Source organism: Lagenorhynchus albirostris, chromosome 8, assembly GCF_949774975.1.
Source record: "Lagenorhynchus albirostris chromosome 8, mLagAlb1.1, whole genome shotgun sequence".
Lineage (NCBI taxonomy): Eukaryota > Metazoa > Chordata > Mammalia > Artiodactyla > Delphinidae > Lagenorhynchus > Lagenorhynchus albirostris.
The window spans coordinates 33184993-33473350 of NC_083102.1; the positions used below are offsets into that span (position 1 = coordinate 33184993).

Genomic DNA, 288358 nt, shown 5'->3' on the forward strand with positions numbered 1-288358 from the left:
AAGTTTAATAACATGTATACATACAAGAGACCCAGAAAATCTAACCCACCAAAAATTCTCACCTTAAATACCACCTTCAGCTAAAGACAAAAGAGGATATTGAGGGAAGTGGTTTGGGACCTCAAAGGGGAAGAAGGCACTTGACATGGAGATGGAAAAACAAATGTTTGGTAAACAGATATTGCTAGGCCATGCAGAGACACAGAGAGAAATTTTAACAAACAGACTTTGCTAGTTTCCTCCCTGTCTACGCACCTAGTTCATACTATAGTTTTCTATGGTGACAGCTCCCTTCCTGGAGCAGGTCCCCGTCTACATTCCTTAGGCAGTTAGGGGGAAGGTCAGAGTTTCTTCCTGAGTCTTTTGGCCTTGATTGTTGTCATCACGAAATAATCCACATGCCAAAGAGACATTTTGGGGTGGCAAATTTTGCTACAACTCCTTCCCACTATATGTGTCCCTGAAGGTCCAGCTATGATTCCAGTTCAATCCCTTACATGGGTATTTAGCCTGAAAGCTGTGTGGTATAAGGTAATTTCCTACTCATCCAGACCCCTCAGGTAAGCTCACTTCATCTACTTTCCACCCCACATGGGAACTTCTGGATCACTTCTCTGTTACTCAGGAGGCAAGGGGATGATGCAGGAATGCCCAGCCCCATGTACCTAGACCCTTTTCTCTGGCCCTGCTAATGTAGGGTTCCCCACGGTGTAAACTGGAGTATCAGCTCAGTTGCTCTCAGATTCATTCTCAACTTATTTGGAATTTCTATAAACCACTGGGTTGAGGCCCTTTTCAGGTACTTGCAGCTTCCTTACCCTGGACTTGTCTCATCTGACTTTCTCTGCTTACTCCCTGCATCTCTCATCCCATCTCCTATCCTCACCCCCAACATTCTCTTTCCCAATCGTTCATTTGAAACTGATAGGCGGACATGAGCTCCAGGATATTATGTGCTATCCTAATTCTTCTCTACTCATACCTTATAAAAAATTATATATTCAGACCTCTAAGCTTGATATGCAAAGGCAAACTTCAGATTTAGATTTTAGAACATTCTTTACTCTCTCAACAAAGCCTGACTTTCAAGAGTATTCTCTTGCTGTGGACTCAAAAATTGAAGCTTCGAGCTTCAAAGAGAAACAATGACCTCTTTGTTCCAGGCTTTTATCACGTTCTTTTTCTAGGACATTGAACTCTGTGCCTTAGCCTTAGTGGTAGAAGGAATGGCTTTTAAAAGAAGGAGAAAAATAGGATTAATACAAGGGAAAATACAATGTGAGGTTTTTCAAAATGCTTTTATTTTCAAAAATTTATTTATTTATTTCTTAGAACATACTGAGGAAGGAAATACTCCACATGAGCAAGGCTCTGAGAAACCCTTGATATTATAGGTCCCTACTGCAGTGCTGAAGAGATGGGCAAAGTCACAGAAGAAGATCTGTTTGCAGTCGTTGCTGCTGCTGTTACATGGGGAATGGCAAGGCCTGGATTGCATTGTTTTGCTTTTGCATCACATTCAGATAGAAGATGTGGATGGGGGTTAAGGGGGAAGGATGTGTAGCTAATTCTTGCTTTTGTTAAAATCACAGAATAAATACAATTTTAAACTGGGATGTAAATAAAACTTAGTGATATATATTAACAATAATAATTCTTATTTGCATAGTACTTGACAAAATATTTTTGTTTCATTATATCATATAGAACCTTCCAAACCTTTCATTTAGGAGTTGTAAGTCCTACTTCAGAGATGAGAAACAGAATCCAGGGGATATTAAGTAACTTCTTTCACGTGTGTAGATAATCAATGCCAGCTAATGAATGGTGTTAATCCATATATAGTTGTTGATGTTGTTGTTGTTTAAATCATACCATAATACCTCTGCTGATAAAAGATATCATAATAATAATAGCCTTATCTCTTTTCTGCATAACAACCCTTCACCTGTTTGAAGGTCTTTATTATGTGTCTCTGTCAGATCTCTCTTAGTTTTCGTAACAAAAAGGGTAAAGAAAGCTGATAGGGAGGGAATAACCAAAGTGGGTGGAAGAGGAAGGAAGGAAAGAAGAATATGAGTATGTAGAATATGAGTATCAAAGGAAGAATATGAGTATGTAGAACCAGTAAGCTGAGTCCAGAGGTCCCACTCTGAAGGCATTTTAACTTCACTTAGAGTCTTCTCTCTTGATTTTTCCCTCCACTAAATCATGCCAAATAGAATCTTAGACTCATAGAATTGGGAGTAAAATTGCAAATGTTGAACTATTCAATGCTGGAATTCTATAATACATAGTAGTGTGATAGTAAATGTTTAGCCACCAGGTCTTGGGGGAAAACAAAGGCCCTTGTTTTCAGTGTTTGCTGATATTTTTGGTGTAAATACTACCCTGATGGCCAGTCTCAACCTACTGAAATGATGTCAGTGAACATGGAGTTTGGAAGAGTTGCTAGCAATTATCTCTTGTGAGCCGGTACAAGACAACTTTAACAAACCATTCGTAGGTTGATTGGAACCCTAAAATGCTACCTAGCCTTAGCTTTGAATAGTACTGCGTCCAACATTACCATTCCACTGTTTGGTAGTTCCAATTATTATTGTTCTTTTCCTGATAATGCTTCTAAAATTACCTTTGGTCCACTTTGGCCTTAGTCTTCCCTGTTTATTACCGTCTTAAACCTTCCCTTCTCCAGGATGTGTATTTTTTGCTAATTAAATCATATATATATGTGATATTTTTCACATGCCAAACCATTCTGATAACCCTGCCTTGGTAATAATAACCCTGCCATTGTTAATGTTCCTTTACAAATTTGATGTTTATAACTGACCACATAACACAGCTCAGTAGGACTCTCATCCCCTTTTAGATAGATATTTCTAGCATAGATTAAGTCTATGTTGTTTTTCTTTTCTTTCTTTTTAACTAATTAATTAATTTTTTAGCACCCACATGACTTAATTGGTTACTTTTGAGCTTGTGACCAACTACCAAAAATCCCCTTGGTCTTTTTCATGAGAATGGCTATTTTTACATATCTTCCCAATCAACCAAACTAGAGAATGTTATCACAAAATGATCTACTTGCAGATCATCTAGTCCAAGTTCCTCACATTAGAGATGAGGGAACTAGAGATCACAGGGGTTAATTAATTGAAATAAGATTGCACGCCTTGTTGGTGACAAAGTCAGGTCTAGACCAGATCGTATGGCTGCTATAATTTCCTTGTATTCTATTATTTCCTCTTACTCTTAGAACACCATCAGATAAGAAAAGCAAGTTCTGTTAACTCCATTTTAAACATGATAATATTTAGAGTCAGGAATACCAAGTAATTTGCTAAGGCTACATGGGCAATAAATGGCAGCTGATTTTTTGAGCCTGAGTATAAGGCTGTTATAGTTTATATTTTTGGTTATGGCCCCTTACATTCACTAGACTGTGAGATAATTTTTAATTTTGGCTATGTAATCCAGGGTTTTAACCATTCTTCCATCTTCCCATCTTTTATAAGTGTAATAAGCATAGGTCTCTGTCAGCCAGGGTCCCGACAGAAAACAGAAGCCGACTCAGATGGTTCAAAAGAGTTTAACAAAGGTATTGTATTAGTTTCCCAGGGCTACCATAACAAATTACCACAAACTCAGTGGCTTAAAGCAAAAGTTAAGGAGGCCAAAAGTCCAAAATCAAGGTGTTGGCAGATTTGGTTCCTTCTAGAGCCTCTGAAGGGAAAAAACTGTCCATGCTTCTCTCCTAGCTTCTAGTGTCTGCCAGCAATCCTTGACATTCATTGGCTTCAAAAGGTATCTTCACATAGCCTCTTCTTTGTGTATCTTTTTGTGTCCTCTCCTCTTTATATAAGGTCATTGGATTTAAGGCTCACCCTAAGTCCAGGATGATTTTATCTCAAGATCTTTAACTACATCTGCAAAAAGCCTGTGTCCAAATAAGATCACATTCTGAGGTTCTGGGTAGACATGAATTTTTTTTTTTTTTTCCTTCGTTGCAGAGCACAGGCTCCAGACACGCAGACTCAGTGGCCGTGGCTCACGGGCCCAGCCGCTCCACGGCATGTGAGATCTTCCTGGACCGGGGCACGAACCCGTGTCCCCTGCATCGGCAGGCGGACCCTCAACCACTGCACCACCAGGGAAGCCCAGACATGAATTTTTGAGCAACACTATTCAACACACTACAGGTACCATGTATGAAATTGTGGGTGGAATAAGGAAACAGGCAAGATGTAAAAATGCTTACCAACCCTAAGCTTGAAGGGACAAGAAGATGTATTGTGCCCCAGGGTCCCACTGAGGTGGACCAGTGAAGGAGGGGCCCACGACAGTAATTCTAGCTGTAGAGATATGAGTGCCCTGCCAGGACATTGGTTTCAGAACAGGTAGAGAAGAGGAAGGAAATATGCCAACCACTTTCTCTTCTCAGTTGCCACTCTTCTTCAGATGATTCCCGTTAGCCACATCCAACCAGAAGCCAGGTGTATAAGTTTCCTATTACTGCTGTAAAAATTACTACAAACTTCATGGCTTAAACCAATTCAAATTTATTATCTTATAATTCTGGAGGCCAGAAGTCATACAGAGGTCTCACTGGGTTAAAAGCAAGGTATCAGCAGGGCTTGTTCCATTCTGGAGGCTCTAGTGGAGGATCCATTTCCTTGCTTTTTCCAGCTTCTAGATGCCATCCACATTCTTTAGCTCATGGCTCCCTTCCTCTATCTTAAAGCCAGCAACGGCAGATTGAGTCCTCATATCCCATCACTCTGACCTCTTTTGCTATATAAGTCAACATATTCACAAGATCCAGGGATTAGGATGTGGACGTCTTTGGGAGGAGCCATTCTTCTGCCTGCAGTATCAGTTGACAGTCTTTAGGATTTAGCCTCCTGGGTAGGGTTGGATACAAGTCATGTGGCAATGAAGCTTATACAATTAGGAGGTACTCTACGAGAAAAATAATTCAAAATTATCTTAAGCACAATGCTTGGAAGGGGCAATACCTGAGGGGCCCTGAAGAGGAAGCTTCATTAGCTCAACAATAAATCAGCCTCTGCTCCTGGGCACAGAACATGGCAAAGCAGGGCAGAGAATAACCTGGGGTGGGGCAAATGGGCAAGAGTCAGAAGAGCATGCCTTAAACATTCCTCCAAATAGCTGATTAAAAGTTTGACTTGTGTGGAATCTGCTGCATTCTACTAGTGCCTCTACTTCAGAGTGATATCAACCTTCTTCAGTCAGCCATAAGTCAGCTGATTTTTGATCATCTTGTTCATGAGGATAGCATAAGAGATGGCCAACAGCTTAGGAAACTGATTTATACCATGCCTTCATAGAAGCCATTTTTTACTCTTACTGCATTTAGGCAAATGTATAGTAATGGTATTGGGGTTGGTGTATTGATACTCAATACTATTCCTTAGCCTTTTAAGCCTTTTAAGGCAGTGTAGATTTCATGGGCAACTTTCCCTCCAGTCTTCCCCTCAAATGACCTGTAACAAGTTGTCCACTCAATCCACAAAAGGTTCAACAGAACCTTAGGTTTTATAATAAGCAGTTCAGTCTTATTGTGTCACCCATGCAAGTTCCATCTAGCCATAGTCTATTCAACTCTAAATTTGCTTCTCTCTTGTGACTATGTAGTGTATTTGATACAGCATTTTTCTTCTAGATCCCCTAAGTTCTAGGACTTTACAGTGCAGTCATATGAGAGTGAGTCAGCAGTTTAATTCCAATATCTGTCTCGCCACTGCCCAGGGACTTTCTAACAAGAACCAAGACAGTTATTAGTTTTATTTTCACCCAAGTAGAATAAAGAGGAACTACATTAACAAGAATAGAGAAGTGAAGAATACCAATTGCCCATGTCTTAATAGTAAAAAAATAAAATAAAAATAAAAAAGGAGAAAGGGAGTAAATTCCACTGTAGATTTTACTTTATGAAAATAGAGTGACTTCCTGAAGAAAGTGTGGTTTTCAGGGTATTTTCTTGTTTTATTTATTTCCACAAGTAAGATGAATTCTCTGATTGCCATAATTGAACCAAACTTCCAAATGGGAATTGCACTGAAAATAGAAAAAGGAAGAGAACTAATTGCACTTACAGACTGTAGAGGTTAGTGCATATAACCTAATGATGGACATTCTGGATAATGTTCTTCTTTCAATTTAGGTCCATTGAATGAACAAGTCACAAATAACCATAATGAAGTTAGGTGTTGGTTCAGTCTCTTATATCTATCAGCCAAGGTCTTTATTTGATATTAATATCTTAAAAAGAGAAATTTCTAACTCTGTAGTGAACATTTCTTAGATTTTTTTCTCCAGATACTTAAACAAAATATGAAAGGAAATAACAATGGAGTAAAAATCAAAGGAAATTCAGGGAAAGGAAACTTTTAAAATGAAAGTGATGGTTATTTCAAGTGCTGGCACTTTCCAGAAGCTCATTGTCTGACTTAAATAGTCCATGGAGCACAACTTAATCTTTGATTCAACAGCAGTGCCAACACAAAATGCTACTTTAACATGTCCTATGCAAATGTGACATAAATACTGAAAGACCTCAAATGACCTTCTGGCTCGGTCACTTACTACCTGTGTGATCTTGGGTAAGATACTTAAATTTTTTAACCATCTATTTCTAAGATTTAAAACGGGGATCATGTTATTTTCCTTAAGGTGCTGTAAGAATTACAGGTAATATGTGTAAAATGCCTATCGCCACTGTAGGCAATTATGGTACAGTATTACTCATATTACAAATTGCATAGAAGTTTTTAATTAGTTTATGTGACTCTTTTTTTGTATATTTAATTTTAAATAAGATTCAAGATTTTAAAATAATCTCTAGCTGGGGACTTATATGCATCTGTTTGTTAATGGGAGAGATAATTTTGGGTGAAATAGATAGCATACATCTTTCTCAATCTTTCTCAGTCAAAGGGGCTTTCCTTTAAGGATATGGTCTGCAGATGTTTATTAAAATGCATCTCTTCTTTAGTAGAAGAAATAGAGAGCTCAATTATAGCTAAGTTTTACATGGTATATTCTATAATTCTTAGTCTTCAGACTCCTGGGCCACAAATAATTGTTACACTACTTTATGGAAGAACAAAACTATTTTCAGCAATATTTTGTGTAATTACAAAGGATATAAATACTTAAGGAAAACAAGTACATGAACATGGAATTTTTATAGTGAATGATAGCAAGGAAAGTCACTCACTGATTTTCCAGATATTTCCGAATAAGTTAAAAGCTTTCATAGAACTGTATTTTAGTTTCTTCATCTATAAAATGGGAGAAAACCCCATAAATCTCTTCCTCTCAAATCTCACATGTGTAACACTTTGTCAAGTTCCCTATGGCAGAGTCTCCTAGATGTCACCAAGATGCATTCTCCCCTTCTTTATTAAAAGAAATTCTGAGTTTCAGCAGGGGGCGTGGCTGCTTGGCTAGGCATTATGTTTCCCAGTTTCCCTCACAGACTTATTTCTGACCAAAGGGATGGGAGAGAAAGTGATGTGTGCCAATAGAAGATGAAGGAAATGGGACAGGAACATTGGCCCAGAGATGGAAACCCCCTGTTGAGAGTGGCAGATCACTTATACCAGTCCTGAGACGTTTTATCTCTGTACAATTATATGAACACAAAATAAACTACCTTGTTTAAGGTACTGTATTTTAGGTGCCTATTGAAGCTTAGCCTATGCCCTCCTAATTCGACTCACCAGAGGAACATAGCACTGTCCCAGAGAAAAAGTAGGCAGTTTCTAGATAAACATTGTAGTGGGGTCTTTACCACACTGAGTGTACACTCCTGACTGTTGGTAGTGGCAGTCAGAAAAGTCAGAGTTTTTCTTTTATAATTAATTAATTAATTAGTGGCTGTGTTGGGTCTTTGTTGCCGCAGGTGGGCTTTCTCTAGTTGCGGCGCGCGGGGGGCTATTTTTCCTTGCAGCGCGCGGGCTTCTCATTGTGGTGGCTTCTCTGGTTGCTGAGCATAGGCTCTAGGTGTGGGCTTCAGTAGTTGTGGCACATGGACTCAGTAGTTGTGGCTCATGGGCTCTAGAGCACAGCCTCAGTAGTTGTGGCACACGGGCTCAGTTGATCCACAGCATGTGGGATCTTCCCGGACCAGGGCTCGAACCTGTGTCCCCTGCATTGGCAGGCGGATTCTTTTTTTTTGCGGTACACAGGCCTCTCACTGTTGTGGCCTCTCCCGTTGCGGAGCACAGGCTCCGGACGCGCAGGCTCAGCAGCCATGGCTCACGGGCCTAGCAGCTCCGCGGCATGTGGGATCTTCCCGTACCGGGGCACAAACCCATGTCCCCTTCATCGGCAGGTGGACTCTCAACCACTGCGCCACCAGGGAAGCCCCAGAAATGTCAGAGTTCTTTAAAATTTCTCGAGATTCTAACTGAGCAGTGATCCATAGTTCTGAGCTATGAAAACATTAGTAGTCTCAGAAGTTCTCAGTAGTTATTGGAGCTGGCTCCTGGCTGCATTGACTTCAAGATGTAGACTCACATCAGCCTTAACTCTTCTTCTTTGCTTCCGGACTGCCCTGTGGCTTCTTTGGCATGCACAACCCACATTATGCCTCTCTACCTTCTTCCTGTTTCCCTGGGGCCTGACCCCCAACCAACCTGAGCAACTGACTTTGGAACTGTCCTTTGGAACTGCCAGGGAATATAGGTCCCTGTTTGGCTTCTCTGGCAGTAAATGCTGGGCTATAGCTTAAGGGTATCACTTTTTTTTTTTTTTTTTGCGGTACGCGGGCCTCTCACTGTTGTGGCCTCTCCCGTTGCAGAGCACAGGCTCCGGACGTGCAGGCTCAGCAGCCGTGGCTCACGGGTCCAGCCGCTCCGCGGCATGTGGGATCCTCCCGGACCGGGGCACGAACCCGTGTCCCCTGCATCGGCAGGCGGACTCTCAACCACTGCGCCACCAGGGAAGCCCTAAGGGGGTCACTTTTCGATTGGCTCACATTTCTCTGAAGTTTAGGAAAATGCCTTCTATAGAGAGTTTGAGATTTGTAAACCCAGACACTGGTAATAATTTTGCTGGTTGTATGTAACAAAGGGAAATGTTCTTGCAATAATAGAAACCAGTAACTATTGAATATTTTGCAAAATGATGTGCCACAGTAATTCCATGATATCTCATGGTTTGTTTTACCCCCCCTGTTAGTTATAAGTGTCATAGAAAATTCAATTGATTTAGAGGTTCATCTTAGACTTCTAGACTGATGTGTCTGTTGTCCTTCATAAGCCTACATTGCCTCTTGCTAGCTGTTCTTTCTAAATAACTTGTCTGATGTCTCCAGTAATAATAGGTCCACAGGTCATTTTTTTTTTTTTAAGCCATATGTGTTGCCTCCATGTTCTTCTGTCTATCTGGATTGTCTTGATTCCTAATCTTCCCATTGAAGGTCACTTTTTGAAAATAACCAACCTTTAGCAAATACAATCTCTCCTCCTCCTCCTCTACTTCTTCTCTGTCTTCTTTTACACAGACTCTGTTCCTGTGCATCTCTCTCTTTTTTAAAAAAATTTTATTGGAGTGTAGTTGATTTACAATGTTGTGTTAGTTTCAGGTGTACAGCAAAGTGAATCAGTTATACATATACATATATCCACTCTTTTTTTAGATTCTTTTCCTATATAGGCCATTACAGACTATTGAGTAGAGTTCCCTATGTTAAAAAGTAGGTCCTTATTTGTTATCTATTTTATATATTGTAGTGTGTATATGTCAATCCTAATCTCCCAATTTACACCCCCACCCCCTGCTTAACCCCTGGTAACCATAATTTTTTTTTTTTATATCTGTAACTCTGTTTCCATTTAGTAGGTAAGTTCATTTGTCCCCTCTTTTTAGATTCCACATATAAACATTATCATATGATATTTATCTTTCTCTGACTGACTTACTTCACCCAGTATGACAATCTCTAGTTCCATCCATGTCACTGTAAATGGCATTATTTCATTCTTTTTTTATGGCTGAGTAATATTCCATTGTATATATGTACCACATCTTCTTTATCCATTCCTCTGTTGATGGATATTTAGGTTGCTTCCATGTCTTAGCTATTGTAAATCGTGCTGCTGTGAACATTGGGGTGCATGTATCTTTTCGAATTATGGTTTTCTCCAGATATATGCCTAGGAGTGGGATTGCTAGATCATATGGTAGCTCTATTTTTAGTTTTTTAAGGAACCTCCGTACTGTTCTCCATAGTGGCTGCACCAATTTACATTCCCACCAACAGTGTAGGAGGGTGCCCTTTTCTCCACACCCTCTCCGGCATTTACTGTTTGTAGATTTTTTAATGATGGTGTGAGGTGATACCTCATTGTAGTTTTGATTTGCATTTCTCTAATAATTTGTGATGTTGAGCATCTTTTTTTTAGCCATCTGTATGTCTTTGGAGAAATGTCTATTTAGATCTTCCACCCATTTTTTGATTGGGTTATTTGTTTTTTTGATATTGAGCTGCATGAGCTGTTCGTATATTTTGGAGATTAATCCCTTGTCAATTCCTTTGTTTGCAAATATGTTCTCGAATTCTGAGGGTTGTCTTTCCGTTTTGTTTATGGTTTCCTTTGCTGTGCAAAAGCTTTTTAGTTTAATTAGGCCCCATTTGTTTATTTTTGTTTTTATTTTCATTACTCTAGGAGGTGGACTGAAAAAGATCTTGCTGTGATTTATGTCAAAGAATGTTCTGCCTATGTTTTCCTCTAAGAGTTTTATAGTATCTGGCCTTACATTTAGGTCTTTAATCCATTTTGAGTTTATTTTTGTGTATGGTGTTAGGGAGTATTCTAATTTCATTAGTTTCTGTGTAGCTGTCCAGTTTTCCCAGCACCGCTTATTGAAGAGATTGTCTTTTCTCCACTGTATATTCTTGCCTCCTTTGTCATAGATTAGGTGATCATAGGTGTGTGGGTTTATCTCTGGACTTTCTATCCTGTTCCGTTGATCTAATATTTCTGTTTTTGTGCCAGTACCATACTGTTTGGATACAGAAATCTCTTGTGCGTCTCTTAAAGCAAAGCCCTTCTTTCTTCCTTCACCATGTCAAGAGGCTATTCCTGACATACATATAACCCTGCATATCAACACATTCCTTGGCTCTCTCGTTTGACTCTTGCCATAGTAACATAGCTCTGAGAATGGCTTCAGAAAGGAAATCTGATCCATGTATATATTATATAATCTATAAATATATTTATATGAATTTATATTAATATATGAATTTATATTAATATATAAATTATATATATATATATATATCAAACTACTTGGAGCCAGTTGTCTCACCTGGACTATTTCAATAACCATCCAACTTATCTTCCTGCTTCCATAGTTGGCCTCCTACAATCCATTCTCCACGAAGCAGCCTTGATGATCCTTTGAAAATGTAAGCCAAATCATGTTCTACTCTGCTTAAAACTTTCCAGTGCTTTCTATCTCATTCAGAAAATTTTCATCGCCTTCATCACTGCCTACAAGAGACTTGGTTCCTCCTCTATGTCTTTGATCGCATCCTTTGTATTCATCTTCTTCTCAAGGTGCCTCAATCTAAATGGCTTTCATGCTGTTCTTCAAATACACTAAGAACATTCCTGCCTCAGGGCCCTTGCATGTGCTGCACCCACTGCCTGGAAAACTGTGCCCTCCAGTATCCACATGGTTCACAGTCCTTCATTGAATTCTCTGCTCAAGTGTCAACTTAACAAGGAGGTTTTTCCTGAACATTTATCAAAATCACCCTTGCCTCCTTCTTTTCCCACATACAGCCTCTGCTTGTCACTGTCTGTTTTCCTCCATCGCAGCAGAAAATTTGCCTAATTTGCTTAATTATCCACTCCTCCAATGCATAGAACAATACCTGACATGGTAAATCATTAATAAGTATTTAACACATTAAAATAATTAAACACTTGGCTAGTGAAAAGTATTACCTGAAAGAGATGTTCTCAATTAGTCTATAAATCAGCATTAGACATTGATTAAAGGCTTAAATAATTGTTGGAGTAGAATTTGCCTTTAATTACTAATATTTATTTAGTATCCATTGTGATATAAAATATTTTACTTGGTGATAGGGCATTTAGAGAAGAATAGAATATATTTCTATCCTTTAGTAAGGGCAACACATAAAACTTGTATATTATTTTATTTGTTACTCAACTTTGTTATATAAACACAGAAACTATTATTGTACCCATTTTACAAATGGGAAACTTAAGTTTAGAGAGCTTAAATGACTTGTCCAAAGTAATGCAACAAGTTAGTGAGAGGTTCAAGCTTTGCTACTAATTAGTTTGCATTACTTTGGACAACTATCCAAATCTCCAAGCGTTGTCCTCTTTCCATATGATTAGTCTGCACATTCATTGTAGAGGCAAGATAGCTCACAGGAGGGAGTGGAGGCTTGTTCTTATAGACACAAGTATTTAAAGGTACACTACTTTTGAAAATAGAGTAATTATAATTTCATCCCCTGAGCCAGTTAAAATTGGTTAGGTTAGGGCTTCCCTGGTGGTGCAGTGGTTAAGAATCCGCCTGCCGGGGCTTCCCTGGTGGCGCAGTGGTTGAGAGTCCGCCTGCCGATGCAGGGGACACGGGTTCGTGCCCCGGTCCAGGAGGATCCCACATGCCGCGGAGCGGCTGGGCCCGTGAGCCATGGCTGCTGAGCCTGCGCGTCCGGAGTCTGTGCTCTGCAACGGGAGAGGCCACAACAGTGAGAGGCCCGAGTACCACAAAAAAAAAAAAAAAAAAAAAAAATTGGTTAGGTTAGACACATAACTTCCAGATATCAGTAGTTAATAAAATAGTTTATTTTTCATTTGTGTTACAAGCCCAATGTAGGTGATCGGAGGGTTTTGTCTACCAGAGTCAAACCCAGGGGCCCTGGGTTGATGGAAGCTCTTTGAACACTTGCTTCCATGATCACCAAGGCAGCCAGAAAGGAGGGCTGTAGAGCCAAGCACCAGCAAGAAATGTTTCAAACCCTCTTATTTCACTGGCCAAAAGTTAGTTCCATGGTCACTCCTAACTTCAAGTGAGTCAGAAGTATAGGAGAATGGAATATGAATGAAAATGGTGAACATTAAATGATTACCACACCCACCCATTGACAAATACTCATACAGATACACAGATGTATGTATGTTATTTTTCTTTTCTTTCTTTTTTTTTTTCTGGAAACATAACTCACTTGTTCTTCCAAATCTTTGACTGAAGCAAACCCAGTGTTTCCTACTTGAGTTTATTTGTTAACTTTTCCAGAAGACAACTTGTAAAATCCAGAGAAACTACAGCCAGACAATGATGACAGAGGAACAATTTATCTTTTCCTAGGAGCCTTCACCTAACAGTGGCAATATTGTCCTCTTTTTACACATTGAAATTTCTGCTTACTTCTCAGTTTTTATATTAATCACTTCTAACTTTTATTTGTATATAGAGCATTGTTGATAAAATAATAAAATATTTGATAGGGGGAAAAAAGAATTGGGTTGTTCTTTGTAATTACAAATTATTAAAATCATGGTTAGTTAAATATTACTCATTCTCTTCAAAACTATAGTCAGGAATATGAGAAATGAATGTAATGCCAAAAAGAGGAACTAAATCATGCTTTATATAGCTTGGCCTCCCTTAGAAGTAGAACAGGTAGAGAAGTAGGAGTCAACAGTACAGTACATAGAAAGCAAATGGAGAGACTGACTCTTACAGATTATGTTCCTGAGACATTACAAAGGTAATTTTTTTCTCCAAATTATTTAATTAGAACTATAAAATTACATATATCTAGGGGTTTAAAAGCACAAAACTATAAATTTCAACTTAATTTGAAATGTTTACATATTAAAAACATTTAGATCTTAACTTACATTTTGCTCTATAAATTAGAAATAGATAAAATTTTAGTGCTATTTTTAAAATTATTGGTAACGGGCTTCCCTGGTGGTGCCGTGGTTGAGAGTCCGCCTGCCAATGCAGGGGACACGGGTTTGCGCCCCGGTCCGGGAAGATCCCACATGCTGCAGAGCAGCTGGGCCCGTGAGCCACGGCTGCTGAGCCTGCGCGTCCGGAGCCTGTGCCCCGCAATGGGAGAGGCCACAACAGTGAGAGGCCCGCGTACCACAAAAAAAAAAAAAAAAAAAAAAAAATTATTGGTAACATTTGATTATAATGCTTCAGTGATGAATTTAATAGAAGAAAAAGGAAATGATGAGTTGAGTAACTGATATGTGAGATTTCTAAATAGTTTTCTCTTTTGGCTGTGCAAAAATGGTTTCAAATTTTGCCAAAGTTTATAGAGAATTGGCATGAGTATGTTTATCTCATTTTATGCAATATATATGTTTACAAAGAACTGGTTGATATAATTATTATCTATAATGTAAGGAATATAATCTATCTATCATCTCTCAATCATCTATCTAATTTAAAGAAAGAGCACCAGACAAGAAAGTTATTCTATAGGGTATATTTTTGATAAAGAAGTATGCATTATAAATCTGAAACTTTGAAAATTATATATCCTTAAAGTGAGGCATAAATAGATTTGAATTTCATAATTTAATGGGTGATATTTATTTCTCATTATTCACTGCAGTAAATACACTTGTAACTTAGTGTTCATTTCATTTAACACATTGAATCCTAATTCAGATAGCCCTTAAATGGAGAGAAATGAGTTATTTAAAAATAAAAGCAGTTAAAATAAATTCTGTGGATTAGATATATGAATGACATGAAATACAGATTGTTCATATTCGTATTTATAATGATAGATTTTATAATAAATAAATTAGCACATTTTATAATCTTTTAAGATAAAAAAGTAAAGAATATTTGATTATACCTTTTTGTCACTTCATATTTTTAATATAAGCAAACATCAAAAATAGAAGCAAGTACAGTTAAGCAAAGGCCCTCTTCAAATAATAATGTTAATGAAGAATTGTGAAATACTATAAGACCAAATTTACATTGTTATAATATGACATAAGTACTATGTTTTTACAGTTGTATGAGATCATAAAAGAAAGGAAAAACAACTGTTTATCCATTATTGTTTAAGCAAGGCCAACACAGGACTTCATAAAATATTTTTATAGCTCAGAACTTCATTCTCAACTCTACACTTACCATCTCATTTTTTGTTTTCCCTCTGTTTCCTGGTTTCTCTTCCCCCCCAACACTGTTCATTCCCTACTAAATGTATTTTGTCATCACATATTATTTGTAATAACTAATCCATTTCACTTATAGCATATGTTTTCCTTACTATGTTATTCCGCATGCACTGAATATAGTATGCATTGTATGCATACTGTCAAGTAAAATTCAATTTGTAATGTTATTTTACTTGCTCATATATTCTGAACTAAACATCTAGGATCTTCTCTACTGTCATAAAGGAAGTTAATGAGAGAAAAAGGAAGAAAATGGGAAAAGCAAGCCAAGGAAGAAAAAAGAAGAGAATGGAGAGAGAAAAGACAGGGGAAGGAGGGAGAGAGTGAGAGAGAAAGAAAGGTTTCTTAAGAAATATAAGCAGCACTAAGCTAGTTCTTTTCATGTGTTTGTGAATCTTCTGCATGTGAAAGGAAGGTGTTCTGAGATAGGACATTTTTAGGGAATATGATAAAGAAGAACACAATTTAAAAACAGAACATGAGAAAGTATAGGAAAGATCATCTGAGACATGTTAGAGGCCTAATATATGATATCAAAACTCTTGCTATGATTGGAAGTCCCCAAATTACTTTCTAAGTGAATTGCAGATACTTCAGAATAAAGTTTAGTACACACAAAAGCAGAGATGAAGAGAGAGTGCCAATAAGTCCAACTTAAGCTAAGTCTTCCATATGGTCTAAAATGTGTATGTGTAGCAGAATTACTTGGTCATAGGATGTGAATATGACAAAATATTTTAATGAACTTTTAGTCCAAAACCTTCATTTTGGAGATGAGGAGATGGAGGCCTAAATATCTTTTCCAGTTACAAACAAGGAGCCAATAGGAGACCTGCCTAGATTTCATAGCCTGTATTCTTTTCCCATTAAATTGAGGCCTATTAACATTACTATGGAAAATGTCAGATTTGTGGGCTACACTCAGGAACTGTAAAAGTAAGCCCTTGAGAAACCAAGCAGAAATTCTAGAGACTCACAAGAGAGAGCTACAAAATACATGTGACCCATTTATTTGTGGCCAAACTGTTTGAGAGACTCAAGGCTGAGGATGGGTGCAGTTATGGGGAAGCCCACATGAAATAAAATATTTCTCTAGTTTTTAATATCTTGTTTTCCCATGTTTCAAATGTATTTTGCTAGTTGGGCATTGATTGTAATCTTAGAAGTAGGACTGAACATAATAACTCTTTGCGTTAGCCTTCTGAGGTAGACTCTGGCAGGCTTGTTGTAGGTTCAATGGCACAGTAAGAAGTACAACATGGAACTATGTCAAGTGTATATCAGGGAAGTGCCTTTTGTAGAATAGTCCTTCTTTGATATCTTAAATAATGTGATATTTGATCATCTGATGTCCCTTCACCTGGCTAACTTCTATTCATACTCTAGTTCTTAGTTTAAATATTAATTCTTAAAGGAAACTGCCTCTGATTCCCCAGTATAGATTAGATCTCCCATTACATATATTCAGTGGGCTATGTACTTGGCATTTATCAATATGATACGTGTATCAGTCAGGAAAACAGAAATCATACTAGATCTTTCAAGGAAAGTGAATTTAATAGAACGAATTAGTTATACAATTGGCAAAATAGTTGATTTCATACTCTGGGTTCTTTTCATACTGGACTGGGGTCAATTAACAATGATATGGAAGATGTCAGATTTGTGGGCTATACTTTGGAACTATAAAAACAAGGTGAGGTAACCCAGATTGGGAGTGTGTTTATGACTTCTTAGGGTGCCTATCAGAGTGCTAGAATTGCCAAAGGGGACAATTTAGCATGGGCTACTATACCTGAGTTAGGGAAATCAGAGCTAAGGATGGGACCCCAGAAGGGTCACAGCCATTTTCATGGACACCACCACAAAGCAAAGAGAGAGGAATAAATGCCCAATAGAGAGGAAGACCCATGACTTTTCCCCTCCTGTCACCTTCCAATATTATATCAATTCCTCTCATCAGCCAAACTTAACTGGAAGTCAGTTAGCAAGGAAATATGGGAAATATACTTTCTGGGGGTCTCTGGCCCCCTGTATATACGGCACAGAACATGGAAGAAAGTGATTGACCTCAGACAAATAATTAATGTTAGTATACTAAACAAGTATATGTTAATTAATGCTATTATGAGGGTAATGCCAATCTTTCCAGGCAGTCTCTAATTTCCATGGATCAAGAATGTATCTGCCTTATTCACTAATATATTCCCAACACATTTCATAGTGCCTGACTCATAAGAGATTTTGAATAAATAAAAAAATATATGGATGAATATTATTATTGCCACTATACTTTCAAGAGTCATGATCTCCACTGAGAGTCATGTGCTCCTTCCAGTGCCAGTGTGAATAGGAGCTCTGTGATATACCAAGAGATAGTAAAGTCTGCATCTGAAGAAAGTGGGGGATAGAGATGAGAACGAGGAAGGAAAGGAAGGGCTTTAATAAGTGACAGAGTTTCATAGCTTATAAAGTTTTCTTCAGCCTCAGTCTTAACTGCATTATCCATCTCTCCCTCACACCTTGGAGGCCACTCTAGTACATGTATCAACTGGGAAGATTTTTGTCAAAAGTGGGAAGACAGGCATCATATGAAGAATGGCCACTGTAGCTCAATACTCTTAACTAAAGTTAAATGATGATATTCCTAATGTCTGCTGCCTGACAATGTTTAGTGAACACTGTGTTCTTTACCGTTATGCTAGGGCAGGATAACTCTTCTCTCCTTATGGTTTTATCTAATCCTCTGCTTCAAGGGTTGGGCCACATACAAAAGCTTTCAAAACGTAGGGACGCTTTTTTATTTCCCTTTTCCTTCTGTGACTCCAATTACATGTATATTAGCCTGCTTGAAGTTGTCTCATAGCTCACTGATAGCCGCTTAATTTTTTCAGCCTTCTTCTGTTAGTTTAATTTTGAATAGTTTCTACTATTATGTCTTTAAGTTCACTGATCTTTTCTTCGGTGTTATCGAATCTGCTTTTAATCCTATCCAGTGTTTCTTTGTTTTTTTTTTACTTCATTATAAATTTTATTTGGTTTGCTAACCAGTAATGGAAGAGAGAGCTTTTTTTTTTCCTTTGCCTAACTATTGCTAATCACTATGGGTAAAGTGAATGATCAGAGGTAGAATGCAAAACACAAAATAAGTAACTACAACTATAGCATCAAAGAAATAGAAAATAGCCAGATTAACAATCATCTTTGTTGCTTAATTTGCTCAAAGGGTAAGGAATATCAAGGCTATTTGTCCAGCCTGTTGGTGTTTCCTGGTTGCAATGTACTCCAGTTCCCAGGCTAAGATTTATATTATCCAGAGTAAACTTTATTTTCGACATTATATTTTCCTTTTCTAGAATTTAGAGTTAGATCTTTTGTAGTATCTTTCATGTCTCTCCTTAAAAGGCTCATTCTTTCCTCTACCTTCTTGAAAATACGGAGTATGGTTATAGTAGTTGTTTTAATGTACTTTTTATTGTTGCTGTCATTTGTGTCATTCATTGGTCAGTTTTTACTGAATTAGTGTTTTCCATATTGTTCTTCATATTTTCCTACTTCTTTGTATGTCTGGTAATTTTTGATTGGATACCAAGCATTGTGAGTATTGGCACTTTTAGTACTTTTTTTTTTTTAATTTTATTTATTTATTTATGGCTGCTGGGTCTTCTTTTCTGTGCGTGGGCTTTCTCTAGTTGCGGCGAGTGGGGGCCACTCTTCATCATGGTGCACGGGCCTCTCACTGTCACGGCCTCTCTTGTTGCAGAGCACAAGCTCCAGACACGCAGGCTCAGTAGTTGTGGCTCACGGGCCTAGTTGCTCCGCGGCGTGTGGGATCTTCCCAGACCAGGGCTCGAACCCATGTCCCCTGCATTGGCAGGCAGACTCTCAACCACTGCGCCACCGGGGAAGCCCAGCACTTTTAGTACTTTTTAGAAATATTTTTGAGCTTTGCTCTGGGATGAAGTTAATTTGCTTGGAAACATTTTGATTCTTTCACAAGTAGCTTTAATTTTTGCCAAATGGAATCGAAGCAGTCTTTAGTCTAAGGCTAATTTTCTGCCTTAGTAAGGCAGTACCTTTCTGAGTACTCTTCTTGAGGTACGCCCTGTGTATTTTCTACCCCCTGGCTCTTGGGAACATAAACCATTCCCAGCTTTGTGTGATCTCTAGAAATTATTCCTACTACTTCTTTCCGGTAGCTTGTTGCCCAGCCAAAAGGTAGTTTGCTTATGCACGTGCTCTGATCAGTACTCAGCTGAAGTCTGTAGGGGAACCCTCTGTGGATCTCAGGAGCTACCTCTCTTTGTAACTCTCTCTGTTGTGGTACTCTGCCCTGCAAATTCTAATTGCCTTTGCCTCCCCAGATTCTTGTCTTTGTCTCCTCAATTCAGAGAGAACTCTGGGCTCTGCTTGGATTCTCTCTCCCTGTGGTGTGGTTTGGAAACTCTCTCCAGGAAGTAAGCTGAAGCAATCATAGAGTTTAAGTAGTTTATTTTCCTTCTCTCAGGGACCACTGCTCTCTGCTGCCAGTTGTTCAATGTCTGAAAATCATTGTTTCATATATTTTGTTAGACTTTTTAGTTGTTTAAGATACAAGCATAAATCTGGTCCTTGTTCCTCTTTCTTGACTAGCAATGGAAGTTCTTGACATTTTTCCCAAACTAAGGCTGATGAGCACATTGCTCTTAAATGCTATTTTTTAAATTCAAAGTTTAATCCAGGTATACTTACAGAGATCTGAGTATTACTCTGCACCGTCACTTCAAAAGGTTTTAATACTTTGATAAAATGACCAGAGAGATCTACATTTATGTTTAAATTATCCTATTTCCTACATTGGGAAATAATTAAAAATTTTTCCAGGAATTTAATCTTTGCTGAAGTCCAAGGTGCTTACTGAATTAGAATGGATATCTCAGTGAAAAAAATGTTAAAATCCAGTGAAACAAATCAATTCAGATTTTGTTATTATCTTATGAACCAATTAAATTGATGACTTTATGTTATCTTACACTACAGATGTTCATTCACTATTTCATCCATCAAAAATGCAAATCTTCCAATTATGAAAATTTGTATAATGATATAAAGAGTTAAGTACATTTGTCCTGCTGAATAAAAGAAAATTCCATTGTAACAAGTTTTCATTCTTGTTGAAAAAAAAACAAACCCTGTTAAGATAAGGAGAAAAATTCAACTGGAGAGTAAAAATTTCAAAAGCTAATATCAAATGAAAATGTTCTGTGTTCAGATTAATGTTAGAAAAAATCTATTTTGAATTTAACTGAGATTAATCAATCAGTCTTTCAAAAGAGATTCAGACTTTGTCACACATTTATTCATTTTCATGTGCTAATGATGGAGTATATGCTACACACAACTTGCTAAAAATCTACTGCTTTATTTTCAAAGGAAATCAATGAAAATATTGTAGTGTGAATAAAATTATGTTTAGAAGTTACAATTTTAAAACCTCAAATGTTGGTTTTATACTTTTTATTATACTCCCTTAAAAGAGATGCATACCAAAATTAATGTTTATCAAATTAAGCTTTGAGCCAAGACAAAACCATACATCACAAGGGCTTTATTTCTATATGAACAAATATAATTTGAGTTTGAATCAAACTCACATGTCTTCCAATCACCCTTACTCTACCTCTGAATGCTAATATAAGAACACAAAAACTCTTCTCATGAATTTTTAAATGTTAGTTTCACTTCCAGTTAACACACTATTAAAATAGTATTCCCCTAACTATACACTCTGCAAGAAAGAAATGTGACAGCAATAAAAATGCAAACATATTCTTTAAACATGTAGATGCCAGGGTAGTTGTTGTTGTTGTTATTGTTTTAATATCCTTAACCATTTGTATATCACCATGTGACTGTGGTGGTTTAGTTTTTGAGCAGGAGGGTGAGCTGTGGATTTTTTTTTCTTTAAGGCCATTTAATCATAGTTCTAGTGACTCCACAATAAAATTTAAAGACAAGGAAGCCCATAATCATTGTATTCAATATTGTAATAGAGGTCCCAGGAGATATAATACAATTTATTCCCTGACTTCTAATTTAAAAACAGATTTAATTCTTCTTATTATAAAAATAATTCATGCATATCATTGAAAATCTTGAAAGTAGAAATTGGTAATTGGGAAGTCATAATTCCACTGCCCAAAGAAGAGAGCGTTAACTGAAGTAAGGTCTTCTATTAACATTAAAAAATTTTAAGTAAGAGACAGAGATTAGGTAAACTGTAAAATTAAAAAGGTATAACAAAAAAGAAATTTTAGATTGTGTGAAAAATGTTTCGGTCTTTTGGAATGTGAAATTATTTGGATTTTAAAAGTCAACAGAAACTAACATCTAAAGCCCAGAATTAATTTACTAGGTGGGGAATCCAGATAGGGAGGAGGAAGTTTTTTGGGTTAGTCTGATTTCCATCTGGTTGCACATTGGCTGTTGTAAAGGAATTACAGTATGGATGCCCCATTACTTAGAGGCAATGCAAAATACTTGAGGAGTTAGTGGTGAACTGCTGAGTTCAGTACCTCTTAATGTCTTTTTTCCAGTTCTTTATTGTCCCAAGGCTGAAAAGTTGTATGAATTTTTGTTTTGTTTAGCTGGATGTAGAATGTGGGAATCGGGAGAATGAGAGAAAAGTGTGAATTTTTCTGCTGAAATTTGAAGATATCACCAAATATAACAGCAAATGTATTATTATTTAGAAATAACTCAAAAAGCCTCTGTTCATCACTGCAACTTGAGAAATGATGGTGCTTGAACTTGTATATACACATACACCAGTCATACCCTCTCCTTACTTGTGTGTTATTCTTACACAGTATAATAGTTAAACATTGATTATTTGTAATCCTCAAAATTAGATATTGTTATTGATTTATTTAGATGCTTATTTAGATTTGACTGCTTTTTTAACTACTTCTGTGCTCACCATTCATTTTAGCCCCTCAGACCTTCCTTCTCAGATCATTTTCTTCCTAATTCCTTTAGTGAGGGTATGTTGGTAAGAAACTCTTTCAATTTTTATTTATCTTAAAAATGTCTTTATTTCATCCTCATTCTGAAAATATTATTGAAAGCCTTTTTTTTGGGGGGGTCTTCTCTTCTCTCCTCCAACGCTCCCTCCTCCAGTTGATGATCTTGCAAGATCTGATCCATGTGATGGAAGGAAAACCAAAAGAGGTACTGGCAAGTCAAATGTGTGGTGTGGCAAGTCAAGAAAATATATTAAAGAGTAGTGATTGTTTTTGTCAAATGCTACTGATAGTAGAGTATAATGGAAATTGGGAATTTAGTGCTGGATTTAGCCATGTAACCTTGAAGTAAGCACTTTGGTGGTGAGGCACAAACCTGATTGGATAGTTGGAAAAGATAATTGAGAGAAATGGAAATAGGCCTTGAATAGTAGTTATTTCAAGGACCCTTCCTGCAAAGGGAACAGGGAAATATTGTGGTAGCTAACCATGCAAATAAGGGTGAAAAAAACTTTTTAGAAATATTTGGAAGAAAGAAGATCATGCTATATGCTGATGTGAATGTCCAGTAGAAGAGAAACAAGTGATTGTGCAGAAGAGAAGGGAAGAATTGCTGGAGGAGTCAGCAAAAGGATATGGGGTCTAGTACCCAGTGGGTCATGGTGAGTTCACCTGAAGTTTCAGCCAGGACTGTCCTACACTTTCACTGATATGTCTAAGTATGGATTTCTTTCCATTCATTCTCATTGGGACTTACTGAGGTTCTTAAATATGAGGATTTAGTATCTTTCATCATATCAGGAAAGATCTCAGCCATTATTGTTTCAAATATTTCTTCTGCATCTTTTCTCTCATTCATCTCTGGAACTCCAATTAGCAGACACGTTGGAATCTTTCTATTTCCATGTCTCTTAACTTTTATATTTTCCATTCTTTTGACTCTTTGTGCTCCATTTTGAATATTTTATCCATATATGTCTCAGAATTCACAAAATTTCTCTTCACTTTTGTCTAATCTGTTGTTTAATCTAAACTTTGAGTTCTTAATTCTAGTTATTACATTTCTTCATTTCCAACAATTTAATTTTATTCTTTCCTCAGATCTCTCCAATCAGCTCCCATAATTTCTTCTTCCTCAGTTGTAGTTGATAATGGTCTCTTTTATTTATTTAACAGTAACAAGTAAACTCATTTTATAGGCTTCTTCTGATCATTATAAGATTAACCATCTTTGAGAGTCTTGTTTGGCAGTTTCTTGATTTGTATCTTAACTCTCATTTATAGTTGTTTGATCCTTTAGTGTTTGGTGACTTTTCACTGTGAGTTAATCTTGAAGCATTAACTGTGAGACTTCTTTGAGGTGTGTTAAAGTGAGTTTGTCTATGTAAGACTTGTGTTTGCTTTTGTCAGGAACCTGTGTTTACTACCAACCCTGGATCACTTTAATCGACATTTCCAGACATGGGTATTTTGGACCATAGATAGAGCCTGAATTCTTGCTTTAGACACCTGAGACTGAGGCTTGTGGTTAGGAAGGGAAGACCATTAAATTTCACCACTCAGAGGTAAAGCTGCAGCATGCAAGTGTCTCTACAGGCTCTACAAGCAGAGCAGTTTCTTTCAGGCACTGACCATGATGTCCTTTCTTCAGGGGTTCTGGCTTTGGTGGATTTTCTTTGATCAACTTAGGTCCCGGACCTTTGTCTCTCTTGCCGCAACTGTGAGCCTTTTAAATTTTGACTGCTCGTTTGTCAGGGATGGCAAACAGTCCTGGGCAAACTCCTGCTCTGGGTTTTACTTCTTCTGGATTTGCAGGTTTTTGTGTTTCTGGTGGTTGAGGGATTTCTTGATTGTCTTCTCTTGCTCAGACAGGTATTAAAGTGATTTCTAAAAATGCTATTCAGCTGTATTAGGTATACTACACTGGTAGGTGTTTCCACTTAATTTCTTGTCCTTCATAGTTGCTACAAACAGAATTCAAATTTTTTCATTTCCTGTCAGTGTTTTACCTTTGTCTGTGATTTTAAATTTTCTTTCTCCATATCCTACTTTGAATTTGAAAATGTAAAGAAATTGATGATGACCAATTTTTATCATGTACCATACTTGAGTCTTAAAATATTACTATTTCAACTGTCACAGAAATTATGGTATTTCAATTTGTAAGCAACCTGAGAAGTTTTGCCTGCTCTAGAATTATCTTGTTTTAGTGGGTGTCATGGGTATTTCTGAGACAATGTTACTGAGGAATTCAGGTCCATTCGTGTGTGGACCTAAATGAATCCAAAATAACTTGATATCCTGCAAGTATTTCTGAAACTGAAACTACTTGAGACCTGATTGATTATAGCTCCTGCATCCCTTAACAAATCGAAACTTCATTTTTGACTTTGCAGTCTTGGTACTTGGTTGGAAATACTCTGCTTCTCAGAATTGCCTGTAATCCTTGAGCTTAGAGTGTTTGCTGGATGTGAGTCTAGCAATTATGATATTCTACATATATGCAGAAAAGGAAGTGGCCTCTGTGGTGTGATTTTTTTAGGTGCTGCCAGGCCCCTCCTGACTAAATGATTTCCTCCTATTTTTAACTGTGGTTCAGAGGTGACAGTTTTAGCCACTTTACATCATACAGCAAAAGCAGAAGTCACTATCTTCAGATAGTTTGGGGAAAGAGCAGGATTTCTAGATATCAGCCTGTTCTCTCCTTAGCATGGATTTGACTCTAAGATGAAGTAAATGCCACTTCCCAAGGTTGAGAGCCTAGGGGGAAGAGATTTAGGACGGGTGAATTTCTAGGGAAAGAAGAGGAATCAGTTTTATCTTGTTTGGACAATTTACTGTTGTGAAAGAATAAGCATACAGAATTTCCTGAGATCAGGGAAAAAGGGGGTAATTATTAGTAGTATACTGTTTTATTTGTATTTATTTTTACTTTTTTTGCCACAGTTGGCCAGGATTGCATTTTCCCCTAGCAATACAATTTGTATTAGTCAAAAAAGTTCTCCAGAAAAACAGCGTGTGTGTGTGTGTGTGTGTGTGTGTGTGTGTGTATCAATCTTGAGTCTTCATGAGTTGATGTTGAGTCTTGGAGTCTGAAATCTGCAGAGCCAACCAGCAGATGGGAAACTCAGGCAGGGTTCCTATGTTGCAATCTGGAGGCAAAATTGCTTCTTCTATGGGAAACCTGTCTTTTCCCTTAAGACCTTCAACTGATTAGATGAGGTCCACCTACATTATGGAGGCACGCTGCTTTACTAAAGTTTACCAGTTTAAATACTAATCACATCTAAAAAAATACCTTCATAGCAGCATCTAGTTTGGTGTCTGACCAAACAACTGGGCACCACAGCCTAGCCAAGTTGGCATAAGAAATTAATCATCACATAATCCTATAAAATTTTAGTGGACTGCTTGCCAATTTCATTTAGCATGATTGCATTCACTATATCCTCATAACTTTTTTGTCATGCCAAATTTAGTAATACCCAGATGAGTGATATTGATGGAGTTTTTGTGCTAAGACACTCTACCCTTTCCGAGTACCTGAGTATCAGTGAATCAGGAACTAGTTAAAAAGGGCTTGCAGATACCCTTCCAGGCAGAGGAAGGGTATCTGCAAGCACATCATCTCTAGTCTTCTCTGGGCCTCTTTCTCCCCATAATCCTGTACTAAACTTTATAATTAGAGGCATTGTGATACGTTTGTAGAAAGAGTAGAGACAGCACAGAGGATAGGTTTCCTCAGTTTTCTCACTCTTCCCAGATCCCATACCAATGGTCAGGATGTTGCAGTTCCATAATAGAACATCAGTAATATACACATCAAGGAGTGATGTGCATAATTCAGTTTGGCAAGACATCTATTCATTTCTTGATTTAGGCTTCAGCAATTTCAGTTCATTAAACATATTTTCTCTATCTGCATCCAGATGGGAACTCTGGACTGTTTTCCTCTTTTATGTTGTACTTCATTGATTATCACAAAGAGTAGGTATCACATTTTAAAATTCTCACTCTAAACAAAGAATTCTCCTAAAACATTGTCATCTTTGGGGCAATATCATTCGAATTCCCAGAGACTATAGGTAGGATTTTAACTAACTGCTTCAGCATCACGTAACATAGACAGTAGGATTTTCATACCGAAATAAAAATTTCACCCCACGTATTCTCTACTCAGCTAGCTCTGCATTTTCTCTGAAGGTCTATTATGGCAACCTCTCTGTATTGATTAGGGGAGTCTTGTCTTCTGTAGCAAAAAGACCTCATGATATGGTGGTGCAAATGAGATAGAAGTTCACTCCTCTCTTGTGCTGGTCAGTCAGGCAGGTGGTGTGGGCACAGTGGCAGAACATTTTCTCCTGAAGGTCAACCAGGTACATTGGTTGGTGCGTTGGCTTTGTCATCCCAATTGTGTTTCTGTTTCTGGTCCAAGACAGTTGTTCCAGTGGTCACCATTTTCCAGTCAGTGAGAAAAGAGGAAAATTCAGGGTAGGCAGCTTGCCTAAAGGAGATAACCATAAACTTGCATGCATCAATTTCACATACATACTATTAGACAGAACACAGTCATATGGTCACACCTAGCTGCAAAAGTAGTTGGGAAGTGGAAGCTTGAATACCGGGCTACAATCAGTGGTCTGTGCTACACTTACACCTGGCATTAAATTGTTTATTATTGCTAGCTAAGAGTTTTTGTAAATTATAATAATAGAAACATGCTTGAGTTGGCTTAAACAAAAATGGAGAATGTATTATGAAGATACAGGGAACTCAAAAGAGTGAGAATTCAGCTGGACCTCAGGAAGAGACTGGAAAGAGGAACTGAAAATTGTCAGGACCCTCCCATGTCCGTATCTCTGCTTCTTTCTGCAGTTCTGATTCATTCTGTCTCCATAACCTGGCTTTTTGTGATTGTCAGGCCACATAAGGAAAAGAGCATCTACAGAGCCCCGGAGTTAACCTGCGACAATTCCAGCTGCATGCAGAACTCATTTGGCTTCTCTGAATCCCAATTCCAGGTTTCTAGGAGGGGGAATTTGGTCCAGCTAGGGTCAGGTATCTACCTCTGTCCACTTAATTTTGGCAAAGGGGTATCAAATAATGCAATTGTAGCTGGTAGAACCCAACAATGTGTGGGAATGCGTTCTGAAAAATAAGGTGGGGCTCCCTAGAATGTATCTACAATGCCAACCTTATCAGTCTTCTTAGAAATCCAGCACTTCAAAGAGGACCCTTATCTTTTGTGCCCAGCTCTTCCAGTTTACTGATAAAGTGAGTGTTCCTAGGGACAAGCAGAATTCATAGCAAATCCTCATCAGTTGGGAGTTTTGAAGAAAATGAAGAATTCCTTCAGAAGATGTATATTTTTCTCACTGCATGGACAATGCTTGCATCACAGAAAATAGTGCTTGAGAAAAAAGAGCAGCTCTGACAGCTGTCAGCTGGTAGCTGGCCTGATCCTAACAGCTAAGGTATGGTGTTCCGCTTATCCTAAACAGCACCAGCATCTGCTGAGGTTACTCTGAGGTTATGCTAGAATGAGACAAAAACCAAACCCTGTGCCAGCCACAAAAATGACCAAACGACTCCCTCTAATGGCTGACATGAGTGGCTGCATTTGTTTACCAATTACAGTTTTAGACAATCTGTGTTTTCCTTGATTCCTGGAAAATTACTGGTACCCAACCACTGAATTACCCCCAATTCCTGATAACATCCAATCTAAAGCCAAGGATGCTTCTTTGAACCTTTCTTAAAAATCGCCTAATACAAGCCCACCCCTCTGACCAGCTCCCTGTAACATCCTTGAACTGAGGTGCTCCCTAATTCCTCATGAAATGTGGTCTCCGGGGCTGCAGCAAGTAATCAGTGTAACTTTGTTTGACCTCAGCGGTACTTCCATAGTCCTTGGTTGGTGATGCTTCTCTAAGGCGTCTGACTGAAAGAAAACCAACAAAATGAAACACTCTAAGCACACATGTACATACACACAGAGACTGTTTTTGTCCCTTTGATCTTCTGTCCAGATGGACTGAGCATGTTTTCAGGCTGGTGAGTTGGTTTGTTTGGAAGATTATTAGATATCTATTTTAAATCAATTGACTCAATAGTTTGTTATGAGGGAGTGTGTTACAGAAACTTCATTCTTTACTTAGCTTTTAAAAATTATTAAACATTTGGACAGATACCCATGAAAGACTATTTATTATTTGTGACATTAAGACAATGATGAGCATATAATAGCTTGAACGGCTCCAGCTCCTTTACGGAGTTCCAGATATTTAAAATTTCTCAAGCAATTTAAGTTTGAAAATGGCAATTAGCCTTTTAATTTTTACTTTTACTAGTTGCATCCTTGCTGATATATCCCTCCTGTGAATTCCTGGAACAACTTCTGCAGCACTTACTTACTTACCCTGCATTATTAATTAACATGTAATATGTATGCTTCTGTTTATGTACTTGTGTAATTTGTTGATTGTAAATTTCAGAGAGTATTGACCATGTAAGAGGGTTTCTCCCAAGTCTCCCACAGGGCTTGATACTTTTATACAGAGTAGTTGTTTTATTAACAAGTGGCTGGTATCTGGAAGGTGGGGAAATTCGGTGCCAGTCTGGAAAGGACTAGATGGGGCAAGTGCCTTGAGGGCATAGATTGTGTCATATTCAACTTTATGAAGCTGCTCTATAAATATTTGTAAAATGATGAAAAGACTGCAATGGTATGACCTCTAGAGTGTGGAGAGTCTGGTGAGGGTCACAGTTGGGAAGGGAGAAATTGAAGATAGTTTCCACCTGATATATCATTTGCCGCTAAGTCTGGGTGTGTGGACTACAATATCCCTTTAAGTAATACATTTAAAATAGTTACGGCCATTCATATGCTATAAGGCACTGCCAATATATCATTGCTTTAGTTTATATTGCACATAACTTATTTTATTATTATTTGTTTTAAGGATATAATATTGATACCTTGAAATATGAAGATGTCCTCAGCAGAAATTTAGGATATTTACTCTAGGCTATCTCAAAGATGTTTGGGACATAAAATATCTCCTCATGGGATGGAGTCACTAAAAAAAGGCATATTTATTGAAATATGTTATTTATTCTGTGGAATACTAAACAAAATACAGATGAAATTGGCTCTACCCTGGGGAGAAGAATGTGAAATTGTAGTATCTAAACAAAGAGTAGGTTCTTTTCCTGTCGAAACCACACTTTTCTTTCATTTATCTCTTTTTTCACCAAGCTTGATCTCTCAGATTTGCCTCTTTTTCTATGTTGAAAAACCAATCATCTGGTCTTGGCTCTTATTATCAAAACCACAGGTTGTGTTAATAACCAAGTAATGCATTTTCTGACAATCCTTCACCTCTTATGGTAAACTTCCTCTCCTGCCTCGACAGCCAAATCTGCTGTGACTATATTTCTAGAACATTCCTTCTATTGCCTCACATCCCAACATAAAACAGTATAATGGCTCCCCTCTGCTTTTTAAACTGGTGGACCTTTTTCTCTTGAACCTCTACAATCCAGCCTACTGGAGGTTATGCCCATTTCTGTTCAAGCGCCTCTGGATGCCTGGTCCAGCTGGCTTCTGTCTGTCTTCTGCTTATGCAATGGTCATTTTTGTATCTGTGTCCTTTCACTTGATGATTTCTCACCTGGTTTCTCCTTTTGCCTCCTTTTTTTCTCCCAGGTCCCTGAATCCTTTAAAACTTTGTTCAAGCTCCCACTCCTCTCTAACCCCTTCTTTTCCAGGACACAAATATAATCTCCTGTGAATTACATTGGTAATTCTTGCCAGGATCCCATAGTTTATCACTAAATTGTTTTCTAGTTGCTTCTTATGATTGGATCGACATTCCTAACCTTGATAATTAACTAGATGAATCCAAGGCTCATTGGTTTAAACTCTTTTTTTTGACGTTACCTCCATTCTTGGAATGCGTTGTAAATACTAACAATAAAATGTTAGAGAGATGAAAGGTGAGCTTTAATCAAAAAAAGCACTATCAAGAAGTGGCTCCCGAATGGAGAAGGTTTGTTGAAAGGCTGGGGACGGGTTGGGAAGCGGTGAGGATTGCGCACTGTTCCGACACAGTGCGGGATGGAGTGCTGGGCAGTGAATGGAGCTGTCAGCTCTGGTTAGACTTGGCCATTGTTCCTGGGAAGCCCGTGTTAGCTCTGAGTAAGAGATAATTCATCAGAATGCTCTTGTACTTTTTCTCTCTTTTGCTCTGGGGCAGAAACTGTTCTACTTCACAGGCTGAACTTTTTACCTCTTGCCCTGTGAGGCAGAAACACGCTGCCTGAGTGCTTCCATTTTGAGACACCTTGTAGGAATCCTTATTGAATTGCTTTAGAAGAGTAGATTCCCAGCCCTCTAGTGCAGCCATCTGCCACAGTAACCCCAGAGGGTGTTATTTTTCACTCAGAGGCAGAAGCCTCCTGTAATATGGGCTCACTGGGCTCTTGAGGGGAAAAAAAGACAGCATTTTGCAAGCCTAGTTCTAATTGAATATCCCCACGTTGCAATTATTATTGTATTTCAGTCTTGTAGCCTTTGTTATAGAGGTTTTTGTGTGAGTTAGGAGGGGACGCTTTGGGTGACTGTTCAGGCTTTTACTTTTCTTCTTTAATTTATTAAAGTTCAAATTAAACAAGGCTCCTGCTGTCACCAAAGTTTTCTGAACTATTTTGTGTAAATGTTATTCACCCTTTGAAACCAATACAATTAAAAGTTGTGTTAAGAGTCGTTCTTTTCAAGGCTCTGAACTTTTTCTCTAAGGATTTTGAACTTGCTTCAGGTCTTTGATTTCTTCAACGCGCTTCAGAAAAGAAGATACACATGTTCTTTAATTGCTTCTTACATTAGCAAAGTTATACTCTGTCTCTTAGACAAAAATCTTTAAATGATTGCATTTCTCTGTAGATTAGAAGCTTGCTAATTTTCAGGATGAAATGAACTCAGGAAAAAAAATCATTTGACAAGGTATCTCAGAAACTCACTTCAAAAAGAAACAGTAGATGCAGATTCTAACAAGGCCCCATCTGAGATCAGAGCTTCTGTATGACGTACTGGGGACATCTAGTGGACGAAAGACAGAATGGAACGTAAAACTACCCTCAAGCAGGATCCTCACTTTCAAATAACATACTTTAAAAAAAATCAGAAGAAATTTCCCTCCTATACTAACATCAGTATGCTTTCTCTGAAGATAAGATGTCGGGTTCATTTTAAACCTGCTTTTAACTTTGTATGTTATTTTGAACTCTTTATGACTATAATGGCTTATCTTTCTTGATTAACTTAGTATAGTTTATTGTGGCAGTATCAGATGTTAATTTAATACAACCTATATGTAGAAGGAGATATCTTACAATCAACCACGGAGAGGTAGATTTACATAAAACAGATAAATGTTGTATTTGGCTAGTTACGTAATCTTGGGAAAGCCTGTCTGAATCTCTTTTCTTTCACATTTATGGTTTTCTTCTGGTTTAGAAATCTGGAATACTATTTGTATAATATTATTTTTGTTTTCTATACTATTTGATACGGTTCAAGGGTTTTTCACAACTATCATCTAAATTGATTCTTAATAAAAATGTCCTGGCTATTTAGTTCAAATTTTATTCATTGATGCTCAGGAAGGTGAGGTGACTTGTGAACTGAAGAAAGAATCCAGGTTTCTTGGCACTCATTCTGGCACCCTTCTAGGGGCTATCACTGTTGGTACAGTGCCGGTAAACTTCTTAATGTTTGGGGGAACCCAGCTAAACTGTCAACAACTAGTCACTATCAGCTAGCGTCTACCATTACCATATCCCTTACATACATCATTTCTAATCATCTTAATAACCTTGCAGAAAAGGATTGTTTAAACCCAGTTTAAAGTTGAGAAAGTTAAGGCTCAAAGAAGTGAAATAATTTGCTCAAGCTCATCAGAGGGTCTTGTGACAGGACCTATGTTCACACCCAGGTCTCTGACTTTGTTACACTAAACTGAAAAGCATCCCTTAACCAAGCCAGGGAACCCAAGAAAGCTGGTGCTGGGTGTGTTTATTTCCCCTGAGGATTTAGAAGCACGTGGGTAGGTATCCCCAAAGTCTCAAACTAGACCTCTGGACACAAAAACACAGGCACATAAATACAACTTAGAGTTGAATAGCTCAGAAGATCTCTTAAAAATCATTTTAAGAGACAAATTAAAGCAGCGTGGTGAGTCTTTTACTGAAAGGAAAAGATCAAGAAAATTTATGACAATTGCTGGTCACTACGAGGTCTATATTAATGAAAAAATTATATTTAAGATATGATAGAGACACAACAGGACATGTAAATATATTTTAAGATTAGTCAAAGACAAATTTATGGAAGAAACAATTCTAAACAGCAAAATTGATTAAATTTGAAGGAATAGTTCCTGAAATTAACAATTTTTACACATTCTTCGTTGCCATCAAAATGTATAATGCAATGAAAAATATTCATTAGGAAGCAATTTAGAATAGAGAAAAGGATCAATTAAGTAGATGTGATGACTTAAAAAGTCACATAATTTATTTTGCTAACATTGATTTGATTAATTTTACTTGGAAAAAAATTTTTTAAATGTGGCTAAAATGAAATATTGGTCATATCATTAGAAACAATACCTTTTTGGTATTTATTTTTCTACAAATGTTTAATTTTACAAATAAATCGAGAAATTATTTGGATAAATTGCATATTTATATAAAACAGTGCTCAAGAATCACCTGGTTTTTGGGGGCTTCCCTGGTGGCGCAGTGGTTAAGAATCCACCTGCCAGTGCAGGGGACACGGAGTCGAGCCCTGGTCTGGGAAGACCCCACATGCCGCAGAGCAGCTAAGCCCGTGCGCCACAACTACTGAGCTCGCGTGCCACAACTACTAAAGCCTGCACGCCTAGAGCCTGTGCTCCCCATCAAGAGAAGCCACCTCAATGAGGAGCCTGCACACCTCAACATAGAGTAGGCCCCGCTCATGGCAACTAGAGAAAGCCTGCGCGCAACAAGGAAGACCCAATGCAGCCAAAAATGCATAAATAAATTTATAAGAAAAAATAAAAGATCAACTGGTTTTTGAAAACTTGAAAGTCAATGAGTTACTATTTTAAATAATATTAATATTTAAATTTCTATTGAGTTTGAAAACATACTATGATTCATTAATGGTGAAATATTTACGTTATTATCTTTGCTCCTTTTAAGAGAAATTCATTATGTTCAGTAATTACATCTTGAAAGAGCAAATCTTCCATGGTGATGAAATAATTCACTTATTAGTATATAATTATAGATTTCACCTTAACTAGATCTGTAATCCTTGAAGTATGTCCTGTTTACAGCTATACCATTGGCTTGATGAAATTTACCAAAATTTAATCAGTTGTTAGCATTTAGCCATATGTGAGTTTTATGTAACTCCAATTAATATAAATTAATATACATTTTAAAACAATACTTTTGAATCATTAAGCTGTTGGAATTGTTTTCATTAATAAGTTCAAAATATTACTGCTTAAAAGTCATATCCATTAACAATGTCTTATTATTATGGTTTCCCCTACCCCTTCTTTTTTCCTGAGTAAATTAAATGCATGGGTTAAAACCAGTTTCCTACGTAATGCATACAATAATCTCAACACCTTCTTGGTAGTATAAAGGAATATATAGAAAAGATTCATATCACTGAACCAAAGAAACTGCAGGGGTATGCAAAATAAACAAATGAGTCACATACATACTAATAAGCTTTAAGTAAAGCCTTCTTTTATTCACGGTAAGGAACCAATCTGTCTTTGCAGAGAACCCTAAAAACTAATTTTCTAAAGCTATACTTTTTTCACATAGTTTTAGTGATCAGGCACATTATAGAAAGGTAGTAACTAAATAAATATCATTTTAGTTTAATTAGATTAAAAATTAGAAATGCAAATTCTCCTTGTACTATATCTACAAGCCCTCATCTCTGTTTTTATGGTAATACCCTTTTAATGGTTTAAGCCTATGAAGAAAAAACACTGAAGATTTTTAACTAGCTGCTTTGCAGGGGGCAGAAAGGAGCAAAGAAGATTTAGTGGTGAAAAGAGCAAATAAATAGGTGCTCCAAGATTAAAAAGAGGGTAGAAGTGCATGCTGAGCTGTTGAAAGACCTCTCTGTGTTTAAAGAAAAATATTGTTTGGTGCTTTCACCAGTGCATGATCAAAATAAGAGGTACAAATTAGTTCATGGCTGCTGAAGCTACAAAACATCATGCAGAGCGCTGTCTTTGGGAACGTTTTAATGAGGAGAAGAGGTCATCAGACTGTGACATTGCTTTTCAGAATTCTTCAAGAACAACACAGACTTCCTGTTCCAAATGTGGTAGAGAATAAAACAACCTTAGTAGTAATCGTACAACTTTTGAACCATGTTCCTTGGAAATGCCGTACAGTGCTCATTTTGTAGCTTTAGTTAGCCATCTCAAAGGAAACGCTTCCGTATTTTCCATGTGCCCTTATTTCAAAAGTACAGTGAAACGGTGGAGCTTTAACATGGATTATATTTATAAAATAAAGTTTTATTCAGGCTTCTAAAGAGATTTTAATGTTTTCATTGCTCCAGGTGAAATGGTACACGGTGGCTCTGTTCATTAACATTTAGCATCAGCAAAAAATCAAGGATTACCACATACAGCATAAAAGGAGGGATAGTATGACTTTGAAATTAAATTCACTACAGTCTTAGTTTTGCCGCATTTCAAAACGTGGTTTTAAAATGTATAAGTTGTTAATGACATTCTAGGTCAAATATTCATAGTCCAATATCAGTCTTACAGAGACTGGCATTATTCAAATGTTGTAATGTATTTGAACAGAAGCTGAAGAGGTTTTCCTAATGCTTAATAAATAAGATATTTAGTTTGGTTTCAAAGACCACTATTATAACAATGTTTAATACTTCACATATAGGTTGGTGCATTTTTGCCACTCCACTGTGAAGCTAAAATATACCTTTTGTTTTCCATTAGTATGGTCACATTTATTAGATTTGTATAGATAGAAAAAATATTTATGTCCATATATTTAACTCAGATATCAAAATAAAAGATGCAAAAACAGGACTTCTAATTTTTCATATAGTAATGCTTATAATCTTATTAATTTCAAAGTTGTCGAATAATATTTTTTTCTCCAAAATAAGGGATTCACAGATAATCACATTTCCTCTTGATGTGTAAAATTAATTGTCAAATGTGTGAAAATAATGTCAGAGACCTAAAGAGAAGAGTTTGAACTGGAGTTGAGAGGGAAGACAGGTCATTTCTGTATGCAGTAATATTTCTGATAAACTTAGAAGTAAGAGGTGATTCAATTTGTGTACAATTAATTGATTGAGAGGGAGCATTTTTTTCCTTCCTCTTTCTTTATCTTCTTTTCTTTTTTCTTTTTAGCATAGAACAGAAGTCAAGCATAGACTCCCTGCTTAACGTGTGATAAAGGATAAAAGCTGTAATTCTAGTTTTACAGCTTTTCAAGTATTTAATGAAAGTTTCTGAACTTACATAGATCATTTACTTGACTCAGTCTTTTATATTAATTTTATTTCTTTTAATGTATGTAGTCTTTTTCTTAAATATTCTTATTTATAAACCAGACACATTTACATTGACATCCTTAGCATGCAGAAGTTTTCTACAAAGACTAGTGAGGTAGTTATTTTTATCTTAAGCTTTTAGTCTGGTTTGCCTGGCCTACTACTATCTTTTGACTTGATTTGCAGGCTGTTCCTGTCAATGATTACATGTTAGGAGCTTGTGTCAATCTGGGTTTTTTTTTGTTTGTTTTTTGCATTATTATCTTTCATGACCTATTCTCTTTTATCTACTCTATGAATTTAATGGTGCTCTACTTCATCAACATTGTTTTAATTCTTAAAGATGTCTTAGGCATCTAATAAGCTGCTATACATTAGACTTCAATTAGCATTTATTACAATAGCATAGGTTAAGCCCTGAAAAATAATGCAAAAAAATGAAAAATAGATAAGAGGTAGAAATCTAAAATTTTCTTTTAATTATTTCAAAATACAATTCAGTCAAGAAAGAAAAGGCTGAATTTTCTGGAAATCAACAAGGGTGGCATGAAGAATCTTTAATGTAAATGATTAAGTTATGTTATAGTTTCCAAAACACATTTATCAGTAAAGAAACTTTCTAATTAAGAAAGGAATTATTTTTTGTTTGCTAAGTAAGAAATGTTTTCACTTTTTGTTACCAGGAATCTTAACATAAGGCATTGTGATTTAAACAAATATTAAATTACTATTTATCACTATATAAATAACTATATAACTTTTGAGAATCAACAGAAACAAAAATATTATAAGCACTTTAAAGATTTACGATAGCTTTTATTGCATACATTTATTTCTTTTTAAGTTACTGTAATAATGGCCTTCTTCATCTCCTAATCTATAAGAAAACCATTTTGAAGAAAAATAAAAAGTAACTGGCAAAGCTTTCAAATTGACATTGTTCTGTACCAGAGCTGTGTTATAACCATCCTTTGGGCCCTCTGCTGAAAAAGTAGAATCAAGTCTCAAATAGTGCCTTTTTAATTATATTCTCTAGTATTATAGATGTAGGACCGTACTGTATCATACCTCTGTGAATGTAAAATATCTTGTGCCTGCTTTATGATATGTAGTAGTGACCGTGCTTTATCAGATCTGTTTTTAATGACGTTATTCTAGAATGTTTTCTTTCCAGATAATAATTGAGAAGCTAATTAAAAAAAAAAAAATGGTGCCAGGTACCACAACAGTAACAGAATTTGCTGTTTTCTGAGGTTTTGTTTTTAACCTTTTTTTTTTAATGGAGTGCGCTGGATGTCTCTATAATTTTGTTCTGATGACCGCAGAACCTGGAAAAGCTGTTGCTGCTATTGATGCATAACATACTGCTATTGCTCTTTTTATATAAATAAATAAATCTATCTATCTATATATAATATATATATAATTTGAATTTTTGGAAACTTTAGCTGGCTGTCAACTTTGGAGAAGTATCCCAGTTGTACCGTATTGGGTTGGCATTGTACAGAAATCAACAGCCATATTGGTCTAGAAACATTAAACATAATTTTTTCCATTTGTACAGGGGTAATGCACTGTATTAAATATGTAAGGTCTTATCTACATGGCTTTGATTACAGAAACTAATAGAGTATTCTCTAAATAAAAAAAAAATAAAATTGTTCTGGAAAAAGGACAAATAAGAAATGAGATAAAAGCAAAAATAAAAGTGATTTCAAAGTGTTACCTATTATATTGCTTACATTTTTACATAAATATTTATTATATAAACATTCACAATAAAATGAAAAGATATTTTGCCATTAGAAAAAAGAATTCTCACATTTTTTCAGCTACTAATGTTCTATAGTTTGTTGAAATGTTGAGTAAATGCTATAGTTCTCAAAGAGTGTTCCATAATCTCCAGGGAGTCTCTTAAGACACTTTCAGGAGGCTCACAATGTCAAAATTATTTTTATATTAATTTTAAGATGTTATTTGCCATTTTCACAGTCTTGGTATTTGCGCTGATGGTGCAAGAGCAATAATGAGTGAAATTTCTGGTGTCTTTTCAAGAATCAAGGCAGTGGTACCAAACTGCTAGTAATTACTGGCTTCTTCACTGCCATTTACTGACAGTTAAAGAAAAATACTGCCAGTTTTACTTAAGAATGTCTTGGATGAGGCAGTAAATATTATTAACTTTATCAAATTTTGACCCTTGAGCACATTCAGTTTTTTAAGAGCTGTACTTATCGATGACATTCCAAGTAACTCCTGGATAATAACTTCGATCTGTTCTGCATTTGTATTTTCCATTCAATGTAGACCTAAATGGCCAAGTATTTCATCTGATGCCCAAAGAAGCAGAAGTTTGTTTAAATCCTTGAGAAAACACAGAGAAATGATATATTTGAGCAGTGTTGTATAGATAAAACTAAGGGATACAGCTTATGGTTGATTGAAGGGATTTACATGAGTAATTTTTTTTTTTTTTGCGGTACGCGGGCCTCTCACTGTTGTGGCCTCTCCCGTTGCGGAGCACAGGCTCCGAACGCTCAGGCTCAGCGGCCATGGCTCACGGGCCCAGCCGCCCCGCGGCATGCGGGATCCTCCGGGACCGGGGCACGAACCCGAGTCCCCTGCATCGGCAGGTGGATTCTTAACCACTGCGCCACCAAGGAAGTCCCTCCCTCTATTTATTTTAGAGTATTCTTTCTATGAGGTAATATTTTACCTGCATTTAGTAAAAATAATATAAAATAATATGATTACACTTGTTTTTACAATAGGTACAATGTTGTTAGACTGGTAAATAAGAAATCTATTCTACATATATATTTTCATGATATCTTTGTGGCCAAAGTGAAGATATATGTACTGAATGATGATATTGTTAATTCATTTTAACTGATTAACAGACCAGTCTTGATTAGTGGATCCATATTACCCAAGAAAAAAGTCTGTAGTGGCTGATCTTTGTGCCCTGTCCTTTGTTTTTAACCTTTCCAAGATATTTATAAATTATTTGCATGAGGGTTTGGATGACTTACTGATGGCATATTGACCCCACTTACAGATGGTCTGAAAGCACAGCCATATCTGTTTATCATCTATTGCATATTTAAAAATTAGTTGTAAATAAACTTACTTAAAAAATTTGCTGTACATAAACTTACTTAAAAAATTTGCTGTATATAAACAGTACTATAAATGAGATCATGGGTGTTAATGTACTGGGTACAAATTTGTATTAATACACACTGATGTAAATTCTACTAAAGGAAAAGGAAAGTTTGGCCATACAATTATGTCATATAGTTAAATTAGTGTTCATAATACATTTTGGGAAAGTTTGATCTAGGCAAGGCTTGGCAAAAGGAAAGATAAAGGGACATCTTTGAGAAATAATGTACAGAGTAGAGACAGTAGGACTGGAGACACATAGTTTAGCTCTAAATGAACAATTTTACAAATGATATGTCTGATGTGCCTGTGGTACATAAGTGGAGCTGTCCACTAGTTGGTTGCAAATATGGACTATGGAGTCATAGTTATCACTGGTGTGAAATTATATTATGAAATATATATTGTATCTATAACTATTTGCTCTTCACTACAAACCTGTGACTGAGTTACTATTCTCATTTTATATATTTATTCATTCACTCATTTATTTATGTAACAAATAATTATTAAGTGCCTACATCTGCCAATAACTCTTTTAAGTGTTGGGATGCAGCAGTTAACAAAACATGCAAAACCCCTGTCTTTCTGAAACTTCATTCTAAGATGAGGGAAAATAAAAAGAAATTTAAAGAAAGATTAACTAACCTAAGCTAGTAAGTGGTAGAGTCCAAATTTAAACCCAGGTCATCGTTATTTTAAAATCTCAATTTGTTGATCTTTTCAATATAAATCAACCATATGATGTCACAGGAGAGACAGACAGAAGGTGGGGGGTGGGGGGGAAAGAGAGAAAAAAGGAAATTACAAAACGCTAATAGTGGTTATATGAATAGATATGGCACACAGAATGAGGAAATGTACATTTCCACCACAATTAAATTGGTCATCTTATGTCTGGGGTGTTATATTCCATTTTTGGCACTTTAATAATTCTTATGAAGTGAATTTTTCAGAAGAGATACTATGATAAACTATACTATATGAGGAAATGGATAAACTTTGCATAAAGTCAAAAGACTTTTCTTAGCCTTGGTGGTTGTATTATAACTATGAAGGATTGTTAAGTGATAGAGATTTGATTGGTCTGAAACCAATAAGGTTGCCCAATCACAACAATTAGGGTTAGAGTTAGGGTTAGGGTTGCATGACAGTTTTCAAGCACTTTGTGGAAATCTTTTATTATATGAAATATGAGATGGACAACTTCTAAGTCCCCTTCTAACATGTGGAATATTAGATGGATAACATAGAAATTTATGATTCTATTCTAGAATTCAAATATATTATTGCTTCTGCATGGTTTTCCATTACTTTTAAATTAATGAGGTTTTTCTATAAATTGAAATATAGACTATATAGACTTTTCATAACAAAACTTTTTACAATCCCTCCTTTTGTTTCTTTCTTAAAAATTTGATAAAATCTCTACTGACTAATGTTTCCTGTCCTAGTCTTTTGTGTTTAGAGATTCATCACTTTTTAATTTTCCTTTAATCATTTGGCATCTTAGAAAGGAATGTAAACAACGATGTGATAAATTTGGAATGAATATCTGGACAGTTTACATATTTTTTAAACTCTTTTTAAACTCAGAATTCTGACCACTTGTCCCTTATAAGTCTCTTCACTGGATTTTCACCAAGTCTTAAATATAGAGCATTAGTTTTTCTTGTAGGTTACCATATTATCAATTTCACTTCCTTCTCTCTGCATTTGATAGAACTCCTTCCATTTGCTTACATATTTGTCATGCTGTACTAGTTGGCAACGGTGAAAGAGACAGGTTAGGTTTCAGTGCTCATGGAATTCATAGTCTAGCTAATGAATGCATAAGAAAACAAAATGCCAGCATTCTGTGATAGGGCAATATTAGTGAAACTACAGGGAACTAACAAAAGAAAATAACAGCCCTGACCTACACTTGATTAGTCTGAGGAGACTTCTAGTGGATAGGGCTTCAAATTAGTAAGTGAGCAGAAAGGAATTTGTCAAGCAAGTGTGTGTGTGTGTGTGTGTGTGTGTGTGTGTGTTCTTGCATTTGTGGTAGTAGGAATATGGTGATATAAACAAGAATGCAGAAAAAAATATTGAATCATTAACATCATAGTGTGAGGGCAAGGAGAACACTGGGAATTGAAGGTGTTAGACAACCACCATTGAAGGGAAAAAGTACATCAGGAAAAGACATCTGGGGGAATGACAATAACTTTCTTCTTCTTCTCAGTTTGGTTAAGAATTGGCTTCAGAAATTATAAATATGTAAAAATATTAGGAACCACAAAGCTAACAAGAAAAACACCATACAAAGAGGGTTGTGTTCTAGATCTTGTTCTTTCACCACTTTATTGGTTAGTCTTGGGAATCAATTATATTACTTTCACTACACAAATTACATTTGATGTTCTCTGTATGCTTAGTAAAATATGCTGTGCCAATGTAAAGGCAACATATGAGAAAGAAAATGTAAATTTGTGCTTGTTTCCCTTATATCTCTCAGTAACAACTCTTACCTCATGTTATACAGGTTGCCTTCTCAAGCCCAGTCACCTACATACCTGTATTATTCTTTACTCACTTGCCTTTAAATAACATTTTGGTTTTTTTGGTTGAACTAGTCTTTTTTACCTATTTTAATATTTGTATAGTCTTTGGGTTTATAAGGCCTTTCAAAATATAAAACCAAAGCCAGGAAAAGATAAGAAGATGAACTACTAGAAAAGAGGTAACTCAAAAAGGATATATAGCTTTTTAAAAACACAAACTAAACATGCTCTGAAGCAAAATTCAAATGGCCGATAAAACTGAAGCTGTGAACATACTAGTTTGAAGTCACATTCCCCATATTCAGGAAGTTAAACCAACTTAAATACGTACCCAGCAGAACATCTTATATAGAGCAGAAATATTTAAAGCTAGTAGAGAGAAAAGAATGATTACCTTAAAAGGGACGAGAATTAGAATAATTGAAGATTTCTCATCAGCAGCAATAGAGGCCATAAGATAATGGAGTAGTGGAGGGAAAATAATTATAATGTAAAATTTTATACCTAGCTAAACTATTACTCTAGGGTTGGAGCCCCAGCTTTTATTTTTTGAATCCTAATCTCCTTTTTCTTGGTATACTTCCACAATTGGCTAAAGTACGTTATTCAGTAGTGGTCAGAAGAGTATGTAAGGAAATGAAATTTCATGATCTCACGTGTTTGTAAGATTTTTTTTGACCCTGACACCTAGGCCTAAGAACTAACTTGGTAAAGATTTCTAGACCAAAAGTCATTTTCCCTCAGATTTTGAAGGAATCATACCTCCATTGTGTTCTAGCTTCCTAGGTTACTGATACCAATTCCATCTGCCCATCTGGAGTTCTAACTCTTTTTCACTGAAATTTCTTGATAGTGTGACTTTGTCATTCCTTTGATAAATTCACAAGGGCCTTTTCAATCTGGAAGTTGATGAGCTTCAGTTCTAGGGAATTTTATTTATTAATTCTTTGATCATTTTACCTACCCCTCTTTTTTCTTTCTAGAATTCCTAGTTGTTTACCTAGTGTAAACAACTAAGAATTCTTATTTTTTTCCTCTCCTATATCCATCACTCCTTTATTTTTGCATTTTGGATAGTCTCATATTTATTTAGTTAGTTGAAATTGATTTTTTCTGTTTTTAGTGCATCCTGATTTTTATTTCATAAAATATATAATATATTATGTATTATATATTTTATAAAATATATAATATATAAAATATATTCTTTTATCACTCTGAGGCTAATTTCAAGCTTTATTTATTTTTTTCTTTTACCCCCCCCCATATACATTGTCTCATTTACTTTAAGTTTTTTTCCTGTGATGCTCTTATTGGGAAATACTTTTGTACACTTGGTTTAATTTCTCTAAAGAATGAATTTCCCACCTCCTACCATGTTGGAAGAGGACTAAATGCAGAGCGGGGACATGGAGAGCTAACTGCTTCTACTCACCCTTTCTTATGAGCTTCCTATTTTCATTAATAGGTTTCTGTGGTATCAAATTAGCTCTTCTTGCTGCTTTTTGTACAAGGTCTGAGATTTCAGTTTTTTCAGTTCTTTTATACTCACTCTGGTTGTTTTCCAAATCTACAACTTTAATCTCTGATCTCAATTGTCCTACATTGTAATTCCCATCTGGATATTTCATTCTGAAAGGCACTTCAAGCTGAAAACTATGTCTGAATGAAGTCATCAACTCTCCATAGATACTAACCTTACCTTCTTTGCTAGATTAAAGTCAAATTCTTAAGCTTGGAATTGACTGTCTTCTATATTCCTGTTCCAATCTAGCTTTCCAATATAATTTCTCAGTGTTTCATTTCACATTTTCTGTATATCCCAGTAAAAAAATTAATGTTCTCATATTCATCTGTGCCTTTGCACATGATAAAAATCTCTGCCTGGAATGCTTTCTCTAATACTTCCCAACCCTGCATATTTAAACCATACCTGTACAATAAGATGAATCACAAATTCTGCCTCTTCTATCAAGTACTCTCTTGCCCTATTTAATGTACCTGCCATACATTTCTTGTTAGACATATTGCTTTTGAGGGTCAGTTGTGTAATTGATTTACTTCTTATTCCCAAATGACTAATATAACATCTTGCTAATTGTGAGCCTTTAATATTTGTTGAGGTATGAAAATATAGACTATCTGCATAATACGTGGTATACTTACTTAAAAGTTACCATGGAAGTTTTTACTATCTGTTAAATTTTAAATTGTATAGGCCTTCTTGCCCCAGTAAGAAACTTGAGAGCAGGGTCTCTGGCATTTATATTCTTTGTTTCTCTCTACAGTATCTTGCACAAGGCCTTGCATATGTATCACTCTTTTGTGGTGAAATAGAAGTATATATACAGCATATAAGTAATTGTCCTTTTTTAATCCCTTTGAAAATGTCAAATTAAGGAATTGGGGAGGGGGAGATTTACATAGGAGAGACATTTTTTTCTCTCTCTCCTCAAGATAGAATCAGCTGCTACCCCTTAAAATAGTCTAATTATTTTACTGGAAGCCTCGTTATAAAACTACTTGCAGTTGCACTAGAAATAGAATTCTGGTGTCACTTAATGAGATTTTTCAAGTTCACATTACTTATTCTGCAGACTTCATTTGAGTAGATTATTTAATATTTTATTTGTTTTATTATTCACATTTTGGGGGTAAAATATTTCTGTTCACATTCGAAGTTGTTTGAATTGTATGCCAGAGTTTGAGTGCAGAGAACTTTCTCCTGGTCCTGTTATTTCCAAGTGTGCAGCTGCCTAATCTGTCTGTAATTCATATCCCTGGAGGAGATTTTCTGCTGCTACCCAAGAATTAAAACGTTGTCTTACCTTAGAATGCAAGTTAACATTTCATTACCTTTTAAATAACAATTTCTTTTTCTTCTGTGTTTCTCTTCTTTTTATCTGTGAAGTGAGCTCCTCTCACTGGCTGCACCCAAAGCAACTATATTCTACTGCAAACTTCCATGATTAAATTGTTCTACATATTTTGAAATATTAGTTTAAATGTATCCTGGCATTATTTTTTCAATTTAAATTTCTAATTTATTATTGTATGAATATACTGATTTAATATTCTGGCAGCTGACTTACTATGTGCATCTATGATTACTTTTTTTTTAACATCTTTATTGGAGTATAATTGCTTTACAATGGTGTGTTAGTTTCTGCTTTAGAACAAAGTGAATCAGTTATACATATACATATGTTCCCATATCTCTTCCCTCTTGCGTCTCCCTCCCTCCCACCCTCCCTATCCCACCCCCCTAGGTGGTCACAAACCACCTAGCTGATCTCCCTGTGCTATGCGGCTGCTTCCCACTAGCTATCTACCTTACGTTTGGTAGTGTATATATGTCCATGCCTCTCTCTCGCTTTGTCACAGTTTACCCTTCCCCCTCCCCATATCCTCAAGTCCATGCTCTAGTAGGTCTGTGTCTTTATCCTGGCATTTTGAGGGATACTTTTCTGTTTGTCACTGCTATTTTACATGATAAAGGAGGATAGAATTAACATTTTTCAATTCATAGGGTATAATTCCGGCAACCTTTCCCCATTCTATTCTCCCTCCTCTTCCCTTGTTCCCCACTACCGGACCACCAAAAGCACTTTAATTACAGGAATTCTTCTCTATCCCTTTCTAAATAAATCATTTATTTATTGCATTCTATGTTATGTTTAATACCATGCTGAGGTTTGTGGGAGATACAGACATGTTTAAGTTACAGAACGGGGCTTCCCTGGTGGCACAGTGGTTAAGAATCCCCCTGCCAATGCAGGGAACACCAGTTTGAGCCCTGCTCCAGGAAGATCTCACATGCCGCGGAGCAACAAAACGTGTACGCCACAACTACTGAGCCTGCACTCTACAGCCCAAGAGCCAAAACTACTGAGCCCACACGCCACAACTACTGAAGCCCGCGCACCTACAGCCCATGTTGTTCAACAAGAGAAACCACCTCAATGAGAAGCCCGCACACTGCAACGAGGAGTAGCCCCTGCTTGCCACAACTAGAGAAAGCCTATGCCCAGCAACGAACACCCAACGCAGCCAAAAAAAAAAAGAAGCTATGGAACGTTCTTTGCAGACATAATACACATAAAGCAATTAGAAAATAATTAAATAGTAAACAGTGGTAATAACCATGAATGTAGGAAGTTAGAGAAGAAAGAAGTGAGCTTGGCAGGGGTAGTAGGTGAAAACTAATAGAAAAGGTGGCGTTTGAGTTGGATCTGAGTACTCAGCGATAGGTAAAAGCGTGGTTGTGTCTGAGATTTGGAGGTTGTGAAGCAACAGTGAGGAAAGTAGCCTAAGGGGCAGGCAATACATTTACTAAGTGGAGTGTGGGGTTATGTGGGTTAGACCAAGCTTGTTAAAGATTACAACAGGATTCACTTAAAGATTCAAGCTTTTGATAGGGAAGTGGTATGACAAAAGTGATGTTTAAGGAAACTGACCTCATATAAGACTCATAGGGGCTTATGGCATAAAATGAAAGAAGAGGAACTCAAAATGTGACAAAGTAGACAGCTAATTGTAAAGATTAAAATAAAGATAACTGTAAACAGAAGGATTTAGAGACTATTTAGAATTATAAACTAGAAGAGACGAAGTATGAAAGGAAAACGGGAGGTTGGAGTCCAAGAGACAAAAGGAGCTTCAATGTTATGTTACATTCTTGTAACAAACCCCAACATTTTTGAATTTCAATGCACTTTGTTCAAGTGCAATTATCCTGCTGGGGCCACTAGGTGGTGATCTTTGTTAGTTGGTAACTCGTGATTCCTTAATGATATGAGTTCAACAGTTACAAGAAAACCAATATTTTTGTTTCGAACAATTCCCGATGTACAACATTGAAACCTATGGATATACATCTATAAATGATTTTCCTTCTCCTTTATTCTTTTATGTCTGTGCTCTCAGGTAATGAGATAGGAAGGAAATAAATATTTAGGTCTCAGTCCTCATACCTGTTTGGCTTTAACACTATTCCTGGCATTTACCACTCCTGATCACTGCTGTATGGGAGAGTGAAACAGGAAAAAGCATCCTTTATCTAACTGACCTTTATTGGTATCATCTCCTAGGGCTTTCCTACTGTAAAGCCAATGTGGCCACAGTGTGGTGAATGAGGACAAGGGTATAGACGGCTTGGTTGGTGGATGGTTCCTATGCCATCACCTTGTTTTACTGATTCCCAGCCCTCATTATGTCAACTTAACTCTAGAGTCTCATCTTTGCCCCTAGAGGGACCCCCACCGTGATGGAGTTTATAAGCTAGGCCACAAGGTACTTACTCCAAGTTGAAGAAAGTCTGCTACCTGGCAGATGGAAAGGGAGACAACTTGTCAAGGGGCCTGGCACATAGCAGGCACTACCAATGCTTGTTAAATGAGTGATGGAATGATGAATGAATGAATAAGCATCAGTAATGCAGTGGAGGGAAGAGATGGTCTTGGTCCCAGAATGCTGAATGAATGTTTCCACGAAATCTTTTTATGTGCGTGTTGTACTCTTTAGTACTGTTGGTGCAGGTGTGTATCGATTACCTGTTCCTTTGTACCCCATGGATGTACAGCTCAACAACTATGGCTAACATTGATCTGTGGGGAAATGCTTTCTGAGCTCCAAACATTTAACTTACTAATGAACTTTTGTTAACCTGTGACTTTATTCGAAGTTATTATTAAATTAACTAATAGCACAGTTCATAAAAGTCACTTTTGAAGTGCTTAGTCACAGCAACATGTAATTAACAGTAAAGGCTTAAAGTGCAAACAGGGGTCTTATCTATCTAAACACTTTTTTAATGCCAAGCTTCCTGATGATCTTTAATAAACCCTAGCAATTGTAACAACAATTACAACTTCAGTGGCTTCAGTAAGTCTGAAGGCTCCTCCTAAATTTATTTCCAACATTTCCCAGTAGAGAAGAAATTCTGGGCACCTTGCTATAGCCATACATCTGTTACCTGTTCTGAAAATTAGGTTGTCAATTTTCTCTTTAGTAGAAGAAAGGAAGGTTATTTCCTTTCCTCCCAATAGCTAAATTTAAATGAATTTTTTATTTTACTGATTTATTCTTGACTGCTTTTTCCTTTCCATTTGACCTTTTGGGCCAATCAGGGCTTTTAGCCAAGAATCAAAGGAATCTGAGTCCTGGCTTAGGCAAATCCCAGACTCATTTCGTTTACCTTATTTCCCTGCTTTATCTCTGTCTGGCAGAGGTAATCATCACATAATATTAATCATTTGGAACTCTGACCCCTGAAATAAGTGAGTCTGTAGCACAAAGTTTCTTGGTAGCAAGTCAATACATTTATGCTATACTACATTTTAAAATAGTAATTTACTTTTATTTATTTATAAAATTCCTATAATATAAAATTCACCATTTTAAACTGTACAATTCAGTGACTTACAGTACATTCACAATAATGTGCAACTATCACCACTATCTAATTCCAAAACATTTTTGTCACCCCCAAAAGAAACCCTATACCCATTAAGCAGGCTCCCCATTCCTCCTTCTCTCCAGCCCCTGACAACTACTAATCTGCTTTTTCTCTCTATGGATTTGCGTCTTCTGGACATTTCATATAAATGGAATCAAGCAATATGTGCCTTTTTTGTGTCTGGCTTCTTTCACTTAATATTTTCAAAGTTCATCCACGTTGTAACAGGTATCAGTACTTCATTCCCTTTTATGACTGAATAGTATTCCATTGTATGTATAAAACACATTTTGCTTATCCATTCATCCATTGATGGGCTTTTGGATTGTTTCCACTTTTTGGCTATTATGAACAATGCTGTTATTAACATTCATGTCCAAATTTTTGTTTGAACAGCTGTTTTCAGTTCTTTTGAGTATTTACCTAGGAGTGGAATTGCTGGGTCCTTTGGTAATTCTAGTTTTAACTTTAAGAAACCTCCTTTTATTTTATACATGCTAATATTGGTTATTCTTCAGAAAGTTATTAGATAGGATTTATTATGCACCAACAAATATTATTTTCACATGATGTCTTGGACTGGAATATTTATCCAATAGCTTTTGTCTCCATATACAATAGGAAGGTTTGAAAGACAGAGTAACTTAGATATTAAGGAAACATGAAATAGTATATTTCTTCAATGAAAATCACTGATGTATCCCTCTCCCCATCCTATGCTTTCATTCAACAAATATTCACTGTGTTCCAACTGTGCATCAAGAATGATTTTGAGAACTAAGAATACAGGCAAAAAGACAAAAAGATTTTTGTCCTAATGGAACTACATGTAGGAAGGAGAGGGAATTTTAGAGATGCATAAGAGCTATGAAGAAAATGATGAAGGAATTGGTATGGGGTCTCTATCATAGACTATAAAATCAGTACTTCTCAAATTTTAGTGTGCACGAGAATCACCTGGGGATGATATTAAACTACAGATTTGAATTCAGTAGGTCTTGGGTAGAGCATGAAATTCTGACTTCCCAACAAATTCCTAGGTGATGACCATGCTGCTTTAGGTGGGCAGAAAAGACCTTACAGTTTACTAAATGACTTTTAAGTGGCAACATGTATGTGGAATGTGCGTCAGGAGCCAGCCAAGTTAAAATCTAGGAGAAGAAATTTCCAGGAAGAGAAAACAGCCTTTGCAAAGGCTCCATGGGGAGAGTAGGCTTGGTGTATCTGAGGGAAAGTGACGCAGAGCAGCAATCCCATCTCTTTCCCTAACATTTAGGGGTTATACACAGAACAAGCTACAATTCCTTGACCCTCTGTTATTCCGGTGACAACCTATTCCCCACCAGCAAATGAACTAATTCATTCCTAGACCCAACTATGCCTTCATATCAGCTTCTTTTATCTTGTCCAATATATTTTTGCAAAAAATCCTCTTCTCTCATACCATTTATTATAGCTCTAATTTCTTTTTAACCTTTATTTTATTTGTATCTTGCCATTTTCATTTAACATTGTGAGCATTTTCAATGTAATTATTCTGAAACATGATTTTTTATGGATATATTGAAGTAAATTTAGAAGTTCCTGGATTTGTATAGCTTCCATTGTTTTAATTCTTTTCGGGGGAACTGTTATAAACAATGAGTATTATTGAATGAATATTGTTGTGTATAAATCTAATGGTGCATCTCCAATTAGTTTCCTAGAATGCATTTTTAGACATTTATTTATTTATAATAACTAGACTTTTGATAAACAAAGCTTAATTACTCTCTAGAAAAAAAGTTCTAATTTACATTTATACCATCAATGAACAGTCCTTATTTCACCCGCTTTCTCTAATATTAACTGGTAGTATAATCATTTATTTTTTAACTTTTATTGAGATACAATTTACATACTATAAAATTCATTCTCTTAAAGTGTTCAATTCAGTGGGTTTTAAAGTATATTCATAAGTTTGTGCACGTAATTAAGATTTTAAAAAATTCATTGTATTTAAACTCTTGTTATTTACAATTTTTTTGGTTGTTGTTGGTTTTTCTTAGGTTTTCTATATAGCTATTTGTATCATTTACAGATAATAATCATGTATCCTTTTAGTAGTCTTAACTCATTTCTCTTTCCTGACCTACTGTAGTGGGTGGATTTGTGTTTTTCTCAATTATTGCTAAGACTATTTTGCTGTATAATACAGGAGTTTGGAAGCATATATTTTGAAGTCAAACTGATATGAATTTAATATTCAACTTACTAAATATGTAGCATGGGACAAATTACTTGTGATTATTGAGTTTCAGTTTCTCCATTTGATAACAATAAAGAGCATTAATAAATAGGCGTATTGAAACTGTTGAAGGAGATAGTAGATACAAAGTGCTTAGCAAATTTTCAACGTATGGTGATATTGATATTTTTTTGTGTGTGAATTTCTGAAGATTGCTTCTGCCCAGGAAATAAAAATATGTGAGATGATACACAATAGAAGACTTGTGCTACTATTAAATTATGTTCATATAAACATAGTTGCTGTTGAACAGTTTCTTCTAGACATCCTTGAGCCAGATTATATCTACTTCTCCTACACTATTATTTTATTTTATTATGCTGCCTACCCGTAACCAGGATCCTATTTATGCCTGCTCAGAAATATAGCTGTTTATATCATTAAAAACCTGCAGAGAATCTGCATTCTCCCTGGATAACTCACAGAGATGCCTCACAGTCCTTATCACCATAAATTCTTAATCCCTAAATTAGATACCTCCTACTGTACTTTTGGACTTTTCTCTTTGGTATTGTAATCTTTCATAATATGCAACTATTAAATTTGTTTTTGTTAGAGAAGGACTGTTAGACTATACTAATCATGTCTAAATCCTTTAACTATACCTCATTTATTACTTTCAAAATAATGGGATAGACCTGAACAATTGTGTATAGGTGCAGGACTTATCTGGGGGGTAAAAGAGGCACCAGAATGCCTTGAAATTAATTTCTCCATTAGGAAACGATGCCAGCAGGCAGCCAAGTGATCAAAAGAAACTGTTGTAACTTTTTAAAAATGCAGACACAGTCTGTTGGTTATCTTTAATGTATAATTGAGCACAAACATTTTAGTGAAGAGCTTAATAACTCTGAATAATGCATATTATTTTGGAATTTGCAAATATTTTACAGTTCTGAATGTATTTGAAATGGAGGAAACACATAATTGAACAGAAAGTTTTAGTGTTCTTTACATGTTGAGGAATGTTTTTTCTTTGTTAGACTGACCATCAGCAGTGGTATGAAACAATGATTCAGAGGCAGAGATGTCTATTCTTGTCCCAAGTCAAGGCATTCACTGAAAAAATTGCTTCAGGCCATAACTTTGGCATGCCATGGGTTAAATAAAGGCCAACTCCAAGTAAAAAATAAAAATCAGTTGATCTTTTGGTGTTAAATGGACAAAATAGTTATCATTTTAGATTTTTTTAGTGCTCTTATAATTCAAGGATTTTGGATTTCTTTTTCCCTCAACTGAGAATTTTCAGGCCAGTGAGGTCCATAATGTATACGAGTGACTTGAGGCATTTTGAAGGGGAAGAGAATAAAATTTACCATATTTTAAAAATGTTCTTACCTATACTGGCTCTTGCCTGATGTTTAATAACTCAGTGATGTCGCTAGCCCATGGGGGCTGACAGTGGTTTTCATATTTAAATTAGGCAATAGTCTGGAGAACTAGGTTCTAACCCCATCTTTGGCACACTGTTTATTTTTGTAAAAGATATCTAAATACAGACGTGTAATTACTTTGCTAACTTATTTATCTTTGTTAGGGAGGTAGTTAAATGTTGTGGTTTATCAGTCAATGGGAGCTCAAGAGCATGTCCCTTTGTATTTTAATCTTGACCTCATCACATTCGTTAGACAAGGATAAAGGTGATACCTGCTCAACAGGGTGTTGAAAGGATTGCCTATGATGGTTTATATGATGTGACCATCACATAGTAAGAGCTCATTAAATGTCCACTTGTATTAGGGTTATTATTATCCGTGCTTTGTGTCTTCTGCAAAGAAAATATTATAAGCACCAAAAATCAAATAGAGGGCTATCCAATTATCTGGTCAATTCTGACACATACTAACAGCTGTATAATAAATGCTAGTGGGTGCTGTGTGATGAAGTGTCATACGGGTGGTGTAGACACTGGGCACATTCTGCTCCGTGGCTGGAGACTTTCTTGGATTACCTGTGTAATTCAGGTAATTCTCCAAAAGCAATCTCCCTTAGCCAGAGAGATTAGGTGAGAGGTAGGTAGACAACTTCTTAATAATTCCCAGGACAAATCAGACTTAATAGATTTTTACCATAATTAATTTATTTGTGGGTCCACGAGAGTGAGTAAAGTCTCTGCATATCTTTGCTGGAGACAATGACAAAGCACAGACTGTTCCAAAGTGGCTTATGCCTCAGATCAAATGAGAAGGGTCCCATCTTTTCCCCTTCTTTGGATTAAAAGAGGTTGGTTATTATTATATTTGTTTGCCTAGGCTGAAAGGAAAAGTAAAGTAAGTAATGTGGAATAAAATTCTCTTCTCTCCTTTTAAGAAAAGCCCCTGCTATCAGAATGCAAAATAAGTGATTTTTCCTATTAAAAACTGACTCTTTAGTGCAGAAAAAGTCTCCCTGTGACTAGTGATAAGTGATTGTGAAAATAAAGGCTTACTGCAGATCACACCAGACCAGCCAGAGAGCCTGGGAGCTGAAGAATCAGTAAATCCAATGGGAATCAGCCTGAAATTATGTCTATTTTTGTAACATGTGTTCTTATTTGTTCGTTCATAGAATAGGAGATTCTATTATTTTCAGAGTTGCAAGGGGCCTTACAGGCGGTACACACAGAAGATGTTCAGTAAATATTTGCTGAATAAATGCATGAATGTATTCTAATGTCCCTCTCATTGTTGAAATCCTTTCCATATTTTATATACTACAGAAAGTCACTTAGCTTGTGCTTGAACATTCCAACGGACTAAAAGCTTACAGTTCTGAGGCAGACTTTTCCATTGGTGGATTGCTCTAATTATTAGATCTTTCTCTCTTTTTTTTTTTAATGTAGACCATTTTTAAATTCTTTATTGAATTTGTTACAATATTGCTTCTGTTTTGTGTTTTGGTTTTTTCGAGGCATGTGCGATCTTAGCTCCCCAACCAGGGATCAAACCTGTACCCCCTGCATTGGAAGGCGAAGTCCCAACCACTGGACTGCCAGAGAAGTCCCTTTCACTTTTTTTGAGGCAGATTGTATCACCCTGTAATTTCTACCTTTAGGTTTTAGTTTGGTTTTATGGAGGAACATTAAAATAAATCTACTTCCCCTTTCACGTGAAAGCTCATCACATGTTTCAAGACAGCTATCATGTCCCCATAATTCTTTTCTTCTCCAAGCTAAACTATCATTGTCCAGATCATAGCATTTCCAATCCTTAATCACGCTTATTCTTCTTTTCCTGTTTTGGGTTGATTTTTGTTTCGGTCAATGCTTCTGATATATTTATTTATTTTATCATTTACCTTGTAATGAGTACATTTTGAATGAACAACTGTGCTATCTATTTTATATACATTATTTTATTTAATCCTTATAACAACTATATAAAATAGGGTTTTCCCAGAGAAAACACTGTATCAAGGCCACCCAGCTAAGAGGTATTATTTGGATTCATACTGCCTCTAAATAACCACCAAACCATCTGTGAGTAACTTATCCTTTCTGTACCTCAGTTTTCTCACCAGTGAAATGGGAATTATAATAATTCCTACCTCCTAGGGCTATCATACAGATTAAATGCGTTAATAATGTAAAGCATTTAGGAAAGCAGCTGGCCAATAAAAAGCATTATAAGTGTTTGTGAAACAAGCAAAACTAGCTTATGTTTTCATGGACCTTGCAGATGTAGTTAATTATCTTAAGACAGAGATATCATCCTGGATTATCAGAGTGAGCCCAATGTAATCACCACAGTACTTATAAGAGGGATGCAGAAGTCAGAGTCAGGGAGAAGGACAGGCGACCACAGAAGCAGAGATTGGAGTGCCCACTTTAAGGATGGAGGAAGGAGGCACAAGCTAAGGAATACGGGCAACTTCTAGAATCTGAATAAAGGAAGGAAATGGATTCTCCTCTAGAGCCTCCAGAAGGAACCAGCACTGCTGACACCTTGACTTTAGCCCAGGGAAACTGATTTCAGTGTCTGTCCTATAAGAGAAAAAAATTAAAATTGTGTTTTTTAAGCCACCAAAGTTTTGGTAATTATTTTACAGCATCGATAGGAACTAGTACAGTGAGTAATCAAAGCTGTCTGAAACCTGGCATCGAAAGAACTCAAGTATAAAGAACCCGAGTTACTTTCTATGATCAGTATCATAGGCACTGTGTTCTACTCAACGTCTAAGAAAATACATTTTACATACAGAAGGTTCCCCATTGCATGTAATGTTCCTAAAAGCCTTGAGATAGAGGTTTAATTAACAAAAAGCCACACTAACAATATTAGACCTGCCCTTCTTTGTCCCCTTTTCTTGGATATCACCAAAACTCATGGCAGTGTGAGCTTCTCTTCTCATGCCTTTGTCTTCATTCTCTGGCAAATGTCTTCCCTCCCTCCTTACTTTTGGTGTTTCCTTTGGATATTTGGGAGTGATATGCTCCAAATTCTCTTCCTAACTGGTGTCTTTCTTTTAGCCCCTCAAATGCCTGTAGTCATTCTTTGCACCTTTTGGTCTTAGCTGAGGGAGACTCTGGTGTTTCTTAAAGCTGTTGCATTTCTCGGATGCCACTATTATGAAGCTTCAATTGTTTCAGTGCTTCAACTGAAGCAATCCAGCCTTCACCCGGATCTTCGTGTGACACTGATTTGCATGCCTTGGGAGCCTACCTCTTCTTATCTTCCTGAAATTTGTCTGGGAATGTGCAGAAACCCTGCATCTCCTTTGGAACTCTCTCTTCTTTCTAAACCATGTAGGCTGTTGTCAGATATAAAGAGGAGAATTGCTGCTTTTAGAAAAACAAACCTCTCACCTCCCCTTTCTGCAAATTATCATAGGCTTACGTATACCTATTAATTCACCCCAAGTTTTCACCTTTGTTGTTTGTTTAGTTTTGTTTATGTTTTAGAGGCCACAAAAACACTGGACAGATTGAGACTTTGGTCAGCTGAAATGTCCAAATCTATTTTATATGAATTTATGATGAACCTGGATATTTCCCACTTCACATACTTTTATAATTTTGAACCCAAATGAAATATTGTGTATTTTGCACCTAAGTGAGATTGACCCATTATTCTAAGCTATAATGCTATTAATAATAATAGTAGTTTATTGAGTATCTATTATGTATCAAGTACTATTCGGAGTACTGTTAGTGGTTTAAATTATTAAATTGTTAATCGTGATTACTAAATTATACTGTTATAATAATAAATAATTATTAAGATAATAAGAATTTTATTTTTAAATGTTGTTTGTCTTTCAGTGAGTGTTATTTCTCCGACTTATCTTTTTCCTTATATTTGAGTAGCATCCATTCTGTGTATTTCTCTAAGTCTTGTTAAATGTGTTAAAAGTAACAGGTGAATGAAGGTCCTGTGTCCACCATTACAAATATTACTCAAGATCAATTTCCCATCTTCTGTTCATTTGTCTCCAAGAGCCCTAAAATATAGACATCCAAGGCCTGAGAGCTATTTTCAACGTATCAATAAGTGATTTTTTTGGAAAACATTAGATTTATGTTGAGTTATTAGTCAGCTCTCATTGGGAGTGACAGTTTTAACATCTTTGAACCTAACTCATAATTGAACTCACATAGATTGATTTTGTTAGTAAATGCATTACAAGAAACTTTGTGAAATGTTTTGCTGAAATTAAGAATTGCTGATGTCTTCCTGACAATCACCTTAGGAAGATATATCACTAATTTCATTTTGTAGAAGGGTATATTAGTTTAGTAGGGCTGTCATAACAAATTACCAAAAACTTGGTCACTTAAAACAATAGAAATTTATTCTCTCACAGTTCTGGAGACCAGAAGTCCAAAATCAAGGTGTCAGCAGGAGTGTTTCCTTCCTGGGAGTCAAGAGGGAGATTTCCATGCTTCTTTCCTGGCACAATTCCAGTCTCTGCCTCCATCATCACATGGTGTTCTTCCGGGTGTGTCTGTCTTCTCCGTGTCTCTTCTTCTCTTCCTTTCAGGTCACCAGACATGTAGACTAAGGGCTCACCCTCCTCCAGTATGACTTTATCTTAACTTGCAACTTAATTACATCTGCAAAGACAGTGTTTCAAAATAAGGTCATATTTACAGGTACCAGAGGTGAGGACTTCAACATATTTTTGAGGGGGACACAATTTATCCCACAGCAAATAAGAAAAAAGAGAAATCACTAAAGTAACCAGGGTACACATATAGAACATGAACCCAGAACTTTTGTTTTCATACAATGCTCTTTTGATTTTATGCAATACTATCTCCTACCGAATTCCACTTTATTTTTCACGACTTCCTAGACTATATGTTTAATAATCTGCTTTGAATTTCACGGGGGCTAAAAATCAAGCTCACTAGTTCTTGGTATCCAAATGTATCATTTCCCATTTTTAATAAGTTATTCTTATCATTAACTTAGGTTCCTCACATACTTTCCTTGTTCTAAGCTTACATAGTTGTTCTGGGCCTGGCCAGTTTAATTTATTTAGGTTGGTTTGCTGATCCCTTATTATCTTTCCTCCTATACTGGGCTTCAGTTTCATTTTAATAATGGCTCTGTATATTCGAGTTTAAAGCATAGTTCAGAGTTGAGTAGTTCTGCTCTTCTATATGTATATCCATTGTTTCTGGACTGTAAGTTTTCACAGAAATTGTTGATGTCTTCCTAGATCCACCTTCCCTTTACAATTCTTCTGCTGTCTTCCAGGAAAGGGTTGGTAGTTCAAAAGGGGACACAAATTGTCAACCACACAACTATATTTAATAAGTTAACCACCCAACGAATTAAATTATTCAATTCCTATTACGAGCCAGGGGCTGTGTGAGATGGGGGTTCTAAAAACATTAAAAAATGACATAAGAAATCTTGCCCTTGAAGAACTTGCAATCTAGTTTGAGAATCACAACAAAGTAGGCAATTGCAATAATATCCGGTAACTGCTACGAAAATCGTTGAGCAAAGATGTCCCTGTATACAAGAGGAGAGCCTTATCCAGCTTTGAAATAATTGTTGGTACCACATTTTGTAATTAGGTACATTTTCTGAAATATTGTTCCCTTATTGTTCCAGATTATTATCTGCTTTTTGAAGGCATATGCTTTTTAAAAATATATCTGCTGTGCTGAGGACTGGAGCTATCACACTGAGCATCCAATGTTTATTTTTGCCTTACAGTAATATGCAACATACTAATCAAATAAGAACAGTATTATTAGAGTTGAACAACATTAACCTCTTTTTTTTTTTTTTGCAGATTCATATTAATGATATAGTTCTCTAGAGAAAAATCAGAAAAGCAAAGGTTGGTATGATATCTTATGAATGCTTAAACCAGCCTTTATCTAAGAGGGGTTATTTAAAGATATGTTAGAGCATTAATTCTAAATTCCCTGGGCTACGTTTGTTTAATCCAGCCACTTCACATTATTACAATGTCTTGTGTGGTGAGAGATTTTATAGAGACTAGAAAGAAAAAATGTTTTTCCAGATACACATTCAGTTCCTCTAGCAGCTTCCTCGTTTTACTTTCATAGCTTTTTAAGAGGTGACTTCTAGGACAGCACTGCTCTTCAGTCTGTGATAGCTCAAGTCAGAAACATACTGAGGGAAATGCGGCATCTATTGTGGTCTGTTTTTCTATGTGACAGTTGTTCCTATTTTGTGTTTGTTTCTCCTTTAATGAGGATACAACTTTCATCCAGGGAGATGTATGGGTCACTTGTTAGTGCACTTAAATGCACTAAGGCACTCCAGCAGCTGGAAATTGTGACTTGTAGTTGAATTATTTTTGCACAGCGAATGGTTTTCCTTTTGACATATTTTAATATACTTGCACACTGAGAGCAAGAGTGGGTGAACAGAAAACAGGCTGTTTTATTAACCCAGCAGTCACCTTTGAGGTTTGTACATGTCCACTTTTTTTCTTGCCTTTGTACATAATCCCAAGAGACTGGTACCTGGCTTTGCTCAGAATAACAAAGTCAGGCACAAATCTCCAAACACAATTGTTAGCTGAATGCCAACTGTTTCTTCTCATCTTTTTTTTTTTTTTAACTTGAACATTAAGAATTGTATTATGGGTGAACCGTAACCATTAAAGAGTGAATTTGTTTTTCTATTTCAGATGCTTCCCCTATCATTTACTAGATTATTTTACAATATGTAATCTCAGGTGATAAAAGAAAATAATTCCTTGCATGTTTTTTGGAGAGCTTCTTTTTTTCAAATCATTAATAGTGAGAAGAAAAGTAGAAAAATATGTTACAAGCTTTAATTGGATTCCAATTTCAACTGAAAGGACAATTAGGAGAAAAGGAGAGGAGACTTCAACTCAGCCAGGAAGCCAGGACACAGCACACACAATTCCACATGCAATTTTCATACAAACCAATGTTTCAGAGACTTTTCCCAGTAAGACCAGAAATTTCTTCAAGTCAGTTACCATCCTTTCCCAAGGTACATATCTGTATACATAATAGCCATAATTTCTAAGTAAATATAATGGGTAATCACCTACTTTTTAATTCATACATTTTAAATGTACTCAAAAGTTAAAGACAAAGTAAGGATATAAATCCAGAACTTCCTCTCAATACCCAGCAAGTGGTTCATTTAACAGCATGTAAATATTAGGGCAACAAAACCTCCAAAGTACATAATTTTCTCTTTCCTATCATCATCATTATAATCAACGTCATCATTAAGATAATAATACGGCATTTTATACTATACAGAGAAGTTTCATATCATCTCCTTTGACTATCTAAACCAATCAGTGAGGTGTGCCATATGAGTAGGAAGATTATTAAGAATGATAAGCTTTCTAAAGTCATTCTAAGACTTTAAAACACAAGTAAGTGCTGGAGTGTAAAGAAAGGATGCCATCTTTCAGTTGGAATTCTGGATCTCTCGCTGACTCTATGATAATGGGTCTTTTAAAGCATTGCTTTGTTGAGTTGTTCAATGTGAGAGATAATATGCGAAAAAGTGGTTATGAACTTCATTGAAGATTACTTTTTTGTAGAGGGTCTGAGTGTGCAAACGTATTTTATTTTTTATTGGAGTATAATTGCTTTACAATGGTGTGTTAGTTTCTCCTTTATAACAAAGTGAGTCAGGTATACATATCCATATATCCCCATACCCCCTCCCTCTTGCGTCTCCCTCCCACCCTCCCTATCCCACCCTTCTGGGTGGTCACAAAGCACTGAGCTGATCTCCCTGTGCTATGCGGCTGTTTCCCACTAGCTATCTATTTTACATTTGGTAGTGTATATATGTCCATGCCACTCTCTCAATTCGTCCCAGCTTACCCTTCCCCCTCCCTGTGTCCTCAAGTCCATTCTCTATGTCTGCGTCTTTATTCCTGTCCTGTCCCTAGGTTCTTCAGAACCACTTTTTTTTTTTTTTTAGATTCCATATATATGTGTTAGCATACGGTATTTGTTTTTCTCTTTCTGACTTAACTTCACTCTGTATGGCAGACTCTAGGTCCATCCACCTCACTACAAATAACTCAATTTCGAGCAAATGTATTTTAGAGGGGATTTTTGCACTGGAGTAGGAGGTTAGAGTACCTAACTTTGAAGTCCACTGCAGTGAGTATATGACCGTAAGGCTATTGGCTTTTTTAAGGGAACACACTGAGTGAATGACAGAGGCAAGATAGGAAACCATTTCTTCTGACTCCCAGTAAACTTCTAGAGTTCAGTTTAATTTAATACTTTGAGCAGCTACTTTCAACCAAGTTCTTGAGCTATAATTATAGGGTACAAATATGAAAAAGAGAGACATTGCTATGTAGGTTTTATAATGTAGAAGGTAAATAAATAAATATCAATACAATGAAAGAAAGACTAAATACCATAGGTATGGTGTCTAGTAATTGTACGTAGGTTTGGTGAAGTCATGGAAGGCTTTATTATTATGGAGACATTTGAGTTGGGCCTAAAACTATCGTTATATTCATTCTCAGGGAATAGCTATATCAATCACATTTGCTTGTTTTTTATATTAAACCTATTCTTAAAAGTAAGACTATTTCATTAACCCCTAGTAAACTTTTGACCATGAATGCTTATTTGTTGTAAATTAAGCTCTTAAAATCATTCCTTCTTAAGGTAATGGAGATGTTTTGTTTATAATTATCTCTGACTATGTTACATTTTTCTTTTCAGTTCTTGTAACTTTCTTTATTAAAATATGTTTGATCAGGCATGCTTTTAATAGAAAAATCATGTAAGATTCTGAGTCCTGTAATCTTTGTCTTTTCAGGGTCATCTTCATCATTATCCTCACATCCTCACTTTCAGAAAAATAAATTTTTAGCACTTTTTAAGAAGTGCCATGGAAAGCCATTATGCTAATACTTTATAACATTATTCTTAATTTTTCAATAATCCAGTAGAGTAGCTGTAAGCCCTATTTTCCAGATAATATACTGAGGCTCAGAGATTTTAAGAAATTAGCTCAAAATTGCACAATGAAAAAAATGTTATTGTTCTATGACCATTACAGTGTTGGCAGTTATTATTTGTCCATCTGGTTGGGGTTTACCCACTTTCTCACTAGCTTTATTAGTGAAGACTCAGATGATGTTCAGTAAGAACAGCCCAGTTGGAAGTTGATTAAGTCAAAAAGAGAATTCGTTGACCCCTATTACTAGGAAGGATATCAGGGGTGACTGGAACCAGGACTTTGAATACCGTTAGGAAACTTCAAATATGGTTAAGAAGTGTCTATTTCTCATTTGTGCTTTTCTCTGCATATTGTCTTTGCTCTCAGACCAGGTCCTCCTTGTAGCACACTGTGTGGGCTTCATTCCCTTTAGGCCTGCATCCTCACAACATGTCACCTAGGAAAATGGGGGCTTATGTTACTTGGCTCTAGTGTGAAAAATTCCAGATAAAGATTTGCTGGGATCACATTTGGGATCCCAGCCTTTTTTTATTTTTTTCAATTTTATTTATTTTATTTTTGTCTGGGTCTTCGTTGCTGCACGCAAGCTTTCTGTAGCTGCGGTGATCGGGGGCCACTCTTCCTTGTGGTGCGAGGGCTTCTCATTGCAGTGGATTCTCTTGTTGCGGAGCATGGGCTCTAGGTGCATGGGCTTCAGTAGTTGTGGCTCGCGGGTTCTAGAGCGCAGGTTCAGTAGTTGTGGAGCACGAGCTTAGTTGCTCCGCGGCATGTGATCCCTTAGGCTGGTCATTAAGGTGATGGTGATGCTATGATCAGTTTTCATTAGTCAGGTATTCACTTTTGTGGCTGTAGGGAGAGATGGAAGGGATAGTATATTATTAGAATGAGGAGGGGGTGCTTTACAAACATGGCTCCAGAAATTACTATGAGCCAGGCAGTCATCCCAGTTTGTGGCTATTAACACAGGCCATACGTGTTCTCGTTGCATTAGTTAATTCTATACTGGTTAACAGCCTAACATTATATTTGTTAAATCACTTATTCAGGGTAGAGGGGCTTTGTCTAATTTTTTCCATTAGCTGAAGTCTGTCAAATTTGTTTGGAACGTTTGAAGCTGGTTTGACCTAAGAACCAGGCTTCCTGTTAGCTCCCCTTGCTAAGTCTGTGGCTAATGGGGTTCACGGTCTACCTCCAGCAAGGGTAGCATCAGTGGTCAATGCCCGTGGACCTTGGGGCTCAGTCACAGAGCCTGGGGCCTGCTGGAATATTTGTCATCATTTCTTATATGCTGTGGTGACTCAACACCATCATAAATGGAAAATGGAGCAAAAATCCCTCTTTTTATGTTTCTTCTTCTCTCTGACTCTCCACTGCATATACAAAAATGGTTTTGTCTCAGAACAGGGAATTAGAACCCTCATGTTTGTCATCTTGTCTCCCTTTGTCCTCTTACTATAATTTTTTTTTTTTTTTGGTGGAAATGTATACTTCTCATTGCTTGATCTGCCAAGAACTTCCTACATCTTCATTATTCCACTGTTGGCATTTGCCTTTACTTTTCTCTGGAGTCATAGGACAGGAGGGATGCAGGGAAAGGATTTGGCATACAAAAAAAGGAAAAATCCACAAGAGGTGTATATCAAGGATACTAACTCTGATGCAGAGGTAAAACTTAGAGAACAAGAGAAAAGAGTTAGAAACCAGAAATCCAGTTACAGAATCAGTTGCTAAATCTTCCATGCTTAGATAGCATTTTCTAGTTGTCCTTTGGATGTTCTAAATTTGTTAAATAACCTGTAGGATTTGTTCATTTCCTCCAGACATAGATTTCATTTACATCTATGCTGAGCAAACTTTTGAAGTTATCTATACCAAAAACCTTTTAAAACCCTTCTTTTTTTTTCTAATAAGACTCAGACTTAAAACAGAAATTATGTCAAGTGGCCTGTATATTACACCTAACATACTTTAAAAACCCCTCTGCCTCTAGTGTTGATGAAAGGGACAGAAATTACAGAAGCTGTGGAGCTGAAAACATAAAGTGAGAGCTATACACTGTCTATAAAAAGATTTTTTGATCAGAGTGAGGACATGTTTTCCACAAACATGTATTTCCTTTTTTTATAAAAATGAGGAATGCATGGTTGAACCTGAGCAAATGCAGCTACTACTAACTGATGATGAGTAATGGGTGAACTAAGATGGTAGCTGTGGCTTAAGCTGAGTTCATCCAAGTTACGATCAACTTCATAAGCAAGAGTCTCAAGAAGACAACTAATCCCCATGGTGTTGTCTGAATAAAACTTATTATACACCTGAGACTAGTAGCATCTAAAACCCTATGAAATATCTTTATAGCTCAAAAGCTTACTGATGGAGGAAAATGGCTCACTGAAGTCAAAGGGGACAAGGGTGGGAGTGACCTGTTTCTTTGGAAACCTCAAGTATAAGATAGTCTGGCACTATGATTCTTATTAATCAATACCTGCTTTTCAGGGCCTGTCTTGATTTTAGGTAATGAAGCAGAGAGAATTATACAACATTCTGGGTAATATATTGTGGCATACATAGAAGTTATAATATTAATCTTCTTCTTCACTATGATTGGCTTATAATTTTAACCTAATTTCCTTTTACTTATCTTGAAACATAGAAAATTGGTCACCTTTAACTTTATAATCTCCCTCCATGAATGTGAATACTGTTGTTCTTTTTCAACTTTTCCTTGTATGTCTCTTTCTGAGGCTTTTAATAGATTATTATGACTTCAAATTATTATGATTTCAAATTTCAAGGAATCTTCAAATTTCTCATAGCTACTTGAAAATGTATCATGGGGATTAACCAAAAATTTTTTCATCAGAATTTTAAAATAATGTGTGCTCAACCTATAACTTTGTTTTGCTAATTTTTAGTGGCAACACAGCTATCATCATTTTTTAAGTATGTAAACCCAGATATACAGATGCTAATTATTTCAGTAGCTTCCACTAGATAAATCATGATGTCTAGATGTGCTAACTAATCCTGAGGGTGAAATATCAAACATGAATAACTGAGAAAAGCAGGAACAGTATACATTTCCATTCTAAGTTACATTTTTGATATTAATATATAACTATATTAAGGAAAGGTCTTATCTCGGTGTTTTGTTAATCGTTTTAGCTCACTAGATTCAGCAGTTCCCAAACTCTCCTTGCTTTCCTTTTAACTTTCTAGACTTTAGATTCAAGGCACTGTCTTTCTACAACTTTTCTGAGACTTGTCCAGTTTGATTACACACTGTATAAGCAGCAGTTTTGGCAGAGAAACTTTTGGTGGCCTTATTAGAGAGAAAACTAACTTTCCATTTTCTGCCTCTTGGTTGGCTCTGAGTTGCAATAGTTTCCCTCTGCCAATAAAACACCTGTTCCTATTGCTGTTCTCCTTCCTTAGGGCTCCTGCTTTCCTTTGCATGCTGCATCTTCTTATCCCTCCCTCAGTGTTCCACCATGTTCCAGGCACTTGTTGTCACCATGTGCTCTTTTATTTTCTACACAGTCTCTCAGAGTATCTGAAAATACCTAACTTATCATGTTGGAGGGTTTTGCTCTTATATGTTTACTGGTTAGCTGTTTGGCTCAACTCCTGAAAATGTATGCTACATGGGAGAATACACCTTATCTGTTGTATAGAGCGAGATAGATCGAGCTCTGGGGACTAGAACAGAGTAGGTGCTTACAAAATACTTGTTTAATAAATCTTTTTCCTTAAAAGTGTTTTTGAGATTCTTTGCTTCTGATTTTTCACGTTATCCTCAGGCAGATTTATCCACTACCATGGGTTCAATAAAGTAAATCCTGCTTACCTAAAAATATTTGTCTTCAATTTGCAGCCCTCCTCTTAGCTACACATCCAAATATTCAACTGCTTCTATCTAGATGCCTCTTCAAACTTAATATGGCCTAAACTGGATTAGTAGTGTCTCCCAATGAATTCACACACACAAAACAACAAACAAAGACCCTGCTCCTTCTTCAGAGTTTCATATTTCATAACTGGAATATTTACCCATGCCCTTGCTCAAGCCTTAAAACAGAAATCATCCTACCATCCTCTCTCTCTTTCATCCCTGTTATTGCAAATTCCTGTCTGAGCCCCCCTCATAAATAGTTTTCAAATCTCCCCACTCCTCTACTGCTACAGCCACAACCCTAGTCAAGGTCATCATCATTTCTCATCTAATTACTACAATGCTCCACATTGGTGTCCTTATTCGCTGTCATGTTACCCTCCAATCTTTCCCCACTGTGTATTCCCAGGGATCTATGGTAATATAAATGTGACTGTGGTACCCTTCTCCCAAGCACACACCCCAACAAAAGCTTTTCAGTGGCTTCCCGTTCCCTTGAAGATAAAGTCCAAACTCTTTAAGTGGCCTCAGAATAGTGTATGATTGCTCCTTAGGCAATTTCCCTTACATTATACTTTTGTCAGCTGGACTATAGCTAAAAGAAAATTTTGAGCTATAGTCTCAAATAGGACCTTGTATCCTGTTTCTCCATATTAACAATTGTGGATGGGTTATTAAACTTTGAAAACAGATGAACATGGTAGGATTAATATCTTATGATAAAAATTATATTTCTTAAGATTAAATTACATACAAAGGGATATAGGCAAGCAAGGCTTAGAATTTTCCTTAAGAATCACCTTTGAATCTGCTCTAACACATGAACAAATGTTCTGTTGACTCACAGTTTCCAGACATTATTGAATGGCCAGATTATTTTTGTCCAAAAAATTCTCAAAGCACTTATTACTTGTGTCTAATTATACTCATAGAAATGTATCTGTAACATCCTCGAGCATTTTCTAATTCTGAGATATCAATTAATGCTTGTTAATAATTTACAATATATTCATTATTGTTCCCTGCCCCCAGACCCAAGCTTTTTTCTGGAGTCAATGCTATTTTAAAAGTAAAAATTCCTTTGCTGGTTCTTGTGAACAAAAACATTCCTCCTCTTTCTCCAACCCATTATTTGGATAGTCAATCAGGTCTGCTATGGAGGCAAATAGTTTAAATATTTTTAAAACTTTAATTCTTGAATTGTGAAAGCTACATGTATGTTAAACTTATTTAAAATGGTTACTTTCTGATTCTACCTTCATCTTCTTTTCTTCCATTACAGTTGGAGCATATTGCAATTGCCTTCTTTCTTCACTGTTATTAACTTTTCCCCTTTTATCAGAAAAAGGATCTTGCTTTCTTTGATTCTCTTATTGATATTTTAAAAGAACTTTTTTTCCTCTCTTGCTGTCTCTCTCAGGCAAGTCCCATCTCAGTTGTCCTTTGTCATTCATTGTCAGTCTTTGTGTCCCTCCTCTTATCCCAGCTTAGTTTTTTCCTTTTTCTTTTTTCGGGGGAGGGGTGGAAGTAGCGGGCACTGGTGTTGGGAGTCTCACATCAGTTTCAGGCCTAAAGCAAAATGCATTTATTTCAAATGGAAATTGCAGTTTATACCAAAAAGGCAAGGTTTCTTTACTTCAATAAATTGGAGCCTTATGTAACACACACTCATCTAAAGAAATTTGAGAATAGAACTTCTAAATAACTAATAACTGGAAAATTCTGATCTTGAGCTTTAGTTGCTGAAGATAAGGAAAGACATCTGCTTCAGTACCCCCATCTGGCTTTTACATATCTATTTCAGACTCAGTATGCTCTTGCTCTTTCTTTTATCTAAGCCCATCTGCTTGTATGGTGTGTTCCCACCCTAACATATTTTCAGACCCTTGCCATAGGGCAAAAGTGCCAAGCAATTATTCATTGAGATAGATAGTCCACATAATACTGTAAGTGACATCTGTTCTGTAGGAAATCCCTCCCTTGTGGCAGCAATGTCATATTGGCTGCTCATAGGAATATCGGAATTGACATACAGGAACAATTGAATGTTTCATCTTATCCTGAATTCTCACTCAGAAAGCATCCAATACCAGATGCTTTAGAGGGCCGTGTAACCCCTGGACTCTTTCTCTTGTTCTCTCTACACCTATGGTAATTGGCAATACTACACTATGGAGAAAATTTCTTCCTGACCCCAGCTGGTAACCAAATTATGCCCTAAAGCATGAAGATTGGCATATTTTAAAGTTTATTGTAGCTAATGGCGAAAAAGGAGATGTTTTTCATATTAATGTGCTTACTAGATTGACCTAAATAATAGCTTGAATAATAAATTCCACAAATTACTCAATAACTTATTTGGCAAAATTACAATGACAGATGAACATTTTAATCTTTTTAGTGTTGATCTCCACATTTGGCAATTGGTTCTTCTTCTTTAAACTATTTCAAAAGATGATAAGAAAAACAGTCCACAGTCCACAATTGTTCAAGACTTGAACTTTGTATAAAGGTATAATTGGTAAAACTTACATTAATTGGTTCTGAGTAAACTCTGAATTTGCTGGGTTTTGGCCATTTGATATTCTGAAGGCAGGCAGAATTTGAAGCCAAAATCATTATTGGCAAATTAAAAATACATTATGTAAGGTAGGTTCTGAATAAATTCACACAAAATTCAATTTCCCAAACCAGCTACATTGATGCTGTTACTCTCTTCAGTGATTCTCATAATACCATGAACAACTTCAAATTTTAAAAAGTTAGAGTGTATAATTATGAAGGGCTTTCAAAATTAGAGTTGAAATGAAAGTACTCAATTACATAATTGAGTCAACCCATTTACTTAAGTTTAAGTAAGATTTAAATATTTAGTAATAATAAGCTGTATCAGTTACGTGTTGTTGCGAAATCTACCACTGTGAAAATTAGTGCCTTAAAACAACTATTTTACCTCTTTATCGTCCTCTGGGTCAGCAATATGGGCAATTCATTTTAGTGGTTCCTTTGCTGCTAATTCTGCATACTATCTGGTGACTATCCTTGGGATTGATGGTCTAAGACAACCTCACTCAAAAGTCTGGTTGTTGGTGTTGGCTGTCTGCTGGACCATTTGTCTCTAGTAGGATAACTTGGCTTCATATGTAGCAGGGTTCTAAAAGCAGGAAGAGATGGGGCCAGCCTGAATGTGACATCATTTTGCATGATGTCTCATTGGCCAAGCCAACATGGCTAAGCCATAGTCAATGTAGGAAAAGACTACATAATGGAGTTAATACAAACAGGTGTGATTTTTTGGGGGGGGTACTCTAACTGTAATAATTTATCACATATTGCTATCCCAGGATTATCAGTTGGCAGAACCTTACCTTCCTGATTACTTAATACAGTGTAGCCATTACTATTGTGCAGAGTTCTGTAAGTCTGTAAGAAAACTGTGTAAATAACATAAAGATCAGTGAAGCTAATTCTTTATCCTTCTTTCTATACATTTTAAAGGTATAAGTCATTTGTCAGATATGTGATTTGCAAATATTTTCTTCAAGGCTGTAGTTTTTCTTTTTATCCTTTTAATAAGATCTTTCACAGGACAGAAAAATTTAATTTTGATAAAATCCAATTTACCAATTATTTCTTTTATGAATTGTGTTTTGGTGTTATGTTTAAGAACTCTTTTTATACATTGCTAGATTCAAAATGTTCATATTTTGTCAAGAATTTTTTGCACTTAAGTTCATGAAAAATATTAATCTGTAGTTTCCTTCCTTTCTTTCTCTCTTCTTCCCTCCTTTCTTTTCCTTCCTTCGTTCCTTCTTTCCTTCCTTCCTTCCTCCCTCCCTCCCTCCCTTCCTCCTTCTCTCTCTCTCTTTCTTTCTTCCTGTATTGTTTTTGTCTGACCTTGATATCAGGATAATCCAGACCTCATAAAAAGAGGTGGAAAATGTTAGTTTCTCTTCTATTATGTAGAAGAGATTATGTAGAGTTTGTCCCAATTCTTATTTATTGTTTGGTGGATTCCTCCACTGAAGCCATCTGGGTCTACAGAGATTATTTTTTGTAAGTTTTTAATTTAAATTTTTTAATTTAATTTTAATTTAAATTAAATTTCTTTAACAGTTATAGGGTGTTGAAACTGCCAGTTAAAATGATTTGTCTTCTTTTCCTTTCAGTTCTATTCATTCGTTTCATGTATTTTGATGCTCCATTGCTTGGTGCATACACATGTTGTATCACTATGTCTTCTTGGTGTAATGACCCTTGTAATATGCTTCTTTGTTGTTGGTAAGGTTTTGGTGGGGTTTGTTGTTGTTGCTTGTTTGTTTGTTTGATTTTTTTTTTCTCGGAAGTCTACTTTACATGATATTAATAGAGCTACTCTTTTTAAAATTAAGTTTTGTATGGTTTATCTTTTTTCTATCCTTCTAATCTGCTTATATCATTATGTTTGAAGGAACTTTCTTGTAGACATCATATAATTTAATCATTTTTAAATCCATCCCACTAATTACTGTCACTTAATTAATATATTTAGAACAGTTACAATTAATGAAATTGTTGATATATTAGGAGATAAATCTTCTATTTTATTATTTGTTTTCTATTTGTTCCCTCTGTTTCTCATCCTCTGTTTCCTTTTCCTTTCCTTCTTATGGATTACTTGAATGTTTTTTAGAGTTTCATTTTCTTTATTTACAGTTTTTTAAGTATATATCATTGTATAGCTTTTCAGTGTTGACTGTAGGTATTAAAGTATATACATATATATCTACCATCACAGTCTACATACACCACAGTCTACTAGTATTGACATTTTACAACTTTGAGTAAAGTGTAGAAAATTACTTCCATTTAGGTCCTTTTACCCTGCCCACTTTTAAAATGTAATTTTCTTAATAAGTTTTTCTACATACTTTGAGCATACATCAAACAGCACTATAATTTTTGCTTAAACCATCAAATATGATTTTAAAAACTCATGAAGAAAGAACTCATAAAACTCAACAGTAAAAACAAATGACCCAATTAAAAACTGGGCAAAAAAATCTGAACAGGGACCTCACCAAAGAAGATACAGAGATGTCAATTAAAAGTGCTCAATGAATATTGAGCATATCGATACTGAGCATATGAGAAGTGCTCAATATCATATGTTATTAGGTAATTTGAAATTAAAACAATAATGGAATACCACTACACATATATTAGAATGACCAAAAACTGAAACACTGACAATTCCAAATACTAGTGAGGATGTGGAGCAACAGGAACTTTTATTTATTGCTGGTAGGAATGCAAAATGGCTCAGCCCCTTGGGAAGACAGGTGATTTTTTAACAAAACTAAATATTCTCTCTCTCTCAGATTTTCTACATAGACAATTATATCATCTGAACAAAGTTTTATTTCTTCCTTTCCAACCTGTATATTTTAACTTCCTTTCATATCTTACTGAATTTTCTAGGACTTCTAGAAGGTGCTGTAAAGCATATTTGAAAGGGGACATCCTTGGTTTGTTCATGATCTTAGTGAGAAATCTTCAAGTTTAGTTGATATTAGTTGTAGGTTTTGTGTAGTTTTTCTTTTATCAAGTTAAGGAAGTTCTTCTTTATTCCTAGTTTGCTGAAAGATTTATCATGAATGGGTGTTGTATTTTGTCAAATGCCTTTTTGCATCCATTGATATGATTATGTGATTTTTCTTCTTCAGCTTTGAAGTGATGGATTACATTAATTGATTAATTGATTTTCAAATGTTGAACCAGCTTTGTGTACCTGGGTTAAATCCCACTTGGTCATGGTGTATAATTATTTTTATGCATTGTTGGATTCAATTTGCTAATATTTTGTTGAAATTGTTTTCATTTATGTTCATAAGAGATATTTGTCTGTAGTAGTTACCTTTTCGTGTCTTTGTCTGGGTAAAGCTGGCCTCATACAATGAGTTAAGAAATATTCCCTCTGCTTCTGTCTTTTGGATGAGATTGTAAGAATTGGTATAATTTTTTCATTAAATATTTGGTAGAATTCACCAATGAGCCCATGTGAGCCTTGTGCTTTCTGTTTTGGAAGATTGTTAATTATTGATTCAATTCATTTAATAGATGTAGGCCTATTCAGATTGTCTATCTCTTCTTGTGTGAGTTTTGTCAAATTGTATCAAGAAATTGGTCCATTTAATCTAGGTTATCAAATTTGTGGGCATAGAATTGTTTATAATATATATTTATTATATTTTTATGTCCATGGGCTCTTTAGTGATGTCCATCTTTCATTTCTGATATTGATCATTTGTGTCTTTCTCTTTTTCTTAGTCTCACTAGAAGCTTATTGCTTTTATTGGTATTTTCAAACAACCAATATTTTCAAAGCTTTTGGTTTTGTTGATTTCCTACTTTCAGTTTCATTGATTTCTGCTCTAATTTATTATTTATTTTCTTTTGGTTACTTTGCATTTAATTTGCTCTTCTTTTTCAAATTTCCTAATGTGGAATCTTAGATTATTGATTTTAGATATTTTTTCTTTTTTAGCCTGCTCATTCAATGCTATATATTTCCCTCTAAGCACTTCTTTCACTGCATCCCGTAAATTTTGATAAGCTGTATTTTTGTTTGCATTTAGTTTAAAATATTTCTTAATTGCTCTTGAATTTTCCTCTTTGATTCATGTATTATTTAGAAGTATGTTATTTAATCTCCAAGTATTTTGAGATTTCGTGCTATCTTTCTTTTATTGATTTCTAGTTTAAATTCACTGTGATATGAGAAAATACAGTGTATGATTTCTATACTTTTAAACTTGTTAAGATGTGTTTTATGGCCCGGAATATTGGTGACTGTTCCATGTAAACTTGAGAAAAATGTACATTCTACTATTGTCAAATGGAGTACCTATAGATGTCAATTATATCCAGTCAATGGTTAGTACTGTTGAGTTCAGCTATGTCCTTAGTGATTTTCTGCCTGCTGGATCTTTCCACTTCTGATGCAGGGATGTTAAAGTCTGCAACTATAATAGTGGATTCATCTATTTCTCCTTGAAATTCTAGCAGTTTTGCCTCATATGTTCTATAGTTAGATGCATACATGTTAAAGATTGATTCACTTTGTTGTACAACAGAAACTAACACAGTATTGTGAAGCAATTATACTCCAATAACGATCTATTAAAAAAGAAAACAGATTGTTATGTCTTGGAGAATTGACTCCTTTCTCATTATGTAATGCCTCTCTTTGTCGCTGATAACTTTCCTTGACTGAAGTTCACTCTGTTGAAAATTAATATAGCTACTCCCACTTTCTGTTGATTAGTGCGAGTATGGTATATATTTCTCCATTCATTTACTTTGAATTTATATATTATATAGTATATAGCTATATAAGTATAATCTTTATATTTAAAGTGAGTTTCTTATAGACAACATAGAGTTGGGTCTTGTTTTTTAGCCACTTTGACAATCTCTGTCTTTTAATTGATGCATATAAACCATTGATGCCCAAAGTAATTACTGATATAGTTGGATTAATATCTACCATATTTGTTATTGTTTTCTCTTTGTTGTCCTTGTTTTTTATTTTTGTTTTTGCCTTCTACTCTTTTTCTACCTTTGTGGTTTTCAAGAGCATTTTATATGATTCTATTTTATTTCCTTTTTTAGCATATCCATTATACTTTTTAAAACTTTTTTAGTGTGTGACCTAGAGTTTGCAATATACATTTACAAGTAATCCAAGTTCATTTTCAAAAAACACTATATCACTTCACAGTAGCGTAAGTACCTTATAATAACAAAATAATTCTAATTCCTCTCATTCTTTGTATTGTTGCTGTCACCCATTTCACTTACACATAAGCATACAATAAGTATACAAAATTTAATATATTGTTATTATTTTGAATAAACTGTTTTCTATTAGATCAATTAAAAATAAGAAAAGCAAAAGCTTTTATTTTACTTTCACTTAATTCTTCTCTGATGCTCTTTCTTTATGTAGATCTGAGTTTCTGACCTATATCATTTTCCTTCTCTCTTAAGAACTTCTTTTAACATTTCTTGCAAGGTAGGTCTACTGGCAACAAATTCCCTCAATTTTTGCTTGACTGAAAAATCTTTATTTCTCCTTCACTTTAAAGGATAATTTCAGAGAGTACAGGGTTCTAGGTTGGGTTTTTTTTTTCTCTCAACACTTTGAATTTCTTTCTTTTTTTTTTTTTGCGGTATGCGGGCCTCTCACTTTTGTGGTCTGTCCCATTGCGGAGCACAGCTCTGGACGCGCAGGATCAGCGGCCATGGCTCACAGACCCAGCCGCTACGTAGCATGTGGGATCTTCCCAGACCGGGGCATGAACCCACGTCCCCTGCATAGGCAGGCGGACTCTCAACCACTGCACCACCAGGGAAGCCCAACACTTTGAATATTTCACTCCAGTTTTTGCTTGTGTGTTTTCTAAGGAGAAGTTGACGTAAATCTTGTTTTTGCTCCTTTGTAGGTAAGGTGTTTCTATCCTATGGCTTCTTTCAAGATTTTTCTTTGTCTTTGATTTTCTAAATTTTGAACATGATATGCCTAGGGGTAGTATTTTAAACATTTATTCTACTTGATATTCTTTAACCTTCTTGGATACATGGTTTGGTGTCTGACATTAATTTGGGGAACTTCTCAGTCATTACTGCTGCAAATACTTCTCCTGTTCCTCTTTCTCTTCCTTCTCCTTCTGGTATTCCCATTACATGTATGTTATACCTTTTGTAGTTGTCCCATGAGTATTGAATATTCTGTTCTGGTTTTTTCAGTCTTTGCTTTCCTTTTCATCTTTGGAAGTTTCTACTGTCATATCCTTAAATGCAGAGATTCTTTCCTCAGTTATGTCCCATATGCTAATGAGCCTATCAAAGTCTTTCTTCATTTCTGCTACAGTGTTTTTGATTTCTGACATTTCTTTTTTAGAATTTCTACCTCTCTGTTTACATTATCCATCTGTTCTTACATGTTGCCTACTTTTTTCTACTAAAGCCCTTAGCATGTTAATTGCAGGATTTTTGTGTTTTTTTTTAATTCCTGGCCTTATAATTCCAACATCCCTGCCATATTTTATTCTGACTCTGACACCTGTTTAATCTCCTCAAACTGTGTTTTTCACCTTTTAGTACGCCTCATAAATATTTTTTATTGTTGAAAAGTGGACATGATGTATTTCATGAAAGAATCTGCCTTAAGAGGTCTTTAGCAATATAGTGGTAAACTGTGGGAGTTAAGGGACAAATTTTAAAATCTGTGATTAGGTCCCAGTCTTTTGGTGAGCTTAGGTCTCTGGACTGTGAACTTCACACCTTCTTAATCTCCACTTCCACGTACTCTAGGTGGGACAGGATGGCTAGGTGGGGCTGAAGTTGTATATTTCCTTCTCTCAGGAGGTTAGGATCTGGTAAAATAGTTTCTTCTGAGGGAAGTTCTTGTTAAGAATAACAGAATGCTCCAGTGTATTTTAAAATGGCCACTATCCCCCTACCTTTGCCAGAAGCAGGAGGGAATTTGTCTCTGATTATTCATTATGAGAACCTGGTAGAGCTCCTGGAGGTAAGACACATGAAAGTGGGAGGTCCCTATAGGTCTGTGTACCCTTAGAGCTTTTAACTCGCAGTCTTATACTCCCTGAGCTTCCAGCAATTCATCAATTACAGTTTAGGTTTTTCTACCATACTACTGGTTCCCAAGGAGATTTCTGCTTATGGATTTCTGCTTGAGTAAGTTGTGATTCTCTGTATCTGCCTGTCTCTCTCTTCAATTTGAGGGGCAAGAGTTTGCCCTGTGAGAGGTCTTTTTGACAGATCTAAGAAGAGTTGTTTATTTTTCAGTTTGTTCAGCTTTTCACTTGCTTTTAGGAAGGAGTGGCTACTTCTAAGCTTCTTACATTTGGACCAGAAACCAGAAGTCACACACTTTTGTTTTGTTTGTGCCATTGGTATAGTGGCATTAGTGAAGTGTTTTTCATCTCAATAAAACAGAAACAATTCACAGAGAAAATAGGTTTTGAGGTGAGCTAAGGCAACAAAGTTTTGAAAGTTCAGTGGTTTTATGCTTAAATATTAAACTGCATTTTGAAAAGGTCAACCTATAAAAGGAATATTAAACAACCAACTTTGTATTATAAATTCTGTAAATCTTGGTTACAATTTAATGATATCTTTGCAAGTGGGTATTACACCTGTTAATTAAAGTTGAAAAAATAACCAGCATCCTTATTATTAGTATCTATAAGTAGCAATTCATCTGCTGGGTATCCCAGGCATATATATTTAGAGCACAATGTGCTACATAAAATCAATAATAGTTTAATTAGCATCTGATGGGAGTGAGCAATTTAACTTCAATTTACAGCATAAAGCTTTGGTGTGGTGAGCTCATTCTATAGTACTGGTGCTATTATAATAACGAACAGTAAATCAACCACTGAATAAAAAATAAGAATAGAGGAAAACAGTCCACAAGTTTGGTAATCTGTAAAGCTACTACATCCCAATAAAAATGTATTCTAATTTTTAATTTCAAAATACATTTGTCATTACATGGTAGTGCTTATGGGAAGCTAAAACCTGAAGTCTAGTCTAGTCCTAGGCATAATGAGAAAAGAGTAATCACATTAACAGCAGTTGGTCTTACCCATCTGACTTCAAACCAATTCTGATTTTTATAAAATTGTCCAGGTTACCAGATGTTGGGGAAAATTCTCTGTAGTGTTTATATCTCATACTCAGGAATCAAGATTATTTATGTCCTTTTTTACCTCCTTGATGTATTTAAACCTACCTCATACATTATTTTGTTGGTCTCCAAACTGTCTCAGTGGTTTTTAAATGTATTCTTTATCCTTTTAAATAGCTCTTGTGGTGTTTGTTTTTGTAAGCTCACCTCACTTTTATAATAAATACTGTCAACTTGTACAGTTTGGAAAAAAACGGAAAATGGGGGAGACCTTCAAGACGGTGGAGGAGTAAGACGTGGAGATCACCTTCCTCCCCACAAATACATCAGAAATACTTCTACATGTGGAGCATCTCCCGCAGAACACCTACTGAACACTGGCAGAAGACCTCAGACTTCCCAAAAGGCAAGAAACTCCCCACGTACCTGGGTAGGGCAAAAGAAAAAACAGAGATAAAAGAATAGTAACAGGACCTGCACCAGTGGGAGGGAGCTGTGAAGGAGGAAAGGTTTCCACACACTAGGAAGCCCCTTCGCAGGCGGAGACTGCAGGTGGTGGAGGGGGAAAGGTTCGGAGCTGTGGAGGAGAGCACAGCAACAGGGATGCGGGGGGTAAAGCGGAGAGATTCCTGCACAGAGGATCGGTGCTGACCAGCACTCACCAGTCCGAAGGCTTGTCTGCTCACCCGCCGGGGCGGGTGGGCACTGAGAGCTGAGGCTCGGGCTTCGGAGGTCGGATCCCAGGGAGAGGACTGGGGGTGGCTGCATGAACACAGCCTGCAGGGGGTTAGTGCGCCACAACTAGCCGGGAGGGAGTCTGGGAAAAAGTCTGGAGCTGCCGAAGAGGCAAGAGACCATTGTTTCGGTTGCGCGAGGAGAGGGGATTCAGAGCACCGCCTAAACGAGCTCCAGAGACTGGCGCGAGCCGCGGCTACCAGCGCGGACCCCACAGATGGGCATGAGACACTAAGGCTGCTGCTGCCGCCACCAAGAAGCCTGTGTGCGAGCACAGGTCACTATCCACACCTCCCCTCCCGGTAGCCTGTGCAACCTGCCACTGACAGGGTCCTGCAATCCAGGGACAACTTCCCCGGGAGAACACACTGAGTGCAATCAGCTGCTCCTTTAACCCCGTCCTGTCTGGGCGGGAACAGACACCCTCAGGTGACCTACACGCAGAGGCAGGGCCAAATCCAAAGCTGAACCTCAGGAGCTGTGTGAACAAAGAAGCGAAAGGGAAATCTCTCCCAGCAGCCTCAGAAGCAGCGAATTAAATCTCCACAATCAATTTGATGTACCCTGTATCTGTGGAATACCTGAATAGACAACGAATCATCCCAAAATTTAGGTGGTGCTCTTTGTGTGATTTTGTCTGTATAGCTTTGCTTTTACCATATGTCCTAGGGTACTGTCTGTCGGTTTCTTTTTTTTTTTTTAATATAGTTTTTGGCACTTGTTACCATTGGTGGATTTCTTTTTGGTTTGGCTGCTCTCTTCTTTCTCTCTTTTATTTAAATTACTTTTTATTTTTAATAATTTTCTTTATTTTTTATTTTAATAACTTTATTTTATTTTATTACTTTTTCTTTCTTTCTTCTTTTCTCACTTTTCTTCCAAGCCATGTGGCTGACAGGGTCTTGGTGCTCCAGCCGGCTATCAGGCCTGTGCCTCTGAGGTGGGAGAGCCGAGTTCAGGACACTGGTCCACCAGAGAGCTCCCAGCTCCATGTAATATCAAATGGTGAAAGCTCTCCCAGAGATCTCCATCTCAAGGCTAAAACCCAGCTACACTCAATGACCAGCAAACTACAGTGCTGGCCACCCTATGCAAAACAACTAGCCAGACAGGAACACAACCCCACCCATTAGCAGAGAGACTGCCAAAATCATAATAAGGTCATAGACACCCCAAAGCACACCTGATGCGGTGCTGCCCACCAGAAAGACAAAATCCAGCCTCATCTATCAGAACTCAGGCACCAGTCCCCTCCACTAGGAAGTCTACACCACCCACTGAAACAACCTTAGCCACTAGGGGCAGACACCCAAAAAAATGGGAATTATGAACCTGTAGCCTGTGAAAAGGAGACCCCCAAACACAGTAAGTTAAGCAAAATGAGAAGACAGAGAAACACATAGCAGTTGAAGGAGCAAAGTAAAAACTCATCAGACCAAACAAATGAAGAGGAAATAGGCAGTCTACCTGAAAAGGAATTCAGAGTAATGATAGTAAAGATGATCCAAAATCTTGGAAATAGAATGGAGAAAATACAAGAAACGTTTAACAAGGACATAGAAGAACTAAAGAGCAAACTAACAATGATGAACAACATAATAAATGAAATTAAAAATTCTCTAGAAGGAATCAATAGCAGAATAACTGAGGCAGAAGAACAGATAAGTGATCTGGAAGATAAAGTAGTGGAAATGACTACTGCAGAGCAGAATAGAGAAAAAAGAATGAAAAGAATTGAGGACAGTCTCAGAGACCTCTGGGACACATTAAACACACCAACATTCAAATTATAGGGGTCCCAGAAGAAGAAGAGAAAAGGAAAGGGACTGAGAAAATATTTGAAGAGATTATAGTTGAAAACTTCCCTAACATGGGAAAGGAAATAGTCAAGTCTAGGAAGCACAGAGAGTCCCATACAGGATAAATCCAAGGAGAAACATGCCAAGACATATATTAATCAAACTATCAAAAATTAAATACAAAGAAAAAATAAAAGCACCAAGGGAAAAACAACAAATAACATTCAAGGGAATCCCCATAAGGTTAACAGCTGATTTTTCAGCAGAAACTCTGCAAGCCAGAAGAGAGTGGCAGGGCATATTTAAAGTGATTAAAGGGAAAAACCTTCATCCAAGATTACTCTACCCAGCAAGGAACTCATTCAGATTTCATGGAGAAATTAAAACCTTTACAGACAAGCAAAAATTAAGAGCATTCAGCACCACGAATTGAGCTTTACAACAAATGCTAAAGGAACTTCTCTAGGCAAGAAACACAAGAGAAGGAAAAGACCTACAATAACGAACCCAAAACAATTAAGAAAATGGGAATAGGAGCATACATATCGACAATTACCTTAAATATGAATGGATTAAATGCTCCAACCAAAAGACACAGGCTTGCTGAATGGATACAAGAAATGAGACCCATATATATTCTGTCTACAAGAGACCCACTTCAGACCGAGAGACACATACAGACTGAAAGTGAGGGGATTGAAAAAGATATTCCATGCAAATGGAAATCAAAAGAAAGCTGGAGTAGCAATTCTCATATCAGACAAAATAGACTTTAAAATAAAGACTATTACAAGAGACAAAGAAGGACACTACACAAAGATCAAGGGATCAATCCAAGAAGAAGATATAACAATTGTAAATATTTATGCACCCAACATAGGAACACCTCAATACATAAGGCAACTGCTAACAGCCATCAAAGGGGAAATCGACAGTAACACAATCATAATAGGGGACTTTAACACCCCACTTTCACCAATGGACAGATCATCCAAAATGAAAATAAATAAGGAAACACAAGCTTTAAATGATACATTAAACAAGATGGACTTAATTGATATTTATAGGACATTCCATCCAAAAACAACAGAATACACTTTCTACTCAAGTGCTCATAGATTTTCCAGGAAAAATCATATTATGTGTCACAAATAAAGCCTTGGTAAATTTAAGAAAATTGAAATTGTATTAAATATCTTTTCCGACCACAACGCTATGAGTCTAGATATCAATTACAGGAAAAAATGTGTAAAAAATACAAACACATGGAGACCAAACAATACACTACTAAATAACCAAGAGATCACTGAAGAAATCAAAAGATACCTAGAAACAAATGACTATGAAAACACGATGATCCAAAGCCTATGAGATGCAGCAAAAGCAGTTCTAAGAGGGAAGTTTATAGCAATACGATCCTACCTTAAATAACAAGAAATATCTCAGATAAACAACCTAAACTTACACCTAATGCAATTAGAGAGAAAAGAACAAAAAAACCCCAAAGTTAGCATAAGGAAAGATGTCATAAAGATCAGATCAGAAATAAATGAAAAAGAAATGAAGGAAATGATAGCAAGATCAATAAATCTAAAAGCTGGTTCTTTGAGAAGATAAAAGAAATCGATAAACCATTAGCCAGACTCATCAAGAAAAAAAGGGAGAAGACTCAAATCAATAGAATTAGAAATGAAAAAGGAGAGGTAACAACTGACACTGTAGAAATACAAGGGATCATGAGAGATTACTACAAGCAACTCTATACCAATAAAATGGACAATCTGGAAGAAATGGACAAATTCGTAGAAAGGCACAACCTTCTGAGACTGAATCAGGAACAAATAGAAAATAAGAACAGACAAATCACAAGCACTGAAATTGAGACTGTGATTAAAAATCTTCCAACAAGCAAAAGCCCAGGACCAGATGGCTTCACAGGTGAATTCTATCAAACATTTAGAGAAGAGTTAATACCCATCCTTCTCAAATTCTTCCAAAATATAGCAGAGAGAGGAACACTACCAAACTCATTCTACAAGGCCACCATCACCCTAATACCAAGACCAGACAAAGATGTCACAAAGAAGGAAAACTACAGGCCAATATCACTGATGAACATAAATGCAAAAATCCTCAACAAAAACTAGCAAGCAGAATCCAACAGCACATTTAAAGGATCATATGCCATGATCAAGTGGGTTTTATCCCAGAAATGCAAGGATTCTTCAATATATGCACATCAATCAATCTGATAAACCCTATTAACAAATTGAAGGAGAAAAACCATATGATGATTTCAATAGATGGAGAAAAAGCTTTTGACAAAATTCAACACCCATTTATGATAAAAACCCTCCAGAAAGTAGGCATAGTGGAAACTTACCTCAACATAATAAAGGCCATATATGACAAACCCACAGCCAACATCATTCTCAATGGTGCAAAACTGAAAGCATTTCCACTAAGATCAGGAATAAGACAAGGTTGCCCACTCTCGCCACTATTAGTCAACATAGTTTTGGAAGTTTTAGCCACAGCAATCAGAGAAGAAAAAGAAATAAAAGGAATCCAAATCAGAAAAGAAGAGGTAAAACTCTCACTGTTTGCAGATGACATGATACTATACATAGAGAATCCTAATTATGCTACCAGAAAGCTACTAGAGCTAATCAATCAATTTGGTAAAGTAGCAGTATACGAAATTAAGGCACAGAAATCTCTTGCATTCCTATACACTAATGATGAAAAATCTGGAAGAGAAATTAAGGAAACACTCCCATTTACCACTTGACAAAAAGAATAAAATACCTGGGAATAAAGGTACTTAAGGAGACAAAAGACCTGTATGCAAAAAACTATAAGACATTGATGAAAGAAATTAAAGATGATACAAATAGATGGAGAGATATACCATGCTCCTGGATTGGAAGAATCAACATTGTGAAAATGACTCTACTACCCAAAGCAATCTACAGATTCAATGCAATCCCTATCAAACTGCCAATGGCATGTTTCCCAGAACTAGAACAAACATTTTCACAATTTGTAATGAATCACAAAAGACCGCAAATAGCCAAAGCAATCTTGAGAAAGAAAAACAGAGCTGGAGGAATCAGGCTCCCTGACTTCAGACTATACTACAGAGCTACAATAATCAAGACAGTATGGTACTGGCACAAAAACAGAAATATAGATCAATGGAACAGGATAGAAAGCCCAGAGATAAACCTATGCACATATGGTCACCTTATTTTTGATAAAGGAGGCAAGGATATACAATGGCGAAAAGACAACCTCTTCAATAAGTGGTGCTGGGAAAACAGGACTGCTACATGTAAAAGATTGAAATTAGAACACTCCCTAACACCACAGACAAAAATAAACTCAAAATGGATTAAAGACCTAAATGTAAGGCCAGACACTATAAAACTCTCAGAGGAAAACATAGGCAGAACACTCTATGAAATAAATCACAGCAAGATCCTTTTTGCCCCACCTCCTAGAGTAATGGAAATAAAAACAAAAATAAAGAAATGGGACCTAACGAAATGTAAAAGCTTTTGCACAGCAAAGGAAACCATAATCAAGACGAAAAGACAACCCTCAGAATGGGAGAAAATATTTGCAAATGAAGCAACTGACAAAGGATTAATCTTCAAAATTTACAAGCAGCTCATGCAGCTCAATATCAAAAAAACAAACAACCCAATCCAAAAATGGGCAGAAGACCTAAATAGACGTTTCTCCTAAGAAGATATACAGATTTCCAACAAACACATGAAAGGATGCCCAACATCACTAATCATTAGAGAAATGCAAATCTAAACTACAATGAGATATCATCTCACACCAGTCAGAATGGCCATCATCAAGAAATCTACAAACACTAAATGCTGGACAAGGTGTGGAGAAAAGGGAACCCTCTTGCACTGTTGGTGGGAATGTAAATTGATACAGCCACTATGGAGAATAGTATGGAGGTTCCTTAAGAAACTAAAAATAGAACTAGCATACTACCCAGCAATCCCACTACTGGGCATATACTCGGATAAAAGCATAATTCAAAAAGTCATTTACCACAATGTTCATTGCAGTTCTATTTACAATAGCCAGGACTTGGAAGCAACCTAAGTGTCTATCGACAGATGAATGGATAAGGAAGATGTGGCGCATATATACAATGGAATATTACTCAGCCATGAAAAGAAACGAAATTGGGTTATTTGTAGTGAGGTGGATGGATCTAGGGTCTGTCATACAGAGTGAAGTAAGTCAGAAAGAGAAAAACAAATACCGTATGCTAACACATATATATGGAATCTAAAAAAAAAAATGGTTCTGTAGAACCTAGGGACAGGACAGGAATAAAGACGCAGATGTAGAGAATGGACTTGAGGATGCAGAGAGGGGGAAGGGTAAGCTGGGACGAATTGAGAGAGCGGCATGGACATACATATGTCCATATATACTACCAAATGTAAAGTAGATAGCTAGTGGGAAGCAGCCGCATAGCACAGGGAGATCAGCTCAGTGCTTTGTGACCACCCAGAGGGGTGGGAGGGAGACGCAAGAGGGAGGGGGTATGGGGATATATGGATATGTATAGCTGATTCACTTTGTTATAAAGCAGAAACTAACACACCATTGTAAAGCAATTATACTCCAATAAAGACGTTAAAAAAAAACAAACGGAAAATGAAACAAAACAACAAAACCCTTTGTTTTACAACTACCTTAAAAAATGTGGAATCTCAGGAAGATGAGATAAGTGAACGTAAGTAAGTTTCTGATATTAATTTTTTTTCTGGGTCAGGTTATGTCTATAACAAACTTTTAGAGCTTGCATTTTTTCCTTACATATACCAACCTATGCATGTATTTTCCAACATCAGCTTAGATCTTGTTTCACTATTAGAGCTTCAGAAATCAATGAAGTTATGAGTCGGGAAAAAGGTAGGGTTTTTTTTTTAAATAGAAAGTGAGAGATTATTTTAGGTATAAACAGATGTGAGGGAAAAGCGTGTAAAACATGAAATCACAAAGAGAATATGCATTTGGTATGTGCAAAATGACAAAGCAACAAAATTAAACAAACAAAAAGAAGCAAAGAACAAAAGTGCACCTGCTCTAAAACCACATAGCAGGGTAAGTCATGTATTAGATTGTAGACTAGGTAAATTTAACCTTCAGAATTCAAAGCCTCAAATTCTGCATTCTTTATTTTTTTGCTAGAGCCCTTTTTTGCTTATTTTGTTTCCTTGTGCCTTTATGTTATCTCTTCCTCACACGTATGTTCTTGAGAAATTTTCTTTTGCTTTAAAAAACAAAAATGAAGCCTCTTGTATGAACTGTAACTGTAGATTTTTCTTTTACTTTCCATTTTTTAAGCATGTATTTTCTATAGACCACACTGCAGGGTTCAGGTATCCTCTTACCATGGTTTCATGGATGTCACGTATTGTCTCTTACTAGGAAATTATTCCTGAGGACAAGGCCCAAGTTTACTGCTTTCTTTGAAACTTCAAAGTATTCATCTGCTGATGTATTAACTCAATAGGTACTCAGTAAATTTAATTGGTTGAATAAATGAGCCAATGAAAGGGATGCAAATTCTTTTACCTTCGTTAAGAATGGTTAATCTATTCTTGCTTAGGATCTGTTTAAATTGCTATAAGGGCATTTGGTGGGGCTGTTTGTTAATCTAACTTGCTTTTTGTTTGTTCAACCTATGGAAGTTGGCTGATTAGCTAATAATGATCATACTTTGCAATATACTTTTTGGACACAGGATTAGAGATCCAGTTTGGCAATTACTCAGTGACTATTCAAGTGACCTATATTTTTTACATTAAAAACATATGACTAAAGAGAGCAGTAGTGACCATCATGGAAATCTGCCTTGTTTACTTGGTGGAGATGGCCCAATTCAAATTAATTAAAGTTATTAATGTTGTGAGTTTCTCCTTTAGCCTTAGCCATTATTTTAAGTCAGAAGAATACTACCAAGCAAGAGTGTATATTGAGCAAAACTTTAATTAATACACACACACACACACACACACACATAACACACACACTAATCTTCCTTTTTAAAGTTTGGTTTTAAAACTTTACCATAATGGAAAACAATACTTTAGCTAAAAAGCAAAATGCTAAAATATCTTATTATGCTTATTTTGCCTCAGGTAACATATTTACTTTAAAATTCATGGGATACATGAAAGATGTATTTGGCAAGATTTTTGTCTATTAAAATCTGCAGTTCCAAGGCAGTGTTTTAATCCTATTAAAGCTAATTGAATGGATTCTACAGGCTTTGTCAGTAAGGTGAAGTTCAAGTTGTAACTAGTATTAAAGGAAGAAAAATGTAAGAAACAAATAGTAACGTGTAACTTCTGCCATTTATTCTTTCCACTTGAACCTAGGGCAACGTGCAAGAGTGCTTTCTGAATTCACAGGGCAGTTCGTTGGAGACACTGGATGAGATCTGATCTCTGAAAGGACAATTAGTAGGTAAAAAAGGCCCCTGTGTTTGGAAGTTTAAATTATGTCTTTATGGGTCCAGTAGCTCTACTGGAGACAAAGGTCTGACAGTGTTTCCATTAAAATACCACTTTCCAGAGCAAACACTGTCAGTGTAAAAATTTGCTCCAGGCTAAAGTTGGCATCAAGATTCTAGCCTAGAAGCTATTTTGTTTCAGAAATTCATTTGGGCCAGTTTAGCTTAATGGTTAAAGGGGATAAATATATGTGTCCAATTGCTTTTTATTTTAGTGAAGTTATGAAATATCTTTTATCAATGCCATGTGCAACTGGACAGTTTTTTTCTATACAACTAAACAGACTGGTTTATAAAAAGAACAGTTTGGAATGAAGCACATTTTCAGTCTTGGATGATTTTGTATATTGGGCTAAAGGATTAGTGTTCTTGTTTATTTTTATTTTTATTTAAAAAAATTCATGTTGAAGGTGTTTCTCCATTTAGAATGCAACTCAGTCAATTTTGACATCCATTTTGAAGCTAAATATCTTTGAGTCTGTGTTCTTTTTCTCCCATGGAAAGATTTTGTATACAAATAATACTGATTTTTAATAGCAGAAACATTACCAATGTTTATGGATTGCTTATATTAAGAATCTCATGTTAGTGATGACCTAACTGAGGGAAAAACAAATTGGGGGAAAATACAATCCTAAACTTTTATGTGAAAGGCAGGACGATTAATTTATTTCACCATTTACACAGTATTTATTTTTATTTAGGATCTTACATTATTTAATAGGTTTTACAGCAACTGGAAGCTTTGTATAGTCTAACCTGTAAGATTTTAGAAAGACCAGTTTTCATGCTAACAGTATTTCCCACTGTATTACTCCATGTTCTTCACACAATTCTGATCTATATAACGAATTTTTCTGGAGGATTTTTTTATGCATAAAGTCTTGCAAAAAAGAGTATTTTCTGTGTATTCTCTTTTAAGTCCACAATTCAGATCTCTAGAATAGCCTCTGATCTTTTAACATCACATGACTATTGGTAAAACATTTTTGAGCATCTGCAAATTATGTATGTCTTATTATATTTTAAAATGTATACTGGTAATATTATACTAATATACGTCAGATAAAAATAGTTTTATCTTTGAGGAAAAAAAGCAGTAGTAAAAATTCTAGTGCTTTCTCCTTCCACCCCAGTGATAAGACCTCACCTTGAAGACAAGCACCCTTGATATCTGGAAGAAGTCATATTGGTCCTCTGAGGTTTGGAACTTCTTCCCAGAGGGCTAGATTTATGTAATCCAAACCTTGACATGAGTATTCCTTGAAATTTCCAGGGATACTGGCTAGTAGAATAGGGAGAAGGACTTACCCTCTTCATTTTAAAATCAGCTTCTTCGTACATTCTTATCTGTGTGCATCCTTCCACCATAGCTAGTGCTTGACATCTACCTAAATCAAGGCCCAGCTTCAATAATCCTCCTTCAGAGATACTTTGCTTAGTCTTTTTCACCCTCAATGGGAATTAATATCTCTTCTCCTAAATCATCATTTTAATCTCTATTTTAAGAGTAATCAAAGCTGCCTTCTATCAGTTTAAAAAAATATATATCTATATTCCTCAGTTCACTTGATTATTTTTTAACCTATAAGGCTAGTGTATATTTCATCATTATATCCTCATCAATGTCAGTGATTGTGATTTGTACCTGATGGTGGTTCAATAAAAACTTTTGGCTAACCTCTTGCTCAGGCTACTACAAAAACTTTTAAGTGGTCTCCTTGCTTAAGAGGCCACCCTCTGCCATCATCTTGCATATTGTGACACATAACATTCCTGAATTAGAGGTCCAGTTGTGTCATTCTTCTACTAAAAAGTTTCATTGGCTACTCTTCCAAATAAGTGTTTACTCTTCATCTTTGTATTGTAGGTTTTAAATAGTCTGGCCCATTCCTACCTTTCCAATGTTACTTCTTTACTACTTTTTGTGTACCATATTTTTAGGACCAGGTATGATACTCACTATTCATCACATATGCTTCAGGCTTCTCTGTGATAAATACTATAGAGTAATTATAGGTTCAGAGGATAGAGATCATTTCCAGTTACTATAGATTTAAGCAAATACATGCCAAAATCATAATGAAATATTGATCTGATGATAATGCACTGTAGTGTGGTAAATTTATAGTTGGCTAGACATCTACAACAAAGAGATTAATAATGGAAGGAAGTAAGCAACTTTTCCAAGTTTGTACAATCATTAGGTGAAAGAACTGAGACTTGGACCCAAGGCTGACTGTGTCCAGAATCCTTTTACATAACTAATACATTTCCCTCTCTGTCTCTCCCATTTTCTCCCACCCTTCTCACTCCCATCTCTCTGTCTGTTTCTATTACATACATATATACATATAATATATATATGTTTCTTTATTCATATTTTAGGTGAAAATACTAAAGGCATACATATTTCAATTATCTTGAACAATTGGCTAAGATGAAAAGTAACTAATACAAATGTTAAACTTGTCCCTTAATTTTTTTAAATCAACACTGAAAGTACAAAATTGTGTAGATACTTTAATATTAAATTATGTGAAAAAGAAAGTGGTTTTAGCTGACCACAAAAAAAAAAAATAACCAAGATTTATCTAAACCTTCCTGTGTACTAGGGAATTTTCTAAGATTTTTTATATATTGTTTCAATTGATCTTTTCAACAAGCTCAGTAAGTGGATACTGGTCTGATTTCCACTTTACATATAAAGAAACTGAGGAACACAGATGTTCACTATTCTACCTCATTCTTTAGTTTTCCAGTGCCCAGTTTTGGAGATGTATCAGTGATTAAGGCAGCTACTTTCATCAGAGAGCTGGCAGTCTATTTGGAAAGACAGAGGAAAAAGGGAGAATTACAGGACAGTATGAAAAGTTCCATAATGGGTCAGCCCACAGTTCTATAGAGATAGCTATGGGTGAAGGTGAGAGTGGTTATCCAACCCAGGTTTTGAGAACACGAGAGAAAGCTTCCCACATAAATTTATCCCAAAGTTAAAATCTGGTAAATGAGAGATAGATAGCCTGGAGCAGTAGAGGGTGAGGAAATAGTGCTCCTGGCAGAAGGATCAGCAGGTACAAAAGCTCTGAGGTGAGAGAAATCATGAAGAACTTGACAATAAAGTCATATAAAGCATCATGAAGGAATAAATATAGTATCTCAGAGACTGGATTTAAGGGAATTGTGATAGCAAGTATTTTTTGAAGGACTGTTGTAGAAAGAAAATAATCTTCTTCCACATTTTTCCAAAGGAAGAATGAGAAACAGAAGTTAAGATGTTAATTACCATGTTAGAATGTGGTGATTTACAGTTTAAGATTAAAAATAAACACTTAAGCTATTAGATTGATCCAACAGCAGAATGGGTTTGAGATCTCTGTTACTGGAGGCATTTAATAGCAGTCTGAAAAATTTTCCTTTTTCATGAATAATCAAAGGTTATATTTTTCTTTCTCTCACTGGGAAGGAACTTAGAATGTTCTCAAAGATACTTTCTACCTCACCCACCCCTGAAAACATTACTAGATTGGAAAGTGTGCTGTTTAGAAAAGGACAATGGAATGTAGCACTCTAAGTTGCTGACTACAGAATCTATAGAAAAGGGGATATATCTGATAATACTTGAAGTTCAGTTTGTAAGCAGTCTTACAGTTCATGGATCAAAGCCCTATGTACTTTGGAGAAATAGTGAAAGAATATAAAATTATGGTCTTTATTGTATACAATTTCAGTTTAGATATGAAGAGTAGGATATATTACAGACAACACTAGTCAATATTTTTTAGGATTCTAGACATTCTATTTTGATAGGGTATTTGTTTTGGAGGGTCCTAACATTAATGCAATTTTAATTTTTAAAATTTTCATCTGAAATAGTCCCTTAAAAGAGAAATAATTTCATGTGAAATATGAAATGGTTTAGTACAATATTTAAACACCATTTTAGGTTCTGAAGAACCTAGGGGCAGGACAGGAATAAAGACGCAGACATAGAGAATGGACTTGAGGACACGAGGAGGGGGAAGGGTAAGTTGGGAAGAAGTGAGGGAGTAGCATTGACATATATACACTACCAAATGTAAAATAGATAGCTAGTGAGAAGCAGCTGCACGGCACAGGGAGATCAGCTCGGTGCTTTGTGTCCACCTAGAGGGGTGGGATAGGGAGGGTGGGAGGGAGACGCAAGAGGGAGGGGATATGGGGATATATGGATACGTATAGCTGATTCACTTTGTTATACAGCAGAAACAAACACACCATTGTAAAGCAATTATACTCCAATAAGGATGTTAAAAAAAATTAAACACCATTTTAAATATAGTTTATGTTGAATAGATGTATTTTAAGAACAGTTTTATTGATATAAAATTGAGGACCCAGGGGTGTGAGTTGGAGGTATGGAAATTTATAACATTGGCTGAGATGCCTTCTCTTCTTTGACCTCTAACTGATTATGGATCATGTACCAGAGTTTTGCCATAAAACTCCCAGTGATGGTTCAAATAGTGGCAGATTAAGCCAGATAGTTAATGAATTTACCAATGGAAAATAGCTCAAATATTATTGTTGCTGCTCTAAGGATGTCACTTCACCTCTTTTACAGCATTTGGCAGATTCAGAACTATCTCACTCATACATCCAGAGGGGATATATCAGAAGAATACCTTGTGAGATATGAGGAAGCAAATGTGGAGGCATAAATTACATAACTAAACAGTTTCCAATCTATATCAGTTCAAGCAGTTTACTAGTAGCTTATAAATAGGGGAGGGAAGTTTAAAATCATGAGTTGGCAGTACATTCTGCTTTCTCTCTTTCCTATGGAATGCTGAATTATCATTCTTCTAGAATCTGATTCCTAAAAATAAAATGCAATGTTCGTGAAGTATTGATATTGTCACCCTGCATTTGCTAACACTTCATTGCAGGACAATGAATTTATTGTGTCTTATAGAATTACAACTTGGGAAAAAGTGGGGAGGGTAATCGTAAAGAAACATTCAAGATCTTAAAAAATGAGGACAAGAGCAATTGAATGGTCATTTGGAGTTGGCCTTTTTTCAATTTCCCTGGTCCTAAATGTGGCATCATTATTTTAGGATAGTACCCATAACATGACTAGCCAGAAATAGAGAGAGGAAAAATATTTAGTTTGACAAACTGCGCCAGGGGAGATGAAGGGGTTTGGAATGAAGCAAATAAGTTCTTTGAATTCTGCAGGGGGCAAGAGGGAGTTAAGGGGGTGCTAACATCAATCTAGAGCGCCCCTCTTTACTTCAAATGTGGAACTTTGAGTTAGATGAAAATCATTAGAATGAAACTACATTTTAAAACTATCATTTACCTTTCATTTATATTAAGAAAAAAGAGCTTAATACCTTAATTAATCATGAGTGAAAGAAGTTAAATTTAAAAGAGAATAATTGGCATTCTAAAAATTAGAAATAGGCAAGTCACAGACTCTGAAAAATGTATTTTTGCAGATGTTATGTAAGAGTCAATTAATTCATGGAACTATTTTTGCCATCCTAGTGTTAGTGTTACAGCATCTTATGAAAGAGAGGTTAAAATGATACATTTAATAACTTTGGAATCATGGTTGGTTATTTTTGTGTTAGCTTTATTAAAAGGTCAATCTGAAAAGTTCTGTCATTGATAGGACTGTGAATGAACTAACCAAACACATTTAATACAGGGTTGCAGCTAAAGGTGACATCTATGTAACTCTGAATGAATGATTGGTATAACTTCACTGGCACTAATCATTTCATTTTGGCTTCATCTTGGGCTTGTATTATTCTTGTGACATTTAATAAAATCTATAAACCAACTTAAAAAGCTTATTCAACAATTATGTACTTTGGGCTTTTAAACGTATTTTATTTAAGCCAAGAAGTTATTGGCCTCTTCTTTTGACACAATTGCTTTGTGGAGTGTAGGATTCTATCATCTGTTTAATGGAGATTAACAATTGGAATCTATGTGGTCAAATTAGTTCTGTAAATTAGAGTCAAGTAAGTTTTATGGGTATATGCAAAGAACGCTCTCCATCACAGAAGTAATTAGAAGATTTATGGAATTCCTACTTAAAAACTGATCTCTGGCTTCGCTTCTCTTTTAGTTTAAAAACCCATTAATGTATTCTTCTCAGCAGTATAAAAAATAATCACATCATATGCATTGTTCCTTAAATAAGTTCTTTTCATAGTCTAGAACACCCTGCATGATCTGGTTCCTATTTTCCTAATCTAGCCCCCAGTCATTCTTTTCCCTCTCACTATACTGCAAATTGGCTTAACAGTTTTTCAGACTTAGCTTGCTCACCTCTAATGGGGAGCTTTTGCATATACTATTCCATCTGCCCTGCTCTTTGCATGCAGGGCCCCTTTTCATTCTTCAGGTTAATGGTTCTGTTTGTCAATGGGCCTCCTTCTTCAAGGCAGCTTCTGTTTGTTACTATTTATGTTAGCATTTGCTTATCTGTTGAAATTTTGACAACTCCATTAACCTAAAGTTCTGTGAGAGTAGACACTCTTTTAAACTCATTCACCCTTTGTCCACAGCAGCCAGCAAATGCTAGATATGTAGTAGCTGCTTAATTAATTGCTATTCAATGAAAACACAACTGCAATAACTGAAAATACATTGAGTACTTAATTAGTGCATAGCTCTGAAATAGATGCTTTCAAACAATTGCCAGATACTATTGAAACTGTTACATGAAAAGCAATGGATTCTTGAAGGTTTTGAAAAAATATAAAGACGTATAAGGCATACTCAGGAAGCACTACAAGGCAGGATTATTTACTTTTGGAATTATATTTCAGAATTATAATAATGGTCAAATATTGAAAATTTACAGAAACTGTGTAGACTCACCACAGGTGATTTCTTTAAATATCCTGATAATAATTGGGATTAGTTCATATATTACGGGGACCTCAATACGACATGTAAAAACTAAATCTCAGTTCAGATCTTGGCTGACAAATGTGCAAAAAGTCATTTTTATTAGAATGGGCTGTGACTCAGTGTAGGAAGGTGGAATAAATAATTTAATATTGCTGAATGTTCAGCAATTTGTTAAAGAATTTTTATGTTATAAATAATGTATTTATGACAATTAGTACAGAAGAAAATTTAATTGTGTCATTAGAAGTTTATGAAAGATTATATCATGAAATAAGTTTTAATCAAATCTTAAAGTTGCTTGGTTTATTCTGTAGGTAACCCAGTGAAAATATTTTAGGCAAAGCTCGAAAAGATGCTGGAAGGCCAAGCAAAAATGCCAAGAATTGGGTTAATTGGCATAATACAAGGTGGCTGGGCACAGTTGGGGAAAGTGTCAGAGTAGGGAGAATCCCTACCAAGAAAGACTGTTTGTGCAATTAGCTCTCTGAACTTTAACCCTTCCAGAATAATTAATGAGTAACAGAGGGGATCAAGACAAAGACACAAAGTGATATGGTGGGTGCTAGCAAGTAATACATCAAAGAATGCTTGTAATTGGCCCTGTGGCTTTCATTCTTTGCCCTATTTCTTTCAATCCATTGACTCAAAATAATGGGTTCAGGTTCATTATCAACAGGTTTTTAGCTGTAAGAGTACAGCATTACAACAAAGCTTGGATTGTGGCAGTGTTGATGGCTAAGTAAGAAGTTGTAGTTGGTAACTACACTTTGAGGAGGGAAAATAACAGATTCCTTCTAAATGAATCAACAGCTTTTACGCACATATTCAGAATCTTGAAAGCCTTAAATTCTCCAACTCTACAATGCTGGAATATGATTGGTGTGGGCAGGTATGTGTATTTCTATTTGAATGATTGATGTTTGAGGCTGTGGTGAAAGGTTTATCATCCCTATATTATTTTAAATGAAACTGAATTATTGGTATATGACACACAAAGACACCAAGGGTTTTGTCACTCTAAGCCTGTAACTGTAGATTATTTCTTATATAAGTTTGCAGAAATTTTGATTTCCTTTAATTATTTACTTTAGATCATAATGGGAGAAAATTTGGACATTTCTAATACAAGTGGTCTGATTTCTTTTAATTTAGTGAGCTAAACTTAATAAGAACTTATATTGTATACAAGATATGTATATAGTTTCAAGATTTATGCTTTGTTATTTTATTTAATTTTGTGTGATCATTATGTAAGGCAGGGTAAATTTTATTTTTGTACTTCAATACTTAAAAATATCTTTATTAATCACTCTAAAGTCTTTAAAAATTAGCATTGCAGTTATTAATTTATATTACCATACCAGTACAGGTAATTTCAGTTGTAGAAATTAGATATCATTATGCAATTACAGATATCAGAATCTAAAACTAATTAATGCATCTAATGTTTATCATTTAAAATTTCAAATATTTTCATGGTGCTTAATATTATCATTTTATCTAACTAAAAATTTAGCTGTATATTTTGAACTAGAATTTTATTAAAAGCTTCTGTATTTTCAGCTATTATATTGTCTTTCTCAAAAGGATATCATTTACTGGTAAACAAGCCATCTATTTGTTGTTAATGTTGCAATCAAATTTCTGTCAAACTTTAAATACATATTGGAGTCAAATACTGAATATTAGATTGACTGAGTTAGACATTTAGCTTCGGGATTCTCATTCATTAGACATCTATTAAAATGTATTGAAAATGATTGATGGAGATGAGATTCACTAGATATATATGTATGTATATGTATATGTATTTTTATATGTTATATATGTAATTTTATTGTGAGATAATAAAATTATCTCACAATAATGAAATTATACTAATTACCTAGCATGTATCTGCTGAGACTACAATTTGCCAACAAAATATTTATGACATTATCACTAGTTCATATGAACATATCATTGGAAATCATTATGCTTATGATCATGATTCACTCTAACAAATCTATGAATTTACAAATTTAGCTTTTACATTTCCTGGTGGACAGTGTTTCACTTAGCATAGTTTCTTTTGTTTTAGATCATAATGGTACATTAGATTTTAAAAGAGGAAGATACTCATTTTTAAAAATCAGTAACAGAAAGAACTTTTTCATTTGGTTAATAAATGATTCATTAATACATAATATTGGCCAAGTATTTCCTATAGTGAGTTAAAATTTCCTTGGACTTAAAAGTTTAGAGTTTTAAAGACTCCTTAGAGACCATTCTTTGACTTTAGTTTATCAAGTTAATCTAGAAAAAGGTCCTTCTAGCTCTAATATGCTATGCTAAATCTGGGTGAAATAGCAAATTTTGGAGTGAGGCTTTGGAATATTTGTCTCTCAGCGTTAAATTCTCCACTTACCCTGAAGCAAATGTGTATGTATAACATTCATTAATTCTGTATGTGTTTTATGCTTTAATAAGAATTAATTAAGCATTTCCTAATATAACAAGGATTCTAATGGACGGATTGGAAAATCAAAGATGAATAAATGTGTTATCACTAAGCTCACAGTCTACTGAGGAAAACAGATGTGTAAACAAATAATAACAATACAGCAGTGTTCAATACTATAATGAAGATATGAATAAAATTCTTCCCAAGCAGAAGAAAAGAACCACTAAATATACCTGAGGGCTCTCCTAGAAGACTTCATAGAAAAGGTGGCATCTAAACTTGGGTTTTGATTGAGAAATAAGAATTAATCTAATCAGACAGGAAAGGTGAGAGGTGGAGAGGATGTATTATACAAGGTTACTGAGGCATAAAGAGCATACTAAGTTCAAATAGCAGCAAGTTGCTTGAAAGATTACTTTGAGTACTGAGTACTGGTTGGAAAGTTGTAGGGATATTAGGCTAATTTGTTGTATGGGGTCAGGTTGAAAAATACCTGAATCTATGCTAAAGATTTTGGACTTAATTCTGGGAGCTATGGGGGAACTCTGGAATATCTCTCAGAGCATGCTTTAGGAAGACAAGTGTATAGGCAGTGAGTAGCTGGTCTGGAGAGAGCAGAGACTGGTGGCTGACAGCAAGGCCTTCTGGGAGGCAGCTATGATTATTGAGACAGTAAACTATGACCTAATCAACTGAGGCAAGGGCAAGGAGAAGAGTAGGAAGGATTTAAAGAAGACTGCTGAATGGTTCCACAGGATTTTGATACTGCCATGTAAAGAAGATGGTATAGCTGAGAGAAAACCCTGAGATTTTTTTTTTTTTTTTTTGGTGTTTGAGACATTGTACATGTAATATTTCTTTGTGGGAAAATAATGAGATGGACATTTAAAAAATAGCATCATTGAGATATAATTCATATACTATTCAGTTCACCCACTTAGAATGTACAATTCAATGTTGTTGTTTTTTAAGCATATTCACAGAGTTGTGCAAAATCACCACAATCTAATTTTAGAATGTTTTCATCATCCTCCCCACAAAACACCATAACAATTAGCAGTCACTCCTTGTTATCCTCATTTTCCCAACTCTGGGCAACTACTACTGTGCTTTCTGTTTTTGGTCTATTCTTGTCATTTCGTATAAATGGACTCATACAATATGTAGTCTTTTGTCACTGGCTTCTTTGACTTAGCATAATGATTTCAAGGTTCATCCATATTGTAGCATGTATCAGAACTTTGTTCTTCATTCTTTTTTATTGGCAAATAATATTTCATTGTATGAACATATTTCATTTTATTCATCCATTAATTGGTTGACGGATGTTTGGGTTGCTTCTACTTTTTGGCTATTTTGAATAATGCTGCTATAATATATGGGTATAAGTTTTTATGTGGAGGTATTCTCTCATTTTCAATTCACGAAGGTGTCGAATTACTTGTTTTTTATAGTAACTCTATGTTTAACATTTAAAGAACTGCCAAATTATTTTCCAAAGTGACTGCACAATTTTATATTCCTACCAGAAATGCATGAAGGTTCCAATTTCTCCACATCCTCATCAACACTTGTTATTGTCTGCCTTTTTGTTATAGTCATCCTGGTGTGTGTGTGTGAAGTCATTGTGGTTTGGATTTACATTTTCCTAGTGAATAATGTTGTTTAGCATCTGTTCTTGTACTAATTGGCTATTTGTATATCCTCTTTGGAGAAATGTCTATTCAAATTCTTTGCCCATTTTTAAATTGGGTTCTTATAATTTTTTTTTTAATTTTTGAGTTGTAAGAATTCTTTACATATTTTGGATAAAAGCCCCTTGTGAGGTGTATGATTTGCAAATATTTTCTCACATTATGTGGGTGGTCTTTTCACTTTCTTGATGGTGTCTTTTGAAGGACAAATATTTTTAATTTTGGAAGTCCAATTTATATATTTTTTCTTGCATCACTTGTGCTTTGAATGAAACCTCTAAGAAAGCATTGCCTAACCCAAGGCCACAAAAAGTTGTTTCTATGTTTTTTTCTAAGAATTTTATAGCCTTAGCTCTTATAAAGTCTAGGATCCCTTTTTAGTCAATTCTTGTGTTTAGTGTGAGTAAGGTGTTCAGCTTTATTCTTTTGCATGTGGATATCCACTTGTCTCAGCACCGTTTGTTGAAAAGATTATTCTTTCCCATTTTACTGTTTGAGCACCCTGTTGAAAATCAATTGACCATAAAGGTAAGGGTTTATTTCTGGACTTTCAATTCTATTCCATTAATTTATGTCTATCCTTGGCTAGTACCATTGTATTGATTACTGTAGTTTTATTGTAAGTTTTGAAATTGGGGACAGTAAGTCTTCCAACTAATTGTTTGTTGTTCTTTTTAGTACTTGTTTTGGTTATTCTGGGTCCATTAAATTTCGATATGAATTTTAGGATCAGTTTGTCAATTTCTGCAAAACAGCCCACTGGGATTTTAATAGGGATTTTGTTGAATCCATAGATCTATTTGGTACACATTGCAGTTTTAACAGAGTTGAATATTCTTATCCATAACCATGGGATATCTCTTCAAATATTTAGAACTTTGTTTTCTTTCAAGAATATTTTATAGTTTTAGTATACAAGTCATATTTTCATTAAATTTATTCCTAAGTATTGCTTCATTTTGGTGCTGTTGTAAATGATATTGTTTTCTCAATTTTATTGTTTGCATTGCTCATTGTGGTTTATAGAAATATAATTTTTGTTTATTGATCTTCGTATCCTGCAACCTTGCTGAATTTATTTATTAGTTTTAATAGTTTTTCAGTGGATTCCTTAGGATTTTCTGTGTACAAGATCATGTCATTTGCAAATGTAGATAACTTTTCTTCCTTTCCAATCTGGATGCCTTTTATTTATTTTTTTAGCCTAATTGCTCTGGCTAAACTCTCTAGTACAATATTGAATAGAAGTGGTACAACATCCTTCTCTTGTTCTTGGTCTTAAAGGGATAGCATTTAGTCTTTCACCATTAAGTATGAGCTATGTTTTCTTCAAAGATACCCTTTATCAAGTTGAGGAAGTACCCTTCTATCCCTAGTTTGTTTGTTTGTTTTTTTGTCATAAAAATGTGTTGAATTTTTTCAGATTCTTTTTCTGCATCTATTAAGATGTTCATGTGGTTTTGATGGGATGGAATGAAATTTAAAAAGAATTAGTCCATGGATACACATAAACACAACATTATAAGACTACTTAAACATTTTTGTAGCAAACATTTTATTGTTAATATGTATTTTTAAGAAAAATGTTTGGGCCCAAATACAAAGGCATGATCTGTGTATTCCATACTTTAGTATCCCATACTGAATATATCTTTTTGTATAAGATTTAAAATACATTCTTTTTGTCTATAAAATAAAAATTAACCAATTTTATAAACACACACAGGTACGAAACTGCAGCTATATTGTTTGCATGTGTGCATTTTCAATAGAGACAGAATAAGGGCTAATCTTTGGGAAAGAAATGAACAATGAATAAATTTACTTCACAGAGTCTTGTTTGTATTTCAGTTATGACAAAAACACATTTTCTTGTTTATGTAGTACTAAGTATTTTACTTAAAATGGTGGCATACATTACTAAAAATGGGTTTCTACTTTGATATGTGGTATTTAGACTTGAGAAAATCAAGTGCATTATCATAGACAGTGAGGCATTATAAGCAGGTGTTTAGATCAGAATATGAAATTATTAACATTTATAGGAGAATTATTTAAAATGAGATTTGTGTATTATGTGGCAGCTGCAGAATTTCTCTCACTATACCTTTTACATAATTATAGCAATCATTATAAATAGACTGAAGAAATCTCTTTATATCTAATAAAGTATACATTTTAGGAAAAGGAAAGAGGTATATTTTAGAAATTCAGTAGTTATTCTTAAAATAATAAGTCATTTCTGAAATGTACCTTTGATTATATAGTCTATTAAAATCTCAGTTCAAGATAAATATTTCTGTATTGCTACATACCTGAGTTGCCCTTTAAATGCCTAATACCTTGATTCATATTCAGGTTTTTTTTTTAACTTTAGTCTGCCTGCTGTGATGAAAGAGTCATCTCATCTTGTATTAATTTCATTTCATATATAGAATATCATTATGTCATAGCTGTTGGGTAAGCTTAAATTTCAGAGAATCTCTAAATTTTAAAAGTAATATTTTACATTTTTCTTGTGTTGGGTGTATTTTTCCTTTTCATAAAAATGTCTATTTTAGCATCACCTAATACAGTAAAAATATTAACTTGTTGAGCATCAGAATATTTTAAGAATTCCCCTTCTTATACAATAACCAAATAAAATAGCTTAAAATGTGTATATGCATATTCCTTATCATTTGAATCTTTGCCTTTTTTTCCTTTAATCATTATGCATGGAGAATACAGATCATGTTCAGATTTATAGCTTAGAGGAATATTTTAAGTCGATTTCATTGTGCATTACTTGAGTGAGCATGTGTGTGTCTATGTGTTGCTTTGGGGTTTATGCCCTTACTTTTTTGTTCTGTCTTGCTCTTCTTAGAGGATTATTTCTTCAGATACATTTTTGAAAAAGTATTTTTTCATGCTTCTCTGATAATAGTAACATGAATAGTCACATTGTTAAATTTGATTTTAATTACATGATAAAAATATCGAAGAGTGCACCACAATTTGGTCATAAGAGAACATTATTACTTTAAAATGAAATTTTGTCATTGAAACTTCAGTTTAGATCTAATAGACACTTGTGTTTATTGTTATATATATTAAAAGATGATGTTTCTAACCAACTGCCAAATAGAATATGTATGTTGAATGTGTTTCTTTTTATTTCTAATGTGTTTATGTTTTCTTCAGATTTATCTCATAACCTAATGATACTCATTTCTGAGAGTATAATACTAGATTCTTAAGTACCAACACACTAAAATACCTAACTCTATAATTTTATATTAGGTGATCTGAGAGAATTTATTTGTTTATAAATATTACATTTATAAATAACCTTATTTTTTCAAACAAATACATGTTAGGAGATTTTTATAGAAGTCAACAAAAATGATCCATTTGTTTGCTTTATTATCTCTTGTTTTGTCTGGTGACAAAAAAGTAATAAATGAATATACTTGACATTTTAATACAGGGAAGCATATTGAATTTTATAGGTTTTACTAACAATTAACAAGGTTGGATTTCTTTGGAAATTTTGAAAATGGCTTTGTACTTACACACACACATTTATATTGCTTTTATATTGCTTTATATACGCATACATTTATGTATATATAAAATAAATACATATGCATATTATATTTTTATATTATTTAATAATGATTTTATTTTATATATGTATATGTATTTATATTGTTCTGAAGAGCATATCTCAGAGAAAATTAGAGTATACATCATCACTGGAGACTAAAAATGGTTAAATATCTTGATATATTAAAATTAGCCCAGACCAGTAATTTGAGGTAAATTTCTAAAAATATTTTAAATTTGATTAGTAGAAAGATTAATTTTGGTTGGCAAAAGACCATTTAGGAAGCTTTCATAATTTTTCAGACAAAAAACCATGAACCCATCAACTAAAGCAGGGGCAGTGAGAGTGGAAAAGTGGGAAGGTTTTTAAACTATTGATTAACACATAATGATATAGGATTAAACATTAATTATGACATCTCTGGAAAAAGAAGCAGTGCTCACTAAAAACCTATATGCATAAATCATGCCAATCTAAAATTATCGTTAAGAATCATGACAGCAGACTATTACATTGTTGATTAATAGTGTTTTATCAACCTGGCAGTAAGGCTCTAGCAGCATTTCAGAAAATATAGTCTTTGAACTTTTCCTCTTCAGGATTTTTTATCATCAACAAGAAGAGGAAATGTGCATCAAATGTGTGCATAGGATTACTCGACCTCTTCATTTCTTATTGAGTCAATTCTGATGAGACATAATTTTAGGAATTTGTAAATTTTATTTTCAAAATCAGAGTCTTATAATATTCTATAATATTCTCTCATTACTTTTTTAGTCTCTTCTTTATCTTTGGTTATTTTCCTCTTTTAATTGATTATATTATTTATGTTTTCTTTATTCTTTTAATCCATTTTGTCAGAGATTTGTCTGTTTTGTTAGGCTTTTTTTTTGCCCCTCAAACAACCAACTTCAGCTTTGTTGATCTTCTCTAGAGTACCTCTGGGTGCTATTTCATTGAATTTTAAAAATGATCACTCTTTCTATGCTCAACATTTTAGCCAAGAGTCAAGTACGGAGAAATGTAACGTTTGCTAACCCCACATTTAACAAATATTAATGAATTGTATGTATCTATTTTTCCTGTTGTCTAAAAGTTGTGTTCTTATTTCTGTTACTTCTTCATGTTGTGTTTGTATTCATTTTTATTATTTCAATGTGTTCAAGTACAGTATATCCTATTCTTGGAAATATCCTTAGAAAATATGTGTTATTAAAAATGAGAAAGTGGATCTTTGTTAAATAGCCTGCATATAAATTAAAGAACTAGATGTAGCTAACAGATTTTCTGCAGTTGCTTTATGACTTTGGGATGTATGTTTTGCCTTTTACTTTTAGATTTATTATTTATTATTAAGATTTGTGAAGGCAAAGCATTCTTTTCTGGTAGTGTTAAAGTAATAATTAAAATTTTATTTCATAGATGATCTGTTCATATACAAGTGAACCTTTCTCCCACTTTATTAGTTATTCTAAAATTTTCCAGTCAAATTATCTAAAAAATCTATAGCTACAGTGTATTGTAATATTGTTTGGAATATTAGAACTTTTAGTGTCAGGGACTCAGCTTAATTATTTCTTTGACATAGATGGTATGTTTTCTAGCTTTTTGTCTTCCCATTTATTTATACATCCACATTATACACCCACAGTTTACTCTCCTACCCTTTTAGGTTTATAGAGTCAGAATCTCTGAATCCTTGTTTTTAAGTTGCACTTAATGTAATACTTAAACTATTTCCAAGTTTAGCAACATTGAAATAGTTATTAACCCTGATTTAGGGAGATCAGGGCTGGGCTTATAGGAAAAATAATTAATCATCCTGTTATACAATGTAAGGGAAACAGAGACCTCCAAGTCTCCCCACCGCCCTCAAAAATACAAAAATGTAATTGCTTCTGTCTTGCTAGAAATCCTCATTTCATTTGGCAACACTCCTTGAAAGTCTACCAATTAAACATTCATTTGTGATATTAAGTATTCCCTTTCAAAACAAACAAGAAAAAAATTCTCAAATAGTGCATATTTATGTGGATTTATTCTTTTTTAAGTATATTAAATTAGAAAGATAGAGTAGGACTTCTGAGAGGAGAAAATGGTGAGCAAATTCTAGGTCAAGATTTTCAGTGAAGGAAGGGCTTAGGTGATGTCAGTAGTGCACTGTGAGTTAAAACTGAGAGGAGAGCTTCTCCCTTTTCCTACTCCCTCAGGAAATTTAATTTACCGAAGATCCATTTGATAGCACTGAATGTTGCAGGTTAATAGCCAAAGAGATTATTAGGTGGAGGAGGACTGTGGTATTAGTGCAAGAAAGACTTTAGTCAACACCATACCTTTTCACTAAAAGATAGATTATTTGAGTGAGTTTGGGAATAATAGCTATGAGTAGTACACAGTAAATCTTTATGTATGTATGTATGTATTTATTTATTTATGGCTGCGTTGGGTTTTCGTTGCTGCACGAGGACTTTCTCTGGTTGTGGTGAGCGGAGGCTACTCTGCATTGCGGTGCATGGGCTTCTCATTGCGGTAGCTTCTCTTGTTTGCAGAGCACGGGCTCTAGGAGCGCAGGTTTCAGTAGTTGTGGCTCACGGGCTCTAGAGTGCAGGCTCAGTAGTTGTGACGCACAGGCTTAGTTGCTTCGTGGCATGTGGGATCTTCCCAGACCAGGGCTCGAACCCGTGTCCCCTGCATTGGCAGGCAGATTCTTAACCACTGCGCCATCAGGGAAGCCCCATAGTAAATCTTAATAAATATTTGCTTAATTAACAAATAAATGCATGATCAAAGAAGGTAGAAACAAGTGTCAACATTCAAAGCCATTGAGACAGTATAATGTGTCATTAATTGCCCTGTGCACTTGCTCTAAGCAATACAATGTGAAAATCAGTTGAGCAGAACGCTTGTAGTCACGGATATCCAAAATTCTTGGTGGTTGGACTACAGGTTTTTCCATATTTCTCTTGTCCTCATTTCTTGTCTCACCTTCTCTTCCATAATCCAGAGCTAAGAATGGTCAACATTTCACTCAAGGTGCCCTTGTGTTTTTGCTGAAATCAGAGGCTGTACAAACATTCTCAAATTAGCACTTGAAAGTCATTGGTTCATCTCTGCCTTATACGTGGAAATATCCATGAAAAATAGGTCTTGCCTAATCATCTGAAATGAGTAAATCAAAGTTTGTGGAAAATCAGGGAATCCTGAGTAATAAAAGCAATGAAAGATAAAGAGCTTGTCCTGCCTCGTGTTTTACAGCCTTATCCTTCTGCACTAGAGGGGCTGTCCCAAAGATCCTTCTAACTCTCCCCTTTATAAAACTCTATATTAGAACAATAATAATTAGAATCTAAGAAATGTTAGTAGACAAATTGGAGTTTAAATGTTCACTTAAAATGTATTTTACATTTTATATAAACTGATCACAAAACTCATTATATTATTTAATTTTTATCCTTAAATACAAATTATTCTTAGGTGAGAGAATGTTAAACTCTCAATATTTCACTTGAAATCACCTCTTGGCCAAGATGAACTGTGGTCTTACATAAACTGTACATTGACTTTAATGGGTCATATATGCCTACTGTGTAAACTATGCCTAGGGAATAATTTAGTAGACTGTAGATTGCATTATCTTCTCAAGACTACTAGGGTACCATTCAGCTTCCTGACACAGTAGACATAATTAATGTTATTTATTCAGTTTCAGATATTTAAAAAAAATTTTAAGTGCATTTTTTAAACATCACATAAAATAATTACAGTTTAGCAAACTTGTTTTATCTGAACTAGTTTAACACTTCCCCAGCTAAGTTCAAAGTTCTCGAGCATTTTATTTAAACTTTTCCTAGGCTCATTACAACTCAGAGAAAAAAAAATTCTCAAATGTAATTGAATATTTTAAAATTAGTATATGTATTGCTATTCAGATTTATCTCAAACACATATTCCCTGACAGTTTAAAAAACATGATCTCCTATTTCATCTCCCCTACCCAGAATTACAAACTAAAAAAAAGTCTTATTTTCTAACATATTAAATGTTGATTAATCTCTTAGGGAGGAACCTACTTTAACCTAGATCTAAAGAAACATTGTAAATTGTATTAATTTCCAATGAGAAATGCAAATACCAAGGGTGCTATATATTTGTGTCCTCTGATGAGTGCATATAATTTTTATAGCTTTGTGATAGGCCTGGTTCAAATGTCTAATGGCGGCAGGTAATGAAAGATGGGTAAATTCATTTCCTCAATAGGGACAGAAGAGCCACCAGGGCCATCAGGCTGTGTTATGTAAATAGGGCAGCTTCCTCCTTGGGTAGGCCTTGAATTGACATTGCCAGCATTCACCAGGAAGATTCTAATTTTACTTGGCTCCCTTTGCTGAACAAGGCTCCTTCTGTTTTATGTATTCTTTCTTTAGGTAAGATAATAACCTCAATCAGGTTGCATTCAATTTTTTTTAGCTGACCGGGAAGCCCTTTTCTCTAAGATGACATTGTAACTTCAGTGTGGTCTGTTATGTCTCAGTTCTCCTGCAGACGACAATCTCATATTCCTAGTGGAACATCATCCACATCAAAACCATATATAAGTGTGCACATATGTATAGACACTTTTGTATTAGCCACTATCATACAGTAGGTGAAGAAGACTGGCAATTTCAAATGGTGAGATAATCTTTGGTTTCAGTTTATAATTCATGCTCTAGTAAGTGAATGTGTTATAATAAAAGTCTGTACTGGATATAAAACTTTTTGTTGGTTTCCAGTTTAATCAAAGTTGTACATATTCAAATAGTTCAACAAGGCTTTTATGAAAATCAGTAGTCTACCACACTCACCCTCTTCCTCCATTTTCCCTGTGCCAGAAGCAACTCCATTCATGACTTTAGTTGATTTGTTTGGTACTAGTCTCTAAATAATGTGATAAAAATTATACATTTTGGTTTCTCAGTTTTATGCATTATCAATCGCCTTCCCATTCCTAAGACTTAACTCTTCTCTACCCACCCCATAATGCATATACATATTGTATAATATAAAATCTTCCCAGTCCCCCCACCCCCAATTTCCCTATATGATTATGTTGTTATTTAGGTTAGATAAATATTATGTTTAGATTATTATGACCATGTAAGCACTATCCAGAACTGAACAATATGGTAAATCATGATTAATTTCCTTTACTGTTCAATGTTCTGTTTTTCCTAGAGATATTACTTTCATTCCTCATTTAAATGATTTTTTTAATGTATTTGTAACTTATTTAGTACCAAAGACTCCCCAACATTGTCTGTGTCTTCCTTCAAGATGTTCAAGTACATCAGTATACTATCAATTTCATCTTTTTTTGGAGTAGCCTGATATTCTCCAGTACAGACTAGTTGTACTTTATACCTGGTGCATAACAGTCATATGGAACTTCCTGCACCATCACCCTGCATGCGCCCATTGTCTCCACCATGTTGGGTCTGCTATGTCCTACGCCATGTCTTCCTTATAGGTTTAATCCCTTATCTTGTATATAAAATAACATATCCATTTTTTCATGTCTGCAAGTATCTTTTGCTTGGAAATAATTTTCTTTCAGAATTTTCTTGAACCAATTTTCAGTGATGGTTTATTGAGAAGAGGCCATTTGATACTTAATCTTGCTGTATTGCTGTATTGCTGAGACTTTTTATCAAGAATGAATCTTCTAGTTTGTCAAATGCTTTTTTTAATGTCTTCTGAGATGATCGTATCATTTTTCTTTTTAATTATGTTAATAAGGCAAATTACATAGATTAAGATTTGAATGGTAAACCAACCTTGTGTTTGTAGGATGAACTCCACTGAGTAATGATTATTTCTTTCATTTGATATATTGTTGGATTATATTTGCAAAAGCTTTGTTTAAAATTCCTGCATTTGTGTTCATGAAGGATATTGATATGTAGTTTTCTTGTTTTGTAACATCTGGTTTTGATTCAAGGTAATACTGACCTCATAGAATAAGTGAGAAAGGATTCCCACCTTTTCAGTTGTCTAGAAAACTTTGTGTAGAATTGAAATTATTTATCCATAAAAGTTTGGTAGAATTCATCAGTGAAGCTATCTGATTTTGGAGTTTTCTTTTTGGTAAGAAAGTTAACTTCATATTCTATTTTTTTTAGATAGACGTAGGCTATTCAGGTTATCCATTTCTTCTTGAAGTCATGTTTGTGCCTTTTAACAAATTTGTCCATTTAAGTTGTTTTTTTTTTAACATCTTTATTGGAGTATAATTGCTTTACAATGGTATGTTAGCTTCAGCTTCACAACAAAATGAATCAGTTATATACATACATATATTCCCATATCTCTTCCCACTTGCGTCTCCCTCCCTCCCACCCTCCCTATCCCACCCCTCCAGGCGGTCACAAAGCACCGAGCTGATCTCCCTGTGCTATGCGGCTGCTTCCCACTAGCTATTTACCTTACGTTTGGTAGTGTATATATGTCCATGCCTCTTTATCGCTTTGTCACCGTTTACCCTTCCCCCTCCCCATAGCCTCAAGTCCATTCTCTAGTAAGTCTGTGTCTTTATTCCTGTTTCACCCCTAGGTTTTTCATGACATTTTTTTTTTTTAATTCCATATATATGTGTTAGCATACGGTATTTGTCTCTCTCTTTCTGACTTACTTCACTCTGTATGACAGACTCTAGGTCTATCCACCTCATTACAAATAGCTCAATTTCGTCTCTTTTTATGGCTGAGTAATATTCCATTGTATATATGTGCCACATCTTCTTTATCCATTCATCCGATGATGGACACTTAGGTTGTTTCCATCTCCGGGCTATTGTAAATAGAGCTGCAATGAACATTTTGGTACATGACTCTTTTTGAATTATGGTTTTCTCAGGGTATATGCCCAGTAGTGGGATTGCTGGGTCATATGGTAGTTCTATTTGTAGCTTTTTAAGGAACCTCCACACTGTTCTCCACAGTGGCTGTATCAATTTACATTCCCACCAACAGTGTAAGAGGGTTCCCTTTTCTCCACACCCTCTCCAGCATTTATTGTTTCTAGATTTTTTGATGATGGCCATTCTGACTGGTGTGAGATGATATCTCATTGTAGTTTTGATTTGCATTTCTCTCATGATTAGTGATGTTGAGCATTCTTTCATGTGTTTGTTGGCACTCTGTATATCTTCTTTGGAGAAATGTCTATTTAGGTCTTCTGCCCATTTTTGGATTGGGTTGTTTGTTTTTTTGTTATTAAGCTGCATGAGCTGCTTATAAATTTTGGAGATCAATCCTTTGTGAGTTGCTTCATTTGCAAATATTTTTTCCCATTCTGAGGGTTGTCTTTTGGTCTTCTTTATGGTTTCCTTTGCTGCGCAAAAGCTTTTAAGTTTCATTAGGTCCCAAAGTTTTTAAAAAGTTTTGAGGGTTTTTTGGAATAGAGTTATTTGTAATATACATTGATCATCTTTTCAAGTAGCTGTAGTATCTGTAGTGATATCATCTCTTTCATTCCTTATTGAGTGATTTGTGTTTTCTCTTTTTTACTCTCTTTTTGGATCAGTATGGCTAGAGTTTTATCAATTTTATTGATTTTCTCAAAGAACAGCTTTTGGTTTCATTTATTTCTTTATTTTATCAATTTTCATCCTGATCTTTATTATTTCCTTTCTTTTTTAACTTAATTTGTAATTTGTTTCCTTTTTCTAGTTTCTTAAGGTAGAAGCTGAGGGTTGATATGAGACCTTTGGTCTTTTTAAATATAGTCATTTAGTGCTAAAGATGTATCCTCAAGTACTGCTTCATTAGTACTTCACCCATTTATTTAGCTCACATAGTTTTGTTTTTATTTTTATTCAGTTCAAAATACTTCCTAACTTCCCTTTTGATTTCTTTTCTGATCATGAGTTATTTAGAAGCATATTACTTTGTTCCGGATATTTGGAGATTTTCCATAAATCTTTCTGTTTTGATTTCCAATTTAATTACACTATGCAGAGAACCATACTTTGTATGACATGATTTCTGTTATATTTATTCATATTTATTTATTGCCTATAATATGTTATCTAAGTAAATTTTCCATGTAAATGTAAAAATAATGTGTATTTGTTGTTGCTGGGTGGAATGTTCTGTAAATATCAATTAGGACAAGTTGGTTGATAATCCAACATCTTGCTCACATATTCTATATTCTGATTTACTGTCTTCTATCTGTTATTAAAAGAAGGTTATTAAAATTTCTAACTAAAATTGTAAAATTTTTTATTTCTCATTGTAGTTCCATCAGTTTTTGCTTCATATACTTTGAAGCTTTGTTATTAGGTGTATAATTGTTTAAAATCATTAGATTGGTTTAAATGAATTGACAGTTTCATTATTATAAAATTACCTTCTTTATCCCTGCTAATATTCATTGCTGAATAACCTAGTTTAACTGATATTAATACAGTCACTCCAACTTTCTTTTGATTAGTGTTAGTAAGGGTATAGCTTTTTCCACCCTTTCACTTTAAAACTATTTCTTACTGTATATTTAAAGGGAATTTCTTGTAGGAAGCATATAGTTGGGTCTTGCTTTTAGAAACAAATGCAATCCTACAATCTTTGCCTTTTAATTAGGGTAATAAGACATTCAATGTGATTAGTAATTTGAGTGGTTTAAAACTATTATTTGTTTTCTGTTTTTTCCATCTATTCCTTGTTCTCCTTTCCTCTTTTTCTGCCTCGTTTTGGATTAGTCAGATTAAACAAATACTGCTTATGATTGCACTTTATCTCTTTTGTTGGCTTATTCTCTATAACTCTTTATTTATTTCAACGACTACTTTAGGGTTTATAGCTATGTCTTTGACTTCATACAGTTTTCCCTCAAGTGATATAACTTTATGTATAGTGAAGAACCTCACAATAGTATACTTCCATTTCTTTTCTCCCAGCTTTTGTGTTATTTTTTGTTAATTTTATTTTTATGTTATAAACATCACACTGCATTATTATTAATTTTGTTTAAATAGTCAATTATATTTTAGAGAGATTTAAATAATAAGAAAAAATCATAAATATGTACCCATAAATTACTATTTCTAGTCCTCTTCTTTCTTTAACATTTCTGATAGTATGGGTCTGCTGGTGTTGAATGCTTTCAGATTTTGTATGTCTGGAAAAGTATTTCACCTTCATTTTCAAAATATGTTTTTGTTGAGTTTAGAAATCTAGGTTTACCATTATTATCTTTCAGCACCTTAATGACGCTGTTTCACTATCTTCAGTGACAGAAATCTGCTGTCATCCTTATCTTTGTTCCTCTGTACCTAACATGTTTTCTCTGGCTACTTTTAAGATTTTGTCTTTATCACTGGCTTTGAACAATTTAGTAATGGTATGCCATGATGTTTAGGGCTTGGAGTTATTTAATTGAGCTTCTTGGGTTTATATGGGTTTATAGTTTTTACCATATTTGGAGAGTTTTTTTTTTTTTTTTTTTTCTGTTCTCTTTCTCTTTCCTAACTCTGGGAACTACAATTACACATATTTTAGGCTACAAGAAGTTGTCCCATAGCTAGCTGGCACTCTGTTCATTTTTGTTCTTATTATTCTTATTTTACTCTGTGTTTCATTTTGGATAGTTTATTTTGTTATGACTTTAAGTGTACTAATTTTTTTTTTTTTTTTTTTTTTTGCAGCAGTATCTAATCTGCTGTTATTCCCATCTGGAACATTTTGCATCTCACACATTGTAGTTTTTATCTCTAGAAGTTCAACCAAGTCCTTTTTATATCTTATATGTCTTTACATAATTTTTCAAACATATCATATGCAATACAGTTGTAATGTTTTAATGTCATTTTCTTCTAATTCTTAACATCTGTGTTGGTTTTTATTGGTTTACTGATTGATTGATTTTTATCCCCATTATGGGCTGGGTTTCCTTGTTTCTTTGCATGTTTGATAGTTTTTTATTGGATGTCAGACATCATGAATTTTATCTTATTGGATGCTGGATATTTTTGTATTCTTATAAATGTTTTTAAACTTTGTTTTGGGACACAATTTAGTTACTTGGAAAGAGTTTGAATTTTGCTGGTTATGTTTTTAAGATTTCTTTTAAATGGGAGCAGAGCAGTGCTAGATCTAGGGCTATAATTATCCTCATAATTGAGGCAAGATCCTTCTGTATTCTCTTCCTGCATACCTGTGAGTCATATGATTTTCACTATGGTTCTCAGCATTTACCTCTAATCATTTCAAGTGGTTCTTTTTCTGGTTTGGAGTATTTTCATACAAGAATGCACTTACAGTACTTAGCTGAATGCTTTGAGAGAACCGCCTACAGATATCTGGAGTTCTCTCTCTGTGCAGCTCTTTCTTCTCCAGTATATTTGGAACTCTAGCCACCTTGGTTTCCTCATATTTTCAGATCTTCCCCACTCAGAGTCTGCCAGCTTCTGCCTGGGTTGACTTACTGTGTACCACAGCCTCAAACTCTCTCATGGCAGTAAGCTAGGGAAATCATTGAGCTCACTTTTTCTCCTGAATGTTTCCTGTCTCTCAGGGATCATTTTCTTTTATTGACTGATGCCCAGTCTCTTGAAAGCTAGCGTTTCAAATATTTTGTCTGTTTCTTGGTTGTTTTCGTTAGGAACGTAGATTTGGCCCCAGTTACTCTGTGTTGGTCAGGTGTAGTAACATCAAGTTTATGCTTTCTTAATATTTTTATTAAGGTTTTAGTGAGATTTCAACAATGTGCTGTCAATAATTATAAATTGATCTGTAATAGCTGCTAATTATAATATCAATAAAACCAGAAAAAATATGGTACAGTATGCATCAAATAGGAGCATCTGAACATGTAGGTTATCGGAGTACAAAGATCACAAAACCAATAATAAGAGTATCTGGTCTTTGAATGAAACTTGCCATTGATCAGTGTGTCACCCTTTAAGTTTTCTGTTTATTCTTGATTGTCTTATTTGCAAAAAAGATATTATTACAGCTATAGTATCTTCTTCAAAGACTTGTGAAATCATGTTGCATGTAAAATTTCTTTGAAAAATCAACATTTTATGTACATGTAAGACCTCTTTAAATATTTTCGATATTAATTTTATAAAATATTTATTACAAATATTTTTGTAGTATATAATCCATGTATGTTTCATATGTTACTTACATATTTTTCAGGAAAAGCCCATAGTATGAAAACATTAAAAGACTCCTAGTAGATTGTAAAATCACTATGTAAGTAATATCAGAAAATATTTGTATATTTAATTTATTTTGAATTTAGACTTCTATTCTTCTTTTACACACGTTTTACTATCTTTCTTGATCTTGATTTTGTCTACATCATTCAAAAAAAACTTAAAGATAAGATAATGTGAAATAGTACTGGAAAAAGCAAAAAAAAAAAAAAACACAAAAAACATATTTAAATGACAGAGATTACTATAGCATTGATTGCAAACTGTGGGGCCTGTTGCTTTTAAAAGCATAACATCAAGCAAAATGCTAAATTGTTTTAAATATAACTATGGAATTACTGAGAGTAATCTTTTCCCATTTATGTCAAAGATAAAAGATAATTCGTGATGATGCATAGCTATTTTCCTGTCATCATAATCGAACTTATTCTCTAAACTGTGTTAACAACAGGAATGATCAGGGAGCCTACCCACTGATATCTTACTACACATATAACTAGTGATACAAATTTTAGACCACAGTTTATGCTTTCAAAATGCTTTCACTTTCATAAAATTCCATGTGCATTTATATATTCATATGAATATCATATTTAAGATCATGAAATGCATTTACTCTAGTTTAGCAAACTAGGAGTATAATTTTTGACTTGATAAGATTTATTCAATACTTTATTTGCTTAAATTAATACTAGCAATAAAGATATGTTATCAAGTTTAGGAACTAAATCTGTGAGTTGGAAAAATCTGAATTCAGATGCTGGCTCCATTAGTAAGGTTGCCAGATAAAATATAGCGTGCCCAGGTCTACATTTATTTTTACATCTTTATTGGAGTATAATTGCTCTACAATGGTGTGCTATTTTCCGCTTTATAACAAAGTGAATCAGTTATACATGTACATATGTTCCCATCTCTCTTCCCTCTTGTGTCTCCCTCACTCCCACCCTCCCTATCCCACCCCTCTAGGTGGTCACAAAGCACTGAGCTGATCTCCCTGTGCTATGCGTCTGCTTCCCACTAGCTATCTACCTTACGTTTGGTAGTGTATATATGTCCATGCCACTCTCTTGCTTTGTCACAGCTTACTCTTCCCCCTCCCCATATCCTCAAGCCCATTCTCTAGTAGGTCTGTGTCTTTATTCCTGTCTTAAACCTAGGTTCTTCATGACATTTTTTTCCCTTAAATTCCATATATATGTGTTAGCATATGGTATTTGTCTTTCTCTTTCTGACTTAGTTCACTCTGTATGACAGACTCTAGGTCCATCCCCCTCATTACAAATAGCTCAATTTCATTTCTTTTTATGGCTAATATCCATTGTATATATGTGCCACATCTTCTTTATCCATTCATCTGATGATGGACACTTAGGTTGTTCCCATCTCCGGGCTATTGTAAATAGAGCAGCAATGAACATTTTGGTACATGACTCTTTTTGAATTATGGTTTTCTCAGGGTATATGCCCAGTAGTGGGATTGCTGGATCACATGGTAGTTCTATTTGTAGTTTTTTAAGGAACCTCCATACTGTTCTCCATAGTGGCTGTACCAATTCACATTCCCACCAGCAGTGCAAGAGTGTTCCCTTTTCTCCACACCCTCTCCAGCATTTATTGTTTCTAGATTTTTTGATGATGGCCATTCTGACTGGTGTGAGATGATATCTCTTTGTACTTTTGATTTTCATTTCTCTAATGATTAATGATGTTGAGCATTCTTTCATGTGTTTGTTGGCAGTCTGTATATCTTTGGAGAAATGTCTATTTAGGTCTTCTGCCCATTTTTGGATTGGGTTATTTGTTTTTTTGTAATTGAGCTGCATGAGCTGCTTGTAAATTTTGGAGATTAATCGTTTGTCAGTTGCTTCATTTGCAAATATTTTCTCCCATTCTGAGGGTTGCCTTGTGGTCTTGCTTATGGTTTCCTTTGCTGTGCTTTGAAGTTTCATTAGGTCCCATTTGTTTATTTTTGTTTTTATTTCCATTTCTCTGGGAGCTTGGTCAAAAAGGATCTTGCTGTGATTTATGTCATAGAGTGTTCTGCCTATGTTTTGCTCTAAGAGTTTGATAGTTTCTGGCCTTACACTTAGGTCTTTAATCCATTTTGAGCTTATTTTTGTGTATGGTGTTAGGGAGTGATCTAATCTCATACTTTTACATGTACATGTCCAGTTTTCCCAGCACCACTTATGAAGAGGCTGTCCTTTCTCCATTGTACATTCCTGTCTCCTTTATCAAAAATAAGGTGACCATATGTGCATGGGTTTATCTCTGGGCTTTCTATCCTGTTCCATTGATCTATCTTTCTGTTTTGGTGCCAGTACCATACTGTCTTGGTTACTGTAGCTTTGTAGTATAGTCTGAAGTCAGGGAGCCTGATTCCTCCAGCTCCGTTTTTCGTTCTCAAGATTGCTTTGACTATTTGGCGTCTTTTGTGTTTCCATACAAATTGTGAATTTTTTTGTTCTAGTTCTGTGAAAAATGCCAGTGATATGATAAGGATTGCATTGAATCTGTAGGTTGCTTTGGGTAGTAGAGTCATTTCACAATGTTGATTCTTCCAATCCAAGAAATGGTATATCTTTCCATCTATTTGTATCATCTTTAATTTCTTTCATCAGTGTCTTATAATTTTCTGCATACAGGTCTTTTGTCTCCTTAGGTAGGTTTCTTCCTAGATATATTATTCTTTTTGTTGCAATGGTAAATGGGAGTGTTTTCTTTATTTCACTTTCAGATTTTTCATCATTAGTGTACAGGAATGCCAGAGATTTCTGTGCATTCATTTTGAATCCTGCTATTTTATCAAATTCATTGATTAGCTCTAGTAGTTTTCTGGTAGCATCTTTAGGATTCTCTATGTATAGTATCATGTCATCTGCAAACAGTGACAGCTTTACTTCTTCTTTTCTGATTTGGATTCCTTTTATTTCCTTTTCTTCTCTGATTGCTGTGGCTAAAACTTCCAAAACTGTGTTGAATAAGAGTGGTGAGAGTGGGCAACCTTGTCTTGTTCCGGATCTTAGTGGAAATGCTTTCAGTTTTTCACCATTGAGGACGATGTTGGCTGTGGGTTTGTCATACATGGCCTTTATTATGTTGAGGAAAGTTCCCTCTATGCATGCTTTCTGCAGGGTTTTTATCATAAATGGGTGTTGAATTTTGTCAAAAGCTTTCTCTGCATCTATTGAGATGATCATATGGTTTTTCTCCTTCAATTTGGTAACATGGTGTATCACGTTGATTGATTTGCGTATATTGAAGAATCCTTGCATTCCTGGAATAAACCCCACTTGATCATGGTGTATGATCCTTTTAATGTGCTGTTGGATTCTGTTTGCTAGTATTTTGTTGAGGATTTTTGCATCTATGTTCATCAGTGATATTGGCCTGTAGTTTCCTTTCTTTGTGACATCTTTGTCTGGTTTTTGTATCAGGGTGATGGTGGCCTCGTAGATTGAGTTTGGGAGTGTTCCTCCCTCTGCTATATTTTGGAAGAGTTTGAAAAGGATAGGTGTTAGGTCTTCTCTAAATGTTTGATAGAATTCGCCTGTGAAGCCATCTCATCCTGGGCTTTTTTTTGTTGGAAGATTTTTAATCACAGTTTCAATTTCAGTGCTTGTGATTCTTCTGTTCATATTTTCTATTTCTTCCTGATTCAGTCTTGGCAGATTGTGCGTTTCTAAGAATTTGTCCATTTCTTCTGTTGTCCATTTTATTGGCAAAGAGTTGATTGTAGTAATCTCTCATGATCTTTTGTATTTCTGCAGTGTCAGTTGTTACTTCTCCTTTTTCATTTCTAATTCTATTTATTTGAGTCTTCTCCCTTTTTTTCTTGATGAGTCTGGCTAATGGTTTATCAATTTTGTTTATCTTCTCAAAGAACCAGCTTTTAGTTTTATTGATCTTTGCTATCGTTTCCTTCATTTCTTTTTCATTTATTTCTGATCTGATCTTTATGATTTCTTTCCTTCTGCTAACTTTGGGTTTTTTTAATTCTTCTTTCTCTAATTGCTTTAGGTGCAAGGTTAGGTTGTTTATTCGAGATGTTTCCTGTTTCTTAAGGTAGGATTGTATTGCTATAAACTTCCCTCTTAGAACTGCTTTTGCTGCATCCCATAGATTTTGGGTCGTCGTGTCTCCATTGTCATTTGTTTCTAGATATTTTTTGATTTCCTCTTTGATTTCTTCAGTGATCACTTTGTTATTAAGTAGTGTATTGTTTAGCCTCCATGTGTTTGTATTTTTTAAAGACGTTTTCCTGTAATTGATATCTAGTCTCATAGCGTTGTGGTCAGAAAAGATACTTGATACAATTTCAATTTTCTTAAATTTACCAAGGCTTAATTTGTGACCCAAAATATGATCTATCCTGGTGAATGTTCCATGAGCACTTGAGAAAAATGTGTATTCTGTTGATTTTGGATGGAATGTCCAATAAATATCAATTAAGTCCATATTGTTTATGTATCATTTAAAGCTTGTGTTTCCTTATTTATTTTCAGTTTGGATGATCTGTCCATTGGTGAAAGTGGGGTGTTAAAGTCCCCTACTATGAATGTGTTACTGTCGATTTCCCCTTTTATGGCTGTTAGTATTTGCCTTATGTATTGAGGTGCTCCTATGTTGGGTGCATAAATATTTACAATTGTTATATCTTCTTCTTGGATCGATCCTTTGATCATTATGTAATGTCCTTCTTTGTCTCTTCTAATAGTCCTTATTTTAAAGTCTATTTTGTCTGATATTAGAATTGCTACTCCAGCTTTCTTTTGGTTTCCATTTGTATGGAATATCATTTTCCATCCCCTCACTTTCAGTCTGTATGTGTCCCTCGGTCTGAAGTTGGTCTCTTGTAGACAGCATATATATGGGTCTTTTTTTCATATCCATTCAGCCAAGTCTGTGTCTTTTGGTAGGAGCATTTAATCCATTTACATTTAAGGTAATTATCAATATGTATGTTCCTATTCCCATTTTCTTAATTGTTTTGGGCTTGTTATTGTAGGTCCTTTCCTTCTCTTGTGTTTCTTGCCTAGAGAAGTTCCTTTAGCATTTGTTATAAAGCCGGTTTCATGGTGCTGAACTCTTTGAGCTTTTGCTTGTCTGTAAAGGTTTTAATTTCTCCATCAAATCTGAATGAGATCCTTGCTGGGTAGAGTAATCTTGGTTGTAGGTGTTTCTCCTTCATCACTTTCAATATGTCCTGCCACTCTCTTCTGGCTTGCAGAGTTTCTGCTGAAACATCAGCTGTTCACCTTATGGGGATTCCCTTGTGTGTTATTTGTTGTTATTCCCTTGCTGCTTTTAATGTTTTCTTTCATTTAATTTTTGACAGTTTGATTAATATGTGTCTTGGCATGTTTCTCTTTGGATTTATCCTGTGTGGGACTCTCTGTGCTTCCTGGACTTGATTAACTATTTCCTTTCCCATATTAGGGAAGTTTTCAACTATAATCTCTTCAAATATTTTCTCAGTCCCTTTCTTTTGCTCTTCTTTTTCTGGAACCCCTATAATTCGAATGTTGGTGCGTTTAATGTTGTCTCAGAGGTCTCTGAGGCTGTCCTCAGTTCTTTTCATTCTTTTTTCTTTATTCTGCTCTGCAGTAGTTATTTCCACTATTTTATCTTCCAGGTCACTTATCCGTTCTTCTGCCTCAGTTATTCTGCTATTGATCCCATCTAGAGTATTTTTTTTTTTTTTTTTTTTTTTGTGGTATGTGGGCCTCTCCCTGCTGTGGCCTCTCCCGTTGTGGAGCACAGGCTCCGGACGCACAGGGTCAGTGGCCATGGCTCACGGGCCCAGCTGCTCCACAGCATGTGGGATCTTCCTGGCCCGGGGCATGAACCCATGTCCCCTGCATCGGCAGGCAGACTCTCAACCACTGTGCCATCAGGGAAGCCCCCATCTAGAGTATTTTTTATTTCATTTATTGTGTTGTTCATCGTTACTTGTTTCATCTTTAGTTCTTCTAGGTCCTTGATAAATGTTTCTTGCATTTTACCTATTCTATTTCCAAGATTTTGGATCATCTTTACTATCAGTATTCTGAATTCTTTTTCAGGTAGACTGCCTATTTCCTCTTCATTTGTTAGGTCTGGTGGGTTTTTATCTTGCTCCTTCATCTGCTGTGTGTTTTTCTGTCTTCTCATTTTGCTTATCTTACTGTGTTTGGGTCTCCTTTTTGCAGGCTGCAGGTTCATAGTTCCTGTTGTTTTTGGTGTCTGTCCCCAGTGGCTAAGGTTGTTTCAGTAGGCTTCCTGGTGGAGGGGACTTGTGCCTGTGTTCTGGTGGATGAGCTTCATCTTGTCTTTCTGGTGGGCAGGTCCACATCTGGTGGTGTGTTTTGGGGTGTCTGTGGACTTATGATGATTTTAGGCAGCCTCTCTGCTATGGGTGGGGTTGTGTTCCTGTCTTGCTAGTTGTTTGGCATAGGGTGTCCAGCACTGTAGCTTGCTGATCGTTGAGTGAAGCTGGGTGCTGGTGTTGAGATGGAGATCTCTGGGAGATTTTCGCCGTTTGCTATTATGTGGAGCTGGGAGGTGTCTTGTGGACCAGTGTCCTGAAGTTGGCTCTCCCACCTCAGAGGCACAGCACTGACTCCTGGCTGGAGCACCAAGAGCCTTTCATCCACACTGCTCAGAATAAAAGGGAGAAAAAGTGAAAGAAAGAAAGAAAGAAAGAAAGAAAGAAAGAAAGAAAGAAAGAAAGAAAGAAAGAGAAGGAGGGAAGGAAGGAAGAAAGAAAGAGGATAAAATAAAATAAAGTAATATAAAATAAAGTTACTAAAATAAAAACTAATTATTAAGAAAAAAAGTTTTTTAAAGAAAACAGCAACAAAAAAACGGACGGATAGAACCCTAGGACAAATGGTGACAGCAAAGCTATACAGACAAAATCTCACACAGAAGCATACACATACACACTCACAAAAAGAGGAAAAGGGGAAAAAATCATAAATGTTGCTCTCAAAGTCCACCTCCTCAATTTGGGATGATTCGTTGTCTATTCATGTATTCCACAGAGGTAGGGTACATCAAGTTGATTGTGAAGCTTTAATCCGCTGCTTCTGAGGCTGCTGGCAGAGATTTCCCTTTCTCTTCTTTCTTCTCACAGCTCCCAGGGGCTCTGCTTTGGATTTGGCCCCGCCTGTGCGTGTAGGTCGCCGGAGGGCGTCTGTTCTTTGCTCAGACGGGACGGGGTTAAAGGAGCCGCTGATTCGGGGGCTCTGGCGCACTCAGGCTGAGGGGAGGGAGGGGCACGTAGTGCGGGGCGGGCCTGCGGCGGCAGAGGCTGGCGTGACGTTGCACCAAGGTGAGGCGCGCCGTGCGTTCTCCCGGGGGAGTTGTCCCTGGATCCCAGGACCCTGGCAGTGGCGGGCTGCACAGGCTCCCCGGAAGGGGGTGTGGATAGTGACCTGTGCTCGCACACAGGCTTTTTGGTGGCGGCAGCAGCAGCCTTAGCATCTCATGTCTGTCTCTGGGGTCCGCGCTGTTAGCAGCGGCTCGCGCCTGTCTCTGGAGCTCCTTTAAGCAGCGTTCTTAATCCCCTCTCCTCGCGCACCAGGAAACAAAGAGGCAGGAAAAAGTCTCTTGCCTCTTCGGCAGGTCCAGACTTTTCCCCGGACTCCCTCCCGGCTAGCCGTGGCACACTAACCCCCTGCAGGCTGTGTTCACGCCACCAGTCCTCTCCCGGAGCTCCAACCGAAGCCCGAGACTCAACTCCAGGCCCCGCCCGCCCCGGCCGGAGCAGACAAGCCTCTTGGGCTGGTAAGTGGCACGGTCGGCCCTGATCCTCTGTGCGGGAATCTCTCCGCTTTGCCCTCCGCACCCCTGTTGCTGTGCTCTCCTCCACGGCCCCGAAGCTTCCCGCTCCGCCACCCGCAGTCTCCGCCCGCGAAGGTGCTTCCTAGTGTGTGGAAATCTTTCCTCCTTCACAGCTCCCTCCCACTGGTGCAGGTCCCGTCCCTATCCTTTTGTCTCTGTTTATTCTTTTTTCTTTTGCCCTACCCAGGTACGTGGGGGGGGGGGGGGTTTCTTGCCTTTTGGGAGGTCTGAGGTCTTCTGCCAGCGTTCAGTAGGTGTTCTGTAGGAGTTGTTCCACGTGTAGATGTATTTCTGGTGTATCTGTGGGGGGGAAGGTGATCTCCGCTTCTTACTCTTCTGCCATCTTCCCGATTCCCTCACCCAGGTCTACATTTGAGTTTCAGGTGAACAACACATTATTCTTTGGTATATATATGTCCCATACAATATTTGGACATACTCAAAGAAAATTTATTTTTCTTATCTGAAATTAAAATATATCTGTGCATCTTATATTTTTATTTACTAAATCTGGCAACCCTATCCATCAGTCACCATTTTAATGACAATCTCCTTATTCCCTCAACATTTTAGCCCCTGGATCTATGTCATTTTCCCTTCAAATTGTTCTGTCTTGGTGATATTAATTTTTCTGCAGATAATGTCTCCAGTACTTTGGTCTCTTACGTCCTTAACCTCTTTTCCTCCAGTGATCTTTCTCTATTATGTTAACCACCCTTCTACATTAATTATTATATTCTAGACCTCACCATTCCAAATATATGCACTTCCCTCATAATATTTAATTCCAAGAATTCCACTCTCCAGCTAACACTTCTGATTTTTTTATTGTACATCATTGAAAACCCACAGCTGTAGTATTTGTTCTTTTTTACTCCACTGGAACCTACAGTCCACTGATCCTTCTACCATTTCATTCTTCATGTTCTTAATTCACTCCTTATTTGATAGATTCCACAGTTGTTCATGGCAGTATGGAATTATTATTATATGGATCCAGACTACCTGGAATTAAAGGACTTAAATCCTGCCTTCACCATTCACTATCTATAACTTTCAACAATTTACTTAGTCATTCTGCCTCAGTTTACTCATCTATAAAATGGCAATACTAATAGTTAAACATGCCACATAAGGCTATGGTGAAGAATAAATAATTTATGTAATGTGTTTTGAACAGTTCCCTCCTGGTACAAAGTTTGCACTATAAATTTAGCTTTTGTTATCATTATCATCATTAACATTATTACCATTGGCAACATCAAAATGCCCTAATTTACACTCTTAAATCCTTTGTCCATCTCTCCCTTCACTTTTCTTGTCTGGCAAAACCTAAATCCTATTCAAATCCAACTGTACTCTGTACATGAACATAGAAAGTAGAGGGAAAAATTGCAAAGCAAACAGGCTGTCTGGTTTCACTTTAAATTAATAATTGTGAACTTCAGATTGTCCCTTACTGCTCCCCAGAAATCCAATTACATGTCCAAGATTCATTCTGTCTCTGTTTCACATGTCTCCTTTCTCACCAACCTTAAATGCTTCTCCTCATTCTTACATTGTACTTCACTGAGGAAGTGTGAACTGTCAGAAAAGAACTTCCAAAAACTCACAGCCATGTTTCCCAGCCTCTTGGAGTCTGTCCACCCTTTGGCTTCCCTCCTTTCACTCTGAATGGACTCTCCGTGACCCTACCTTGACCAGTCCCCCCATTTGTGCACTGCATCTCCTCCCCTCCTGGATGTTTGCATTTGGATGGATGTCTAATAGACACCTCAGAGTTAACACATCCAAAACCACACTGCTAAATTTTCCAGCAGATTATCTCATCTCAGGAAATGGCAGCTCCAGCCTCACAGTTCCTCAGGACAAAGCACTTGGCTTCTCTCTTCCTCTCACACCCCACATCCTTTGTGTGAGGCTCTGAAGAGCACCTGATGTACCCAAAAGTTATTTTATCCAATCTTTAGTTTTATAATTTGGAAAAGTAGATGAAACAAATAGTATCATCTATCAAAATTTGGGGAGAGAATTCAACCAATAATGCCTGGAAAGTGCTGGCCGCTGTGTCTGGTGTATAGTAAATATTCAATAAATGTTTGTAGCTATTTTTACTATTATTCATACTATTCCTTTTTCTGTTTCTCCTCCTCCAGACTATGCTAATGTAGGTAAATATACAAACACATGCAGCTGAATATAAAATGCTATGGGCTTAAACATCATTAGACGTGTATTAATACAAAATATACTATTTGCCCCAGTTTTGTAGAAAAGTAATTCCTTTTGGACTGCTTATATGAATTTAGTTTGAGATACCCAAAGAATCTCATCATTTAGTAATGATGTTGTATAATGTAAAAATTCAACTGGAGCCAGACTTCCTGAGCTTGTATTTTGCCTCTAGTATGACTTTGGTCACTTACTTGAACTCTATGCCTCAGTTTTCTCATCTGTAGTATGGGGATTATAATAGTACCTCCTCATAGGATTGTTCCACTGTTTTTCATATTTGTGCAGTTTTAGTGTGGTTACTGAGATATTATAAGTGCTTTATAAGTGTTCACCACTTTTGTTTCTATTTTATTTTTGTTTCTAAGAAGGGGTCTTCTTCATAAGCTTCCAAGGCATGAATTCAAAGGATTGTATTCTAGTTCATTTCTCTTGCAGGTATTATGGTCTATGTATATGAGTATAGTTTTTTACAACTTCAGAAATGTAAAGTACAGTGTGATTTTGCCCCAGATGCTTTGCCGTTTTTTTTGTTTTTTTGCGGTACGCAGGCCTCTCACTGTTGTGGCCTCTCCTGCTGTGGAGCACAGGCTCCGGACGCGCAGGCTCAGCGGCCATGGCTCACGGGCCTAGCCGCTCCGCGGCATGTGGGATTTTCCCGGACCGGGGCACGAACCCGTGTCCCCTGCAGCGGCAGGCGGACTCTCAACCACTGCGCCACCAGGGAAGCCCCGTTTTTTTTTGTTTTTGTTTTTGTTTTTTTGACATACATGTTTCTGAAACAAAAATGGATGACTTTGGCTGCATTTAAATTATAGGGAGTATAATCAATACCAAATATCTGTCAATTTCATGCATTCCACAGAGAGCTATTAAACACTAGTATATATATTGTGCACAAAGTTTTGTAGTGGGGTACAATGGTGATTAAACTGAAAAAGCTTTTGCCCTCTTTGAACTTATGGTATGAAACAAGGAAAAGATACTTTTCACATAAATAAGTATAAGCCTATTTCTTTTCTTTTTGCTAGTTGTGTTGGATTAAGGATCTGGCCAACTTTGTAGCATCATATGGTGCCAATTTTTAGGCAGCACTGCAACAACACGGGTTCTTTGGATCTGGTGTGCTAGTTTGCTCAGGTTTTGCCCACGCAATTCCTTACATAACTGGAAAAATTGAATTTGGTCTCCCTTCCACTGAAGTAGACAGTGCTGCTCAGTGTAAACAAATTTGGAAAAGAGAAACTTCTTCATGGGTGCCGCTTGTCCCAGTCAAGTATTTTAGATCTTACACAGGCAAGTTCCAGGTAGAACTACAGATCATGCCTCAGAGCCTGAGGCTGGGAAGCTGTCAGTTGCCTGGAATCAGCAGGTATAGGCAGTCAAAATACTGAAGAAGAGAATAACATTCAGCGTCTGGCTCTTTACCAGGAACCAGTGATTCATTTTATTACCTAACATTTAGACCCTTAAATATGCTTCCCAAGTGGTTGCTCAAAAAAACCGAGAAAACAAACACTAAAGGATTTGAAGGACATTTTGCTGATACACTAACCAGAGGAAAATAAACTTACGTTCTAATAAGATTTTTTTTTATTAATTAATTTATTAGTTATATTTGGTTGCATTGGGTCTTCGTTACTGTGCGCGGGCTTTCTCTAGTTGTGGTGAGCGGGGGCTACTCTTTGTTGTTGTTGCAGTGCGTAGGCTTCTCATTGCGGTGACTTGTTGCGGAGTACGGGCTCTAGGCCGTGCGGGCTTCAGTAGTTGCAGCATGTGGGCTCAGTAATTGTGGCTCTCATGCTCTAGAGCGCAGGCTCAGTAGTTGTGGCGCACGGGCTTAGTAGCTCCATGGCATGTGGGATCTTCCCAGACCAGGGCTCGAACCCATGTCCCCTGCATTGGCAGGCAGGTTCTTAACCACTGTGCCACCAGGGAAGCCCCTCTAATAAGATTTTATAACAAAGTAAGTGTAGGTCAGTTTATCTATTCTTGGTAACTATAACATTGTGAAAGGAAAATATATTCTACATAATTTAAATTTTATGTTCAGAGCATGTAATAAATCTCTTATTTTGAATATAAGAGCTACACGATTAGTACTAATTTAAGAGCAAATGCCTATTCTCATTAAATAGATGCTGTACAAATACCTTAAAATATCAGTTAGAAGACAGTTACATTATCCTACTGCATGATATCCCATAAGGCTTGTTCTGACCATGATGGAGAATGTGCATAGAAGGACTTTAGAATGCTTAATGAATCCTACTCCTGTCTTCTTTGGGGCAAGTCACTTCTTTGTTTAATGTTCAGAGGCCCAAGTTTACAACTCCTGAGTAAAATTTAACATCGTTCACATTGGAAAACTTAGATTCTAATTCTGCCATAAATTTAAGTGATATACTTTTAGAGATTGTGGATTACCTTTTTATTTTTGAGAAAATAACTAAGCATTATTTGGCAGCTAAGGGTCCCGAAATTGGATACTAGTGGTTTTGTAGTTCCCATTCACAGGAAGGCCACATTTAGCACCCAGAAGAGTTTTCTTTCATAGTGTCACGATTCCCACCCATATATTCTACTTCATTAATCAAAGAATTCAGTAGTGTTTAGTTCATTTTGAGCCCTGCATAGACTGAATATGCATAAGAGGTTGACCTTGGATTTGTCAGGGTATGAGTGAACCCACTGGTGACCTCTCATGACATTTTTAGGTAAAGCATCTCAAATAGTCATACTCTGTTAAATACTAAAATATGCATTTTCATATGGGTTTCCTTTCCTTTTTGTTCTTAACTATTATTTGCAGGTAAAACTATATACTGTTGTTGATACTTTTTCTTTGAAAAATAAGAAATGGTTTATTTTTAACACATTTTGATAAATGTAAATAGAAATCTCAAATTTAATCATAGCTTGTTCAGCAAGATTTGCTAGGTGAGAGCCCCTTATTTTTACTTAAACCCTTACATATTGATTGATACTATGACAGTTTTAACAATTCATGTTTTAGCTCACCATCTTCTCGTAGGAATTTGATGAAGGATTTTTAAATGACTTTTTCCATTCATAAGCTTATTCCCCTTTGTATAACCTTCACTTATAGTGCATATACTTTTCAAAAACTTTGGTCCTCTGTTTGTAGAGTGTGAGATATCTATTATTAATGAAATATTGGTGGATTTTTTTTTCTGAATTGTCTTGAGAGAATAATGTTCTCTTACTCAGAAGAAAGTCCTTCAGAATGAGGTATTCTAACAAAAAAATCATTATATCCACATATGTTCATAAGATACACTATTAAATTTAGTAGTCCCATCACATGTAAGCTTCAGATATTGTTGCTTTAATGCATTCCCTCACTACTTTGATAAAAGCCTTAAGATGTTGCCACTAGTTCTTTGATGATTTCCTCTGATGTTACAGTACCTTTCTTTTTTTTCTCCAAAAAATCTGTTTTGCATAAACATGAGAAGTCAAGGCAGTTTGAGTTAACCAGTAAAAAGATTCAAGTTTTTGCAACAAAAGTACATATATTTGTAATCATATATTATAGCCCTCTCTCTCAATGTAAGGGAAGTTTATTTTCTATTTCTGGAAAATTTGAGCCTTTAGGTTTAAGAGAAGCCAAATATGTTATTCAGCTTTATAATTTTGAGCTTTATTCAGTTATTTCCATGTTGAATTCATGAGATTTATTAATGGAATTTAGAAGGAGAAGAGGCATATTGACCTAGATATTGACTTACTCATTTTTCCCTATCATCCCTGCCTGACTCCTGAATGAGTCCTGCATTCTGTTGGATTCAGGCATGGATAATTTTCTTTTTAATGTTTAGTTCTATCTTCCAAATCTTTTTGCGGCAATTTCATTTAATAAAAAGCCATTCTGGATTACTTATTACATCCATAATTAGGTTTAATATTCCTATAAGGATGAAATATTAACAAATTAATAACGAACTTAAGTTTGTCCATTTTAACTACAAAGTTCTGCTTTCAACTAGACTATAGTTAATAATGTGGTGTTACATACTTGAAATTTGCTGAGAGTAGAAAAGTGTTCTCAGCATTTAAAAAAAGAGTTAACTAAGTGAGGTGATGGATATGTTAATTATTTTCATCATGGTGCTCATTCCACAATGTATATGTATATCATACTTTTTTTAAAGCCAAGCATGTTCTTCTGTGACTCTATTCTAGAAAAGAATGACATTCTACCAACTATCAGTGGTACCTGTGGGTTTGCATTCATCTCGTTGTGCTAAAATGTCATTTTTCACTTTGCTACCTATATTCTGTGACTTGATAGTATAGACATCTAAAATCTAACTATTGCATCTGATACTTTTACCTGTATTTCCTTTTCTTTAAAATGAAGCTTACTAGGCACCACTTTCACTATTGTTTTTCCCATGTCACAGTTGTTTTTCTCTAATAACTGATCTGTAGCTTTATATCAGCTTGCCAGCAGAAGGTGAACAGTTGTAGGTCTATATATGGTGTGAGAGATGCATCTTTTGCCCATTGTTTCAGGAACTGGCTGATTGTGAAGCTTTGCCATATTATTTTTGTGCGTGTGTGTGTGTGTGTGTGTGTTTTCTTTGTTTCAGACCTGTCATCCAATACAGGGAGCATAGAACCTCTGAAATCCCTGGGTTTTTCAAAACTCAGCTCTGCCTGCTTTGAGTTGAAACCAGAAAATGAAGTATAGTTTTCTACATGATTAGCAAGATCCATACACATAAGAAAAGAATAACTTCCGAGCACACTATTACTTGTTATAGATTTTCAGATATACCAGCTCTGGTCACTGCCACTTACCAGCTCTCTTTTTCTCTTATTTAACATAGGAAGTTTTCAACGGGTTGAATTTTCCAATATTCTAACTTTATAATTTCTGAAGTATGTTACCTTTTTAAAAACTTTCAAATCACTGCATTTCATATTCAAGTGAAAGCACCTAGCACAGCTCCTGGCACATGACACACATGCCCCAAGTTACTTGAATCTAGAACTGATATCTGAATAGAGTTGTGCTTATATTTTGTAATACTTGGCCGACCTTCTCTAGCAGTTTAGTTGGATATGTATATATATATATATTTTTTCTACTTTTCCCTCATTAGTTGATAGCAAAATGAAAGGAAGCATTACCATATGGGAAATGCAATAAATACAAATGTTATATTGAAAGATAAGGCAATTCACATTGCTTACACCCAGTGTAATTAGTATGCTTACATACTAGTCTAGATACACCCAGTTATTTTTCAAGAAATATTTCAGTATATTTGACAGATCCTTCTCATTTCAGTGTCACAACAGGAGATAGATACTCAAGTTACGATATTCAAGTTACATTAACTAAGTATCCTGGGAAATTAAGTCTTAATGTTCCCTTGAGGGAAACCTCTACCTAAAAGAATGTGTTCCATTTTAAATTTCCTAAGCCATAGCAGTGTATTTAATTTATCCTAACATTTGAACTCTGACAAAATGAAAGTGAATAATCCAATGTTAATTCTTTAATATCTGGCATAAGAATCACAGTTCCTACAAATGCAAGAACCATTCATGGATTCTGGCGAATCTGGGTTAACCCATATCAGATAAGTCCCAAATGGCAACGGTGGGGATGGGAATGTGATTTAGAAAGTGTAGGATGGTTTTCATTGGCCATGATGTTAGTGGCTCTGTGTCGTGAATATGTGGCTGCACGTTTGTGCTTGCCAGGTTTGATGTCGTTAACCCAGGAACTCAAAGCTGACCATCACGACACTGTGCAATTTAAGCATTACAATAGATTCCTAATATGGGGAAAGAAAATAAAAAAAAATGGAGTACTTAAAATGCAATTGTAAAACAAAAATAATATTAAAATATCAGGTCTTTCTATTTGTAATTTCTATTTTATGTGCCCTGTAAAAATTGAAATGAAAATATATTTCCAAATCTAATTTGTGAATTTAGTTTGGCCTCTCTCTTCTGAGCCCAAATGAGGTGAAAAATCTTATTAATAGAAAATATTAATGCTCTTTCTCTCTTTCTCTCTCTGTATGTATTCCTCAACTGACGATGGGATTACGTCCCAATAAACCCATTGTAGAAAATATTGTAGGTCGAAAATGTATTTAATACACCTAACTTACCAGACATCATAGCCTAGCCTAGCCTACCTTAAATGTGCTCAGAACACTTATATTAGCCTATAGTTAGGCAAGATCACCTAACTCAAAGCCTATTTTATAATAAAGTTTGAATATCTCATGTTATTTATTGAATACTGCACTGAAAGTGAAAAACAGAATGGTTGTGAGTGTATCTATTGTTTATCCTTGTGATCATGTGGCTGACGGCTCTGCGGCTCACTGATGCTGCCAGCATGGGGAGAGAGCATCTTACCACATATGGGTAGCCTAGGAAAAGATCCAAATTCAAAATTTGATGCATGATTTCTGCTGAATTCGTATTGCTTTTGCACCATTGTAAAGTCGAAAATCATAAGTTGAACCATTGTAAGTTGGGGACTATCTGTATATATTTTTTTAAAAAATTAGGGAATAAGAACAAATTATGTTGGCTAATTACTAAAACATTATCAATTAAACAAAGACTATTCGTGCCAGTGCCATCATTTTCCTGGCATTTGTTGACACCTTTATTGAAGTCCTATGAGCCCCATTTTCCCTTGTTGTATTCCCACATCATGATGCACTTACTGACCAAAGTAAATTTAAATACCACTAGCATTTCTTGTCACCAAGTGATGAATTATCCCCAGCAGAACATTTATACCTTGCTTTATTCTACTCTCTTTGTCTAGGTCACACCTAGACTTTGTAGATTATTTCATATTACTTCCTATCTTACTTGAGGAACAAGACAGTCTTACTCCCCTCTTCCCCCTTCTATTTCTTCTTATTTTACTTTGTCAGAGTGTAGTTTTATCGTAGTTAAAAATGTCAACCAAAAATTATAGATTAAAACAAGAGGTATACTTTTTTTTTTTTTTGCGGTATGCGGGCCTCTCACTGTTGTGGCCTCTCCCGTTGCGGAGCACGGGCTCTGGACGCGCAGGCTCAGCGGCCATGGCTCATGGGCGGGCCCAGCCTCTCTGCGGCATGTGGGATCTTCCCGGACCGGGGCACGAACCCGTGTCCCCTGCATCGGCAGGCGGACTCTCAACCACTGTGTCACCAGGGAAGCCCCCAAGAAGTATACTTTGATGATTCTTTGGTGTGCATGGGCATTTTTTTAAACCTCTAAAGGAATTTTAAAAACCCTCAAAATGGAAATAGGAAACACATTTCTACACTTATCCTTTCTCTATCTCTGATCTTATTACCTTTCCAGATTGTATTCCTTTAAAAATTATTATACTGTTATAATTATTATAGTTTACTCAGGGAAACTTCATGTTTGCTTATAGCAAACTATGAATTTGTGAAGTGTCTCATATTTTTATACTTCTTTGAAAGATGGCAATTCCCTCCTTGCGGATTCTGGAAAGCATTTTGGCATAGATCTTAAGAACAAAAATAACAATACTGATAAGCACATATATACTCATACAGAGAACTTTTCTTTTATTTTAGTTTTTATCTCCCCAAATCATGGTAATCAAAATTATCATCGTCATCTCTCTGTCAATCTACTCCCTCCCTTATTCCTGTATCTACTCTCTCTTCCTATTTGTATTTATAATGAGTTTCAGAATAAAGTTCATAACTTATTATTGCATGGACTGAATTTGTTTCTTAGGTGACAATACAGGAGAACTAAACTTTACTAAAGAGCGATTCCCTTGGGAAAAGTTGATAAGTTAAAGGCTATTAGGAGAGTTTTATAGTCATTGATCCTAATAACAAATATCCCAGTTCTCTCAATATATGGAAGGATTATGCAGGTTAATTTCCTTTGAAGTAGACATGGTCATTGACAGCTTTGGCCAATGAATGACAAACAGAAGCTTTAAGAACCTGCATATGGTTCATTGCATCCTGTTTGCCTGCCTCAGTGGTGTTGAAAGCGTATATGGAGATGGAGCCTCCATTATCCTGGGTTCTTGAGTAACTGTGTGGAACACAGCCTCCCTTCCCCCACCCCCCGCAATCGACACTGGACTTATAGAGTATAAAATAACATTTTGTTTTTAACACTATGTATTTTTTGAAGGTTTTTGTTACCACAGCATATCCTGTCCTCCCTGTCTAGCAGAGAACAACTGTACAATTTTGGCAGACTGCAAAAGAATTATAATTTTCCCAATCTCTAGGGAGCTGCAGTGTTAATCATGGGAGATGCCTTCTCATTTGGAACTTCCTAATATTACAAAGGAAGAAGCTTTATACTTTTACTTATTTTATGGATAATAAATACATTGTCTCATCTGAGTATAGGTTAGATGGTAGCCTCCATGGAATATTTCTGATTTCTGGAATTTTATATATAATTTTCCCTTCCCAATTTTAAATATATGTTCTGTCCTTACCTTAAGGATTTATTACCTTCCAAATGCAAATGCTTTGGGGAAGGAGAATATTTTAAGTCTTATTAGGCATTTATACCTTGGCGAATAAAGTACATAATGAATTAATTAGAGAGTTTCCTAAAAATAGTTTTAGATAGTGGCAAAGTGGGGAGATGATAAGGGATCATGGCACCTGTCTGGCAAAAGGGAAAAAGACATAGAGATTGCATGTTAAAGACAAATTTTGCCTACTTCATAATTTTTAGAAGAGCCGATTCTTTGTTTAATTCTCTGGTGTATGCCGAGATTAAACATAAACTCTAGAGAATTCTTAAAGCCCTTGGCATCATAGAAGAATTAAATTATATTAATGCCTTAAAGGTTTGTAGAGACTTCGTGCTCTTCAAAACTGATTTGTTGGCGACAGAAAAACTTGCAAAAGTCATTTGATTCTCCATTTCTCACAGAGCAATGTTAAGTCATGCACTTCTGCTGACACTGTGGATTGATGAGTTGATGTTTGTGAAGTTCATTGAAGTAGATGAGAGCATTTTAGAACTGAAAAAGTACTACTATTGCAATTGTATATTTATACTGATCTTACACGTGTTCCACAGCTCTCATGCCTAGTATGCTTCTTAAGGACATAATAACTTTGATGGAATAAAACCTAAATGCAGTTTTAAAAGATATATTGAAAGTTTGCAAATACTGCACTTGCTAATGTGCTAGTGAAATAGTAGAAATCTAGGTAAGTTTCAGTGTTAGTATTTTAGTGGGATGAACTCCTATATGTTTGATGGTCTGTAATTCTTAAATGATATTGGAATTTAAGATCAGATTTGATATTTAGTGGTTATCTTAAAGTGCTATTCAGGCAAAGTGTAGAGTAATCACATACAAACAGGGAACATTCACTTTCTAACTTACGCACTTCTGGTAATGAAATCAGACTTTTGAATAATCAATGTGAATTTTTTGCCAAATGACTTAATGGTAATATTAATCTCTCTGTAAAAGGATAATGTCTATCCCTGAGGGACATATAAACTCCAGTTCTGTATACTCACATCTGATTTTGTTTGTTTTCTATGGTAATATTGATTCTGGACTTTTTCTCCAAACTTCTTAGGAGAGTTGTATCTTTTCCTTGAATATAGCTTTTTAAAAGAGAAGTTAGATTTCTTCAGTGTTTATCAGGTTGGAAGTTTTTAAAAAATTAATGATTATCTTAAACTAGGCTACTTGTTGCTAAGAAAAAAGGCATACTTATGGGCATAATGACCCTCCACATCCAGGTATATATGTACAAAATCAATTGCCATTAAAAGGATTCTTTACCAATAATCTTTTATCTTTGAGACTTCTATGAAAGCAGTCTGAAGTTACAATGAATGCATTGTTTTTCTTCTTTGAAGAGCTGGTATGCAATCTTCTTGTCTGCTTTCTACATACTTGTAGGAATGTTTTTTGAGTCCATTTCCAAAAGTGCATTAGCTGCCATTTGGCAATCAGAAAATTTTTTCTTCTATGGTCTGTTCATATGTTTTTAACTTAAACATTATTTATCACAGACATTATCTATTACTGATTGTTACCTTAGTGCCCCCAAATATGTTTGACTTTAGAAACCAAGCAGCCTCTACTTTTGTGGCATTTCTCATTTCAATATCCCAGTCCTTCACAAAATCAGATGTAAGAAAACAATCCATTTATTCCTTACATCATTTTTGTTTGCTATTTCATATATTCATCTACTAAATTACTGTTTCTCCGCCTTTAACTAACTTAAACCATAGGTAATTTATCTTCCAAATTCTATTAGATTTTAATCTCCTTGAGGGTAAGGATCACAACAGCTTGTCTTTGTATCCTACTGCCTGATACATGGTAGACATTCAGTAGAAGCTGATTGATTAATAATAGATAAAATATTGGTTTTGATGGAGAAGCTACTGTGAAGAACATAAGGCTTAGTATTTAATATACACTGTCTATTGTGTGACAGGACTAATTATAAGTACTTGGAGCATATGCTGTCCATGTTCTGTCTATACTTCCATATACCACTTACCATCTCAGGCTTGTCTTCCAATTGCCTGCAATGGAAGTTTTGTCAGAAGGCTGCCCTCAGCAGAACAGATTCCACTTGCCCAGCTGCAGCTTGGGCAGGATATGCTTGGGTGTTAATGTTCCCTTGGAGGCAGCCTGAAACCAGTGGCTGATGGATTTTAGGGGGGGTCTAAATATCCCAGGTCCTTTGTTCCCTGCCTGGAATAAATCTAAGCATTTTACATAATTTCCAGTGTCATGAAACTAAGAATTACCAATACAAAGAAGAAAGAGTTATGGTCCAATCTAGCAATAAGTACATCTTTAGATAAGAAGACAATCAAACCTTTATAATACAGTGTAACGATTACCTACATGTTATGTGATTTAAAGCTAAGGAATAAAAGCATTTCCCAAGATTTTTTTTAGTCATTAAAAAGTATTTTTCTTAGATTTTAATCTGTATGTGGTCAAATACATTAGACTTTCTTGATATTTTTCTCTACTTTATGAATTACAAAATAGTCACATTTTGGGGGGTGATTTTTAAAATTTTATATTTGCATCTTTAAGATTTTGAGATTGAATTTTTGGTATAGTAGAAGTATGGGTCTCTGTCTACTTCTCTCTTCCTCTCTCCCTCTCTCCCAACAAATTGTTAGCTATTTGCCCTTAAAGTATTTATTGAGAAATATACCTATTTCCTACTGATGTGAAATACAACCTTCAACATATACTAAATTTCTAAAAATGCATGTTTGAGTTTTCTGTCTACTGTATGCCATCAGTAAGCTGTTTTGATTAGTGTAGTTTTACAGTATGTCCAGTATCTCATTAGTCAAGTCCTTCTTCACTATTTTTTAATTTCAAAATATTTTGGCTATGTTTTTCATTTATTCTTCTTAGTAAATAATAATAGAAACACCAATAGACTGTAACTAGAATTTTGATGGATATTATATTGAATTTACAAATTTATTTGGGATTAAAATATACTGACATTAATACTTATAGTAGAAAGATATGTAAAGTTCCGTTTGTTCACACACACAAGAGCATTTAATTCTTATCTTTCAAGAAAAGCCTACAGACAGGAGGTCAGACACAATCTAGACTTTGAAAAAGGGAGAGTCTTGCATCAGGACATTCTAAGCAGAAGGAAGGAAGGATGTTTATGATGAAGCTTGAAATCCAGACTTAGATTTGGTTGTGAGGACTTTTATATGTTGTTCTAGAGTAATGGGAATCAGTTTAGGCAGTAGGAATCTTCTGATGGTTACAAGTAAGGAGAATAAAATTATCAAATCTGTGATTTAGAAAAACAACGTTCTAATCACGTGGTTGTTTCCTCTGACAACCAGCCCTCATCCGGAAACTATTTTGGGGCCAAAGAAGTCACCTCTTCAACATAAACTCAGGTACTAGTTGAAATGGGCTTACATGATTAACAAAAGATGCTCTTCTCACCCCTATTAAGAACCGTGAACCAGGAACCAAGGATGAAGACCAAATATTTATTTCTTATTATATCACAGTATCACACAAAGTAGTATACTATCCTTAAATGTTTTGGTGTACAAACTATTTTTAAAATCAAAACTATATTTTAATACAAATTACAAACATGATTATTATATAAAATATAGAAGCTATAGGTAAACAAAACTTTTAAAATATCTTAAGTGCTCCTCTAGACCACCATTAAGATATAAGCACTGTTAACACATTGGTGCCTTTTGCTTCAGGTGTGTATGTCCACGTGTGCATTTCCAACTTTTCAAAAACCAAAATGTATGCCCTTATAATAATAGAGCTTCAAAACTTACCTTCTGAATCACACAAATGTGTTTTAAATTATAATTCTATCTGAAGTAGTTTCTAATATGAGTTAAAATCCCATATGTTTCTCTTTCTTAACAATGTTTCTTATTAATCTTGTTTTCTTTATTTCTAAAATTAGCTTAAATCAATCACCTTTGCTCTAAATTAAGTACTTACTCCTTCCCATCACCTTAGGAGATTTAAATATGTGATAACATCATAAGAAAATGTAAGGTGACTCAAAAATTAGTTATTGATAATGAGAACTTTTAAAATTTTTACTTAATAGTTTTGCAGTTCTTCAGAGGAGACACAAAGTGCTGAGACATTTTCACATAAACCTCACTCCTTGACAAACATCAATGTCAATTTAATTGCATGATTTTGTATATATTTTTATTTATTTATTTATTTATGGCTGTGTTGGGTCTTCATTTCTGTGCGAGGGCTTTCTCCAGTTGCGGCAAGTGGGGGCCACTCTTCATCGCGGTGTGCGGGGCCTCTCACTATCGCGGCCTCTCTTGTTGCGGAGCACAGGCTCCAGATGCGCAGGCTCAGTAATTGTGGCTCACGGGCCTAGTTGCTTCGCGGCATATGGGATCTTCACAGACCAGGGCTCGAACCCGTGTCCCCTGCATTGGCAGGCAGATTCTCAACCACTGTGCCACCAGGGAAGCCCAATTGCATGATTTTATAAAACACAAAGAGAGGAATTTGAATGTAACCTTTGCATGAAACTTTAGTAATTATGTTATATGTAATGATGTAACTGTTATAAAGTAAATGCAAATTTTCACAGCACAAATTATAGTGTGGGAACAAAGTTGTATCTTTAGGTTTTTACTTTCATGCAGGTAACTAATATATAAAATGAGACCTCTTTAGATGTTTCATTTATAAAGGTAGTGAGTGAGTAACCAGTACTCATGTCCCTTAAAAATATGTCACACTGGGATATGAAAAATAATAATAAAAATTAGAAATCTTGTAAGTTGAAATATATATCTTCCAACTACATAGGAAAATAAAATATTCCTGGACAAGATGAAAATTATCCTGGAATTTGAGAGCAAAATCATATGTAAGGAAAATGTGATTATATGAAATATGGGAAATTTAATGGCCTAAAGCAAAAACTCAAAATCTTTTAACACTGTTAACAAAACTGCAATTCTTAAAGACTGAAAATTGGTGCAGGTCAGCTTTTTGAAGAAACGTTAAGTGTGAGACTTGACACGTCGCAATAAATGTGGGACCTTAGTCCATTTTGATAACAACCATTTACTGCTTGTGTTTATTCTGGGAAGAAATGTTGATTATGGGGCAATAATGGGATCAACTAGAGCTTTTACTGTGGTCACATTACTGTGGAGTACTTTTGTTGGAGTGCTATTTCTCAAATTGGTAGCATATTTCACATAAAGAAAGGAAGTCCCCGTACATGAAACTGCTGTGTCATTTCTTCTTCCTTAACTGAAATTCCAACCAAGGTTCAGGAAATGCCCTAATGAGCCACTTCTCTTTTCTCTTTCCTCAACTAAGTGGATTCCAACCAGTCCAAACTATTCATTATTCATGATCAGGACGTTTACTTTGGTTGTCTCCTGTGGCATGGTGCTTATGTTATGGGAAGAGGGATTATAATTTGGTGCTGTTTGTAAAGGTGATAACACTGATAGAATCCAGTCATTGCTGGTAGGTAACTAAACTGGCAGGTTAGTTTTCTGTACTTTAAACTGTGAAAGACAAGTCTAATCAATACCTATTTTACTTTGATATGTGTGGCTTGCTGATAATTATAGTTTCATCTTGCATGATCACTGGATATCAGGATATTAGAGTAGTTGAGCTATGATTTGCTGTAATTTGGGTAAAATATGTCTAAAACTCAATCTTTTAATGTCTTATTTTAATCAAGATGTAGAAATCACTGTTTTATTTCATGATAACCAAAGGAATTTCTTCTTCCAGTTTAATATTCCTGGATATTTACTAAATTGGAACATGATTTAACATTTTATTGCATCTTTTATGTTATTTTATGAGTAAATGTTAATTTCTACTTTTAGCAATATATATTTTATTGGCTATTAAAGGTAAGAAAATATGCATACTATTCATAGCAGAAATAACACCAGATAGTATTTTAGCATATATTATTTTTCCAGCATTAAAAGTTATTCTGTTTTTTATGGAGATTTGAATCTGAAAAATTTGTGTAGGAGATGTCAAAATCCCAAAGCAATAACTTTTTATTATAATAGTTTTCAATTAGCTTATTAGTAATAGTTTTCAACTGTAATAATTAGCAGAGTTGTAGTAGGGACTGGAAGATTATATATATATTTGTTTTTATATATATGTACATAAAAATATATTTTATATATATTTGTTTATATGAATTATAATCCCATGCTTTCGGTATCATCTTAAAATGTTTCATTGGGAATACACATTTTGAGAAGAAAATAAACCTGAGGTAATCTTTAATTCATTTTGGGTAGCTTTTTAGTAACTTATTTACTAGAAACTTCATTTAAAGTTAAGAGAATTTAAAATAACTTTCACAGTTCTTCCCTGTTCAGAAACTGTGTCAACAAAGCAAAGTGAAACAGAATATAGAGTTCATTATCAAGATTATTCAGACAATTCTGCTTCACTTCTATTTTAGATGAATCTGCGTGTAGCTTTACACTTTCAAGTAACTTTGGAATTAATACTAAATCTTTTACTTTTTTTGGTGGAAGCTACCTTAAATAGGCCAAACTTTATAATCTCCATTTTGAGAATGAAAACTTTTTTTAGCTATAAAACAAATGGAATAGAGATAATTTTCATGTTGTCTATTTCTTTCGTTTGATTATCATTACTTTTTAAAAAATTTCTATTTCATTACAAAGCAGTAGAATAGTTCAATGTATGAGTAATTTTATTGAACTGGAAGTTGGAGCTGATGTCAAAAATGAAACAAACTGAAAAAAGTTCCTTAAAAATCAGCTTAATTTTAATGACAGTGACACAAGTGTTTATTATAAGTTTTAGATAGCCAAAATAATTATGAGGTATTTAAATCTGATAGAAATGTCTAGCATTAGTGACATTTTCAGAAATTCTGGTAATTAACACAGTGAAAATGGAAAATAATTTTGAAAACAGTGGTTTGAATAGTTAGAAAGGAGAAACTGAAAGAAATAAAATATTCTTACATGATAGTTTCAAATAAACTAGTGAAATATGATTCAAAGGAATAATGATGGATACTGATAAAGTAATAAATATACAAGTGGATGTATAATCATCAATTCTTTATTAATCAATTATAAATAGAAGTCAATTTTACTTTTGTACAAATCATTGTATAAAATGAAATTCACTAGACATACCAGATTCTTCATGGAGGAAAATTTAATTAACTCTTTATAGTAAAAAATATTGGATTAAGCAATGGAGTGATAGCAGATCCAGAGAAGCGATGTTTACAAATAGCAGATTGCAAATTTTATACTATTTGGCAAAAAAACCCAAAACAAATGTATAGTGCAAAATATAGTTCTTGCTCAGGTTTTACTGATTATATTTACTAAGATTAGGAAGAAGAGTCAGTGAGGCATAGAGCAGAGGATGTATGAGGAAAACAGTAAGAATCACAAGTGTTTTCAAAAACATAACCTATGAGGGGAGAGTCTTATAGAAAAATGAGTATCAATAAATTAACATACAGAAATATCCCTTATTTTCTAGAGTTGTGAATTACCAGCCTGTTCAGGAATCTGTAGGTCAGGGTATAGGTGTTTGGAGATACACCAAAATTGGTCAGACATTATTTTGCTTGTGAGAACTTAGTTGATGATAATTTTGTGATTCTGTTAAATTGTAGCTATTGGAGCATGGATGTCTTGGCCAATTACTCATCAGCAAAAAAGAATGATATGGGAATGTATTACATAGTTTATGTTAAACATTAGGAAAATTGGGGGGATCTGTATTATTGAAAGGTGAGATAGTAAGATAGGTTGTGGAATTTCCTTAGGTGACAATTTTAAGAACAGATTGGTTAAGGACAGAAAACCCTAGGTTCTAATTTTGTAATTGTTCTCAGAATACAGCAGGAGGTTGAGCCTAATGATCTTAAAGCCCATTAGGTTGCTGTTTTTCTTTTTATCACTTCACATTTGAAAGAACATGTGAAATTCAAAAATAGAACTAAAAAAAGGCAATTGAAAGGAATGAGTCTAGGAAAGAGATTGAGGTTTAATACGAATTTCCATATCCCCTTACGTTTATTCCCAAGAGTTACCATGGAAGAGTGTTTCCAAATCATTTCTTGCCTTTCCTGAAACACTCCTCCTCAGCCTGTGTACTGGAACAGATTGTGATTCACTTTCTAGCTTCTTCCACTGGGCAAGAGAATTCTTCTATCCCTCCCTTTGTTCCTTTCTTTATTCCTTATTTTGTGAACATGTTTCCAATACAAAAGTTCTATGCACATGAACAATTAAGTTCTGAAAGATATTTAGCTTCCTTGTGTGGATTTCCATCCAGAAAAGCATTTGAGCCAGGGTTATGTGTTCAGTCAGACATTTCACTGTATCCCTTTTTTTCTCCATTGGTGAAAACTCATTCTATTAGACATCTTTCCACACTCCCCAAAAATCTAGACCAGTACCTATTTGCCTTGAAAATCTCTCTATAGACAGGTAATGCTGTCAGCTAGTGTCTGCAGGGAATTCCTCAGCAGCTAGGATGTTTACATTCTCTGCTCCCTTTGATCCTGTGCAAATTCAAATAGATTTGAACCTACTGAACTATTGAGGTCTGTAACAGAAGTTTTGTCAGTAGCATTTTTACCATCAGACTCTAAGGTTTGGTAAACTTTTAGGCTTCTCTTTAATTAGTCTTAGGCTAAGAGGCATCTCTCAAATGTTTCTCTCCATTTAATCAATCACTTTTCCTCTTCTGTAGCTTATGATTGTCCTACACACATGTAAGGCACTTTTCACATGATGGATGATTTGCTCTTTCCATCAGAGCAGAGATGTGAAAAGCATGGCACATTCAGGGGTCTTTGATTATAGCTTGGAATCATTGTGGGGAATAACATAAAGAAGAGCTGGAGAGTTAAGGTGGGGGCAGACCATAAGAACTATGCTTTTAAGGGTTGTACAGTTTTAACAAGAGTAGCTTGTTCTGATTGTGTTTTAGCAGGATATCTCTGGCCATTTGGAACACAGATTGGTGGGATGAAAGACCAGAGTCATAAGTTTTAGATTTTGTTTGTAGAGTGCTCCTGTATCTGCTTTAAGACAGCAAAGACAATTATATGTCTCTGGATAATACTTTGCAAAGTGGTTGAACCTCTGGCAACAACAGAAGGCAAGTTCTTTACTAAAAATATTGTAGAACCTACTTCATAAGAAAATCAAAGGTGGTGGACTGTGTCATTTTCCACTGTAAAAATAACCACTTAAACTGAACATGGATTAGCTCCCAAACCAGTGGGCCAAGGAAATATTTGCAAGTGATTCAGTGATTTCTTTGTGGTTGCTTTGTTTAGTGCTGATAGAACACACTGTAAAATAGGAAGTCAGAAGTTCAGCATTTTTAGCTTGCTACTAACTTGCCATGTGACTTTAAATAAGTCTGTGTGTGTATATGTGCGAGTGTTAGCTGAATATTTTATATTGAATTAATACCTAGCGTGGAGAGTGAATGAACAGCTGGGGCTGGGCCTGAGTGTGAAGGAAGAGGGGTCTGGTTGTGTTAAAGTCTCCTGTGCTTGAAGAGTAGTTCTGAATTTGCTCCTAGGATATCAAATTTAGATTGGTCATGGGAGCTCTAAGATTGGGAATAAAGGTCACAACCCAAAGGGAGGACTTCTCTGCTTCTCCCTATGGGATCCCTGATCTCACATTTCTGACAGATTTCTAGAGCACAGAACATAACCAGGGGCTACTGTCTCATATATTCTCTCCTATGAAAATAGCCTTGGAGGACTCTGCCTTAGGACAGAGCTCTCAGAGCAAAATGAAGTAGAGAATGAAGCAACTCTGCATAATTTGCCTTTTCTTCATAGGTCACATCTACTTTTCCATATTTTCTAAAACTGCATTGCCAGTTCATTCTCATTTCTATTTGTTTCAATAGGAAACACTGGTGTACTAAGTAGTATCTGAATTCATTTAGATTCAGCCCCACTGACACACCAAGTGAAATATGTAACACAACCAGTTGCTTAAGATGTATTTGTCTAAAGACAAAACAAGCAGCAACAATGACAAAATAGCAAGCAAAAATATCCTATAATATGTTAGGAGAAGGAAAGAATTTATAAAATAAATGCATAAGCTGAAATATTAAGTCCTCTATTGAGGGATAAAAGAGAGACAGTGAATGTTAATTACTTCTGCTTGATAGCAGTAATCTTAGAAGGAGTTTTAACCAGTATCAAAATCAGATATTGTACATGAAATAGTCTTTTCTCTTCCACAGTTGATAATAGTTAACATCCATTGGGCTCTCAGCATGTACTAAAGACTTTATCACTTCATTTGAGCCTGACATGCCCTTGAGGCAAGTCCGCTCTTGCCATTGTTGAGAAAAGTGAGGCTTTTGAAGGATAGATAACTTTTCCAAGGTGACCAGTGGGTAAGTGATGGAGCAGCGACCTAGATCTAGGTCTGTAAGGGTCTTAGACCTAAGTAAACTCTGTAGTCTTTTCTGGGGAACTTTTAAACTTAAACTGTATCTTTGTTGTTCTACTTTATTCATTTTGAACAAATGTTCTACTTTATCCCATCTTTATAGCAGAGAAGGGGAAACAGTTCAAGGGAGAAGGGTTGGGGGAAATCAGAAATCACAGCTCTGCTAAAAGTGGTTCCTAGGCTTATACGTGGATAACGAGGTCTTTGACTACATTAAATTTGCAAAAATGGCAGTTGCAGAAGTAACAAGGGACCAGAATAGATGGCTCTATTTCATAAAAGAAAGGGGCAAAGTGAAGAGACTCATTAATGTTGAAGCAGTAGATGAATAACCAGTGACAAATATCAAGCAGATTTGCTTCAGTTTGGTCAGAGAAAGGTCATTGATTATTTTTGGTTAAACTGGTTCACAGAGGCCAGGTCTCCACTAAAAAAGGGAATTAATTGCTTCCATTTCCCACTAATTGCCTCAACATTTCCCTATGCTTTGTCATTGGAGATTTGGTCAGAGAGGCAAAAAGTCAAAAGTCAGAGTTTGATGGAATCTACATAAAAAGGGAATCTGAGGAGACCAAATTATGGCATTTGGTGTAATAATGATAATGATATTTAGCATTTTTCCCTGGGAGTGCTGTGGATTTTTAGAGACCTTTTCAATCTTTAATCAGACCATAGGGCACATTTAAGAGAGTTCACTGCTTTTATTTCCATCTCGAGGATAAGGCATCACAGAGAGATGAACTGACCTAGGGCAAATCTCCTGAGATGTTAAACCTCTATGTTGGATTACACCCTCTATGTTGAGTTTTAGCTGGAAGGCTGGGCACTTCCCAGAGGTATCATTCATTCATACTCCTTCAGAGTCTAGACTTTTTGTACATTACTCTCTGAGATTACTACCTCTATCAATGGCAGAAAAATCACCCAAGAAATTGGCATGAAATAGTTTTGATGCCACAAGAATTACTTAGTTTTCAGGCTATTAATTGATTCTTGAGCCATCTTCAATTAATGAGATATTCTACCTGTATTTTCTTAATTAACCAGTCTTTAAAATCCTTTATAGCTCTAAATCCTTTGGAATCTGTGAGTTTTGTCGTCCAGAAATTCTGTACTTTCTTGGAACCCAAAGTAGCAGTGTAGAGAGTGGGAAGAACATGGGCTCTGGATATGCCAGGTCAGTGTTCAATCTTCCTGGTTCCTCTGATTTACTTGTAATACCTTTGGAGGCCCAATAGACAAATGTTGCTCTTTAGGAAGTCCCAAACCTGCAATATCAGCTACTCTTCTTTGCTGGAAGAACCAGAAATATGTTATTATTAGTTAGATATTTATTACATTGTACGTTCTTAGAAACATGGTGTATTAGAATGAGCATAGGTTTTAAAGCAAGGCACTTAGGTTTCAAAACCAGCTCTGTCATAATCACCTGTTTGATCCCAGACAGGTCATGTAATTTCATTGAAACTCATGTGTAAACTCATTTCTTCATGTGTAAACCTGGTATACCTCATTGGGTTTCATATTAAATAAGAAAGTAAAGGTAAAGCACCCAGCTCAATGTCCACATATACTTATCAGCCATGTATCTATTAACATCATTATTAGAAATGATAAAGATATTAAATGGTAAAACTATTAATTGGGGCATGACTTAAAACATAAAACCCTAGTATAAAAGAAGTCTAGTACTTTATAAATATCCTTCCTTTGAATAAGATACTCTCACAGTTATGGTGAACTTGAGGTGGACCATCTTCTGGTCAGATGCCTCACTACAGCAAGTCCTCCTTACCTTCCCCAATAAAAGTGCTTTACTCACATTAAGTCGTTTAGTAATCAGAACAATTCTGGAAATTAAGCAGTATTATTGTGCTCAGTGAACAGGTAAGAGTGTTTACATATGGGGAGGGAAATATGTGGTCCAAAGTCATACAACTTGTCAGTGAGGAGCCCAGCTTTGAAGCCAGGTGGGCTGATTCCAAACCCTATAATCCTAACTGCTCCTCTAACACTGCTTTGGAAACATCAGACTGCAGTTCAAGGTTGTCATTTGTGCAAGTTGAGAAATTAAATAGTCCTCACCCTCATTTTTAAATTAAGGGGATTCTTAAAGCTTATCTTTTGTCTGACAGAAATGGCTCTTCGCACCAAGAATCAAAAACCATTGTTAACAGTGATATCTGTGTCATCAAACCCTTCCTTGGATTCTTTCTAAGTGTTTCTATTTAATTTCAAAAGGTACAACCAGCCCTTGTCAGAACACATATCAGCCCTCTATAACCAAGAAATGTTAGGAGCTGGGCATATGGTTTCTTCCTGCTCCCATGGTACTTTTCCCTTGTCTGCCCCTGCCCTTGCCTCCCAGGCCCCATGAGCCTTTTCTCCCCAGTGCTGAAGCTGAGGTCCAGCTCTGAGGGGAGCCCTAATTGTCAAACTAGTTGCTCATAACTTTTTTGACTTGTTTCTCTTAAACAATGTAACTTAATAAAACTCTTTCAAATACTTAAACAGGGCACAGCTACTAACACAGGAAGAGCTAAGACCGTGTACACATGGGAAAGCTGGTTTGACTGTTTTGATTAACTTGACTGCACAAGTCAGTCAAAAAGTAATCACCAGTGAAGCAAACCATTCTGACAGATTTTTGGCCCACTGTGACTGCTTATTTGACCGGCTTCAGCTTGAAGTGGTCAGATTGACTGGAGACAGTCTAACTGGAAAATTTAACTTTGGAGTATGTGTATACCAGAATCTACTTTAAATAACTTTATTCGAAATCTGTACATATTTTCCTGGGACCAGTGAGAGAAGTTTGAAAGTGACACATTGCAGCATTTGACTTTCTAGAGTGAGATAGATGTCTTGCCACTTGCTAGCGCTGGCAATATATTTATAGGCTACAAAACAATCACATTTCACCCCATGCACATATAGAGTTCAATAAAATTGAAACTCTACCTTAACTTGGCCAAGTTCTAATGTAAGGCATTATATTCTCTTACTCTTCTGAAGGGTTGGTGATAGACTTATGACAGCAAATGACTTCTCAGATATCAGGTTACCAATTCAGTCATTAGTGACTTGGGGTAAGGCAAAGTTGACCTTGCCACTAAGAGTAGTCCTTCTAAGAAGAATTTATGAGAGAAGGAAAAACAAAACAAAACCTTTGATGAGAGGCAAAAGAATCTGGTTGACATTATTATTTGAGCTGCTTTTTCAAAGCAAGCCCCTTTATATCTATCTATCTATCTGTCTATCTATCTATATACCTATCTATCTATCCTTATGTTCCTTTAGGAAATTTACTTTGAAATGAGCTCCAGCTTTGGGCAAGACATAAACAACACTATAAGGATGGAAAGAATGATTTATTCTCACATTATAGTGTTGGATTTTATGGGGAGAACATAATGAGGTTATTGTCTGCTGTAAGCACATTTTTATAAGGTCTGGTTTATGCTGGTTGAACATCCTAATACATTTATGTTGAGATTTTGAAATATCCTGTTACTGTTTGAAAGACATTCATGTGCTGCTCTTCAACACTCCTAAAATTCTAACTTTTCCCATGGAAATGTTTTGTAAATGTTCAGGACTTAGATCCTATCTCATGTACTTCTATTAAAGTTCAGTGGTAAGGCTAGATAGAACTTAAAGCCAGAGTGTTAGCAATGACTAAAATAATGATACTTTTCTTAAAATACCTTGCTTAATAGTCATATTTTCTCTTGTGTTAGAGTCACTTGATATATAATTCTATTTTAAAAATTTTGTGATTAATAGAGAGAAAGGAAGCTTACTTTAACTTTGCTTTCAAAGTTTATGCTTTCTAGTCATTTTACGATTAAGTGGCTTTAGCAGTAAAGCCCTTTGACCTGAGTAAAAGAGAGAAATAAATTAAATCTCACCGTTTGAAGAATGCTATAGAGAGTCCACTGGGGTATATATTTAAATTGTATATGTTCTCTACATTATAGAATCATTGTTAATAATGTTTCAGTGATCATCTTGATGCTTCAAACCTTTTACACATCTAGGATTATTTCCTTAAGCTATGCAAATGTACGAATTTACTTCCCCGGCAGCAACTCACACAGATGCCTATTGCATTGTTCCCTCCTCAGCCCTAGATATTATCATTTAAAAATATTTGTTAATTTGAAAGGAAAACAGCTTCATTTTAATAATCAATTCTGATGAGGAACAAAGACTCAGTAGTGAGACCAGTGAGGCTTTGAACTCAGGCTTTGCTTCAGAGCTCCTCAACCTATCCTTTATCTCCACTTTCTCATGAAAGTGCGGAGAAAGGCTACTCACCTCACAGCTTTCTGCGAGGATTATATGAGACATGGTGGGTAGCATTCCGTGCTCTGTGCCTGACACAAAGCAAACTTTCTATACTTATCAGCAATGTATGCCATTATTATCATTATGATTATTAACATACTTTCCGGAGAACACCAGCATAGAGATGAGCAGACTTCGATTGATTTTAACTCTGCATGCTGCTTTGTTAACATGCTTAACATGAGCCTTAATTAGCTTATCAAAAAAATGGGTCAAATAAGGGATCATAATCATAAGGGATCAAATGAAAAATGAAGTTGAATAGGTAGGTGGGGGACAACCTATCCATAGGCCACGATAAGGAAACTGAACTTTATTCTAGATGAAATGGGAAGCAACTGAAAGATTTTTAATCAGGAGAGAGGTTAATCCATTTTATGATTTAAAAAGTCCATTCTGAAGGGTGTATGAAGAATGGTTGAAGAGAGCAAAGGAGGGGGCTGGGAGATGAGTAATGAGAGAGTCACAGTAAGGGATGATAGTGGCTTGTACTAGAGCTCTGGTAGTTAGAGATAGAGATGACTATATTTGAGGTCCATTTGTGAGTTAGAATGGATGGGGTGGATTATATATGAGGGTAAAGGAAAATGAAGGACAAAAGGAAGACTGCTCAGTTTCTGAGTTGAGAAATTGGATGAATAATTATGCCATTAACTGATTTGGAGAAGAATGAAGAGAAACAGTCTTTGGGGAGGATTATCACAAGTGGTTGGACATGCAAATTTTAAATTGTGCGATATTTGTGAGATATCTATCTATTTATCTAATATACATAAACCTCGGCCTCCCAGAGAGAAACTTTGGGATTTATGTTTTGTTAGTGTGTAACTGGTATTTATAACTGAGGGGATAGGCGATATCATCCACATACATGAGAAAGAGAAGGTGTCTGGCGCTGAGTCCTGTGTCATCTCCAATTCACTTTTCAAGTTACTGCATTCCAGTTTCCATTTCATAGAGAGTTCTGGAAGAGAATTGCAAACTTGGGTATCATTAGCATATTGGTGGTGTTTAAAGCCAGGGGAACAGATGAGACCCTCTTTGGGGAGAGTGTGGAGAGACAGTAGAAGTGCCTAGTGCTGAGCCCCGAGGTCTCCTCATTTACAATTTGCAATGTCCCTCTTGTCCCTGCAGGCTGACTTCTATTCTCACTGTGTCCCTGAGATCATTCTCCTGAGGGTCACCAGTGACCCAGTTATTTCCCAATCTGCCAGCAATATCTCCTGCTCTTTCTATTTCCTCATCCCTGTGCTATTTGACTCTGTTAACCACTTTTTCCTTGAAATTCTATCCTACTTTGGCTTTGTTATATCATTCTGTCCTAATTTTCATTATACTTTCTTGAGATTTCTTTAGTCTTTTCTGCCTGTTACATGTTGATATTCCTCAGAGTTCTTTACCTGGATTTTGTCTTTTTAATTCTAATTCTTTGTCCTGTGTGATTTTAACTAAAACCCTGATTCAGTGATTTGTTCTAAGCTGGCCACCATATCTGTTTCTCTAAATCCACACATCTAGCTGTTTACTAGGCATCCCTGTTGGATGTTTCACAGCCACTCTGATTTCATTATGTCCAATACTGAAGTTATCATCTTTCCTTCTAATCTTTTGCCTCCACTTTTATTCTTTATTTTGATAAATGCCATCTTCTCTACCACTTCATCATATGTGAATCTTCCCCTTCACCACACGTATAAACCAATCAGAAATTCTGTACATATTTTAAAATTTTTATCCTCTATATTATGGGTAATATTTAACCCTATCTTTTTAATATCAAATACTATTGCCTTAGCTTGGGCCCTCTATTCTTCTCTCCTGGAATATTACTAAACACTCCTAATTGTTCTCTTTGTGCCCTGGTCTTTCAATAATTCAGTTTCCATATTGTTGCCTAAGGGATATTTCTGAAATAATAGTTGATCATATTACTGTCCTGCTAAAAGTCTTATATGGCACATTAGGGCTATAAGCACAAAGCTTAAGGCTGTATTTATTTCTCTTTATGAGCTGGCTTCTGCCTAGTTTTCTATTTGCATTTGTCCTCACCTACACTTTATTCAGATCATACTGAGGAAGAAAGAAGGGAAGAAAGGAAGAGAGGAAGGGGGTAAGAAAGAACATTTTGTCTTTATAACTTCTGCTATTGGAGCATTTTAATAACATTGAGAGCTTAATTAAAGACATGAGATTTGGGGAACTGAACTCTGTAGGATTTTCCTCAAATGACTTCAGCTATGATGAGGAAATCCCATAGCACTAGAATTTCCAGGCAGGGTGTTTCCTAGAAGCCATCATCAAGATTCTTAATGCTACAAGAATGAGAAACTCAGAATTTAAAAGGAGTACCTATTAGTTTCCTATTGCTGCTGTAACAAAATTACCACAAACTTAGTGATTTAAAACAATACACATTTATTATCTTACAATTCTAGAGGATAGGCATCTGAAATCATTTAAACAGGGCTAAAATCAAAGTGTCACCAGGGTTTAGTTTGTTTCTGGAGCTTCCAAGGGAAAATCTGTTTCCTTGCCTTTTCTAGCTTCTAGAGGCTGCCCACATTCTTTGGCTTAATTCTCATAACTGTGTCATCTGCTTCCACAGTCATATCTCTCTCCTTTGTCTAATTCTGACACTCCTGTATCTCTTTTATAAGGACCCTCCCTTGAGGTTACATTGGACCTATCCAGATAATCCAGGATAATTTCCCCATCTCAAGATCCTTAATTTAATCACAGCTACAAAGTTCCTTTTATAGTGTAAGGTCAGATATCCACAGGTTCTGGGGATTAAGATGTGGACATCTTTGGTGAAGGAGGCATTATTTCACCTACCACAGAATAATTGAAAATAAATGGAAAAAGTTTAAAAAGGCTAAAACAAATATGTTCAAATATATTTTTGTTTTCAATGAAAAAGTTTTGTTTTACTTAGTTTGTCTGCTCAAATTAGTGTGGAAAATAGAATCCTGTATCCTCATATATGAAGTTTCAGTAAGAATATTTTCCATATATTCCAAAGCTATAATATTAACTAGCACTTTGATTTTTCTTTATTTCTCAAAAGTAATTGACATAAAAGAAAGCTCTTACAAAGAACTTCTTTATTATTTCAACTCTTACCAACTTTTTATATGCAGTTATTCATTTCTTAAATTTATCCCCGAGAGCAGGAAGTTTAAAGATACTGAATAGAATAGTCGTGATATTTATTTAGAATAAGCCAAGCTGAAATTAATATTATTTTCTGCTCTTTCCACCTGCTGCCTTCCCATCCACCCTTGTGAAAAGGAGTAAAAGGTTTTTGGGAAAGGTAACAGTAAAATGATATAAGGGAAATAAAATTTCTCATGGGTAAGGAGGCTAATACTCTTCAGAATAGTGTATATTTAATACATAGATCTAGAGACTAAAGTGGAGAAAGCATCTTAAAGAAAGGAAACACTTATCTAGAGTTCATATTTTCTGATGGTAGCTTTCAATTATAGCATTACGCCACTTGTATGGAAAACCCAGGTCTTGCACCATAAGGTGGTTACAACAAAGATGAAGTGAAACACAAAATAATACAAAATCAAAAGTGAATCAAGCCAAACTCAACTAATAATGGGGAAGCAACCCCAAAGGTTTTTCCACTACAGAGTAGAGTCAATTGATTCATATTTGTATACAGATATGGGACATTTTTTTTCTAATTGCAGGGCCTGGAGTTTTACTATTCTTGTGCGCTGATAATAAATAACTTGCAATTGAAAGAATACCCTCCTTGTACTCAAAAGACAAGAAGTCAAATTCACTTTTCTGCCTGTGTGATTGTAAGCGAGTCTGATAACCTGTTTGAGCTTCAGTTTCTTCATCTCTAAAATGAGGATAAAAGTCTTTACTTAAATCGTTGGAGTGTTTGATTCAACTTGTGACTGTGGCTACTATTATCTTGCATTCTGGGGCTTTCAACTAGTCCATGAGGTCCTGTGATCAATCTTCTCAACAAATTGATGTTTCATGGCTATATACTTTCCATAACCATAAAAAAATTAAAACGGCAGTATATTTTTTTGATTCTAAAGGAACATTATTCTTCAGGGATAAGTGGAAAGTAAAACTGCAACTTTGTAACTGAAGGCCTTTCGTACATGAGGGCACAATTACTTGAGGAGTTTGATTTATGTAAATGTAGTAACAGGTGCCTTTAAAACATAGAGAACCAAAAGTAATTATATGTACTAGTTAGGTAAAACAAAGACAAGAAAATTTTACTTTTTTTTTCTCCAGAAATACTAGTAATATCTACGAAAATTGAGTGATAAAATGTACTTATGAAACAAAGCCATTTTCTGCCGTTTGCCAATCAAAATGAATAATTTTAAAGTCTCATTTTCAATTAGATTATTTTAATATTTAACTACCTAAAATGCCCCAATCATATTTTTTAGAAAATGGTTACACTATAATACTGCAGTTCTAATGATGACATTTTATTATGATAAAAATGACTTCATTAATTGATGACCATATATCAACTCATAAAGTAGATAAGGGATATAAAAAGTTTTCAAGTCTAAGATAATATAAACCAATTTGAATTGTTTAGATTTTCTTTTTTAAGAATAAACATTTATGATCCTTTTATTCTTACAAAATACATAAATTTGTTATAAATTTACCTGCATTAAGTGGCCTATGAATTTCTTTTATAAGGTCTGCATAAGTCGACAATATATTGATGTTATCCCAAATCTTACCATTAAGATATACTAAAAATTAAAAATGTAATGTATTTGTAGCATAATGATACAAGAGATGACAAGTATTATATGGAAGTTTGTCCCAGATATTCCTATTTATGGCTTTGGATCTATTTTAGAATGTGTAAAAATTTTTTTTTAAAAAATATTGATGACTTTCCAAGATATTTGAAATATGACCTTTTGAAGAAGTCAGTGTTGTTTCTCCTTTATTCTCTGCATCCTTGAAAGAACATTCACAACTTCATAATGAAAATAATATCAAAAAGTCACTATACGGAAGATGAAAAATAGTACATTTAAGCATTACATGAGAGCTTTGTTTTAAGTTGAAAGTAACTGTGAAGTATAAATCATCATTTAAACACAATTGTTGATTTCTGAAGCAAAATGTCTTTTGTTTTTATAAAAGTCTTATTAATAAATATTAATGTTTAAGTCTTAATGCCCTTAGATAAATATTTTTTTAAAGAAGTTAAGACTTTTTACTGAATCTAGCTTAAATAATTAGCTTGTATATTTCCACATTTACAGGAAACAAGTTAATTGTATGAGAAGCTTCTAAAAAGAATATAAACTGTAGTATTAACTTACTTAAATACAGCCAAAGCACTAAACATAAATATGTCTAATAATATCAAAGTATAATGTTACAACTGGACAATTCTTTCTTATTAAAGGAAGAATACATCATTCATTCATTCAACTGGTTTGTTGAATTGGAAAGGACATTTCCTCATCTTGTTATTTCTCCAAGAGAGAATATGCTCAATTTTAATTTAATTTTTGATACACTATAATTTCTGAAAACAAAATGCAGTTAAATATTGTACTGAAGTTTTAGAAAATAATTGTGGAGGCCCAATTGAGTATTTATTTATGATATTGTAAGATTAAATAAGATAATATATGCAAAGTATATAGCATAGTCCTTTCTGTAGGCTGTTCACTCAATAAAAAAGAAAAGGTACAAAATCTATTATTTAAAAACCTAGGGCTAGATGTGTTTCAAAATTATCAATACTTTAAATTTTGAAAGGTGATATGGTACATATTCCTTGATACCCTGCAGCAGTCCAAGACAGCATCCCATAATCAAACACATTAATATACCTGCAACAGTACATGTGAATATCTACTGTAAGTAGGATAGAGAAAGACTTTAACTAACCTTACTTCATTTCAAGTTTGATTTTGCCACCAATTAGGTTTGTGTCAAACATAAAAAAAAAGAAGAAAACTCCTACTTTCAGAGCTTTTTGGATTTTGGAATTGCAGTTAAGAGGTAGAGGACTGATAGAATTGTAATGCAATTGGACTAGGAAAATAGGGCTGTATCTACATCAAAAGGTTGAATGCATAATTTTAGAAATAGGGCAAACTAACTATTAATTAAGGAGGATTTACCTGACAATGTAACACACACAAACTTCAAATAAGCATTTTGCAAAATGTGAGAAAAAAATCAATGGAGCCAAAGGGAAAAATAAAGTTTAGAATCGGAATAGATTTCCCTACGTGTAGTTAGAACATGGGAGTTAACCATCTTTGGCACTAGGTCCTCTCATCTTCTATTCTGTACATCCTCCAGCGATCATCTCAGTTATCACCTCAGTGTAGATGTTATGTAAATTTTATCCAGAGTCCATACCTTACCTCTGAATTCCATACCCATAAATGCAGCTGCCTACTTCACATACCTTCTTGGACACTTTCAAAACATCACTAACTCAACGTGTTCAAAACTGACCTTATAATTCTCTGTCCCCCTCAAAAAACCTAGTCTTCTCTGTGAAAGCCATCACTATCTATTTAGTCACTTAAGCCAGAAACCTCAGGTGTCATTTCTTAATCCATTTCTAAACATCTCTTGAATCCATCTACTTGTTTCCATGTGACTATGCAACCCTTACCACATGACCCTAGTTCAAGCAGCCCTTTTTTCTTTCTTAGACTCTCTCATTTTACCTCTCTAAAATTCATCCCACTGAACTGTTACTGCCCCTTTTCTTATGATAAAAAAAATAAGACATCTTTGTATACCGAAAAGGTTGCATGAATTGGCCCTACTGGCCTCCCCAGCCTCATACCACACTCTGCTCTAGTCCTATCATCTCCTTTCAGTGCATTTTTTTCATCTTGTTTCTTCCCACCAGGGTCTTCACATATGCTGCTTTATCTCTCTAAATGTTTTTTCTACTCTTCCTCTCTTTATTTCCTACTCATCCTCCAGATCCAGCCCTATCATCCCTTCTTTAGGAAAGTTGTCCCTAACTTCTGTCTAGATAATCTTTTTCTACAGGCTCCTAGTCATGCGTTATCTCTCCTGCCTATCACTTGTTACACTTGAAAATTTACAGTCATTTGTGTGATTATTAGATTAAAATCTGTCTCTTCCACCTGTCCATAAGCTGCATGGGGAAAGGGACCATGTTTCACTTTATTCATCATTGTTACCCACACAACTGGCTACTACTATATATAGTAGCCAGTATATATATATATATATAGGCACACACATATCTATTAAGTGAATGAATCAGTGAAATTAATAGCAGAAACTGTCATTTGAATGACTCTTTCCCATTTTATCTAGGTCTTCCTGTTTGATTTTGTGACACCTTTTACTTTCACAGGGTTTATCACATTGTGTTATAATTATATTTTAATTATCTATTTCTCCTAGTAGACTGTGAACTCTTTGAAGACTGGGTTATGTCTATTTTGTTCATAATTATATCCCCAGAGCTTATCACAGTTGCATAAAACCTGATGTGTAGTGGCACTCAAAAATATTTATAGAATTAATGAATACTAAGCCTGAGAATGCATTGTCAAATATATTTTAAAGTATTATGGCTTAAGTTATCTGCATTTTTCATATTAACTTATTTTCATTATTGATGATATTGCCGGTTGACTTTAGTGTGTACATGGCTGCTCTGTAATTTTGAAGTCAGTGGGAAGTGGTCAGTGTCTGCTGTGATTCTTAGTTGCTATTTATGGCTCTAAATTTCTATATACACATACACTTATAAAACAGATCAGACTAAATAAACCACAGTTATTTCTGGCATTAGTTCTAATTCTTTTAAAGATATAAAATGGTAATTTTCCTGAGATACTAACATAAACAAATCAAATCAATGCAAGTATAAATGGAGATAGATGGAGTTATAAGGGAAGCTTAGTCTTTACAGTAATAATATAAGTGCTCATAGAGTGCAAGCATTTTTACTGCTAGAACACTATCGAATTAGGAAAACTACGCTTAATAATATTCATGCCTCTTTAAAGTCTCTTAAGTGTGGATCTCTTCTAAAGACACACCATTGGAATTATCCAAATTCAAGTGATAGGGACTGAAGGAATATGTTACAATCACATTTTATATTATTATCCATTAAATAGCTTTGGATTATATAATGCTCAGCTGAAATATGCTGACAGTTATTCAGAAACCTAAGTAAAACTTTTGATGAACCCGGCCCTACTTTGTTCAGTAGTTATATCTCAATCAGACAAGCTCGACTGTATAATTTTAGGTTTAGTCAGGATGAGATTTATGGGTATATCATATCCAAAGACTGCTGTGAAGAAAGTAAGATTTGAAGAAACGAGTTATTAATCTTTGCTACAGAACATTAACAAACGTCATGTGGCTTTTATGAGTAGGTATCTATGAGGTAGTAGATTCATAAGCCCCCCAAAATAGATTTCTTCTTATATACCTCTGCTACTAGGAACATAATTAATAGTTACCTATTACTCACTTGTGAAGTCCAAGCTTTTACTTCATTTATTAATTTCAACCTTAGTACAAAATTAACAAAATTAAATGAGGGTTGTCATGTTGTAGTGAATGGGATTGTCTGTCTTGCTTTTTGATGGGGCTGTGTGTATACACCTGCCTGTATGTGTATGTGTGTGTGTTTAGCGGTAGTGCATGTGTTTTTATTTACTATCACTACATAGTAAATATGTATAGAATAAATATTTTTCTTGCTGAAAATATTTCTGTTTCTCTTTTTGCAGATAATCTAAACACACTCATTAAGTAGGTGCCCATATTTGCCTGATTGATTTGTTTGGCTGGTCAAATTAATGGTGATAAAATGTCTTGTTATTCAGATGATTGCTTGTGTGATGTTTGCCACGACTTTTTAGTTTTGAATTTCAAAAGGCCAGTACCCAGACGGTCTTTCATCTCCTCCCAGGTTCTGTGCCCTCAGTTTAGATAAGTGATCTCCAGGTGGATGGTGACACATGGATCATAGACCTGCTTTCTGGAGAGGAATGACTTTCCCTTGGGACTGGCGTTAACAAAGATCAAACTCTCATTAAATGTTTGCTGAGTGAATGTTAAAAGAATTAGCTGAGGGCTTTTACGATTATCTTATGGTTTCTCTATAAAAAGGTAACTTTTTAAAGAGGCTATCATATATATGCATATATATGAATTATGTTTAAAAGTATTTATATGATTTGTAGCAATATTTAAGAAGATATGATACAAGTAGACAATATTATAGACAGAGAATCACAGGGTTGGTGTTTTTGTTTTTTTGTACAACTATCCACCCAATTGTTTCTAAAATTTCCTCATTCAAAATACTCTCCTTGTCCGCCTGCCGATGCAGGGGACACGGGTTCGTGCCCCGGGCAGGGAAGATCCCACATGCCGCGGAGCGGCTGGGCCCGTGAGCCATGGCCGCTGAGCCTGCGCGTCCGGAGCCTGTGCTCCGCAACGGGAGAGGCCACAACAGTGAGAGGCCCGCGTACCGCAAAAAAACCCAAAAAGCAAAAAACAACTCTCCTTGTTGTTTATCTACTGGATAGGACTGAAACCCATATGAGAACTAAGTCAGAAGACTACAGTATGGAACAATGAAACGTAAATTGGGAGAATTAATTCATGTATTTAGGAGCATAATTTGAAAACCACTGTGTGAAAATAAGAATGCCTCCTTCTAGCCAGCACTGTTTGCCTGGCCCGCATTACTCCATAGCTCTTCTACCTACCAGGAGATTTTAAATACAAATGCATATAGGGCCACATAACATTTTGTTAGCCTTAATTTCTAATTAAATATTTGCTGATTTACAGAGTTGAAACCTCCCAAGACTGGATCTAAACTCTGGAATTAAAAAACAAAACAAACAAAAGAAAATTTCAGGTATCAGATACCCTAAATCATCTTCTGTAGTGTCAGAGAATGAGATCTGACCTTTTTCTATGGCATTGGGCTGCTGGCTCATGAATTTCCATCAATGCTGTCAATAGTCAGGATTCCTGCATCTATTCTAGTCTAAAAATAGGGGAAGGAAAAAAAACCCTACAGATACATAAATTTTTTTTAACATCTTTATTGGAGTATAATTGCTTTACAATGGTGTGTTTGTTTCTGCTATATAACAAAGTGAATCAGCTATACATATATCCCCGTATCTTCTCTCTCTTGCGTCTCCCTCCCAACCCTACCTATCCCAACCCTCTAGGTAGACACAAAGCACAGAGCTGATCTCCCTGTGCCATGCAGCTGCTCTCCACTAGCTATCTATTTTACATTTGGTAGTGTATATATGTCAATGCTGCTCTCTCACTTCGTCCTAGCTTACCCTTCCCCCTCCCCGTGTCCTCAAGTCCATTCTCTATGTCTGCGTCTTTACTCCTGTCCTGACCCCAGGTTCTTCAGAACTTTTTTTTTTTTAGATTCCATATATAGGTGTTAGCATACGGTATTTGTTTTCCTCGTTCCTCGTTACTTCACTCTGTATGAGTCTCTAGGTCCATCCACCTCACTACAAATAACTCATTTTTTTTCTTTTTATGGCTGAGTAATATTCCATTGTATATATGTGCCACATCTTCTTTATCCATTCATCTGTCGATGGACACTTAGGTTGCTTCCATGTCCTGACTATTGTAAATAGAGCTGCAATGAACATTGTGGTACATGGCTCTTTTTGAATTAGATACATACATTTTGTATTTGTGATTGTGATTCCCCAGTGATTATATTTTCTACAACCAGAATGCTTTTTTCTTCCTGACCAATTTCTTCCCATTAGCTTGTTGTACTTGCAGGAATTTATGTATTTCTAATTTAAAAAAAATACTTCAATTGACCCATTAAGCACATTGCTTGGTTCTCTTATTAATGAATCTAAGCATTTTTTAAAGCTCATCAATACATGCATTTCTAATTTTTTAAAATATCCACATCCCTTTATATGAGAACTTAACTACATTTGAAACATATTTTAAAAAATAATTGGATGTTTTAAGCTAAGTTTCATTTTTGTAACTCCAAATAATGGAACTTTTTGGAAAAAAACAACATAATTTCTATTGAAAGCCTAGGTTGAGATAATTGATATTGGGTTAGTGGTCTAACCAGGTGATCCTCTAGGTTAGTGTATTTAAATATGGGGTCTGAAATATAAATTGATTTGGAAAACATTGCTCTGCCTGCTCTAAGTGCTGTCTAAGGTATCTAAGGGTCAAGTCAGATCACTATAAAGTTATATGTTTGGGCTTTCACTTGAGCTGATTCATATTATGCTTTGGGCCTTTGATCAAGAATAAATGTAGTGGATGTTACGGTGCATGGCCAACATTATCCCCTTCATGACTGAACCACTCTTGCCTCCACCTGATCCTGTTTCCCTCACCCTACTGCAGCGCCAATTCTGAGAGCACCCCCCAATAAACATCCTACAGGCAAGTTTCAGATTATGTTTCCCAGCTAACTCAATTGAAGATGATAAATATTTATTTTTAAATATGGGCATATAAAGAACTTCACTGCCTATTTTGCAAGTTGGAATTTTGTTCAAGATATCATTCAAGTCTTCCATGAAAATATCTGGTTTATAAATTCTCAGATATTATTCTGAAAAATATTTGTCTTTCCTCAGAGCTGGCATGATTTAATTACTCATTAAGAAATATATATTAGGTTGAACTATACAGAAGGGACGATTCGTAGATCAAAAATTGTCAAATATCTGCAATTTCACAAGGCTCCACCTAATATGTTTTTAAAATTTTCCTTTTTCCTTGGCTGTCAGGATGCTCATGGGTAAATTTTGTACTTGATTGCAATATTAATCTTCAGCCTACATTTTCTGGTATAAATACCTCTCACCACATTTATGCCTCATATTTATTTATAATGTTTTGGAAAAGAGGGAGAATATAAGTAAATAAATTCTTTTAATTGAAATAAAACAGATCTCTGCACATAGACAAAACCTTGAACTTAAGCTGACCATCATTATTTTTAGTTTGCAATAACAGCATGCCAGAGAGATAATGCTGAGACATAATTCAGAGTTAGGAGATAATGTTTTACTTATTACTCTCAATAGCAGAACTTCCCTACATCTGGGTGGTCTTAATCTCTTTGATAGTCCAAAGAACCAAAATCACAATCTACAGCTGCTCTAGCCTTCTAGGTGAAGACTTTGGTATTCTGATTATGGTTTACCTGCTTCCTCTAGTGGGTTCCCAAAGCTCTCTGCAGTCACCCATAGTTATTCACACACTGTACTTTAATGATTCATTCATAAAATCACTCATTGAACACATGTGAACACATATTTTTAAGTGCCTGCTGTGTGCCCCTCTCTGGGTTATGTATAGGAAGTATGGCAGTCCAGCAGCCAGCAAGATAAATGCAGCCCTTGCCCTTGGAGATCTCTTATTTTTCTTCCCTGACTAGACTACGAGCTCTTTGAAGGCAGATACTGTGGTTATCTCCCTTTTACCTTCAATGCACGACTCAGTGCACACACACTTGACACTCAAAAGTATTTCTTAAATAAATGAATAAATAAACAATGGCAACATATAGTTTCATTTACTTCATCTCACCAACTACCAAGACCTTCAGTGAAACCAATCCAACAGATAGTTTTATAGTTGTGTCTTCAGATCCCAGGCCATTTAAAAGTATTTTAAAATTGACTGCACATGGTTTAACTGGTGTTTTACAGTTAGTTGTCTCATTGTTCTGATATCAGTCCATGCTTGGAAAAGACGGAGGTTTACTGGGGAGTAATTTCATTGCATTCCATTTAATCTTCCCTGGCTCCACTGATCTTTCAGATTCTCATGCTTAGTTTATAGATGTTGTATACAGATGTTGTATATAGATGTAGGATCCAAGAGAGTCTTCACTTTTGCCTGCTAAACCCTTGTAATTCCCTTAAATAACCAATAATTTAGGCAGAATTAGAATTTCATATTTTTTATTGCGTCTCTGTATAGAGTGATCTAATGAGATGGTAGTTTTGCTTTGAGAAAGGAAAAGTATTCATGTGAATTCCTTTTCATGACTAATATTTGTGACTGTCTCCCAACTTCTTTTCTTCTTTCATTTTGATCTTTTATGTTTGAGTTTTCCTTCTTTCTGTCCCCTATCCCAGGACCATCTCCTTCCAACACCTGATTTATAACCATTTTCTCTTTCAATTAGTTTTTTAAAACCACTGCTTCTTGTGGCATTCTAAATTCATTGTATACATTACTGAGCTTTTTCTTTGTATTCCAGTCATTTCAATCAGGAGCCAATATCATGTAGTGTTTAGGAAGCCAGGCCCTATATTCCAGTTCCATCTCTTACTAGCAGAGTGATAACAGCCACACCATTTAACCTCTCTAAGTCTCAGTGGCTTCAATTATATGGTGCAATGGGGGTACTATTGATACCTATCTCCTAAGGTTGTAACAAGGATTAAATGAAACAATGTGTGTAAAATGCTTAGCACAGTGCCTGATACCTGCTGCATATTATTATTTTTATCATCGTCATCATTTTTGCTGTAGTTGATATTAATATTGCCCAAGTATATTGTAAATTCCTAGAGCCCTAGGATCACATTTATGACTTCCCTTGGACTCCTGATGTAACACAAAACACAATAAGTACTATAATGATGCTTTTAGCATCCATAGATGAAAAGTGAAAAATGAATTAGTTAATGAATGTTGTAAATTCTGATTCAGCATACTTTTCTTAAAATAATATACAATGTTCTTTAACATTCAGTTACGTTGTGTGAAAGTCATTGAGATTTGTGAATCTGAAAATGCTGTTTATAGTGTATATTTTGTAAATGTATGTGGATTAAGGTTTAATTTAAAACTGTAGGATAATCTAAATAGCGACCCCCAAAAAATTACCACAGGCATTTTAATGAAATGTTGTTTTACAACTTTAAAGCTCACAGCAATATAATTAGTAATATGTGTAATCTTTATTACCAATCTTAATCTTTTTTATATGACTGAAAAATTATTTTATGGTAGTACAATTAAAATAATGCTAAAAATGTCAGCATAACAGAATTAAACTAAAGTAACTACTACAATATTGTACCCCAAACCAGCTAATTTAAATGCAAAATACTTTGTAAAGGCTATTTATCTGAGCTAATGCATGTTAAGGGATTTAAGGAGTAGTTTGTGTAGTTGAAATAAAAGGAAAAATAAGCACTGTACAGCAATCTTTACTATTGTTTAACACGAGGGAGCTATTAAATAGGTTTATATATAGGCCACTTGAGGAAAATGTATTAGAAGTCACATCGCAGCATAGTAAATATAAAGGGGACTGGCAGGCAATACTATTTTCAGAGGTTTTTAAAGGGAAAGCTTGAAATACTTAAAATTGTCCTTATACAAATAATGGCATATCATTAACTATGATAGCTACACTGAAGATGCCCAGAATTTTATGTCTATGATTTGAAAAAGGGATTTCAATATACTGGATAGTTGCTTAGTTGGCACATGACACTGGTTAGATTTTTCTCTGAATGCTTCTTTCTGTCAATTCATAATTATTCTACCAAAGTATTGTTATTATAAAGTGAGAGTATGGAAGAGTTTAAAATTAAGATTTTTTTAAAAATTAAAATAAAACTCAGTATAGAAACTCTGGAAAATACAGAAAACTGAAAAAAATCACCTAGATATTCACCACCCATAAAGTATCAGACAATATTTAGTATATATATTTCTAGTCTCTGCTCCCTCATGGATAATTTTTTAAAATCTTTCATTAAAAATAGAGATTATAGCCAATGGAATATTTATATGTAATACAAAGGAATATAAGAGATATATGTTATATAAAAATCACTAATAGTAGTAAATCAGCTGTGTTTTCCTTTTATTATTTTAGTCATTCATTTTCAGACCCTCAAAAAGTTTTGCTGATTTTATATTTATTCCAAGTTGGTTTCAGTTGCATATTATTTTAAGAGCTATTCTTAAACACTTGGTTAGCATTTAAAATATTTTAGTAAAGTTTTATTGACTTCTCAAAAACTATAGTCCATTAATATCTTATGTAAATTATGACAGAAGCATAGACAATAAATTAGAAACAAACTAGATGTTATAGTGTTTATTGTCATAATCCAATTGTTGAAAGTGGAACTCATTTACCAGATGATGCTACACATTGCATTTGTTTGGTTTTTATTTGGTAGGTCCCAGCACACCTGGAAAGTTCTGCTAGGACTCAGCTACAGAAAGTTCAGAGACAGCAAGTAAAACCTTTTATGACCCTTGACCACCAGATCGTCCACCAGACTCTTAAACGGTCACACCCTCCAACACCAAGCAGTGCACTTCTGGTACAGCATGGACACCAATCTCCCGAGAGTAACACTGGACCCACTGGAAATCCACTCACCAAGTTGCTAACTCTTGGGAAAGAAGATGACAATGTGGAATGGCATGTATGTCTAATGGCTGCTTATGAAAATATATCATCAGTTTCTTGGGAAAAAAAATACCTCAAGAAATTGAAGTCAAATTTTTATAGTAAACATTCCATATGCAAATTTATTTAACAAAAGGATGTCTTAATTTATTAATTTGTAATAATTAGTTATGCCCATAAGAATTGTTATGCATAAAATATAACAATTCATTTTTTAACACTCATTTCAGTTTTGTATCAATGTGAGTCAAAGCAGGTTCTAATAGTAATATGTTAAGAAGATTTAGCTTTAATTGTAATGGTTTTCTGATAACTTTAGTTAAAACATTTATCAACAGTTACATTATCTGAAGTACCCATTAAGATAAAACAAGCAAAAGAATAAATAACAGTAAACATGTGCTCTAGAAATGTTTATCAGAATGAGACTAATAATCTTCTTCCACTTAATATTTTATAGAATTATATCGGAATTTATTACTATTGATTATCTATCCATTCATTTCTATTTTCAACAAATACTTGCCTACCATTTACTAAATAAGAGGAAATTAGAGGTGCTGAGGATACAAAATTAATGAGTGTCTAGCTTCGTGGAGTTCATAATTATTGTGACTTGCTTGTAAATGAACCTTCAAAAAATACTGAAGAATGAGTAGAAGTGGGAGAAAACTAGAACTAGAAAACTAGAACTGGGAAAAAGAGTTCCTTTAATATCTCAATGTAGAAAAACTACATCAGTAACTGAGCTTTCTATTCTTTTCTTTTTCTTTTTTTCCATTTGATTTTTAGATGGAGACATGGTTCTATGATCTCCCAGATTTAATCTCCCAATCTACATTCCTGGTGATTATTACTGATTTCAGGTCACTGCTTTTTAGCTAAGTCTGTAGCCTCCAGGTACAAAATAGATGCTCAGTATATCATTATTTGAATTCCAAATGATAGAGGAAGATTTTCTTTTGCAAATTTTATGTTAATCTAGAAAAGAGAAAAGAATAAGGACCTGGTAGATTGTTTAATAAAATATAAAACAACCACAAAACAGGACTAGTTGAAATCCAAAACTAAACATAGATCTCTACATGTATATTTACTTAAACTTTTCAGTAGTGGATATACAAAGAATTTTCAAAAAAAAATGTAGAACTAGGTTCTCTATTCACTCTATGAAGATAATAAAAATATATGTAGGTTGAAAATCATCTGTACAGTAAATATTAGAACTCACCCAATACAACTTTTCTTACAACCACCTTCTTCCCAAGTTCATTTCCTTGTGTGGAAGAGTGATTCCCAAAGGAAAAAACAAATCGCAAAGGATATGCATATGCCAGTCAATTCTAGGCAAAACCCAGAAAATGATCTTATTATGTGTCTTATGAAATATGTCTTCTAAAAGATGAGAAAGGATAAGTAACATATATCAGTCTTCTCGGTTTTTCTTAGATAACATTTTTATTCCTTAGGCACACAGATTACCTTTTATTTTATAATAAGTTTGTACAAGAGAAATTTACCTGATCTTAGTGGACCTTTAGGTGGTGTCAGTCAAAAGGAGTTGCATGGCTGGGAAGGGTTGAAAGCCTCATTAAGTGCAGTGGTCTAGGGACAACATACACATTGGCTGCAGACAAACACTTTCTATTTTTTTAACCATTGTTCTTTAAACTGTGTATATAAGTCTCTTCAACCATTAACGTCAATCACAATTTTATTCCATCTGTTATAGTTTTAATGTGTGTTTTCTTTGAATTTGACTTATCGTGTACACATTTTCACATAGTGCCGTCAATTCCAGTCTTGCTATCTTTAGTAGCTAAGATGTATCCTACCTTGTTGCCATTTCCTAATATTCTTTTTTTTTTAAACATCTTTATTGGAGTATAATTGCTTTACAATGTTGCGTTAGTTTCTGCTGTATAACAAAGTGAATCAGCTATATGTATACCTATATCCCAATATCCCCTCCCTGTTGCGTCTCCCTCCCACCCTCCCTATCCCACCCCTCTAGGTGGGCACAAAGCAGCAAACTGACATCCCTGTGCTATGCAGCTGCTTCCCACTAGCTATCTATTTTACACTTGGTAGTGTATATATGTCAATGCTACTCTCTCACTTCGTCCCAGCTCACCCTTCCCCCTCCCTGTGTCCTCAAGTCCATTCTCTACATCTGCGTCTTTATTCCTGTCCTTCCCCTAGGTTCATCAGAAACATTTTTTTTTTTTTTTACATTCCATGTATATGTGTTAGCATGCGGTATTTGTTTTTCTCTTTCTGACTTACTTCACTCTGTATGACAGACTCTAGGTCCATCCACCTCAATACAGATAACTCAGTTTTGTTTCTTTATATGAGTCAGTAATATTCTATTGTATATATGTGCCACATCTTCTTCATCCATTCATCTGTGAGTGGACACCTAGGTTGCTTCCATGTTCCAGCTATTGAGAATAATGCTGCAATGAACATGTGGTACATGACTCTTTTTGAATTATGGTTTTCTCAGGGTATATGCCCAGTAGTGGGATTGCTGGGTCATATGGTAGTTCTATTTTTAGTTTTTTAGGGAACCTCCATACTGTTCTCCATAGTGGCTGTATCAATTCACATTCCCACCGACAGTGCAAGAGGGTTCCCTTTTCTCCACCGCTCTCCAGCATTTATTGTTTGTAGATTTTTTGATGCTGGCCATTCTGACTGGTGTGAGGTGATACCTCATTGTAGCTTTGATTTGCATTTCTCTAATAATTTGTGATGTTGAGCATCCTTTCATATGTTTGTTGGCAATCTGTATATCTTCTCTGGAGAAATGTCTATTTAGATCTTCTGCCCAGTTTTGGATTGGGTTGTTTGTATTTTTGAAATTGAGCTGCATGAGCTCCTTTTATATTTTGGAGGTTCATCCTTTGTCGGTTGTTTCATTTGCAAATATTTTCTCCCTTTCTGAGCATTGTCTTTTCATCTTGTTTACGGTTTCCTTTGCTGTGCAAAAGCTTTTAAGTTTCATTAGGTCCCACTTGTTTATTTGAACTGTGATTAAAAATCTTCCAACAAACAAAGCCCAGGACCAGATGGCTTCACAGGCGAATTCTATCAAACATTTAGAGAAGAGCTAACACTTATGCTTCTCAAACTCTTCCAAAATATAGCAGAGGGAGGAACACTCCCAAACTCAATCTACGAGGCCACCATCACCCTGATACCAAAACCCGACAAAGATGTCACAAAAAAAGAAAACTACAGACCAATATCACTGATAAACATAGATGCAAAATCCTCAACAAACTACTAGCAAACAGAATCCAACAGCACATTAAAAGGATCACACACCACCATCAAGTGGGGTTTATCCCAGGAATACAAGGATTCTTCAATATTCACAAATCAATCAATGTGATACACCATATTAACAAACTGAAGGATAAAAACCATATGATCATCTCAATAGATGCAGAAAAAGCTTTTGACAAAATTCAACACCGAATTATGATAAAAAACTCTCCAGAAAGTAGGCATAGAGGGAACTTACCTCAACATCCTAATATTCTTTGATTGGTGCTAAGAGTCATTGTCACAAAGCAGAAAGTTTGTAGTCTTCAGAGTCAGGCACCATGAGATTAGCACCACCACTTAGTTGTTGTGTGGTCTCAATCCTTAACCTCTCTCACCAACATTTCTATGGTTTGAAGAGGTGTCTTATATATAAATTTATATATTTATTTACGGCTGTGTTGGGTCTTCATTGCGGCAAGTGGGGGCTACTCTTTATTGTGGTGTGTGGGCTTCATTGCAGTGGCTTCTCTTGTTGTGGAGCACGGGCTCTAGGCACACGGGCTTCAGTAGTTGTTGTATGTGGGCTCAGTACTTGTGGCTCGCGGGCTCTAGAGTGCAGGCTCAGTAGTTATGGCACATGAGCTTTGATGCTCCACGGCATGTGGGATCTTCCTGGACCAGGGCTCGAACCTGTGTCCTCTACATTGGCAGGCGGATTCCTAACCACTGCACCACCAAGGAATCCTTGAAGAGTTGTTTTGATGCTTACATTTCCAGGTGGGTTGGGGGGAGCTTCTGTCATCTTTTATTTTTATAATTATTTTAACATTATTTTATTTTTTCAGCTTGATTGTGAAATAATTGACATAATCATTATATATGTTTGAGGAATACAGCATGATGATTTAATTTACACATACTGTGACATGATTACCACAATAGGTTCAGCTAACATCCATCTTATCATATAGATACAGTAAAAAAAAAACAGAAAGAAGAAAAGAAAAAAAATTTCCTCTTAACGACTTTCCTGTATGTCATACAACATTGTTAAATATAGTCATCACATTGTAGTACATTATATTATATAAGTACTAGTTGTAGTACTTATATAAGTACTAAGGTACTTATTTATCTTAGTACTGAAGTTTGTACCTTTTCACCACCTTCCTCCAATTCCTCACCACTCCGACCACCAACTTCTGGTAGCCACAAGTCTGGTCTTTTTTGTTTGTTTTTTAACATCTTTATTGGAGTATAATTGCTTTACAATGTTGTGTTAGTTTCTGCTCTATAACAAAGTGAATCAGTTATACATATACATATGTCCCAATATCTCTTCCCTCTTGCATCTCCCTCCCTCCCAACCTCCCTATCCCACCCCTCTAGGTGGTCACAAAGCACCAAGCTGATCTCCCTGTGCTATGCGGCTGCTTCCCAATAGCTATCTATTTTACATTTGGTAGTGTATATATGTCCATGTCACTCTCTCACTTTGTCCCAGCTTACCCTTCCCCCTCCCCGTATCCTCAAGTCCATTCTCTAGTAGGTCTGCATCTTTATTCCTGTCTTGCCCCTAGGTTCTTCTGAATATTTTTTTTCTTTTATTCTTTTCTTTTAGATTCCATATATATGTGTTAGCATATGGCATTTGTTTTTCTCTTTCTGACTTAACTTCACTCTGTATGACAGTCTCTATGTCCATCCACCTCACTACAAATAACTCAGTTTCGTTCCTTTTTATGGCTGAGTAATATTCCATTTTATATATGTGCCACATCTTCTTTATCCATTCATCTGTTGATGGCCACTTAGGTTGCGTCCATGTCCTGGCTATTGTAAATAGAACTGCAATGAACATTTTGGTATATGACTATTTTTGAATTATGGTTTTCTCAGGGTATATGCCCAGTAGTGGGATTGCTGGGTCGTATGTTAGTTCTATTTTTAGTTTCTTAAGGAACCTCCATACTGTTCTCTATAGTGGCTGTATCAATTTACATTCCCACCAACACTGCAAGAGTGTTCCCTTTTCTCCACACCCTCTGCAGCATTTATTGTTTGTAGATTTTTTGATGATGTCCATTCTGACCAGTATGAGATGATATCTCATTGTAGTTTTGATTTGCATTTCTCTAATGATTAATGATGTTGAGCATTCTTTCACATGTTTGTTGGCAATCTGTATATCTTCTTTGGAGAAATGTCTATTTAGGTCTTCTGCCGCTTTTTGGATTGGGTTGTTTGTTTTTTTGATATTGAGCTGCATGTATTGCTTGTATGTTTCGGAGATTAATCCTTTGTCAGTTGCTTCATTTGCAAATATTTTCTCCCATTCTGAGTGTTGTCTATTCATCTTGTTTATGGTTTCCTTTGCTGTGCAAAAGCTTTAAGTTTCATTAGGTCCCATTTGTTTATTTTTGTTTTTATTTCCATTTCTCTAGGAGGTGAGTCAAAAGGATCTTGCTGTGATTTATGTCATAGAGTGTTCTGCCTATGTTTTCCTCTAAGAGTTTGATGGTGTCTGGCCTTACATTTAGGTCTTTAATCCATTTTGAGTTTAATTTCGTGTATGGTGTTAGGGAGAGTTCTAATTTCACTGTTTCACATGTAGCTGTCCAGTTTTCCCAGCACCACTTATTGAAGAGGCTGTCTTTTATCCACTATATATTCTTGCCTCCTTTATCAAAGATAAGGTGACCATATGTGCGTGGGTTTATCTCTGGGCTTTCTATCCTGTTCCATTGATCTATATTTCTGTTTTTGTGCCAGTACCATACTGTCTTGATTACTGTAGCTTTGTAGTATAGTCTGAAGTCAGGGAGCCTGATTCTTCCAGCTCCATTTTTCTTTCACAAGATTGCTTTGGCTACTTGGGGTCTTTTGTGTTTCCATACAAATTGTGAAATTTTTGGTTCTAGTTCTGTGAAAAATGCCAGTGGTAGTTTGATAGGGATTGCACTGAATCTGTAGACTGCTTTGGGTAGTAGAGCCATTTTCACAATGTTGATTCTTCCAATCCAAGAACATGGTATATCTCTCCATCCTTTTGTATCATCTTTAATTTCTTGCATCAGTGTCTTATAGTTTTCTGCATACAGGTTTTTTGTCTTCTTAAGTAGGTATTTTATTCTTCATGTTGCAATGGTAAATAGGAGTATTTCCTTAATTTCTTTTTCAGATTTTTCATCATTAGTGTAGAGGCATGTAAGAGATTTCTGTACATTCATTGTGTATCCTGCTACTTTACCAAATTCATTGATTAGCTCTAGTAGTTTTCTGGTAGCAGCTTTAGGATTCTCTATGTATAGTATCATGTCATCTGCAAACAGTGACAGCTTTACTTCTTCTTTTCCAATTTGGATTCCTTTTATTTCTTTTTCTTCTCTGATTGCTGTGGCTAAAACTTCAAAAACTGTGGTGAATAATAGTGGTGAGAGTGGGCAACCTTGTCTTGTTCCTGATCTTACTGGAAATGGTTTCAGTTTTTCACCATTGAGTACAATGTTAGCTGTGCGTTTGTCATATATGGCCTTTGTTATGTTGAGTTAAGTTCCCTCTATTTATTGTCATTTGCTTCTAGGTATTTTTTGATTTCCTCTTGATTTCTTCAGTGATCTCTTGGTTATTAAGTGTTGTTTACCCTCCATGTGTTTGTATTTTACAAACTTTTTCCTGTCATTGATATCTAGTCTCATAGCGTTGTTGTCAGAAAAGATACTTGATACGATTTCAATTTTCTTAAATTTACCAAGGCTTTATTTGTGACCCAAGATATGATCTATCCTGGAGAATGTTCCATGGGCACTAGAGAAAAATGTGTATTCTGTTGATTTTGGATGGAATGTCCTATAAATATCAATTAAGTCCATCTTGTTTAATGTATCATTTAAAGCTTGTGTTTCCTTATTTATTTTCATTTTGGATGATCTGTCCATTGGTCAAAGTGGGGTGTTAAAGTCCCCTACTATGATTGTGTTAATTTCTCCTTTTAGGCTGTTAGTAATTTCCTTATGTATTGAGGTGCTCCTCTGTTGGGTACATAAATATTTACAATTGTTATATCTTCTTCTTGGATTGATCCCTTGATCATTATGTAGTGTCCTTCTTTGCCGCTTGTAATAGTCTTTGTTTTAAAGTCTATTTTGTCTGATATGAGAATTGCTACTCCAGCTTTCTTTTGGTTTCCATTTGCATGGAATATCTTTTTCCATCCCCTCACTTTCAGTCTGTATGTGTCCCTAGGTCTGAAGTGGGTCTCTTGTAGACAGCATATATATGGGTCTTGTTTTTGTTTCCATTCAGCAAGCCTGTGTCTTTTGGTTGGAACATTTAATCCATTCACGTTTACAGTAATTATGGATATGTATGTTCCTATTACCATTTTCTTAATTGTTTGGGGTGTTTTTTTGTAGGTCCTTTTCTTCTCTTGTGTTTCTCACTTAGAGAAGTTCCTTTAGCACTTGTTGTAGAGCTGATTTGGTGCTGCTGAATTCTCTTAGCTTTTGCTTGTCTGTAAAGCTTTTAATTTCTCCGTCAAATCTGAATGAGACCCTTGCTGGGTAGAGTAATCTTGGTTGTAGGTTTTTCTCTTTCATCACTTTAAATATGACCTGCCAGTCCCTTCTGGCTTTTAGAGCTTCTGCTTAAAGATCAGCTGTTAACCTTATGGGGATTCCCTTATGTGTTACTTGTTGTTTTTCCCCTGCTGGTTTTAATATTTATTTTTTGTATTTAATTTTTGATAGTTTGATTAATATGTGTCTTGGCGTGTTTCTCCTTGGATTTATCCTGTATGGGACTCTCTGTGCTTCCTGGACTTGATTAACTATTTCCTTTCCCATATTAGGGAAGTTTTCAACTATAATCTCTTCAAATATATTCTCAGTCCCTTTCTTTTTCTCTTCTTCTTCTGGGACCCCTATAATTCAAATGTTGGTGTGTTTAATGTTGTTCCAGAGGTCTCTGAGGCTGTCTTCAATTCTTTTCATTCTTTTTTCTTTATTCCTCTCTGCAGTAGTTATTTCCACTATTTTATCTTCCAGGTCACTTATCTGTTCTTCTGCCTCAGTTATTCTGGTATTGATCCCTTCTAGAGAATTTTTAATTTCATTTATTGTGTTGTTCATCACTGTTTGTTTGCTCTTTAGTTCTTCTAGGTCCTTGTTAAACGTTTCTTGTATTTTCTACATTCTATTTCCAAGATTTTGGATCATCTTTACTATCATTATTCTGAATTCTTTTTCAGGTAGACTGCCTATTTCCTCTTCATTTTTTAGGTCTGGTGGGTTTTTGCCTTGCTCCTTCATCTGCTGTGTGTTTCTCTGTCTTCTCATTTTGCTTAACTTACTGTGTTTGGGGTCTCCTTATCGCAGGCTGCAGGTTTGTAGTTTCCATTGTTTTTGGTATCTGTCCCCAGTGGCTAAGGTTGGTTCAGTGGGTTGTGTAGGCTTCATGGTGGAGGGGACTAATGCCTGTGTTCTGGGGGATGAGGCTGGATCTTGTCTTTCTGGTAGGCAGGTCCATGTCTGGTGGTGTGTTTTGGGGTATCTGTGGCCTTATTATGATTTTAGGTAGCCTCTGTGCTAATGGGTGGAGTTGTGTTCCTTTCTTGCTAGTTGTTTGGCATAGGGTGTCCTGCACTCCTGGTTGCTGGTCGTTGACTGGAGGTGGGTCTTGGCATTGAGATGGGGATCTCTGGGAGATTTTCACTGTTTGATATTACATGGAGCTGGGAGGTCTGTTGTGGACCAGTGTCCTGAACTTGGCTCTCCCATCTCAGTGGCAGAGTCCTGATGCCTGTTTGGAGCACCAAGAGCCTGTCCTCCACACGGCTCAGAATAAAAGGGAGAAAAGAAAGAAAGAAAGAAAGAAGAAGATAAAATAAAATAAAATAAACTATTAAATAAAAAATAATTATTTAGAGAAAAAAATTTTTAAGCAGTTAAAAAAAAAAAAAAGGCAAGACAGAACCCTAGGACAAATGGTAAAAGCAAAGCTATACAGAAAAAATCACACACAGAAGCATAGACATACTCACAAAAAGAGAAAAAGGGAAATATACATTATATATATCATTGCTCCCTAAGTCCCCCTCCTCAATTTGTGATGATTCATTGTCTATTCATGTATTCCACAGATGCAGGGTACATCAAGTTGATTGTGGAGATTTAATCCACTGCTTCTGAGGCTGCTGGGTGAAATTTCCCTTTCTTTTCTTTGTTCTCATGGCTCCCAGGTTTCAGCTTTGGATTTGGACCTGCCTCTGCGTGTATTTCGCCTGAGGGCGTCTGTTCGTCGCTCAGACAGGATGGGGTTAAAGGAACCACTGATTCGGGGGCTCTGGCTCACTCAAGCCAGGGGGAGGGAGTGGTACGGAGTATGGGGCGAGCCTGCGGCAGCAGAGGCCGGCAGGACGTTGCACTGGCCTGAGGCGCGCTGTGTGTTCTCCCAGGGAAGTTGTCCCTGGATCACTGGATCCTGGCAGTGGCGGGCTGCAGAGGCTCCCGGGAGGGGAGGTGTGGATAGTGACCTGTGCTCGCACACAGGCTTCTTGGTGGCAGCAGCAGCAGCCTGAGTGTCTCATGCGCAGACAAGCCTCTCGGGCTGGTGAGTGCTGGTCAGCTCAGATCCTCTGTGAGGGAATCTCTCCACTTTGCCCTCCGCACCCTGGTGGCTGCACTCTCCTCCGTGGCTCTGAAGCTTCCCCGCTCCGCTCCCCCCCTCAGTCTCTGCCTGCGAAGGGGCTTCCTAGTGTGTGGAAACCTTTCCTCCTTCACAGCTCCCTCCCCTGGTGCAGGTCCCGTCCCTGTTCTTTTGTCTCTGTTTTTTCTTTTTTCTTTTGCCCTACCCAGGTACGTGGGGAGTTTCTTGCCTTTTGGGAGGTCTGAGGTCTTCTGCCAGCGTTCAGTAGGTGTTCTGTGGGAGTTTTTCCACATGTAGATGTATTTCTGATGTATTTATGGGAAGGTGATCTCCGAGTCTTACTCTTCCACCATCTTGAAGGTCCTCTGATCTTTTTTTTTTTTTTTTTTTTTGCGGTACGCGGGCCTCTCACTGTTGTGGCCTCTCCCGTTGCGGAGCACAGGCTCCGGACGCGCAGGCTCAGCAGCCATGGCTCACGGGCCTAGCTGCTCCACGGCATGTGGGATCTTCCTGGACCGGGACATGAACCCCCGTCCCCTGCATCGGCAGGCGGACTCTCAACCACTGCGCCACCAAGGAAGCCCCTCTGATCTCTTTTTCTACGAGGTTTTTTTGTTTTTGTTTTTGCTTTAGTTTCCACATATAAGTGAGATCATGCAGTATTTGTCTTTCTTTGTCTGACTTCCTTCACTTAGCATAATGCCTTCAAGGCCTGCTTTTGCTGTATCCTGTAAGTTCTGGTTTGTCATGTCTCTATTTTTGTTTGTCTTAATAAACTTTTTTATTTCCCTTTTAATTTCCTCTTTGATCCATTGAATGTTCAGGAGAGTGTTGTGTAATTTCAATGTGTTTGTGAATTTTCTAGTTTCCTCTTGTTGATTTCTAGTTTCATGCCATTGTGATTAGCAAAGACACTTAGTATTATTCCATTCTTCTTGAATTTGTTAAGACTTGTTTTGTCATCTAACATATGGTCTATCCTAGAAAATGTCACATGTATACTTGAGAGTACACATGTGTATTCTGCTGTCAATGGATAGAATGTTCTTTATGTATCTTTTAGGTCCAGGAAATCTATAGTGTTGATCAAATCCATTGTTTCCTTATTGATTCTCTGTGTGGATGATCTATCCATTGTTGAGAGTGGGGTAAAAAAGTCTTCAACTAGTATTGTTTATAGTAACTATACCATTTATTTTTCTCTTTAGCTCTGTTAGTTTTTTCTTTATATGCTTAGGTGCTGTGATGTTGGACTCATAAATAGTTACATCTTTTTGATGCATTGACCCCTGTATCATTATATAATGACCTTCTTTGTCTCTTTTTACCATTTTTAGTTTAGTCTGTTTTGTCTGATGTAAGCAATATAAGCTGTCTACCCCTGCTTTCTTTTGGTTACCACTGCTTGAAATGTCTTTTTCCATCCCTTCACTCTCAGTCTATTTGTGTCTTTAAGGTGAAAGTGAGTCTCCTGTAGACAGCACATTTTGGATCTTAAATTTTTAATCCATTCATCCGTACTTCTTTGAATTGGAGAATTTAATTCATTTATATTTATAGTAATTACTGATAGATAAGGGCTCACTACAATAAAATGTTTTTAGTTGTTTTCTGGTTATTTTGTAGCTCCATCATTCCCTGTTTCTTATCCTGCTATCATTTTTTGTGTTCTGCCTTTTGGTATCAATATGCTTTGACTTCTTTATTGAGTTCTTTTGCGTAATTACCATACTATAAGATTTTCCTGTGGTTATCATGAGGCTTACATAAAACAACTTAAACTTATAACACCCTATTTTAAATTGATAGCAACTTAACTTCAATAGAATTTGTATTCTTTACACTTTTACTTCTTCTCCCCATCACACTTTAAGTTATTGCTATTAAAATTTATACTGTTTTTAATATTGGGTTATTAATAATAGATTATTGTATTTCTTAATTTTGTTTGGTTATCTATGTTTTCATGTAGGTCACTAAACTTCCTTAAAAGGATTATTCTGAATTCTTTATCTGACAGTTCATAGATCTCCATTTCTTTAGGGTCAGTTATTGGAGTTTAATTAGTTTCCTTTGGTGGTGTCATATTTACCTGATTTTTTATGATCCTTAATTCCTTATGTTGGTATCTGTGCATTTGAGTAATAGGGCTCCTCTTGCAGACTTTACAGGTTTGCTTTGCCAGAGACAGTTCTTCATCAGTCTGCTCATTTTGGGTTTCTGGGTGTGTCTGCCACTAATGCCTTTGGGCAGGTGGAGCCTGATATTATGATATATTTGGGTGAGGCAACTGTTAGAACTCTGAAGACAGGGATTGGGCATTGTGCCACTAGCTGAGAGCAGTTGGATAGGACTGTTAGCTTTGTTTCTTACTCAAGTGAGGCTGTAGAGTGGGCTCCACAGTTGCCTGAATTCTCTGATCAGGCTTACTAGATGGTTGGGACTGGATGTAGCAGGTGGGGCTATGAATTAGCTTCCCTGTCCTAGCAGGGAAGTAGGTCAGGGCCCAGGGCCTGTGCAGTTCATTGTTTGGAGGCCTGAATAAGGCCTGAGTATGCACTGAATACCCTGGTCAGATGAGGCCACTGATTTTGCTCTGCAGATAGGGGAAGCCATGGCTGTGCTCTCTGTTCAAGTGCCACTGTATGTGGGACTGTTGAATGGGCTATGCAACTTCCCATGTGTTCTGGTTAGGTTTCCTTGTTGGATGGGCTGAAGGCTGTATTCAATGATGAGCAAGACTATGAATTAGATTCTCTGCCCAGACACAGTTGCAGAAGCTGCTCTAAAACAAGTAAAGCTCTTTGTTGTCTTAACTCAAGCTGACCCACACCCACGTTCCTTGGCTGAACAGGGCTGCTGGCTTTGCTCTCCAGACTATCAGTTCTGTCTGCCCTTTGCTCAGCTTGAGTGCTGCTGTGCTGCAAAACTTTCAGGTATTTTTGCTAGCCCTTCTGATCAGTTGGGGCCAGAGGAATAGCCTTCCAGACTATTCTCAATTTTCCAAGGAGGTTCTCAGTTTGAGAGACGCCAAGAGCTACCGTTGGCTATGAATTAATCTTCCTGCCTGTGCATAGCATGGGAAGACCCCATGACTGGTACTGGCTTTGCTCTGTGGGTGATCTGCTCTGCCTGTCCACCTGCCTCTTGACTCAAGCCCCACTGTGCCACACAACTTCCAGGAGTTGTCACTAGCTCTTCTGTTCAGATGGGGCTGGAAAGTACTTTTCACTGTGGGTGGGGCCATGACTCAGCACCTTGACTAGGTGTGGACAAATGGCCTCTAGGGCTGATAAAACTCCTTGAGGATCTGAATCAGTCAGATCTGTGCCCCCTTCCCCCAAGTTACCTGGTCAAAGTGTACCCCTGATTTGGTTCTGCAGACCAACGATGTCGCTGGTTGGATTTACTACGCAGGCACTGCAGATATGAACTGTCTGCCAAGATCTGTGTGTTGATTGTTGCAAGCCCCTCCCTGCTTCTCTGTCACAGATTCCCAGTGGCTAGGCCCCATAGATTCCTCTGCAATTACCATAGTGTGAGATCAAAGTAGGGGCTCCCACAGAGCAGCCCACAATGTTGAAGGAGATTGGTTGTCCGCCCTGGGTTCTCTTTTCCCTCTGGACGAACCAGTGGCTCAGAGAAGACCTCTCTGCATAGTGTTGCACTGTCCTAGGGGAGGGTCAATGTGGTCAACGTGTAGCTGCTTCTCTCACCTTCTGATGCAGTCTGCCTTGATCTCTGAGGTTCAGTGGGTATTTCAGCCTCACCCCCGTGCTCTAGGATTCTCTTAGTGGTGTCTTGTTTCTGAATAGATGTTAATTGTTCTTCTCATGATGGTGAGTGAATTCAGGAGCTAACTATGTTGCCATCTTGGTGACGTCACTCTGATGCTTACATTTTTTGAAGTTTCTAACATGAGGGCAGTGAGATTGCTCAGGATTTGGTGGCTGTTACCATATTTTTGTGTTTCTTTCTTCTATGCTTGTCCTCCTGTGACATCACGGAACATTTCATTAATTCAAAGACCCCAGAAATCATAGCTACCACAGAAGAAATCTATGAGAGCATCCATAGATTTAGGATTTAGGGGTTGGAATTAGGAGTAATTAGGTGATTAAAGCGCTCCAAGACAATCAGTTATAAAGTCAAATAAGCATTTTATAGCATGGGTCTTTCCAAGATAAAATTCAAATTTGTACTCACGACTCTTCCACACTTAACCCTTGCTACCCTACCCAGACTTATCATTACACATCTGCATGGTACTGTGTTCTTCAGCCATATGGTTCACTAGTGATTTTCACAGTGGCCAGGTTCTTCCTTATATCCTTTCTTTACCAACTACTCATTCAATCTCCATTTATCTGGATAATTCTGACTGACTCTTCAAAATTCGTCTCAGGTTTCTTCTTTCCCTGGGGGTATTCTGTGTGGATTAGGTGCCTATTCTCTGAGTTTTCATAGTAACACCTATACCATGTGGATAAAAATTGCTCTTATCATAGCATTTTTACAGCACATGCTATAGTTTAATTATTCCTTGTCTTGTTTTTCTTATCCTCTGTACTCTACAAGAACTCTAAGTTGAAGGGAAGAGAAAAAAAAGGAAGCAAATACTTATACTATTATGTAGAAAAGGCTATGGTATATGTAGAAGTGCAGAAGTGCTGTTCTGCTTCAGAAGTATGTCAAGTAGACTTAGAGGAAAATGGCTAGTGGGGCAATTTAGCCAAGTAAGATAGCATGAGCAAAGAATAGGAAACAGCATGAGGTGATGACAAAAGGTCACACTAGAGAAGCAGGTAATAGACAAATCACAGAAAGGCTGGTGCTCCATGTTAAGTAATTTCAAATCCTTGAAAGGCTTAAATGTAAGGGCTAGGGCGACATAATCAGATTTGACTTTAATATCACTCTGTCAACTATGTAGAAAAAGAAACCTGGAGGGAGGGAGCAACCAGTGGGGAGGTTATTTCTATAGTACAATGAGAGATGATGAGGCCTTATATTAGAACATGTTAGAACTGAGGTATCTGTGAGACCACAACGTGGAGATGCTGGTGACAGCTAGATATCCAAGTTTGTCTTGAGGAGGAGTAATCTAGACTAGAGGAAGAGATTTAAGAGTTGTCAGCCTATGGGTAGTACTTGAAAATTTGAATGAGGAAGAAAGCTCCTGAAGAACATGAAAACAATGAGGAGAGTAGGAAACGAAGGGTGGGATTGAGGAGATCACCCACATTTAAGGGGTGGTCAGAGGAAAAGGACTGTAAAGGTAAAGTAAAAAGATAACTAGTGTGGTACCACTGAAGGAACCTGTTTAAAGAAGGAGGAAATGACCCACACACTCAAATGTAGTGACTGAGTCTAGTAAAATAAGGACTGATAAATATCTATTGAATTTATCAGTCAAGCAGTCAAAGAAAATAGCAACAAAAGGAATTTCAGTAAGATGGTGAGCAAGAACCATTCTACTTTGAATTAAGAGTTAACAGGAAGTAGAGAGAGACAACTCCTGGGGAGTTAGGGGTGGTTGGGCAGAAAGATAATAGGGTAAAAGCATAGAGAGTCATAATGAAAATTGTTCAGTTGATTTGCCATAGGGGATCTAAATTGGATCTAAATGGAATATTGCATTTGATGAGTGAGATAATTGAATTTAAAATTTCAGAAATGGAGTGGTATAGACTAGAAGGTGATAGGACCCAGGCATGGCCTAGAGAATAGGTGAAGAGAAGGCTAAATTCAGATTTCTGACTTTGAGAGTGGTGAGCTAAAATATTCAACTACAATTGAGTTTATTTTTCATAGATTTCTGACAGCTGTTGCTACAGAGTTTTTTAGGTTTTTATTTTTCGTTTTTTTAGGTTTCATGGTTACTTGGTATTATTTTTTTATTATTTTTGCTTTAACATTTGATCTTGAATTTTATATGGTCTAATATTAACATTGCTACTGTTGCTTTCCTTTTGGTCATTTTTGTGGTTCATCTTTGCACTTTATTTTCTGCTTTCTCTATTGTTTTATTTTAAATGTGTCCCTTATAGACAAAGTATTACAATACCTTTGAAAAATCCAATTTGAATGATAATTTCTTGAGCACTATGTTAACTCATTTACATTCTTGTAATTACTTTACCATTAGGATTTAATACTTACCTTTTTTCACGTTTTTTTTTAATTACTATGCTTTCTGTTTCCTTATTTACCATCTTTTTTTCTATCCTCTATTGGGTAGGTTAAATTTCTCTCTCTCTCTTTTTGGTTACACCTAACTTAAGACACATAGCTATATTTCTTCTTTATCTATGTCATTGTTTAACAATATCTATGTCATACCCTTAAGTAAAAGTCTATCTGAGTATGGTCTTCTCCTTCTTGTTCTCACCTATCTTTCTGAATTGATATTTTTAGAATGAATACACACACATACATTCTTCTTATTTAGACCACAAACATTTTACTGTTACTTCCTCATTCTTATATTTTGTATTGATTTCATAGTTTTATTTATTATCTGACTAGTGTACTTCCTGAAAGAGTGTTTTCCGAATGTCTTTTTGCCCTAAAACTTCTGAGTTTTTATGTCTAAAAAAGCTTTATTTCATGCACACACTTAAAGGATATTTTATTGGTTATAAATGTCTAGGTTCAAAATTCTTTACCTTTAACACTTCAAATGTTATCCCATTGTTTTCTTGCACCCAGGGTTGTTGAAAAGCTTGATTCTTAGTCTTTTGTAGACCTTTGCTTATAATCTTTTCCTTTGTCCTTGAGCCTCATTCTTTCCATAACTATTATTTCCATTTTTATTTTAGTAAAAATATTGTGTTCTTCCTTTGTATTTCATCATCTTCATTTATCACTTTGAGGATGCTTATTCTGCTAATTTGTAATTCTTCTTTTGTCTAATCTGTTCATTCTGTTTCATCTGATATAAAATGATGTGTTTGTTGTCTTTCTTAAAGTAGCAACTGGATTCCAAGGTGATTAATTATGAAGATTCCTGGAAGCTGTGAAGCAAAGTTTTGGTTTAGATTTTAAAGTCAATTTAGAATAATGGAAGAGACAGCAACTCCAACAAATTAGGGGAAAAGATAGTCATGTAGGTGGATGACAGAAATTATGGATAGAAGTGTTAGAGGCAAAAGTAGAGTCTCCAAGGAGGATGAACTTTGACATGTAGGAAAGAAGGGTTTCCTTCTGGAATAGAAGAAACCTGAGTATGTTTATAGGTAAGAGGAAAAAATGAGAGATGCAGGAGACTGAGTAATTTATGATGTAAGTTTTCAGAAAGAAAAGGGACAAATGACATGTGTAATTTTTATTGAAACTATCAGAAATACTCCAAAGTAAACCACTTACCATGAAATGTGTTTAGCATCCTTCTTCCCTCAGGTTTTCTTCACATCTGTTCAATACAAATTTGTTGTCCATTTAGTGGTGGAGTAGTAATAAGAAAAATGTCATGAAATTAAAATTTGAGTTTGGTAACAATCAATAATATACTTGAAAACTTTCAGAAAGTGGACTAACCAAAAGAAAGAAAATATGTATATTTATTTTCCTAGATCCTTTAGAGATCTCTCAGTGCACATGGAATAACATCTAAAGTCCAGAACAGGGCCTAGAGCCACACTCTGGAATATGGTACCCAATGGCCACGTGTGTGTGTATGTGTGTGTGTGTTTGTTTTTATTTTTTTGTGGTACGCGGGCCTCTCACTGTTGTGGCCTCTCCCGTTGTGGAGCACAGGCTCCGGACGTGCAGGCTCAGCGGCCATGGCTCACGGGCCCAGCCGCTCCGCGGCATGTGGGATCTTCCCGGACCGGGGCACGAACCCATGTCCCCTGCATCGGCAGGCGGACTCTCAACCGCTGCGCCACCAGGGAAGCCCCCTATCAAAACATTTTAAAAGAAAAATAAAGTTTGTAGGAAGTCATCTCTCTACAAGCTAAGTATATGAGCTCTGGCTCAAGGTATTCATGATAATCACTCTATTTATGCAGATACTAATTTCCAAAGGGCTAACCCAGGGTGATTTGCCCAGCCATCACCTGCCAGCTGGCGTAAGCTAATGCAAGGAAAAGCAACACAGATCAGAGTGGCAGGATTACTTCATTTTAAGTTCTAAAATATTCTGCGTTTTGATACACATATAATCTAAATATTCTAAAAAAACTTTTAAAGATTGATAAAATTTTTCTCTCTGAACTCAGACTGACGTGCAACTTTTATCATTATGCACAATATTCTAAATGTATTATATTTTGCTAGATGGAGGACGTTATTGAGGATATAATCGGTATGGAATCGAGTTTTAAAGAGGAAGGAACAGACTCTCCTCTGCTAATGCAAAGAACAGTAAGTGTTTCCAGACCTGAGGAGGTCAATGAGATTAAAATCAATAATAGCATATGATGATAAAACAAGAAATTTCATTTGATTAATAAGTGGTGTTTTCTTCTGCACTTTTGAAACAGGTACAAGATAGATAAATATTAAAAAATATTTATTGGGGCAGAAAAAAGATACATAATTTTATTGAGGAAGATAATAGGACGTGTACTATTCTATCTGTCTATCTATCTATCTACTTACCTACCTAATCTCTATAAACACCATCTAACTATATATCTAGTCTGCTATAGCATTTTCTGTGAAATCTTCAGATTTCCGTGTGAAGCACAACATATCATAATACCCTCATAAGTTCATGGCTAAATTTTAACTATTTTACCATGACTAACAGCTATCAGATTCAGAGGCTCTACACCTTATAGAGGAAAGAAAATATTATAACAACAAAAATATAACTTTACTTCTGAGCCAATAACCAAAGGTTAAAGATGAACTGAAGAAAGGTAGAAGAGCCTCACACTACTTTAAGGCATGTAGACAGATTTCTGTGTTGAAATCACAAATTCCTGGAATAATATGCAGTGAAGAGTTATCTTATCTCCTATTTGATTACTGTTGCCTTCTCATTGTTCATTTATTAATCTCTAGAAATGAATCTGTAAAGGGTGTGCAAGCTCTTTCTATACAGTTTGAAGGGTTGTTGTTGGTTTGTTTATGGTTTTAGACCTTTGAGAAAACATGAGAAAAAATATGAAAGATTGTGATTTAATTGTTAAACATTTCATTTAAAGAAAGTGAATTCTGACTAGATACTGTTCATCAGTAAATCAGTGGGCTAAGTTGTATTAATATTAACAATGGACATTTTAAATTTAAAACTTTAAGAAAAAAATTAGACAAAGCATCCCTCTTTTCTTTATTAATTCCCAAATAGACTACAAAAAGGAGAATTATCTCTTTCCTCCTTTTCTCTCGTACAAAGGACCTCCACTTTATAACAAGTCATTAATACCACTATTAGACAAAGATCAAATGAGGTTTAAAATCTAGGTTTTTTTTGAAGGTTTTTTTGGTGGATTTTTTTTGTTTGTTTTTTGCCTGTTTGTTCGTTCGTTTTTTAGAATGAAGTGACAATTCTTTCTACCTCTTCTCTCTTCAGGTTTTAAGCAGCATATTTATAGGAAATCTAACAAATTATCTATATAAATGTTATTAATGCTAAGTTTCCCCATCTAATTCAACAGCATGAGGTTACTATTTTCTTAACTAGTATTCAACTTCTGGGTCTGAGGAAATGATATTAATTTCCTGCAATCTTCTCTTCCTTGTATGTGGTACTTATTTCATTGAAATTGTATATTGAAACATTCTCTTTGTCAAATTATCTTACTTGTTTTGTAGAGGTTGCATAGATTGCTTATTCCATGCAAACTGGTGACAGTGAGTATTGGGAATTTGCTTTTGATATACAGAATGTAAAAGATAGATACTACTGGCCTATTTGTACTTATATAAAGAAGTATCTGCTGTTGGCCAATCAATAATCATTGATAAATCAAGATCAAGATATAACCCCAAGCAGTTCAACTGACCAAATATTTATTCAATAGTTATTATATGCAAAGCACAATACGTGCACTATAGGAAACTAAAAGTTGAGTGAGACACAATTCACATATCAAGAGGCAACATGATAGTGAAGCAGTGCAGTGAGGCACACCTGAGAGACAGGGAGGGAAAGAATATGGATCTTGGTATTAACCCAAGTTGTCATCTAGGTATTGTGCAAGTCACTTCTCTTTATTTCACTTTCTTCTTCTGCATTATGAGAATAATTGAAAATATTTATTGCCAAAGCTATTTTTATATTAAATCTTGGTAGATGGCATATATATATATATATATATATATATATATATATATATATAATTTTTTTAAATGCTAGTCAGAGAGTTGCCCTGGAGTTTGACTAAAGTAGAAACCATGGGAAATTGAGATATTTTTGGAATGCTTTAGGAAAAGATGATATTTGAGATATAGTTATAAAGGAAGGTTAAGATTTTAAGAGATAGACATGAAGGCAGCAAAGTATAACAAGTTGAGAGAACAACATAAGAAAAGGCAAGAAGTCAGAAAAAAAGAATGTATAAGAATAGGTGGTAGGACAGAGATAGGAAATTCTGAAGGATATTTATAGTTCATGTGGATAAAAATAAAGACCTGTTAGATTCAGAGGAATGCTTTGAGTAAGCATTTTAGCTAGTGAACTTTTGGTTGTAGATGATAGAACCTGGCTAATATGGGGCTTAAGTATGAAAGGAATTTGTTGGCTCATGTCATCCACAAATTCCTAAGTAATATTGTATGTGAACATCCCTCCATAACTTTGCCTTTGTTCTGTACTGGCCTTATTCTCAGCTGTTGAGCAGACACTATCACAGCTTATTCCTAGCTATGCACACAATTCTTCCTTGCTAACCCAGTTTTTTTTCAGACATCCACTCCTTCACAAGGAAGAGGAAGTTTCTGATTAATTTAAGCCAACCCTGGTGACCCTGTTTCCCTGGCCAGAGATTGTTTTAAGAATGAGCTTGTGTTGCAATTCTGGCAAGTTGAGCAGGTTCCTGGGGTCTTCTAGAATTTACTTTAGCCTTTAAAGGAGACCCAAGAAAGAGAAGGTTTTGCCTCTCCATGATGTTGTAAGACAATGTGACTTATGTAGTCATTTTATTGCCCAGAAGGTAAATAAACTGAGGAAAAACTAAAGAAACAAAGGGAGAGGAAAATCCAAACGGAATGCAAAGAAATACTGCTTATATGCCCCTGGAGAATTCTTTACCTATGGATCTCACACATTAAGTAAGATTTTTTTCCTTTATTTTATAAGCTAATTGTGTCAGGATTTTCTGATTGTCATAACCAAATGCATCCTGGTGGATACATTAAGTCAAGCTTAAAAACTTAAGAGGAGAGCTTCCTTTCCCGCTTAGTTCCAGTTCAATCTCTGGGCTAATTCCTTGTGGAGCAATTTCTGTCATATATCTAACTGTCAGCTAATTTTTCTGGGTCTTGGGCCCACGCTAGAGCTGTGAATCAAGCAGCTCCACAAAACAAATTATCTAGGTTAAGAGTGAGAACCAGGAGAGCAGGAGTTGTTACCAAAATAAATGTAAATGAATTCTAGAGAGGCTGAAACAACAGATGCCCATAATGGTAAGCTTCAAAAGTGAGGATATTTATCAATAATAATAATTTTTCTTAATGTCTCACCTACTATGTCACAGGCACGTTGCTGAGTATTTTACATATTTTCTGTAGTTCTCACAGAAATTGCAAAGTCTTAGGGGCAGTCTCCTGATTGTGCTGTTAGTCACTTTGGGGTTCTTTTGTTGTGACTTAAGCAGAAAACCTTGAGTGTAGATTTATCCCAGGACCACTGCATATAGGCTTAATTAAAAATCATGTTCTAACTTCTGTTGGTGGAAAGCTTGGAAGCTGCTAAGGGTCCACTTGTGGTGGTCCTTCACATTTCCCCAGATTGAATGGAATAGTTCAAGGTTTTCACAGATCAATTTAGCCCAGGTATTTCTGACCCAGAAATGAACATTGAGTGATTAGTGACTAGACTCAGAATAATTAAGCAGAAGTTACCTCTCAATTTCTATTTGACCAAGAGAACTAGGCAACTGTCAATTCGTTCTTACTGCAACAATTTTGTAAATTGGACTGAAAAGACCCAAAGTGCAAGAAACATTCAGTGAAATCAGCTGTGTTTTCATCAATACCTTAACCTCTCAGTTTCTCAGTCTCCTTGGTGTCAATGGTATTTTTCTCCTTCCTATCCAGCGATCCCTTCACATGATGATATCTTAGATCTTGTTATTATGTATTTCTCTATCCTATAACATTTTTATTTCATACTTTTTGACCATTACATTCTGTTTTTCAGTGCACCTACTCTAATGTTCTTACTTCACCAATTGCTCAAGCTTGTGGAGACTCCAAATCAATTGACTCTACCACTGTTTTTCTCAATAGCTATTATTTCTCACTCATGACATCTTTTTTGATATAGAATATGTTTATTATACATAATCTAGGTATATTGAGTATAAAATAACTATCAGTGCAAATAATTACACACACACATTATTAGGGTTAAGCGTCAGGTTAGGGTTTTTGTGTCTCAAAGGCTTGTGTTGTGCGACTTCTCAGTCTGTTTTCCAGATGATCGCCATTCTCAGATACAACATTTGCAAATCAGTGTTTTCGCACATTCGATCCACTGCCTCTTTTGTCATGCATACGCTTGCCTGTGCTGTTGAAAACCTTTTCAGTCACCTGGAGCCCCAACTGGGTTTATTGTGCTTCTCTTTCCCTTGCTTGGGGACACCAATCCACAAACATGATTCCAAGACTGAGGTCCAAGAACGCAGTACCTATGGGTTTCTTCTAGGCCTCGCCTGGCTTCAGGTTTTATGTTGCAGTAGTCGATTTGGTGTGAGTTTCTTGTTGTAGGTGGCATTGTGATGCTTGTGCATGGAGCGGTCCTGTTTCCCCAACACCATTCATTGCACAGGCTATCATATCCCCACGGGACCTTCTCACCTCCTTTGTCAGAGACGAATAGACACTTAAGCGTGGCTTTCTTTCTGGTCTCTCCTTTCTCCTCCATGGATCTATGTGGATGTCTTGTGTGCCTATACCATGATGTATTGATGATGGCAGGTTGGCAGGCTAGTTGGAAATCAGGCAGTGTGGGAAGTCCAAAGTCTGTGCTTCTGTCTGAAGAGCGTATTGACACTCTCTAGGTTCTTTTGTGTTTCCAGACGCATTTTGGAATTCTTGGTTGTACTTGTCTGAGAAAATCCGTGGGTATTTTGAGAGGAATGGCATTGCATCTCTGGATTGCCTTGGGGGTGTGGAATCATTTCCACAAGACGGACTTTTGCGATCCATGAGCACCACCTATCTTTCCATGTTTTGTGTGTATCATTTTCATTTTCTTTCATTGGTATGTCTCTCATCCAGTTTTCTGAGTTACGGGTCTTGTAGGTCATGGGTTAGATGGACTCCTAGGTATTTTTTTTGTGTTGTTACCGTCATTGTCCACAGGGTTCTCTTCTTCCTTCCTCATTCAGATAGTTTGTTGTGAATGTACAGAAAGGCAACCGATTTCTGTAGTGTCGACGAAGTTTCTACCCTGCAATCAAACTGAGTTTCCTGACGAGTTTTGTTCTGTTTTGTTCTGTTTTCTTTTGGGGGCAGAGGGGGTCACCTTCAGCATTCTCTGTGCAGAGAATCAGGTCCATTGGACTCTTTCCTCTGCCGTTGGATACTTCTTCTTTCTTTTTTCCATGCCATTAATATGGTGAGGATTTCCTCCACCTTGGAAAATGAAAGCAGCCGGTGTATGCAATAACTGGCCCCCTTCTCCTTCCTCCGTCTCTATCTCTCTGAGACCTCCAGGAAGGGCAGGACAAGGCCAGGGCTGCATAGAGCTCAGCTTGGTGAGCTGGATCGCTGTTCGTCTGCCCCTCCATCCAGGGCGTAATTTGCTCTACCATCTGTGGCCGGGGGTGTGGTCGTGCGGGGTTGGGGGTCCCGTCAGCCTTTTCCCTCTTTGAACCAATCTTTTCTTCGTTATGTGTTGGCAAACTGCAGTCCACCAGACGGGTTGTCTGAGGCCAACCTTTGGTTCGGGCCGAACACCAGCCTCTGTGGGTCACCCTGTGGTGCCCAGCATACAGCCCTACCCTGCTCACCTTTGTACTCCAACTGGCGGTACTCTGGGTCCTCCAGCTGACACTGGGGGAAGCGTGGCATTGTGCTCCAGGTCAGTGCCAGATGTGCTGTGCTCTTTTCAAAGCCCGGGATTGGGTCCTGTGGACCTCTGGGCCCTGATTCCGGAGAACCCTCCATGGCCACATTCACCCAGAGCCCACGCTGGCCCTCGTAGGCAGTGGGGACGGGGGGGTGGGGTGGGCTGCCCCGGCCCCTCACTTATGACATTTTGACAATTTCTTTCTTAACCTATTCTTGGTCAAGTACTATAACCATTTCTCTTGCGAACACTCTTAGCATATACCCATTTTTCTTCATTTTATTCTCCTAACAAAAGCCCAACCCTGATTAAACTTATTTTTCATCCTCCTCCACATCTTCACCTGGGTAGCTGAATGGATAAAATTTTACCACATTGCTCGTAGTACTCACCTCCAATACATCACCAAAATTTCATAGGGGCTTTCACTACTACCAGACAATACTACAGCTATTCCTTGGTGAAAATTCTCATTAATTAAGACAACATTATACTTTCTCTTCTCTTCTCAAATCTCCACCATTCCCCATCCATTCTCCATTTTCTAGCTGATTTCTCTTTCACAACATACTTCAGAGAGAAAATATATGCAATCAGGTTAGAACTTACTTGTTAGCTTTGCATCACAAATTCTATAAGACCACCTGCATCTGTTTTGATTTTCTCTGCCATCCCTTCTGTTAGAATAGAATTGTCCCAGCTCATAATCTGAAGCCAGCCCAACTACTTGTGTCCTAGATCTCACAAATTCTTACCTTCTCAAGCACTCTCCCTCTCTAAGTAGCAACTCCTCCTATATCATCGGTCTATTCTGATGTATTGAATTATAAATATCAGCATTACACTTGTCTTTACTAAGATTCCCCCCAAATAAAACCAAATCAAACAACTCCCTTTGAATGCAGTTCCTCTCCAGCTACCACATCATTTCCTGACTCCCTGCCCCTCAGAACTCTCTCTGCTTCCATTTCCTTACCTCCCATCCTCTACTCTCCAATACAGCTGTTGCCCTTACAATTCTAAAAGAGCTCTTAAAACCAATGAGTACCGAAGCCAATAGTAAATTCTCCTTTCTCACCAGGCTTGGTTTCTCTGTGGCAGTAGCCATGGTTGACCACTCCCTCCTTCCTGAAGTATTATCTGGGATTCTGTAGCGCCATATTTTTTGGCTTTTCACCCACCTTACTGGTTCTTTCTCTTCTAATAGACATCTACATGCTAAAGTGCTCCCAGGCTTAGACTTCAGTCCTCTTTTCTCACATATCTATACATTCTGTTGGTGATCTCAACCCTTCTCCAGCCTAGCTGTCTCCCCTAATGCTAGATTCGTATGTCTTACTGCTACCCTAACATCTTTTGTGCTTCCAACAGACATCTCAAACCTAATCTGACTGAAAAGAAGTTTTTGTCCCCCTCCTTATCCATCTAGAACCAACACCCTCCAAAAAAAGTAATTCTTCTTCTCTCTCTTACTTCCACACAACCACATTTACCAGTATGCCCTCCTACTCTGCATCCCAGATTTCCTGAATCTCACAGCTTATCAGCTCTTCTAGTAAAACCCTTTTCCAGGCTATGATCATCTCTCACTTGAACTTCAGAACTAAGCTCTCTGCTACTTCTTTCCCCCGTATGGCTGTTGATCACACAGCAGCCAGAACGATCTTCACATAGCAAAACTCAGATCCTGTTTCTCTGACTGCTGAGCATTCTGTTAACTTCCTGAAATCCTCAGAATATAACCAGGACCCTTTACCATAGTCAGCACTTCCCTGTAACTTTAGGCTCTGGTCTTGATAGCCTTCTTCCTACTCCTTGAATATGACATGCATATTATCATTTTAGGACCATGGAATTTCCTTTTTTGGGCTTGGAATGATTTTGTCCCAGATCTTTGCATGACTATCTCTTTATGCCTCAGATCTTTAGTCCATATCAACTTGTCAGAGAGGTCTTCCACAATCACCCTATTTGGGAGACCCCATCCCACACTTCCTAAATCAATATCTTATTTAATTCCCTGGGACACTTAGGATTAGAGTTACAAAAATTATCTTGTGTTTTATTTTAGTTACCTATTTATTGTGTGCTCCCACCCTTAAAATGTAAACTCCTGGAAGCTGGTGATCTTGTCTGTCTTGTTCACTGCTGTGTCCCTAAAGCCTAAAAGAGTGACCTGTTCATTATTTTATTCTCAGTACCCAGCACAAATGTCTAGCACATCATAGGTGCTCAGCAAATACATATGAAATAAATACTTTAAAATTCACACACAATATTTTAAAAAATTGTTCCCATTATACATTACCATTTAGGAAATTTTTTAATGGCTAAAATCAGCAGCAATAAGGGTAACAACAATAATAATAGCTACTATGCCTTGGGTACTTGCTATGTGACAAGGATTGTGCAAAACACTTTTCATGAAAATTTAATCACCACAACAAACATATGAGATAGAGACTATTATTATGGATTATCATTTTACAAATGAGGAAAGAGGCTTAGAGAAGTTCAGTAACTCACTCAAGTTCGTATAGTTAGTGAATGTCAAGAGAGGGGTTTGTATCCAATCCTGTATGACACCAAATGCACAATCTTACCCACTCTGCTGTGCTAGCAGCCTCAGAAGGAAGCCATTTCATAGAATTGTAGAATCTTAGAATCTGAAGGGACCTTAGCCTGATCCGATCCTCTGTCACATTCCAGCCAAAGGATTGTTTAGCCTCTGAGTTTAAATCTGTCTCCCTGTAATTTCTACCCTTTAGTCTTAGTTTCACCTCTCCCTTTCAGAGATGTGGTTGTGCACAGTAACTCATTTCTTTTATCATAGATGGGTATTTTTCAATCAAGTGTCTGTAAATGCTGGTGGCGTTTGACAATCGCAGTATACTGTTATAGTTCAAGACTATTTCAGAGACAAGGACTGAGTAAATATTAACAACCCCCTGTGCTTGGTTGGAACTTGAAAGGACTACAGAACACCAACAAGCAAGCTTTTGTCAATCACAATCTAGAGCAGATTAGACTTAAAGTCCAAGGAAGAACCAAAGTTCACCTTAGAAGTTTCTGCACAGCTCTCCCAGTTATTGCTTGCAAGTGTAAGGAAAAGAAAATGATGAAGGAGAAAGAGAAAACCATTGCTATTGTGAAGGTTATAGACACTTCAAAGTTAAAACTGGTGAGCAAGTGCATTTTGGAATTCTTTCAATGTTTGGAGATGAAACCACCTTAAATACTGAATTTAAACTTTATAAACTAATAGTCAATAAAATAAGGTATGTAGAAGTTGAGCGTTGAAAAGTGTAACATATAGTCTGCTGTACTGACAAGCTTATTTACTTAGAAGATAGTTTTTAATGCTTTGGCTACAGTAAAAATATTTTTATAGTCTATTTAGTTAAACAATTGTTAAAAATAATGTTATATTGTGACCTTTTTATCAAAAAGTGAAGGTTCTACTAATTATTTGTTGCAGCGTTTACATTTGGTACTAAACAGATTATATATATATAAAGTGTATGATGCAAAAGCATTTATTATGTTACCATTCTCTGTTTTGTATTTTATCTTTTCTATTTGCTTTATGAACCAGCTGGTCAAGGACAGGAATCTCCCACTCCCGCCCAAAAGATTATTTTTATTCACTTATAATAGAACGAAAAAAAAAATAACTCAGTGGGATTTCTCTTTTCAATGTTTATCATTCAAACCTCATAGCCCTGCTTCAGCAAATAAAATAAAGTTAGGGGGAGATCAATTGTACATGTCCTAAAACTGGAAAAATCTAGTTTACTATGTTTAAAGGTAAACTAGAGGAAAGAATAAATACACAAAAGGAAAGAAAATATTCTCTTAAATGCCAGTTTTTATGTATGCTTACATTGTGTGATATATGCTCTCCTACAGTGTTCACTCTTTATTCCTGAAGTTTATCTTCTTTCTATGCCTACAATTATTCTATCTAACAGTATCAAGCTCAATTTTGCCATTTTGCATTCACAGTAAATGTCTTCAGAGAAAAGCAAAATAGAGGGTCCAAACAACTCAAAATCCCCTCACTTTCCCATGAAACTCACACTAAATATTTGATATAGATATAGATATATAGATATCACACATACACATCTATGTATGAGTTTAGAAGTTTTTCTTCTTTTAGTCTCTATACTGAAAAATTGTCTGGAAATATATGTATATATATATATATGATTTTATTTCCTTTTTTGTATTTATAATGGGATTATCTGGGGGATAGATACATCACACACACACCACACACACCCATATGTAATATACATATATGCATATTATATGTATGTATGCATATACACAAATGCACATGTATGTATCTCCAGGAAATTCTCAGGGTTTTACATAATCAGTTTTCAGAAACATGAGTGTTCCTGGGTACTATAGTACCCTCTCCCTTGCTGAGTGAATATAAATGAAGAGGGGTAAAACAATAAAAATGAATTAAATTATTGAATTTGTGGTCAAGTTTCCTCATACTATAGCGTTTTGGTGAAGAAAAAAATTAAGCCAGGTTGCCGTAGGGAGAGTGTTGGAGATGTTTGGACCTTAAGTTGAGCCTTAGAGAGTAGGTTGTAGTTTGATACTTAAAGCAAGCGTGAGGACATTTGAGGTGCAGAAAATAGCAGTGGGCAAGAATAAAACTGAGAAAAATATTCTCCAATGGCCTCCAACTTTTTTGAGTTTTCAAAACACTTCTTACCATTAAAAGTGTTAAGACAAGAGCCCTTCCACAATAGGATAGGTAGTAAAGAAGCCAGCCTCTGTGTTAGATGGACCTAGGTTTTAATCTCAAGTCTTTTATTTATTACAACTGTATGATCTTGAGATAAGTACTTAATTTTTCAGAGTTTTAATTATTGATATTTAAAATGGGAACTATGAGACTTCACTCACAAAGTTATTATAAAGATTACCTGAGAAGCTGCTTTTTGTTATTACTATGAAACATGCTTATCTGAATATCTGGTGTATAATAAATACTCAACCATCTATGATGTTGCATATATATATTATGGTATTGCTTGTATTTTATTATCTTTTAAAAATTCTCCATATGTGGATTCATAGGTTCCGTTTGGCAACATTCTATCTTCTTGCCTCTTCCCTCCCACTGGAGTGGGAGATCTATTTTTACAAGCTGTGACATAGTCTACATATGTGTATGTGGTGATGAGAAATCTTTCAGAACTTGAGGGTAGTGGGAAATAATGTTGACCAGATAATGTGGGGCCATTTAATGAGATTTTGAAAGCTGGACACAAGGGTTTGAACTTAATATATGAGTTAAAGGGGAGAGGTTTAAATTTTAGGTTTTTGAGCTGGGAGAGATCAGAAGAAAGTTGTATTTTTTAAAACACGAGTTGGTTTGAGAAGAGCAGTTGGAAACTAACTGAGAGGGATGGAGGGCTACTGGAGGGAGGGACATATCTTAGGCTGAAGGCCCTGAGGATCTTGAGATACGAGGATAGGGAAGACAATTTAAACTGACTAATGATTTAAAAGAAAAAAATGTCATAACTGGGTAATAGATTGGACCTAGTACATGGAGAGGGAAGAGGGCAAAACAGAAAAAACATATGTGGAATTTAGGTCAGATCATTTATGCTGCCCTTTACTGTATTTGGCCTGAGAGTAAATGGTTGTTTGAATATTTGTACAATAATTTTGGACACAGATTTTATTTTCTCATAGGGAAACACTGATTTTAAACACTGGCAAAGCTATATTTTTCTATTATTGAAAGTTATTGTCCTCTCACAAACTAAGAATTTTATAATAAATGGGATTGAATTTTATCAGATACTTTTTAAAAATCTATTGAGATGATCATAGAGTTTATTTTTCTTTTTTAACGTCATAAAATATATTTATGGGAAATCCAACTTGATTATGGTAAGTTACCTTGTTTATATTCTCTTGAATTAAAATTACTAATAATATTTTGCTTAAGATTTATAGAGTGAATGAAATGGGTCTATAATATTTGTTTCTAATAATGTTTTCATATGGTTTCAGTCTCAATGAATTGGAACATATTTTCTCTTGTCTCTATTGTCTGGAAATGTTTGTACAAAATTGAGATGGTATGTTTCTTGAAAATGTGACAGTTTTGCCCATAAAACTGTCTAGTCCAGATATTTTCTTGTGTAATATGTTTAAAGCTTGTTTTGATTTCTTCAGTAATTATACGACTATTCAAGACTATTAATTACTTGTGTAGTAAGTTCTACCAAATAATACTTTTCTAGAAATTTATGTATTTTTCCTAAGCATTCACAATCATTGGAAAATTATTATAGGTAATCTCTGTTATTATCTTTTTTATTGTGGTAAAACATGTATAACATAAAATTTGCTATTATAAACATTTTAAAGTGTACAATTCAGTGGCATAACATAGATTCACATTGTTGTGCTACCATTACTGCTATACATTCCCAGAGCTTTTTCATTCTTCCAAACAGAAACCCTGAACCCATTAAACAATAACTTCCCATTTTCCCTTACCTCCAGCCCTTAGTAACCTCTATTCTTTCTTCCTGCATAAATTTGACTATTCTAGGTACCTCATGTAAGTGGAATCATACAATATTTGTCCTTTTCTATCGGCTTATTTCACTTAGCATAATGTTTTCAAGATTCATACATGTTGTAACATGTATCCGTACTTCATTACCTTTTATGGCTGAATAATATCCCATTATATGTATATACCACGTTTTACTTATCCATTCATCTATTGATGGGCATTTGGATTGTTTCTACCCTTTGGCTCTTTAATGCTTCTATGGGCATTGGTGTGCAAATATCTGTTTGAGTATCTGCTTTCAACTCTTACTGGTATATACCTAGAGGTGAGAAATTGTTGGTCATATGCTAATTTTATGTTTAACTTTTGAAGAACTGTCATACTGTTTTCCACAGTGGCTGCATCATTTCACATTCTCAGTGGCAATGAACAAGGGTAATATTTTTTCCATAGCCTCACCAACACGTTTTCCTTTCTTTTTTTTTTTTTTTTTTTTTTTTGCGGTACGCGGGCCTCTCACTATTGTGGCCTCTCCCTTTGCGGAGCAAAGGCTCCGGACGTGCAGGCTCAGCGGCCATGGCTCACGGGCCTAGCTCTCCGCAGCATGTGGGATCTTCCCAGACCGGGGCATGAACCAGCATCCCCTCATCGGCAGGCAGACTCTCAACCACTGTGCCACCAGGGAAGCCCTCCTTTCTTTTAATAATAGTCATCTTATCTTAATGAGTGTGAAGTTGTAAAACTTTGTGGTATTGATTTATATTTCCCTAATGACTAATGATGTTGAGTATCTTTCAATGTCCTTATTGGTCATTTGTGTATCTTTTTCAGAGAAACGTCTATTCAAGTTCTTTGCTCATTTTTTAAATTGGATTATTTTGTTGTTGTTTTTGTGAGTCATATGAGTTTATTTTATGTAGTCTAGATATTAATCTCTGAACAGATATGTGATTTGCAAGTAATTTCTCCCATTTTGTGAGTTGTCCTTTCACTCACTTGATAGTATCCTTTGATGTACAAAAGTTTTAAATTTTGATGAAGTCCAATTTATCTGTTTTGGTTGTTGTTGTTGCCTGTAATTTTGCTATCACATCCAAAAAATCATCACCAAACCCAATATCATGAAGATTTTCCCTCATCTTTTCTTCTAGGAGTGTTATAGCCTTAACCCTTATGTTTAAGTCATTGATCCATTTTGAGAAATTTTTGTTTATGGTGTAAGAATCCAACCTCACCTTCTTCATGTGGCTATCTAGTTTCTCAAGATTGTTGAAAAAACTGTCTTGGTCTTGGCACTCTTGTCAAAACTCATTTGACCATATATTTGAGGACTAATTTCTGGGCTCTCTATTCCACTCTCTATGTCTGTCTTCATGTCAGTACCACACTGTTTTGATTATTGTTGCTTTGTAGTGAGCTTTGAAATATGAAAATTTGAGTCCTCCAACTTCGTTCTCTTTCAAGATTGTTTTTGCTATTCAGGGTCCTTTGAGATTCCATATGAGTTTTAATATGGGTTTTTCTATTTCTGCAAAAACCACTGTTAGGATTTTAATAGGGTTTGGATCGCATCTGTAGATTGCTCTGGGTAGAACTGTCATCTTAACAATATTAAGTCTTCTCATCAAAAAACATGGGATATCTTTCCATTTATTTATATCTTTAATTTCTTTAAGCAATGTTTTTTAGTTTTCAGTGTGTAAGTCTTTTCCTCCTTGGATAAATTTATTACCAAATATTTTATTCTTTTTGATGTTATTGTGAATGGAATTGACTTCTTTATATCCTTTTCAGATTGTTCTTTGTTAGTGTGTAAAGATGCAACATATTTTGCATGTTGATTTTGTATCCTGCAACTTTGAATTCAGTTATTAGCTTTCATACTTGTGTGTGTGTGTGTGTGTGTGTGTGTGTGTGTGTGTGTGTGTGTAGCCTCATGATTTTCTAAATATAGGATCATATCATCTGTGAACAAAATCATTTTACTTACTCTTTTCCAATTTGGATGACTTTCTTTTCCATGCCTAATTGCTCTGGCTAGGACTTCCAACACTATGTTAAAAAGAAGTGGCAAAAGAAAGTGGGTGGTGTCCCAGTCTTGTTTGTTCCTGATTCTTGAGGAAAAAAACTTATAAATCTCAACTTGTACTGTGGTTATATCCTCCTTTCATTTAAGATATCATTTGTTTAGTCTTCATTCTTTTTAATCAGTCTTGTAAGAGGCATGTCAAGTTTGTTAATTGAAAAAACAAAACAAAACTTGTCTTCTGCATTGTTTTGTTTTTCACTGATTTATGATCTTATATTGCTATCTATTTTACTTGCTTTGGGTTTATTTGGTTATTCTTCTAACTTCTTGAGAAATTTACTTAGTTTATCAAATTTCAAATTTTTATCTATTTTTCTCATATTTAAGGGCATAAATTTCCTTCAAACCATTATTTTGCCATATTCCAGAAGTTTCTTTATGTGTGTTTTCAGTATCTTTCATTTATTTTTAAATTACAGTATGATTTGGTCTTTACTCTTGAGTCACTTAAGAATTTCTAAATATATAGGAAATCAAGGACTCTATGAAATGTTTGAAATTTTTTGGGGGGGAAGAGTTGGTTTTAGTATTTTTTCTGAGTACGTGATCAATATTTATGTACGTTCCATACATACTTGGAAAACTGTGTGTCCTCTAATTTGTAGATGTAGAACTATATACATGTATTAGGCCAAGACATTACTTTTATTGTTCACATCTAGAACATTACTGATTATTTTTGTCTACTTGATTTTTCAAAAAACAGGGAGAAATGTGTTGAAATCTCCCAATATGTTGATGGATTTATTAATTTCTCCTTGTAGTTACAAACATTTTGTTTCATATTTTGAGGTTATTCTATTAGGTACAAGCCTACTCATAATTGCTGTGCCTTTTTGGAGAATTGAATTCTTTATTATTAGATAGTGACTCTCTCTAGCCCTAATTTTTCTAATTTTAAAGCCTATTTTCTCTGATATTAATGTAGTTCACTGGTTTCCTATGGTTATAATTTGCTGGACATATCTTTTCCCATCTTTTAACTTTCAATCTTTTGTGTCCTTTTGCAATGTAGTGGTGTCTCTTGTAAGCTACATAGATCTAAATACTGTCTTTTTAACCAAACTGTCAACCTTTTAGCTGAGGAGTTTGACCTATTTACATTGATTATTCTTGTTGATATATTTTCATCTGTTCCTCTCATCTTATTTTATTATTTAAGTGAGTCCTATATTTTAATATGTTTTTCTTTAGTCATTTTTTTTAACCACTTTCACATCCATTGGCTTTTTTACTACTCCAATCCAAACATACTGATATTATCTAGACTTTAATACTGAGTCATATGGTTATACATTTCATTTTTTTTTTTTTTTTTTTTTTGCGGTACGCAGGCCTCTCACTGTTGTGGCCTCTCCCATTGTGGAGCACAGGCTCCAGACGTGCAGGCTTAGCGGCCATGGCTCACAGGCCCAGCCACTCCGCGGCATGTGGGATCTTCCCGGACCAGGGCACGAACCTGTGTCCCCTGCATCGGCAGGTGGACTCCCAACCACTGCGCCACCAGGGAAGCCCTATACATTTCATTTTATCTTTGATTTTGATTCCCTTCTTCTTTTTTAGACTACAACCACTTTACCAAGATATTTGATTATTTTTATGACATATTTTATTATATCATATTTACTTCATCCAAAACTGTTTTCAGTGTTAGTCTTTGAGGGAAAATATTCTTAAGCATTTTATACCTCTAAGAATATTTTTCGTCATGACCTCATATGTGGATAATATTTGGGCTGGATATAAAACTCTGTATTTTAAATCCTTTTCTTTAAACATTTGAAAAATACTGATTCACTTTCTTCTTTCATCCATTTTGCTATTGAAAAATTTTATGTTAATCAGATTCTTGTTCCTTTGAGCATAATCTTCTCTTTTTCTCTTTAGGCTGTTCGATCTTTCTCTTTGTCACTGTATACTCTTAAATTTCACTATAATGTGTCTGGGTGTAGGTTTTCTTCTTTGATATTCTACAGGCCCTTTGATTTTTAAATCAAAATAAAACAATGATAAAATAAGATGAGATAAAATAAAAGACTTTTTGGTCTTTTATTTAGTGTTAATTCTAGGAAATACATCTCCATTATTTCTTAAAATTTTTTCTTCCTTCCAGTTTTATTTATTCTTTTTCTCTGAGATTCCTAATACCTGTCTGTATTTTAGTTCTAATAATTCTATCCTACATACTAATTAGATTTTCTTTCATATGCTTTGTTTCTTGGTTCTTTTCATCACCCTCCTGAGAGATTACTTTAATTTGGTAATTCCTTTATTTCTTTCTAAGTATAAGCATTATGCTGTTTTTCCATAGTTTTATTTTGTTCAAGTATTATATTTTCATGGCTCCTATTTCTGCTGCATCACTTCAGCCATTTTATGCTTTCTTGTTATTATTTTATATTATAAATTATTACAAGTTATTTTATATTATAAAGATATTACAAATATCTTTATTTCTTTTAGAATGTACACTAGGTCAATTTTAAAAACTTGGTTTCATGTGATCTTTTACTTATTTCTAAAATTTTTGCTTTTGATGTTATTTCTAACACTCCATATTGTTTAACTTTTAAAATAGTCATTTTCCTCTAAAGTTTTGATATATTGACCTGTGAGCTAATTTTCTTTAGGGAATATTGGCTACTCTGAAAGGTAGCATATGTGTGGAAAGGCCAGTGCTCAGTCCACTTAAGTCTCTATGATCTTAGTAATGAGATGTGACTAAAATCTAGGGTAGAGAATCTTGGACATCAGGAACCACTGCCAATCACTTCTCACTTCAAAGCAACTTCTTAGATCAGGAGTTCACTTTTTTCTACTGGAAAGAAGAATTGTCTTGAGGAGTATGTTTTTTACCTTGTTGAAAATATTTTATAATTCTTTATTAGATGTCTTTAAAATTTGTGAGTTTATTTCTAATAATAATATTTCCCTATTGTTATGTCAATGATTTTGCTTTTCTGAAAAAGTAACCTGTGTTTTAATCAGAATAATAAATACTTCTTCATAAAATATCTATCAAGTTGCCTACTACTCTATAAAATAAAGCTAAGACTTAGACCTTAATACCTAAGTAACTTATACCTTTAAAAATAGTAGTTATAATTTTGCTTTGTAAGCCTTTCCCAATGTCTATGTAATCTTTAAATTTTCACTAACACTGTACCCTTATATCTTTTAATGGAGAAAAGGCTCTTTAGATTATGTGAGATGTATTACATACTTTGAAATTGAAACCAATTGTTTAATGATATTCAAAAAGTGATTAGCTATTTACATGAAATAGAGTAGTACCTACAGCATAAAATTAAATAGGATATTAATCATTGTGCTTCAGGGCATAAATTGACAATAACCAAGGTCAGGAGAGGATGTAATATACCCACAGTTAAGCAGGATTAGATTCATTTTCAGAATTCCAGACCCATTTCTAAGGAAAAATGCATTGGGTACAGTCTGACGAGGTAATATGGACCCAGTGAGATGCTATAGTTAGGAATCTATCACTTTATCGTTGCAATGTATATGTAATATGGCTCCTTTTCTTCTCAAACATTTCTGCTATTTGCCACTGCTGCATTGAAATCCATCAGAATTCAAACTCTTCAGAGAAAAGTGCCCTTTTCCTAGTTCTTTCCCCCTTCCTTCTCCCTCACTCCCTGTCTTTTTGTTCAGCATGTCCATTATGTTTCTCAAAGGCACAGTGGAAATGAACAATTCAGGTTGGTGATGCCCCAGCTTATAACCAACAGGGTTTTCAAAAAAAGATTTTGGAAACTTTTAAATTTTACCAATATAACTAAATGACTCACATGTTAGGGAAATATCTGCCTTTAGGATTTCTTCCTAATTGTGTCGTACTGATACTAATACTCATCATCTATCCAATTTGGTCAACTTTGTCCCTGTCCCTACTTTTCAGATGAGGAAATTGAGAGGGAATAAATATCCCACTTAAGGCACTCCCTTTTAAGGTCCCAGAAGCAAAAATATATTTTAAAACAATGAATTTATATAAAATAAAGATGAGGAGTCCAAATAGAGTAAATAATGAGAAGAACCAATATATGAAAACATACATCAGAATACCATATGCAATCTATAATGTCCTTATTGATATGCACATACACTTAAATATTAGCCTGATTTCCACTGTATTTTCAATGTTTTTTTTCCCTCAGAAATATACAATATTATTATATAGTTTAATAGATTATTATGTCAGAAACTAATTTTGGTCTTTCTTCACATTTATTTTCAGTCTGATTTTATAAGTATTAAAAAATTTCCCTCAGTTTGAACTGGAGTTTTACAAAAAGTGGGAATAAGATGTTAGAGTCTCCATAATAATCTGGTTATAGCTTTGCTTGGTTACTTGTATTATTTTTAGTTCTTTAGGAAATTAAAAAGATACTGCTTGTTCAGCTCTTGGTTGACTTCCCAGAAATGAAATAAAGATACTTAGAATGGAAATATTTTAAACATTCAAATCTTATATTTTAAATGTAGCTTGTTCTGGAATAATGAATATTAACTTGAGTTACAAATATTATTTAAATTTTTTTCTTGGGAGATCAAATCAATAAGCACATTTTAACTAACAAATTGGTACGATTTTAAATTGTGTATAAAGTATCTTAGCTTTCTGAAAAATTGTTCCCAAGAAGCACTTTAAGAATTGCAGTGTTGCTATAATTAGACATACCCTATATCCACTAGAGGTAAAAGCAGTTTTAGACTACTTTTGGTTACCAGCTAGGATATTTATAATAATCTAGAACATTAGGTGTACATTGAGAAAAGTATGCCTTCCAGGAAGGAAAGAAAGTTTTTCACTTAATTAACAGTGTAGAACACCTCTTGACTGTGAGTTGCTGGTAGCACTGATGGTATTAAGAAGGCTTCCAAAATGTTCAACCATTATACCTAATTTATGATATGCAATGAACTTTCCAGCTTTGCTAATATGTATATTGATTTTTGTCAAAAATGATATTTTCAATCTTTTTCATTTATAACCAGGTAATGTGCTGGATCAAATTCCCATAACTTTGTAAATATTAATCAAAATTTTTCTTCGTGAGTGAACTAATTTCTCCTTTTGCTTAAATACAAATAGCTTTTTTCAACATAACTTATCCATAAGCATGCCACAATGATTTTACAAAGTTAAGGCATACTCACTTTTGTTTAAAATTAAAATGCTATATATTACAAATTACTATTAATAAAGTGATAAATTTAAAATGAACATCTAAATACTTTGTCAATATCCAAAGAAGATTTGATTGATCTTTTCTTCCTTTTTCCTCTAAAGCTTTCTGGAAGTATTTTGGATGTGTATAGTGGTGAGCAGGGAATTTCACCAGTTAATATGGGCCTTACAAGTGCTTCTTGTCCAAGTAGTCTACCAATGAAAAGAGAAATTACAGGTAACATTGCTTTTATAGTTTTATCCTTTTTAAAAATCAACTACATAAGACATGAGTGACATATATTTCCAAGCTAAAGAGGATTTTAAAAATATTATTAAAATAGTTAGTTAAAATGGAAGACATTTAGAGAGTAAATCTATCTTTTTTTCCTCTATGACAACCAAACAGCAAGTTAGCATAACTTACAGTTCAATTGAATTCATTAATTATTTTAGGAATTGGGTGAATATACACATAACTTCTATTCATATGTATATGACAGTTTGACTAAGTTTTTCACTTAACATAGGTTCACTTTGATATTGAATAGATGCAATTTATTAACATGATTGCAAAAGAACAGATTAATAGATTAAGGAAAATTAGATTTTCCCCTTTTTAGCTTGGTTTATGGATTTCATGATTCACATTTAACTTTCTCATGTGGGTAAAAAACCCTCAGTTTTCAATAGTAAATCTCAAAATTGTTACAACTCAAAGGAATTATAGGGGCACTGTCAAGTTCCTCCAATATGTTGATGTGGGAATCAAGAGTCAGAGGAGTTATTTTCCCAAAGTCATACAGCTGATTAGAAGCAGAAGTGGATCAAAATAAGGATTTCATGGCTTACCAGACCAGTGTTAGTTTCTCCATAAGAATAAAATAAAACTCAGTCGAAATTTCTATAACAAATTTTTAGTTTGGAGCTCAAACACTGGTCTTTAAATATTTTTATACAGTTAATATAACCATTTTTAATAAATGCAATATATCCATTCTTGGAGTCTAACCAATAACTCAAAAATATCTATGCATTCAAATTATTTAGACTAAAATTAATGAATGTAGCCTTAACTAAATTTAAATAAATGTATTTTAAAACTAGAATAATTCAAAGAACATTGTATTAATTATCTATTGCTATATAACAAATTACTCAAAATTTAACAGCTTGAAATAATAAACATTTATTATCTCACACAATCCCTATGGTTCGGAAATTCCGGGGGTGACCTGTAAAACTGGTTTTGGCTCAGAGTCTCTCATAAGGTTGCAGTCAAGATGTTGGCCAGAGGTACAGACATTTGCCACTTGACGGGCTAGAGGATGCACTCCCAAGGTGGTTCACTCACAGGTCTTCCAAGTCGGTGCTGCTTGTTGGCAAGTGGCCTTGGTTCTTTACCACATTGACCTCTCCACAGGACTGCTCAGGTGTCCACATGACATGACAACTAGCAATTCAAGGGACACCAAAGTGGGAAGCTGAAAATGTCTTTTATGGTGTAGTCTGGGAAGCCACACTAATCATTCCCACAAAATTCTGTTGGTTTCACGGGTCAGCTTTATTCAGTGTGGAAGGGCACTAACAAAGGTGTGAATATCATGAGTGAGAATCATCGTGGGCCATATTGGAGACTGACTATCACAAATGCTCACAAGTACATAGCACATGAAGTGTCACTTACTGAAAGTATGGAGTTGTCCAATAGGAATATCTGAGAAATGTAGTTAGTTCCAATTCTTGGGATGTAGAAATCATAATTTTTTATAAAAAATTAAGGTTGTAATAATTTTGAATAATCTTAAAATTCTGAGAACAATACTAATAAAAATGATTAAGCAGTTTAATATTTTCTGTGTGCTGTACCCATTTTAATCATCACAGTGATTATCAGGTAAGTATTATATTATATCAGTTTTACAGATAAGAAGCCTGAGACACAGAGAACTTAGGTAACAGTTCACAAGGCTATTAAATGGAGGGCCAGAATACAAATCCAGGTTTTACTGCTCAAAGCCCATAGGTTTTGTCACTGCCTTCTTACTAAAGAGCACTCTGTTCCAAATTTCTGAATATTTGCAAAAAATATGTATATATATTTTACCACTTGGAGCAAGTAATATTGTATTTTCACTAGTATTTCTGAATTATGTTGACTGGAAGGATTGTAAGGTAGCAATAAGTACTGTTTCAATTGTCTTCCTTTCGATCAGAAACTGATACTCGAGCTTTGGCAAAAGAGAGACAAAAAAAGGACAACCACAACCTCAGTGAGTACATTTTCCTTTTTTCGAAACAAAATTAATTAATGCAAGAGGAAATGCAGAATTTAAAATGTGTGATGTTTTATTGTTGCCCCATAAATATTTTGAGGTCAGATGACCAGAAGTGTACATGCTCACTGGTAGAGCTATGTTGGGAAATTTAAACAATGCGAACTCTCAGAAAAGCTAGACATTTTTATGAAGTTCAGCATCTCAAGTTCTCTCCTTGATCATTCTCTCTCTCTCTCTCTCTCTCTCTCTCTCAGACTGCATGTGAGCATTGAGTTATGTCTGAACTCAGTTGTGACTCATGACTCCAAGGTTTAAAGAGATAAAAGTGACTTTAGAAAATATACACCATTTAAATAGCAAGAAATGTGACTCCAGGTTCTTATCTTTCTGTGTCAATCTGCTCCTCCCTTCCTAATGATAAGGCCTCTTATGCCTTCCTGGGGGTCAATTTGACTCTGATAATGGGTCACATGAGATGGGTAAATGCAGTCCAGGGAAGTTGTTGAGGGGCAAGTTGAGCTTTAGAGTGCTTTGTCATGTCTCAAATGCTTAACTGTCTTAAGTGAGCTTGACTAATTGGGTGTGAAGCTTTTTTGTTCTCAGAGCCAAATCAAAAAATGAGAAAATAATAGAATAGAATAAAATTAAATAAAAACTTTAAAGCCCTAAAACAAACCAGGAATTTCCTTACATGTGGTTAGTTGAAATTGATTCTACATGTACCTGTGAAACCTGCATATATCTGTTCATCAAGCATCTGCCTACATCACAGAGTAGGTTGACTGTGTGACTGAGGAGAGGGCTGACCTGTGGTTATAACGGTCCTTAGAGTAATTGTGGAGAGGGAAATGATTTGATTCTGATCACTTAGTGGCAGAGCAGATAACTGTTGGTGCAGTTTATGAGACAAGTAGAACCTGAAAGACAGAACTAGTTGTTGCCAGAAGGAATTAATGATACATCGAGGAGATAAAGGCTTCTCTCTTAGTTTTAAGCCTGCTAACTATTATCTTCCTTGCTCCTTTCTTCTCTCCTCTATGTTTGCACTTTAAATAACAGGTCATTTAATGTAAAGTATGATAGGTGCCTGGTATGACCATTATCAAAGAGTTTTCTAATTGGGATTCTCTTACTTAGGGATCTTCCTTTTTGGAGATATCAATGTTACAAAAAATTAATATCACATTTTAAATATGAATCTAGGATATCCCTTAACATTTGTGAGGATCATGGCTGGAGGACAAATAAAGTCCCACTTACCAGATGTCTAAATACTTAAAAGCTACAACTCAAGCTAGAAATGCTAAATTAAGTATGTTCTATCCTTCCTAAAGATTGGAAGGCCAGGTGTGAAATAACAATTCTCAGATCCTTGGAATTCTGAGTAGGAATGTCAGGGTGGGGCAATGCCAGCCTTTAGCCAGCAGCCCATCTCACTTCTCTGTCTACCCGCTAGAGGCCACTTGCATTTCTATGCTGCAAGTGGCCTCAAACACGAGTGGGAACCCCTCATTCTGTATATTCAAGTTCTATACATATCTCTGCAAACAGCTGCCCCTTGTCTGCATCTTGGGACTAGGGTAAGCACCTTGGTGTCCTGATCCTCCCTCAAGAGGATGGACCTGGGAAGCAGCCTGAACAGGCTCAGGGTGTTTGGGAAGATATTCCTGTTGCAAATTAGCTGGAATGTAGTTTAGAAGGGGGATCCCTTTGTCCCGTGGCTGCCTTGCTCAGTGTGGATGGGTGTGGTAAGAAAAGGCAAAGGGGGCTCCTCATCAGTATGGGGTCTGAGAAGAGAGGCCCCTTTTGCTTGGATCTAAGGACAGGAATGAGTGAATATATCAAAAACTTGGTGACGAGTGAAATCACGTGTAGCATGAAATAGTTTAGTAATTTCTTAAAACTTGACTCCTTTACAGACAACTAGTACTGGAGATGAAAACATTGAGGAACGAAACTTCTCATCATAATTAGCCATTAAAAGTTTTACTGGGCACAATCTAAGAAGAGCTGGGTAGGAATTTCTGATATTTTACGTAAGGTGCATCTAAATAATAGATTTTGATAAAACATTATAGGACTAAACCAGTCTCCTATTTTGAGATAAAACTGTGAACATCCTTCCTAGCTGCTCTTCATCTTATATTTAAAAGTCTGTTTTATAATATAGGAGTGAATATGTGTGAACATAGACTTACTAATAAATTCTCACTGTAAAATATAAATGTATTTCTATCAGCATTATCTTTGTTTATTTTCTTTTCAGTTTTTTATATGGTGTCAGTTTTTTGAATCACATGCATAGGAAAACAGGATTGGTAAAGAGGGAAAATAAACTCTCCCAAGAATCAATTATATCCTAATTTCAGAGGAATCCCAATGTATTATTTTTGAAGGTCAAGTTCATTCATGGTAAATTGCTTTGTAGAGTAGGTTCACCAAGACAATTGATACTTTTTTCATGACTTTCCTTGTTTCTAGTAGCAGATCTTATTTTTGAAGCATGTATGGTTTAATGTTTTTGACATAGTTTTCTTCTTCATGACATTTTACTTCCTTCGTTTCCCTAAAAAAGCTTTAAAAATGTTATCTACTTAAACAATATTATGCATAAGTTGTGGTTCCTGATACTGGAAATATAGAGCACTGGGAATATAGGACTACTCTGTGCTCTGTAAGACTGCTCTTAGGTAAGGGTCAATATAGAAAACTCTACTTATTTGTATATTTGACATTTATTGAACATTTACTAGATGCACAAAATTTCCATAAGCAATGGATGCATAGAAATGCAAACAGAGAAAACAGTCTCTGAATAAAAACCTACATCAGTAGTTCTCAAAGTGTGAGCCCTAGACAAGCAGCGTTGGCATCACCTGGGAACTTGTTAGAAATGCAAATTCTTGGGTCCCAACCCAGTCCTACTAAAATCAGAATCTCTAGGTGCGGGGTACAAATTTATTTTAACTATCCCTCCAGGTGTGTCTGATGCATGCAAGAGTTTAAGAATCACTGCTCTATGTATTATTGAAAGTTGTTAAATTAGAAAACTATATTTATAGTCTAATCAACGTACATTTATTTAGCACCTTTTACATGCCAAGGCCGCTGGAAATACAAAAGAAATGGTCCCTGCCCTCAAAGAGGTCATAGTCTATTTGGGCACACATACCTACCATGTAGCAAACTTTGTGTTAGCCTTTCAGTGGCGTGTATGAGAAAGGAGAGTATATAAATATATATATATATATATATATATATATATATATATCAGTATGAGTGAATATTATTGCATTTCAAAGAATGATAAAAATGTTGTTTTTGAGAGAAAATGTTTTAAAATAATTGTGAATAATAGACTCACAATTCTAATATTGTTATTTTTACTTTTAGAATAAAATGTGTTTGAATTTTTTATTTTTGAGAAGTACCCTTTTCACTAAATGAAACTTTTTTGCTCATTGTTTTTCAAAGATTGTTAAGAAAGTTTACAGCTGACCAAAAATGAATTATGCTTTAATGAGAATAATCAATAATATTTCTTTTTTAATAGTTGAAAGAAGAAGAAGGTATAATATTAATTACCGAATCAAGGAGCTTGGCACTCTTATTCCAAAGTCTAATGATCCGTGAGTTCACCAATCATTTATTAATAATGTTATGGTTTCAATCCCCCCCCCAAAAAAAATGGGTGGGAGAGAGAGGGGGAGGGGAGAACCAAAGACTAGGAAACTAACCGGCTGTGGTAAAGATAAGGCTACTGCTGGTCTCATTTTTTAATATCTATTCAAGGCTGATAGTTATCAAGCATCAACGTTGTTACTAACACTTGTCCTATTGAGCTATAGGAAATAAGTAAATTATTTCTTCTCAGTATTTAGTGGATTTTTCTGTATGGCACCAATATTTGCAAATTTAGTGGTAGTACCAAATGCTTTCATGATACTGACTGGCATCCTCAATTTATGATTATAGCACTCCTTCTAATTTAAGATTTATGTGTACGTGAAAATTGGAATGTTGAATTTTCAGAGTTTCCAAAATTCTGGCGATATGCAAGCAGAAAAAATAGAATTGTAAAAACAGCCTGATTGATGCCAGTCAATAATCGGTTATTGCAATTAAATTTTCAGTCATACAGTCACAAAGTCAGTTAAACAAGATGTTTGAGGTTGTAAATTTCAAGAAATAGTTGATAAAACAAAATATCAATTTAGCATGTTAAGTGTTTCTCTAAAAACATGAAAACATTGTAGCATTAATAATGACTAGAAAAAAATGTTTTGTTCAGACTGAGAACTGGACTCTCCAGACACTGGCAAAAATACATTATTCAGAAATGATGATGTTTGATAAAGTGATATTTGTGAAATTTGAAAGTATTCTTTCCCTAAATGTAAATGTGCTAGTTCACTTGGACAATTCATCCATTTATAATAGAAGGGAATGCCATATTTATTCTTATGGGCATAGTAGATAGTGAAGGCATCTCCAGTAGAATGGCAGAAAGAGCACTGGACAGAAAGTCTGAAGAGCTCAATCTTGGTGTAGGTCCTACCATAATTTTTCAAATCTTTTGAAGTCTCTAAGCATGCAACTCTTTCTGTTAGCAGAAGGGAACATCCATTTTCCAGATAAGACTTTTTTTAACACTTAAAATATGAATGCACATTTATTCACCAAACATTTGATGTAAGACCAAGACCTTTTAGTTTGAATGTGTTTCAATATTTCTTTCGTACATAAACTGCACAAAAATGTATAGTCTATTTCAATTTCTTAAAGATAAAACAAAAACCTAAGGGCCAACCACCTAAGTACAGATGGATATTTTTTTAATGTTTGCACTCTAATTTCTTACAGCATATTTTTTAGCAACCTATCTCTACCTACATTTTACTTCAGCTTTTCCAAAGCTTTTAATATACTTTTCCTAAGAACAATAGCTATCTTTATAAATGCTTTTTCTTCTTTTGCATTCGTATTTCATTAGTTAACATACATATAATTTAATTATACTATCACAATAATAAGTACAATGGGCATTCATTTAACAGCCTGTCAGTAAGTACATGTCACCACAAGGATAACAGAAGTACCTGGGTGTCTCAGAAGGTAGCCTAGTGTCTACTTTGTTCTGTCAACGGTCAGTGAGTATCACAAAGGGAATGGAGAACATTAATTACTCCTGAAAGTGATTAGATAAGGTCAGTTAAGAGAGCTTCCCTTGTAACCGGTAGAGCTAACCCACAGTGCCAGGCCCAGGTTATATGCAGAAAACAGATGAGACTCTAAAATTGGACTCTGAAGCCTGACTGAACATCTTTAGATGTCACCATGCCTGTAAAGCACCAACTATATGGCTGGGTTTTTATAAAAATAAAATCAAGTAATATGTATGAGAATATCTTAAAAATTATAAAGCTTGTGTGAGGGATAATTATTACTCTACATTTTTATAGAAGCTTTGGTTGTAAAATGGCTCCTTTCTGGTTCTAATTCATTGTCCAGAACAGGGGATGGAAAACTTTTCCTCTAAAGGGCCAGATAGTAATTATTTCAAGCTTTGTGAGCATAAAGTCTCTCAAAATTATTCAACTCTACCATTGTAGCATGAAAGCAGACATAGACAATATATATATGAAAGAGCATGACTGCATCCAATGAAACTTTATTGACAAAAACAGGTTGCAGGCTATAGTTTGTCTACCCCTGATCTAGAATATGGAAAATCAGTTTATCACAGAATCACATCTGAAAGGGACCATAATTGGGAAAGCTTCATTTTAAGTATTCTTAAGGGACTTTCTCTTCTTTGTGGATTTCAGAAAGAGGAATTATTAATTGTTTTAATTCTATTATATGTAGGCACTGAAAACATCAGAGTATTACATATTACACGTTAGAAGGATAGTAATACCACATGAATCCTTTGTTGCTGTTATAAGTACAAAGAGCGCACTGGGTCACAATAGAAAACACATTTCTTATGGCAGATGCATTTGAAAAAGTGGGAAAGCCACAGATTTGCAGATACAGCACTGAACTGAGAGAGGAGACCTAGGACTCATCTTCTAAACACCGCATGCTCTTGGGCAAGTAGCAGGAACTCTGAAGCTTTGGTTATAAAAAGGCTCTGAGGACCTTTCCAGCTCATGGCTAGAATAAACTTACGGTTTGGCTTAGCAAATGAAAGTTAATACCTGAAAGCATTTTGAATTCTATGACGTTGCCATTTTTGTGTATGAAAAACATTCAGAAATTTGTACTTCTTTCTTCTTTGCTGGGTCAAAATAGTACGGTCAGAAGGGAAAAAATATAGTAAAGAGCTATCGTTGAGGTATATATGTTGAGAAAATGAAATGAAAAGCACACAGTCTCTTAACCGTCAGTGAAAAATAAAACCAAACAAAACTAGCAAATACAAAAAGTGAAGCATTTCTACAGACGTGTGGTAGTGATTTACTTCATATGTGTTTTTAATCATATTTACAAAAAAATCATATTTGTAGATATAAAAATGCCAACAGAGCATGAATTATTCTAGTTGTGCTATCAAATTATTCTTTTCTTTCTACTTTTTTATATATAAAATTAAGGTATTTTTGTATTGATTTTTTTATCTCCTACAGTCAGAACTTTCTCTGGCCTTTGTGTAAGAATGGCAGTTGAGGTAGTAAATGAGACCTAACAAGACTTTCTAAATCAGAAGTTATAAAATGTTGATCAAAGCAAGAAGAATCAGACGTGTCTTGGTGTTTTCTTTCTTTTTTATTTTTTTAATATTTCTAAGTGAATGGGCACTCCTAAGATGACAACAGATTGTACATTTTCCATAGTTTTGCCTGGCAGCATTCTTACTCCAACTTACATATTTCTGTTACCTGCTTTAGCCCTGTATACATTCAAGCTTTTAACTTTCTCAATGATGTAAGTTCTTCAAAGAAAATTATTTTGTAGAAAATGAAAAGCCAGTATCAACATTCACTCCTTAGGTATGTCTTTGTATGTGTTAGTGTTTATAGTATAATGTCATATATAATGTTTTTTAATGCCTAACTGCATGAAATTATCTTGGGAGAGAGGTAAACATCTCTTTAATACATTTGGAAAACTTGAAATATTTTCAGAAGCAACCTCATATATTAAAATGGCTTTAAATAGAGTGAACTTTTAAACATTTAGTGAAATGACATCAAGTAGATATTGTAGCAAAACCCATTGTGTGTTTTCTACCACAACTTTTTTTTTAACATCTTTATTGGAGTATAATTGCTCTACAATGGTGTGTTAGTTTCTGTTTTATAACAAAGTGAATCAGCCATACATATATATATATCCCCATATCTCCTCCCTCTTGCGTCTCCCTCCCACCCTCGCTATCCCACCCCTCTAGGTGGTCACAAAGCACTGAGCTGATCTCCCTGTGCTATGTGGCTGCTTCCCATTAGCTATCAGTTTTACATTTGGTAGTGTATATATGTCCATGCCACTCTCTCACTTCGCCCCGGCTTACCCTTCCCCCTCCCCGTGTCCTCAAGTCCATTCTCTATGTCTGCATCTTTATTCCTGTCCTGGCCAAGGTTCTTCAGAACCATTTTTTTTTTTTTTTTAGATTCCATATATATGTGTTAGCATATCGTATTTGTTTTTCTTTTTCTGACTGACTTCATTCTGTATGAGAAAGACCATATTTCAAAAAGAGTCATGTACCACAATGTTCATTGCAGCTCTATTTACAATAGCCAGGACATGGAAGCAACCTAAGTGTCCATCGACAGATGAATGGATAAAGAAGATGTGGGACATATATACAATGGAATATTACTCAGCCATAAAAAGAAATGAAATTGAGTTATTTGTAGTAAGGTGGATGGATCTACCACAACTTTGAAGGTTTATTTTAGATCTAAATAAACAGTACCTTAAACTTCAAAGTTGACTAGGGTTATTGTTTTCATCCTATTCCTTCTGTCCTTCAAGTTTTTCTTCCCATGAGCAGAAATAAAACAAAATTGGGGCCTTTAGGCTCCTGTTGCTGCTTAGAGTTTTAACTCAGGAGTTCACTACACTTTTCAGTGACAGTTAACTTCTTGGTTTAATGACAAAAGTAGCCTCTTTTCCCCCTACCCTTCCCACCACTAGATAATTCACTGTGCTTGGAAAGATATCAACAGCAGTAGTGGCCCCAGAGAACTGACAAAGCATTTTCAAGCTTGAGACAGACGTGGCAATGGTTTGGTGCTTTTCAGTAGAAGATGGCTTATTCCAGCATTCTCACCTAATAAGCATTTTCACCTGTGGTAGAATAATGTATCTTCCTTTAATTTGTTACAGCTAATGAATTGTCGTATAACCCGAACTTCCAATGAGGCACATGCCAGTCAGGTTTTTCATAAACTACATTTTCCCATTTCTGAACATTTAATAAATACATATTAAGTTCCATGTATTTCATGTAGATCACGTAAACCAAAAATACATGCAGTGTAATGTCTTTTAAAATTTTCCCTACAAGTTTACTTTCTGTTGTATTAAAAGAAATCTCATGATTCTAAATGGAAAATTCATCCAGATTTTTCAACAGCTCTAACTTTTAGCAATCAGTTTGGCCCTATTCTCCATACATATTATGAATTGTCAGATAGTATTAAATATATTGATGTATGTTTTTAGATATTAAACTCAGTAGCCTGTTCTGTAGTTCCAAATTTATCATCTCTCCTGTCTAAAAATAAGTTTTAATAAAATATTTTTTCTATGCTACAGTCTGAAGATTATTGGCAATGTTCAACTGTATTTACTTATTGTACACTTACTTAAAAATAGATATCCAGCTTTTTAAAAAAAATGTTGATGCTTTCTGTGCAGAAAAATTTGCCTAATGATTCTAGAAAGTTTTGCTCTATTGCATAAAGTGATGTTGCCAAACTCCAATTTGTTTCACAATTACTCAGGATCACCATTCAGGAGGGACTTTATTTTTCTTTTCCTAGAAGCATAAAAGCAACCTTATAGAAAGTAGGTTAAAAGATTGGTGCATTTGAAATGATCTTAAAAAATTTAGACTTAAGTCCTCAGTAATGTACATTTCCTCGTTCATTAATGCAGAAATACCGCACATAGATTTTAATCTCAGAGTTAATAATAAAAGCAATTTTCACTAAAAATATAAAAACTGTAATGGTAGAATCATGATATTGCATTTAGCTCTCCCACAAAAAGTCACTTTATTACTTTCTTTTGACACTTATTTTCATTCTGGGATTAATTTTACTATATAAGGGCTTCTTAACTATTCTATTAAAATTTCTATTCAGAAGCAATAATATCTAAGAGTGAATAATAGTCATGTAAATCATTATTTCATATTAATGTGAAAGATTTTGTAAGTTCTTATGAATTCTGCTGACATGCACAATTGTGAAAAGGTTATCTCTCCTTTCTACAGTGATATGCGCTGGAACAAAGGAACCATTCTAAAAGCATCAGTGGAGTACATCAAGTGGCTACAAAAAGAACAACAGAGAGCTCGAGAATTAGAACACAGACAGAAGAAATTAGAGCAGGCTAACAGGCGCCTTCTACTCCGGATTCAGGTTTTTATAAGAACGTTGCCATGAACCATGTAGCTTACATATGACTTATCCATCATCAGTTTTATTCATTGGTCTCATTTATTTTTTTCTCATTAACAATTATTTTTTCTTCCCAAGGATAATTTTATTGCCTTTTAGAAGTTCATGAATTAGATTGATTCAATTAGGTTTTGATTAGAAATCTAGGATCAAGTTGGCTTTAAAAGTATATAATGAATGACAACAACTAATTGCAAAAATGCAGAAAATAGAATCAATTTTATAAACACACAAATATTATCCCAGTCAAAAAATAATAATAAGCAGAACCTTTGTTTCTCTGGATAATATTGGACATTAAGTTCTCCTCTCCCCCTTTTATTTCTATAGTAACATTGCTATGGATTTCATTGCCTTAAGGCATATTATGCCAGTTTATATTGTTACTCCTCATCTGTTCATGTGACACAAAATCTCAGAATATAGGTTTTCATAAGCCTCAAGCTTTTTTCTTTAATATGTGAGCAAGCTTACTGCCAGGTAAAACACTCCTGTTTCCATGAAATGGACCTATAGAGAGAAATTAATCAGGAAGAATGACTGGAAGATTTCCACTATCTCCAAATAGTTGTACTGTAGCCTGAGCCACTATGGGACCATTATATGTCATGTATTCCTTTAACGAACAATCTGAGTAGTTTTTAAAAATCTGAGTATTTTCCTCAGGGTTATTTTTCAGGCATTAGAAATATACCACACTCTGTTATTTGCAAAGAATATTTATAATATGTATTAGTCTTCATTTCGAGTGCTTGTTAATATTTTAAATCTATTTGTGGCTTATTCTATAGAGTTGAGTTTACTTTCAAAGTCGTTATTTAATTATTCTTGTTTGAAATTGCAGGAACTAGAAATACAGGCTCGTGCTCATGGTCTGCCAACCCTGGCTTCACTTGGCACAGTTGATTTAGGTGCTCACATCACCAAACAACAGGCCCATCTTGAGCAGAATTCAGTAGACTATTGCCAACAATTGGTTCTGTCTCAGGGGACAAGCCCTGAGCTCTGTGATCAAGCTATGGCCTTCTCTGATCCTTTGTCACACTTCACAGATTTATCATTTAGTGCGGCTTTGAAGGAGGAACAAAGATTGGATGACATGCTACTGGATGACACAATATCTCCATTTGGAACAGATCCTCTGCTATCTGCCACTTCTCCTGCAGTTTCCAAAGAGAGCAGTAGGAGAAGTAGCTTTAGCTCAGATGATGGTGATGACTTATAAGAAATAAACAGGCTCAATTCATCAACTGGGAATCAATTCTATGCTGGTGCTATGCAATGAAGTTCTGTGTTTCACATATTGCTTTGGCTCAATTTTTCTGAAAGGAATATATTGTTCATGAAAAACTGATTGGTTAGAAACAACAGAATTCACAGGAAGAAGAAGCACAGTGTCGAAGAATTATTAAGAGCAAAAAAGATTCTTTTTCTCTTTGACTACTGAGTCCAAATCTACTTAAATTTTGTTTTCCTGGAAAGAGGCACAACATAAGAAAAAGCTCTCTACTGATATTTTAAAAGTAGTGACTTGGTGGTGTACTATTGGAACTAACAGACTGCAAAGAATAGACCTTCTGAAATATACATTTTCTTACTTCCGTCTCCTTCCTATTCAGCTCTGACAATGTTAATTTTCAAGAATCAAGATCGACAGATCTGGTTGTTCATTGCCTTTTTTCCACTGTCTGGGGGATAGTTGTCTAAAGTTCAAGCCTTATAGGGGAACTAATTAAAAAATAGATTATCTACCACTTATAATTGAAAAGTGAATCTACAATAAACATTAGAATTTTCCACAATAAAGTACAGAAAATTTATAAAAACTTAGGATTCTAAAATTAGACTCTAATTCCCTTGGTCAGTTCAATCACACTAACTCTAAAAGCATCTTTGCATATTTATGGAGACATGCTCAGTTCAGAAAAAGAACACATTGAATGCTGTCCTCAAGAATACTGGCTAGAATTGTTATCGCTTCACACAAGCATACCCACCCCGCCCCCAAACAGGTACACAATGCAGATAATACATGTTCTTTTTTTCCCCCTTCATTCTTCTGATTTTCTAATCAGCATCTGAAATTACACTCAAAATCCTTTTTACTTTATCAAGAAGAGATATTGGATAATCAGTTTCAGCAAATAAAATATCGAAAGCCCCCCTACTAGGATAATTTGTTAATTTGTTAAATAAAACTTATCACTGTTTCCAAAATTGGATTTAAATTAATTAGTTGATACAATTTTGCTCCAAATTGATGAAATACTGAAAACTGGGTTGCCAACTGACAAAATAATTAGTAAAACAAAAAATCTTTCTTATTACATTCAGCTCTGAGCAGAGGATAAAGTTCTATTCCTGTGAGTACTTAGAGTGCCCTACGATCTCTGTTAGCCTTGTTAGCATTTATTATTTATATCTATGGTGCTTCACTCAAATTATTCTCTCTTGAGCTTCTTCAAAGCATTGGGAATTGACTTACCAAGGATGTTACTCTGTGCTAGACCTGCATGAATGATCATCTGATCAATGAGTATTTATGGAGGGATACTCAAAACTGCAGTAAGTTCTGTGAAAATATAGAACAGATGAGCAAAATATGGTCTTACTCCTCAGGGAGTTAAAATGACTGCATGAGAAACCACAACAAAAGATAGAAGACATTTAAAATTAAAGCCTACATGGTGCAGCATAAGCTGCAAATACAGGAGGTCAGAAAAACTAAAAATGAAGATTGGAGAATCACAAAAATGTGTGGGCATAGCAGAATTTAACTTCTTTTAAAAAGCATACATTTGGTGGAGGGGAGGCTATACAGGTGAATAATATCAACCAAATGATAAAAGCGAGAATAAGTTGGGGAAGTGTCTTCATGATACATTCGTTAGAAAGATCTGACCACCCTAGAAGACATCTGTTCGGAGTCCTGAAAAATACTGGCAACAAGTTATGAAAGCCCTTGAAAACTAGGATGAAATGATGTAGCAGGAATAGATTTTTTTATTAAGAGGAAGAAGCCTAAAAATTAAAATGCTACTGTATATTACTAATGTGATTGACATGTAATCTTTCATGAATATTAACTTTGGGATAAACTTTTGAAAGGGTGCTTCAGGTATTACATGAAAAATACGTCATCACAAAATTTGAGATTTTAATGCTAATGAAAGTGGAAAATATCAGATCTTTATGGTGTGCTTATTATCTCAGGCTTAGCTTACAATTAGCTCAGAGTTTGGAGAATTAAAATAATTTTCATTTTTTGACATGAAAAAACTCTTGATTTATAGGAATAGTTATCAAAGCCAGATAGATAAATTCATCTGAAATAGATCACGTGAAAGAGAGCCATAAGATACATTTCCTCAAGAATTTTCAAGAGAACATTATATACTTTATGACAAAATTCCACTTTATTATCTGAGTTGATAAGTTAACATTGCAAATCATAGAGAAGGATTATATCTTGAAGTCAATGGAAAACACATCATTCTAGATAGAGGCTAATTTCTGTTCTCATTTTATACATTATTCTAATTTCTTCATATTCTGAGAAAACTTACACTGAGGATTTCTTTACTCTGTCATCATTTTCCATTCTGCTAAAATACTACTACTAAGCCTTGAAAGCCATTTCTCATAATCTTAGCTAGTGATAGTCTGGATGAAGGAGATCTGGAAAGGGTAATAATATTTGCTACTACTTACAGATTATAATAACTATCAGCGGATTGTAAAACAGGTAATGGATTTTTAAAGACAGAGTGAAGAGTAGTGTTGTGTCACAGTCAACTGAAGTAGATTAAAAAATTAATTTTAGTCATTAGTTCTTAACTTTTAAGGCCTTGATAATCTATTGAAAGTTACAGACTTTCTCCCTGGAAAAATACAGAATATATATATATATATATAGCCCAAAATTTGTATGTGTTAAGAGGTGTGGGGGATCTCCTAAATATCTCCTTGGATCACAGATGAAGAACTCCCACATCAGGTCTGTTGCTCAATTGATAGCATAGTAGCTGTGTATCTATCAAGAGCTAAGTGTACAGTTAATGTCATATGTAATGATGGAGGAGGGAGCCCTAGTTATCTGAATATCATTATCCCAGCCCCAGAAATGATAAGGTTGCATAGGTAAGTGAAAGTGTACCAAACACTAAACTATTCACTAAAGAAGTTGTTCACTTATAAAGTAGCCCCTTTCTAACATCCCCTGTTATATATATGCCTCTGTTATATGCTTATACATTTATGGGTCAGTTTCTCTATGACACATAGATGTTGTAACCATCTGACAATAACATTTTAAAGTTATATAGATATATATAACTTTATATATCTATATAACTTTATATATATATATATATATATAAAAGTAGAAATAATGTAAATTCACAGGCAAATTATTTGAATATCTAAGAATCAAGAGTGATCCTTGGGAAAATTGATGCCTACAATATGTTTTCAGAAATGAGACTTACAACAGTAAAAGAGGCATATTGTTTACCAAATAATTTTGTCACAGAAAATATCAGCTACCACTGAACTATTAATACACAATTAACCGAACCTTGTTCATTCAAATAATTATTACATAATTTCTATAATAATAAAAACTTTGTTAAAAATTAAATAAAACAATTTAAAAATTATTTTTAGTTATCTTTTCAAGATAAGGTCCCATGCAATCTTTTTTCTCTAAAATATTGTCTTCCTTTTCGTGGACTCACACTAAACAACCTTTCCAACTCCCAGTTGTCTTGAAATAACAAGGGCCTCTTACGAGTGGATGTAGCTTTTCATATTTTTTTCTTCTTAGTGTCCTTTCTTATTGAATTTTCCCCATAACTGGAGAATATATATACAGATCATATTTTCTCAGTTTACAGATGTGAAGTCAGTGACTATAGCTTTCCAGATGTGGGTACAAGAGCTCTAAATAATAAATAGCCAGATGAGCTGGGGACATTGAGAAACAGCCTTTCTCCTCCTTTTTAAACTCATTCTTTTCCACTCATATGACTGTAAATAAAATAGTTAATAGCTCTTACTTAAAAAAAAATAGACATAACGAGTTTCTTGATTGGTGTGCTCATTTACCTTCATTGTCAGGGGAGAAGTTAGATTACACAAGGTAAAAAAGAATTTATTTTTTTCTTTGTTTTGATAGATTGAGCCATGCTTGAATTTTCTTATACTTCAAAGTATCATGAAAATATTTTTTGCTGCTCTGGTATCGTAGAATTTTGATATTTAAATAAATGGCATAACTAAATGTTCCAATGTTTTTGCAATATCTCTAGGCTGATATTTATCGACCTTATAATATCTAAGATGTAGATGAAAACTGGAATCAATTAATCTTTTGCTATGTTATCAACACTAGATCAACCATCTGGGTTTCTTGAAAATACCTGAAGGATTGAATTTTGCTTCAGTATTGATAATGGCACAGCCTTTATCTGCTACATGGAATTACATCCTTTGCCCTTCTGGTGCCCTGCTTGTTGATAAATACAAGATGTCAATTTGAGTTAGTGTAAGTTACATATACAGAGATTTCATTTCATTTACTTAATAAATACTTAATACATTTAAAGTGTTGCTGATCTAATGCGTCTTATGACCTTTCTGTAATCATTATTCATTGTATACACCAATATCTTATCATTTGTATGATTTCTAATTTGTAAACAAAGTATTCAAAATGATAAAAATAGTTTTCTTAAAATTTTTCTGTGCTACATTTGTTTTCTGTGAGAGTCATAGAGAATTTTAGTATATAGGAGATCATCAGAAAATAATTATTTTGATTAAAAAAACCTCCCACTGGATTCAACCAATTTAATGATGAAATACTGCTATCTGCTGCTTTATACATAAAAGGGAACTTTTAATCTTTTTCTTGTAAAGGGATCTGTGTATGTATTTCTACATATCCAAATGATTTCTATTGTGTTTTCTACTGATGAAATCTTCAGTAATATATCTTTTTTCCTACATTTATCCAACATGCTTCAAGAATAAAGTTAAAGACTTTTGTGTTTCCAATTCTACCTCTCCTATTCCTGCACTACCATTTTATTTCAAAAGTTCTGTATTTTCAACTTTGCTTTTGCCACAGAAATAAATTTTATTTGTACATCGTTTAAAGCTGGTGATTATATATAACAAACAAAATAGGAAATATGCAAAATATACTGAAAGAATTATATGCAATCAGGAAGTTACATATTATATTATTCTTTACTACATGACTACTGAAGTTTAAAAGCTAACTAAATTCAAGGATCTCATCTAAAAGCACTGCAGTTGCTTATGGCATACAAGGCTACAATTAATTCAGCTATTTAATCTTAATAATAACAATGTAGTTAAAAATCTTTGACTTTAATAGCATTTTATATATATGAATAGCTGAAGTAATATTCCTATAATTTTAATCTAACATTGGTTAGATCAAGAAAACATTGTTAGTATAATAAGACTGTAGAATTTGTAACTATTGCTATTTTTCATTTTTAATAACAAAGCAATGTCTTATTTTCTAAGAAAATAGAGAGCACTGGTGTTCTCTAACACATAAATGAATGCTTATACACATACTTTTAAAAAATGTACCAAAATTTTCTTTGCATATGTATAAAATGAAAGCATAGAATCATTAAATGCTTTAACATACTTTTTGTTCTGCCTTTGTGTATAGATTGCACTGGAAAATATAGAATGTGGGTTAATCACCTGAAAGGATACTTAACAGCCATGAGACTTCACAACTGACAACTGCTTACTTCATAGTCCATGCTGAAAACAGTAATCCAATATTTCCTTATTAATGAAAGTAATTGTTACATTTTAAAATATAGTCTCCTGCCATCTGCTTCTTAAGCTGTTATGATTTTGATTTATGGAAAATGTTCATCAAAATGTTGCAAAATTGCTAACAGGCATACTTGTAGCAAAGAAATCACTAAGAAACTCTGCAAAATCTTTTAATATACTAGATAGTCCCCAGACAATCTAGGATAAACAGAATACTGTATTTTAATATGTAAAACATTTTAAAGCTGCTAATTGGTATTGACTAGACCTATCCCTTGATAATGAAATTAATAAGAATTTCAGTTAAATGTTAAGACTTTCTAATATTTAATACCATGTTTGTGAATTTTTTTCTACACACCTGCCTCAGAAATAATAAAAAGGATGGCTCTGAGTTGACTATAAAAAGATGCTATTCTGTGTTCAAATATAGGTTCATTGATTTTTAAAAAATGTTGTATCAGATAAATTTTTTTCTTAATGCATTATCAATGCCAAAAATACTGATCAATACAATAATTTCTATGTAGAAAGGAATAACCACTCTAATAAGGTACAGGTAAGTCAGGATGATTTTCTGACACTATGTAGACTGAAAAAAGGATGACTGAATGGGTTCTATACTTGATTGTTTATTGTATGTGTATGTACATATGTGGTGTATTTGGATACAGACACATGTCTGCCTATGTGGGAGCTTATAAAAAAAGTCTTCTAATCTCTTGATACTAGGAAAAACTCCACATATAAAAATATGCTATTCTTATGTTATTTTTTTATTGGAACCTACATGTAGGCAACATTTGAAGCTATCCACAAATCCCTTCTGCTAGAAACACACACACACTCACACACACACACACACACACACACACACACACACACACCCCTTACTCTGAGTTGAGTCAAAAAGATGGAAAAAATGAAGAAAGTTGTAACAAGTTTTAATGTTTTTGTTAAAATAAATGATGTTTGCAGCTATAAACCTTTTAAATATATTACAAACATTGATTTTATTGACCACCAAAAGGAATATTGAAACCCACCTAAAAAATTGTTATTATTATTATCGCCTGCAGAGTTCTAGCTGTGGGGTGGTTAAGTGGTAAAATACAATAAGGTTTATGGGTTAAGGACTGGATACCCACCATGTTAAATATATATCAGTTTCATTAGTTGGCAACCATAAGACAAGAGTACAGCATTCTAGATGGTGATGATTTTGATAGGACTGACCACAATGTGGTTAAGTATATAATTCATGTAATAAGAAAAAGGTGCCTACAGCCTATTGTTCCTAGCATGGATTAAAATTTACATTTTGCTTCTCCTTGTGTCAAAACATCTGGTGCCTGCAAATGCTAACATTTTGTTAAAAACTTTCACAAGCCAAGAAAAGTAGATTGGAAACATTGCATGTGAATCATTCAAGCATTTAATAGAATAAGAGCTATGTTCAGAAAAAATTAAATTGCTGCAAACAATACCGTAGTCAAGATTATAATTTATTTGCTTACACAAGTGAAAGGTGATGCTGTGTGTTTCTGTGGAGAAAAATAGTGTTTGAGTTACATGGTTGTCTCTTCAAAAATACTTATTTCATATAATTACATAGAACAAGTAGGTTTCTAAGTCCTTCAAGACTTTAAAATCACTCTAACTATGTTAGAAGCAGTATGTAGTTGTATAAAACCCATTGTAATATTCCTAAGGACAGGAAGAGGGGATCCCTGAGACTTTATTCTGACATTAAATTTCTATTTATTCATTGGTAAATATAAAAAGTAGGTTTCAGATATAGATGAATTACCTTTTCTTTAAAATTTTATTTTTATTGAATAGATGAGTCACCTTTTCTACCTAGGTCCTCAAATCAATAAAGATAGTTCTTGCAGCTTCCATTCTAGTCTGGCCTTCTGTTCTTTATCTAAGACCACTTTAAGATTTTCCAACTTTGAGGATTTTTCTCACTACCCTAATCAACGGTTATCATTGTCATGGTCCTTTATGGCTATAGCAGCTAGCTGCTACTTAAAATCTACCTTTGTATTGCTGTTTTTCATAGCCATGCATATATTACCTTCTTCAGTAGATGGATGAGCATTGCAAGCAAAAATTAGCTTTCTCTATATCTCACATTATTTAACACAGTGTCTTGCTTAACATGCTATTTTATTAATAAATGATTAAGTGATTGTTAATTATAGGTGAGGGAAGTGTGCAAGTGTAAGATTCTTCAGATAATGAAATGGTGATCACTCAAGGCTGTGACCATTCATTGAAATGAATCTCTTCCAGTCTCTCTTTGTCAGTTCTTTCAATTGCAGTGAGATAAGCATTTGTGTCTTCTTTTGGTTTATCTAAAAGGTGAGGTCAGAAGTGAAAATAATATCTAAATGCTGCAACAATGGATATAGAGAAATCTTCTACTCTAGAATTCATCCTTTAATTCATTCACTGTTTCTTTAATAAGCATCCCCCAAAGAACAGTGATTGTTGATGAGGGGAATATAAAAGATGATATTTCAGTAAAGTGTAGTATGTGCTATGCTGGCAAGATTAAGTGTGCTAGGGAAGCACAGGTCAGGGCATCTGGACCAATCTCAGGGAAACTGAGACCTAAAGGCAATGTGAGGGCTAGCCTGGTTCAAGAAGGGGAGGTGAGAAAGAGAAGGGGAAGGGTTCCTTAAATAGAGACAATCAGTCAGATTACTATGACTAATTCAGGAGGCTCGTGAGTGCTTTTGGTATAAGGAATGTAACTCTTTGGGGTCAGAAAATTTAGACGTTTTTGGAGTAATTAGCCTTAAAATCTTCTCAATTCTTTATCACATAAGACCCAAGTTATTCAGGTACTAGGTCAGAGGACCTTTGTGTCCCTTCTCCTAGGCCCAGAGTAAGAAAGTACTTTGTGTGTGTGTGTGTGGAGGAGGTGGAGGAAGAAGTATACTGAGAAGGTGAACCGAGACATACTATTCTCAAATAGCTTCCCAGACAGGGGATCTTTTTCTTATTAGTATTAATCAAGGAGATGGAGACTGCTCATAGTAGACTTGATACTCAAATCTATGAGTGTGAGTGAGGTCTCAGAAAAAGGAAAAAGAGAAAAAGAAGGATGGAGGGGCTAAGAGTAAAAGAGAGTAAAGAGGAAGAAAGAAGAAGAGGGAAGGCAAAAGATAAGGGGAAAGGGGGAGTGGAAGACAAGGACAATGATGAAGAAGAGGAGGAGATGAAGATGTATCATTTCAATGAAAAAAAGCCTATCTGTTTTCTTTTTTAAATTACTCATAAAAGGAAAGGAAGAAGGTTGAGGTTCTGAATGACCTTTTGCTTTTCAATTTTTATTCTCCACTCTAGATCTTATTGCTTTCAGCAACTCTTTTGAGTAACACCAATCACTTTAGGTATTTTTCCAGAGAGATCACATTCATTTAGTAGACAAGAAAATGTGAAGGTTCTTAGAGACTTTCATATCAGATGCGGAGACAGCATGTAATATCTGAGATAGCTGTAATAATTTGAGAGCCCCACAGTGTTTGTAGTCAGACAAAGTTGGTTCAAGTCCCTGCACTACAATTTAAGGTCTGTGTGACCTCGAGGATTCGCTTAATCTCTCTGTGCATCAATGTGTAAATTGGCAACATATTAAGTTGTTAGTGAGGATTAAAAGAGAGAAATTGCATAAAGAATTTAGCACAGTCCCCTGCATATGTTTAGTTAGCACCCAGTAAATAATAGCTATGGCAACTATTATCAACTATTTGCTATTTCCTAACAAGTTTTTCTTTATTTAATTTTTAGGTAAGCTATTTGGTGGCATGCTGTTATCATAGTTTCTGTTAACATATTCAGCCATGTCTTTCTGTCTGTCTATCTAGCCATCTATCCATCCATCAAAAAACTTGATTATTACAGAAAGAATTTGAAGTGCATAGAATTTTTATAATTTTCAAGGAGTTTCCCTATACAATAGTTCATTTATACATCATAAATATTCAAAATCTCAGCATAAAAATGATGAATGACAGGCCTTAGATCACATAACCCAGATCACAGCTTCTCACTCTAAACTATTTGCACTTTTCACCACAAAAATGGTGTTTGTGCTCTGTTGGACATTATTACAGATACAGAGACATTGTAGTAAATAAGACCAAGATGCTGCCTTCATTTAACTTAGGTTTAAATAGGGAATATAGGCAATTAACAAATTAAAAAATAGAAAACAGCAAAATTTAGTAAAAATATAATACTCTGAAGTACTATTAGTCCTATGAAGAAAATAAAGGACGATAATATTATAGACTGTGATGAGAATAGAGATATATGCTTTGAACACATAATCAGGGAGAGTACCATAGGTTAGGTGACATTTGAACAAAGATCACAAAGCTGTGAGTGTACAAGTTGCACAAAGGACCAGGCTAGGTAGAAGAGAGAGCAAATGTGAAAAGGGCTCACTGTGGAAACACTTGGCCTGCCTGAATAATAGAAAGGCCAATGTGCTGTATTGTAGAGAAAGAGGAAGAATATATTAGGAAATGTGGGTACAGAGACAGAGTCTTCTAGTTCTGCAGGTATCAACTCCATAGCTTCCTGCTACAGCATAATCTTCTAAATGGATCTCATAATAATAGGACAGTCTGGACTTGCTTGTAGGCTAAAATTATGGCCATACGTGTCTCGTAATATTAAGCTGTTTATTCCCCAATTTTACCATGACTAGATTATTACCTGTTAGGATATAAGCAAGTTATTTATTACAACTTCTCCTTTACAGTACTAATTAAAGTAGTGTGGTTAGCACACTGGTGTCTAGGATATTTCTTGTCAGTCATTTGTAGTACTGAATGTGTTTCTCTGCCAAATACCTTGCAGATAGAGACGACTCATGAGTATTAGAAGGCATTTACTGCAAATATGTCAAAAGTCTACTCTAAAACATTTGAATGTTGGCAAAAGCATTCAGGGCCTTCTTCAACAGTATGGAAATGACATAGATCATCATTCATTCCAGCCCTTCCCCCTTGAGAAGAAGCTGTGTCACTTTGGCAGAACAGATTCCACCCCGAGTTTCGAGTATGTGTTCTTGCAATAGGGGTTGGTTCAGGTAACTCAGGCTTACAACAATCAGCTCATGGCTTTTCCTTGGCAACATAATTGGTAGTAAAGGGTAGTAAAGTTCAGGAAGCTCAGAACTCTCATTTAATCACTTCGAAAAGTGATTTGCTTGCTGTCTCTCCATGTTTGTGAACAGAGCAATATGTGGGACCAGTTAATGCTGGTGGCCATCCCATCATATGGAGGAAAGTCAGCCCAAGAACAAAGCTGATATATGTGGGGACGAAGGAGCTTTGAGAATTCCAGAGAAACATGGCAGGGAGACCAACTGACTCCCACCTAAAGCCTACATTATCACATGTCTTTTTAAGTTCTGTGGTTTAAAAAAATTATTCTTTAATATTTCAGCCAGTTTGGGTGGGAATTTCTGTTACTGGCAAATGAAAATATAGTAATAGATACACCAGGACTAAGGGACCATTGCCTAATCTTCTGACAGACTTGGCCTTGTGTGTGAGACATGGTCACTTGCAGAGCAGCAGGGGTGACTCCCATGTGTTGATGTTTAATTCGGGAACAGGGGATTGAGAGATTCTCCATCTGAGCTCTTTGCAAACATCATAAAGTAGTTCTCATACTGAAACCCCCATTTCCTTGTCTTAGGGACATGTGTCCAATATGATAAGTCCCTCTAAGCTTGAGATATGTGCATGAGGAAATTTAGGATGTCAGAGAAACACTTCTTTTTCCTTTTCAAATGCAGCAAAACTTGGTCACAATTCTTTTTTGCATCCCCCCCCTTACTGTTTCTAGATTATTTCTCCTATTGGTGAAAATAATTTGTATCATTTAAAAAGTTGTTCTCTTGATATTCACAGAATGCAAGTAATTCTGAACACAAAATGGGCAGGATCACTGTGAAACTGTAGCTTCACCCATTCACTCATTTATCTACTTATCAAACATCTCTTGATTTCCTGCCAGGTGTCCTATGTTTTACATTCTATCAGTGGTTAACAGTGATAATGTTTCCTTAGTACCCATCCTTAAGGAACTCATTGGTGGAGGAAAGGAACCAATATACCCACGATTACACACAAGATCACATAGGAGGACCCAGTAACCCAGACTTACGGGGGTCAGGAGAGGATTCCTGAAGGAAGTGTCTTATTCCCTGAGTGTATGGTGAATGCCGCTATTCCAAGTCATGGTAAGCAGATTTCTTATAATTTTTAGTAAATTATTTCTTTCATTTTTTTAAAGTAAACTAGTATTTATGATTTTTCAAAGAAAGCGTTAATAGCTAAATAGCCCAAATATATAAAATAATATGAACAATATGATATATAAAAAGATAAATGTGAAATTATATATTAGTTCAAACTTCTAAAATATATACAACCGATTTATTAGTAAAAATAAATACAAGAAAATTTAGATATGAACACTCATATTCCCATTATGTAAAGAAAGATTTCTACTGATATTTTATCTGTTATATGTGTATATGTGTTTGTGCATGTGTGTGAATATGTGATTCAGTGTACATAACATGTATAAGATTTGTTTTTGCAAAAATAAGATCATATTACGTTTTACTTTTTTCACTTATTATGTTAGGGGTATCTTTTTTGTCATGGAATGATCTACATTGTTATAATGGCTTCATAAGTGTGTCTCCTAGTATACATGTAGAACTTTTTCTCTAGGGCACATATCTAGACAATTAATAGCTGGAATATGGGGTAATATCCTTCAAAGTAGGAGTATTATTTTGTATCCCTAGTTGAAGCATTTGATCATTCTCTGTGGCCACAACTCAGCAATGCTTAGTTTTGTCTTCTGTTTTATTTTTATCAATTTAATGGGATAAAATGTTACTGTTTTGCCTTATTTTACATTTCACTGACTACTCTAGGACTAAATTTTTAAAATATTTTTGGCCATTTGGGTTTCTTTTTTGAGTATTCTCTTTCTATACTTTGCCTCCTTTGGCTGTTTTATTGTTTGTTGTCTGAAACTATTTTTAATTGATTATAAGGATTTTAAATATATTCTGGGTGGCAGTTCTTTGTTGGTTGTACCTTGTAGGTATGTTTTGCTAGTCTGTGGCTTTTTTTTTTTTAACTTTGTTGGTGATATGTCTTTTTAAAAAGAAATTTTAATCTCTGATGTAGTCAAATTTTTCAATCATTCTTTCTGAGATGTATTTCTTATATCTTATTTAGGAAATTTTTTGCACTCTTGTTGATTGAAGATATTCCATATAATACCTTTTGATAGTTTAAAATTTTTATTTTACACATATGAATCAAAATCTTCTGGAGTTTATTCTTGTATATATTGTAAGACAGCAATTAAATTTTCTTTTATTCCAACTTATTTCAATATCATTTCTTCAGTAATCTCTCCTTTCTAAAATGATTGTATTGTACTATGTCATGGTATATACTTGGGCAATTTTCTGTGTTCTCTTATCCTTTTTGCTTTTCTGTTAAATATAATTTTGCCAGTATCACACTGCTTTTCTGCTGCAGTTTTATAATAAGCCTTAATAATAGGAGAATAGGTTCCTAGTTCTTTCCTTCAAAACTGTCTTTTTGTCTTCATGTGAGTATGAAAAATAGCTGTCTATTTTTGCAAATCATGTACATATTTTTATTAAAATTACATTTAATTTAAAGATTAACTGAGGGAAATTTACACCTTTAATGTGTCAAGCCTTTCCCTCTATGGCAAGTTTCATGTAGCTAACAGTGTTTTGTAATTTTTTTCTAAGATCTTCCACATTTTTTATTAGGTTTATACCTCTGTTTTAAAATTTTTTCTTCCATCAAGATGCAAATTTTTTACATTAAAATTTTTCTATGCTTACATTTGGGGTAGAGGAAAGCTATAGATTTTTGTATTTCTAGGAACTTGTCCATTTCATCTGTGTTTTCTAATTTGTTAGCACACAGTTATTCACAGTATTCCTTTATAATCCATTTTATTTTTGTAAGATTAGTAGTGAACTCTCTTTTATTCCTGATTTTAGTAATTTGAGTCTCTTACTCAAATTTCCTTTTTTTCTTGGTCAGTCTAAGCCAGTGATCCTTGTATGTTGACATTTAATCAAAAGAATCATGCTGGATTTTTTTTGTTGTTGTTATAAAAATACATTTGTAGATGTTCTTGAATTTTCTATGTTGACAGTCTCTGAAAATTTTTTTCTTCCTTTGTAATGCTTATATCTTTTAGTTCTTTTATAAGTATCAGTTTATTGACTTCTATCAACAGTAGAGTGTTAAATTAACAATGACTCAGGCTTCTTGACTTTAGCAGTGTCAATAAAAATTACCCTTTCACGAAAAAAGTATTCAAAATTGGAAAAATGTAAAAGAGAATACTGGATGCTTTTCCAGTGCTTGTAACTTTGATTGACTTTTTAATTGACTAAATGATTTTACAACTCTGAAGGGGTAGATCTGAACGGGCATAAAATTGATTGTGATGTAAATTATTCTTGTATTAGATAAAAGCAAATGATCCTTGTCCATAGCAGCGCAAAGAAATTTTGTCTGGTAGTCATGCAATTGATTTTCTTTTTTGATTTTTTTATACTCATTTTATTTTATTTTATTTTTTTACATCTTTATTGGAGTATAATTGTTTTACAATGGGGTGTTAGTTTCTGCTTTATAACAAAGTGAATCAGTCTTATATATACATATGTTCCCATATCTCTTCCCTCTTGCGTCTCCCTCCCTCCCACCCTCCCTATCCTACCCCTCCAGGCGGTCACAAAGCACTGAGCTGATCTCCCTGTGCTATGCGCTGCTTCCCACTAGCTACCTACCTTACGTTTGGTAGTGTATATATGTCAATGCCTCTCTCTCGCTTTGTCACAGCTTATATCCTCAAGTCCATTCTCTAGTAGGTCTGTGTCTTTATTCCTGTCTTACCCCTAGGTTCTTCATGACATTTTTTTTTCTTAAATTCCATATATATGTGTTAGCATACGGTATTTGTCTTTCTGTTTCTGACTTACTTCACTCTGTATGACAGACTCTAGGTCCATCCACCTCATTACAAATAGCTCAATTTCGTTTCTTTTTATGGCTGAGTAATATTCCATTGTATATATGAGCCACATCTTCTTTATCCATTCATCCGATGATGGACACTTAGGTTGTTTCCATCTCTGGGCTATTGCAAATAGAGCTGCAATGAACATTTTGGTACATGACTCTTTTTGATTTATGGTTTTCTCAGGGTATATGCCCAGTAGTGGGATTGCCGGATCATACGGTAGTTCTATTTGTAGCTTTTTAAGGAACCTCCATACTGTTCTCCATAGTGGCTGTATCAATTTACATTCCCACCAACAGTGCAAGAGGGTTCCCTTTTCTCCACACCTTCTCCAGCATTTATTGTTTCTACATTTTTTGATGATGGCCATTCTGACTGGTGTGAGATGATATCTCTTTGTAGTTTTGATTTGCATTTCTCTAATGATTAATGATGTTGAGCATTCTTTCACATGTTTGTTGGCAGTCCGTATATCTTCTTTGGAGAAATGTCTATTTAGGTCTTCTGCCCATTTTTGGATTGGGTTGTTTCTTTTTTTGTTATTGAGCTGCATGAGCTGCTTATAAATTTTGGAGATTAATCCTTTGTGAGTTGCTTCATTTGCAAATATTTTCTCCCATTCTGAGGGTTGTCTTGTGGTCTTGTTTATGGTTTCATTTGCTGTGCAAAAGCTTTTAAGTTTCATTAGGTCCCATTTGTTTATTTTTGTTTTTATGTCCATTCCTCTAGGAGGTGGGTCAAAAAGGACCTTGCTGTGATTTATGTCATAGAGTGTTCTGCCTATGTTTTGCTCTAGGAGTTTGATAGTTTCTGGCCTTACATTTAGGTCTTTAATTCATTTTGAGCTTATTTTTGTGTATGGTGTTAGGGAGTGATATAATATCATACTTTTAAATGTAGCTGTCCAGTTTTCCCAGCACCACTTATTAAAGAGGCTGTCTTTTCTCCACTGTACATTCCTGCCTCCTTTATCAAAGATAAGGTGACCATATGTGCGTGGGTTTATCTCTGGGCTTTCTATCCTGTTCCATTGATCTATGTTTCTGTTTTTGTGCCAGTACCATACTGTCTTGATTACTGTAGCTTTGTAGTATAGTCTGAAGTCAGGGAGCCTGATTCCTCCAGCTCCATTTTTTGTTCTCAAGATTGCTTTCGCTATTCGGGGTCTTTTGTGTTTCCATACAAATTGTGAAATTTTTTGTTCTAGTTCTGTGAAAAATACCAGTGGTAGTTTGATAGGGATTGCATTGAATCTGTAGATTGCTTTGGGTAGTAGAGTCATTTTCACAACGTTGATTCTTCCAATAGAACAACATGGTATATCTCTCCATCTATTTGTATCATCTTTAATTTCTTTCATCAGTGTCTTATAATTTTCTGCATACAGGTCTTTTGTCTCTTTAGATAGGTTTATTCCTAGATATTTTATTCTTTTTGTTGCAGTGGTAAATGGGAGTGTTTTCTTGATTTCACTTTCAGATTTTTCATCATTAGTGTATAGGAATGCAAGAGATTTCTGTGCATTCATTTTGTATCCTGCTACTTTACCAAATTCATTGATTAGCTCAAGTAGTTTTCTGGTAGCATCTTTAGGATTCTCTATGTATAGTATCATGTCATCTGCAAACAGTGACAGCTTTACTTCTTCTTTTCTGATTTGGATTCCTTTTATTTCCTTTTCTTCTCTGATTACTGTGGCTAAAACTTCCAAAATTATGTTGAATAAGAGTGGTGAGAGTGTGCAACCTTGTCTTGTTCCTGATCTTAGTGGAAATGCTTTCAGTTTTTCACCATTGAGGATGATGTTGGCTGTGGGTTTGTCATATATGGCCTTTATTATGTTGAGGAAAGTTCCCTCTATGGCTACTTTCTGCAGGGTTTTTATCATAAATGGGTGTTGAATTTTGTCGAAAGCTTTCTCTGCATCTATTGAGATGATCATATGGTTTTTATCCTTCAATTTGTTAATATGGTGTATCACGTTGCTTGATTTGTGTATATTGAAGAATCCTTTATTCCTGGAATAAAGCCCACTTGATCATGGTGTATGATCCTTTTAATGTGCTGTTGGATTCTGTTTGCTAGTATTTTGTTGAGGATTTTTGCATCTATGTTCATCAGTGATATTGGCCTGTAGTTATCTTTGTGATTTCCTTGTCTGGTTTTGGTATCAGGGTGATGGTGGCCTCGTAGAATGAGCTTGGGAGTGTTCTTCCCTCTGCTATATTTTGGAAGAGTTTGAGAAGGATAGGTGTTAGCTCTTCTCTAAACGTTTGATAGAATTCGCCTGTGAAGCCATCTGGTCCTGGGCTTTTGTTTGTTGGAAGATTTTTAATGACAGTTTCAATTTCAGTGCTTGTGATTTGTCTGTTCTTATTTTCTATTTCTTCCTCATTCAGTCTTGGCAGGTTGTACATTTCTAAGAATTTGTCCATTTCTTCCAGGTTGTCCATTTTATTGGCATAGAGTTGCTTGTAGTAATCTCTCATAATTTTTTGTATTTCTGCAGTGTCATTTGTTACTTCTCCTTTTTCATTTCTAATTCTATTGATTTGAGTCTTCTCCCTTTTTTTCTTGATGAGTCTGGCTAATGGTTTATCAATTTTGTTTATCTTCTCCAAGAACCAGCTTTTAGTTTTATTGATCTTTGCTATCGTTTCCTTCATTTCTTTTTCATTTATTTCTGATCTGATTTTTATGATTTCTTTCCTTCTGCTAACTTTGGGGTTTTTTTGTTCTTCTTTCTCTAATTGCTTTAGGTGCAAGGTTAGGCTGTTTACTCGAGATGTTTCCTGTTTCTTAAGGTAGGATTGTATTGCTATAAACTTCCCTCTTAGAACTGCTTTTGCTGCATCCCATAGATTTTGGGTCGTCGTGTCTCTATTGTCATTTGTGTCTACGTATTTTTGTATTTCCTCTTTGATTTCTTCAGTGATCACTTCATTATTAAGTAGTGTATTGTTTAGCCCCCATGTGTTTGTATTTTTTACAGATCTTTTCCTGTAATTGATATCTAGTCTCATAGCATTGTGGTCGGAAAAGACACTTGATACAATTTCAATCTTCTTAAATTTACCAAGGCTTGATTTGTGACCCAAGATATGATCTATCCTGGAGAATGTTCCATGAATACTTGAGAAAAATGTGTATTCTGTTGTTTTTGGATGGAATGTCCTATAAATATCAATTAAGTCCATCTTGTTTAATGTATCATTTAAAGCTTGAGTTTCCTTATTTATTTTCATTTTGGATGATCTGTCCATTGGTGAAAGTGGGGTGTTGAAGTCCCCTACTATGAATGTGTCACTGTCGATTTCCCCTTTTATGGCTGTTAGTATTTGCCTTATGTATTGAGGTGCTCCTATGTTGGGTGCATAAATATTTGCAATTGTTTTATCTTCTTCTTGGATCGATCCATTGATCATTATGTAGTGTCCTTCTTTGTCTCTTCTAATAGTTTTTATTTTAAAGTCTATTTTGTCTGATATGAGAATTGCTACTCCAGCTTTCTTTTGGTTTCCATTTGCATGAAATATCTTTTTCCATTCCCTTAGTTTCAGTCTGTATGTGTCTCTAGGTCTGAAGTTGGTCTCTTGTGGACAGCATATATATGGGTCTTGTTTTTGTATCCATTCAGCTAATCTGTGTCTTTTGGTGGGATCATTTAGTTCATTTACATTTAAGGTAATTATCGATATGTATGTTCCTATTCCCATTTTCTTAATTGTTTTGGGTTCGTTATTGTAGGTCTTTTCCTTCTCTTGTGTTTCTTGCCTAGAGAAGTTCCTTTAGCAGTTGTTGTAAAGATGGTTTGGTGGTGCTGAACTCTCAGCTTTTGCTTGTCTGTAAAGGTTTTAATTTCTCCATCAGATCTGAATGAGATCCTTGCTGGGTAGAGTAATCTTGGTTGCAGGTTTTTCTCCTTCATCACTTTCAATATGTCCTGCCACTCCCTTCTGGCTTGCAGAGTTTCTGCTGAAAGATCAGCTGTTAACCTTATGGGGATTCCCTTGTGTGTTATTTGTTGTTATTCCCTTGCTGCTTTTAATATGTTTTCTTTGTATTTAATTTTTGACAGCTTGATTAATATGTGTCTTGGCATATTTCTCCTTGGATTTATGCTGTATGGGACTCTCTGTGCTTTCTGAACTTGATTAACTATTTCCTTTCCCATATTAGGGAAGTTTTCAACTATAATCTCTTCAAATATTTTCTCAGTCCCCTTCTTTTTCTCTTCTTCTTCTGGAACTCCTGTAATTCGAATGTTGGTGCGTTTAATCTTGTCCCAGTGGTCTCTGAGACTGTCCTCAGTTCTTTTCATTCTTTTTTCTTTATTCTGCTCTGCAGTAGTTATTTCCACTATTTTATCTTCCAGGTCACTTATCCGTTCTTCTGCCTCAGTTATTCTGCTATTGATCCCTTCTAGAGAATTTTAAATTTCATTTATTGTGTTGTACATCACTGTTTGTTTGCTCTTTAGTTCTTCTAGGTCCTTGTTAAACGTTTCTTGTATTTTCTACATTCTATTTCCAAGATTTTGGATCATCTTTACTATCATTATTCTGAATTCTTTTTCAGGTAGACTGCCTATTTCCTCTTCATTTGTTAGATCTGGTGGGTTTTTATCTTGCTCCTTCATCTGCTGTGTGTTTTTCTGTCTTCTCAGTTTGCTTATCTTACTGTGTTTGGGGTCTCCTTTTTGCAGGCTGCAGGTTCGTAGTTCCCGTTGCTTTTGGTGTCTGCCCCCAGTGGCTATGGTTGGTTCAGTGGGTTGTGTAGGCCTCCTGGTGGAGGGAACTAATGCCTGTGTTCTGGTGTATGAGGCTGGATCTTGTCTTTCTGGTGGGCAGGTCCATGTTTGGTGGTGTGTTTTGGAGTGTCTGTGGACTTATGATGATTTTAGGCTGCCTCTGTGCTAATGGGTGGGGTTGTGTTCCTGTCTTGCTAGTTGTTTGGGTTAGGATGTCCAGCACTGTAGCTTGCTGGTCATTGAGTGAAGCTGGGTGTTGGTGTTGAGATGGAGATCTCTGGGAGATTTTTGCCATTTGATATTATGTGGAGCTGGGAGATCTGTTGTGGACCAGTGTCCTGAAGTTGGCTTTCCCACCTCAGAGGCACAGCACTAACTCCTGGCTGCAGCACCAAAAGCCTTTCATCCACACGGCTCAGAATAAAAGGGAGAAAAAGTAGAAAGAAAGAATTAATAAAAGTAGAAAGAAAGAAAGAAAGAAGGGAGGGAGGGAGGAAGGAGGGAAGGAAGGAAGGAAAAAAAGAAAGAAGATAAAGTAAAATAAAATAAAGTAAGATAAAATATAATAAAATTATTAAAATAAAAAATAAGAAAAAAAAGAAAAAAATTTAAAAAACAAAACAAAAAGTGGACGGATAGAACCCTAGGACAAATGGTGGAAGCAAAGCTATACAGACAAAATCTCATAGACGCATATGCATACACACTCACAAAAAGAGGAAAAGGGGAATAAATCTTGCTCTCAAATCCACCTCCTCAACTTGGGATGATTCGTTGTCTATTCATGTATTCCACAGATGCAGAGTACATCAAGTTGATTGTGTAGCTTTAATCCGCTGCTTCCTTTCTCTTCTTTGTTCTCACAGCTCCCAGGGGCTCAGCTTTGGATTTGGCCCCGCCTCTTGCATGTAGGTCGCCGGAGGGCGTCTGTTTTTCTGCTCAGACAGGACGGGGTTAAAGGAGCCGCTGATTCGGGGGCTCTGGCGCACTCAGGCTGAGGGGAGGGAGGGGCACGGAGTGCGGGGCGAGCCTGCGTTGGCAGAGGCTGGCGTGACGTTGCACCAAGGTGAGGCGCGCAGTGCGTTCTCCCGGGGGAGTTGTCCCCGGATCCCGGGACCCTGGCAGTGGCGGGCTGCACAGGCTCATTGGAAGGGGGGTGTGTATAGTGACCTGTGCTCGCACAGAGGCTTCTTGGTGGCAGCAGCAGCAGCCTTAGCGTCTCATGCCCGTCTGTGGGGTCCGCGCTGTTAGCCGCGACTCGCGCCTGGCTCTGAAGCTCCTTTAAGCAGCGCTCTGATCCCCTCTCCTCGCGCACCAGGAAACAAAAAGGGAAGAAAAAGTTTCTTGCCTCTTCGGCAAGTCCAGACGTTTCCCTGGACTCCCTCCCGGCTAGCCGTGGCGCACTAACCCCCTGCAGGCTGTGTTCACGCCGCCAACCCCAGTCCTCTCCCGGCGCTCCGACTGAAGCCCGAGCCTCAGCTACCAGCCCCGCCCACCCCGGCGAGTGAGCAGACAAGCCTCTCGGGCTGGTGAGTGCTGGTAAGCGCCGATCCTCTGTGCGGGAATCTCTCCGCTTTGCCCTCCGCACCCCTGTTGCTACGCTCTCCTCCACAGCTGCGAAGCTTTCCCTTTCCGCCACCCGCAGTCTCTGCCCGCGAAGGGGCTTCTTGTGTGTGGAAATCTTTCCTCCTTCACAGCTCCCTCCCACTGGTGCAGGTGCCGTCCCTATCCTTTTGTCTCTGTTTATTCTTTTTTCTTTTGCCCTACCCAGGTACGGGTAGGGGGTTTCTTGACTTTTGGGAGGTCTGAGGTCTTCTGCCAGCGTTCAGTAGGTGTTCTGTAGGAGTTGTTACACGTGTAGATGTATTTCTGGTGTATCTGTGGGGGGGGAGGGTGATCTCCGCGTCTTACTCTTCCGCCATCTTCCCGGAAGCTCTGATGCAATTGATTTTAATACAAGTTTATTTTATGTTTATATGAAGGTTATGTTTTAACTTTTTAAAACTATTCTTTGACAATGAAAACATTTATACTTTTTTAAACTATAAACATGAAACTTGCTATAAATTTTTAGTAAATTGTTTTTATTAGTGTAGGGAGGTTCAATCTGTTCATATATGTGGTGGAGGAGGTGTATTTGTCTCTCTTTTTTTTATTTTTTACTTTAGTTTTTTTTCTGTCTTTTTATTTTATGCATATGGATATCCAATTTTCAATTACTATTTGTCAAAAAAATTACTCTTCCTCCATTGAATTGTCTTTGTACCTTTGCTGAAAATCAATTGGCCATGTGTTTGTATTTCTGGACTATATTCTGTTCTATTGACCTCTTTGACTAATTTATGTCAATACCACACTGTCTGGATTACTGTACCTTTATAACTTGTCTTGAAAGCGCATAGTGTAGGTTTAAGAACTTATTTCTTCTTTTTCAAGATCCTTTACTTTTCCATATGAATTTTAGAATCAGCTTGTCACTTTTGCAAATAGACAGCTGAATTTTTGATTGGGATTATTTTGAATCTATAAATCAATTTTCAAAGAAATAGCTTCTTAACAAAATGGAGCCTTCTGACCCCTGAATTTTGTAGAGTCCATCAGATTTTCTACATGTTGTCTGTGAAAAAGACAGTTTTACTTATCCTTTCTCAAAGTGGATTTGTTTTATTGTTTTTTTCTTGCCTGACTGTTTCATCGGCTAAACCCACAGTAGAAATTGAACAACAGTGGTGAGAGCATAACTTCTTATATGCTTCTGATCTTTTGGGTAGAAAATATTCATTGTTTCACCACTAAATGTGTTTGGTGTATGTGTTTCATCAATGCCCTTTGTCAGGTTGTGGAAGTTTCCTTCTGTATTAGTTATCTTTTGCTACATAAATAATTACACCACACTTTAATGGTTTAAAACAATATTTATTATCCCACAGTTTCTGTGGGTCAGGAATCCAGACATAACTTAGCTGTATCCTTTGATTCTGAGCCTCTGCAAGGCTGCAGTCATTTCAATGTTCATCTGGGAAAGAGCCACTTCCTGGCTCACTCACATGGATGTTTGTTCTGAAATGTAGTTGAGTTACTCAGAGAAAAGTTTGATCCTTTTGAGTCTTACTTTATGACTTTTCAGGAGTCTGGAGCAATGCTCAATCTAGGGCTAAATATTCCCCATTGAGGCAAGACCTTCCTAAGTACTGTATGCAAACCCTATGAAGAAATTTTTTCAATTTGCTTCAGAAAGCAAAGAGTGATATAAAGAAATTAAAGTTCAGACTCAGTCAAAGAGTCATCAATAAATATCTCAGGCTTTTATTTGAGAAAGTTTATGCCCCAGGAGTCAGAATGCCTGACTAAGATGCCTCTTAGTCAGCCCTAAGAGTAATGGATCTGCCTTTGGAGTAATAGCAAAGCTGAATCATACTCATTTTAACAAGCCCTAAAGACAAGTCTTGATAGCTGTAATTCACTTCCAATAATGTAACATTTTGCCAAAAGAAAAATTTACACTCTACAGAGGAAAATAACATAATCCAGAGTTTTTCTACTATAACTTTTACAACTTTGGGAATATAATTTGCTATCACTAGACCTGTGAAGAAGGAAAATGTTACTGATAAGCAAGAATTTTTTTTTAAGTCAATAGGAGCAAATCCAGGGATGATCCTGATATTGGATTTAGCAGAAGACGACTTCAAAAATAAGTTAACTTTTCAAATATTTTTACTTCTGCAAAAAATTTTATTTTGGATTTAGAAACTAATTAAAAACCTTTGTTTCTCTTTCTACTTCTGTGGTAATAATTCTAACATTCTCATAGGTAAATGAATGGCCTTGTAAAAGTAGGAAAGAGACCAGTGTAAGAACATAAAAAGGAGAAACATCATAAATAAAGTTTAATAATGCATTATCCTTGTTGAAATTGCAAATTTAAAGATAAATAAAATGCAGTGTTATGCCTGTCAAATTGAGAAAGATGAAAATAATTATTAAGATGACACTATTACTACTTGAAGGGTTTAAATTGTATATACTCAGCAACATGGTATTATATATCGGAAACCTTAAAGTCTTTAACATTTTTGACACTAATTTCATTTCTCAAAATATATCACAAGAAGACAATGTTAATTGCAGGCAAAGATTTATATGTAAGTTTGTTTATTCTAACCTTATTAACAATAGCAAAATGTGAGGAGCACATAAATTTCCTATAAAGTTGAATGATTAATTAATTGTTTATCCTTATTAAGAAAAAGTAAGAGCAGTCATTTAAAATATTAATTTAATTATTTAAAATAAATAATATAAATGTATATGACATACATGTATACACATATGCATATATGTATATAATCATATATATACAGTACAGTCTCAATTTTTTAAATAAAATTATATACATGAAATAACTAGAAAAATGTATAGCAACATTAATATTGATCACTTTTAGCTGCAAGACTATAATTCAAAGTTATTATTTTCTTTTATACATGCTTCTGTATCTCCTTCCAATAGTGATAGGATAGAGTGTCTTATCCTCTATTTCACACACTCAGAAATTCCCACTTTCTTGCCCTTGTGCCCTAAGCTCCTCCAGAATGGGCATCCCTCTTATCTCTGCATGCTAGTTAATCTTCATGAATCAGTTCAGATTTCGTCTCCTCCAAGAAGCTTTCCATAGGACTTCTGGCTGGAAGTCATTTTTACCATGTCTAAACTGTCATAGCGCATTCTCTCTACCTTCTTTATGGTCTTATCACTTTCCATCTTGGATTACAACTATTTATGTATAATAAAATTTAAGTTCATTGAGAAAAAGGATCTTTTAAAACTTTTTTTGTGTATGTCATAGCATCTAGCTTAGCATGTGTGTTTAAAAAATCTGTTGAATGAATAAATTTATGAAACTATAGATAACAATCAAAATCAATAATTCAATAATCCAGAATTTACTTTGTAAAAATTTGTGTTTATATTTTAGAATATTGGCTATTTAAGCTCTTTCTTAGACAACAATTTACTCTCTTAATGACAAACATATATATGATGATTTTCATTTAATAGTCATTGGTGTGGGTATTCTATATAAATTAAAGTACTATATCTTCTATATGAAGAAATTTAGGCATGGAGAAGTTAAGTAACTTGACCAAAGTCACACAGCTAGTAAGAATTGTAACCCAGGTAGTCTTATTTTTGAAATCTTGCTCTTAGACATATTACAGTGTTATAAGTTTTTCTTGCATCTTCTGAAATGTTGTATGCCTCTGCAAATCAGTGGCTATGAAAAATTTTTCTTCTGAGTGGAACTAAGGTTTGGGGATGAATTACATATATATACATATTTATATTTATTTATATGTATATGTGTGTGTATATATGAGGGTGTGTGTATAAATATATATATATATTTTTCATGATGAATGGAATTCAATGCCCAAACAATTCAAATTAAGTGCTAACACTGGCTTTCCACAATATCAACTGCCCATTCGATTTGCCTTCATGTTTAATCTTTGGATTAATTAACTCTAGAGTTATTACCAGAAAGTATCTTGAAAATGCTCTCCATATAGTAATCGATGCCTTTGCAAATAAATGCAGATCGTTTATTAGACAGTTAATTATTATCCTTCTCCTGCAGGAATAAAACTAGAACAAATTTGTTTCTGTGGAAAGGGAAATATGGCCGCAACAAACAAAAATGATAGGACATGGCTCTGACAGGTGACAATCCAGAAGAATAGCTCTTGAGTGCCGTATCTGATTCTTGGGAAACTAGAGGTAAGCTTGGGGTTGATGGACATTGCTGTTCAATGCCTGAGAGAGAAAAGTAGGAGATGCTCAAGTCTTAACTTATTTTAGCATATTCCTGGGAGATTGACTTCATTTGGGGTAATTAATCTGAAGAGCCAACCTAGAATATTCTGAAATTACTTGTGATATCCCGCTGTATGTTATCTTAGTTTCTTTGAGAAAAAAATTAAAATAACAGATGGAAGAATTGTTTGGCTACAATCCAGGCCATCTGGCTTAGTCATATAGACACATCCACTAGGACAGTTTACTCAAAACAGAAAAATATAACTAAATGAGCTAGAAGACTGGAGTTCCTCTTCATCATCAAAGATATGCCCAGAATAGTTGAAGAACCACCATTGTCATTTTATCTTCCCAGAAAAGAAACTTGGAAATACATTATTTCAGAGTTTCAGAATGGCTATATGTCAACAAAAACCAGTCCGTTCAGTGGAAAATTAATTCCATCATAATTGTAATTTTCTTGTAGAGAGCACTAACAGGGTGGTTGATATTTTACACTCTTCAACTAGTTTTTAGAACATCATACTGTCATAGTCACTGTGGTGTTATGTCTTTTTGTGTACTAAGAAAACTTATTAAATTTGCTGGTAACACATATGCAGATAGTCTTTTGTACTTCTAGCAATTAGGTTATGTATGACTGGTTAGAATATGTTCTAACTATTATGGTTTACTCTCAGAGCGCACAAATACTTTCTCCAGAATGACAGATACTCTACAACCCTAGATTTCTTATTTTATCCAAAAACACATCTTCTTGCATAAAAGAAGCCTGTAAATACCAAGAAAAATGACATTCCCATATATGTGTTTTGTAAAACTTTATCCCCAATTACAAATAATAATAACTGCATGTGATACATAATTCTAATGATATAATCCAGTCTTAGTGTTTTACTGCCATTCATAAACTGCTTCAGCAGAACTCCCTGTGATTTACAGCATCAATAGAACCCTTTAAATTACATCCTATATTATGTCGTAGGGCATGTATTGCCCTATGGTCTCACATGCAATGTCAGAGACAGAGCGAACAGGAAATGAAGAATTGTGATTTCACTGTAAGTCAAAAGCTAAATGTTGTTTATGAGCACTGGGGTTTTAGCTCATGGTATCATTTCCCTTTTTTTTTTCCTTATAGCAGTTAACCTGATGTGGGACAAACTTAATCCAATCAATAATTATTTACCCTTTAACATCTTTGGTATCAATAAGCAAAAGGCAAGTACTAAACATATAATTTATTTCCCTAAAATTAGTCTATTATTTTAAAAATTGGCTGGATTTTTACTGTAAGAATAAAAAGAATATTGAAAGATGTGTATACTTAATCCCAATGTCATGTATATATCGTGGGCACTCTATAAACATTTGTTGACTTTTCCCTTAGTTTTAAAAATAAAATTTCCAAATTAAACCAATTTATTAATTTGTATTTAACTAAGAATATAAAACAATGAAGGTTGCACTTGAGAAGCCATCTATAGTCACCAATGAATTTGTTATTTTATAATTTTGATTAAATGTTTTAATAACATTTAATAACATTTTCGATGTCACAGACACCCAAACACAAAAGTTGGATTCAGAGGAGACACTCAATTTGTTTCATGGCCAAGTATTTGAAGTGTTCACATCAACTTCAGTGATTTATTTTAAGACTTAAGAAGACAATTACGATTTTTCAAAGCATTTTAGGACAGCTTGACCCTGATTTTTCACAGAATAAATGTGTCTTTTGACTTCAGACTTCCTCACAAAGTCTGAGCCTAGTAATAAGTAGTTATAGATGAGGGCAATAATAATACGTGATTCAAATGCAAGCATCTCATCTGAGCAAAACCATTGGTCTTGTAACCATGACTTAGCCCTGGTGCACACATAGGGAGGTATGCTGCTTCCTAATGAATATTATCTTCTCTCTTCCAATTATGATTTGATGTCTTCAAATCCTGTGCATACCATAAGCAGCAACTCTGTGAAATTTCCATGAACAAAAGATACATATACAGATAGAAAGAGTCGTTTAAAAAAATAGATCCTCAAGCCCATTTGGATTCAGTTAGTCTCTAAAGAGGCTGGTTAAGAAATCAAAGAAGTAGATGGGGTTCTTTCTGTATTCTATGTGTCTAATATTTACCCGCAGGCGTATATGAAATAATTCTTAAATAACTGTGGCTACTTAAAATTTACAGAATTGAACCTATGCAAGGAGTAGTTGGTCTTAAACTGACACAAACCAGATAGTCTCTTAATGTTACTCTAAGGAATTTTAAACTGACTCTGTTAAAGCTGAGGTTATTTGCCTTGGGGATGCCTAATGGAAGGGTTATTATAACATTGTCCACAAATAGGGGTCTTGAGAGAGTCAGGCCATAGCACTCCATTGACAGCTAATACACTGGGCCATTGCCATGTCACAGAGATCTCCAAGGTCAAAGGTCATATCCCTCCCTTAATATTTAAATAAAGATACTTGACAAAAGCAGAAAACACCTTATTGTCAGTGATGGCTGCTGCTCAACTTATAAGAACCTTTACAAAGTCATGCTAATTCTCGGCCTTCTTAGAATGCATGGTAACCTTTCATAAATCCATCTTTTCCAGATGTGCTTGGAAATGACAGTTATAAAACTACAAATGATTTGTAATGCAAAATGGGACTGACACACTTGAAGATTAGGGCTCTGTGTACTAAAATGACTGAGATTATAGCTAACAAAAGACATAAAATGCATCAATAAATAGCTGCCGAAGTAACTCAAGATTATTTTAAACATCCCTAGTAAATGCTGGAACAACAACAGCAACAAAAACTTATGCTTATAATTTTACAAGTAGCAGCTCACTTCAAAATAATGGAACAAAATTCCTCTGTGTAGGTCAGCTGGAAGACAGATAGCAAACCAGTTATGCTTTTTTTTTTCTAGGCAGTATAATTTTTTTCTCTTATGTCATTTTTTTACATGTCAACATATGAACTTGATTTTTTAAATCTTTAAGGAACACTGGACAAGTTGAACTTAATTATATATTCTTTTTTCCTTAACTTTTTAAAAACGAATCAACCAAATGCCTTATCCTATTAACATATCTAAATGAGTCACAAATTAAAACCTAATGAAAAATAATTTTCATACTTAATCTTTACTGCTGAGATGACTTACGTTAACAGGGTAAGTTGGGGCAATCTATTTAAGCAATACACACTAATGGATATTTTCAACTGCCTGATTTCAGGGAGACTGAAAGTCAGGAAATAATTTGAGGCATATAACCTGAGATGCTATAACCTGAGCTTTTGAATAATACTTGAAGAAATGACTAAATACTACTTTTTTCTGTATAATCTTCAAAAACCTACATGATAAGCCTCTTGCCCTGTTGCACTTGCAAATAGCAAGTGTAAGACCTGCCTCTGAAAGCATCAGGAAAGTGCTAAGAGCTTGGATCCAAAGTGACCTTCTGCTGGAGAGGAAGCTCATGGCTGACCCATTTTCAATGCTTTGGTTCTGTTGGCTTCCTATCCCTTTTTTCTCCGTATGTCCTCTACTTGAATTTAATTCCTTCCATTTTATTCTCTCTTCTCCTCTGCCTAATGACTGTTCAGTAAAAATGAGACCGAGCCCATAGTTGTGATTCTGCTAGGTGTGGGGGAGAAAAACAACTTAAAATCCATCGAAACCTTCAAATATTAGTCCTTTATTTGCATGCTGAGAGCTTGAAAGTGAGCCATAAGCCTTTCAATATTAGTGACCGAGAACTAGAATTATAGTAAAGACTTTTTTGTAGAGGAGCTAATACATCTTTGGAAACAGGAAATAATACATTTCCAAGGAATCTCTAAGTTTTGCTGTGAATAGTTGCATTCATTAGCTCAACTTTACTCAAAGTAGGAAGTTCATTTCTGAACATTTCTGGAAACCCCATGTGTGCTAAGTTTAGTTAACTGTAAAATATATTTGACCAAAGCATGGAGGAAGGATATTTCCTTTCCTTGCTTATTTTTCCAGTGCCATAAAATACGCTATCACATTTACAGTATGTCAGAGTGATGTCATATGCAGAACATAAAAACAGATTGTTTTCAGTATGTGGGTAAAAAAACCCTCAGGACTCACTAGGAGCCCTAAAACCAAGATATTATACTGAGACTGTATGGACTGTACGGAGTAGGTCCCTATGGAAACCAGGGTGTGACTTACCTATCACATGGTCAACTTATTCTCCTTTCTCACTTAGTCCATCTTATGAAATGATTAAGTTGTTGGGTGAAAAATACAGTGCAGTGTGAGGTCAAGCTACTCATGCAAGAAAACTTGCCATTTCTAGATATTTTGAGCACCAGGCCTGCAGTATATCTTTCATTCACCCTTAGCTTAACATTTATTTACTCACCAGAGCCAAGGAAACTGACTCTTCTGGAGTTCTTTGAGTGCAATGTTTATCCACTCATTCATTCATTCATTCACAAGCCCCTGCAAAGCTTCCAGGCACCGCGGGGATAAAGATGAACAATGCAGTGCCTCCTTCTTTAAAGGCCTAATAATTACCTTGGCATTATACCCTAATCAAGTGACTTGGCCTTCTTCGTTTTGACTCTCATCTTCAATATTAACTGATATGTTTTCACTGAAAGAGACAATTGCATTTGTCTTTCTTACCTCACTGAGCTGTGGATTTCTGCTGGGAAAGAACTATGCTTCATCATTTTTATAAACCCAGAGTAAATGGTCAATAAAAATGTATAGAATGAATGAGTGAATGAGTGGATGAATGAATGAGTGAACAGGATACATAACAGCACAATTATACTTGCCTTGTGATCTGCAGCTTGCTAGTGTTCAGTCTGAGATGCTCAAACATCCCCATGGCACAGTATTTCCAGTAATCTTAAACGTTCTTTTATTCCACACCTTAGTTTGGGGAAATTTAAAAGAAAAAGCAGAAGGGGAAGCTCAGGATTCAAATATGGGACAGAGGTGCCACTGCTTATTGTGTAGCTTAGCTATACTTGAGAATAAAATAGACTCAAAATCAGGATGATATCCCCAGAACTTTCTACGTTTATTCCAATCAAGATATGTCATATTGACGTTTAGAACATTTAACACTCTTTAAATGATTCCTCAGTTGATATTTCCTTATGCAGCTTGTATCTCGTTTGATCTACTGTTTAATTATCATGAGTGTCATATGGTCTGATTGTCTTAAATGATTCTTTATAAGAATCGTTGCCCTAGCCCCCTGCGTCACCACCCCTCTGGTTGCAACACAGAAGCTTTTTGGGTAACATATTCTTTTTTCTCTTTTTAATACAAATCCAGCCTGGCAGGCACAGTGCTATGTATAGACTGGATTGAATCAAAGCACTATTCTCCTACTTTTCCCATGTATAGGAAGTGATACTAACAAGAATCAGATTTTCCTGGACCCGTAACAGAGGAAACAACTTCTGGCACAGTAATTCTTTGAACTGGAACCATGAGGGCAAGTACTAACGTATCCTTCTATTGCATGCAATGTCTTATGCACAAAAGCAGTTTTTTTGACAGTTGAAATGAACTGAATCAGATTTGTGTTACTAAATTTTTTAGGGTATGTGAATATTTTTATTTATTTTGAGAGATCCTGTGTTCACAATTCATCTGGTCAGATCAGGAGTTTCATTTTTATTCCATGTAATTTACTTATGGAATGGATTTAAGACAGATGTTTAGGAAGATGTTTTATAAATATTTTCATTTGATCAGAAGAAGAAAACTAATAATCCAAAAATATTAGTAATCCAACAACACAATCTTGTATTGTTGGATTACTATTCGTTAAGCACCCACAGGATTTGGGGTAAGAAGCCTAGAGCCTGTGATCTGCCATTGATTAGCTGAGTGACCTGAAGCAACATAATTAACCTCTGAGAAACTCACTTTCCTCATCTGTAGAAATGAAGCTAATTATACCAACCTCAAATGGTTGTTAAGGTTCAAAGGATATCATGGAAGTAAATGTGCTTTTCAAACTGTATGGTTGCTAAAATCATGTAATATAATATTATTTTATTTCCATTAGACTGTGAGCTCTTTTAGGGCTAGGATCATATATTCATCTTCGTAAAAATTTCTACACTTAACAATATTCCTGGCATGTAGCAGGTGCTCAATAAATGCAGAATGAATGCACAAATGAATAAATTCAGGATATTAGAGCTACGAAGATTCCTATGATCCTTGCCCTCAGAAAACTCATAATCTAATAAAGGAGGTGGGTATATGTACAGTATACTATAACACAATCTAAAATTACACCTGCACAACCTCAGCAGTGTTATGTTAATCACTATCTGGTAATTTCTCTATTCCTTCTTTTCTGTGTGCAAACATCTGCAAAACAACATGCAAACACAAATTGAAGCTCACGCTGATATGTGCTATTTTCAAATTACTATGAATTTTACCATATGAACAAAGAAAAATAAAATCAAAGGTTTTAGAGTTGGAAGAGATACTTTAGATAACGTATCTAGTGAGGAAAGTAAGCCCATATTATGTGCACGTTCTTTTAAAGAAGATAGGTGAACAACCCCCATTTACTATTTCCCTATATTTGATGTAGGAACAATGGTCTTCCAGAAAATCTATACTAACTGACCTTTGTGATTTCTCATGATAAAGGGAAAGTAAGCGTAATGTTTAACTCTAGTGAAAAAATCTTGAATTGATTAAGATGTCGGGTATAATAACTTACATCTCAAGGATATTTCCTACGAGAAATGTTCTTGTTCACAAACCAGAGAAAGCTCTGCTTACTTAGTAGGTGCTTAAATAATTCCTGTTTTATGAATGAACCAGGTAACCTCTTAGGTCCTTCTTTCCTCTGAAATTCCTTGAGGATGAAAAGCCTAGAACAATCAGGGATTAGACACTCTAGCCCTCTTTGATGCAGTTTGCATCTGGAACCTGAAATCGCTTCTCAGCTGGAAGATGGTGTTGAACACTAATTGGCCACAGCTGCTTTATTGGCAAAGGGAAGAAAACACAGGTCACTTCAAAGTTTGGCTTAGTCTCACCCACAATTCAGCGTCAGTCATTTGTGTGGCTCTAGTAAGGTCCCAAAGCAATGGGCAAAGGATTTAAGCTGGAGGATTTCAAGTACAGCCATCAATTCTATTAAGCAGAGGAATTCTAACAACATCCGACAGCTGCTATCTTCATTTTCAGATGCATGATTTTACCTTGTATTTTTATTTCTTCCAAGCATTTCATCTTTATATCAACATTCCATTAGGGCAAATAGTGATATCTTTATATGTTGAGGATAGAGAAACCAAAGCACAGAGGAGTTAGGGACCTCCTAAGGTGACCTGTTTAGTGACAGAGCAGGGACAATAATCCAACGCTGCAGAAATGAGAAGTTGGGTCGACTGAGTGCCATTCCAAGGGTGTTTGTTTTTCGCTAGAATGCTTTTCTGTAACAGCACATCTGGTGCTTACTTGGTGGTCCCTGCAGTTAGAATGGGAATAAGGGTGAGGATGACATTGAATGGTGGGAAATGATAACTTCTGAATCAGTTTATTGCAGCCTGAAAAAAGGGTATGAAAACACAGCCCCAAACTAAAAAGTGAAATGAAAAATATTGCCCATGTTTAGGGCAGAAAGGACTCTGATTCTCTTCCTTCTTTTCTTTCTTTATTCCCCCCCACCTTGTTTGCACCCAAAAGAGAAGCATAAAGGGCAATAGTAGGTGTATAAAAATTAATAATTAAGACAAGGGTCTGAAACACACCTAAAATAAGAATGAAATTGTATTTGCAGAGTTCTTTCCTGTTGCCAGTATGTGTGTGTGTGTGTGTGTGTGTGTGTGTGTGTGTATGAATGAGGCCCTCAAGCAAGGCATAAAGTAGTAAGTGAAGAATGGTTTGCATTTACACCCCTTAGCAGCCCGGATTGTGACTTTTCGTTTTCCAACGAGAATTCTGGCAAACTCGGAAGGCTTTTGTTTTCACCTTCACTCTTTCTTGCATACTATGGTGCTTGTGGAAATTAGTCTTTTTGTGGAACATGAATGGTGAGATCTATTAAGATCAGAAAGAGTGCAAGGAAACCATTCACAAGGTGTACATGCCGATAGAGACAGGGTTCAACATTGTTAGGGGAAATAGTTATAAACTGAAATGTGCAGTTTCATTTGAAGAACACACAGCAAGCTAGGAATGTGAATAGCTTTATTTTAAAGAAGAAAGAATCAGAAAGGACAGACAAATATGTTGCTTTATGTTCTTCTACCTTCGGACACTTTCTGTTAGCCATTATAATTATTTTTAAATATAAAAAAACCTCATTCAAAGCCTTTAAAATTTGAAGCTATTTTTTTCTCTGAAGAAATGCCATTCTAAACTGGAAACAAAGTCAGGGAAATAAAATTTGAGTGACACTCTCCAGTAACCCCTACCCTCCCTACTACCAATTCTCATTTAACTGGCTGCCAGCCACCAGCCCAAATTTGAAAAGATTCATGAAGCACGCTTCCTCGGAATTATGATGTCCTGTTTTATGGGATGTTCAGACTTTGGTAAGAATGGAAAGATAGATCCTCTTCAGCATTAACTGAGATATATTAGTATGAGGAATATAAGGGCTGTTAATAACCTGCCTTGCAAATAGGCTCTAAAATTTCATTGACCTAAGGAGAAATTGAAGAGAGTTTTATTAAAGACAATAGGAAGAATTAAAAATGGATAAGAAAACTAGGGACTACACTGAAAGTAAAAAATAGCCTCACAAAATACTCCTTTCCTAAATTTTGATGAACATCTGAACAATAACAAAACCTAAGCTCTATTGTGGTTAAATTTTTAAAAGTGTATGTAACAGTTGTCATTATTATAGAAGCGAATTTCAGAAATTGTTACTGTAAGCAACTGGTTCCCACAGCTATAATACTTTTCTTAAAAATTGTGACCATATTTCAGTGCTGAGTTAATACTACACCTTTGGATTATCAACTTCTTTCACTTTCTTCCTTATGCCTGGAGCACTTTCTTAAATTACATAGCTCTGGGTCATTGTGTTTTTCTGAACTCAAGTGGATGTCCTAATTTAAATTAGAACTTATTACCTAGTTCATAAACACAGTTAGTAGACCCAGATTTCCCTGGGATTTACTGCTATATCTCTAGCCAGAAAACATATCCTAATTATCATATTTACCATTACTGTTGTTTAACGTAGAAAACTGTAATAAGTGATTAAAATTAGTTATACATCAGAGGGAGAATTAAATGCAATCGTATGAAGGACAGAGGAAAACTAATCTTATAACTAAGGAGCACCGGTTGAATGAGACACTAATCCAGAGGCAACTATTTTCTCTAAATAACCTGTACTTGGGTGCCTTCTTACACTGCATTTGCCAGCCTTGCTGTTTCTCTTAAAAAATAACATTGAATTAATATTTTATTATTAAAAGTTATGGTTTATGAAAATATGGAAAATCCCCAATCCCTGCTCCACCCTCCACTCATAGAAAAGTGCTTTGATATTTTATATGTAAAACAATTACCTACAATTAAAGTATAATTCAACAAACAAATAAGGCTATAGTTCCTAGCTTATGGAATGCCTCCAAATTCTGGTTGCCCTCTTTTACAAATCTTATCTTTCTTCTTAGACACCTGTAACATGTTTTCCAAAATCTAATGTCTAAGAAGTTGTCTCCCTCAAGCACTTTGTTGGCTCCGTTCGGAAAATTATTATTTGCCTAAACAAATCGCAGGTACTCAGGATGAAAGAGGAGTTTAGTTTGCTGTCTTGTGGACGCTGTCTTAAAATAGCGTATGCAAGTTCCGTTTCTCAGATGAAGCATAAACAATAAAACCCCTTTCCAAGACACTTGCATTTTTTTCCACTAGAGGTCTCTCTCGTAACAGCTTTCCTTTTGCTGGGCTCATTAATTATTTTACTCAAAGGAACAATTTTACCTTTTAGATTGGAATGCTGCACTTAACATGTTATGCTAGAGAAAGATATAATACCTTCTCAGCTTGTTCTCTTCCTTGATGAGTAGATATCAGGTTGACTGAATGAATCACCTTGGGTATTTTATTACACAATGGCTATACTTTAGTAAAGAAGTTTGAATTTTCACCTACGCTTCCAAAAGTCTCAAAATTCGACCAGTTAAAACAATGTACTACAATAAATATGCCTTATCAATGAGCACTAAATGGTCAGGCTTTGAATTCTTCAGAGAACATCCATGATTTGGTGCCAACTTAGATCATATAATTGCAAGCCTGAATCATTTTACATTCATTTCTTCCACTTTTGCAAGAAAAGAAAGCATATTTTCTCATTTGTGTAAGGGTATTTAGTTTTTGCCATTTCCTTGTATATCCCTTTTATAGAAGATAAACTATTCAAACAGATCTATATTATATTATGAAGGGGTTTTTTTTTGTTTTTAATGTATGTTTTCTGGGGGAAATACTAATTAAGAACTTTGTTTTTTACTCAAAAAAGTCTTGTCATTAATTCAGACAAAAAGACCAATAAGATTCAACAGCATTGAAATAGAAAGAATCAGAAATGAAAATGAGCACTGACTACTCTCAAAGATTAATACAAAATTGTATTGAACACAGTACTATAGAATGAATCACACTGACATCAGTCTCAAAGCCACTTAAATATTCAGAAAACCCAAAGAGTGTTCAGATTTCTGAGGATGGAAGTAGAAAGATAGTGCTGTGCTCCTGACACAAGAAATTCAATGGGAAGATGTGAAATGTGAAGAAGCAAAGGAAAGTCTAGCAAATCAATTTTAGTGTTACACTGAAGGTAGAGTGTGTCTGCATGCATGGATACAGTGGCTAAGCACAGAGCAATGCTGTATAATGAAAAAGGGCGCGGGGAAATTTGACAAGCTGAAAAATGTACCACCACCTGGCCGGGAGAACACAGACCTGTCAGACAATAGTTTGGAGAATCAGAAACTATACTATAACAGAAGCAGAAAATAGATAATGTGCTATTTACATTATTGAAATTTTATTCTGCTACCCAAAGAGTTTACCTGATACCCCTTCCTCCAGTTGTGATTTATTAACCAGTTTAAGTACATATTTTCTTTCAACACCAGTTCAGACATATCAATCAATGTATTTTATAACTGAATTACTGGTCAATTAATAACCCAAAAAATGGTGAAATTAAATATAAGGTTGGCACATTTTTCAACTTGAGTGACTAGATTGAACAGATATTTTTACAAAGTTTTGGTCTCTTTGTGGTAGTGACAGCCCTCCCATTCACCCTCCGTCCCCCTCCCCCCCAAAAAAAAGCACATGCTGGTGATCAGTTTGAGCTGTTCAGATGGCTGAAATAATAGCATAGGCATGACAAACAGGAAGGAGTCTTGGAGACCAAATTTTTATTTTACATTTGAAGAGATTGTTCAAATAGGTTAAGTGACTACTGTTGGACCCTTATATGACTGGATTATTCTGGTAGTTGAGAAAAAGACCTAATTTGTTGACAAACAAATAAACAGCAGCTTGGTAGCATCATAGACAAAGGGTATACACCACAGAGAAATACAGATTCTAAAAGCTTTGAGAGTTAAGGACATGTTAATAGCATCTTATTATGGAAAAACTTATTTTTGAATATTAATTGGCTCATTTTAGCGGAGTGTAAAATAAGCGCTATCTTTAAGAAAGATGGTTTTTCAGGATAGGCATTCAATGCAGGAGGGTTTTTTATCTATCAGAGGACACTATGCCCCTAAAGGTATGTTTCTGTTCTTAACTTATGAACTATTATCTCTGGTTTCAGGCAGATCTTCTTTATTTTTTATTTAATTCAGAAAATTCTAATTAATAAGCGGATAGATTGACCTAGTCATCCACACCCAATAGAACTAACAACAAAATGATGCAAATTAGAACAATGAAGAAGCGTTCTATTTGTTTGTTTTTTCTTTCTTTCTTCTTCTTTCTTTTATTTTTTTTGCTCTTCCTAAGCCAGTTTGTCATTGAATTTAGTCCATAGTCAAACTTGTGCATTTTGAAGTACAATTTTGAAAAAGGGATAATAAAATAAATTGTCATTAATATACGGAAGCTGAAAATCTCTACAAGAGAAATTAGAAGTGAAGGAACAAACCAGGCTCTTTCTTTGAAAAATATGATATTGCATCTTTATGAGATCTTTTTTCCACAAATCTACCTAAGCAGGGTAGTTGACAACTATATTTCTGTGTGTTTGTCAAGTCACTTTTATTCAGACAAATTATTGACATTCTGATGTTGAACATATTATGGAAGAAAAATATTATAAGCAATTTCCAAACTTTAAAAAGTCACATTAAATTTTTTTCTTAGTAGCCCTTTAGGTAAAAATAATGTGTTTATTCTGTTAGTTACCAGGGAATTATAAAGGAATGCAATTGGTTTGAATTAGATTGGTTCAGACTTCAATGCAATCTTAATAATTAGAAGGCTTTACTTTTTTTTTTTTTTTTTTTGCGGTACGCGGGCCTCCCACTGTTGTGGCCTCTCCTGTTGTGGAGCACAGGCTCCAGACATGCGCAGGCTCAGTGACCATGGCTCACAGGCCCAGCCTCTCCGCGGCATGTGGGGTCTTCCCGGACCTGAGCACGAACCCATGTCCTCTGCATTGGCAGGCGGACTCTCAACCACTGTGCCACCAGGGAAGCCCGAAGGCTTTACTTTTAATATGTTATGGAGTGAGGGAAAAACAACCTAGAACCGCCCCCCTCAAATGCTTTTCTCATTTCTTCCTCCTTTTTCATTATTTCTCCCTCTTTTAATCCTTCTTTAATCCCTTTCTCTTTCATTGTCCTGTGATATTTTAGAAAGTTATTTGCTTAACTTTTGTTCCCACTTCCATTTTAAATCCTTGATGAGGTCAATGAAAACCATTTGGAAGACAACGTAAATTCATTTTGGTGATTTTTAAAGGATGTACTTCTTAATTCATGTGTATGTATCGATTTTTTCCCCTTTTTTGTCTACCACGGGAATAGAACTATTCAGGTACTCCCTCCCAGTATTAAATTATACACTGTAATAATCCCTGATCGGAGATAAAAATGCCAGGAAGATATGGATGAACGGTGTGTTCCCTCCACTGAGAAAACTGGGTTTACTGCCTAGGCAATAAGTTGAGCCTTCTTGCTGTGTGGCCAATCAGGGTGTGGGTGCAATTTATTAGAAAAACCCAGGAATAGGTTCTTGTTTTGGAAATTTGCATGTTTTTTTTTTCTCTGCCCATTAAGCTTTTAACAAGTGTTTCACTTGATGGCGTGATTTACAGCTGGTTGTTAAGGTAAAATAGCATATTATCCTGCCTGCCCAGTGACTTTTCTCTGATTAAATCATGCAGAAGTTTGTGTAGGGAAGAGCAACAGGCACTTGGATTTAGCTCTGACTTGGGTGAACTTAAAAGGAGAATTTGTCTTTTCTTCCTTTAAAGGACTTTTTCTTAATGGAGAAATTATTTTTCTGAAGCAAATGTTTCAAACCATCTTATTGACAGTTCTTTCAGTCTGGCAGGTAACTAAAATGGTACAGGAAACAAATAATGATGGAATGTCACTGGCTTTATTTTACTTTTAAAAGGAGCTACTTTATTTTCATAGGACTTTGACATATTTATGTGATTTCTCTTTCCTTTAAAGTACAAGTGAGTAGTTTTTAAAAAACTTTTTGTCAGTAGCCATCTGATACATCATTTCAATTGCTTTGTTTACAGCAAAATTTTGACATAAATAAATACGAATATTGAACTAGTACAAATGCCTTGAGCAGTCAGCATAGTGAATCAGACATCAGCTGTCATAGTGAGCTGAAACACGTCTACATACTGAGTAGCATGTTTGGTGTGCCTAATCAGAACAGTATGTAATCTGCAAGTACATATGAGGACTTGCCAAGCCAGAATTATTTACAAGTTGCAGTTTCTGTCCTGGAAAGTTTCATAAATGAAGAAAAAAAATCTGAAAAAAAAATGGGAAAGAAACATGTAAGTTTCAAATATACAACTTAAAGAATGAATAAAAAATTTTTGAGCTTTTTATTCAATAGATGCTATCAAACAGCTGAAGTTTTATAGCTCAATTCCAATCAAAAAAAGTTTTCATTAAAATTTCTTGTTTGTATTATTTTTTATACTGATTCTCTGCTCCTGGTTCCTTGTGGATCTGGCCTCAGAAAAAATCTCTTTTTGGTTAGTTTTCTGTTTTCTAATTCTCAACTCAAAATGCCAAAGCATGATTGGTTGACAACTTAGTCATATAAAAGAATATGCCTGTGGTTGTATATTCCATGCAGGTTGAGGTAAACCTTGCTTGTTGAAGGTAAAATAACATGTGCAATATTAAGAAGGGCATATATGGATTCTTGAAAGAGAAGGAAGGAGACAGTCAAGTTTAAGAAGAGCTTGGAATGAGCAAAATTTATTTTTAAGGACCTCGGAGTCCTCTTCTATACCCTTCTTTCAACTTCAAACCCTAAGCATTCTTATGCTTTCTTTCCTTCTTTACATAATTTTTCATGATCCCACTCACTATTTTCAAAGCATTTTAATGGCCATTAAATTGTTAAATAAAATGGGGTAAAAATGTGTCTTTGACATTTCAGAAAAATTTTGCCTACTTCCTGTCCCTAAATTCACACCACAGATTATTTACCCATATATTAGTCTGTTTGAGCTCACTTTGCCTACATACATGTATTTTCAAATACAATATAAAAAGCTAGATCTCTATTTGACTAGTTTAATTCTATGTTTATTAAATAATCAATAACCATGATAAATAGTATGGTATTTTTAAAATGCAACTTTTAAAGAAGTGGCTAATAACTGATAAACAGGTAATAATTTCGTAATTACAGTTCAAGTCACTTTTTCTCCAATTAGTGTCTAAAGGTAGCTGGCATACGTAGATATCAAAATGTTGTAGTATATTTTGAGTGTCTCTTCTTCTTAGAAGAAAAGTTTTTCACTGTCTTATTTTTCACCTTATTTTCTCTTATTTTTCACCTCGTGATAAATTGTTCACACATGAGACACAGCTAGATAGAAGAGGTAGAGATGAAAGCATTTTGTGGTAAATAGGTTATTGGTTATTAGTTATATGAATATGAGGATTTCTTTTTAGTTTAACAATAGCATATCTAAAAGTGTCTTTTTTGAAAAAGGCTTGCTATTTTATGTCTCACACTACTTAATTATCACCTAAAATTTGTCAGTAAATAGGTCTATGTGAACTTTTTAAAACTTACATTGGCTGTTAACCCTTTCTTACCTTATGATATTTCAATCTGTTAAAACCTAATGTCTTTTCTTAAATTCATGCTGCCAAATCACTACGAGAATCATCATTAGAACTTAGCTTGAAAACATGGCATTGATCAAACTTGATGAGAAAAGTTAGTGCTTTTTTTTTGTCCACAAGAAAATAAGATTCCAAAGATTTTATGTAACTTTTAAATAAAGCCTTAAAGTATGTACTTGTAGGGGAAAAAAGCAGAAATAGATCTCTTTCTTGTCAGTAAGAAATTAACTTTTAGAAGTGCTGGCAGCAATATTGGATAGTGGCGCTCTTTGTAGAATCTTACTATCTAAGTGACTGCTGTGTCTGTATGATATTTGATGGTATTAGTAAAACAAATAGTTTTAGATAAGTAGAAATTTCAAGATGTTAGTCATTGTGTAGGGAATAATCTGGATTTGGGAATAATTCTGATTTGTTTTTGTTTTGTCTAAATGCTTACTTCTATGTATACATTGACCATAATATTCCAGTCAGTTAGAGTAAAAATGGAAGAATGTGCCCAAACAGCTCCTTATTTTTTGTGATTAAAAGTGGCAGAGACTTAAATTTTTATAATAAATAAGGATGATATTTAAAGATATAAATGGAGAGTTATAGGTACAAAGTTTTATAACTCAAGTGTTCATTCAGTAGAAAGCTACTCTATCAGTTCTTGTTCTCAAGTATTCCTCATAATCCACAGCGTTGTTTAAAATAGGTTCTGATACTAGAAAACATAGAAGAAAATTTATTTTGAAAATAAATGTCCATTTTTCAGAAAATATATGAGAATATCTATGAAGCCAGAAATTTTACTTATTTAAAGATGTAAAGAACTTAAAAACATAAATTTGTCCAGTTAAAGGAAATTACTAAATATATACTCCCCATTGAAATAAATAAGAGTAAATAAAAAATGAGTGTAGTAAGATTAGTTATTCCATTTGGAGATGGGCATGTTTCTTGTCATGGTCTGTTCCATAAACATTTTTTTAGTGGTCACTGAGATTGTGAATCAGACCTAATTAGTCCTTAACCATGTTAAAACTCTGAGGCTTTTCAAGTACTCAGACTTGGCACTAAGATAATGAGAATTATTTTGAATTCTATGTAAGAAAAAAAAGTTCCTTATGCAGAAAAAAAAAAACCAGTTGCTATCATAAACAATGTATTGTCTGTGTTTTAATGTGCCTTTAAGTGTGAAGGTGTGACAGCATTCCAGTGCACTGTGGGGTGTGCAGAAAGCCAGGCTGTGGGCCTCCTGACTATAAGGGCTCACCCAAAGTTGGAGAGGTTTTACATCCTCACAGGAGCAGTTAGGTAACTCTTACAAAGCAACACCAGCCATGAAACCAAGTATGTGGTATCAACTGTAGGGGCCATGGCAAGGTTTCTGCGTCTGCAGCAGCCCTGGACTATGGAATTTTAGAGAATGAGAAGAATGTTGTGGAAGAGGTGGGAACCTCTATAGAAGAAATCCATTGGTAGAGTCATGCTCTGCAAGATTGGAATATTCTTTGTTGTTCATTATCGTGTGTATACATTTCACTTATGTGTTTAAAAAATCCATTGTCCTGCTATATCAAATATTTCTCCTTGCTCATTGAAGTAACATAGTTATTGATTAGGTAAACATAAACATAACAAAAGTTGATGATGTCTCTTGTGGTAAGAGGTTACCACAGTGATTTTAATTTTGAAGGTATCTACTGAACTACTCATTGGTAACTACATAATCACTAATAATTCTGATGGCTGACAAAATAAATACAGAAAACAACTAAGCAGGTAAAATTTTATTTGAAAATATATCTTACATGAATTTTCACTTTCGAGCCAGATATTTTGGTGTTGCATAAGCACAGCCTATGTTTACTTTATGAACTATAAACTTAACTTACTTTATCATATATGCAAGATTTAGCCCAGGTGCTTTTTTACCTGCAGTAAAACGTAATTTCACTTTACACTTGAAATATAATTCATTGTTTTTTAAAGAGTTTTCAAATAAACAATGATTCTTAAAATAATCATGATCATGTGAATATATAATGAGTCCCATTTTATAAACATGGAAATGAGGGCTCAGAGAGATGAGATGGCTATTCCAAGGCCAAACTGCTATTTAAAAAATAGAACTGGGTTTAGACATTGAGATATCTTGAACCAGTGCTCTTTTCTGTTAAAAATATTGCCTCTTACATCAGAAGGTATATTTGAATTGCTTACCGTAGCCTTCATTTAAATATACATATACTTAACATTGTCATTAAAAATAATTAAACTCTGTAATTTTAGGGAAAGAGGAAATATGAAATGTATTGGCTCCTAGCAGGAGGTAGTCCTGACTAAAAGAGCCAGGGGGCACTCTATCAGAAACTCCAGAAAGTATTTGTAAAATGTGTCACAGGAAAAACATCACTGGATGACAAACTGTAATGGCCAGTTTCACTTAAGAATATCCTGGATGCTGTGTGACAGGGTGAATCAGCTATACGTATACATATATCCCCATGTCCCCTCCCTCTTGTGTCAGCTAACACAACAATGTAAAGCAATTATACTCCAATGAAGATGTTAAAAAAGAAATCACTGGATTCAGATATTAATCTTCACTTCTAGTCCAGAATTCACTCATAGGAAACAAAATTTATATTCCTCATAGGAAGGAGAAATATAAAACATATCTGCCTAAATGCCTACAAAAGAGGCTGTGTTACGCTGAAGAAATATACATTTGATTTCTTCAGAGGGATGTTCAAAGTTCGTAAAACACATTAGTTAATAATGCAACCGTATAGACAGTTGCCTGAATGCTTATTTAGAAATATTCATTAAAATGCTTGAAATTTCAAAACTGACTTGATGAAAATCCCAAAGTATTCCTCAGAACTTTAAATGAATGCTAAAAACTAAGGAATGCTAAAACTTAAGAATACGAAAACAAACCTGACGGTGATTGGTCTTCAACATTGTTTTTAGAGGTCCCTAGTTTCTATTATACTATTTGCCTTGTCTAAAAAAATATGGTGAGATTTCGGTTTCCATGGTGACACAACTCTTTTCATACATATTTATAATTGAAATGCCAGAAACCCACCCCTTTCTATCAAAGAATGCTACTTTAGCACTTAATAATTGAAGTTAAAGCTGATTTATTTTTTGTGTCAGAGTGTTTTAAACAGATCCCTCTATCACTGAAAACTGAGGCAGCATTACAGTCATTTTCTCATAAGCAGTTTATTTCATACATGACTTCTGAAAAATGCTTCTGGTTTTTAAAAACTGGAGAAGACTTTGCTTCCTTTTTTCCTTAAGTCAGCACCACAGGGATTCCAAACTAAGCTTTCAAAATGTTGCAGAACATACACTGCATAAAGCACACAACCTTCAATTTCATTAATACAGTGTTCAAAAGGAGAACATGCACATCTTGCCTTTGCCAATAATCAGAGAGCAATGAAGTTATTACTTACTATGAAATTAATATTTTGGAAAGCAAAATGCTTAACTTTTGCTCCAATTACTGCTTTTTACAGTTGTCTAATTTACTTGAGGTCTGATGAGAGCTTCTAGTTTTTCTTCTACCAAGGTCCTTCCTTTTAAAAATAAACCCCATAATTGGGTATATACTTATATCATCTTAAATGGTTCCTCCGTTGTTCCTATATCTTACATGGCCTCTAATTGACAGTATTCTCATTTTGAGGTCTAAGTTTCATGGTGAGCTTATTATTTAACTCATTTTGCATATTAAAATCACCAAAAAGGAGAAAAACTGTAATTAAGGCAGTTAATTGCCTTTGTTGAAACACAACTATAGTAATGTATTTAAGAAATGAATGAAAATATGATGAGTTAAAAAAAAGGCTGATCCACAAATAAGACCTGTTTAAAAACCCTTTAGAATACATTAAAACAATATAAAATAAAATGTATTGGAACCTCAAAGAAAGAAAGTTGAATAAACAGGTAAAGGTCTAACGTGTCACTTAAAAACTAAATTAGATCTAGATAGTTAAAATACGTCTATCCCCTATTAGGGTAAAATGTTCAGTAGCATTTATTTATTCCAAGGAGAAATGAGGGAACCTCTGAGTGTGGTACAATTAAATGGCTTTGGTCAACTTCCTTAGCATCATTTTAGGTATATATCCATGAGAATGCCAGCTCAACTGTATGACATGCCTTGATATTTGTTTTCTACAAATAAACCTTCTTAATGACTAAAAATTCAAGAATAAGAAGGAAAAATTTTCAAAATTTTTATATGAGAGGCTGACTTATTCCAATTTAGATGGTTCTCCCATTTTCATATTCTCTGGAGAAATTTTTCTTCTTAACAAGATGCAACAATTTTCTTTGAGGAAAGTAAATTCTTTGACTGGGATGATTATAAATGATAAGATTTTTGTGGTGTCCTGTGCACATTCCACTGTGGTCCAGAGACATTGCAGCTTTCACCAATATTCCTGAAATTAAGTGAGTAGAATGGGCTATTCAGAGAAAACTTAAAAAGGCATTAAAAAAAAGTACCACTTTAGAATCTGGATTTTAAAGCACACTCATTTATTATAAAATAATATATTCATTTACAGAAATTAGAAAACATTAAAGTATTAATAAATGTGAATAAATGTAAAAGTATGAAAAAATATATATGCCATGCAAACAACAACCATAGTAGAGCTGGAGTGGCTACACCACCAGACAAAATAGACTTTAAGACAAAACAAAAAAAAATGTTACTAGAGATAGAGAAAAATATTTTATGATAATAAAAATCTCAATCCATCAGGAAATTCTAACAATTATACATATATATGTACCTTACAACAACGTTCCAAAATTCATGAAGCAAAGATGGACAGAACTAAGAGGAAAAATAGACAATTCAACAATAATATTTGCAGACTTCAATATTCCACTTTTAATTACAGATTAGAGCAAATAAGTAGAAGATCAAGAATATAGAAGACATGAAGAACATTATCAACCAAACAGACCTAACTGACTTCTACTGAACATTCTACTCAAGCACAGTAAAATATACAGTCGTCTCAAGCACACATGGGACATTCTCCAGAATGGACCATATGTTAGGTCATACACAAGCGTTAATACATTTAAAAGGGTTAAAATAATAAAAAGCATGTTCTCAGAACATAATGGAATTAAATTAGAAATCAGTAACACATGGAAAGTTGAGAATTTCACAAATATGTGGAAATTAAACAACATGTTCCTAAGCCATTGGTGGATCAAAGAAGAAATCAAAAGGAAAATTAGACAACACTTTGAGATGAATGAAACTAAAACACATCACATAAGAATTTATGGGCCGCAGCTAAAGCCATGCTTAGATGGAAATTTAAAACTGGAAAAATTTATATTTATTTATTTTTAGTTTAATTTTTTTCACATCATTATTGGAGTATAAATGCTTTACAATGTTGTGTTAGTTTCTGCTGTACAACAAAGTGAATCAGCTATATGTATACATATATCCCCATATCCCCCCCCACTTGAGCCTCCCTCCTACCCTCCGTATCCCATCCCTCTAGGTCATCACAGAGCATCGAGTTGATCTCCTTGTGCTATGCAGCAGCATCCCACTAGCCATCCATTTTACATTTGGTAGTGTATATATGTCAATGCTACTCTCTCACTGCATTCCAACTTCCCCTTCCCGCCCTGTGCCCTCAAGTCCGTTATCTACGTCTGCGTCTTTAATCCTGCCCTGCCACTAGGTTCTTCAGTACCGCTTTTTTTAAATATAAATTTATTTATTTTATTTTATTTATTTGGCTGTATTGGGTTTTCGTTGCTGCCCATGGGCTTTCTCTAGTTGCAGCAAGCAGCGGCTACCCTTCGTTGCGGTCCGCGGGCTTTTTATTGCGCTCTCCTCTCGTTCCAGAGCACGGGCTCTCGGCGCGCGGGTTTCAGTAGTTGTTGCACGTGAGCTAAGTAGTTGTGTTGCACGGGCTTAGTTGCTCTGTGGCATGTGGGTTCTTCCTAGACTAGGGCTGAAACCCGTGTTCCCTGCGTTGGCAGGTGGATTCTTAACCACTGTGCCACCAGGGAAGTCCCAGTACCTTTTTTTTGTTTGTTTGTCTGTTTGTTTGCTTGCTTTTGCGGTACGCGGGCCTCTCACTGTCGTGGCCTCTCCCGTCGTGGAGCACAGGCTCCGGACGCACAGGCTCAGCGGCCATGGCTCATGGGCCCAGCCGCTCCGCGGCATGTGGGGTCTTCCCGGACCGGGGCACGAACCCGTGTCCTCTGCATCGGCCGGCGGACTCTCAACCACTGCACCACCAGGGAAGCCCCAGGTACCGCTTGTTAAAATTTCATATACATGCGTTAGCATACGGTATTTGTTTTTCTCTTTCTGGCTTACTTCACTCTGTATGACAGACTCTAGGTCCATCCACCTCACTACAACTAAGGTGAGTAATATTCCATTGTATATATGTGCCACATCTTCTTTATCCATTTATCTGTTGATGGACATTTAGGTTGCTTCCATGTCCTGGCTATTGTAAATAGTGCTGCAATGAACATTGTGGTACATGTATCTTTTTGAATTATTGTTTTCTCACGATTATATGCCCAGTAGTGGGATTGCTGGGTCATATGTTAGTTCTATTTTTAGTTTTTTAAAGAACCTCCATACTGTTCTCCATAGTGGCTGTATCAGTTTGCATTCCCACCAACAGTGCAAGAGGGTTCCTTTTCTCCACACCCTCTCCACCATTTTTGTTTGTAGATATTTTGATGATGGCCATTCTGAGTGTTGTGAGGTGATACCTCATTGTAGTTTTGATTTTCATTTCTCTAATGATTAATGATGTTGAGCATCTTTTCATGTATTTGTTGGCCATCTGTATGTCTTCTTTGGAGAAATGTCTATTTAGGTCTTGCGCCCATTTTTGGATAGGGTTTTTTGTTTTTGTGATATTGAGCTGCATGAGCTGCTTGTATATTTTGAAGATTAATCCTTTGTCAGTTGCTTCATTTGCAAATATTTTCTCCCACTCTGAGGGGTGTCTTTTCATCTTATTTATGGTTTCCTTTGCTGTGCAAAAGCTTTTAACTTTCATTAGATCCCATTTGTTTATTTTTGTTTTTATTTCCACTTCTCTAGGAGGTAGGTCAAAAAGGACCTTGCTGTGATTTATGTCATAGAATGTTCTGCCTATGTTTCTTCTAAGAGATTTATAGTGTCTGGCCTTACATTTAGGTCTTTAATCCATTTTGAGTTTACTTTTGTGTATCGTGTTAAGGTGTGTTCTAATCTCATTCTTTTACAGGTATCTATCCATTTTTCCCAGCACCACTTATTGAAGAGGCTGTCTTTTCTCCATTGTATATTCTTGCCTCCTTTGTCAAAGATAAGGTGACCATATGTATATGGGTTTATCTCTGGGCTTTCTATCCTGTTCCATTGATCTATGTTTCTGTTTTTGTGCCAGTACCATACTGTCTTGATTACTGTAGATTTGTAATATAGTCTAAAGTCTAGGAGCCTCATTCCTCCAGCTCCGTTTTTATTTCTTAATATTGCTTTGGCTATTCGGGGTCTTTTGTGTTTCCATACATATTGTAAAATTTCTTGTTCTAGTTCTGTAAAAAATGCCATTGGTAATTTCATAGGGATTGCATTGAATCTGTAGATTGCTTTGGGTAGTATAGTCATTTTTACAATATTGATTCTTCCAATCCAGGAGCATGGTATATCTCTCCAACTGTTTACATTATCTTTGATTTCTTTCATCAATGTTTTATAGGTTTCTGAATACAGGTCTTTTGCCTCCTTAGGTAGGTTTATTCCTAGGTATTTTATTCTTTTTGTTGTGATGGTAAATGGGATTGTTTCCTTAATTTCTCTTTCCAGTCTTTTGTTGTTAGTGTATAGGAATGCAAGAGATTTCTGTGCATTAATCTTGTATCCTGCAAACTTACCAAATTCATTGATTAGTTCTCATAGTTTTCTAGCGGCATCTTTAGGATTTTCTATGTATAGCATCATGTCATTGGCAAACAGTGACCATTTTACTTCTTCTTTTCTAATTTGTATTCCTTTTATTTCTTCTTCTTCTCTGATTGCTGTGTCTAGGACTTCCAGTACCATGATGAATAATACTGGCTAGAGTGGATATCCTTGTTTTGTTCCTGATCTTAGAGGAAATGGTTTCAGGTTTTCACCATTGAGAATGATGTTTGCTGTGGGTTTGTCATACATGGCTTTTATTATGTTGACATAGGTTCCCTCTATGCCCACTTTCTGGAGAGTTTTTATCATAAATGGGTGTTGAATTTTGTCAAAAGCTTTTTCTTCATCTATTGAGATGATCATATGGTTTTTATTCTTTAATTTGTTAATATGGTGTATCACATTGATTGTTTTGCATATATTGAAGAATCCTTGCATCCCTGGGATAAATCCCACTTGATCGTGGTGTATGATCCTTTTAATGTGTTGTTGGATTTTGATTGCTTATATTTTGTTTAGAATTTTTGCATCTATGTTCATCAGTGATATTGGTCTATAATTTTCTTTTTTTGTGATATCTTTGTCTGGTTTTGGTATCAGGGTGATGGTGGCCTAGTAGAATGAGTTTGGGAGTGTTCCTCCTTACACAATTTTTTGGAAGAGTTTGAGAAGGATAGGTGTTAGGTCTTCTCTAAATGTTTGATAGAATTCACCTGTGAAGTCATCTGGTCCTGAACTTTTGTTTGTTGGAAGACTTTTAATTACAGTTTCAATTTCATTACCTGTGATTGGTATATTTTCTAATTCTTCCTGGTTCAGTCTTGGAAAGTTGTACTTTTCCAAGAATTTGTACATTTCTTCCAGGTTGTCCATTTTATTTTCATAAAGTTGCTTGTAGTAGTCTCTTATGATCTTTTGTATTTCTACAGTGTCAGTTGTAATCTCTCCTTTTTCATTTCTAATTTTATTGATTTGAGTTCTCTCCCTTTTTTTCTTGAAGATTCTGGCTAAAGGTTTATCAATTTTGTTTATCTTCTCAAAGAACCAACATTTAGTTTTATTGATCTTTGGTATTGTTTTCTTCCTTTCTATTTCATTTATCTCTGCTCTGATCTTTATGACTTCTTTCCTTCTACTAACTTTGTTTTTCTTTGTTCTTCTTTTTCTAGTTGCTTTAGGTGTAAGGTTAGATTGTTCGAGATTTTTCTTGTTTCTTGAGGTGAGCTTGAATTGCTATGAACTTCCCTCTTAGAACTGCTTTTGCTGCATCCCATAGGTTTTGGATCACTGTGCTTTCATTGTCATTTGTTTCTAGGTATTTTTTTATTTCTTCTTTGATTTCTTCAGTGATCTGTTGGTTATTTAGCATCACACTGTTTAGCCTCCATATATTTGTGTTTTTTCCTGTTTTTTACTGTAATTGATTTCTAATCTCATAATGTTGTGGTTGGAAAAGATGCTTGATACGATTTCAGGTTTTTTGAATTTTCCAAGGCTTGATTTGTGACCCAAGATGTGATCTATTCTGGAGAACGTTCCGTATGCACTTGAGAAGAATGTGTATTCTTCCACTTTCAGGTGGAATGCCCTAAAACTATCAATCAAGTCTATCTGGTCTATTGTGTCATCTAAAGCTTGTGTTTCCTTATTTATTTTCTGTCTGGATGATCTGTCTATTGGTGTAAGTGGGGTGTTAAAGTCTCCTACTATTATTGTGATACTATTGATTTCTCCTTTTATGGCTGTTAGCAGTTGCCTTATGTATTGAGGTGCTCCTACGTTGGGTCATAAATATTTATAATTGTTATGTTTTTTTCTTGGATTCATCCCTTGATCATTATGTAGTGTCCTTCCTTATCTCTTGTAACAGTCTTTATTTTAAAGTCTATTTTATCCGATATGAGTATTGCTACTCCAGCTTTCTTGTGATTTCCATTTGCCTGGAATATATTTTTTCATCCCCTTACTTTCAGTCTGTATGTGTCCCTAGGTCTGAAGTGGGTCTCTTGTAGACAGCATATATAAGGGTCTTGTTTTTGGATCCATTCAACCAGTCTGTGTCTTTTGGTTGGAGCATTTAATCCATTTACATTCAAGGTGGTTTTTGACATGTATGTTCCTATTACAATTTTCTTAATTTATTTGGGTTTATTTTTATGTGTCTTTTTCTTCTCTTTGTTTCCCGCTTAGAGAAGTTCCTTTAGCATTTGTTGTGAAGCTGGTTTGGTGGTGCTGAATTCTTGTAGTTTTTGCTTGTCAGTAAAGCTTTTGATTTCTCTGTCAAATCTGAATGAGATCCTTGCCAGGGAGAGTAATCTTGATTATAGATTTTTCCTTTTCATCATTTTAAATATGTCCTGCCACTCCCTTCTGGCTTGCAGAGTTTCTGCTGAAAGATCAGCTGTTAACCTTATGGGGATTCCCTTGTATGTTATTTGTTTTTTTTTTTCTCTTGCTGCTTTTAATGTTTTTTTCTTTGTATTTAAGTTTTGATAGTTTGATTAGTATGTGTCTCAGCATGTTTCTCTTTGGGTTTATCCTGTATGGGACTCTCTGCGCTTCCTAGACTTGATAGACTATTTCCTTTCCCATGTTAGGGAAGTTTTTGACCATAATGTCTTCAAATATTTTCTCAGACCCTTTCTTTTCCTTTTCTTCTTCTGGGACCCCTATAATTCGAATGTTGTTGCATTTAATGTTTTCCCAGAGGTCTCTGAGACTGTCCTCAGTTCTTTTCATTCTTTTTTCTTTAATCTGGTCCCGGCAGTTATTTACACCATTTTATCTTCCAGCTCACTTATCCATTCTTCTGCCTCAGTTATTCTACTATTGATTCCTTCTAGAGTGTTTTTAATTTCAGTTATTGTGTTGTTCATCACTGTTTGTTCTTTAGTTCTTCTAGATCCTTGTTAAACATTTCTTGTATTTTCTCCATTCTGTTTCCCAGATTTTGGATCTTTACCCTCATTATTCTGAGTTATTTTTCAGGTACGTTGTCTATTTCATTTTCATTTATTTGGTCTTGTAGGTTTTTACCTTGCTTCTTCATCTGTGACGTATTTTTTTTGTCATTTCATTTTTTTTTTTTTTTTTTTGGTAAGTGGAGCTGTATTTCTCTCTTACTGGTTGTTTGGTCTAAGGCGTCCAGCATTGGAGTTTGCAGGCAGTTGGGTAGAGCCGGGTCTTGGTGCTGAGATGAGGACCTCTGGGAGTCTTCACTCTGATTAATATTCCCTGGGGTCTGAGGTTCTCTGTTAGTCCAGTGGTTTGTACTCAGTGCTCCCACCACAGGAGCTTGGACCCGACCTTCAGCCTGGGAACCAAGATCCTGCAAGCTGCATGGCATGGCAAAAAAAAAAAAAAAAGGAGAAAAAAAAGGAGCAGTACAATAACAATATATAAAGAATAAAATAAAATTAGAAATATAAAAACTATATTAGGAAAAATAAAAATATATTTCAAACAACTGCAACAAGGTAAAACAAAACCACAACACACAAAAGAAAAAAATAAAAGGGGGAACAAGCCAAAAGGAAAAGAACAATAACAAAGTATAAAGAATAAAATAAAATGAGAAAAATAAAACATTTATTAGAAAAAATAAAAATATAAATGAATCAACAACAACAAGGTAAAACAGAACCCCAACCTAAAAGAAAAGAAAAGCAAAAAGGCTTGGCTATGGGTGGCAGAGATTAGATGGGGGTGGAACTTAGGCAGGGGTGGGGTTTAGGGTGGGGTGTGACCTAGGCAGGGTGGGTGGGGTAACCTTTGAGCTTGCAGTAGGGAATAGGCTCAGGACCCATGCAGCCAGAAAAGGCCTTGAAGGCAGGGCCTAGGTGGACAACATTCAATTGTGGCACAGCACCTCTGCTTAGGACCTGTGCATAAGGGGAGAGGCAGCACGTTCAAAGGTGGGGGCTCTGGAGTGTGGAGTTCCAGAGTTTGGAGATTAGGCCCTGGGTGAGGGTGTGTGGGTGGGGTTTAGGCCCAGCACAGTTGGAAGTTGTCTCAGAGGGGTCTTCAAGTGTAGAGGTAGGGCCTTGGGTCGGTGTTTAGGGGTGGGGCTTGGGCTCTGCACGGCAGGAGGGAGGCTCCGAGGGCAGAGGATTAGGCACGGGAGCTCAGTAGGCTCCCCGGTGCCTAAGTGGACAGGGAAAGCACTGGTCGCATTCCCGTCAGTTCCTCCGTGCACCCCCCAAGGTCTCCCCCCAGGGTCTCCCTTTCACTGCTGGACCCCTAACTGTGGATGGGTCCAACCAGGTGTAGGAACTCCTCCCCTCCCCCAGCTGCCCCCCGGAATGCCAGTCCCATAGGTCCAGCCTTTACTTTTGCTCCCCCTTCCCTCCCTCCTACTCCCTCAGGACCTATGCGGCTGGAGGGGGCCTTGGTGGGCAGGGGAAACCTGACCACACTCCCTTTTGATCCTCTGCCTTCCCAATGGTCCCCCAATTTCCCCCTTCGTGTGTGGGATTTCTTCCCCTCCCCCAGCCGCTCCTCAGGGGCACCAGTCCTGTCCCACCTCCACTTCTCCTCCCCCTTCACTCCCCCCATGCCCCACGTCCTACCTGGTTGCTGGGGGTCACACCCGTCCCCTTAGGTGTCCGTGGTCCCCCACCGTTGCCTGGTAGGTGCCCTAGTTGTGCGGAGACGTGAATTCCACGTCCTCCCAGTCTGCCATCTTGACTCCACCCCAAAAAATCTATATTTAAAAAGAAGGATCCCGGGCTTCCCTGGTGGTGCAGTGGTTGAGAGTCTGCCTGCCGATGCAGGGGACATGGGTTCGTGCCCTGGTCCGGGAAGATCCCACATGCCGCGGAGCGGCTAGGCCCGTGAGCCATGGCCGCTGAGCCTGTGCATCCAGAGCCTGTGCTCCACAACAGGAGAGGCCACAACAGTGAAAGGCCCGCGTACCGAAAAAAAAAAAAAAAAAAAAACAGAAGGATCCCAAATAAAATATCTTACCCTCTACTTTAAAAATCCAGAAATATAACAAACTGAACTCAAGTAAAAAGGAGAAAGGAAATAATAAATGTTAGAGCAGAAATAAATGAATTATAGAATAGAAAAACAGTAGAGAAAATCAATGATACCAAGAGTTGGTTCTTTAAAAATATTAACAAAAGTGACAAATCGTCAGCTAGGTTGACCAAAAAAAAAATAGAAAGAAAACTCAAATTAATAAAATCAGAAGTGAAAGAGGTATGAGCCATCACTACTAACATTACAGAAATAAAAAATTTTATTAAGGGAATACAATAAACAAGTGTAGTCCTAAAAATTAGGCAAATTAGATAAAATTGACAAATTTCTAAAAAGACACACACTGCCAAAACTGACTCAAGAAGATATATAAAAATCTGAATTACTTAAAACAAGTAACTGGGATTGGATTAGTAATTTTTAAAGTTCTCACAAAGAAAAGCCAGGTCCAGAGGGCTTTCCTTTAGATTTCTACCAAATATTTTAAAAATACTAATCATTCAGAAACTTCTAAAATAAGGAAATAGAAGAGACTACCCAAATCATTCTATGAAAACCATATTATTCTCATACCAAAACAATACAAAGACATCACAAGAAAATGCAACTATTGACCAATACATCTTATGAATATAGATATAACAAATTTCAACAACACACTAGCAAATTGAATCCAACAATATGTAAAAAAGATTGTATACCATGATTATGTGGAATTTACCCAAGGAATGCACAGTTGGTTTAATATCTGGATATCAATTTATGTAATGCACTATATTGATAGAACAAAAGGGAAAAGCACAAGATCATCTCAGTAAATGCAGAATAAAGCATTTCACAAAATCTAACACTCTTTCATGATAAAAACACTCAACACAAAAATAGAAGGGACCTTCCTCAACATGTTAAAGGCCATCTACAAAAAACCCACAGTTAATGGGAAAAACTTAATACCATCTACTTTTGCCACTTCTGTTCAACATTGTACTGATTATTCTAACCAGGATAATTGGGCAAGAAAAATAATTTTAAAAGAGCATGAAGATTGGAAAGGAAGAAGTCACACTATTTCTATTTGTAGATGATGACATGACCTCATATATAAAAAATTCTAAAAATATCCACAAAAAGATTTTTTAGTAATAGTAAGTTGAACAAATTTGTGCAATGTAAAATCAATATATAAATCAATTGTATTTATAAAAACTAGCAATGAACAATCCAAAAGTGAAATTAAGAAAACTATTTCATTTATAATAGTATCAGAGAATACAATACTTAGGAATAAATTTAACAAAATAATGTAACACACTAAAACATGCAAAATATCGTTGAAAGACATTAAAACTCTAAATAGTAGAAATATATCCCATGTTCATGGAACCAAAGATTTAAAATGGTTAAGCTGGCAAATAACTTCCCAAATAGATCTACAAATTCAACATAATCCCCATCAAAATTTTAGGTGGCTTTTCTTAGCCACCTAAGATAAGTTTCTTGAGGAGCTAATCTTAAAATTCATATTGAAATGCAAGGGACCTAGGAAAACCAAAAGAATCTTGAAAAAGAAGAGTAAAATTAGAGGACTGACATTTCCCAATTTCACAACTTACTGCAAATCTACAATAATCAAGACAACATGGAACCTGTCCAAAGATTGACATATAGATCAATGGAATAGAATTGAGAGTCCAGAAATTGGCATCTATAATAGTCAATTGATATTTGATAAGGACAGCAAGAAAGTAAAATGGAGAGAGTATAGTATTTTCAATAAATAGTGCTGGTACAACTGGATATCAACCTGCAAAAGAATGAAGTTGAACCTCTTCTTCACAGCATACACCAAATTTTTTAAGCTGGATCATAGACCTAAGTATAAAATCTAAAAGGATAAAACTCTTAGGAGAAAACATAGGAGTAAATTTTTGTGGCCTTAGGTTGACAATGGTTTCTCAGATATGATATCTAAAGCAAAAAAAAAAAAAATTGGATCTTATCAAATTTTAAAAACTTCTCTGCTACCAATGATACCATTGAGAGAAGGAGAAGAAAACACACAGGATGCGAGAATATACTTGAAAAGAGACTTGTATCCAGAATGTATAAAAAACTGTTACAACTAAATAATAAGAAAAAGACAACCCAATTTAAAAATGGGCAAAGGACCTGAACAGTCATTTTTCCAAAGAAGACAATAGAAGATGACCAATAACCCCATGAAAATATGCTTAACAGTCATTAGTTCATTAAGGAAATGCAAATCAAAACCACAATGAGATACACTTCACACCCACTAGGATGACTAAAAAAATTAAAAGAAAGAAAGAACACAAGCATTGGCAAGGATATGTAGAAATTGGAACCTTCACATATCTCACATGTTGCTGATGGGACTTATCGCTGACAGGAATGTATAATGATGCAGCCACTTTGGAAAAACATTTGGCGGTACTTCAAAATTTTAGACATAGAGTTATTATATGACCCAGTAATTTTGCTCCTAGAAATAAGCTGAAGAAAAATGAAAACATATTTCTATACAAAAGGTTATACATGAATGTTTATAGAAGCATTATTCATAATAGCAAAAAGGTAGAAAACCCCAAATGTCCATCAATGGATGAAGGAACAAATGAAATGTGGTATAGTCATCCAAAGGAATATTATTCAGTAATAGAAGGGAATGAGGTACTGATACATGCTACAACATGGATCGGTCTTGAGAATGTTATGATAAGTGAAAGAAGCCAGATACAAAAGGCCACATATTGTTTGATTTAATTTATATGAAATGTCCAAAATAGTCAGTTATAGATATAGAGACAGAAAGTAATTTATTGGTTTCCTAGTGCTGTGGGAGAGTTAGAGAGAATAGGGAATCATTGCTAGTGGGTATAGGATTCTTTTTGAGGTGACAAAATATTCTTAAATTAGATACTGGTGATGATTACACAATTCTGTGAATATACTAACAATCACTGAATTGTACACTTTAAGTGGGTGAATTTTATGTATGTGAATTACAGGTAAATAAATCTATTAAAAACAATATATGAGGAGAATTTTCTTATATTATTAATAATATATTATAGGAGCATTCCATAATTCATTTAATTAATTGTTGTACATTTTTGTTGTCTTTATGTCTCAGTTTTGTAAGTAACACTTAAATGAATAATAATTATACAAATATCTAGTAATTTATTGTTTCATTACTTGATGTAAATTTACTGGATGAAAGCGTAAAAACATTTTGTATGCTTTTGATTAATTCTGCCAAGTTGTACTCCAGAAAGCTTTGCTATTTTCACTAAGAGTATTTGAGAACACCTGATCCTGATAGAAGCAATCTGTGTCTGGGTGTTATAGTCTGTGTATTAATCTCAAATTTCTTCAATACATGTAAAACACTATTTTTTAGGTCATGTAAGAATGTTATTTAAAAAATTTTAATAAATGCAGCAATATACATGTTGAAAATATCAGACAGGAACTTCTGTCACTGCCTGCACAAGAGGCATAAGATTCAAGGACTTAGAATGGCCTCATTCCTATAAACTTTCATGCCTTACATCACTATATAAGAGATATAATACAAATTGTTTTTTAATATACATATAAAATCACACTAAAATATTGTTCTGAATTTTGCTGTTTTCAACTTCAGAATATATATCAAAGATTTTTTTTATCAGCACAGATAGTTCAGATTCATTTTTTAAATGGCTATATTATACTCCTTTGTATGGATAAATTAAAATTTATTTAAACAATTCCCTACAAATATGTTTTATATTACTTACTTTCCTTGAACTTTACTTTTATTTACCTCATATTTTTTATTCCCTTATAATTTTGCCATTACTAATAATAAGTAATGATCAACTTTATATACACATGTATTGGTGTAATTATACAAGTATATTCATTAAGAAAATTTCTAGGCATAGAATCTCTGAGATAAATATAATACATAATTTTAAAATAAATATTTTTCTAGTTAATCTTCAGAAATGTTGCACCAATTCTCAGTTCCACTCAGTGTGTGCTAATGCTTATTTCTCCACCCACTTAACAGTTGCTTTTGTAAAACACTTGTATTTTATCTATATGGTGATGCTTTATATTCATAAATATTGTGCCTATAATGCACTTTATAGCCTTTATTAGTCTTCATTTTAAAATATATAGTTTTACTTGATTTTTCTTGACAAAATGTTAGAATCATACACAAAGAAAATTGATATTTTAATTTATATAAGCTTAATTAATTTGAGGAAGATTATACTTTTTATAATTGTGTGTCTTTCTACCCAGGAATATGATTTATCTTCCTGTTTATTCCAATCTTTAAAAGTTTCTGTCACATTTCATATATCTTTCCAATTCATTTTAGTGTTGAGTATAGTAATTAATGATTGCTTTTTAAATAGATTAAATAAAAAATTTTTTAACATTGCTTTTAAATGGATCACTTTAGAATAAAATAGAATTAGGTCTTTGTTTTCCCAGTTTCAGATTTGTGACTTGCACGTTCCTTTTCCTCTATTGTATCACCTGCTTTTTTGATTACAATAAACATATTTTATTGTGAGTTTGTGTATTACTTTTAGAGCCAAATTGTGGATGACAATTCTACTGTTGCATTTATGAATTTGTAAATTTTGCTTTTGTACTTTTTAATCCAATTCTTTTGTTTTTCTTTACTTTGATTTTGTTTTTTCTAACCTCTGGAAAAAGTGTTCAGTTTACTTATTTTATTTTTCTTGCTAAATAATTAAAGCTTTTAAATTGATGAATTTATCTCTATACATATTTTTGGTTACAAATGTCTTAGTTTGCAATGTTTTCATTTCTTTTTTCTCCTGAATATTATATAATAAAAGTTTTAAGTTTTTTCTTTGTACAAGGAGTTATTTAGAAGTTTTTCCCCCTTTTCATGTCAAAGTACTTAGTTTTTAATTTATGGCAATGTGGTCTAATAAAGGGTGTTTTTTGGAACATATTAAACCAAACTTTATATCCTAATATATTATCCACTTAACTCCATGGACACATAAACATCACATTTATTAAAATTAAACTATGATTTTTACATTATTATTATTTTTTTGCAGTACGCGGGCCTCTCACTGTTGTGGCCTCTCCCATTGTGGAGCACAGGCTCTGGACGCGCAGGCTCAGCGGCCATGGCTCACGGGCCCAACCTCACTGCGGCATGTGGGATCTTCCCGGACCGGGGCACGAACCCGTGTTCCCTGCATCGGCAGGTGGACTCTCAACCACTGTGCCACCAGGGAAGCCCGGTTTTTACATTATTTATCTTTACTTTCAAGTAAGGCTTTTTACAACTTTAATTTCTATTTTGTAATCAGGGTTTTGATGCTCACTACCCCAACCTTTTATATTATCCCTACCACAGTCTTCATTTATTTACTTTGGCTCATCTTGGTTGACTGCCGTTGATCATTGAATAACTGCTTTCAAGATTCAGGAGAGGTCTGTAGGTGGCATACCTCTGAGTTATTATGAACTCCTTTTAATGACTATACACAATTTGGTTAGGTTTATAGTTCTTAGTTCATAAAAATGTTTCCATCAAAATTTTGTACACATTCTTTCTTTATGTGTTGTTACTGAATGTTACAGAGCAAAAGATTATTTTATTGTCTTCTTGTGTAAAACAGAATTTATTCCTTTTGGGGTATTTGGAAGATGGTTTTTGTTTGAGCTTGGATGTTTGCATAATGTTTATTCATCTTTAATGAATATTTAATAAATTCAAACATGTCATCAGGAAATTTTACCTGAAACTCTGGAGGAGACCTTGTGTCCTATACAGCCAGGTCTATAGTATTCTGAATTAAATTTGCTTTTTTTGTTGTTTGCCCTGTCTTATCCCATTTGTAGTAATCTTTTCCCTCTCTTTAATTATGATTTCTCTTTATGTAAAACTTAATATCCACATATTTAATATCTCCTGACATTTGTGTCTACTACATTGTTGTATTGTTTTCCTGTCTTAATCTTTTCTGTTCTCAGGAGGGTTTCTTAAGTCTGTCTGTCACATCCCTATTCAGTTTTCTACAGTGTTTCTTCTAATCTTTACTTCATTTGATGAAAATTTAAAGTTTTAAATTTTATATTTTTACCTTGCAATCCTAATTTCCTCTACAGGTCTTTTTTTCAGCCTGTTCTTATGTCTCTTTGCTTCTCATCTCAACCTCTGTGGTCAAGCTTTTTGCATGTTTAGGCTCTGTCTGGGAAAACAGAATTCACTCTACCTAGCTTAAGTCAAAATGGATGTGTTATAGTGTATCTGGCTTACAGAATTGCCTGAATATCTGAAGAAACAAATCTCAGGTTGAGATTTCAGGAGTGACTCTGTAACCACACTGAAGAACCTGGTCACCATGGTAGATGAAACTTCCTGTTTAATCAGAGAGCCATTTTCCAGTGTGGATCATGGCTGCTGCTGCTGCAGAACTGCGCTGCCACTAAAACAAACCAGAAACCACTGTGATCAATCATTAAGGCACCACCATGAGGAAACTGTCCTGATACCAGCTCCAAACCAATGCTATCCATGTTGCAGTCTGTACAGCAAAACAGATGCCATACATCCTGCTTTGACATTCACAAATCTTGTGACCAGGCCCTGGGACTCTGCTAATGGTGCGGCAGAAAATAAAGCACATGCCTCTGACCATACTTGTCAGTAAAAATAGAAAAATATTCTGTTTCATTTCTACCTTCCAAATCTCGTTAGAGTGTATCTGAGTGGTGGAATCTTATTCATATCCAGCAACTTAGCTGTTGTGGCTCTGTGAGAAAAAAAAAAATGTGGTTTTTAGTTTTCTAGTATCTGCAGTATCAGAAAAAACCTTGAGAGGCGTTTAGATGGATGTTGAATACTGAGCCACCATATCTACCTCAATTTACTGCTTTGGATACTCAAATTTCATCAAGTCCTTCTTTCCAATCTTAACCTTTCAGATGACAGCAAGAGAACAGCAAAATACATCCTGCACTACTGTAGCTTTCAATTTACAAATGAAAATGCGTTCACCTTCTCTTTACAAAAGGAGGCCTAAAATCCCATTAGTCACCGCATCCACAAACTGGTGATATTCATTTCCCACATTCAGTCATAGTCCCACCTTGATATTCATTAACTTATGGACAAAATTACAAAGTAAACTAACACTAGTATGCCCTATATAAAATAAGAGAAAATGATGAGGAAAATAAAATTGTTCAGGGAAAATGCTATAGATACAAGCGCATAAGGAAGATAATATGAGTAGTTGTTTTAGCCTTTGTTTCTAAAATTGATCACCAGGTTTTAATTTTTATTTATAACTTTCCTCTTTCCAAAACCCTTTCCCAGGTCTCTTTCTCCTTGGGCAACATAACGAGCTGGGATTTTTAACTGGTGGAGTGACCCAAACCTTCACAGCTAAGGTGTACAAGCCTTTACTGATCCTACATGCTGTTCCATTAAGTTTTAAAATTGGACTTGGCAGAACCATAATGAGTGCTAGAGGATTTCCTGAGTTGAAGGTATGCTTCTCCCTGCCCCACATAATAACAGCAACCCCATTTCCCCTTAGTAATCAGAATTAATCACCCCAGAAAACACAACAATCCCCTTTCTATTGGCCCAGTGGCATGTGTAGCTCCACATTAAAAGGTGGCAATCTCAACTTTCAATTCAAAAAACCATTGATGTGTTCCTGGTGGAAGGATTCATCTCTTGGGTACCAAGTCCTCTAAACCATCATAAGCAAAGCCACAGAAATTAGGAACAAAAATATTGTTAGTAGGTCATTAAATGTACCGGAGCAGAAATGCCATTAGCAGCAATACTTCTACCCCCTAGTGCCCAGACAAAGTGTGTTCCAACCATAAGAGAAAAAGGAATGCACATCATTTGCTGGCTGAAAGCACATGTCATCCTGTAGGGAAACATTCTATTCTAACAAGGTATATTGACTTGTTTTCAATGGTCTGTTCTATCTTTACAAAACGCCCATTGTTTCTGAGCACATGCTAAGAATAGTGAATCCCTTGGGAGTCAGCCCACTTTCTCTCCTATTTCTTCTATATAATGAATGTCATGGCCAGTCAGGAGTTGTGTTGTGTGGTAAAACCATGATTTAAAAAGTAAACTATTCAGTAAATCCAAAAATGCTGCTTTACAAAGTAGGCAGTAAAGCAAAATCCATATCCAGAATCAGCCAGTACACTCACTAGTCAGTACCCCCACTTCCTCTTCCATATTGGAGGAATCCAATATAATCAACCTGTCCCAGTTCCTGGCTGCACCACCCTGGCAATGGTTTTGTAGGTTGCTGAGTGCCAATGACCAGCAACAGAGACTCATGTTTTCCCTTAATGATGATTATAATTTAAGTAAATTTTCATCACTATGTGTCCTCCTTCTAAGGCTAACAAGATCATTGTCACCTTCAAATGTAACTACTTCAGGGAGCTAATCACATATTGTAATTTTCTGAGTGTTTCGTGTACCAGTGACTGCATCCATCACAGTACAGTGTGGAAAATGGAATAGCATTCCAGGTAGTTAAAGCCAAAGGGATTTATTATAGGATCTTAAGTTGTTCATAGAACTGTCGGACAGCCTGAAGAAAATGGACACACCTGCCTCTCAACAGCCACAAAGATATCATCCAGACACTAGGGTGTCTATTAATGTTGTTGCCAAAACCCAGATATCTCTATTATGGACTTGCCTGCAGTAGAATTGAGGCAACTGCCACATTTTTGCCTTTAAATATTACCCAGAGCCATTAAACTTTTGAAGCCTAAATCATAACCAGAATTTAAGCTGCAAAAGAGTCTGGGAGTTGATTTCAGCTTTCTAGGCACAATAGAGGGGTTTAGAAAGCCGTCATCCTATTTACAGCCACCTCCTACATAAAGTTCCTCCTCCTTTCCTTTGGTTGGTTTACTGATTTATTGATTGATCAATTAAGTCATTCATTCATTCCTCAGCACTTGACATTTCATTAATTTTATTAAAATTTATTTTACAAAAATTTCTTTGACGGCAAGGCCTCTGTTTCAGTTTAATATCACCAGAGCATGTCACATCCATAGTAGGAGATCAACTAATACTTGGTTTCATTGAATTTTTGATAGTTCAAAGCTGACTCTGTCAAACATTTCTACTTTCCATAGATTAAAAAAAAATAGAAGTAGACACTTCATAGGGATGGTTTCTTTCATACTGCAGAATCTCTTGGCAATCTCCACTTGGGTTTTTCTCATTCACTTATTCTTTTTTTTTTTTTTTAGCATCTTTATTGGAGTATAATTGCTTTACAATGGTGTGTTAGTTTCTGCTTCACAACAAAATGAATCAGTTATACATATACATATGTTCCCATATCTCTTCCCGCTTGCGTCTCCCTCCCTCCCACCCTCCCTATCCCACCCCTCCAGGCGATCACAAAGCACTAAGCTGATCTCCCTGTGCTATGCGGCTGCTTCCCACTAGCTATCTACCTTACGTTTGGTAGTGTATATATGTCCATGCCTCTCTTTCGCTTTGTCACAGCTTACCCTTCCCCCTCCCCATATCCTCAAGTCCATTCTCTAGTAAATCTGTGCCTTTATTCCTATTTTACCCCTAGGTTCTTCATGACAATTTTTTTTTCTTAAATTCCATATATATGTGTTAGCATACAGTATTTGTCTCTCTCTTTCTGACTTACTTCACTCTGTATGACAGACTCTAGGTCTATCCACCTCATTACAAATAGCTCAATTTCGTTTCTTTTTATGGCTGAGTAATATGCCATTGTATATATGTGCCACATCTTCTTTATCCATTCATCCGATGATGGACACTTAGGTTGTTTCCATTTCCGGGCTATTGCAAATAGAGCTGCAATGAACATTTTGGTACATGACTCTTTTTGAATTATGGTTTTCTCAGGGTATGTGCCCAGTAGTGGGATTGCCGGGTCATATGGTAGTTCTATTTGTAGTTTTTTAAGGAACCTCCATACTGTTTTCCACAGTGGCTGTATCAATTTACATTCCCACCAACAGTGCAAGAGGGTTCCCTTTTCTCCACACCCTCTCCAGCATTAATTGTTTGTAGATTTTTTGATGATGGCCATTCTGACTGGTGTGAGATGATATCTCATTGTAGTTTTGATTTGCATTTCTCTAATGATTAATGATGTTGAGCATTCTTTCATGTGTTTGTTGGCAGTCTGTATATCTTCTTTGGAGAAATGTCTATTTAGGTCTTCTGCCCATTTTTGGATTGGGTTGTTTCTTTTTTTGTTATTAAGCTGCATGAGCTGCTTATAAATTTTGGAGATTAATCCTTTGTGAGTTGCTTAATTTGCAAATATTTTCTCCCATTCTGGGTTGTCTTTTGGTTTGTTTATGGTTTCCTTTGCTGTGCAAAAGCTTTTAAGTTTCATTAGGTCCCATTTGTTTATTTTTGTTTTTATTTCCATTTCTCTAGGAGGTGGGTCAAAAAGGACCTTGCTGTGATTTATGTCATAGAGTGTTCTGCCTATGTTTTCCTCTAAGAGTTTGATAGTTTCTGGCCTTACATTTAGGTCTTTAATCCATTTTGAACTTATTTTTGTGTATGGTGTTAGGGAGTGCTCTAATCTCATATTTTTATATGTACCTGTCCAGTTTTCCCAGCACCATTTATTGAAGAGGCTGTCCTTTCTCCACTGTACATTCCTGCCTCCTTTATCAAAGATAAGGTGACCATATGTGCATCGGTTTATCTCTGGGGTTTCTATCCTGTTCCGTTGATCTATCTTTCTGTTTTTATGCCAGTACCATACTGTCTTGATTACTGTAGCTTTGTAGTATAGTCTGAAGTCAGGGAGCCTGATTCCTCCAGCTCCTTTTTTCATTCTCAAGATTGTTTTGGCTATTCGGGGTCTTTTGTGTTTCCATACAAATTGTGAAATTTTTTGTTCTAGTTCTATGAAAAATGCCAGTGGTAGTTTGATAGGGATTACACTGAATCTGTAGATTGCTTTGGGTAGTAGAGTCATTTTCACAATGTTGATTCTTCCAATCCAAGAACATGGTATATCTCTCCATCTATTTGTATCATCTTTAATTTCTTTCATCAGTGTCTTATAATTTTCTGCATACAGGTCTTTTGTCTCCTTAGGTAGGTTTATTCCTAGATATTTTATTCTTTTTGTTGCAGTGGTAAATGGGAGTGTTTTCTTGATTTTACTTTCAGATTTTTCATCATTAGTGTATAGGAATGCCAGAGATTTCTGTGCATTCATTTTGTATCCTGCTACTTTACCAAATTCATTGATTAACTCTAGTAGTTTTCTGGTAGCATCTTTAGGATTCTCTGTGTATAGTATCATGTCATCTGCAAATAGTGACAGCTTTACTTCTTCTTTTCTGATTTGGATTCCTTTTATTTCCTTTTCTTCTCTGATTACTGTGGCTAAAACTTCCAAAACTATGTTGAATAAGAGTGGTGAGAGTGGGCAACCTTGTCTTGTTCCTGATCTTAGTGTAAATGCTTTCAGTTTTTCACCATTGAGGACGATGTTGGCTGTGGGTTCGTCATATATGGCCTTTATTATGTTGAGGAAAGTTCCCTCTATGGCTACTTTCTGCAGGGTTTTTATCATAAATGGGTGTTGAATTTTGTCAAAAGCTTTCTCTGCATCTATTGAGATGATCATATGGTTTTTCTCCTTCAATTTGGTAACATGGTGTATCACGTTGATTGATTTGCGTATATTGAAGAATCCTTGCATTCCTGGAATAAACCCCACTTGATCATGGTGTATGATCCTTTTAATGTGCTGTTGGATTCTGTTTGCTAGTATTTTGTTGAGGATTTTTGCATCTATGTTCATCAGTGATATTGGCCTGTAGTTATCTTTGTGATTTCCTTGTCTGGTTTTGGTATCAGGGTGATGGTGGCCTCATAGAATGAGTTTGGGAGTGTTCCTCCCTCTGCTATATTTTGGAAGAGTTTGAGAAGGATAGGTGTTAGTTCTTTTCTAAATGTTTGATAAAATTCACCTATGAAGCCATCTGGTCCTGGGCTTTGTTTGTTGGAAGATTTTTAATGACAGTTTCAATTTCAGTGCTTGTGATTGGTCTGTTCATATTTTCTATTTCTTCCTCATTCAGTCTTGGCAGATTGTATGTTTCTAAGAATTTGTCCATTTCTTCCAGGTTGTCCATTTTATTGGCATAGAGTTGATTGTAGTAATCTCTCATGATCTCTTTTATTTCTGCAGTGTCAGTTGTTACTTCCCCTTTTTCATTTCTAATTCTATTGATTTGAGTCTTCTCCCTTTTTTCTTGATGAGTCTGGCTAATGGTTTATCAATTTTGTTTATCTTCTCCAAGAACCAGCTTTTAGTTTTATTGATCTTTGCTATCGTTTCCTTCATTTCTTTTTCATTTATTTCTGATCTGATTTTTATGATTTCTTTCCTTCTGCTAACTTTGGGGTTTTTTTGTTCTTCTTTCTCTAATTGCTTTAGGTGCAAGGTTAGGTTGTTTATTCGAAATGTTTCCTGTTTCTTAAGGTAGGATTGTATTGCTATAAACTTCCCTCTTAGAACTGCTTTTGCTGCATCCCATAGATTTTGGGTCGTCGTGTCTCCATTGTCATTTGTTTCTAGGTATTTTTTGATTTCCTTTTTGATTTCTTCAGTGATCACTTCGTTATTAAGTAGTGTATTGTTTAGCCCCCATGTGTTTGTATTTTTTACAGATCTTTTCCTGTAATTGATAGCGTTCCTGTAATTGATAGTGTCTCATAACGTTATGGTCGGAAAAGATACTCGATACAATTTCAATTTTCTTAAATTTACCAAGGCTTGATTTGTGACCCAAGATATGATCTATCCTGGAGAATGTTCCATGGGCACTAGAGAAAAATGTGTATTCTGTTGTTTTTGGATGGAATGTCCTATAAATATCAATTAAGTCCATCTTGTTTAATGTATCATTTAAAGCTTGGGTTTCCTTATTTATTTTCATTTTGGATGATCCGTCCATTGGTGAAAGTGGGGTGTTAGAGTCCCCTACTATGAATGTGTTACTGTCAATTTCCCCTTTTATGGCTGTTAGTATTTTCCTTATGTATTGACGTGCTACTATGTTGGGTGCATAAATATTTACAATTGTTATATCTTCTTCTTGGATCAATCCCTTGATCATTATGCAGTGTCCTTCTTTGTCTCTTCTAATAGTCTTTATTTTAAAGTCTATTTTGTCTGATATGAGAATTGCTACTAGAGCTTTCTTTTGGTTTCCATTTGCATGAAATATCTTTTTCCATCCCCTTACTTTCAGTCTGTATGTGTCTCTAGGTCTGAAGTGGGTCTCTTGTAGACAGCAAATATATGGGTCTTGTTTTTGTATCCATTCAGCTAATCTGTGTCTTTTGCTGGGAGCATTTAGTCCATTTACATTTAAGGTAATTATCGATATGTATGTTCCTATTCCCATTTTATTAATTGTTTTGGGTTCGTTATTGTAGGTCTTTTCCTTCTCTTGTGTTTCTTGCCTAGAGAAGTTCCTTTAGCAGTTGTAGAGCTGGTTTGGTGGTGCTGAACTCTCTCAGCTTTTGCTTCTCTGTTAAGGTTTTAATTTCTCCATCAAATCTGAATGAGATCCTTGCTGGGTAGAGTAATCTTGGTTGTAGGTGTTTCTCCTTCATCACTTTCAATATGTCCTGCCACTCCCTTCTGGCTTGCAGACTTTCTGCTGAAAGATCAGCTGTTAACCGTATGGGGATTCCCTTGTGTGTTATTTGTTGTTTTTCCCTTGCTGCTTTTAATATGTTTTCTTTGTATTTAATTTTTGACAGTTTGATTAATATGTGTCTTGGTATATTTCTCCTTGGGTTTATCCTGTATGGGACTCTCTGTGCTTCCTGGACTTGATTAACTATTTCCTTTCCCATATTAGGGAAGTTTTCAACTATAATCTCTTCAAATATTTTCTCAGTCCCTTTCTTTTTCTCTTCTTCTTCTGGAACTCCTGTAATTCGAATGTTGGTGCATTTAATGTTGTCCCAGAGGTCTCTGAGACTGTCCTCAGTTCTTTTCATTCTTTTTTCTTTATTCTGCTCTGCAGTAGTTATTTCCACTATTTTATCTTCCAGGTCACTTATCCGTTCTTCTGCCTCAGTTATTCTGCTATTGATCCCATCTAGAGTGTTTTTCATTTCATTTATTGTGTTGTTCATCATTGTTTGTTTCATCTTTAGTTCTTCTAGGTCCTTGTTAAATGTTTCTTGCATTTTGTTTATTCTATTTCCAAGATTTTGGATCATGTTTACTATTACTATTCTGAATTCTTTTTCAGGTAGACTGCCTATTTCCTCTTCATGTGTTAGGTCTGGTGGGTGTTTATCTTGCTCCTTCATCTGCTGTGTGTTTTTCTGTCTTCTCAGTTTGCTTATCTTACTGTGTTTGGGGTCTCCTTTTTGCAGGCTGCAGGTTCGTAGTTCCCGTTGTTTTTGCTGTCTGTCCCCAGTGGCTAAGTTTGGTTCAGTGGGTTGTGTAGGCTTCTTGGTGGAGGGAACTAGTGCCTGTGTTCTGGTGGATGAGGCTGGATCTTGTCTTTCTGGTGGGCAGGTCCACGTCTGGTGGTGTGTTTTGGGGTGTCTGTCGACCTATTATGATTTGGGGCAGCCTCTGTGCTAATGGGTGGGGTTGTGTTCCTGTCTTGCTAGTTGTTTGGCATAGGATGTCTAGCACTGTAGCTTGCTGGTCGTTGAGTGAAGCTGGGTGCTGGTGTTGAGATGGAGATCTCTGGGAGATTTTTGCCATTTGATATTATGTGCAGCTGGGAGGTCTCTTGTGGACCAGTGTCCTGAAGTTTGCTCTCCCACCTCAGAGGCACAGCACTAACTCCTGGCTGCAGCACCAAGAGCCTTTCATCCACACGGCTCAGAAGAAAAGGGAGAAAAAGTAGAAAGAAAGAATTAGTAGAAGTAGAAAGAAAGAAAGAAAGAAAGAAGGCAGGGAGGGAGGGAGGAAGGAAGGAGGGAGGGAAGGAAGGAAAAAAAGAAAGAAGATAAAGTAAAATAAAATAAAGTAAGATAAAATATAATAAAGTTGTTAAAATAAAAAAATAATTATTAAGAGAAAAAAAAACAGAAAGCAAAAAAACGGATGGATAGAACCCTGGGACAAATGGTGGAAGCAAAGCTATACAGACAAAATCTCACACAGAAGCATACACATACACACTCACAAAAAGAGGAAAAGGGGAAAAAATCATAAATCTTGCTCTCAAAGTCCACCTCCTCAATTTGGGATGATGGTTGTCTATTCAGGCATTCCACAGATGCAGGGTATATCAAGTTGATTGTGGAGCTTTAATCCGCTGCTTCTGAGGCTGCTGGCAGAGATTTCCCTTTCCCAGGGGCTCTGCTTTGGATTTGGCCCTGCCTGTGCGTGTAGGTCGCCGGAGGGCGTCTCTTCTTTGCTCAGACAGGGCGGGGTTAAAGGAGCCGCTGATTCGGGGGCTCTGGCTCACTCAGGCTGAGGGGAGGGAGGGGCACGGAGTGCGGAGCGAGCCTGCGTCAGCAGAGGGTGGCGTGACGTTGCACCAAGCTGAGGCGCGCCGTGCGTTCTCCCCGGGAAGTTGTCCCTGGATCACGGGACCCTGGCAGTGGCGGGCTGCACAGGCTCCCCGGAAGGGGGGTGTGGATAGTGACCTGTGCTCGCACACAGGCTTCTTGGTGGCGGCAGCAGCAGCCTTAGCATCTCATGTCTGTCTCTGGGGTCCGCGCTGTTAGCGGCTGCTCACGCCTGTCTCTGGAGCTCCTTTAAGCAGCGTTCTTAATCCCCTCTCCTCGCGCACCAGGAAACAAAGAGGCAAGAAAAAGTCTCTTGTCTCTTCGGCAGGTCCAGACTTTTCCCCGGACTCCCTCCCGGTCAGCCGTGGCGCACTAACCCCCTGCAGGCTGTGTTCACGCCGCCAGTCCTCTCCCGGAGCTCCAACCGAAGCCCGAGACTCAACTCCAGGCCCCGCCCGCCCCGGCCGGTGAGCAGACAAGCCTCTTGGGCTGGTAAGTGGCACGGTCGGCCCTGATCCTCTGTGCGGGAATTTCTCCGCTTTGCCCTCCACACCCCTGTTGCTGCGGTCTCCTCCACGGCCCCGGAGCTTCCCGCTCCGCCACCCGCAGTCTCCGCCCGCGAAGGTGCTTCCTAGTGTGTGGAAATCTTTCCTCCTTCACAGCTCCCTCCCACTGGTGCAGGTCCCGTCCCTATCCTTTTGTCTCTGTTTATTCTTTTTTCTTTTGCCCTACCCAGGTACGTGGGGGGCGTTTCTTGCCTTTTGGGAGGTCTGAGGTCTTCTGCCAGCGTTCAGTAGGTGTTCTGTAGGAGTTGTTCCACGTGTAGATGTATTTCTGGTGTATCTGTGGGGAGGAAGGTGATCTCCGCGTCTTACTATTCCGCCATCTTCCCAGAAGTTCGCTTATTCTTGAAAGAAGAGAGATAAATCCAGCTGGAAGTCTGCCCATAAACACAACCTCTCTTTTTGGGTCCCCTGTATTATTTTCTTGGTTGTTCCGAGATTTCTGCTGTTAGCTGTTCAGATGAAGGGCTGGTAAATGCAAATTTACATTAGCAGTGTAGAACCTTGCTTCCTGAGAGAAGCAAAGGGCAATTCAAATACAGAACTTTCCAGCAAAGGAAGTAGATCTTGTGTAGTTTCTTCTCTATTTGGTGAAGCTGGTGCACCAGGATAAAGTCCTTTGGTGTTTCTGCCCAACCTCCTGGCCAAGTGTATCATGAAGCTGCTCCTGTGCTCCTCCTGGCCGGGCTGCCTCCTTGTCATGCAAGATCCATGCCTCGGGTTGACAGATAAAATACAGAATGCTCAGTTAAATTTTAATGTAAGATAAGCAACAAGTATGAACCAAAGTACATGGGAAAATGCAATTGCAGTAAAAATCTTTTCATTGTTCATCTGAAATACAAATGTTCCTGGGCATCCCGTATTTTTTTGTTTGCCACATCTGGCAAACCTAGCCATACTATATCCAGTGAAATTCTCTGTGCATCATTGAGAAGCCAATATAGCTAGTGGCATTCTTGACTTTCTAGGAGACCATATAAAATCATATCTGAGGGCATCATCTCGAGTCAGATTGCCAGAGTGGACATCTTGGTTCTTTCACTTATTATTTTACTTTGGGTAAGATACTTGAGCTTTCTATGCTTTAGTTTACTTTCTTATGAAATTGGTCTAATAAGTGTACCTACTTCCAGGGTCAATAGGAGTACTAATTGTGATAATTCATATTAGGCATTTAGAAAAGTATCTGGCACATAATAAACTCTATAATTATTAAGTATTGTTATTATCTCTGCTAGGAAAACAAGGACATGCCAGGCCTCCCTCAAACAACTGAATGGAAATGCTTTTCCTCTAAAACAGTCAAAATGATCCCAAATTTAAACTCCCCATCTGCCCCATAGATTCTCCTTGCTTCCAATGTTCATGCTTCCAATTTAAAAAGGTGACAGGGGGGTCTGCCAGCCCATCCACTGATTGCTTCCTAAGAGTCTGAACCATTTTCTCCGGAGAGGAATTTTGAACCAGACTTCAGTGCCTTGTCATTTCATCTGCACTAAATCTAGCAGAAATACGCTGCTATTTCTGACAATGGAAATGATAACCCTTCTCTGGTCCTTTAACTGATGCAGATTAGTGTCTATTTTTATATTCCTTTGGTCATTTCAGGAGATATGTAACAGGATGGAAATTAAACCCATGGACTCAAGTTGTCAGCTATCTCAGTATTCCAAAGCATAAGCAGAACCTTCATTTTGTTTTAATCACTTGACTGTATTGATACTTAACAACTCATATGATACTTAAAATTCAGAGAGGCAAGGATGGAGAAAAGATCTTTCAACATAAGCTTCATTGACTGGCTCACTTCTGTGTTGTTTATAAATTTTGGCTCAAACCTCCTCACCAGTTCTCTATATGTTAATATATGAAATTCCCTCTTTCTGCAGTTAATGTAATACAGATCTAATCCTTATGCAATGATTCTAGCATAGGCTTCTTTCCAGTCCTCTGGAGTTATTTATATGCAATTTTTAAACAGAGATGATCTTTCCTATATGCACTAATAATATTTACATTTTTAAATGGAACACAGACTTAAAGTTGAGGTAAAAGGTTATGAGGTCAAAGAAACATAGAGATTAGATCTTTAACCAGGGTAGACAGTTACATATTGAAAATAGCAATATCATATTTTTGCAAATTTCATGCTCTCATTAGAGACATAGATGCCTAATTGAAGGAGGATTTCTTTTTTGAAAGAACAACTATGTTTATTAATACCTGTTAAGTAGCCCAGATGAAGGTCAGTGGCTATTAGAATAAAAATATATCTGAACAATTCCAAACAATGAAGTCTAAAACACTGAGTAAAAAAGAGATGGAGATAATGGAATAATATTTCAAACAATCAGTGATAGCAAAGCAAATGTAAAATCATAACTAATAGAACTGGTTTTTCAAGGGGTGAAGTTGCTATTTACAGGAAATCTAAATATTGAAAGATTATTTTAATGGTGCTGTATACAGCTCTTGATGAATTAAAAATTTTTTTTAAATCATGGGATGAATACAGAACCAAAGCAAGGTATGAAAGTAAAAAGCAGATTAACTGAAAAATGTTCTCACTTTTCCCTGGTTCTCTGGACTCATCCCTCCAGAGAATGAGTTTCATGAAAGAGCAGTCTATAGACCTCCCATTAGCTTGCAGGGGTCTTTCTGCCTTTTTACATTAGAATAAGGTTCTTGGTGGAATGGCTGACACTTTGTGCTCTCAACTGTATGAAGTTAGATCTTTTGTAGAGATGATGAATAGCTCCTTCAGTGTCTAACAGAAAGTTTCCTATAGTTTATCTCAAGTAGTAGAGGTTTATACTATCGACGTGGAGCATTTTGACACATAATGTTCCTTTCTTTTACACATTGACTCTCGTTGCAGAGTCTCACGCCTTGTAATCTGAAAATAAAATATATTTATAATTTACCCTCAGAAAATGTGACAGCTACCACATTCCACCTATAAATTTAAGGAATGTTGGTATACCAATATATGTGCTAGATAGGTCTGAGGTCAGCAAACTGTTTCTTTTTTTTTTGCGGTACGCGGGCCTCTCACTGCTGTGGCCTCTCCCATTGCGGAGCACAGGCTCCGGACGCAGGCTCAGCGGCCATGGCTCACGGGCCCAGCAGCTCCGTGGCATGTAGGATCCTCCCGGACCGGGGCACGAACCCGTGTCGCCTGCATCGGCAGGCGGACTCCCAACCACTGCGCCACCAGGGAAGCCCAGCAAACTGTTTCTTTAAATGGCCAGACAATAAATATTTTAGGGTTTTGGGGCCTTATGGTTTCTGTTGCAACTACTCATTTCTGCCCTTTTAAGGAGAATGCAGCCATAGAAAAGCTGAAGACAACATGTAAACAAACAGCATGGCTGTGTCCCTATAGAACTACATTTACAAAAACAGGTAACAAGCCTGTGGACCTTAGTTTGCCATTCCCAGTACTAGTTAACTCCATTTTTATGTAATGAAGTAATAGCTTGCTCTTCTATCTTTTGCTTTAAAATGTTAAATAAGGGTGCATTATTTTGTTTCTTACATCTCTAAAGTAAGTATACGATACATGACTCCGATACTTTTTTATGCATGTGTGTTGCTTATATGTATAAACTACAAATTATATTTAAACTTTTATAGATTATTTTTTCATAATCAAAAGAAATATTTCATAAAATATGCTTTCTAACATCATAACTATTTCAAGAAACTTTTTTATTTTTATTGAATTTACATGAATAAACAGCACAAAGGGAAAGGCAAAAATTCTTTTCTTAACCTTAAAAGGAATGGCCCAGGATAAATATAGTAGCTCATCTCAAACAAGCCCTAATATGAAAAAGAAAACAAAAGTTATAAATTAGAACTACTTTGATCAGATATCATCCAATAAAACCTAACAACATACCAGTTAAAGCATTCAGAGACGGGTAGAAGAGTAATGAAGAATACATAACTTTTCAAAATGAGGTTAGTCCAATCCCATACATCTGACATGTGAATAAATTCCATTTGAAACCCTCAGTAGAAGTACTGTATGTTAAAGAACAAAAGAGGCAGCTTCAGGCTGTTTTTCTTAATTTTTCTAATTCATTGTTTTAATGGAATAGAAGAATTTGGTGGGACTGAAAGAAAAAAAAAAAAGAAGAAGCCCTCTCTGATGAGCTCTGCATTTGCAAATAATGCCTGCCACCTGACTAAAGTACAGTACTTTGAATGATGGTGATATTGTCAGTGATGCATTTTAAATCAATGTAGCCTAAAAGACGGCAGGATCTTTTCTTCATTTCACATTACTGTATTTACCATTTTCCTGGCCTTTTCTTAGGTAATAAATAATAAAGGAACTTATCTTAGAAACAAGTGACCATGAAGGAAAAATTTCTGAACCACAGTTTTATTAATAATAATTATTATTATATTATTAATTCTAACAAACTTTGATAAGAAATTGTAGTTCTCCTGTGAAGATTAAGAATCATCATGCTCCCATAGAATCAGTGTTTTTTCTGATGAGCCAGAAACCACAGTGGGGATTTCGATACTCAATTTTAGCCCCAGGTTAAGTCAGAGAGTGCAGTGTCTCAAAATTAGAATAAAATAAAAGAACTCATTAAAGACATATTATAACCAGGAGCATTAAGTCTTAGTTAGATAAGACTTTGAAAGAAAGTGATAATAAATAACTCTTCCACTGTATTAAGAAATACATTATGGTTTCTGCCTAAGATACCATTATGTAAGTAAACCTGGTGACTATCTATGTGGAAATTAGTAATCATTCTATTTATTTATTTATTGTTACCAGATCTGGGAAGTTTGTTTCCTGATTAGAACTTCTGTCTTTTATTTTCCTGGTAACTGTAACCATACCATCATGTAAGTAAACCTGGTGACTATCTATGTAGAAATTAGTAATCATTCTATTTATTTATTTATTGTTACCAGAACTGGGAAGTTTGTTTCCTGATGAGAACTTCTGTCTTTTATTTTCCTGGTAACTGTAATAGCATGTGCTGTGTAGATATTAGAGACTCATGCTTGTTGAGATATTAATTGATACATGTAGAAAATTTATTTAGCTGCAAAAATAACAGGAAGCCAACTGCTTAACAATAAGAAACAATTGAAAAGAATACTAAAAATGTATTACCTCCCTGTATCACAGAAGGTTCTTAGTTGTAGGTGATAAAAATCAACTCTAGATGATTTAAGAGAAAAAACATCTCGAAGCCAAACCTTGCAAACCTTGTCCCATGAAAACACCATTGTCATTGCCGGTGGGCATAGACAGTCCAGTTTTCACCACTGGCACCACCAAAACTGAACTTGGGATACTGAGGCCAGCAATGCTGCCCAGTTGCCCCTGGAAAGTGAACATATCCACTGCTGGTTCCACTACAATCACTCAAAGTGCTTTCTTCATGGTCCATGCTCGTTCATGTCACTGGCTCCTGTTAAGATCTAGTGCAGCGTCTAGCTTGCAGTCTGACCTGCAAGGGAAAATGGGAAAGTGAGTATGTAGCAACTTTAGTTTTCTAATATAGGGCTGGCTCTACCTAATAAGAAGGAGGACGTCCTAGCATAGAAAAAGGATTAAAAATTTTGATAGTTAAAAAGAAAGACAATTGTCTACTGCTCCCATAGAATCAGAAGTCCAGTGGATGAGGAATTCAAGGTTGATAATTTTTTAACTCCGTGCTGTCAGTAAGAACTAGATTCTTCCCATCTCTTCCCTCTGCAGTCCTCAGTAAGTTGGCCTTTAGTCTTTGCTTTTTTTTTTTTTTTCCTTAATTGTCTTTCTTCATCTACCCATAAGTTTCCTAAGGCAGCTGCAGAATTTCTAAATCAGTCTGTATTCCAGGCCCAGGGAATATAGCCAGGGAGAAAACTGTCTGGGCTTAAAAGCATGAAGTTTTCTAGATTGGTAGCCTATAGCATCAAGAGAGACATTTGATATACTTGAAAGATATTCACTTAAAAGTGCCAGCCCTGGGAGTGAGTGAGCAAGACGTAAAGTCTCCAAGGATAAAATTGTTCTTCTTTTATTACTGCTTGAACCCCGGGGGAACAATAACAAGAAGCCTGCAGAAGCCCCTAGGACTACTTATTGATATGAAGTAATTCTTGAAAAGGGTTCCGACCAAAAGGAAGATGGAGAAAGGGATCAATAATTTCATTATCTATTATTGCTACCTCTACAATTATCCTATAGGGCTCCAACATGTACCCCACAGAAACTATCCAAACCCACTAACATACCACTATTATAACTTTATCCTTTTGAGTCTTAAAAAATATTCTATTACAGCATCAAGAAACTGTCTCAGTTAAAACTCTTTCAGTTGTAAGTGAAAGAAAACTTAATTCAACTGGCTTAAGCAAAAGGAGAACTTATTGGATCACACTATGGAAATGTCTGTAGGAGATGTTAACCACAGCTTGATACCACCAGGGCTGTGTTTATCTATTTCTACTGCTCTCTTGACTCCAGTCTCAGAAAAGCATCCCTCTGATGGTTACACATGGCGTAGCAGCTCCATATTTTATGTCCTCACAACTTCAAGCCCAGTAAAAGAAAAAAATCAAACTACTTTGTTTCCAGATATTCCAACAATATCTCATTGGCTGTGATTAGTTCATATACCCATCCCTGAACCTCCCACTGACCTGACCTGGGTAATGTATCTACCCTGACATGTCACAAAGTCATCCTTGGAGACTGGAGTGTGGTCAACCCAACTAAAGAAGCCCAGAAACTAAGAGAGGGTGAGAGGATATTCTCTCAGATGGAATTAGGCCGAGGTTAAAAAAAAAAACAAAAAAAAAAACAGGTGAATGAATGCTGGGAATGAAAATAAACAGATGCCCCCTAACACTTTATCAAAAATTAGCTGAACTCTAAAATGCAAAGATTAGAAAGAAAGTAGATATCTAGGGAAGAAAACAGACAAGAAGGAAGAAGTGGATGGCGGATAGAGATGGTTAAGAGCATCAAAGACAAAGAACCTAACTTACAAATTAAATGCCCATAGTAAGCACTAAAAGGAGAGAAGCCTCTGGACTTTTCTGCAGGATTCTAAACCTACAGAAATAAGAAATTGTTTTAAAGCTAGGTGTGAAGCTATTTTTATTTAAATCTGAAGGTTGAAATAGTTGCTGAAATTTGGGGCATGTATTATTTACATTTGTTAACATTCAGTATTCTTTATATATTAAGAGCTTACTATGTGCTACTTCCTATCCTAAATATCTGCGTGCATCTAGTAATGATTAGGAGGACAGACTCTGAGATGAAACTATTTGTATTTTAGTAATCACTTGACAATTTACTAGCTTATGACTTTGTGCAGAAAACTTTAAACTCTCTATGGTTATTTCCTTACCTATAAAATGGAGAGAGAAAGGGTATGTCATTCATAGGGTTGCCAAGAGGATTAAATAATTTAAAGGGTTTAGAACTTTACTCACCACATAGTAACTGCTGAATAAATAATTATAAGCATTAAGTATTGTTATTATTAAGTATTTATTTCTTTAAGTCTCAAAACCTATGAGATGGCTACTATTATTATGAACAAGGAAACTAGAGAAAAACAGTTTAAATAATCTTTCAAGCTGCATAGGCAGCAAATTAAGTTGAGATGAGTTGAGTTGGGATCAGAATCCAGGTCTCTCTCCTATATAACCTGCATTGTAAACCACAAATTAAATGCCTTTTAGGGTATATCTTCTGCCAGAATTCAGGACTCCTTGCACACAGAGAGGAGACAGAGGGGAAAACACAGCTGGGCTCTCTACCTTTTACTTTCAGTATATTTCATGATTCATGGTCTTCAGAAGCAGTATAGGCCACTGTACATTAAGTAATATAGATTGTACTCTGGGGAATAATTAGTCTTATGTAGGCAAGAAACAATCCACATTCTCATTTCGAATTCATATTTGGCCATAGCCTGAAAATAATAGTAACTCCAAGTTCCACTCGAAAATGTAATAGATCAATCAACCAGGTAGCCTGCATACCATTAAAGACTTAATTTGCTGGGACCAGAAGTCCACCTTTTTCAGTTAAAATAAGACTAATGCTTAGCATATCAATATTTAAGCTGAATCTATTTTTATTAATTAGGATTTGAAGGTTGTCAGAAACTCACTGCAAATCGTCAATTACCTAGTACCTAGGATGTCCCTTATAAGAGTATCACATTATACAGACATAAAAAATTCAGAAATAAAGTGGAATGTGCAGGAAAATCTTCATTTAAAATTGAAAGAATGAAAATTAACCCTTATTCATTAAGAGGACTTATAT

General features: G+C 35.6%; 1 protein-coding gene across 3 annotated transcripts; it reads left to right on the forward strand.

The window, feature by feature from the left end:
* Positions 1 to 58541: 58541 nt before the first annotated feature.
* On the forward strand, positions 58542 to 210268 carry TFEC (transcription factor EC). Of its 3 annotated transcripts, XM_060156008.1 has the most exons (8): positions 58542 to 58739; positions 158934 to 159185; positions 177371 to 177457; positions 197250 to 197364; positions 199343 to 199399; positions 202959 to 203034; positions 208857 to 209004; positions 209888 to 210268. In XM_060156008.1, exons 1-8 carry the CDS (start codon positions 58542 to 58544, stop codon positions 210266 to 210268), a joined length of 1314 nt encoding a protein of 437 aa, XP_060011991.1. The 3 variants fall into 3 exon arrangements, with proteins under 3 accessions (XP_060011991.1, XP_060011992.1, XP_060011993.1); XM_060156009.1 differs by lacking the exons at positions 58542 to 58739; positions 177371 to 177457 and having other exon boundaries at positions 159006 to 159185; XM_060156010.1 differs by lacking the exons at positions 58542 to 58739; positions 158934 to 159185; positions 177371 to 177457 and adding an exon at positions 186394 to 186459.
* Positions 210269 to 288358: the final 78090 nt, after the last annotated feature.

Bases quoted from the DNA above. Each gene is read 5' to 3' on its own strand.
- TFEC (XM_060156008.1), top strand. From the start codon at position 58,542: ATGTTACAAGCTTTAATTGGATTCCAATTTCAACTGAAAGGACAATTA. The intron at 199,400-202,958 runs GTGAGTACATTT...CTTTTTTAATAG, and splicing joins AAAGGACAACCACAACCTCA to TTGAAAGAAGAAGAAGGTAT. The intron at 209,005-209,887 runs GTTTTTATAAGA...TTGAAATTGCAG, and splicing joins GCCTTCTACTCCGGATTCAG to GAACTAGAAATACAGGCTCG.